Source organism: Parasteatoda tepidariorum, chromosome 6 (genome assembly GCF_982258835.1).
Source record: "Parasteatoda tepidariorum strain Cologne lab strain chromosome 6, Ptep-v5.0, whole genome shotgun sequence".
NCBI classification, from domain to species: Eukaryota; Metazoa; Arthropoda; class Arachnida; order Araneae; family Theridiidae; genus Parasteatoda; species Parasteatoda tepidariorum.
Window position 1 is genome coordinate 60,524,349 of NC_141760.1, and position 288,358 is coordinate 60,812,706.

General features: G+C 28.6%; 4 protein-coding genes and 1 long non-coding RNA gene across 12 annotated transcripts; 4 read left to right on the forward strand and 1 right to left on the reverse strand.

The window, feature by feature from the left end:
- Positions 1 to 39,130: 39,130 nt before the first annotated feature.
- LOC107452296 (uncharacterized) lies at positions 39,131 to 203,005 on the reverse strand. Its single transcript, XM_016068664.4, has 4 exons — positions 202,842 to 203,005; positions 47,510 to 47,810; positions 45,009 to 45,295; positions 39,131 to 40,855 (listed from the first exon to the last, which is right to left on the reverse strand). The coding sequence occupies exons 2-4, from the start codon at positions 47,787 to 47,789 to the stop codon at positions 40,826 to 40,828; spliced, it is 597 nt and encodes a 198-aa protein (XP_015924150.1). The 5' UTR covers positions 47,790 to 47,810; positions 202,842 to 203,005; the 3' UTR covers positions 39,131 to 40,825.
- LOC147808071 (uncharacterized) lies at positions 126,334 to 126,663 on the forward strand. Its single transcript, XM_087166854.1, has one exon. The coding sequence runs from the start codon at positions 126,334 to 126,336 to the stop codon at positions 126,661 to 126,663; it is 330 nt and encodes a 109-aa protein (XP_087022980.1).
- LOC147808072 (uncharacterized) lies at positions 172,092 to 177,763 on the forward strand. Of its 2 annotated transcripts, XR_015434706.1 has the most exons (4): positions 172,092 to 172,443; positions 174,268 to 174,328; positions 175,244 to 175,308; positions 177,630 to 177,763. It is a non-coding gene; the product is annotated as an uncharacterized LOC147808072 (long non-coding RNA). The 2 variants fall into 2 exon arrangements; XR_015434707.1 differs by lacking the exon at positions 177,630 to 177,763 and having other exon boundaries at positions 172,313 to 172,443; positions 174,268 to 174,329; positions 175,244 to 175,309.
- A 42,955-nt stretch (positions 203,006 to 245,960) lies between the features above and the next one.
- LOC107452297 (major facilitator superfamily domain-containing protein 6-like) lies at positions 245,961 to 254,885 on the forward strand. Its single transcript, XM_021147480.4, has 3 exons — positions 245,961 to 246,157; positions 250,023 to 251,492; positions 254,224 to 254,885. Exons 1-3 carry the CDS (start codon positions 245,986 to 245,988, stop codon positions 254,556 to 254,558), a joined length of 1,977 nt encoding a protein of 658 aa, XP_021003139.4. The 5' UTR covers positions 245,961 to 245,985; the 3' UTR covers positions 254,559 to 254,885.
- A 10,417-nt stretch (positions 254,886 to 265,302) lies between these two features.
- LOC107452305 (uncharacterized) lies at positions 265,303 to 276,241 on the forward strand. Of its 7 annotated transcripts, none has more exons than XM_016068691.4 (3): positions 265,357 to 265,495; positions 269,966 to 270,026; positions 272,998 to 276,241. In XM_016068691.4, exon 3 carries the CDS (start codon positions 273,016 to 273,018, stop codon positions 273,754 to 273,756), a length of 741 nt encoding a protein of 246 aa, XP_015924177.2. In that variant the 5' UTR covers positions 265,357 to 265,495; positions 269,966 to 270,026; positions 272,998 to 273,015; the 3' UTR covers positions 273,757 to 276,241. The 7 variants fall into 7 exon arrangements, with proteins under 7 accessions (XP_015924174.2, XP_015924177.2, XP_015924175.2 ...); XM_016068692.5 differs by lacking the exon at positions 265,357 to 265,495 and adding an exon at positions 266,013 to 266,133; XM_016068693.5 differs by lacking the exon at positions 265,357 to 265,495 and adding an exon at positions 266,089 to 266,123.
- Positions 276,242 to 288,358: the final 12,117 nt, after the last annotated feature.

Here is a 288,358-nt window from a genome sequence, read left to right on the forward strand (position 1 = left end):
TTTTATGGTAAAGAATTTTTTTTAAATTTGCTGATTTAGCCCTAATAATGTGACACTGTAAAATATGTCATGACAATGGTAAATATTTATTCCATTTGAAGGTCTTTTTCATCTATTAACTTATATGGCGATTATATTTTAAATAAATCGGGATTTGCTAATTTTAGTTAATGGAATTAATGGAATATGATCTGAAAAGCTATGTATGTGTATGATTAAAAACTCTATCAATGGATAATTTCAGTGAGTTAGTCTGTTGAAACAGTTTTTAAAATTTTTGTACTCTATTTGTCACATTTTTAAATATGGTAGAAATATTTAGAATGCAACTTTAGTTTTTTATGTTATTTTGTTACTTCGGGGGTTAATCTTGCAGAGGGTAAAAAATTTATTGAAACCGGTTCTGCAATTAGTAATTCTGCATTAGATTCTGTAACTGACTCAAAGACAGTTATTTTATTGAGAATTAACAAAATAACCTTTATGAGCAGCTGGCGCTTCAGGTGATGGACCACCCGTCTCCCAATAAGGTGGCCGAGGCTCGAATCCCAGAGATGACCAGTTTATACGAATTCTGCTTCCGGTTTGTACCAACCGTAGTGCTGAATTAAAATATCCTCAGTGGTAGACGGATCATGGGTTAGAGTGCCCTTGCCTTTGGGCTAACCGTGTGAGATTTTCATGCCTTACCTCTCCATAACTCCAATGCGGGTTAGTTCCATCAAAGAGTTCTCCACGAAGACTAATTTGATACAATGTTTGATTCAGGAATTCCCTTGTCTTCTGAATCAGGCTCAAAATTACAAGGTTACCACGGTGAGAATTGATACTCTTAAACCGAAAAATTGAGGAAGTTATAAAATAAATTCATTGAAGAAAAAGTTACTGATGTAATCGTTTTGAAAATTATTTTCTACTGCATTCGAAAAGCATACCATTTGCTGAAAATCTTGGATTATATAGAAACTGCTTAAGTGGAAAGTTAACAGATGATAGCGTCAAAATTTCAGTAGAGATAATAACGCCACCAAGCACATCTATGAAGATAGGAAATAAGAGTGCGATGCAGTCTGCATATAGCATATTAACAAGTCCACCATAGAGCATTTAAAGGAAATTTGAAGACTAGCGATTATCGTTGCTCTCATTTCGACTCAAAGGGAAAAAATGATTGCATTCTAGTTTTATTCTTGTCAGACAAAGTAGAGCACAGATTATACAAGTCGTGACTGTTTTAATATCCTTAAACATTACATCAATAGCAGTAAAGAATTTATGAGAGGTCATGATGTTTTGCTTACCCCGGCATATCTGATATTGATGCATGCCCTTCCCACAAACATTAAGATTAGTTTGCTGACATGTGCTTGTCATTAGTAGCAAATTTTGTACGACAAATGCCACATTACTATCCCCTTTAATCCCTGAAAATTGCATTATTGCTCATTGTTCTATTCTGGACTCATCCATCTTAGGACTACTTTTTAGTCTGCGACCTGGTTAATCATTTCACGCAATATGCTCTGAATTTCTCTTACCTTGATTTATATTCTTGAAAAAACCCTAGTATATTTTTGACCCTATTATGCGTGTTTATACCCTATTATGCGTGTACCCTATTATGCGTGTACCCTATTATGCGTGACCCTATTATGCGTGACCCTATTATGCGTGACCCTATTATGAGTCATTTGGAAAACAACTAAAAAATACGTAACAATAAAAAGTGGCATTTTAAGCAACACGATTTGAAAAGCAAACATTTATTATTACACTTTCAATTTGCTCGTTCTCCATCATTATTATGTAACTTTTTGAGTGTTCAAATTTTAATCAAATGTTTTACAGACGTAATAAGTGCAAGAATACAGGATTTATTTTCAATGCAGAAAAATAAATAGTATCCTCCAATGTAACTAAACTTGAAGGTCAATGTATTAGATTACATTCACGTTTATGAAGCATTTACTTTTTTAGAAGTAAAATCCTTTAGCAAATAAAAAACCTTTATTTTTACGGAAGTTTCAAGTTCTATTTTTTAAAATATATTTATATTCTCTGAATGATTGTGTTTCAGTTTAACAATAGCATTCCTTGGAAACAAGAAAGAAAGATTAAATGCCTTTATTTTAAGTTATTATATAAAATTTCGCTTCTGTATTAAGAACCATTGAATGATATAATTCTTTTGTTTATGTTGAACAAGATAATTACATAATAAAGTTATGCAACGACCTGTTGCTAAGATGAGAGCTAAAAAATCAGAATAAGTAGTGAAAAATTTAAGAAATAATAAGCCTAAAGTCTTCATTTGTTTAATGCTTTTAGGGAAATGGCTTTAAAAACGTATGTAGTTTATTCTTTTAAAGTCATTCTTATTCTGTTTCAGTGGTGAGAGTTTTAAAACATTACAGCCAATACTCTCTTGTGCGCCATTTTTCTACATAAAAGTAACACCTTTGTCTATAATATATTCCCGAGCAGCAAAAAGACGAGAAGAATGGACAAAAATTGCGTATAGGTAATGGGAAATACAAAATTTCAAGGGACAATTATGAGGATAAACCTCGAGACCAATTTGCAACAAATAGTGAATGAAATATCACTGCAGTGCTCTACGAAAATTGTCTCAGCAAGTTACAAACCAAATTATTATAGCCATTTTCAAAAAAATTTCTACGAAACCGTACAGTGGAAATACACGTATTAGCAGTAACTTTTTGAGAAGGGATACATAAGCCTTTGGAACATCATGCGAGGTTCTCTAGAAAAACAGCTTAGTTGACGTGGCAAGAAAAGTTATCATTGGATAACTTAGAAATGCATATCGAAGAATGATTATTGGACCAATTCGTGACAAACAGCAAAAAAAAAAAACACCTCTGTGGCCCTCTATAAAAACCGCTTCAGCAAGTTGTTGCATAGTAAATTGCTGCTCCATTTCATAGAATTCTTAAAAGCAACCGTTCACCGGAAATACATGCATTAGCTGTAAGTTTTCGAAAAGGTATGCGTAAGCCATTGGAACATCATGCGAGGTTCTCTAGAGAAGCAGCTTAGTTTATGTAGCAAGAAAAGTTATCATTGGATAACTTAGAAATGCATATCAAAGAATGATTTTCAAGAAGGTATACGTAAACCTTTGGAACAGCATGTGAGATTCTCAAGAAACAGTATTTTGTATTTTTTAATTTGTATTTTTTCCGAATTTTTCTGCGAATTTTGTAATAAAAATTAAACTAAATGCATTTAAAATATTAAAAAATATATATAAAAAAACCCAATTTTTTATATTTAAAGAGGTTTTAAATTTTTTTTCCTTCTTACGCTAAGTGTGTCAAAATATTTAGAGAAATAATATATTAAAATTTCAGAGATATTTAAGTGATAATGATTTATCGAAAAATGTGCGTGCTTTTTTTTCCTGAAAATTGTAGAATCTTTTTGGTTAGAGGAAGATGTGATTCTACGTTTGTTTATTGGGGAAAAATTCTAGAAAACTCTATCTACTCTAGAACTGTATCTACTCGAGGTAGAGATAAATATGACCAGAAGCTCTCATAAAAAATTCATTGTTACAAAGTAGTCTAAAACTTTTAGACTCTAAGTGTTAGACTACTTTCTTATTCTACGTTCAGATATTTTCTTAAAAATATTTTTCTGGAGTTTTGGCTGATTTCGAGGGGATACTAAGTAATTTATTTTTTTGCATAATTCTATTTAAGACATAGAGAAACATTATATTTCTTATTTTATCTCAGCAATAATCTCGGTTTATTTTCAAATTTTCACTTGGTAATTGGAGAAGAAAATTTCTTTGCATATTTTTACGCAAATTCTATCGATTTTATTTTAAAATCAGGAGAAAGTAGATTTTAATTTACATCAGATAACTAAGTGGAGAAAAAAATGCAATAAAATTAACGTAATGTATGGTAATGACATTTATGGTATAAAAAACATAATTTTGGTTTAATAAAACCAACTTATTCGATATTTCAGCTACTCATTTGATAATTTTTCCGTTTATATGGTAACGATTTACCGAAAACTATGATTTTCAAAGTAATAGTTCTTAATATCACACATTTAATAAAAAATGCGAAATCGTAATATTAGTTGAACCGAATAAATGATTTTTATGTTATGCTCTAAGGCAGGGGTCCCCAACCTTTTTATACGTAAGAGCAAATACCAGAATATCGGTATAATGGCGGTCACCATTTATTTTTTCAAGATAAATTTATAGTTGGTAGACATAGGTAATAATACACACTACATATAGTGCAAAAAAAATTAAATTTTAAAAATTAATTTAACATATGAATATAATTTGTATTAATATTCTTGTGTAAAATAAATGATTACTAAATTGCTTGCAAAACATACGAAGTATAAAATTTTTCTATAACATATATAAAATACAAACAATGCGATCTTTGGCATTGTATTTCACTGGCCAGCGCTTCATAATTGGGAGAATATGATAAAATTCCTACTTGCAAGCAATCGTCAAGATGTTCATCTGTAAATCGGGATCTATATTTTAAATTCATTGAGGATTTCCATCACCAATTGTCAGAAAGGGTAAAAACCAAAGTGTGGAGAGATCTTCGACAGAACACCATTCCAGACTGAACGCGCCGCGAAGCGGTGGCTCAGTTTCGACTATATACCGGACATGACTGCCTAGCCGCGCACCTGTATCGTTTAGGGCTGGCACCTGATCCCTATTGTTCTCTGTGCAAGAGCCAAGCTGTTTTGGATGGCAGCCACATCTTGTGCTGCAGGGCCCTCCGCGGATCGTCGTCTACCGAGCGATATTGAGAAGCAAGAGCGATCCTGAGGAAATGACTTTATTCTTTCTTGTTTTGTTCCTGTGTTTTTGCTTTTTAACATGTCAATTCACCTCTGCCATTTGAAATAAACAAAAAATTTAAATTCATTGTCGAAAACAATGATTCACACGAGCATGTGGAACCACGGAACTACTTTATTTTATATGTTGCTCTTTTTAAAAATGGAAAGTTACTTCTGTCAACTATATTCCAGAATTTCTCATCTGATACAATAGGAGGATAATGTCATTCTGAAGATCCAAAGTTTCCGTCTCCACTTCTTCTCGCCTAACTTGAAGACATTCTGAAATGTATGTTGCTATTTCGGTTACGTTTATTTGATGGTAAAAGGATTTACAAAAAAGGTGACCATAGGCTCGATGATATTAAATTGTTGAAAGCGCTTTTCAAATTGATCTTGAAGCAATTGGAGGTTGATGGCAAATGTTAATAAGACAATTTCACTGTCACCTATTATTTTTTTCATGTCTGGAAATGGCACAAGAATGCACATTTTCAAATGTGATATCCGGAAAACTAACTTAGTTTTGAACGAGTTTAAAGCCCTTATCATTCTTGCTATAGGTTTGTCTTTTCCCTGCAGCTCCAAGTTTAAATTATTTAGTTTTTCAATTATGTCTGTTACGAAAGACAAATCTCCTCGCCAAAGAGGATCTCTTAGTTCTAAAAATATTTGATTTTTGGCTGCAAGATAATTTTTTATTTCTTCGATTAAGTGTATAAATCTATCAAGTATTTTGCCTTTACTGAGTCAGCATACTTCAGTATGTAAAATGGGGTCAGCATGAAAGGAGCTGCTAGAATTAAGTTAACTATTTCGGTAATAATTTTCATTACGTGTAACAATTGAAGTAATTTACAGCATTAATTTTTGCATATCATTTAATGGGAAAATGGAAAACTGAAATATTTTATCGTTGGGTACAAGCAGCGGGCGCGCTTAGATCGATCGACGGGCGCCATGGTGCCCACGGGCATAGGGTTGGGGACCCCTGCTCTAAGGTATCATGCGGAAATTACTAAATTTTACAATTCCAAATTTTATTACATATTACAAAATCATATTTCATTATTAATTTTATCAAAATCATTGCCAAAGCACTACCAAGGTTTTTATGTCCCCAAAGAGTCTGAAAAACGCTAAATTTGACTATATTCTGGTAGTTTTTTTCCACAGTGTAAATATTTAGTTTTGTTCTATTACAAAATGTATGGAGAGCTTGATGTTTAAAAAATTATTTTTTTATGAATAACAGTACTCAATACTCTTTAACTATATGTTTCTGCACCTATTTAAAAATACTTAATATACTAAGATTTGCGGTATCTTTTGTAAGACCTGAAATATTTACCACAACTATAATATTCAAAACACTGAAATATGTTTTTATTCGAAATTATTTCAATATAAACAGATTAAAAAAGCTTCGTGCTGAGGTAAAAATCTATTTTTACTTTTCCTTGAAGCAAAAATGACAGAAAAAAGAATGTTCTTAGACAGTTCATAAAATAAGGTAATAGCAACAATACTTGCAGTATTTAATACTTTTTCTTCTAATGATTAACCATTTTCTTCCTCCGGGGAAGAAGATAGAAAAAAAGAATGCATGATATCGTTTATGAAAAGTAAAATTATTTATCTTTTCATTTGAGTTTCGTGGATAATCATTTAAAAGAAATATTCATTTTAAAAGGGAAACTAGTGTTTTTCTTTGTTTATTTTTCAAAAGTATTTTGTATTTGGAACGTTTTTTTAGTTTGAGTCAATTATCCTTTTTTATACTATTCCTTATTTTTTTACGTTACATGTTGTTTTGTAGGGCTTAGTTTAGTAATCTACAAAATTGAAACCATATTTTTTTGTGGAAAGTATAAGAATAAAAACTTAAAAATGATCTGCATAAAGACAGTCAATAGTTTTGAAATTAATATTTTAAAATTTTCTCAAATGTTTGTAAACAAAACCCTGTGCAGCATAAAAATCCCACTATAGCCTTTATTATATTTTTGTTAGAAATTAACATGGAGCTCAAACTTTGATGTGTAATACTTTTTGACTTCCTTTTTGACCAGTATCCTTAAAATATATATTAAAGGTACTGATTAATGTAATGTACTTTTAAAAATACTTTCAGTTTTTAAAGAATGCATGTAGTATTTTTTAAGTATTTTAAAAAGATTTGCATGGCTTAATCTTTTAGAGAGCGACAAAATGCTTACGAATAATTCAATTTTGATTATTCGTGCACTGTTTCGTTTTAAAATTATGGTAAAATAACAGCCATAAGACAGTCCTTCCGATTAACAGCAAAGTTTACGGTAGATAGCATTTTTTACCTTTGCGGTTTTGAAACTGCTTACCACTAATAGGGCTGTAAAAATCATAAATTCAAAATTATATCGATTTTAAAACATTTACAACTAGCATGGTTTCAAAACCATTTAAAAGAAACTTAACCGGACATAGCAGCTAGGCTTTTCGTTAAGTAATGAGCATTGGAGAGTGCAGGATACTGGAAACTCTTCATGTGTTGAAAGGGCGGGAATACTTTGTTGTCAACGCTGGGACGCGAACCCCAGTTCTTTCGGTCATGAGACTGACAGTTTATCCCTCTTGACTATAATGGAAAGGTTTTAAGTGACTTCATTAGGTGGACCTAGTTGATGTGATGGAATTCTGGTAATTTAACCGTATTAGGTGAAAGCAGTTAATAAACGATTCTTCTCACAATTTGATTGCCATCATATTTATGGCTATTTGACTGTTTTGTTTGAGTATGGTAGAATAACAATTTCATAAATTGTTACTTAACAATTTCTTCCGAGAAATTTCTAATAGTCTGGTAGGATAAGTCCTAGAGGCTATTATTTGCGCTGAGTAAGATGTAGATTTTTTCCCCACGTGGTGCAAATTTGAGCATCCTTATGACGGCTATCGTAGAATGGGAAAATGTAGTACTGAAGATTTGTTTTAATTACTTTTAAAAAAAAGTAGTAAAATATTTTGGCGTCTGCTTTTATAATTTAAATTTATTTTTTATTATATATAAGTATTGAACCATTATCATAAAAACGCAGTAGATAAAATTGTGACTAGTACAAAACTAGTACAAAAACTACAAAATGCGGCTTATACTTGTCCGGCATGATTTTATAACTTCTGGAAATTTTATACTTTATCATGTTTCGAAGTAACTTCCATTTGCCGTAACGTATCTTTATACTCAGCTGTAAAAAATTACTTTTAATTCACTTTTTTGAATGCTCTTAAATTCTGACGTTTTAAATGTCTTTGGCATCCCTACACCTTGTTTCCTTAAGGAATTATTCAATTATGAGAAAACTAAAAAGTCAGCAATTCAATTTCCCTAAGAGTCAAGTGAATGAGTTACCCTTATAACCTAAAAATTTTCTAAATGGACAAAGCATAAAGATGAAATCTTAGCAAACGTAGGATTCGTTGGTTGCATACTGAACGCGGAAACTCTTACAGTCGCGTATTGGTAGCCACCATTTGTATTTAAGTTGCAGATAATAATAAGGTGTAAAATAAGAGTGCTTAACGCGTGGTCCACCGATGAAATTTTTGGGATCACCGATGTGTAATAAATTGAATGGACATTTCCGGAGCGACAAAGATAAGAAATCGAAAAACGTAACTAAACTAACAGCATTCCTTCTTTTTCGCAAAAAATAAATAGTCTGAAGATAGTAAAGTATACACCTTTGTACGCTTTTCAAGGAACCGATGTAAATCAACGTCTAAATTGAAGGATGTATATTTAAAAACCATGCAAATTAAAAAGTATTCAATAAAAATAATGTATAATACTGATTTGTATAATGTAATGGGAATCTTAAGTTGGTAGTTTATACACTATCTTTCCAAAATATCCGGACACCCGGTTGTTACACAGTTAAAATTTTCATTCTGAAATTACGGTTAAATAACTGGCAGCTGTCTGTCCATCCGATTAACCGTAAAGTTTACGGTAAAGAACATTCATTCCTTTATGATTTTGAATCCATTTACAAAAAATATGGTTATTAAACCATGAATACAAAACTATACGGTTTTTCAACCATTTACAATTAGCATTTTTCAAAAACGTAAAATTTTTTTATTTTTATTTAACTGGACGTAGGAGCTTGACTTTTCGTAAGGTAATGGGCATTGGAGAGTGCCGGACACTGGAAATTCTTCATATGTTGAAGCGAATGGAGGAAATATTGTGGTGTCAACACTGGGATTCGAACTCCAGTTCTGCCTGTCATGAGATTGACAGATAAGCCCGCTCGGCTATGATATATCAGCAGTTGCAAAGAACTAAGTAGTTTCACTAGGTGGTTCTAGTTGGTACGATGAAGTTTTGGTCGTTTAACTGTATTAGGTGAAAGCAGTTGATAAACAGTTTTTTTTTAAAAGTTTGATTACCATTTTACTTATGGTTATTTGACAGTTTTGATTTAATATGGTAAAATAACTTGTTATTTAACCATTTTTTCTGAGAAATTTCTAACAGTGTATAATGGTGGAAACATAATGGTGTGGGGCTGTTTCTCGTGGTTTAACCTGGGTCCGTTAGTTCCCGAGGTTTGAAGCATGAACTCTGAGATATATGTGGACATTCTGGACAATGTTGCACCCCCAACTCCATGACAATATTTCGGCGAAGGATCAAATATCTTCCACAAGGATATCTGCTCCATTCACACATCGAAACTTGCACAGACGTGGTTTAACGAAATGGGTATTCGAAACTGGACTGACCTTCTCAGACCCCAGATCTAAATCCCATAGAACCCCTTTTCAGCGAATTAGATTACAGATTACGTCAACAGTCAAATCGGCCATTCGCACTGCAAGCACTCACTTTAGCTGCGATGGAAGCCTGGAAGTCAATTCCTATGGCCACCTATCAAAAACTGGTGAGAAGTCTTCTCAGACGTGTGAAATAAAGAGAAAGTAAAAAAATAAACATCAAGTAAAAAAAACAAACTATTTCTACATTGTGCTGGTACTACATTGAAACGGTGTATAAATGAAAAAGATATATGAATGAGAAACGAAACGCATAAACGGTAATTCGCTGTATTTGTGTTAGTAACTTGATAATAAAAAGGGGAAAATCTTTTTAATGATGGAGAATTTTAAAATATATCTATTGTGAGTATTTAACGTACTCACCATGTTATTTCGAATATCAGCTTGTCAGATTTGTTAATACAGCGAAATGTGCACAAATGTGAAAACTTCGTATTTTATTAAGTATAAATAGTTATAACAAATGCCATAAATATAACAAGCTCTGAGATAAAACATTCACTGTAGTTGAGAAATTAGTTGCATTTAGAGATGCAACTACTAAGTTTGGATTGATATTCTTATTTGACCCATATCTTGACCCAGTTCAAGTTAAATACGAGTAATGCAGTTACCATACGAAACAATATTGATTTCTTCTATGAGTCGAGACAGTAAACAGGATTATAAATTTAAGTAAAATCTGACTCTAAAACCTGAAGAAATACCAACAGGATGGATTTCTTGCATCATTCCATCAAGAAAATTTGTTGGGCAGTTTCCGAGAAATCGAATTTCAAAGAAGTTGATTCTTTAAAATGTGATTTTTTTTACAAATTACTGTACCAATTTCGCTCAAATTTTGTATTTTGCAATGTAAAATTACACACTTTAAAATTAGCTTAAAAATAGTACACCTTTCAATTGAAAATTTTTCGACTATTATTAAACAAGATAATAAAAAGTAATAAATATCTATTAAAATTGATTTTTTTCTGGAATCATATTTGGATAAACAAATTTTATAATTGTTCGCAAATTTTTTTCAGTTCGCTTAAAAAAATCTTGAGATATGGCTAAATACGCAAAAAGTAAAACTAATATTAAGGGGTCCAAACTTTGGATCGCTCTCCTGATGAAACTACGGAAACCATATTTCCCAGATTGCTGCAATCTCCTATATTTTTGGGGCCAGCAATCCAAATCCGTTACAAAAAAGGCATGTTTATTCAGATAAAGAACATTTCTGTATCTGATTTCATAACTTAAAATATCGTCTGCACTAATTAATTACCATATTGGAAGTCACCCCCTCGAACCATTAAGATTGAGTCCTACAAAATGAAGGCCTGATCATTAGATCAAAAGTTATTCAGAGTGATCAGTTTTTTTTGGCACTCTGTACAACGATGACAGTATACAACAAAAAAAATTTGATTGATAAAGCTTTTTTTGCTTATAGTTCTTTCATTATTTTCACATTGTGACTGGTTCTCGATAAACTAAGGTGTTTAAAAACAATTATTTATTTATTGTTATTTGGATGCAATTAAAATATTTGTAGAGGTAACAAATAGTACATGAAACGAATATTCGAATATTCCAGAATATTAGAATTAATATTCCAGATGTGGAAAAATAAATTTAAATGCCAACATATCTTATGTTCTTCTCATTTTTAATATACAAAATATCTAAATCATTCCTATGCTAAATTTAACTTTGAAAATGCCTGTTAGATATTGTAATATGTTTCTTATGGAAGCGGTTTTGCAATCGGATACAATAGAATCCGATTGCAGAAAGGATAATGTTTAAAGTTTTTCTTCTTCATAAGAAGTATTTCCTTTTTTAACAGGAAATAAATTTTATTTCATATTAGAATCGTTCAATTCTTTATAACTGGATATGCATTTTTGCTTCCCACAACATTTCTGTTATGTACGATGTATTGTAATAGATATATCTCATATTTTTTTCATGTTAGAAATGACCAAGTTTAATAATAATTGATTTTAATAATAATTGGAAGAAAGTTTAAGAAATATTTTTCAACTCCTAGAAATTAAACATTAGTCTGAGGTAACTTCCCACACTTAGTCAAAACACTCTGCTACGTTTGTATTTTTTCCAACTTGATACTTTGTCACTAAAAGAAACGATTTTTAATGTTCGAAAAACTTAATATACGGCTTTAGTTTTTGCCGTAAAAACATATGTTTTTATGTTTGAATGAAAATTAACATTTAATAAAAAATAACATTTAATAAAAATTAACATTTAATAAAAATTAACATTTAATAAAAATTAACATGTAATAAAAATTAACATGTTAATAAAAATTAAAAATTATAAATTCTTTTGCACCATTTACTAAAGGGTCATAAAACAGATACTTATGTTAATAATCATTAAGAAAAGGAAAAATAAATGAGCTCATTTTGTATTGTTTATTCTGGTTACATGATGTTTCGTAATAACTGCCCTTATTATATAGTTTTTGATTCGTAGTCAAACCTCACATTGGGGTCATAAATAAATATTTAAAAGAGGAAGAAACAAAAATGCTGTAAAAATCAAGCGAACAATTACTGTCAAAGGGAGAATTGAAAACATTAAAACCTGTTTGAGTACTGGAGGTAACAATGAGGAATTGAAAGGTCATTATTGGAAATATCAAGACTATCATGATGATTATCATAAATTTCATCGTAATACTGGTTTTGATGTTATACTATTGCCTTTTTCAGCAGTGATTCGTTAACTTTCGCTAGTAATTTTGCTCTTTTTTATTATTACCACGTTTATATAAACTTGCCTTCGTGTATGTCTGTCCGGGTGGAATTTTGTAATCGATTTTAAACTAACTTCCCGACTAGCTACAAACTTAAAATTTGCCACATAGTTCAGAACTGGATGACAATGCATGAAAATGAAGAGAAAAAAGACATACAAAGTAAAACAAAATTAAAATTTAAAAAAAAAATTATTTTCGAGATTGTCTTTTGTTGTCGATTCCATTTTTTAAAATTAGTATTACATGTCAGGTGAAAAGATTTTTATTGTCGGAGTATTTTTATTGGCTGAAAAATCACGTGGTAAGATCCAGTTTTTCCTCATTCATTTCCAGATTGTTTTGGTTGTCATCAGCATAAAATTAATGAAAGTCGTAAAGGTATTGTTTTTCTGTAAAGATTTTTGTATCCCTAATTTAAAGTGAAAGTTCTATTGTTTTAGTAGTGGTCTTGTAGTAGTCTTGACTACTCTTGACTAAGAAAAATAATCTAAATAAAAATATATATTTTTAAAAACCACGTTTTTTGTAGTGAAGAATAATATTTAAAAAGTAATAATATTTAAAAAATATATAATAAAAATTAAAAAAATTATAATTTAAAATAAAAAAATTCAAAATAAAAAATAATATTTTCAAAAACCACGTTTTTGTAGTGGAGAAAAATAATTAAAAAAAATTTGAAAAACGAAAAACGTGGGGCACATGAAATGCATAACAGTACATATACACATTTTCTTACTCATACACATGCACAGCCACACATACATCCACATACATATGCATATACACACATATTCCACATCCACATTCAGATACAATTACAATGACAGATATACATACACATATACTCAAGAGCACACACACACACTAATATAACATTACTGTTATGTATTTCATGCGCCCCACGTTTTTCGTTTTTCAAATTTTTTTTCAATTATTATTCTCCACTACAAAAACGTGGTTTTTGAAAATATTATTTTTTATTTTGAATTTTTTCTGTAAGTATTAAACAACAACCCACAATGTGTATAATTTTTTTGATTTTTTTTTCTTCATGAGAATCTAAAACTATATATTTGAAACTTTATTAAGAAACGCCTTTTTTAATATAGAGAAATATAAATTTTAAATATTACTCATGGATAAATAATGTTTAAAGTTATCTCTAAGATGTTGCATACATAAAATAATTACGACATCTTTAATATTTTAATGGATGAGATATTTATTTTATGCGTTACCCAATTATAATATCATAATAAATTGCTAATCCTCATGTGATGAATTCAAGTTATTGCAAAAATAGATTAAAAATCGAATTTTTCAGTTATGATTTATTCGAGTCACTATAAAAGTTTACTTACTTTTCGCCTATACTTAAAATTAAGCAGCTTTTCTGCAAGAAGATTGTAAAATAACACATTTAAAGCATATTAATGAGATTAAATAAAAATTAATCGCTAATTTTGAGAAATAAATGAACTTTTAACTTTGCAAATAAACTACGGCAACTTTGAAATCTATATACTGGTAATTACTTAGACGTGATCATTAAATATATTTTAAATTTTAACTTTAATGTCTCTCAAATATTTAGATAATTAAGTCAGAAGTTTATTTAATTTAAAATGAAAATCGTGCTAATTTTTATTGAAATACTTGCACCCTAAGGTAATGCACGTTTTAAAACTTTTTTATTACTGTAGTATTATTTAAAACTATATATTAGTAAAATTAAATGCATTGGAACGCTTTAGTTCTTATTAAGGGATTATTATGTTTTTTATTTGATTGTTAATTTCGCACTGGAATTATACTACTGATGATTACACTATGAGAATGACTAATTGAATTCAAAAGTGAATAAGTAATCATTTAAAAAACTTTGTTGATTTATAAATACAATAGCCGTGGTGGATCAGGGGAAAGAGCGCCTGGCTCACAATGAGGTTCCCCGAATGTTCCTTAGCGTTCATGGCTCCCAGGTTCAAATTTCAGCGACGGTGGTCTTTTCCAATACTCCACCAGCTCGCATTGAGACACAGAGCTGACGTAAAATATCCTCAATGGCAGACGAATAATGGGTTAGAAATATACACAAGCTAACCGAGAAGTTTTAACGGTTTTCCTCCCCACGTAACTCAAATGGGGGTTAATCCCATCCAAAAATTCCTCTATTATGGCTAGTTTGATACAGTAGTTTTCTTATTTTCCGTTTTGGGTTCAAAAGTACAAGGATATGGAGTTGAACATTAAGAGTCGTGAGCTGAAAAATGAGTTGGCTGTCCAACGATAGTAAAATATAAAAATACATAAATACAAATTTGAGCATTAAAAGTATATTTTAAATAAACACATCACAAGTGAATAATTTTCCTGTTCTAATGCAATAAATAATCTAATACCTAATATACTTAATTTTATTTCATTTTATAACCGTCGTTGAACAGCCGACCCATTTTTTTGGGTTTACGACTACTAATGTTCAACTCCGTAGTCTTGTAATTTTGAAATCAATCCAGAAGACAAGGGAACTTCTAGATAAAGTATTGGGAGAAATTTTTCCTTCGTGGAGGACTTTCTGATGGAGCTAACCCATATTTGTATTGCATGCTAGGAAAACCACGAAAACTTCCCACTAGCCCCTACCCTAATATAATTATGCATATAATATTTATTATTTGAATATTAAATATCATATAAGATATTTAAGTAATTTAATATGTCACCTGGTTCTTCTGTGCTTCATCTGCAAGGATTCTGTCCCCGTTGCATTTAAGATATACCGATATTGCTGATGGGTTAGCAAAGAAGGAGCTTGCATGAATCTGGTTTGTGCGTAACCTTTGAAGTATCTTGAGCTGTACTCGAGAAGTAAGGCTTCTATTAACACCTCTCGGATTCAACTACCGCCACATCCGTGATATCCTAGTGGGAGTGACAGAGTTTCAATTAGTTTTAAAGGTGACGAGGGAGACCAAACAATTCCAACTTGACTGTTCATTGAACATTTAAAATTCCTTCGAGTTTCCCACTAAGGCATTTTCTGGCTGCACCAAGTAAAGTAGAGTAGAAGCAACATCTGAATAACCGTTAACTTGGTGCCCGAGAATCTTCTGAAGAATTTTGTAGGTATTTAAGGTAAGCGAACTCATCTGATCATTAATAAGCCATTTTTTTACATTTATGGAATTCTACTGTTCTTAACCTCTGACGTTAAATTAAATATAAGTATTCAAGGCTTATATTTAAATGTTTATTTCTTGTATCATAATGTTGTATGACAAATAAAATCTTTTAATATCTTAAAGTTTTTACAAAACTATTGTATAATTGTTAGAAATATATTTATTTAAAACTACATTAGTTTGAGTATTTCTTATTTCAGTGAAAGAAAAGAGAAATATTGTATCTTGGTTGTAACATTTACTTTAACACTTACATCTGAATTTAAAGAATTAGACAAAATATACTTTCTGGCTTTCTTCGTTTACCGAAGCCACACCAGGCGCATATAATCCAGATAACTATTTGTAACCTTACATTAACTTAAGTGGTAATCTCTCATTAGAGTTATGCATAAACACTTATCCATAAACTATTTCCCTCAGCAACATTAATTTTCCCACAGCTTATTTATAGTGGATATTTAGATATTTAATGGCAGAATATAAAACTAGTTGTTATTATTTTTATTTGTCTGCTTCCATTGCTTATTTATTAATTTGTCTTTTTTTACGAGTAAATTGCAGTTTTACAGGTTGTAAATATTTTTAAAAAAATTTCTAACTTCCGAAACGAGATTGTTTAGTAACAATCACTTTTAGTAACAACAAAAAAATTTTTTTTTAGTAACAATCAAAACAGTTTTTGGCTTAACTATTTTAAACACTGAGTGTCAACTTAATCAAGAATGTCTGCCTCTTTAACACCTCGTTTGACCACTCTTATTTTTTAATACAGCTTTGATTTCTCTTGCCTCGCTTTCTTAGTGATGATTATCGATAATTTGCAACTCGTCCGCATTCATAGCGCTTTCTAATAGTGTGAAATTAAATGTTTGTGGTAGTAGGTAACGAATTTGACTCTTTTTACTTTGTCCCAAAAGTGATCAATAATATTAAATTCTGTGGATAATGGGGACCAATGCAGCGTAGTTAAGTCGCGTTTATATTCCTTAAGCCAATTCTTTACAGCCTCAGCACTGTAATAGGATGAATTTTCTTGTTGAACGTGACCGTTGCCATTGGTATAAATCATCATCATCACAGGATGTAAATTCTACAACAATGCTTATCTTTGTTTTCAAAACCCAACTCTATTCACGCGACAAAAAACATACAGGACTAAAGAGTTATAGTGGTAACGTTAAGTCGCTATAGTTTTTTTTTTGAATTACGCTTTTAGGTGGCTATTAAAGTGGTCTTAATAAAGGAGTCAGAAAAATAAAGTGGCTCACACCAATAAGTTCCACAACAAGTTAAGTTTCAAGAGCCCAACATCGTCTATATCATGAAAGCATATCGCATAGGATGACTTGGCCACTTGCAAAGATTAGAAGACCCCCAATCTTGCAAGAAACTGACTTTTGGAAAACCCTCTGGCCCTAAGGAAAGAGGTCGCCTAAGCATCAGAAGGTAGCATCAATGTAGAAAAAAAATCTTGTCTTGTTCGATGTCAGAAACTGGACATCAATGGCCTTGGATAGACAGCGAGGGCGAAAGTTGACTAGGATGGCCATAGCCTGTTCTAGACTATAGTGCCAAAGAAGAAGAATAAAGCTGATATTAAAATAAGTGCATTAATATTTACTTATTTATTTCATGTTGCACTGTTAAGTGGTTAGGAGTATTCTTTAAAACTTCACAATTTATTAATTATTAGCTTTGTATCGGAGAGAGATATATATATATATCTATGAAATATATCACTTATATCTATAAAAAATAAGCTTTAAAATGATTAGTTATGGAAAATTTCGAAACAAATTACAAGTAACTCTTACTTTTTTCAATGAATGTTTTTTGATCTGTATATAAATATATTTTCTTTAAAATTTTGAAATAAAACAGATGAATGTAATAAAATATTTTTATGCATCTTTAAATGTGAATATAAAACGTTATTAAATTATTAGTTTTACAATTTAAAAAAAACCTGATAAGATAGATTATGCCTTCTTCAATTTAAACTTTAGAGCATAAAGCTAATATGAATTAATTATTGTTTCATAAGTGGTTAATCGATGTTATCAGTGCTTGAAGTTAAACTTTTGTTTGTTTACATTTATGTAAGGATAGCTATATTAGTAGGTAATTATAAAGAAGAAAGGAGACTTCATGACTGGACACGTTGTCACGACAACTTGTAATGAAAGCTGAGTTATATAATAAGAGTGCCCATTGGTCGGTATTTTCATTCTGAGTAGGTGTATTAGAGCGACTAATTTTTATCGATAGTCGATTGCACCGTTTCCTTAGAGGATGATTATTGGTCCGAAACACGAAAGAAAAATAATCACAGGATGTAACGGAATTCCTGGACTTTACTGTTAATTTTATTCAATATTGTTTATGCTAGTATTTATGTTTCTTGTATTTCACAAAATATACGGATTTATTTTTCAAATTTTTATGCAGTGTTAAGAATAGGGGGCATAGTATTCGGTATTTAAGGTGTATCTCAACTAATTTAAAAATTAAATTTTTCTAAAAAATTAATGGATGTACAGTCCGCAAAAAAAAAAAACGAATCACCCTGAATAACTTTCGTTCTAATGATCGGATTTTCACGAACTAAGTGTCAATCTTAATGGTTCCAGGGGGTGACCTCAAATATGCTAATTAATTAGTGCTAACTATTAATTAAGTTACGAAATCAGACACAAAAACGTACTTTCTCTGAATAAACATGCATTTTTTTTTACATATTTGGATTTCTTATCTTCAAAATATAGGGGGTAGCCGCAATCTGGGAAATGTGGTCCCCATAGTTTGGTCAGGAGAGCGATTCAAAGTTCGTACCCCTTAATGTTAATTTCGGTTTTTGCGTTTTCAGTCATGTTTTCAAAACTAATGAAGCAATTCAAAAAAAAATTTCACCCACTCATAAAACTCATTTACCCAAAGCTAATTTCATGCAAAAAAATAATTTTTAATAATTATTTATTATTTTTTATTATTTAATTGAAGTGAGGATGAAAAAATATTGAATTACAAGGTATGAATTTTTTTATACCATATTAATCTACATATTTTTCAATTGAAAAATCTAAAGTTTCAACTGTTTTTATTTATTAGAAGCTGAGAAAAATTAAAATTAATTATTTTTAAAAAATAATTTGGCGACAATAAAGAAATAACTGATTGGGGCGATTAATATTAAAATGTGATAAACTTGGGAGGAACTTGACTTCGCGCGTAGCGTAAAATTTCATTCATATTTTCTTCGCTAATAATCGTTTGCTAATCTTTTTATTTTTATTTCTTTCACAGTATAAAATACGATGTTTCTTTTTTAGTCATTTAATAATTTATTTCCAATTTAGTAAAGAATTTTGAATAAAAAACACTTTATTCAACAAATGTCTAGTTTTAAAAAAGCGTGCTTCTGATAGAATACACCAGATTGTGCTTATTTAATGTGATTATTTTTTATTTTTCTTATTTTGTTTTTCAATAACTGATACAATTTCAATAATATACATACGTATGCATAGATTTGGAATAATATATTTATCAATTTCTTGAATATATAGTTTGTAAATATTAATAAAAATACGTAGTCAACATTTTTAAACATCTCTCACAACATCGCAAATTTCTCAACATCTTATAGGGTAAACTAAACAATGAAGGAACACTCAAGCTTACATTGCCTTTAAAAAAAATTCATAAAAATTTCAAAATTTGTAATTTTAGCTAAATAATGGTGTCAACATATTTGTTATTAAATGCTAATTATGTAAAAAAATGTTAGATAACTTACATAATATTGTTTTAAGCTTTTGGTGGTTTAAATAATAAGTAGTAAGATGACCAAGTGAAGGAACAGTTCTTACCAGTGAATAAACACTAAATTTTCCATTGAATGAACACTTAATTTTGAGAATGTTTGATGCTCGTTCGGAATCCATAGGCCACACAAATGTCTAAAAACAAGATTTTTCTTGGAATTACGACATATAACCATAGTTAAAGTGGAAAATATTACTTTTTTTTCAGTCATGGAATGGAAAGTAAAATATGTTTGAATACATAATTTAAAAAAATGTTTTTCATTTTTTTCTTATATCTAGTAGTTACTTATAAAACCAATTGTTTTTGCAACTAACAATGCCTCAAGAGGACTTATCTCAAAATCAGTTTTCAAGATACTTTCATTATTAATGTTAGTTGTCTCAAATTCAGAGCCAAAATTTGATTATACAATTGTTCTTTTTGAAATAAACTCTTCAATATTGAAAAAAGCACAAGCTATTGGATATTTGGGAGATTAAACTTTTCTGTCAATGTTCCTTTAAAAATTTGCAACATAACTTGTGAGATTTCCTTCTCAAGCTTCTGAAGAAATAGCGCATCGTTACTCTCAAAGCATGTGTTTTGTTGATAAGTTGTCTTGCTCATTAACTCTTGGTGTCTGTTAAGCATGCATTTGTTACAGTCAACGTTTTCTACATCGAATGGAAAAATATCTCATTTCATAAAAGCATTTTAACTTCATCAGTTGATGCCTCAAATCTTATTTAAAAATGGATGTAAAATTTTCTAGACACATTGTTTTACAATTCTTTTGTTTTCAAGATCTAACGAGAGATTTCCATGAATTAGGTCGAAAACTAAACCAGAAAATTTGTTTTGAGGAACAAAACTTGCTCAGTATCAAATTGATATGAGATTTATACCTATCCAGAAGAAGCAAAATATGGAATTTGATTGCATTTTTAATTAGCCATGGGTAGAAACATTTGCAATACATTTGTAAAATGTTGCTGCGGTCATCGTTTCATTTCATGAATAGCTTTTTCCAAAGAAATATGTAGCAGGGACTGATTCTGTAATATCTCAACGAATTCTTCTGTAAGGAAAAACTACCAATGGAGGTACTTTTTCTTTCCTAGGAACTTTAGAATATAAATCCTTATAATTTTTAAGGCCGAAGATTTTTCCCGTTTAAGGGCAGTATTCAACTCTTGTTTCATTCGTATTGTAAATGCAATCACTTTATAAAAGGAAGCCAGGGCTACTTCCCTCCTAAAGATTCTTCTGAAGTTCTTAAAACCAGTATTTCGAATATTATTCTCCAAGGGAAGTTTTGCCTTTTGAAATTATCTTCGCATTGCACTGAGTTATCGGTGGATGTCGCCTTAAAAAAAACTTCATCCATTTTTCACCTAGATAATTGTCTTTAAATGGATTTTTCCTACCAGTTCCCGTTAGGACATTAAAGACGACAATAAGATAATAATTTAGCTAATTATTGGCACAAAATCCTGCCAGAAAGTTTTCCATTCAAGCTTTTATTATTATATTTAGTTGTTATATTTAGTTAATAAACATAGTTTATTAAGGTGTCTAAGGTATGATGTAATAACTAATCACTGCATTTATAAAGATAAATAATAAATTAATTATTATTATAATTCTTTAAATAAATTTAGCAATTAAATTTGCATATTTAAATGAAATTGTTATAGGAACTATTCATACAACATTTAACTGAATTTTCCTCTATGTCGCTGAACTACTAATTATCCATGTAAAATCATATTTCACACATACTATTCATTCACTGGGAAATCTATTCTCAGTGAAGGAACATGCCTGTTCCTTCACTGGTTAGAAGTTTTTTATTTTTTATTTTTAACATAATTTTGATTTATAATATGACAAAAGGTACAAGAAAATCAAAATTTCCTTTTATTTTCATTAACTTGAAAAAATCCCAGTAAAGGAATACTTGTTTATTCATTGGTTTTTCATCGTTCGGTAATCCAGTTAATAAACACCCCCTAATCTCAGTACTTGCTTATGTTATGATGCTTAAAATAAATAAAACGTAACTTCAATGACCATATTTTGAATTCTTTTTTTCGCAATGAGAAAAAAAGCATTATTATATGCAATTAATTGTAGTTTAAACGGATAACAACAAACACTGACCTTATAATTTTGTCAAGGAAACAAGGCGTTGAACAGATACTAACAAATTCAAAACTTTTTCCAGAGAAGACTCAAAGACCAGGTAACTAAATGCATTGTTAGATGACTTCCTATTGTTAGAAAGTAAGCTACTGTTACCAATCAATCTAAATTCAAACGTTTAAAATCTTATTTCTAAGAAATATCTATGAAATGCTCCTTCATTTGTTGGTTTACCCTATATCATCCTAATCTTAAAAGAAATTTCCGGAAGTGTATCGCAGAACTATTTTACCAGCTATTTAATTAAATGTTAGCATTTTAAAAATCTTATTCTTTACCATTTTACGTTTATTATTTCTTCATTAATATACTAATAAATGTTTTTACAACTTTAATTTAGATTTTCTTTAATTTAGGTTTCCTTTTTAAATTATAGTCAAGTTTTTTTTTAAAGAATTATTGTCTGCTAGCTAAGAATAATACCTTGTTAAGAAATTAGAAACTTTCAGCTGTTTAAAATTATTTAAGGCAAAACAGCTGATTATTTACTTAGCATACTTTTTTTTTGAAAAAAGAATATAAATTATTGATTGTCTTTTTTTTTGTTTCTTGTGACTTCAACTTAGATTATCTAAAATAGTGTTGATGTTTTATAAGTCACTACAAAGAGGATAAAGATACCGAACAGCTGTGGAATGCGTAGCCAATTTTTTTAGTGTCTTAAAATATCTCAGTATATTAAATGTCGTCCTACTATCTTGGTTATGAAATTAAATTTTTAATTATCTGACCACGTGTGATTCACTAATTATTTCATTACATCTTTTACTCTTTATGATACCAAGTAGATTTTTTTTCTGATAATATACTAAACTATTTTGTTTAATTTTTTATTTTAGCATGATTTCCAAGATATTATTGTAGTATAATTTATTATCAGGAAAATGCCTTATTTTGTTAAGCAGGAAATACTAAAAATTGAAATTTGTAAGGATTCCGAAGCTGTGCCAATTTAAGAGTCATCTGATTTTTGAAAAAAGTGCTATTAAAAATACACAATTTCCGAACTTATTTTAATAAAAAATTTAAAAAAAACAAAAAAAAACGTGGCAAGTAGGCTAACATGCTTTTTACAGAAACTGTGAAAACTAATTTTTCCTATATTTCGTCAAAAGAGGATAAGAATGATATTGCTCCAAGGGACCTACTCAATAATTTTGCTATTTCCAGAATGAAATCTGTTTGATCGAAACATATTATTCCTTGAAAATTAAAACGAGGGAAAAATTAACTTTTATTATTTATCTAAGCTTATTCCATTCATTTAATGATAGCGGTATTAAGGTTAAGGATATGCGTTGGAAGCTCCGTTTATTATTATACTATAAATGCATTAAATCATGTAGCTTGAATAATTTATTTTAAGTAAATTATTTAATAATTTTAAGCAAATAAGGGCGTAAAATTAAACTCGATCGAAATACTCCGAAAGTATACCCTGAAATATATGTAGAATAAACTTTGGAATCGATATATAAAAAATACCTTTTCAAACAACTTCGAGTAGGACGGAAACGCTAACTTTTTTAAAAAAGTTGTCCTTGTAACTATTTAATTTCGATTCCTGGTACTAGGGGACATTCCATTTTCACATTCGACTTTTGAAATTTCAATTGTAAACGAAATTTTTTTATGACCTTAAATTAAAATGTTAAGACTTGTAGCAAAAAAAAAAAATTTTTTTTTTACTGCATTGATTTTTTTACAAAGTAGTGAATTATTATTTTTTCAATCTAAGAACCAGTGCCTATAACATATGTGAAACTTATTTTAATATCGAGTGAAATAATTTAATATGTTGTGTCACTAAATGGATAATCCCAAGAAACTGAATCGAAAATATAAAAACTTCATTGATTTAAGAAAATAATAGATGATAATAAAAATTTTGAGCGTCCAATAATAAAAGTCACAAGTTATCCAAGCCTGACAAGTCTTGAGAATGGGCGATTATATTTGAAATCTCGAAACATTTCGACTTTTACTTCCCTCTTCATATGTTTTGAAGCCATTTGAGATTTTATCGTCAATTATACTGCTTTACATTTGGATCTTGATCATTATTTTGATAAGGATTTTACATTCGTTAAAGTAAACATATGCATTTTAATATTTTATCAGGATTCATGTGGTCTTTAAAAACGTAAGAACATCAATATTGTAAAAGTTATATTTAGCTTAAAAATTAACATTTTGACTCCAGATATTTTGAGTTAATGAAATTAAATATTTTATCTTTTAAGTTTTTGTGCCCCCATTTCAGTATCTTAAGGATCTTACGAGCTCTGTTTAAAAAGAGAGCATCAGATATATATAAGAAAACAAAAATAACCATAGTACCAGTATTTGGTGGTAAATGTAGCTCATCGTAAATGAAGAATATGCTGTGCGACATTTTATGGTGAATTTGCGAACGTATAAGTTTCAGAATATGAGGATGCTATTTGTTAATCACCTTTATCCAAAGAAAACGATGTAACCTAAATATCTAGTAGAATGAAGCGATTTTTTAAACAAGGAATTCTACAATATGCAACATATTATTTCAATATCTTATTCTTAAACATAACATATTTCAATCTTTTTAAAATGCCACTAAACATTCAGCAATTCCTTGAGTTATAGAAAAAAGAAATATCGTAAATTATAGAAAACCTTGTGAATGTGCGTTAGAATTATTATACAATCTACATTTTATTTTTCAAGCACTTTTTTTTTTCTTCAAACTTTCTTGCCTAGAAGACTCGATTAAAGCTGTAAAAATTATTATCCCTAAAATTTTGTATATTGCTATAATAAGTTATGTTCATTTGATTTTAGTATAAAATCCTCGAATAAATATAGTAAAAACAGTGTAATCTAAATAATATCAGATGAAAAGTTCATGTATTTAAATTCTAAAAACTATCACAAATAATTTATAAATCGATTCAAATTTACTTTTCAAAGGAGATTAAAATAATTTTTTTTTGCTTTTTGGACAGAAATCCCCTAAAAAAATTGTTTATTGCCAAGAAACTTCGAGATATTTTCTATTAACAATAAATTAAACCTCTCCGAGCAATCACTGAACATTATTTCAATTTTTTTACTATCAAAGCTTGGTTGCGTAGCAACCTAGTAAAACTAAGCACTCCTCTTTTGAATTAGTCAATGGGTTATCTTAAAATATTTATTTGCGCAGGCGACTTTTTTTGGCGGTTCTCTGGACTATCGCCAAATATATAAACCTTTATTGCGGCCCAATTTACCACCCAATTTTTTTAAAATTTTGTCTACCCCCCCTAATTCAAGTGTCTAGATTCCAAATATGTAAAAAAAAATATATGTTTATTCAGAGAAAGTACGTTTTTGTGTCTGATTTCGTAACTTAATTAATAGTTAGCACTAATTAATTAACATATTTGAGGTCACCCCCAGAAACCATTAAGATTGACACTTAGTTCGTGAAAATCCGATCATTAGAACGAAAGTTATTCAGGGTGATTCGTTTTTTTTTTTGCGGACTGTACTTCAAACAGTTGAGCGCATTCGTATATTTTTAGAAGTATTATTGCTACGGGAATGATAATGAAAAAAATACCCTTAAAGAAATCTTCAGAAAATTCATTAACAAATGAGTCACAATGAGCTAGTGTTAGGATAGTTAAAAAAGTAATGCAAAATTATTTTGTTAGTTATGTTTTCATTTTGTTTGTAGTACTAGCTTGACAATTAGAGAGAGCAAATTTTAATATTATAGATAAATTAAAAATCTTATACCTGACACGCTTTCAAAGAATTTATATTTTAAGACTAATTTTATTTTCAAAATAGTTTAGGTTTTAAAAATATTGCTCAAATAATCTCAGAAAAAATTTTCAAAAATATTTAGATTTAAAAAAAATGTTTTCAAAATAATTTGTTTATATTTTTAAATGAAACCTCGTTAAATGATTAAAACTTAAAATTTTTTAATTATTAAACCTGATATAGGGAATAAGACTGGAGGAATTTATCGGTAATTTCAATCATTCATTAGCCGATGCAATTAGACATTTGCCGCACTTTCTTATTCCTCTGTAAATGTGATAAGAAATACTGCAAATAAAAATGTGATATTGCATGTAGGGAATGAAAAATATAAAGATTAATTTGAGTGATTAAGCCGCCCAATTTTTTGTATAAGTTATTACAAAAGAAACAACCACGAGCCTATACAATACAGGATAATAATAATATTTTATGATTAATTAATTTTGTCAATTTTTTATGAGGAATTTAGGATTTTATAATGAGTAACTAACAATGTCTAACTTTTGATTTTAACTTTTTTATTTTTGCTTTTAAATAAACTTAATATAGATAGTGAATAAAATTAATGTAAATCATATGGTTTACATTTTGAGTTTTCAAACAACTTATACCAAAAATTGAGTTGCTGAATCACATAAATTAATCTCTACATTTTACTTTCTCCATGAGGAATATCATATTTTTTTTACAGTATTTCCTACTGGCTTATCTCATTCACAGAGGAATAAGAAAGTGTGGCAAACATCTGATTGCTTCGGTTAATTAACGACTGAAATTGCCGATAAATTCCTCCAGCCTTATTCTTTTTATCTGGTTTAATAATTAAAGACTTTTAAATTCTAATTATTAAACCAGGTTTCATTTAAAAATTGAAATTTGTTATCAATTTTCCAAAAAAAAAATATTTTAAAAACATTTTTTAAAATCAAAATATTGTAAAAAGTTTTTCTGAGATTTGAATACTTTTTTTTAAACACAAATTATTTTGAAAATAAAATTAGCTTAAAAATATACATTTCTTTTTGAAAACGTGTCTGCTATAGGATGTTTTAAATTCTTCTATGATATTAAAATTCTTCTATATATGTATGTAGAAAAACATACTTCAAAACATTGCTTATAGTTAAAAACTGCAGCTTTACTTCGAGATTAAAGTACTTGACCTATCGATTTGTTTTTTATTTTTCTTGGAAAAAGAGCTTTGAGAAAAAAATCCCTAAATGATTTTCAGCTGAGTAAAATATCTTATCAAGTAGGCAAAGTTAATCAAAATTTTAAAAATAATTAATAACATTTCAAATACTTAAGTCCAATCAATTTTTTTCAGACATTCTTCCATTTTTAGCTCGATAATTATTTTATTCAAGCATAGTTTCTACACAAAATAATATTGCTGTAGTAATTAACGATTACTTTGTTCATATTTATTTGTAGTGTCTTAAGTACGGAAATGTTTGTTTCTTAAAGTATGAATAGTGACAACTAATCAATTTTAGATAATTTAAACTATCTATGTAAAAATTAGAAAAAACACCATTTTATTTATATCAGAAACAATAACTTCATTCCATTATACTTAACCAAAATAGGCTAAAAATAAGTAATGGGTAGCCAGAGAATCAATAAATATATCTTTGAAAAAACTCCGATGGAGTGTTTTTTTGTGAGAACAGAGGAGTAATGGGAGATGGAGCTTTTATTAAGATTGCAAGATTATTTTGCTTAATAAGCGATGGCTTTTATTTTTGGATAGTGCTTAGAATAAAGATACCTTCTATATGCGTGGTTTATTAGTATGGTATCAAATATTACTAATAGCAATGCTCTTTGATTGCTTAAATTTTGTTTACTTAAATGATGTTAAAAATTTATTAAAAACATATCTGATAATGATTTGCTGATACAGCAAATAATTTCGTATCCTAATTTTATGTTAATATGGGTGCGCAACAATGAAGACTCTACTATAAACTCTATACAAAATAAAATGAAAATTATAAAAGCTGATTTTTAATAAAATTAAAAGTTTTATTTTGTTAGTTTGCATTAGTTCTTTTTAGAAGTAACAGTTTTATTTTTTCAGTCTTAAAAGAAAAAATAAGTGGCTTATTATTTTTGAAAGACGGAGGATTTTGGGTAGAAGTTTATTGTGTAACTGATGCGCCCTGTGAAACTTTTTCTTGTTGACAATATTGAACTATTTCTTCCTTTTTAGTCTGCTTGTAAAAAATAATTTAAAATTTTTTATTCTTTTTAGTTGCTTGTCTGTTTGTTTATGTCAGAAAGTAATTTAAGTATCTATTGATGATAAAATGGCGATAAATTTATTCGCCCCATTTTGGAACCAACCGAAATATCTGACACAGAGCAGCAGTTAACTTTTAAATACTCTAGTGAGTCGGAAAGTTGTCAAAATTTTGATTAATGATAAATTTAATTTGGCGAAAAAAATAGCAATATAATTTTGCTGGTATCAGTCAATATATGATTGAAATTTATATTGTCATTCAGCACGAGCTGCAATTGAAATAAAAACCAGTTGAATACTATCTCAACATTAACTAGTTAAGAAAGAGGTTGAAATTTGAATTAAAGATAAAGTTCTCTTGTCGTATGATGAAAAAAGAGAATGAAGGAAAATTTTATTTATGAAATTGAGCATTGTAATTTTGTGTTTTATTAATATGTTATTCATAATAAACTCGACGATTGCTTGGAATTAAAAAAATAATCAACTCTACTTAACAAATATTTCAGCTTAAAAGTACTTTAATACTTTTAAGATTAATACGCTTAAGTGTTTAATGATTTTTTTAAAATTTCCATATAAATGTTAAGATTTATGTTTTCAAAATCTAATCTCTCTCTCTCTCTCTTTTCTTATTTTATAAATTAATTCTTGCGTTACTTTTGACATCAAGTTAAGCACAAGTTTGAAAATTAAAGATTTCGACAGAAATTCATAACTTTTCTATAATAATAGATACATAGTCATTATTTAAAACAAAAAAGTGTCAAAATTTCGAAATTAAGCAAAATTGCATTATTAAAATTATAATTACGTTTGAACGAATTCAGATTAAAAAAAACTCACGTTAAGTTCTTAAAGGCTACTTTAGCACGTTAAATTTCATCTCTGCAGTGGGCTGTAGATCGGTACACCTGGTATTTTTTGCTACAAGTTTAGCAGCTTATAATTCTGAAACCAATAATCAAAGCTTACATTTTTATATTGCATCATACTACTTGTACAGTTTTGTACACACCTTCATAATTTCAATTTCCTAAATCTTATAGTTTCTGCTTCACAAAACAAAATACAATGGAAAGCAGAAAAAATAAGAAATAATTCACAACAGTACTTGAAATTGCAATAACTTTCGAGCAAATTTGAAATTCACGAAAATCTCGATTTAAGTTCAAAAACCGAAATATTCCTTTCATCATGACCAATTTCCACTTTTTAGGTGATTTATTTCAATTGGCAGAGGTCGAAACATTTTTTGCTGCGAGTAAGACAGTTAATAATTTTCAGACTAATTATCGAATGTTAATTATTTTATTCCATCGTACTTGGTAACACGCAATCCTAGTTTTCTCTTCCAGATTTTAAAGTTTATAAAAGTTTAATTCCTATAATTAAAACTTACTTTCAATCAAATTGCCAAGAAACCAGCATTAACTAAAGTGTATCAAATCAATTACCAAACGGAACAACAACAATAAAAAAAACTTATAAGAATATTTCAAAATTTTATTGATTAACTAAGCTTACAAATTTTTTTTTATAAATGGCAAAGTCCACTGGAAATTACGTCAGTGTTAATTAGAGACTTCAGAATGATCTATTGCACTTTAGTCTAGTCCACGGTACAGCTCTGAAACTACTCCAACGGGGAAAAAGCATACGCCTTTTCGATTTAATAAAGCCTAGCAATATGAATGTTTCTTTTCTTCTTAAAACTGATATTTTGCTTTTTAGCAAAAGGAAATTAGGGTACCTATCAATATTAGTTTTGTTTTCAAATGCAAAAACAATGGGCTTTATTTGCCAATAAAATTATTGAGCAGCTGGAAAATTAAAAAAAAACTTGCAAACATAAAACGTACCCTCCACAGTACCTTTTGTTACTATTGTATTCATTATTTTGTTATTGTATTAACTGTTATTTTGTTCAACTAAAAATACTGAATGCAGAGTTTCGCAACTACGTGGCGTCAATTTTTACTGTGGTCCGAGGCACATTTGATTCAAGGTATGTTCTTCTTTCTATATGTATATAAGTTTTTTCACTTCATTCTTTATTGTTTGCTTGATAAAACATTTTTCGGTAACAAATCATTGTCACATGATCAGGAATGTCTTTTTGAAGATGTATATGATTTTTATATTTGTATTCTTTGATATAGTTATTAAATGAAATCGATATTGTTTTTGTAATAAGTACCTTATTCTGCATGCTTCTGATGGATAAAATCCCTTGAATCGTATTGAAGTTTATTATTTCTCACAAAAATATCATAGAAGTTTGATGCCATTAACAAACTATATCGTATTTACAAACTATACTACTATTGCTGGCACTGTATATTTATTTATTTCCGTTTTTGTTAAACAGAATAATTAATTAAGATATGCCAATTTCTAATGCTTTAACTGTAATCAATCAAGTAAAACTTCTTCTGAGGAGGTCATTAAATAATTTTTTGCTTAATTAAATGACAGAGGAACATTTTTTTCTGTCTCCTTAAATAAACTCTCTCAAAATAAGATTAATGGGAAAATTTTCTTCTCTCTTGGAAAAGTTATTAAAATTCCCATTTTTATTCATTTTATGAAAACTTCTAGGAATAGATGATTCTTTTTGCCTTTTATTTAATAAATACTTTTATTCTGATGTCATAGTTCATTGTTTTACATTTTATTTTTTGAGTTCTTAATTAAGGCATTCTCAAAGTCAAAAATTGAACAAAACTTTCTGATATTATTTGTTTCGGCGGCACATTAGTTTAAGACTATTTGCAATAATCAAATAATTTCAAATTCATAAGAAAATGCATTATTTTCCTGGCAGCCCTTGGTTGAATAGGTCCCACAAACGATTGATTTAATCCTCAAAATACAGGGTGTTTACAAAGTCCTGGACCCATTTTGATGTTTAATAACTCCTAAAATAATAAAGATAGAATAAAATTAATAACATAAATGATTAGATAGACTGAAAAAGTTTCATGACCCTTGTCAATGAACTAGCGCGTGTGCCCCCTTCGTCGCACGTAGAATATCAAGTCGATAGTCAATTTCACGCCAGGTAGCGACAAGCATGTCGGCATCCACAGAGGCTATTGCGGTTGTAATTCTAGCTTTTAGGTCGTCAATGTTCGACACGATCTTCCTGTAAACATTGTCCCTTATAAATCCCCAAAGAAAAAAGTCCAGCGGCGTTATATCAGGTGATCTGAGTGGCCCAGGAATTCGACCTCCTCGACCAATCCATCTTCCTGGAAAATGGTCACTCAAAGAACTACGAGCGATGATACCCACATATACCTTCGTATTCGATGATACCTTAGTATTTCCACAACTAGAAGAGCTTCAGCCACATGTCTTTTTGCAACAAGATGGTGCACCACCTCATTGGGGTATCATCGTTCGTAGTTCTTTGAATGACCATTTTCCAGGAAGATGGATTGGGTGAGGAGGTCCAATTCCTCGGCCACCCAGATCACCTGATATAACGCCGTTGGACTTTTTTCTTTGGGGATTTATAAAGGACAATGTTTACAGGAGGATCGTGTCGAACATTGACGACCTAAAAGCCAGAATTACAACCGCAATAGACTCTGTGGATGCCGACATGCTTGCCGCTACCTGGCGTGAAATTGACTATCGACTTGATATTCTCCGTGAGACGAAGGGGGCACGCGTGGAAGTTCATTGACAAGGGTCATGAAACTTTTTGAGTCTATCTAACCATTTATGTTATCAACTTTAATCTATCTTTATTATTTTAGGAGTTATTAAACATCAAAATGGATCCGGGACTTTATAAACTCCCTGTATATAAACTTCCATTGTTTTTTTCTATTATCGTTGAAATCTTTTTTTTTTAAAATTTCCGGAACGTCTTAAAATTACATTTATGTAAAAGGTATAATGATAGTAACTATCTGCTTTATTTATATATATATATATATATATATATATATATATATATATATATATATATATATATATATATATATATATATATATATATATATATATATATATATATATATATATAAACAATCATTTTACGGAACAGAAAAATTTACTAAAATATAAAAACGTAAAATTTTGTATAATCCATTTAAATGTGATTAAACATGATGCTTATTGTACCACGTTTAATCGCAGTTAATGTGTAACATTTTATCACATTATAGTCACATTTTAAATGTTATATTGTGTCATGAGAGAGGTTCGATTTTTTTTTTTGTTGAAAATACTTGGTCAAATAAAGGGCGAAATATCAACAGGTGATGTTGAGGCTCATTGCCGAAAATTCTGTGACGCGCATATTGCTCTGTATTAAGATTAAAAACGGTCACTTATAAATTTAAAATAAATAGCAGAGTTTTTTCCCCCTCATGTTTATCGGAAAATCGGTCACAGTTACGTTCCACTGCATGGCGTTTCCATGTGGTATTATGGTATGGTACATAGCGTCTCATTATGGTATGGTACAGCATAGCGTCTTATTACGGTATTTTGGCAATATGATATTACAGCAATTATAAATAGTAACAATATTGAAAAATATTTTTGAGTATCCTGGGTTCTAACGTTAACTGGTAATATTGAGCAAATGTTCAAGAATTGTGTGAAATTTAAAGACATTATCTGGAGGTTACACCTTTTCCCCAAAGTAGGCGTGACAAGGCTAAATTCATACAAAAGTGCAAAAACTATGAAAATAAAAGGACGTTGGATGTTCCAATAATCCAGTTAAGAAAAAAATCAAGTCAAAAGTGTATATAAATCATATAATTATGTAAGTAAGAGCCAAATCAAACTGCCAAGGAAACTTTCTTTATTGTATAATTAGACAACAATAAAAACCTGCTGAAATTTGGACAAATATGTTTTATATTTCGCTACTGAAATCTCTTTAATATTTCATAAACAATTTTAGGTATTTCTTTAAAAACCATTCAGCCATTTTTTTAACGTTTGCGCAATCTAGTATTACCGCCATACGTTTACAAATCATAGCAATCATAAGTTTAACTGATATTTCATTGATGATCCATCGTAAGAGATTAAGTGTGATACTCAATTGTAAATCAACTTTCATAGGAATTTTCCGCAGTTTGCGATTGTTTAAGAACTTTTACATATAAAATAGAATTCGTTGAAAAAAAAAGCTGTAAAATTTAGGTTTGGAGCAGATTTCTAAGCTGAAATCTTGTAGCGTGAACAGTGTTACCTGCCATGTTAAAGAGGGAGCATGGTCTTGCAATTTGTTTACTCACAGAAAGTTTAAATGGTCCTAATTAGCTAACTTCGAATATTTGCATAGATCTTTATCAACATTTCAGAAAATAAATAAATTTTTCGTGACTTTCATCTTCAAGAAATCCTCGTGGATTTTAAATAAATAGATAATCCATTATGATCAACATATGAATCCACATTGACTTTTAATAAATATAAATTTTTATTGAAACATTATTGTTAGAAAATGTTTAAAATTTTCCTCTGTATCCAATTACCTTGTTCTGAAAATAACTGCAGAAGATTAAATCGCTGTACCTTTGCAACCAGTCACATGACTAAGTTCTTGTTCCATATCGACTCTAAAATGAATATTTATCTGACCTCAATACTTAACAGATTCCCGAGATCGGTTGTAAATAAATATAAATTATTGTTAAAATCCTATTCATAATATTTAAAAAATTTCTCTTAAACCAATTTTCTTGTTCCGAAACTAACTGTGGAAGATTAAATCACACTGAAACTATGCAACTCATTTCAGGATTAAGTTCTTGTTCCATATCGATTCTAAAATAGATATTTGCCTGACCGAGCACGGTACTTTGGATTCATTTTGACAGTGAATAAGAGTAAGTACCCGCCCTAATGAGACCCTTCTATCGAGATGGGTCAGTGGCCAGCTAATGACCTCCTGATCAATTTTCTCTGCCTAAATGGTATTATTCTTGACCGAAAAATTCACGTTTAGCTTTTTATATGATCTCTATTAATATTGTTGTTTGGTAACAACCTGTTAAGTTATGTATTAGTCAATTGCTTTGATCAAATTAGCGAAATACGAAAGCAATGGATTTCTTAAAACTTCAATTGCAATTTAAGTTTAAACTGGATTAAAATAGGATTCCAATCTGGATTTGTTAAGGTTTTAACACTCAAGAGTTTTGAGTGTAATATTGTTTACTATAGATATTGAAAAATACAGATTTATAGTTTTAATTAAGATACATAAGATTTATAGTTTAAATTTAATAGAGACCAGAGCAGAAATAAAGGCTCTGGAGAGTGAGATTAAGCTTTGGAAAAGGTTCTTATAGTCTTTTAGACAAAAGACACACACCGTTCACTAGCATGAGATGAGTGGTTGTGATTAATCTCCCGCGATAATTTAGCCACATGACATTTTTCAATTCATTTTAAATCAATATTATTGCATTGTCTGTCATGAAACATTAAAATTATAACGTGTATTAATTGTGGACATTGTTTGACATTTTTTGAGACAATATATTGTTGAATAAAGATATCATTTACTGTGAGCAAAAATGTGTGAAAGTAGCTCCAAAATAAATAATGGTTGAACTTGAAAACCTCGTGCATTCAAAGTTCAAACAGCATATACTCATTTTTGAGAGAAACGATTAGTCTCAATAGTGAGATGAAGGGATAAATATGCGAGAGAGATGTTCGTAGGCTACTGGCAGAATTTGAACCAAAGATGTCCGGAATAGAAGTAGGATGCTCTTAAACAGGATGCATCATAGACTAACACTACAGTCAAGGGAGAATAAAAGAAATCATAATGGCTGTCGCAAGATACATCACGACATGCATCCAATTCTCTTAAAAGCTTCTTAAAAGCGTGCCAAATTCCACCACATTTACCAAATGTTATCCCATATTATAAAACCATATTTTACTACCATTTTTATAAAAATAATTATCAAAGCGCATTGGTAAGCATTACTGAACTTTTTGATGTTCTCATAGCACCAGTAGTATAATTTTTACCATTTCTTCGTAAGTTGGGCCATATTTTTTTTCTCAGAGCACACTATAATGAATTAATTTAGTTAATCTACTGATTAGCTAAGTGATGTATAAACTAATGGATTTCTAGCTATAGTGGTAGCACTAATAGAAATAAAATTTATAGGTATAAAAATGGTAAAGTTTTTAAACATTATTAACAAGAGGATTTATTAACAATAATAGCAGTAAAAGGATAGCGAATTCTTCAGTCATTTGGCTGGATAATGGAATTATTGTAAATATTATTTTAATAAAAAAGAAGGATCAAACAGTGACAGTGAGTTAGTACAGCGGTAAACTGTATGCTTTATGAATGTTTAAAAATAAAGGTTCATAACACAACATAAATATTCAGCCTCTATTTGTTAGTAATTTGTTTTAACCGGAGCTTAACTTGTTTTGCACAGTAAGTAGTTAAATGCAAGTTCATGGAACGATAACGATAATGAGGAGTTGAAGCTGATTTTGCATACATTTTCCTCGCTTGATGTAAAGATTGGGCAGTTCAAGTTTTCTATGACTTCTCTATGTGTATACTAAATAAAAATTATAAAAATTAACTAAACACTTAATACTATTTTTATTTTATGCCTAGAAAAAAATATCTAAAAAAGAATAAATTTTAAGCGTAAGTAATAAATTTTAAAGTTTTTAAAATTTTTTTAAAGGACAAAGGGTTGCAGTTTATACATTTCGAATTAATTTTTTTATAACTGCTGTGTTTTGTTCGAAATATATGTTCTAAAATTACAGTCATTGACCTGTTCAGGTTTTTCCTCCAATCTCCTTTTTTTTTTTACATATTCTTGGTCAAAGGAGGATGAAATAATAGAGTAGAAAATAAAATATTGCCTTTAACGATTGGTGTGAAGTTTTCTATATATACCAAAGTATGTACCAGAAAGCAAGAATTGTAGAATCAATTGATAAAAAAATCCTAGCTAATTTTTAAACAAACATGTCACAAATCAAATACACTTCTTATTATGCAGGATAACTTTAAATGTCTTAATGCCTGTTGAATCAAAGTTGAATCTTTAAATGTCTGTTGAATCAAAGCTATTTTTTTGAAACTGATTATGAATTTGAAATGAATAGCACAATGAAAAAGTTATTGAAAATATATATAACACTGAAATTACTTTTTTATTTTGTTTCTTTATAAGTTTTCTTTTTGTTTTTTTAAGTGGAATAAAGGTAGACATGCTTCGAGCATATAAAGCACGACGCTCCTCATCAGAATAACACGTGGATGAGGATGCTTGTCGTTCTATAAGAGAAACATCATGATTTAAATTCTCTAAACACGTTGATTGTAATTTTCACAACTTATATTATAGAGTAAATGTATGTTTTTTTATTGTATGATTTGAATATGTTTCCTGTGTTGGTTTCAATAATTTGATGCACGAGTGCTTCATTAACAGATTTAGAGTTACTCAGCGTAAATAAGTGTGTTTGATTCATGATGTGTAGGTTTAAAAAAAGACAGTTTTCACTATTATTTCAACTTTTAAGGATTCAATTAAAATCAGTATTATGATCGTATTTGATAACACAGTTTAGTTCTTTTAAGTTTGTTGCCAGGAATTAAATTTCACTGCGCGAAGAGTCCTGGTTTTAAAAATGAAAACGGTTTTCTTTGAAATGGTGTATATAAACACAATTTAATGTACAAGCAAAGCATGCAAGTTCGTATATATGTAAATGTAGTATACGTACAATTTGCTCATAGATATATTTTAAACTCATACAATATGTGTACTTATGCATGTACATGTATATACGTACGTATGCATATAAGATATAAGTTTGAATGTACAGATGTTATTACAATGTACAGATGTATGTACAAGCTTTATTTGTTCTTACATTATACGTACATAATTTTGCATATAATATACATGTAAACATGCATGCTACTTTGTATGCACGTATGTAGAGACAATGTATGCATGTACGTATACATGAATACACGCAAGTACATTCATAGTATATACGTGCACTGCGCCTCAGGAACTTTGTTTATACATGCGATACATGTACATATTTATGCATATAAAACTCATGTATAGACATATATGGTTTGAATGTGTATTATATGCTCATATGTATGTACACACATATCTATGTACATCGTCAAAACATGTGTATGTAGTGTATGAGTATATGTATGTATGTACAAAAATGTTTGCACGTACTTACTTTATACGTATGTATATACATTGTATGCATGTACGTAAATAAATATAATGCATATTTGTGTGCATGTACAAGAAATATATGTATTTACAATATATGTATATACATACATTACGTGTGTGTAAGTCAAACTCTTTGACCATCAAGGCTATGTCTTTAAACTGATCGACATGCAAAACATTGTCTGCTCTTTATCGTCTTATATAAGGAATTTATCCATAAAACTAAGACAAGTATGTTCAAGCAGATATTAAACTTTTATGTTATTTTAACTTACTCCAGCGTAAAATTATTTTGTAAATTCCTATACTTAGCTGTGTTAAAAAGAAGTTTCTAATAGTTTAGCTCTGTAAGTTCATTTTAAAATTTGTTCTAATATCTGTAAGACTCAATCGTTTTTGAAAGCATACGATAATCTTAGTCTAAATTCCTAAATATAATTTCAACTTAAAAAAATAAAACGCTTTTTTGCCATGTAAACATTTCTCTGAACTATGTACTATGTTACATAAAAGTAAATTTAAAGCCTCGAATATTTCAGAAAAAATAGGGGAAAAGGATATTTTATTCAAATATTTTTAAAATGATATAAACCAATTAAAACTGACAACTGATTTTAAATATCGTTCGATTTAGTCATTTAAAGTGCTTGAGTCGTTATTAATGAGCGTTATAATTAAAGTTTTTAAATTTAGATATCTTTCAAAAATTGTATATATTTTTTATATTAAATATACAATATATGTATATATTGTACATATATACATATATTGAACAAACCTGTATGCACATATGTACAAAGCATGTATGTCTAATATATGTATGAACACAATTGAAATTAATGCCTGTTGAATTTATGTAGGTACATGCGTACAATGCATGTATGTTGAATGTATGTATGTACGTATGTACAATATAGGTATACCCAGTGTATATATAACTGTACACACATATAGTATGTATACGTGAATACATACATTAAAAATGGTAATCTTGATTACAAGTAATTGATTACATAGAACTGCGTGTAATCGATGCCCAACTCTTTCTCTGTGTACGTACGTACTTTTATTTTCAGTTACACACATATACATTTTACGTGTATACGTACATTATGTACAAACTTACAGAAGCTGTACGCATATACGTACGTTTGCTTACACACTTGCGTAAATTGTATGTACATGTGCATGCATGCATACTATCATACATTGTGTGTACTATTTATGTATGCATGTATACATGTGCATAATAAGTATAATTTAAACACAGTATGTTCACTTGTACATGCAATGTACTTAAGTACGGATATACTATGTAAAAAGAAAGGATGTAAGCATTTAACATATTTTACTTAATCATACAAGCATTAATATGCAGTGCTCGTTCACATATGTATAGGTATGCACAATCATTTAGTTAAAAGTGCATGCATGTACGACATATTTATGTCTTCGTTCATTCGTTCAGTAGCTATTTTTACATTTATTCGTATTCGAGATTAATTGTAATCATTAGATTATGATTGCTGGTAAAAGTGACTGTTTATATTAGTACATATTGATTTCATTGATTGCTTAAATTAAATGATTTGGTCATTTGTAACCATATACCAGCTATTGCCTCTTACTGTGATTACAGGTAACCATAATCGCTTTTTATCTTAAATTGTAATTTGTAACTAGTAAAAGTGATTACAAGTAATTTATAACTATATATTTATATTTGCAGCTGTTACAATCGTAGTCAATTATAATTTTCTGTTCTTATTTCCGTTGAGCAGAGAAATTATTCACTTATCCTTGACTAATTAATAAAAAATAATGATTGAAAATAGTGAATAATTTATTCTTTATTCAAAATACTTCTGACTAATGAATAAATCTTTATTCATTATTCAGGAAGATTTTGAATAATTATTCATCATTCTGAATGACGGATGCCCATTTCTGCTTATAGGTATCCCATTATTGTCGCCTTATTATGATTAAAATGATAAGTATGATAATACTTTCACCTGCAACCACTTATTACTAGTAATTATTTTTTTAACAAGGTTTCTGAAAATGTATATAAAGGACAATAATTACTGTACGGTCATATAATTTAAAATGAGCCTATTGTATTAAATATTTTTAAATAATGAGTGTTTTTTGAATTATAAAATGATGCCACAAATAGGAGAACGAAGGGGTTTTTATTGAACAATAAAATATAATACAGTAATCAATATTCGGATCATTCTCAAAGTTTTCCAAAAAATATCAGAATTAGACGTAAAGTGATAGGTTAATTTATTTCCCAGAACACAGATAGAGAGAAAGAGAGAAGGAAGAGTTTTATACACCACACTACACAGAAGCACGTTTTCTACGTCTCGTGAAGTTAATTAATTTTCTTTCAAACGAAGAAGAATATGAGTAATTTGCTTAAGACGGACATATGCTCTTCAAACTGATTAATTTTTAAGGAAGAAAGCCCCCAAAGTTTTCACTTTCGATTTCAAAAGAAAAAAATAAACAAGCGTAGTAGAGAAGCGACGAAAAATTATAATTTAGACTCCATAATTAATGAAATCTCTAAATATGTAATTAATATATTTTTTAGAAAAGTTATGCAATTCTAGTAAATAAAAATGACAAAAATATTTCATAATGTTTAGACGTTTACTAGATTTGTAGTTTTAAATTGTTATTAATATAGTTATTAATGAGTGGTTTAACTAAATTTTAGAGTTTTATGCTTTAAAATTTAATTTTAATTTTAAATTTAAGTTCGAAAAAGATTGTTTTTACTTAAAAAAGTTTGCTTAATTTTATTATAAATTTTTTGAAAATCATCAGCATTGCAAAACACGAATTAAATTATTATTATTTCTGCGTTATGAAAATTATTAACAACTTGAAAATTTTAATGATTTTTTTTCTCTCCAAATTACTCAGTATTGAAATGTCTTTCTTTGTCATTAAAAATAATAGTTTATTTGCTAGTATTAAAAAGAAAAAAAACTTAAACTGAATCTGGTTATTCGCTTGTCCATTTCTTTTTAAATTTAGGCGTTTTAATTTTATTTAAAAGCAAACGAGAATAATTAATATTGATCAAAGGATATTATAAAAATCTAATTCGTTGAAAATCCAAATCAAACGATAAATAAAGGAAAATATAAAACAAGTGATGATTAAGGAGCATTGAAATAATAATGATTCCAGTTTTCGTATTAATTTACCTTTGAAAAATTTTAATTTCGTTTGATGTAATTATTTAAATAAGACTTCATTCCCAAATTATGCTTAAACTTTACCTTCACTATATAATAAACAAGCAAATGTGTTTAACGAATAGTTTTATCTTTTTAGATATCATATAGGAGAAACAATAAGTAGCTGAAATTACTACATAAATTTTTTTTTTGTTTAAATTAAATGCAATTTCTCTTCTGATTTAACCCTCCCTCCAACACCAATGTCTAACGATGATTGTAATATATGTGCTTTCAATATCACATCGTGAGTTCGAGTGTACTTAAAAAATTGACATTTAACACTTACAAATATCAACATTCATTATAGTTTTCTATTTTTTTTCATCACTTCGCACAGACGAAGAGAGAACAATAATATAAAATATAAATTTGTCATCCGAAATTCGGCTTGAATTTTAAAGATAATAGTTAAAATTCACAAGGAGAAAATTTAGAAAAAAAGGTGCTTTTTGTGTAGTGCTTAGAAGAGTGCATTGAAAATTTTTTGGAGCTACAAGTACACATTTAATTCTGCATTGTCGGACATTTGTAACTTTTTCTGTGTTTTTGGATGAAAGAGTCTTATTTTACAGTCTTCACACTTCCTTCTTTTCACTCGATAAGATTATTCAAATATCGAAATCTTCTGAGTTAGAAACCTGCAAAAGAGAAAACATAAATTATATCGGTATATTTTTGAGTAAAAAATGCGAAGTTTAACACTTTTGCATTTAATACTATTGAAGGAAAACAAAAATTTAATGTATCCAAAAAGTTCTTTTTGGTTACCTGTAACTCGAGAAGAAAAAGAAGAAGAAGAATAGAGCTGAAATCCCATGGTTGTGCATGGCTTGCTAACGTTACAGCTATTAGGCTTGTCTTATTATCAGGCTATAAATCAATTTTTGGGTTAGATTTAACTCCTTAACTTGTGCCCTCGAGTTAATTCAAGCGCGCTAAACAGGCCAAACTGTGCACACTCGAGATAATTCGAGTGGCGTTGTATTTTATATTGCTATAATTTTTCACACTCGAATATAATCTAGAATTCAAAATATTTTTTTTCTGTGTTCTAATGTGCTCTGAAGTGTGTTTTTTTACTTTAAAAAAAAGAATTTTTTTGGCCGGTTTTTTTAAAAAAATCTGTGAGTTAAGGGGTTAAATAGGTGCTTGCAAATGCAAGGGTGTCGAATTTTAATCTACTGAATTTTATCATAAGCAAATGCCTCGATTTAGTAGCCGTCCAGGTTCGACATTCATGCGTGTCATCATATGCAAGTACCCAAGTGTTGATTTCCTCCGTTTTAGAATTTTTTTTAAAAAACTAAAATGGCAACTCTGCTTCTCTGTTAAATTCTTCCACGCACATATGATTTCCTTAGGATGTCCATATTCCGCTGGAAAGTTTTTGATATTTTTGAATTTTATTTTTCATTACTATTTGAAGTAATTTCTTTTCTTTTAAGAATAAAAAAACTCACTTTTTTGCTGAATTTGCTTTTCAGATTATCAGAGATGTTATAAAACAGTTAATTCACTAAAAATTAAATAAATAATTTTTAAGCGTTTTTGAATGCCAATTTATTAAGCTTTTTAAAAATTATTTTTAAATAATTATGTTTACATGTTTTTAGCATCTTTGCGTTCTTAGTATGATGTATAATTGAAATTTTATTAGGAAATGGTTAATTCAATGTAAATTCTTGAATGTTTACATTGCAGAATAAAACTTTGAATATCTATATGTTATAAGCACATATTCATAAATTTGTATTTTTTTATTGAACTAAATACAGATGTTTTTATGCTTTTAAACCAGTTTTCTTTAAAAATGGTTCGTGATATATCAATAGTCTGTTTGTTTTTCTTAACTTAAACATAAATTTGTAATAAGTTCTATTCTTCAAATACACATTAAGACAACTTCTATTCTATATTACACATGAATGATGATGAAAACGGAACACACTATTACTCAAAAATGCAACGCAATTTTTTCCGTTGTCTCCTTTAGATTAAATACAAATACAAAAATAACAAAGTTTAAATTTGTTCATGAATTGAGCGTTCATCCGGTTATAATCGTTTTCATTCTTCCATTGTAATGGAATATGAATTTCTGAGTATAACTTGTTAGGAGAAATGGGAACTCATTTTAATGTTCTTAAGTTTAGTTCAATCATTTTTTTCATATGCAAAGTCTTAAAGTTGAGTGGAAATAATGTCGTGATTGAAACTATCCTATCATAAATTAAAGCCCCTCTAATTATACCAATATAATTAAAGATAGTCAGATTTATGTCAATATGAATTAGCATTATAACTTTATATTTTAGGAATGAGCAGTTATAGAGTGTGATTTAATATATAGAGTGATATAGAACAACGGTTACTAACATATGGAGGGAATCTCGGGAGCATTGTAAGGATAAAGAATTGCTTAGCAACCGATGTCTGGAAATGTTATCCAATTCGCCTAAGGGTACCTCCCCACTGTAAAGTGGCGGACATTTTACACGGCTTTTCAATTTATCTAATTTATCTCAATTTTATGTTAGTCTTACAATTTCTAGAAATTATTGTAAAAAACTACATTAAAATTATCTTATAATTAGTTTATTTATGTAATTTGATGATTTGGCGACTAACCTGCTCTCCAAGTTGGCAGCGAAGTTATTGAATTATGATAAAACAGCTGATTCTGCATTTTTGACAGTACCAGAAAACGCAAATTCAACATAAAATTACGTGAATTTAATAATTCAGATAAATAAAAGGGCCATTTCATTTGAGTACGAATAGTTTCATTTTATTTTACTTCACAAACGGTGTTTTGTGACTACAAATTTTCAACTCTGTAGCCATGCAGTTTTGAGCCCAACTCAGAAGGGATAAAAACTTCAATATCAAATATGTGGACAAATTAGTCTTCAAGGAGGACTTTATGAGGGAACTAACCCGTATTTGCATTACATTGGTATCCAGCGACTGATTCTCGTTCATGTTTAAGTGGTTCACGTTCTGCAAGTATTTATTGTTCTTGTTATTATATTGTTCTTGTATTGTTCAATGGTTCAGTTTTTGTTTCATATGCTCCAATCTCATGCATCTTCGTTGCATGGGGGCCAATGATGTTAAGTCAAGTGCTTTTGCAATAAAAAAAAAATTAAGGATATTTTTATGTCAGCACTGTCCTTGGTGGGATCTAGGAGTCGAACCGATATCAATCAGTCACCGCTGGGATTTGATTCTGGGTCACCCTATTGGGAGGCAAGTACTCTATTTCCTGAGTTATCATGGCTCTGTCCGAATAGTTTTTCCGTACCAAGGAAGGGGCCCTAATTGGCGTGCTGTGATATTTCCGGACACGCGCAGCCATGCAATTTTTTTTAACTGCCCCGAATCACTCTGTACAGCTTAATATTATTTTATCTAATGGCCTATTTATCTAAATATTTTGCATTCAATATATGTGGTAAATTTGAAATTTTACAATTACAAGTTTAAAGACTTAGACGTTGTCGCTGTTTACTTTGCATGAAATATATGGTTGTTGTCTTAACTTTAATGACTGGGTCCTAAAGTGATCCAAGATTAATGGGATATCACTCTCCGTGGTAAACCGCAGCAGTCTTTATTAATGTTTTATGAAATAGATCATTTAATGACACTCCCGAGAAAAGAGCCATATAAAAAGCAATTAAGTAGATGTTTGGATAAGGTTTAGAGCCACTCCTCAAGTAATGATGTTTCGAATTTCCGAAAATCAAGCCAATTGCTCTGCGCTTTATCTTTGAGAAAGAAAACAAGAACTAAACATCCGCATATGGAATAAAATACTCAGCAAGCATACTAATCTAGAATTTAATGATACTGAAACCTTATTAAATAGTTTAAGGGATTTACTGATTAATTATGAACTAGTAAATTGCATTCTTAAAACTTTTAACTTTTATTAGAAATTCAGGGTATGTTTAAAAAATGCAAAATACTTTAATAAATTGGAACTGTTAGTGCAATATGTTAAAAATATTGTTTCGGGAGAATGTTCTAGACAAAAACTTATAATTACACAAAAAAATTTCACTATATTTGTTATTTGTGTTTATTATAAAGATTATATCATTTTTTTAAATATAAAAGTGGTTAACAAATACTCATTTAAATTAGTAAAAGTGATACATAATGTCCATTATTAATAAAATGTATTTTAAAAAATGTATTTAAAATAGTATACGAGGTGTTTCAAATTCTCGGTCCTGAAAAGGAATTTTTATAATGATATTATAATTTAAATTTAAACTTTTGATATAATCTTCGTTTGAAAAATAAAGTAAAGCATTCTTAAAACTCTTTTGGGTTCACAAACATTTTCTTTAACTTAGAAAAAAATAATATCACTATGAATAACAAATCACCGTTGAAAAAAATAAAAACAATAAATTATTTTTGATTTCTCAAGGAAACGAAGATGAGTTTCATGTTGATTATTAAAAACACTTTCAAATTTCAACCGAATTGTTTTGTATTTTCATCTCATTTTCCTTAAAAATGATTTGTTATATTATGATAGTATGTTTGCTTTTTTTTCAAACTTAAATATTAATTTTTAAATGCCTATGTTCTTGCAATTTTTACTTCTAAAAGGGGAATTACGGAGCAACTTGCGTAATTTTTCTTCCAGTTATACTTTTTCTTCTTAGGTATTAAAAAAATTGTTCAAAAATGAAAGGTAGCAAAAAATAAAATGAAATAATTTTTTTAAATATACAAAAAAAAAAAAATATTAAATAATCAGAAAAAGAAACTTACATGTATTCTTCTAAGGTAGTCTTGATTTGTCCTCGTGACTTCAGCAGTTTCATCTCCTGTGTTTTCTTGAAAAGAGCTTGAAACTGATCTTTTTCCTAAATTTTTCAAGATGACAGCATTTTCTCTGATTTGATCTTGATTTTCTTTCATTCTCCTGCGGGCCATTTCCAACATGAGACGCTGACGCAAAACATCCAGTGGATTGACGATTGACAATGAATGGCTTTCACGCTTGCTTTTGGATATGTCTTCTTCATTGTCGTCTAGTCCATGAGATTCAGAAGATTCTGAAATTCGTCAATCATTATCATTTAGACTTACGAGATGTTTTAAATTTGACTGACAATTTTTAAGAATTTATAACGAAAAAATGGTTTAACTGACAAACAAAAGCAATTCGTTCTGCATATTTATGTGATACAACATAAATTTTTCTTCTCTGACTGTGATGCCATAATTGGCATTACATATTTTCGAACTTTTAAAATATCTTTAATTACTTAAACTTATTTTATTAATCGAATTGCATTTAAATTAAACCAAAGAGTTAATCTTTTAAAGTGAACATAAGATATTTTATTCTTTTCTTATCGATCAATGTAGCGGCTAACTTTTTATTTCAATACTAATGTAGACTCATTAATTCACTGCCGCACCTAATTGAGAACAAAAATCTATTTATAACACTTTATTATTAATTTCTTACCTCAAATATGTTTCAGTTACTGGGTTATTATAATTCCCACAGTTTTGTTGGTGACTCGTGATCGCCAAAGTATTTTCAAACCCAATATTAATTATGTTGGGTTGGCTTTGTTTTGGCTATGTTATATTTTGATAATTCGCCAATTTTGGATCCCCTATCCATGCTTCTCCTGTGCCCGTTGGGAACAAATAGACTTACTTTTTAATTTAGCTTTTGATTAGGCAGGTCATGGGGGATTTGTCTCCCATGACCAGTCCTTATTAACATTATTATGCAAAATTTATACAACTTAAAAATCCAATGGATAAAAATATAATTTTGCGTCTCGAGCTCTGCAAATACTACTAAATAAAAGTTTTATTAATTATGATCCAGTTTTCATTTTCAACTGTCATTCTCATTATCCTATTTTCTTCACAATCTTCAATTGGTCAATATATATTACAACTTTCAACCTCACCTGATTTTCTATCTCAACACTGACATCTAGTGTTTAGTTTATTTTCTGAATAGATGGCATTGTAAGTAATACCTTTGCAAATCGAAGAAAATCTCTAAATTTTCTATATTCTTCAATAAGTAAAGCTCATATTACGATATTTTTAAATGTTCATCTTCAGCCGCAATCACGAGTTGTAATAAGTGAACGAAATTTTCATGCATTAAGACGTAAAGAAAAAAGAAGAAAACGTCAAAATGGAATCAAGTGCTATTAATCGAAAATTTTTCGATTTTCAACTAAAACAAGAATTCTAAGATGAGAAAAATGATGCCTAGTCACATGAATTTGCTACAAAAACTGTTTTTTATTAACCTCAGTTGCTATATTTTTATAATTTTTTTTGAAACTGTGAATATAATTTAGGTCATTTATACGAATTATACAAGCAAATGAATACGAAGTCAAAAAAAAATCATCGTATAAATACATTTAGATTATAAAAAGGATAATTTAGGTGTAAGCATTTTCTTATAAATTTCTAATGGTAAAGGATTGTTTGTTAAGATCACACAATTTAAAATTAAAACACTGAAAAGTAATTAAAAAATTTATGATTATGATTCATCATTAATGTTGTATCAAATTTTGAAATAACAAAACAGTAACAAGACTTTTATAACCTTAAAGGAAACACATTTTTTGCATGCTGTGTTTTGGAGATATTAGAGCCCAAAAATATATTTTCAAAATAATGTTTTTCAAATATAAAATACATTTTTGTAATATAAAATCTTTATCAAAAATGAACATCATGAATAAACGTATTTAACAAAAATAAAAAATACAAACAAATAAAAAAATACAAATATGTAAACTGCTCACATTTAAATTTATCAATTTATGCAAATATCAAAACAATTTAAAAGTAAACTATTAACTAACTCAAAAATACTTAAATTTATTAATTAACAATCGAAAATACATTAAAATATTAATATGACCAATGCTAATGTTAAGCAAGTCTGGACTGTAGCATCATTAGTGATGAAGTATGATTTTTTAACCAATTAGATGTAATCTAGATGGTAAAGGGTAAATATTCCTTCTCACGATACTATTGTTTCTTTTAGCTAACGCGATCAGCGTCGATTGTGTCAGTAATTGTCTTTTTGTAACTACTAAATTAACCACAACCGCTTTCTCTTAATTTAAGCCACGGGGGACAGATAAAAATTGCTTTGATGAAAAAAGAAATATACGGAGAAGTAAAAGATTATTTAGGTTTATGACCTTACATTTAAGTTGGCCAGAAATTAGATGGGATATGTTGAAGGTAAAGCAAATAACATTCACCTGAGGCTTTGTTTCCGAACAATTGTCGAGATATAGTGGCTGATTCTCGTTCGGGCCATGAACTGAGATCCAAGTAATTAGAAGGTAAATCCCTTTGAGAATCTGTTCCATATGAATATGTGTTTCTTTCATCGTCTAAACCTGTCCAGGAGTCTTGGTGGTTAGATGGATATTGTCCAGCGTTCAAGGAATCAAATTCTGCGTAACTATTGAAAGCTGTGCACGTGCAAAAGAATAACGATGCCAATATGACTGCAAATAAATTGAAGCTGTACCACATTTTGGAAACTGTAATAAGTGCCTGCAAGGAGAGAAAAAAATACATTTTTAATTTGATACGCAAACCTAAGTAGTATACAAATGAAATGTAATTCTTTATAGTTATGAATTACACGAGGAACAACCTTTTATTTTGCTTTCTGTTGCAGGAGTTTTTTTAACAGTACTTAAATGATTTCATATCACTGATTTAAAACCTGCAATTGGTATCTCTCACCAAGTTTCCCTTAAATGACATTTTTGGTCTATTTTTAATCGACAAGTAAAAGTTTAAGAAAAACAGATTACTCAAAATTTTTTCTAAGACATTTTGATCTTTGAGCCTCTTTCCTTGGTAAGGTATGCAGGTCTCTCTTTCAGTGTTTTAACTCATTTGTCAAATAATTTTTTTCTCCTACCATCATATTTGATTTCGAAGCGTCACATATAACAGGGGGCTGTGTAAAGAGAGGCTAGAGAGGTTGGGGCATGTCATTAGAATAAAAATTGGATGGGAGCCCATACCCGAAAATGTTGCTATACTCTGTTAAGGACGCTTCCCTTACTATGAAATATTTACCCCGACCTGCCCCAATTTAGGGCATACGGGTAAATGGTTATTAAAATCAAGAAAAACAGAAAAGTACATTAAATACAAAAACTGCAAAAATACGAAAACATTACAGAGTCTGATGGCAACGGCAGTAAAACAATTAAAATGCTCCGAGAGTCCCGCCTTATAGTGCCTATGCCGATGGGACCTCCCTTATAGTGAGTCAAAGACACAAATGAGAAATTTTACAATACATCGCAGGAAAGTGCAGTATGACATACAATGCATAATGTGCAGTACATAGGATTAAAACGAGTAATAATACAGAGTAGGTTGGGTCGCTAAACCAAAGCGATCATTAACATTGTAACAGGTTAATAAATGACACAAAGTATAAACTGCTGATGTATTCAAGAACAGTAAAACATAAAGTGAACCATTAAAAACGTGTACCTGAAGTGAACATAAGAAAACATTAAAAGGCTACAGGTAAACGGAGGTTCCAAGTTAATACAGGTCGAAGAACCAATACAGTCGATGACAAATTGACAACAGGTAAGACAGAGCAAGGCGTAAGGAGCCAAGAAAATCTCAAATGTAAAACAAAAGGAGGTAAAGATGTTAAGTGGTAAAACAAACAATTATCAAATACAATTAAAAGGCGACGCTAAAATTTGCAAAGCAAGGAAAGGCAATGTAAATGAGCCAATTAAAAGCACAATGTAGTGAATAAATAGATTAAAACAGATTTAAAAAGCGAATAAGATAGATAAAACAACAAAACATTGTTAAAATAACGGGAAGTGTACAGGCGGGCAGCCCAACAACCGGGAATGAGTTTAGTTCGTGTAGAGCGGATCCAAAATGTCGCCAGGGGCGAGTGCGTCCTCCAGGGTGCGTTTAATGATGTCTTTTAAAAATTTGCCTCTGTTTATTAGTCCTGCACCAAGATCTTATGTCGTCTCTTCTGTCAAAACTATTTCCCCTACTGGTTGCAAATTTTTGACAGTCAAGCATCAGATGTTTAATAGTCTGATAGTGACCGCAATATTTACTCGTGGAGGATTTTTGAAACATCCACGCTTCCCTTACTATGAATTGTTTCCTCGTAAGCTTCTCAGATAATAATAGGAAGTGCACTTAGCCGCGTACAACGACATTTACGGACATGGGCTACTATGCAATTTTAATCCTGATGATGTCCCCTAACTTCTCTAGAAGTTTGTCGCTACATTTACACGACCCCCTGTTATATATTCCGTTTTTAAACTTGTACATTCTAATAAAAATTGATTAAAAATGTCCTTTAAGAAATATTTATAGCTTTAAGAGAAAAACTAATTCAGATTTGAAATCTCACACCCAAATTAAGCAAGGTCAAGTACTTTTGTAGGAGAAACAAAAAATCTGTTTCGCAACATTCAAAAAGCAAATAAAGTGAATAATTACCAAAATAGGGCATATAAAGATGCAAGTTTGCTTTTTCTATTTTAGGAAATGCAAAAATGATAATCATATTTTTTATTTTATTTGTCTAGCACTTAAATTAAATCTTTGAATAAAAATATGATATATATGAGTAGTATTGTGTTCATAATTGGTCACCCTTCTTATAAATAAATGTCTTGAATGAAATTTTTAAATAAGTCCTTCATTGGAATTCAATATGAAACACTAAAATACATTCAAGATCGTTAAACATGTAAAAACTTTAATTTTAAAATTAAAGGTTATCAAAATATTACATTATCAACAAAAGGCTATGACTTTATTAAAAGTTTCACTAATTATGAATTTACAATATAATCCATATCACTAATCCTAACGTGAAATAATTAAACAAAAGTGCATAAAGGTAAAACCCAATTATTCAAAATTGAGGAAACAAAATTATTTTATCTGGATTATTCTCAAGCATATTTTTTTCTTCTAAAAATGAATCGCATTTACAAATACAAAATACTTAGTTCTTTTTTTTTGCAAAGTATTAATCTCAAATAATAATTACTTAATATTCTTATCATGTTTTTCCATGAAAGTGCACAGATAAAGACAAATAAAATCATATATTAATTTTGAAAATATATTTACATAGAGTTTCATGCCTAAAACTCAAGTTTATATACATTTAAATGGATTTCATTACGGGCTGAAAATGATAAAATAAAAAAGCAGAATGATAACATCCAGATTATTCTAGTTCAATATTTTGCTCAACAATGTTGAAGATAAACAATAAAACTTACTGAAAATTATTCATAATCTTTGAGATGAAAGCAAAAGTAAAATATTAATGATAAATTTATGTCTGCATATTAATAACTCGAAATAGTATTTTTAAAATACTTAATTAAGTGTATAATTTGTTTATTTTCAGATATATAATAATTCATGCATAGCGAAAGTTAAAAAAAAACATTTCACTAAAACAAAAGGAAATTTTTTATTAGCTGGTATCAAAGGCTTAAAAACTGCTTTCTATTGCAACAAAATCAGTCTTGCTTATAGCTTTTTACGAAAAACATCACGTGCCAATGATAGAACTGTCAAAAAAACGGATACATCGACAAAACAATTTTAATTCTTAGAAACAAGAAGGGAATTTTTTGACATTGCTTTAGGAGTGGGAAATGCTTAAATTTTTTGAGCAATTTAATTGAATTTTATAAGTTATGATATAGTGTAATTTAAAGTCAAATTATTGTTCTATAATTTTATTGTTATATTATTGTTTCATTATTATTTTATAACTTGATATTTGAACATATTTAATTAAAATTTATCATTAAATTAAAACTTAGTTATAAAAATATTTTCTTAAAAAAAAGAAGCGAATTTAAAATAAAAAAAAATAGGTCAGCTTGTATATGGGTTTTTAAAAACTCTAAAAAATAAACCAAGAATTCATAACTTTAAATGTTTTTCTATCAATTGTGAGAATAATGAATAATATCTTCACAACATTATTAGCTGTGAAAAAAATATTTTAGATAAGGAATTTTTTACTAAAATGCAGAGAAAAGGAAAACTACAAGTTAATCACTGCTACAGTTATAGTTGACTACATTTTTTTTATTATCGTATTCAATCAACGTTTAATTATTGGTAAGGATAAAATAAAATAGTAACTAATTTGAAAATAAAGCCATTTAGTTTTTTTTTCTTAAAGTGAAACTTTATATTTACATTATTAACCATTTTTCAATTTCAACTTTGAGAAAGCTTGCACAAACATGTATAGTGCCTTAAAAAAACTGAAGAAAAGGTCAATACCTTTTCATCTAATGATTGGACTATCAGGTATTAGATCTCGATCTGTATGGTTCGAGGGTTTAATTTTAAATATGTTAATTAATTAGATTAGATTATATTTTAAGTTAAGAAATCTGATACAAAAACGTACTTACTCTGTATAAACATACCTGTTTTCGACACCTATTCTCTTTCTTTATAAATTACGTTTACATGTCGTAAAAATTTTTATCAAAAGTTTTGAGAGTATCATAATGCAATTTATGATTTTTTTGTTTGGAATTAATGAATTAGAATATAAATAACTTTTCTTAGAAATATCTGAACTTGAACCAGTTTCATTATCAAAATAAGCAATCTGAGATAAGTTTAATGCTAAAATAAATGCCGTAAGTTATAAGTTAAATTTCCAAAAATATCTCTTTAATTACCTTAAATAATATTACCCTTTAAAAAATCAGGGTTGTTCAAAATCTAAGTCGATGCAGTTTTAAATGTATTCAATATTTTCTGAGCTCATTAAATTTATACTCAACTAATATCTTCAATGTGTTCAGTAACATTTAAAGTTCTTTGTTAATTAATTTTCAAACATACATGATGTTTATTGTTAGCTGGAGATTTACATTAATAATTAGGATAAAAGTGATTTATACTTTGTCCTAACGAATCGTGCCCAAACATGTTTAATGAGAATTGTTTACATCGAACAACTGTTTTCTAACAAAGCCTGAGATAGAATAATAATTTGTGGCCTCACCAACATTGAGCAAAAATGAAGATGAATTGAAAGTTGGCTTTATTGACTACACCCCTGAAGCACTTTATGTGATCTTCGCAATCATCAAACCTGGAATCTTGCACTTTCTGTTTCCATGGTTACCCTGATTAATATCTCTGTTGATTTTTTCTTTTTTCTCCAGAATCCTTGGACAATGGCAATGGAGAATATAGAAATATTGAGAGATCGAAATATGGTGGCGTTTAAAAGAGGCTGCACGTGGAATACTGCTTGAATTTCAATGCTGCTTCGAATTTCAAACTTTTGTTCGGCGTTAATGAGGCTTGTTTGACTATGTATGACTCACTCTCAAGGAATGTTAAACTCAATGCATCCTTTATTATGATTTCTTGATGAATGAAATACTAATTCAGTAATCCAAGCCTTACTTTTAAAGCGCTGACTTCTTGGAATTTAAATTTGGCTGCTTGTCCCCAATTAGAACCCGAGCAATAGCCCATTTATTTGATTTGCTAAGCTTAAGTTCATACATTCCTTATTAGAACTTTTACGGAAGGTTAAAAAAATATTCCTTAAACGATATTGGAATTTTGAAACATTTTAGTTATTGAAACTTCTAAAATATTTAGAGAAGTTTTAGTTGGCGACTTATTTGTTTTCTAAAAATTAGATAAGTTTTATTTTGTAAGAGTGGGATTTTTGAGATAATCCGATGGCTGGTTGAGTCAAGGTTTATAAAGCTTAAATGATAATTGCTTTTTAGATAACACTGTAAAATATACTAGATCAAATCACAGTGAAAAGTACCGTAAAAAGTATTTTTACCGAACATGTTACGGAACAAAAAATATGATATACTGCAATTTTCACAGAAATAAATACCGTTAAATCACTGAATCACTTTAATTAAATAAATATCACAGAAAATTGCGGTATAATATTTTACGGTTAAAATGGATCCTAAGGTAAAATGGATTTTACAGATTTCTAGATCTTTTACACTCTAAGCACTCGTATTTTATACCGTAATTTGATCCGGAATTTTTTTCAGTGTGTGATGTCAAAGTTACTGTAAATTGAGATATACAATTAAATAAATAAAAAAAAAGAAAGCTACAGAAAGAATTAGAGATAGATTGAATTCATTGCAGTCTACAAGTACTGAGCGTTTAAGGACACCAAGCATATTTCGACAGTAAAAATACAAAGAAAATCTCGTGCCATCGAAGTCACATACTATATCTTAACTAATTTGTGCAACTCCACAATTGTTTGTATGTATAATAACATTATAAATAAAAATACAAAAGCACCATAAAATAGTTATTAGCAGTATATATTTTGTGCACTTAGAATTAGGTTACACCTGAATAGTTCTTTTGCAAAAATGTACACTTTGTGGTGAAGGCTTTAAATTAAAGATTATTGAAGGATTTTAATTAAAGATTATTTGAAAGTAAGTTTATTTGATTTTTAAAAAAGAACTAAATTTTAAGAGAAAAAGAAATTTGAATTGCGTTTAAAGATGGTGGTTTACGATTTTATAACAAAATTTAAATTTCTTTCATAAAGACAAATCTTTTATAATTTAGGTTTACTCTGTTGATATACACACTCGACCAAATTTTATTTTAATGCATTTAGTGGTTTTTGGAAAAAGTATAGTGAAATATTTAAAATCTGCGATTTTAGAAAGCAGCAAAAGAAAATCAAATTTTGAATTGAAATAAAACCACAATTCATTTCTTTTATTGTTTTCCAGTCCTATTTTTAAGCACTCTATTACTAATAATATGTCTTTTAAAAAAACTATTTTTAAACTTTGTGGAAAAAAAGTATAATTAAACTAACTGCACATGTACTGAAAAAAAAAACATTTTGTCTAAGGTTTTTTTAAAATTTTAGTGATAGTAAAAATAATTAATTTTTCTGAGTTAGAAGCAATTAATGATACGTAAAAGTTAAATCTAATAAAAATGTTTTCTCTAAAGTTTGGGTTAAAAATATAAAAGGAATAAATAAATGTAGACTTTTAAATTTTGTTTGACTCAGAGAAAATGTAATTAAGATACATTATAAAATTTTCTTTTCTGATTTCTTTTGTGAACGCGATTTAGAAAAATGCACAATCTTCCAAGATTATATTCATAAGTCGAAAATTAAGTTTCTGCAGATTTGAGGAAGTAACAAAAAAGATCTTCACACTGTTTATCCTTTATCACTCGTTGATTATGGTAATTTACGTATTCTTTTCAAGATATTGCAAAGGTTCGCATACCGTGAAATTCATGTTTATTCAGAACAAAATTTATTTTCAGAACTAATATTTCTTGTACTCTCAATAAAAGAATTTAATTTAATGAGGATTTGATCCGTTGTAAGGGAAAATTATGCTTGAAAAATAAATAAAAATTATTTAATTAATATGGGGCTAAATTAAATGTTATTAGTGATGTAAATTAAAAGGAACAAAGAATTTAAATTACCTTATGTTTTCTGTTTCATAATCAGAAGTCTTGTCTGTTGTAATTTTTATAATTTCTAATTGACTCTAAGAGAAGATTATGCATTATAATAAAGACGTTGTTAAATAGATGCAAAATTGTTTTCGATGTGGAAAATGCACTATATTTTAAAATTAAGAAGAATTTTTTAAAATTATTTTTTTAATTTTTCAACAGATAGCCTCAAATAACAATGTATACAATGTTTTGCCCCGTATGACATTAAATTTTGAATTTTTAAGAGTGTAAATATAGAAAACAAGCTGTAAAAAGGTTAATGTCAATAATTGTAATTATTTGAACACTTTTTTTCATCTCAAAAGGAAAGAATATAAAAATAAAAAATAAGTCACATCGACAAAACATTATTTTCAAACATTTACTGACATAGTTGTAAGCTAAAATATACGAAACTGCAGATGTTCTGACTTAAATGCCAGCATTTGTAATATTAAACCATAAAATTATTATAAAAGTTTAAAAAAATAGACATAATTTAGACATGGTATAGAAAATATTAGTTTCACAACTATTTCACTAAAGGGTTGCAACCAAAGTGTTTGAAGTGCTCCAAACAAATTGAGAGAAATAACAGTGAGAGTTCGCAGATCATTGCGTAACTCCAACGTTAACGCTACATAAGCATCGCGAATATGAAGCGTTAACGTTAAATTAGCGTTAGCAAATGTAGCATTAGCAAATTAAATGTAGAGTTAGCGAAACTTTCGCGCATGCGCGAAAATTCTCATATAAATAGCGATGTCGAAAGGAATAGAAAATAAGGTTAGAGTTATGGTTGACAAACTCTATGCAAGATCTCTTTATTAATTCCAGAAACTTCTGGTGATGAAAGAGAGATGGAAAGGCAGCGAAGGATCGAGTTTTGTTGTGCCGATAGGAGGAAAAATTCAAAGCAAAATTCATATGTAGTGTACGTGTGCGAGCTGGAAGGTTAATTAAATTTAAATGTTTTACTGATTTATTATTGACTACGTTTTTGCTATAATAAGGTCTAAATGACTCAGGTCTCACACTGAGTAAAAAAGTAGGAACAAAACTACCAGGTAATGGTAAAATTTACTATGTTTCTGGCTCTAGGGGAGCACAAAATAGTTAAGTAATTTTTATCGAAGAACTTTGGTAATGATTTTGGTAAAATGAACAATAAAATATGGTTTCATAATATGTGACAAAATTTGATAAATGTGCTAAAATTTGACAATTTTATCAATATATCTCAAGAGACATTTACCATAATAAAGCATTTAGTTGATGAAACTACTTTTCAGTTTTGTATTTTTCACTGAATATATAGTGGTAAGAGCTATAATTTTGAAAACCAGAATTTACAGTAATTTTTTAGCATATAAATAGAAAAATTACCAAATGAATAATTTAAATATCGTGTATTTTGTTTTTAATTTCCAGAAATGTGCTTTTCTTAACCAAAAATGCCATTCCATTCAGTACGATAATTTTACCAGAATTTTTTCTCCATATATGTTCTAATCATGACGATAGCTATTCTTTATAAATATTGCTCTTGACCAAAAATATTTCAGGTGATTGATGCGTCACTGCTTAGAATCCTTTTGCCTCCGGAAAAACCGTGTGAGATTTTCGAGGCTTTCCCCTCCATGTAACGTAAATATGAGTTATCAACAAGTCCTTTACGATGACGAATTTGCCTAAATATTTGATGTCAGAGTTACTTTCTCTTTTGAGCTCGGCTCCAAATTACCAAGTGACGGGTCTAGACATTGATAGCAGCGAACTTAAAATGGGTCAATTGTTCAATGGCTGTTATAACAAAATAAAGATATAAAATACTTCCAAGTACAATGAGTTCAAAAAGTACGTGAGAATTTATTTAAAGATTAGTTATATAAAGTACTCAAGACTGTAATTGTTATCAAATAAGAAGGAAGAAGAAGAAAAACCTTAAGAAAGTTGGCAAGTTATTGAACATAATTATGACTAATTTTATTTGAAACTCAGATAATAAGGACTAGTTTTTATAACATTCAATTTATATTAAAAAGAAAATGAAAAAATAAAATTTAGAAAATGCATATTATTCAGACTTTAAATATTTCTACTTTCGAATGTGCTTGTTCCATTTTTATTCGAAAATGGCAGCAAAATATTAAATATTACAATAGTCTCCTAAAGTTTTAAACATTGTATTATGAAATTTTTTCAAATATCAATGTCTTGTATTTCTATATAAATGAAATTTTCTCTAAAAAAATGGACATTTATAAACTTTCTTACAAGTTTTGTATTTTTTTGTATCTTTTTTACGAACATAACAAATATATAGCAACATTTCAAAAATAAAAGTAAAATACTTTTTAGTTATTAAAACTACAAAACCATAGAGAAATTGATTTTTCCTGATTTTTTTATAAATGAAGCTCTCTGTTTCAGAAGGAAAACATCTCGGTAATTGCACTTGATCATCCGAATGGACACTTTTAAGAATATTTATTCATACTGTTATATAATTCTGAAAATGCGCTTCCAAAATGTAAGCATAAGACAAATTAAATAGGAATTATGTTGACATATTTTCGATAAAAGACACTAATATAATGACATTACTTTGTTTCAAAAAACATTATTAGCAAGTTGTGTCACGTCAGATTACAAATAATTCCCATTAAGCTCATTTTCTTATTTATTATCAACTTTTTTTTAAAGAAACATATGTTTCACGGAAGCTTATTTTTCGAAAAAGTATTTTATTGAATAATTAGAGAAGCATAAGAAGTGATTTTATAAACATAGTTTAAGTATTTTTTACACATTTTTCTCATAATTATGGTTACGCCATGATAATAATAAAAGTGCGAGTTGTTGTTTAAAATAAATGAAATTGGAAAATTTCAATGTTGGTTTAAGAATATTTTTTAACACCTCTTATTTATAGTTTTACAAATAATGAAAATAATTTAGGTTATTAAATTATAAATATGTTAGCGTTTAAATTCGAAAGCTTTTAATAAGCATATTACCATCTGCAGATAGATAACCTGGTTAGATAATTTGCAGGTTAACTAGGTGGATTTTTTAAAGTACGGAATCAAGTTCCTTAAGCATTTTACTTAGACAATGTGCACATTAACGGCTTATTTACCACTTAAATTCATACGGCCGAAGAATTGTTTGATTGCATGAACTTGATTCCTCAGATATCTAAAAATAAATAAATCATGCACATTAGTTTAATTTCCAGGCGAAAAACCTCTTTTCATTTTAATGATTGCCTATTTGGTAATGTAAAGATTAATAAGTGCCTTAGTAGATAATATGGCGCTTATCTAGGTAATATGAGAGGTGAAGCAGTTTTTTGGCATTGTAACGAATCATCCTAGATTATCTGCCAATTACCTAGATAATATGTATAGTTACTGATTTCTGCACTTAAGTGGTAACACTTACAGTAGGGAGCTTTGCTCCCCGATCGCTGCTGATTACCAACCATCACGATTACTGCGCAATCCTTTTTGTTTCCTTAATGTGATAAAAAGATTGTTGCATTTGTTACACCAAAATTTCAACAAAAAAAATTAAATCTGGTACTTGCAACTTGAGAAGAAGTGTAGTGGCTATGTCTACCCAAGTGATTTAAAACAGATTTGATTGTATTCCTTTAAGTGACGTCATGCGTGTGTATCGAACCTGATTTTCTTCTGAATTGGCAAATACCACTTTTTACCAATGATGACCTCACTATGCAGGTATCCAATTGAAAGGTCCCAAAATGTTTCACTGCAATGAAGCAGATTAGGTTTTACTGATTTAGTTCTCGTTTCTATTGGGATAAAACTTAAACTTAATCTTTTTGCTCGGTTATCATAATAATTTGTGATTTTGTATTTCTTTATATAATATAAAAAGAGAGTGAAATGATAACACATAGCCAATCACAGAGCACTTGCGGTTAGTAAAGCACAAAACAGCCAATTAAAATTAAGAACGCATGTGTGTGAAAAGGATTTTTCTTTTATTTTGAGTATGTCTAATAATGATGTCAGAGTTTTCCATTGTAGTCCGTGCATCTCTATTGGCTTAAAAATCACGAGGTAGGGTCCAGTTTTTCCTCATTCATTTCTAATTGTTTTGGTTGTCATCAGCATAAAAGTAACAAAAGTCGTAAAGGTATTGTTTTTCCTTAAATATTTTTGTATCCCTAATTTAAAGTTATTTTCCAGTACTGCTATTATTAGCGAAAATTTTAAATTGTGGTTGTAAACTCATAAAATTTGTTTGAACAATATAATATTATCTATAAGAATAAAAACGTTATTTTAAAAAATGATTACTTCGAAAAATCACTTCTGGTCACCAAGAGATCTAAATGTTTATAATACTAATTGATAGTAATATTTGGGTGTGGGAAGTAGAGACACTAGCACAAGCAAACAGAATTCCTTTTAGTACATATCTATATACATATTTCTCTTACACGGCGACAAAGAAAAGCCTCATTACAACTCCCCGAATGGCATTGCTAGAAAATCGACCAATGATTGCCGCTAAAAGTGTCACATGCCAAATCTAGCTGAGATGGCTCAACATATAGCGCTTTTAAAAACGGAAACTGAAATAACCAGAGAGAGCATAAGCTAGGCAGAAGTGAGTAGTCTTTGTCGTTAGATCTCTATTTTAGTATTTAGTCGAAAGCGCTTTTTTTCACGAATTTATATATTACGAATTTATTTGAGGATTTTTGATTCATATCACGAATTTATTTGTTTTACTAGAATTTATTTGTTTATGCAGGTTTTTATATTGCAATTCACTTACTTCAATTTTTAATAGACTTAATTATAGCCAAAATTTTAACCCTTTTAAAGAGATATCAGTTTTAGAAATTTTATCTTAAGATTTTATACTGTAGCACATTTCTAATAGGTTTAACGAATTACATGCCATTTATTTGAATTCAAATTAATTTTAATAACTTAGTATTTACTAAAAAGATGTAATTTTAGTTGTTATAGGGATTTGAATGATTGTTTTGAATTCTTAGAATTTTGTGCATTTGCAATGTACCTAAGTTAGTAGCGAGCGAAGCGAGCTTGGTTTGCGAAGCGAACCATATAAGATTGCGTAGCAATTTTCGGGGGTTGGCGAGCGTCAGCGAGCAGGGGGCGCAGCCCCCTAGTATATATTAAGTGAATAATTTTAACTTTAGTAGAAAAACTGTTTTCTGCCAAGAAAAAACAATTATTGCGAAGCAATCATCGGGGTTGGGGAGCGGTAGCCAACAGGGGGCTTCCAGTATTATTTTAATGGCGTACGTTGACTGGTCAGTATTTTACTTAAAGTTTAGTATAAAAGTAAATATAACTTATTTATTATTCATCAAATTTAAAACGATTAATAATTAATAAAGTGTTTTAAAAATGTTATCTTAAATTATTGCGATAAACATCTTTAAATTTTTTCTTATTACTTACTTTTCTAATAAAGACATTTCAAGATGAAGAAACGTAATAATAATAAGTTATGAGCGTAAAATGATGATAAATGAATATTGCAATTAGATAAAGTTAAATAGGGGATTAATAAATGTTTTGCAAGAAAAATACACATTTATAACTTTTATTAATTATATGCGAATAAATCTTTGTCAAATAAGGAACCATATCATGTGATTTTTCCATATGATGTGTAAATTAGTAGTTCACTGGAAAAAAAGTATGATCAAAACTACTCGAATATGTCAAAATTTATCAAATTTCTTGCTTCATTAGAACACCAAAAAACTCGGTAATTTTTTATTGAAATGCTTTGTTAATGAATTTTGGTAAAATTAACAATCAAATATGGTTTTATAATACGTGATAAAATTTGGTAAATTTGGTTAAATTTAGTAATTTTATCATGATACCTCAGAGAATGGCATAGAAACCATTTATTAGATTAAATTTACTTTTCAGTTCTGTAATTTTAATAAATGTGTGGTAATAAGAACTAAATTTTTAAAAAGTTTTCGGTAAATCATTGTCGCATGACCGGAAAAATTACCAAAGGAATGATTTAAATACCGTATATTTTACCGCATTTACCATATGTTTATGGTAAAAAGTACTTTTCACCGTAATTTATTTAGGAGTTTTTTCACAGTGTAATTATATGAACATTTAATAGAATTAATAACAAATCTATTATAGCTAAACTATTATATTATATTAGTAAATGAATGGTTGGCATAAAACAGCAAGTTTTTTGAAAATACATTTGTTTAAGCAAGAAAACATCGCGCATATGGCGTTTCTACTTTTAAATGAAATATTTAAACACGACATTGCGAAGACAGTTTAAAATGGGTAGCATCAGTTCAATTTATATGCTAAACATGGAAACGTAAGCATAAACACATTTTGTTTATTTCTAACGTTTCGATAAGCACGAAATAAAAAAGCATGCTTGTTTTATAAGAAAAATATTAAATTGTGAGTAAGAGAAATTTGCATATTTAGATATTTTAGCTCTGATTGAAAAAAAATTATTTGGAAGAAACTAGAACAAATAAATCTCAGACACGGCGATATTCCAAAATAATTTATAAAATAGTATAGAAAGTATACCAAAATAGTTTATTTAGTTATTAAAATATTAAATATTTTCACAGTCTTGAGAAACTTTGAAAGTCTTGAAATACTTTGTGTGCAAATTAAAATTGATTGGCAAAGAATACATTTTAACTTTATTTGGTTTACTAAAGAATTTAAAGTTTCCTTTTAATTAGCCTGAAATAGCACTATATAAAAATTTCACCAAAGTAACATATTGTAGTTCAGGTAATTTTTGAATTTATATTATACATTGGGATTTTTATATTAAAAGTTCATAAGCGTTGAATTTCAAAGAATAATAGACCCTTTCATCATTATAATAAACTTTTTCTTCCTTTTAACCGATTTTTGAAACCTATAACTTAATAAATTATTTTCGTAATAATGTTTAGACAATTGAAAACTAAATTAAGTTTGGTATGATGAAGGTACGGCAATATTTTCCACAATTAGCGGAATAGCTAATTGTAGAATTATGTCTAAGAGAACAGAAAGCAAAAACTAGCCATAATTTGGCTATTTTCTGAGGTTAAAACGTTTTTCAAGTTATTTTCACATTGTTTATAATTAATAAGCAATAATTTCCTCTTCTTAAATTTGTAAAAAAAATTAAGATGTTGTAATTATGTTGTATATTTTCGAAAACTTAGAGCATCTTTTCTTTCAAGAAACTTGACTAAATGATTGATCAAAATTTTTTTTGACTGAGGCGTTATTTATATTTTTGAGTGCATCAGTCCAAATCTCTGGTACTGATTAAAACTTTTCAGATTTTCGTCACGCTAGTCATGTAATCATGCAATCACGCTAATCACGCTAAATCATGTAATCAATGCCCTGTTAGAATTTTTCCTTCTAAAATTACAGTAAAATAACTGGTTACAGTTTTCTCATCCAATTAACCGTAAAATTTACGGTTAGAAACTTTTCCTTAACTTTAAGGATTTGAACCCTTTTACAACAGTTTTGGTTGAAAAAAACCTAAAATACAAATCTATACTGTTTTGTACAACTAGTATGGTTTCAAAACCATAAAAAGGAAATTTTACTGGACATAGAAGTTAAACTTTATGTCAGGCTTTTTGTTTGGTAAAATACATAGTTATATTGTTGTGGTCAGTGTCGGGACCAGCGGGGGGTCATGACCCCCCCAAATTGAAAAAAAAATACAAATAATAATTTTTTTAATAAATTACTAAGGAAATAGAATATTTTAAAAATTATTTAAGGGGCATATACACATAGGTAGATCGGAAAAATCGATATTTTTTCATCTAATTATGTTCTTCACTGTTTCAAGAATAAAAAAAAAACTGTCAAAAGATTAAAGCGAAATTCGTCATAGTTTCATTGTAAACATTAATAATGTTGAAGCGCGCTTCAACCGGTTTAACCAAAGATTTCATGTATTATTCTATTGTTCATTATGAGGAAAATAAATAAGAAGACTAGCATTAGAAACCCCATTTTTTCTCAAAAAAAAGTATGAATTTTTTTTTACATTTTTTTAAAAATTTCTTTTTTTTTTTTTTATAAAAAAAATTAATTGTGGAGTGGGGGATCTGAGTCCATGACCCCCCTCTCAGGAAAAATTTCTGGATCCACCCTGGTTGAGGTTGAGTTGTGTTTTGTCAAGTTAATCGTGGAATGTAGCTTAATTTGTTTAACTAGTGCTGCTATCTATTGTGAGAGATAGAGAATTCAAGACTTTGTATTAAGCCACTCTATCGTTAAGCCATCTATGCGTTAACGCGACTTTTGTATCAAAATAATCCACGGTCACCAATTAACGAGAGCAGGACACTAAAAGATCCCCATGTGTGGATAGGATACAAGGGATATTGTGGTGTTGCTGCTGGTATTTGAACCCTCCCTCAGCTGGTCATGAGATTGGCCTCTCTCTTCTGAAAGAAACTAAGAGTCTTCAAAAAGTGACCACCACACACTTATTTCTATAAATTATTAGATATAGCTGTTGTGCTAAGCATCTATTGATAGAAAATAAAAATATGAATTTGCTCTATTCTTTTTGGCTGTGGGCCTAGTTGGCATGGATGAAATTCTGGTTGTTTAACTATATCAGGTAAAAAAACAGTATGAATATCGTAAAATAACAATTCTAGAAATTCTAACAGTGTGTGACATTTAAATAATTCATACTGAATACGAAATATTAAATATTAAAATGACTAAAAAATTTTATGGTTTGTTTAAATTCAACTGGTTTATTTATACTAAATGCAATAATTTAGAATAACTATTATATTCAGGTTTCGTATTATGCGTCAATATTATTCCATTACTTTGAAAATTGTGATTAAAACAGGAAAACATAATATTAACTCTTAACAATCAAGAGACGCAGAGAGATTAAAATGTTCTGATTCACGGTACACAGAATCTTATAATTATTTAACGCACTTTATTGTTTGCAAGAGTTCAACCAATACTTTTATTCCAAATATAATAGTTGAGAGTAAAAAAATTTCTCTTAAGTATACATTATTTCATGAAATTATCCTATTAAATATTTAGATTTAACTTAATACAAATTAAATAGTAATTGAAAAAGAACTGTTGTTATATAAATAAAGAAAGAAAACAAATGATAAGGTACAAAAATAGTTAAAAAAATATTGTAAATACTTTAATTAACATATTTTGATTTCTCTTGGGCTTTTTTCATGCATAATTTGAGATAATCTTTTAAAGATCGTAAGAAGAAACATTAAATTTGGAGGTAATAGCACACACTTTTATATATAAAAAATAACAAACTTAAAATTAAATTACAAAAATTTTATCTAATCATTTGCAGAGTTTTTTTAAATTTTATTATAAGGTAAAAAAGATTAAAAAATAATATTTTTGTTTGAACACCTAAATTTATTTTCGTTCAAAATAAACTTTAATGCATTTAAAGGCTTAAAATTCTAATAAAAGTAGGCGACTAAACACGAGCAAATTCTCATTTGTTTCGTACTTGATTTATTCATCAAAAAGAAGCTACAAATGTTTTGATCCAAAATGATAGTTTTCTTGATATAACATTTTTTTGTCAAATCACATCTTTATTTTCTTGCATGAAAATAATTGTTAGAGTTGAATAAAATGGAAGGAACGATGTATTCAAATGTAAGTCTTGAACAATAATTTAATTTAGAAACGTTTGTCCCATCTGACAGTTTTAAAATTTGCATTCGACAAAAACTTAGAGTAAGATAAATATAAATTTCATTATAGTCATCTGTTTTAAAAATAGAAAAGCGTTCTTTAAATTATTTTCAAGGAAGAATATAATTAAGTAATAGACGAAAAATAATTTACTGTTTGAAAAGAAGAAGAATCCCAAATTTCAACAAAAATGCAATTGGAAAATTGCAGTCCCATGTAAACGAATTTTAAATAAGTTCAACAATGACGAATAACTAGTTACAAATCTATGAGACAAAAAAATTATTACATTTCAATGAAAATTCTGCAACCTTTTAACAATAAAAAATAAATAGCATAAAAGTGACTTAAAGGTTTCTGATTTTTTCATCTATAGACTGATTGACAAAAATCATTTAAATTAACGGGGGCAGTTATATCTTCGTATGTACATGAAACTGAAATATTTTTCTGTTTGTCTTCCTTGTAAAATCATCTAAACCATTCATCACTGAGAAGTTTAGCCGATTGATAGTTTAAAGTAAGAGAAAGGTCACTGTCTATAAGGGTGTGTAGTTTTTCAAATTTTTTTCTTCTTCTAAAAAAATTTAATATCTGGCAAAGGTGCCAATCTATATGGACATTACAGATGTAAACTTTTTTTAAAAAAAACAAGTAATATTTTTTGCGAGAAATATTGTCTTGAAATTTCGAATTTTGTGAAAGTTTTCATACTTGCTATTTTGGTTTTCAAAACAGTCATATTATTTCTGGGTCAGTCACATATTTTCAACTGTAAGTCTTTGCCTATTTTCCAACAATGGTATCCAAGCGATTCAGGCCTCATCACGTGTAGATGGTTACATCTAGGATTCCTCAACTATACCTATTGAACAACCCTAATACACGCAGAACTAAATTAATTAATAATTATTTTATATGCTTTGTCAAAAAGTAGTAAGCAGGACTGAGGGCTATTTTACTTACAGGGATTCAATTCTTATTCTCACATTACAGTCAATGAAATAAAGTTAATCTTTGTTTAAGCCCTTCTTTCATTTGGTTCTTAAATCTGGTGGTACAATGCTAACTACTTAGTGTTTTCCAATGAAATATTTTTTTGGTAAATTTTAACTTTTATTTCAACTGTAAAATGATAATAAACGTCTTCACGTCAAGAGTTTAAAATTTTATTCGCAGCATCTTGGCAGACAACAAGGCAAGAAACAGTCATCCTTGTGAGAAGAATATCTTCTTGATGTGCGGAGTACGTATTCATCTCAATGTACCAAGATGTAATGTTTATTTCCTTGCTAAATGTTTAGATATGATGATACCGTCAATATTGAACAACATCTCTTAACGAATGTTAATAGAAATATATCGAATTCTTACAGATTGAAATGTTCAAAACTATCTGCTTTTGAAAAACTCCCAAGAGTGTCATTTTAACCAATTAAATGTGACTTATTCAGTGGTGGTAATTTAAAAAATCCCAATAACAAGCAAATTGAATTTTTACAGAGATCCAAGGATGCTAAATTCAGAAAATGCCTACAGCTCTTGCTTTCATGAACTCTGGTAGATGAAACAAAGCTTGCTTGTTGACCAGTGAAAACTTTATTTTAAAATTGAACATAGCAACTAAGAATCCAAAAACATATTCTTAGAGACAATGACATTTTAGTTCATTTCTGTTTATATAATAATATAAGATAGGCTCAAGGCCCCATCCATGGTAGCTATTGGCTCTGTTAATGTATTTGAGATTCTTTAAGGATCTAAATATTTACCAATGGGTTATCGGGCATACCCGATTCTTGTGTTCGTTCTCCCACAAAGTATTTTTGTCAAAAAAAATGATTTCGAACTTTCTGTTCACTAAGATGCGTTTAATGAGACACTTAGTGTTTGACAAGATGGTGATGAGACTTGGCTTCATTCTATTCAATATAATTTCATTCCACTGAATTTTGAAGCGAAGAATGATGCAGAAATGATCCGATAACCATTCCTATTATATCTGATGATATAATAAACACTCTTGTGTTTGTTACTGTACCACCAGTTCTAAGAATCGAAAATGAAAGAATAAATTGAACAATGTCTCAAAGACAAATTTTAATTTACCAACTGTATTGTGAAAAAACATAATCAAATGGCTGTAAGTCTATAAATCTGTGAGACTAAAAATCAGAAAAAAAGTTTTTGTGCATATCACTTTTAAAATACCCCGAGAGAAATTTTGGCGGCAATGTAAATTTATTACAGGGATATCCCCTACGCTTCTCGTTCTTTCTTTATTTAAAAAACCCAGTATATATCTTCTTTTGATTTACATATTCTTCTTTTATTTATGTCTTCTTCTTTAGTCTTTTGTCTGCGTATAGCGGATATTGGTTGAAATTTTAATTACTATAAATTATCCTTGGCGAAAATACTTAAATAATTGCTGCGTGTAATTCTCAGAAAATTATTGAAACTCGCATTGATATTAGTAGTTGGGTTCCAGAAGAGATTTGAGTTCTCTAATATGTCAGAAAGTTGTCGAAGATTTCATCCTCCTACACACTTAATCGAGTTAATCAAAACGCAAATGCAATAATTTCTTTCACTTTCGATATCAAGATTCGATATTCATATAATATCGATATCAAGATTGGAGGACAAGGTTTTTAAAAATATTCTGACTATAATTGAATTGGTAAAATGGAGACAGATTTTTTGCCATTTTTTTATGAGAAAAAATATCATTTTTTTAATATTACAATCGTTTATGGCAGCTCTCCATTATTTATCCCAGCTGTTTCTTTCTTAATCAAAATTAATGCCACAATTGGCCGATAAATTTTCCTTATTGTTTTTCTTTAAAAAAAAAAATCGAAGTACATACATGACTTGCACTAATAAATGACCTACATTTTTCTCCTTGTTCCTAATATTTTAATAAACACTGAAATACGCGCACGAACTTCGCAAAAAAGCAAACTCTTGTATTTCCTAATACACACGCTCCAACATAAATCATCTCATATATTACGGATCTTTCATTCATTTGATCAAAATGCAATTCATCTAAAGAGCAGGTATTAACAAATGCTCCTAAATAAAGCATAACCTCAATACAGAGTAAGTGGTATTGATTTCCGCTACCTGCTTGTCATCAGGAGATTCCTAATTGCTGCTACTTAAAGTTAAAGATTGGTATTTATAAACAAAAGAAAAGAATATCATTTAATGACACACGCAGCGATGTTACATTTTGATACGTTTATGGATTGTTTGTTCTAAAAATGTATCTTTGCATGATTTCCTATTTCCATTAAGAAAGTATGCTTGTACGTAATTTAAAAATTACACTTGTTCGTAAATGGAATCAATCCTTTGAAAGTGGAATGCCGTTTGATGAGGTGTGTTTTAAAAGTTTTCCTTATTTGTATTATTAAAATAAAATCTTAAAATTAGCATCGTAGATTTCTGGAAAAAGATAGATAAAAATGAATTTAAACAGAATAGAATAGTCGCCGAATAATACACTTTTAACTCTATCATAAAGCTTTAACAACGAAAACATTTTATTATTCAGAAATTAAATTTGCCTTTTTATTTAAGATAAAGTAATTTCAATCAAGAGTTGTATACCCTCAAGTGATTAATTCTAAAAAAAAAAAAACTTTTCATTGCTTTAAATTTATTAAATTGTAGGTATAATCAAACAATTTTTTTAAAAAAGTTTATAATATCATAATTTAATCACAAAACATCAACGGAACGGCAAGGAAATCCATCTTAATTATCGTCGAAACATAATCAAAAATCTCTCTTCCAATAAATTTTGTTCAATGAACTTGGGAATACTAAGAATAATCGACTAAAGCATTGTTCTTTAATTCCGTTTGAAATGAAGTTTAAAGCTTTCGATAATACATATGGGAGAGTTTCTTTTGGATGGATGATTTTTCTTTTAAATTCCTGGATTCATTTTTATTTTGTAATAATTTATATTTTTTAAAAAATATTTATATTTAGAAAAGTTAATTGAATAAATTTAATTTTATTTTGGACATGTCGATATTTTTTTCAAATTCAAAAATTGCTCGTAAAGGGTCTCAATTCCTTGAAAGTGGAATGTGTCTTAAGGAATTAACCAGAGGAAGAACGTGTCTTAAGGAGGCGTGCTTAAAAAGGTTTTTTTACTCGTTTTATAAAAATAAATTTTGAAAATTAGCATTTTAGATTTCTGAAAAAGACAGAATTGTGCAAAACAACATATGAAATTATAACTGAATTTCGATTTTTGCGTTCTTCCAAGTTTCTATGATAAAAAAAATAGTTAATGAAAAAGTGAAAAAAAAGATTAAATTTTTAAAAATAAAAATTGAAAAAAATGAAACCATAAGCTAATAAGTTACAAAATATGCACGTAATTATATTTATATAATTTGTGCAAACTGGGTACTTTTTAAAATAATTATGCTTCATTAGAAAAGCAAAACCGAGACAGCCAGTTGTAAGTCATAGAGGTCCACAATTAAGATTCCTCAGCATTACTCACTAGCAGCCTTTATTTGCTGACAAACTGTTATCCATCGATCTGATAATATGACTGGATTTTGTATTTAATGGTAAAAGAATTTTGATCAGATAATTAACTTATAACATGATTTATGATAATAGAAAAAAATCAACATTCAATTGAGGTTTTTCAATAAATCCCTAAAATACTTCATAGTGAATACTTTAGAAACTTTTGAAACCAATGAAAAAATAATATATATTAATAAATTGGTAAAGTAAATCTCATTGGTAAAGTAAATTGATATGAAATTGGTAAAATAAATCGCGATATATTGTTTAATATCGATATTTTTTGCATCGTGATATCAGTTATAGGGATCAAATATTTGTGTTGGCGACAATTTGAAAAAGCAGTGGCCCATACGTAGTTCTTATAAGCCAATAAGAACCAAGTCTTGTCATAGAAACGCATGTAAATTAATAATGTGCTTGCACTTATCACATTTGCTATGTGCTTTTTGTTATATTATCTTAAAACTTAATAATAAAAGCATAATTTATACTCACTTTAAAGATCATTAAATTTCAGTTTATTTTGGCTTGCTTGACTGTTTGTATAAAGAATTTTAAAAACTTTCTGTCTGGGGAAAAAAATCTGATAAAATTACCGTATTATATGTTAGTGATATTATTGGTAAAATAGAATCCCCATAATTCTAGTATCAAAAAAACAAAATATAACGTATTCAAACTATTTATTTGATAATTTTCCAGCTCATGTGGTTACAGTTTACCGGAAATTCTGGTTTTCAAAATTATAGCTCTTATTACCACCCAATTAAAGAAAGATACAAACGAAATGCAAATTTGATCGAATAAATGGCTTTTATGCCATGCTCTAAGACTAAGACATCATGATAAAATTACCAAACATTACCACATTTATAAAATTTTATCACATACTATAAAACCATAATATGCTGTTAAATTTGGTAAATTCATTATCTAAGCTCATCGTTAAAAAGCAACGTGTTTTTGGTGTTCTTAGGAAACAGAAAAATGGTAAATTTTACCATATAAGGTAGTTTTGAATCTACTTCTTTTCTCAGTGTAATATGGAAAATATGGTAAAGCTCTTTTGGTTTTGAAAAGAAAATAGTTTAAAAAATTCTTATGAGTTAATAGTTTAAAAAATTAAACTATTAACATTAATTTAGGTATTAAAATTAACTATTACCTTAATAGTTTAAAAAATTCTTAGAGAAGTGTTAATTCATGCATTTTATTTTAGCAATGATCAAATTACATAGTGAACATGCCGTAAAATCGTTCAAAAAACATTGTAAACCTTTGAAAATGCCGAGATTGCGTTTTTTAAATACGTGTAATGCTATCATATTTTTTCTTGATTTAAAAACATACTTGCATCATTTTACTTAATGTATGCATAATCACACGCACTTCATTGCTTTTTGATTTAAGAAAAAAAAAGCAAGTTTTGAACTTTCGTTTGAGTAATAATCCTTTCTGATCAATTGTTTGAAATTGGTTACGTTAATCTATTGCAAAACTATGACTTTATTTCATATATTTACTTCACTACGTGATCTTCTGAAGGATAATTGGTTTCCGAAATGTTTATATTTAACTTAAGGATGTTTGTATTAAGAAACTGATTAAATATTTTGTTTTACTCCTTTGATCGCCAAATTCACTAAATTTTCAAAAAGTATATATTATAAAATAAACGTGCTTGTGAATAAAATTTGAATTTAAACGGTATAAGTTAAAAGATAAAAATGATATGTTTATCTTGTTTCCAGTTCAAACATTCTAATCAAACTAATTTACTTTTGTTGCGAGAGGAACAAGGGTTATCAGATTGATTTATGTGTAATCACACACAAAGACATTTTTCTTCTTATCATTGTTTTAAGAGTTAATACTGTTCAATAAAAGCTAGAGTATCGATTTAAGATCTTGGTAGTTTCAAAACGAAATGTAAAGATATTAAATCAGCGAAAAGAATTTTTTAATTCAGGGAAAACTGAAAAAGGTAGTGAAAAACTATAAATAAGAAACTTTAGGTAATCTGGAATCATTATTACTTTACAAAAATTACCAGTATAAATTAATCTAATAATTTATTAGATTAAAATAACTGTGAAAATGTTCATAAAACAATAACAGAAAATGAATAAATACAATTGGACGACAAGATATGGATTTTACATAAACAGGAGACAATAGAAAAATTAACAATAAAATAAATTCAGGAAATGTCCTCGAGTTTGATCAAGTGAAAAATTCAAAAACCGTATAAAGAGTGGTATAATGTACATGAAAGAATATGACAGATTTGAGATGTGATATGACATCAACAAATTTATAATCTCAGGTAAATAGAAAAAAAAATCGAATGCCATAATTTACTCTTGATCTATTGATCGGATTTTTATATAACGGACTGAAGTGTTAGAGAGCGTAACAGTAAATATGATAATGAATTAGTCCAGACAACATTTAGTTGCAAAATAAAACTCTAAAATTTGTACGCTATACATTTATGACGCACATTTAATAATACATTAATTGAGTTTGAAAAAATATGTATATTTTATATATTGTTAAAAAAAAAGTTAAATTTACGGGAAAAAAACAGTCAGCTTGTGTGCCAGTTATAAAACCATTTTTTGACAGACAAATGATGATATTTAAAAACGGAAGCCTGTTTTTAAGCAGATAAATATTGTTATTTTAACAAAAGAACTTTTTTATTTTAACAAAAAAAAACTCTATTAAGGACTTACGTCAGCATTAGGGGAGGTCTGAGCCGAGAGCATTGCCAGTCAACGCCGGGATTCGAACCCGAGGTTATCTCATTGAGAAGCGAGCCATGACAGCTCTAATGTTTGGTTTTTTTTATCGTTGAACAGTCGACCCAATTTTTGGGTTTACGACTAGTAATGTCCAACTCTGTAGCCTTGTAATTTTGAACCCAATCCAGAAGAAAATGGATCACTCCTGGATCAAGTATTGGGATGAATTTACCTTCAAGGAGGATTTTATAATGGAACTAACCCGCATTTGAGTTACATGGAGAGGAAGACCACGAGAACCTCCCACGGTTAGCCTGATGGCAAGGGGATTCTAACTCATGATCCGTCTACCACTGAGGTTACTTTGCGTCAGCACTGTGGTTGGTGCAAACCGGATGCGGAATTCGTATCGACCAGCCATCACCGGGATCGAACCCCGGTTCACCTCACTGGAGGACGAACGCTCTATCCCCTGAGCCATCGCTGCTCAATGTTTGGCTTTAAATAAAAATCTTAAACTGTCTTTAATTTAAAAGCTTTAGTTATTAAAATCACAGTAAAGCGTAAAAGTGTTTGAAACTATATCGGCCCACCTTTATAAAAAGTGTCTAGCATTTAAACTTATGGAAAAATTACATCTAAATACAGATAATAATCAGACAGAGCTTCAATTCGACAATGAAGTCGAATCACAATTTTATTTATATGATTTACAAAACCGTAAAGTAATTTCTCAAAAGTAAGAGCCAGCATAGGATATAATCTTTAAATTATTTGAAAAAAGATGAATTTATCTTACGTTAAGCAAAACCGCATAATGAAAACTAAAATTTGAATTGATACTTTTAATCCATTCATAGTCAGGGGGCAGAACAGAGAAAAACTGTTTTGTTAAAACAGCTTTAAACAGCCAAATATAGGGAGAAAGTCTGTAAAAAATGGAAATTTTCCGTAGCGCGAGGGTAACGATTAAAACAGAAAAAAATATGTTTTTCATTTTAATTTAATAAGCGAACGTTTGTTTTTAAAGATTTGGTATTCGTTCCTTTAAAGATGAGAAAGAGCCGCAATCCAGAAAATATGATCTCAATTATTTTGCGCACCGTATCCAGATGAGAGACTAAGAGTTTATGGGCATAAAATTTTATGTATTTTTCATTTGCTAGGTTTTTTCAATGGACAAAATTCTCTTAATTTCTCAAACGCAAAAAATAAAATCAGGAAATTGAAAACTTATGACTATTGCCTACAGATCACAAATTTTTGATTTTTTACTTAAGTACTTAGTAAAAAAAAAAAAAAAAGATTTGATGTTAAAACTTTCCACTTTTGCGCTTTTGAGGATTTATTTATATTGGAAATAAAATGTTTTAGTTGGAAATACTCTAGAGAAATAAAATTGTACTTCATCGTAAAAATTTTTTGCTTTCAATTTTTTTCTTAGCTTCAAGGGAATTAAGAGTGGAACCATTTTTTAAAAAATATATTCAAATAATTTTTAAAATGCATTTTTTAAAAGAATTTAAACTATTTTTGTATAAGATTTTCAGGCTTTGTTTCTTTTAGAAAAAGTCTAAAATGTATCAACCTCGTTTTGCAAACATCTCTTTTTTTCAAATCTGAGTAAAAAAGGATACGTAACTAAATTTTATCGCCAGCAGTTTGCACGGAAAAACCAACAGTATGTTTTATTTTATTTTATATATTATAACCATCGTTGAACCGCCGACTCAATTTTTGGGTTTACGACTAATAATGTTCAACATCGTAGCCTTGTAATTTTGAACCCAATCCAGAAGACAAGGGACTCTAACACATGATTCGTGTACCACTGAGGATATATCACGTCAGCACTGTGGTCGGTGCGAATCAGATGCGGAATTCGTATCGACCAGCCATCCATGGGACTCGAACCCGGTTCCCTTCATTGGAAGGCTCAACAGTATGTTTCAGAATCAGTCATTTTGTCAAACAGTTTGTTTGTGAAAATTGTAATATATCAATTATGAAAAATTTCTATAACCAAAATATTTACAGATAGACTTAAAAAATAATCGAGTAACTTAAATAAATTTATTTTGGAAGCTTTAAGCATTTTAAACGTATTTCGGTAGATTAGTTGATGTGATATGGAGAGTTTTCGTCTATTATGAATTGTTTAATTATTCGTAAATGCAAATATAGCATTCTGGATTACCATTTACAGTTGGTATGTTTTAATAGTTCAGCTGGTATGAGTAAATTATGCCGTATGTATTCTAAGTGTCATATCCTTTAATGCTTAAATATAGGAAAGTTCTGCCGTTCTATTTTTTATATGTAATGTGTTAAAATTAGTTTTCACATTTTTAACAACTAACAATCTATTACATTACTACATAAATGCTTTTAAATCATAATGTCTATCTTGTATTGTCACAATAATATCACGTACGATAATAATTGTTAACTATAATACGTGTAATATTATTGCATGCGACATATATTTTTGTTAATAATGATTGGAATTTTATAGTACTTTTTAAATAATATAATAGATAATAATCTTCATAATGTCACATTTATTATTCATCCTTGTCAAAAAAAATCGCGATATTGTCGCTGTCACTTACTATTGTACATTCGATATTTGTTGTAAGATATCAAATGTACAATGTATCTCCAGATCATGAGATCGTGAGATCTAAAATATTATTATCATATTGTTTTAAAATATCAGTATTCAGCGATATATCACCCATCTCTACTCGCCATGCTGTTTTCATTCTGAAAAAAAGGAAGGAAAAGACTTGTAATAATTTTCTGTTAAAAACCTCAATTAAGCAATAAAAGAAAACTTCAGAGACTTCTTTATGAGCCTAAAATTTGGCATCCGATTCCGACATAATTGTTCATTTAATTAAAAATCACTTACAAGATTTAGCTATTTTTAAATCAATCAATATGGAACAGTATTAGATTTTCTGCATTTTACGCTTTGCATCATTAAAATGTTACTCGAATCGACGATAAGCACACAAAACCGAAAATAATTTTTTCCACTGAATACACAGTATGAAGAGACAAACCTGACTACAAGCATGTTCTTTTTTCCATCAAAACGAACGAGAAAAAGCACTTCCGAAACAGTTTGTTCTGATTAGGGGAGTACGGAGCATATTTGATTTGTTTCTTGAGTTTCAGATTAATAACTCGTAAACGGAGACTAACTGTAAAGACTAACCGAGTTTTTCATTTTTCCTTATTTATATATATATATATATATATATATGCCTGTTATATATATATATATATATATATATATATATATATATATATATATATATATATATATATATATATATATATATATATACACTGCTCAAAAAAATTAGGGGAACACATAGCTCCCCTAATTTTTTTGAGCAGTGTATATATATATATATATATATATATATATATATATATATATATATATATATATATATATATATGCCTGTTTAGGCAGTGGGGGTGCGACTGCTCCTGTTTTTAAGTGGCGCCATCTATGGCTAGGAATTCAACTTCCACCACGCCATTCACACAACCACAACCCGTTTATAAGGCGGTTCACATTCACACACAAAGGAGAAAGGACATAAAACACATAGAGAGAGTAAGAAGCATCCATGCCTTGCCCGGGATTCGAACCCAGGACCTTTCAGATGCAGGGACAGTACCCTGCCTACTGTACAGGCCGGTCGGCATATATATATATATATATATATATATATATATATATATATATATATATATATATATATATATATATATATATATATATATATATATATATATATATATATATATATATATATATATATATATATATATATATATATATATATATATATATATATATATATATATATATATATATATATATATATATATATATATATATATATATATATATATATATATATATATATATATATATATATATATATATATATATATATATGTATAAGTATGTTAATAAAATTAGCTAAAATGTAAGCAATTTTAAGAAAGCAAACAGGTATAACTATCAATAAATATAACAAATTTTAGATGAAATGATACATAAAAATAAAATCTTTTAAAATTTTTAAATTGTAAACGAAATATCATCAATCATCTAATGGCATATAAAAGTAAAATTCTTTCAATAAAACCGAATGTAAGCTAAGTTTATTAAAAGAAAAATATATACATTTTTTCCTAAAATTGTTCAGGTAGCCATGTAGGAACGTATATTTTTTAAATTCGTGCTTGAGAAGGCATAAATACCTTTATAAACAACATGAATATCAAATTTATATTTCTGCTTTAGTTCAAAAGTTTTAAGCCTGTTAGAAAGGATTTTCTGAAATATACATTTTCTTTTCATTTTAAAAAAGTAGCAGGCATAAGAGAAAATATATGTTTTCTATCTATTTACACAAAGTACTTTTGATATTGCGAAACAGTTTTAGCAGCACCGAAAAATGGGAAATATAATAATTATGTATTACTATATATTATAAATATTAAATAGGGAAATATATATAATGCTTAAATATATATCTTTTATGCTAATTTAAATTAATAAAAAATGATATCTACTTAATTTCTGGCTGAAACAAATTCTGGTATGAAGAAAATATTCTTAAAATAAGAGTTCATATGCTACAAAAACAATACTGCTCAATGCTACATTTCGTTGCAAAATTACACAAAATTTTATCTAATTTTATTCTTTGCTTATTCTAAATTAATGAAAATTTAAAAAGAATCATTTTTGACTTAGTTTTAATATTACATTAACTAAGAAACGAAGAATGAGATTTCGAAAATTTATTTGTTGGCTGGTCGTTGAAGATATTATTCCGGAGAAAGAAGTTTTAATGTACTATATTTCAAAGAAAAAAAGTGTAATTTTAAATGGGTACAACATAATTATTACAAAACCAGAACTGCATGAAATCAGTATTTATTATGACTTCTTAAGACACAATTTACATAGTTACAAAATTACGTGTTTTGGAAAGAATGAGTTCACCCTCATCTGGTAGTAAAGATGGGCAATGAAAGAGAAAGGAAGGGAGGAAGAGAGAGAGAGAGAGAGAGAGAAAGAGAGAGAGAGAGAGAGAGAGAGAGAGAGAAAGAGAGAGAGAGAGAGAAAGTGAGAGAGAGAGAGAGAAAGATAAAAAGAGTGATTAATAAAACGTGAGAAGAAGAGAAAAGATAATTATAAATACAATCATTTATAGAACTTTTTGCCTTAAGCAAGTTCAGAGTTACAATATACGTAAAAGGAAATCTTCGCGTTTGAAACACTAAAAGAATTTTTGTAATAGAAGTCACTTTCATTCTGATGAAGGAAACCTCATTTTTAACGAAACGAGTAATTGAATAATTTCAATAAATACTCATGGGTTTAATACCAGGTTTGTATTCCATAATATTCAATATTTTGTACATTTTCCTTTTCAATTACCTGAGGAAGGAAAGCTCATTATTTCCGATAAAAGCAATTGAAAAATATGCCAAGAAATTTAAAACATACTCATGGGTTTTAGTACAAGTATTCTATAATATTTACTACATAAGTGTTCATAATTTAATAACGGTACTGGTCTCGAAAGTATTTTTAGTGAAAGCTGATTAAGAGCACATTTTAATTCCCTTTTCCATATTATTCAAACTCATTTATTCACCCTTGCATATGTGTTTTCCCTTTGTCAAACTAATGAATTAAACTAGGAATTCAGTTACAGATTATCAGGGGTTCTTCTGTAAGCCTACCGTTATCTGCATAACCTCTTCTTCTGGAATTACGTTCCTTATAATATCCTTCTCACTTTAAGGGACATGATAAACGTACTCTTAAATATGGTTTGGTTGATATATAATGAATATTCGAATTTCTCATGTCAGTTGTTTATTGCAAAAAAAAGTACCTTATAGTAAAGGAAAATTTAAAATATTGAGCTTCTTGCTAATTTATGAGTTGTAAAACAAACGAAAGTATTCAGCTAGTTTTGTTCCAGAATTTTAACATTATTAATGGAGTTGTTTTATTTTTATCATTAACGAGAGGAGTCAATGTGCTTGGTGTTTAATAAAAATATTTCTGTTTTAAAAATACAGAACTATATCTCTTTTAAACTGAAGGACACTTACATTACAACACTCTTTTCACTCTGATTTATATTCATGATTTACGTGTATACATCATGTACATGTATTTATGTTCATTTAACGTATGCGTGTAATTGCGTTTAATGAATAAATTTATACGTACATGTTAATATACTCTTAATGTATGCTCATACATTGTGCAAGCAAGTCAAATTCTATAGCTATGGAGGGAATTTCACTGAACGAGAGATGCAAAACATCAGTTGTTCTTTATTATCCTTTATGTACGCAAATATAAATAAAAACATACCTAAAACTAAGGTAAATATGAATATTTTGTCACTTTAACATACTCTGCATAACATTAAGTTTTTTTTTTAAATTTATTTTAAAACATATGAAACTCAATCTCTTATTGTTATGGAAAGCAAACGATAATATTTTAAATTCTTAAATATAATTTCCACATTTAAAATTAAAGATTTTTTTTGTCATCTTAAAAATTTCTATGATCTATGCATTCTGATATTAAAAAAATAGTAGCTTCAAACTTTTTATGAAAATATTTCAAAATTAATTTTTTATCAAATAATTTTGAAATGATATAGAACAATTAAAGCTGACAATTGAATTTAAATATCGTTTGATTTTGTCATTTAACTTGCTTGACTCGTTATCTTCAATAGTCTTCATACTTGAATTACACATATTTTAGTTATTGTATTGTACATATATTTAGACGTATATATATGGCAGATATGTACAATATGTCGATGTATATTCATTGTATGCGTACGTACGTACAATACATGTACATACATTCATACATTGTACAGGCATATATAGTACATATTGAAATACGTGTTCTGTACATGTGTTCATACATTCATTGGATATAAATACATTATGCATATTACATGCATTTATCAAACATGTTTGCACATGTACGAATTTGAAAGAAAGATTTATGCCCAGTATCAATATGCACATATGTACTATACATGTTTGCATATCTGTACACTGTACGTATGTACATCTGAACAATATATGCATGTTGAATGTATTTATGTACGTATATACAAAATATGCATGACGAATGTATCTGTATAATATATAAAATATATATACGTCCTTTGGGCGTACAATTGCACACAAATATATTACGCATGTGTGGATACACACATTGAACATGCATGTATCATGTATACGTTCATGCATATAATGTACAGTGCGCAGAAAAAACCTTCACCCTGAATAACTTTTGGTCTAATGTTCGATTTTCATGGCTTAGGACTCAATATTAATGGCTCAAGGAGATGAATTTAAGTATGCTAATTAATAAGTGTAGATATTTTAAGTTACGAAGTCAGACAAAAAAATGTACTTTCTCTGAATAAACATAAACTTTTTTAGACGGATTCGGATTTCTGAACCCCAAAATATAGAGGTTAGCCTCAATCTGGGAAATACGGTCCCTATAGTTTAGTCAGGTGAGCGCTCCAAAGTTTGGACCTCTTAATGTTAGTTTTACTTTTTGCATGTTTCGCTATAACTCACGAACTTTTCAAGCTAATTGAAATTTTTTTACACACAATCATAAAATCGTTTAGCCAAAGATAATTCCATGTAAAAAAATAACTTTCAGTTAATATTTTTTTAAAATTATTTCATTTAACAATGGTCGAAAAAATGTTGAATTGAGTTAAAAATGGTTTGCATCATTTTAAAGAAAGCACATTGCGAAATACAAAATGTGAGAAAAATAAGTCGAATATTTTTTGAAATTCAATTTCTCAGGATCATTCTAATTCTTCAATTAATGCAAATTTATTAAAAATAATGATGCAAAACAATAACGATGCCCGATAAGTAGCTCTGTTCTTTTTCGTTTGGATAGCTTTTGCTCTCGGCTTAATACCGGATACTACCTGATTCGGCGCCTCCTCCTTCTTGATGTATTTTTATGCTGGTCCCGCGAAAGTTGCAGTGCAGCGGAAGAAAAAAATAATCACATCCAAGGTTGAACAAAGGTTTTAGGAGCCTCGGGACAAAATTTATTGCGGGCCTCATTCTCAGAGGACAAGAAGCCTTTTTTCATATTTTTGCATTATTTTTGAATAAGCTTTGTAGAAGATGGTTTTGTGTTGTGAAGAAAGTGATTTAAAGGGTGTAGAATAATTAAAGTCCAATTAAACCAATTTAAGATTTTCTATTAAACTGCCACGGAAATATATAATAAAAGGACAGAGAGAATAGCTCCCGCTATCCATGAGTTTGAGGGCATGTTTGACTCTCATTGGTTTAAGACAAAGATGTTAGGGGAACAGAGATACTCCATTGGCTGACTAAGTCGTAGATTTTTTCTGACGAAAAATATTAGAGCGGATATAATTCCAACTCTACATCTTTATCCAAAGCTACACCTTTACATTTATATAGATTCTTTTGTCAAAACACTAATAAACACACATATAATTTGTAAAACTAATAAATAATTTTTGTAAAGCATTTAGGACGGGCCCTCAAGCTTTCTGTGTTCCGGCACAGTAGTCTATCTCTTGCCCTTAAGCACGGCCTTGATTACATTACATGCATAATTTTTGGAAATTGTCAGATAAAATAGAAATACAGAAATTCTATTTCTCTGCATTTTACACTGAATTTCTAAATTTCCAATAGAGGCAACATGTGTACCCGATTTTAACCCATTAGTGGAGTAAAACCACGTGGTTGGACTTATTCCAGAAAAAAAAAATTATGTAAAAAAAATTACATAGATGATTTTTTAAGAATAATATTTGCATATAACTAAAGAAAGAATATCTTGGAAAAATCAGACAGTTTCTATGTCGAACAGTTTAGCTCCAACGGGTTTTCAAATCTTAGCTACCCGGTATTACTTACTATCCTACTTCCCCTATATATATATAGCTTACTATCCTACTTCCCCTACTTTGTAACACATTTTTGACACATTTTACGTAAAGATGAGCTTGAAAACAATATGTTGCGGTATAAAACGTGCAGATCAGATTAACAATCTTTTGGCACTTTAAATACCAGCGCTTCGATTCATTAAATACTTGAACTATTCAAAACTTTTGCGGGGCAATCATGAGTGACATTGATTAAAAAGTTTCCTGATTATATTAAATTTTATGATTGTATCTAAGTATCTATTGAATACTTTATGAGATCTCATCTTGATTGAATTAAGTGTGTTATTTAACTAATATCATATAAGCTTTGTCATTTATTACAATAGATTTTCGATGTGATATTTTCTCATTGATATTTGCTGCTGAAAATAAATTTTATAAAAACTTGGCATGTATTTAGAAAATACCTCATTTTTATAATTTCAATTTTTAATTTAAAAATATATACATAACAGTTTAGATTTAGTTATTTAATTCGTTTAAAGTTTATATCTGTGTATTTTGATGGAATAAGAAAATACTGAAAAGAAAATAACAGATCTTTAAAATTTGTTTCATTCATATACATTTTTTTATTTAACTAAAGGAAAATTGAATGATTTATTGCATGTTTAACTATTATTTTAATTAATATATTTTAAAACAAATAATTAAAAAAATTCCACGTTTGGTTGTTTAATAATGACTAAAAGAGAAATTCGTAAAATATTCATCTAGTATTGGAAGATTTTAATCACAAAATATTTTAAGGGGTACATTTGATTTATTTTATAAGCCTTAGTATTAAATTCAAATTCAGATATTGTAACTTGATAGTATAATTATTTGAATTTGATCATCTGTAATTTGATTATATTTGAATTATATGTAATTTGACAGGCGCAGTTTTAAAAAGTTAAAACTGCGCCTATCAAATTTTATAACGGGTTTTCCATAGTTTCAGAAAATATTTTTCCTGCAGTAACAAAGAGAGTGTATTAATATTTTAAGAATTAGAATTAGAAGAACATTTTTACACAGCTACTTATAAATAATTTCTACAGTAAATTGAAGGTCACATAGAGAAATGGTCATGCTCCGAAGTCCTTATCAAATTTCTATAAGAATTTTGTTCGTTCTCTAAAATTTCGGCTTCAGTTTCTTGCCATGAATAAATGTATTTCACACAAAACTCAAATGTCGAAGGGGGCAATAAGTACAAAACATATTAAGATAGATATAAAACATTATAATGATATACTTACTGATTATTAAAACTGCACCAATACTAAGCAGTTTTAATACCGATACTGCGGAAATGCGTGTTTTACGGCCTCTTGAAAGGGACATGTACTAGATAAATGTACTTGACAGTGGTAAATTTTGACTATCATGAGTTAACCGCGAGCAAAATCATCAAGTTGTGCTAAATACAGTCAATCGCTATTCTGATGGGATGAACTACGAGAAACGTGTTTTTCTTAATATAATAATGTAAAGCCACAGAAAAGGACAAAAATAACAATAAATTTAAAAAAATTGAAATTACTTTAGCTTGATTAATTAGCTTAGTGGAAAACCAGGTATGTGACATTTTCAGAGAGGCTAAAAGCAGGTTAAGAAGAAAAAAAATTTCCGAGCTAATAAACTAACCAATTTATTAGAAGGTGGCACAAAGAATTTTTAGTCTTGTTTCTTTTTGCCAGTGTCTAATTTGAAAATGACAATCCTTCAAACATTCTAAAAACTAATGTGGGTTAGTTATGTTATTAAAGTGAAAGCAAGAACAATTCCGTTAAACCTGCCCATATTGATGCAACCCCTTTATGTTATTTTCAAGGATTCATAAATACCCCTAAAATTTCACTTACCAGGTTCTTCCATAAAGCTCCGTCAATCGTGTAATGGTGTTAAATCTGTGCGTAATTTCGTATTGTGTTTTCAATATTGATTAATTAAATTTTTATTCACCCCGTGCGAAGAACGAGTATTCACCTCGTTTAATTAAAAAAAAATTTCTATTCAGTATCCTTGTCATTCCTGCAAATATCAAGTTTTTATATAGATTGTTGAATAGACAAGATCTATAACTTCTTATAATATAAACATAAAGATCTGAGAAACGTAACATGTTGGCTGGAATGATTTTACTTTATGAAAAAGGTTGTTGTTCACATCCCATCCCCAACACGTTTCAAATTCTAAAGTTAAAATAAAGGATAAACATGGGAAGGATTTGTAGTAAAATCTTGAATTCCCTGCTATCCAAATTACGGATTCTTAATAATTCTTGGAGACGAGTCTTATAGAGTGTCTAATTACCACTAATCTCTAAGATTAGGAGCCATGAGGATGCTTGTCGTTAGGATATGTGTGCCCTTTTTTCAGTTGTACAGTTTTTTTTCCGGTTCCGAAAATTCGTAATTTTAAATTCTTTTGCTTGGATGAGAGCATTCGCATACGAGTTTTTTTATTGCCTTTTTAGGGAAGAAAAGATGTTTGCTAACTGCTTTACCTTTATATTTTTCTATCTTCAACCTATTGTTTGATATGATACATCAATCTATCACTGCCATCACCTATCCTGGTTGTAAATTATAAAAAATATTACTCTTACTTGAAAATAGTGTTGTTCTGCAGAAATTGAATCAAAATCTTTTTCAGCAGAAGTAATTGTCATCGAAAGAAATGTTAACAGATTTTAACGTGCTGATTCATAGATCAAGAGTAGAAATCCTTTTTTCAAACATAAGCATTATTTTTTTTTAAAATTTTTTTTTCTAAGAAAAACAGTTTTAAAGAAAATGTATATAATTTTCGAAATTTTTATGGTTTATATACAGTTTAATAGATTACACACTATTTTCCGTATCATAAGATGATGCTTCTATATTTAAAGCGTAATTCATATTTTTAAGATCTTATAAACTTCATGTAAAACCATATCATTTTTGAAAACTGTTTCGTTATAAACAATTTCCAACCACACTAATAACAGTAGCACTGCATTTTATTTTTACTAAATATTTTTATTCCCGAAAAATATAACTCTAATATTGCCTAGTAAAGTAAATATGATAGCTTCTTTACATTTCCATATAATACAATGCACATATACATCAATACTCAAAAACTGTTACTGGTTAAAAAGTTTATAGAACAAAATGAATTCTACAATCTTAACATTATATCAAGAAGAATGCGAATATTTCCTCATTTTTGTTCATGTTTATTTCACCTTCCTTACAAACATTACTTGAAAGCTGACAAGAAACACAACTTCAAAAGTGACATCCAATATTTACAACATTTTAGTATTTTGCGGAATTAGGCATGAGTTTATTCTATCCATAGACATATTTTCCTGTTATATATTTATTTTTTGTTCTTGTTTTTAGACTTCACATAGGATCCTCAACTGACATTTTCTCTTCCGCTGGTTTTTACTAACTCTCAAATCTAGGCTAAGAAAACCTTTTCAGGGATCACATATTAAGTTATTATTTATGGAATATATTTTCTTCTTGCAGCGGGGGGTTGCTTCAAGGCTTCTTGTCACATTTACATAATCAGTTGCAAAATTCCTTGCAGTCCTATATAGAGAGTGGACACGTGATATTGGACTGACTGTTTAATCTTGAAGCATAAGATTCCGTAAAGATTTTTTTTCCTATATAATTTTTAATTAAGAAGAAGTTAATCTTACTTCCATGAATTTTATCCTACAATTCGAGGTGTTGTTTAAGTTTTTATGGGGTTAATAATAGTTGAGTTCGTAAGAAACATCCACATGTAAATCGTTGACCTATTTTTTTTATTAGGGAAAGATTATTTGAAATTAGGCTTGCATTTTTAGTTGCTTCTGAATTTATTCATATCATTCGAAATGTGGATAAATTTAGTTTTTAGTATTTTAGTACACTGAAAAAAAGTATGAGAAAAGCCAGCCATATGGTAAAATTTACCTTGTTTATGACTGTATGAGAACACAGAAAAGCTTGAAATTTTTACCAAAGTACTTTGGTAATGGTTTTGGTCAAATTAACAATGAAATATAGTTTTATAATGTGTGATGAATTTCGGGAAATGTGGTAGAAGGTGGTAATTTTATCAATATACCTTAGATTATGGTATCAAAACCAGAAATGTTAAGAACGTGCAGTATGGTAATTTTACCAGTTTTTTCTTCGTATAGTTTTATTTTGTATAATGTGACAAAAATTAAAAGAAAGATTATTAAAAATATTAAAAGGGAAAATATTTATTAACTAATATGGAAAATGAGTTTTTGATTGCTTAAGGAATGTTTTAGAAACTAGGCATCAGTTCTAACCATTAAATGTCTTAAAAATGAGTTGATGAAATTTTTCATTTCCCCGAAACTTAGTTTTTTTAAGCTTTTAGAAATGTTTCATTGATGTAAAAGTGTACACAATAAGCATATCTAACTAAAATGACCACTATAACTGTATATACTTTTTTGGCGTGAAACATTTAACAAGTTTTAACAGTTATTAAAATAAAGAATTAAGAAAAACAAGATTGTGGTTTAAGGTACAAATTACCGTTCGTTGTTGTGTTGTTTCTAATGACACTTGGATAAGCTAAGTTTGCGAGCCATTGGCCTTTCACTAGTTTAGTCACGAAAGTGTGTCTTTCGTATGACAAGAGAGCATTGCAAGGGGGAAAGTACGACTTGGCTCAGAACCTAATGGATAAAGGAAGTATCACTCGGTAGTGAGGCCACTCCCTCAGTTTAGACTTAGATCAGACGGGGAAGGAAACTTTCTCCGGATCATTGTACCCATGTTATTGCTTAGTGACCAACCACAGGACTTTCGACTCCACAGATTCAACAAGCTCGTATATTGCATGTACTCGTTGGGTCTTAGAGGTCATTATATCGCTGTGATTAGTCATATTTACAGTTTAAAATAACTAAATGATTTAACTTTCATACTCACAGTTTGAAGAACTAAAGGCTTAAACTAAAGTTCATAAAGGCAAAGTGACTCTAGAGGCGTACGATGACATTTCGGGACATGGGTTGCTATCCTATGAATCCTTTAGATGTTTTCTACTTTCTTCACTTTTAAGAAACACATCGTAAAATAATAGAATTATAAGTGAATGAAATCGAACTAGAAATTGAACTCGGGGAAAATACTTGATTGTTACGAGAACTGTAATACCCCTCATATATTACGAATGATTCAAAAATGAGATAAAAAATATTGAAAAAGCTCCCAGAATCCTTTGAGACGTAAAGCGAAAGAGTAAGTAGTTTCATCACGTGTTTGACTAAAAATCACGTGATTCTCTAACAAAACGAAGGTCTTTTTCCCAATGCCCACCTGGAGAATGACCTTTCGTCATACAAGCATCTAAAGGGCAGACTTGTTGGTCACTTTTTCAGGGGCACCATAATAGGTGGGCCAACGTTGCTCCCACAGTAAGGACAGATAATACAGAGAAGAAAGGAACATCCATGCCTTGCCCTGGAATCAAGCCCAGAACCTTCCTGATGCAAGGCCAGTTCCCTGACCCCCTACACAGGCGGGTTAGCAACAAATCGAAGGTCAAAAATATCAAATTTGCTTAAAGATTACGGAGTCATCAAAATCCGAAAGAGTTACAAAATCCTTAGTCATCAAAATCCGGACTCATCATTTCCGAAAGTAGGAGGAAATTTACTGTAATATAAAATGCATATTATTGTTAAAATTCTACGGTCTATTTTTCCCAATTTAATCTAGTTGCCATTTGACAACCTGCTCAGAGAAGAATCTTCTATTAATTATTGATAGAAGAGTAAAGAAACAGAATGTAAAATTACTACTTCATGTGAGAACATATATTATCCTTGGTATCCAAAAGATTTCTTAGCTGCTCATGGATATGGAATGGAATCCGTTGCTTACGTTATTAGGACAGAATAGTAACGCTAAGATGAGCAAGGCATCTAAGCAATTAATTCGGGGCAGAAAGTCGGATGATAATAATGAATGTTTATTTTGAAGAAATAAATACGCATATGGAGAGTTATGTTTTTTGAAAGTAAAGTGTGTAGAATCTAGGTGTTTTAAAATGTAATAAGTGTAATTAATATATTAATATAATAATGTTCTTTACAGACCAGTTCTTAATTACTTGAATATGGATATATTAAGATTAAAGCTGGAAATCATTTTTATAGATGTAGATTAGATTAGATATATCTCCCTTCCCAAAGGTGAGTTTTACAATATTTATATTAGGTTACAATATTACAATATTAGGTATTTATTTTTAGGTGAGTTACTACTAAAGTAGTCAAAAGTTGGCCAAACTTAAACATTGCCTTTTCAAGCTAGTATGTAATTGTTCTCCATGAATTTGTTACGATGAACGAAATGAAACCAAAACCAAAGTTGGAAGGGTAGATAGAAGTTATTAGATGTTACATTAAAAAAGCTGAATTTTAAACATTAATTTCCTTTTACTAATTTGACATTACTATTTCAAAAATGAGGACATGTTCATCATGCATTTTCATGCCGAATCAAATATGACGAAATTTAAGTCAATTAGAGTAATATTTTAGAAGATAAAAGATATTTTACGTATTAATAGGTATAGGTCAGAAGCGCAATTTTTGTCTGATTATATAGACAAGTTAATGAACTAGGGGAGAGTGGGGTCAATTGTAACAGGGTACGATTCTAACAGAGCAAAAATTTCGAGTGTCGGGTTCTAGATTTGCTTCCTAGGTGGCGCACAAGGTGTATTTAATAAATCTACATGTACACCCCTGCTGTCAACCATTTTTATGTACTTTTGAAAGAGTTACATCAAAAAAGGTATTTTCACGCTACGTAGGTACTTTTTTTGGTATTAGAATATTATATTGTATCAAAGTAATTTTGTTTAAACAAATAAAAATTATTAACCGAATATGTAAGTGGACACCTTAATTAACATTTCAATAAAAAAATAGTTTTGTCAATGACCTAGCATTGTTTTTAACAAATGAACTGAAATGGAGTCTTGGGGACGATTGTAACAATAAGTGAAGGGACAATTGTAACAGCTGAAAATAAATAATCTTATGTTTACAAACCATTACTTAACTCTTTAAGAACCACCGATAGTTTCCTATATCATTTATATTATGTTGCATGTGCATTATTTCATTTGTCACCTTTCACAGCATAAATTAAAATTTTTAACCCCTTAAAGTTAAAAGTTTAACCCTTTAGATCTCTACTCATTTTTATTTTTACTCCTAAAATATCACTACTATTTTGATCAATAAAAAAATATATCACAACTATGATAATATGTATAATTAACTATGTTTTAGTTGAGTTTATGAACTGTTACAATTGACCCCGTAAGTGGGAACAAGTGCACGACTGTTAAAAATTGTTAATAAATAATATAATAACATTTAAAATAAGGTATTTATTCTTTTTCTAGTATAGGAAGTCTACTTTACTCGTCTGTCAATTAATACTAATAATATATTGGATATTTTGTTAGTTAAAAACTTGATAAATGTTAGTAAAAAATGTTACAATTGACCCCACTCTCCCCTAGACAAGTAAAACATTGCGTCTTATGAAATATTTACGCTAAATTTGCTAAGATCAAAACTAAACCAATAAACTCTTTATGCGTTCGAAATTATGTCAAAAATTGTTATTTTTTCTCATAAAATTAATTCATTTCATATTTAGCGTGGTATAATTCACTTCAGCGTAAAAATATATAGAGCGTAATGCATTGCTCGTTTAGAAATTAGAATCAGACAAGGAAATTGGTCTAAGTTAAACTTTTTTTAAAAAAAGAACCCTAATAACTTCTAAGCTATAATTCTTTTCTACTGAGTTTGATTTCATTTAAATCAGAATAAAAAGTTGTCAGGGAACAATACTTTATTCGACTAGTTAAAAGTTTTTAAATCTCCCTATTTTCAATCTTTATTTTTTTTCTAAACCCTCCACCTCAGCAAATTCAAGATGGCGGCCAAAGTTCATACCTGGTGGTCTCAGCAAAATTCAGATATTCATATTGGATCTAAACCCTCCACCTCAGCAAATTCAAGATGGCGGCCAAAATTCATCCTGGTGGTCTCAGCAAAATTCAGATATTCATATTGGATCTAAACCAAAACTTTTAAATTTGAATCATTATTTGCATTACTCAGTCTTTTATGTTTATAGCGTTAGCTCTTGCGTATTATTTATTTTCGATTTAAATGAAAAGTGAAAAACATAACACTATCTTATCTTAACTAGTGGAATATAGAGCAGTTTTGCGATGATGTCCTTCAAACATTTTATCTTTGTTGGAATTAAATCTTTCTGATTCATGTTAGTTCTCCACGAAAAGATAATCAAAAAGAGAAATCTTTATAAAAAATATTGAATTATAGCGCTTTGCTAGCAAACCAGCTTTCACATTTTAGCAAAAGAATAGAATAGTGTATAAATGTGATTACCCATTATATGCTGTAGGATAAGCTTTATTTAGCGGAACAATATTTAACAGCTTTTTTTCATCTTGTTACCTAATATTTTCTAAGTCGGGGTACTTAGAACCATTAAGATTAATCAACCTTTAAAAAACGTAAGTAAACCTTTTTTTATTTGTATCTAAAGAATAACAATCATACTTTATTTGGAAAGAATAAATAAAAATGCTTCTATTAAATTTAGAAAGTTATTAAAAGAAATGAAACAACATAGACTATTTGTGCTGCATTAAGTAAATAAATTAATTTAGTAGAGTATTATAAGGTGGTTTGATAACATGAAGCAAAATTTAGGTAAGTAATTTTCTCTCTAATAAATAGATGGCAGAACAATACTTACCCCTGGAAATGGTATTGCCAAATTGAACAGTTTCACGAGACCTTACAGAAACGTATTTAAAATAAAATTTGTCGCGAAATTGCAAGACTTTAATTTTGAAAGCGAAGAGGTTATATTTAAATAAAAGATATAATGCCCTTAAATGCAGATTCAAGTGCTCTGAAAGGTGGGATTAGATACAGCTTGTTATTCATTGAATAGGAGAGATATGAATTATGTAAATGGGGCAGTCTTCAGAACATATGCGACAGTTAAATAAAGGGTGCTGTCCTCAGTGCGTTACATAAAAAGAATTCGCGTACTCAAAATGACTGTATCAACAATTGAGGTAAGCGTACGGAAGTCACAAGAACAGAGTCACAACTGAACTGCTGGTTCACATATCAGTGTGTTACGGTTTTAAGCTAAAATGATACGAAGGACTAATAATTGCTTTATTTAGATGCATTCACCATTTTAATAGAAATAGCAAGAAACGAACATATCACTTTTTCAGAAAGCAAATAAAAAATTTCTGAAATTTCTTGAAATGTTTTTAAAGGTTCAATCTGTAGTTTTATTTTTAAATCAAGTGTTTTACATAGGCAATTGATTGCCTTGTGCAAATGTATGGTAGGAACCACCAGTAAATAGTAAAATTTATCATGCGTCTGGTTCTATGGGCCTGCGATACATTTTACCAAAGTATAAGAATGAATTAGATTACAAAGATCATTACCCATTGTTACCAATGGGTAATGATCTTTGTAAAATTAGCAATAAAATAAGGTTTTATAATATGAGACAAAATTTGAAAACTGTGGTAAAAATTTGTAATTTTGTTATGAAAGCACGGAGAACTCAGAGTATGGTATGGCATAAATACTTTTATATGGTTAAATTTACTTTTCAGTTTTTCATTTTTTACTAAATGTGTGGTAATAAGAACTACAATTTTAAAAACTACAATTTTTGCTAACCGTTATTACATGAACGGAAAAATTACTAAAACCATAATACCATATATGTCGATTTCATTTGCTAGAAATAAGATTTTTTTTACCAGCAATGAAATTATCATGCGTTATTGCAAGTGTACCTGAATTTGTTTATGTGTATTAATGAATAATTTAGTTTTTAGTAATATATAATTTAGAACTGATACAAAAGTACTCTTAATATATCTAAAATTAATTTATGCACTGAATTAGAAATATGCAAGACTAAAAACTTCAGTTTAATATCAGTAAGATGCTACAAATGTTTCGAATATATATATATGTATACACATTCTTATAACACTGTTGTCTTTTAAGGGTCTGGTGCAAATAGTTAACATTTTATAAAGCTGGCATAGAATTTAGAAAAACAGGATACATGTTACTATTCATATTTAAAATCAAAAATCGTAATGATAATATTGGATAAGTATGTTTGTTGCGTAGTAAAAAAATGCAAATATTTTTAATTTTTAACTATGATGAATAACCAAGAAGAAGAGAATAATTGCTGTTTTTTAAAAACAAAGTGCAGGAAATGGTTTCCTTCTCGTAAAACTGGCTATGAGAGTCAACGATTAAGAGCATACAGCCGGTAATCTTTCTCTTTTAATAGAAAAGAAAAGCTTTCCAAACAAGCTCTTTATATTAAAGCTAAGGTGTAGAGAACTTAGTTTTGAAAACTGTCAGCAAATATTTTATGATTACGCAAGAAAATGAGTTTCTATTATTTTGTCTTGATAGGAGTTTAAAATCTCAGCATTGTTGCTTTTAATTCATTATTATTACAACCAATATCATTAAAAAATAATAATATTTAGAAATATGTTTATGAGATACTAATTCAAGACGTACAAAAATAATTATTTTTGAAATATCAAAATCAAATTCGGAAATTGGAAATAAAAAGATTAAATTTAAAAAAAAAAATTCAAGAATGTGGTAAATATTTTTGTATTAGTTTGAAATAAATATCAGGGATATTTTAACAAATGATTTACAAAATGTTCGTATTTTATTTATAAAACGCGGATTTTTTATTATAATGCAAAATAAGAAAGAAAAGCACTGGACTTCCGAGAATCTGCACTAGAGAATTTGATGAAATGAAAATTCTCTTTTTGTTCGATTATTTATTACATTGGAAAAACGTGCAATAATGTTATTCTTACAGGTGTTTAGAAATTTTTTTAAATATAAAAATATTTAAGAATTCAAAATACATTTTTAAGAATTCAAAGTGAATAATTTTTCAAGAAAAAAAAAAGAGACCCTGTTATGATTCATCAAATTTAAACTGCACATTTTGCAACCAATATTTACAACAATTACAAAGTTTTTAGAGTTTTTTTCCTATTCATATTTGAAATCCTTAAATATAGTGATAACTGAAATGTCGTAGTTGCTCATTCTATGAAAATTGAAAATATTTTTGGTTATTAACTAAAATTTTTTAACTCTAAGGAACAACTAAAGAGAAAAAAATAATTGCTCTTCTTTAAAAACAAAAGTAACAAAAATAATTTTCTTCTAGTAAAGCCTGGTCATAAGAGTCAAGGATTACGAACACATTGGAGGTAATCTTACTCTTTTAATAGAAAAGAAAAGCTTTTTGAAGAACCTCTTTATGTTAAAGTAAAAGAACTTAGTTTTGAAGACTGCCAAGAAATGTTTACACAAGAAAATGGGTTCCAATAATTTCTTTTGATAGGAATTTAGAAACTTAGAATTATTGTTTTCAACTCTTTACTATTACAATCAATAGCATACAAAATGAACTTTGGAAATATTTTTGAGATTTCAATTTAAGAGAAACTGAAATAATTATTTTAAAGTCATTAAAAAATAAATTTGGAAATCGGAAATAAAAAGATTAAGTTTAAAAAAAATCTAAAGAAAATGTGGTAAATGTGTTTATGAATATATAAAAAACAGGGATATTTTAGCAAATTATTTACAAAATGTTCGTATTTAGTTTACGAAACTAAATTTTTTTTATTATAATGCAAAATAAAAAAGAAAAGCATTGAACTTCCAAGAATCACCACAAGAAAATTTGATAAAGTCAAAATTCTGTATTTGCATTATTATTTATTAAATTAGAAAAAAATACTATTATGTCATTTCTATAACTGATTAGAACATTTTTAAATATTTTCAAAGTGACAAATTTGACAAACTGAATTATTTTCGGAGGAAAAAGAGACTGTGTTGGGATTCATCAAATAAAAACTTCACATTTTGCAACCAATATTTGCAATAAAAATATACGTTTGAATTATGTGTGTAAATACATGGTTTCACAAAATTTGAAAAAGATGAAACAGGTAGGTTTGTTAAGTTTTGCCATAAAAAAAACTATATTTCATATTGATTCAAAAATAAATTTTCTCAGTTCCAAAAAAAATTCCTTCAGTTTTAAAAGAATTCATTAAAATATCTCAATTTATATTTATATATGAAAATTATTAGATAATATTCCTTTTTCTTTCAAAAGACATTCATGTTTTAAGTTATAAATATATATTAGTTATGTTCAAATTATCAATTAACTAAATTATCTCTATTTTTTAACTATTTAAGATATTCCTTCAAAATTTGTACAATTCGACGTTAAAACATTTACGTAGCAACTATAAAAATGCAAACTTTATAAAAAAAAAGTAAGCTGAAGGTAAGGTGTTCTATTATGTAGATAAGCCATTAAAATGTCCTTTTATTATTTTCATATTCTTATTTACCAATATATTAATTTTATTAAGCAATTATTTTATATTTTTATTTGAAACGCTTTTATGCTTTAGAAATATTTTTAATATACAAAAAAAGAGAATCATAATAGAAGAGTTTAATATTGGAATAAGTGAAATTTTAAAATAAACATGTAGCTTAGGTAAATTGATAAAATTTTTTTTAACACTTTATAAATTGTTTTTGCATTAAAAAATGTCCACAGATTAAATTTTACAACCATAAGGAATATATTACGATTGAAACATTTTTATTGTGCAATCGCAGAAAGAAAAGTCCTGAATAATTATTTGATTTAACGATTGGTTTTTCAAAAATTACAGTGTATATTATTTATTAGTTTGAAGAAAAAAACTCAAACATGCTAATTAATTATTTCACGTGATTAATTACGTTACGGAACAAACACAAAAATAACAATTCTGAACACTTTTTCTTTATAAAGGATATTCTGGATACAGTCGAACTCGTTTATAACGAGCACAAAGGGACCGTAACATGTACTCGTTAAATCCGAGTGCTCGTAATAAACGGGTCTTTAAGGCAGACGTGCAACCAGAAGAGGGGGGGTGAGGGCTTGGGAGGTCAAATGATTGAGTTGACTTAAAATTTAATTAATACTTACTTTAATTACATTAATTAATTTAATTAAATATTTATCTTAATTTAGTAAAACTAACCCCCCCCCCCAAACCAGCAAAAAAAATCCAGTTGCGCTACAGTCTTAAAAGAAAGGAAATATAAACGGAAAGAAAAATAAAGGAAAAGATTCTTACCAAAACATTTATTTTTTTCATTAATCTACATATTTAAAATAGTTTGTCAGCTTACTTTTAACTCGCGCATTTCATATCATTTTGAAAAAAAGATAAGACAGAAAGACTAGAAAGATGAGAAAAAAGATTGCCAGGCAGAAAAATATTGCTCGCTAAAACCGGGTCTTGCTCGTTAAAAGCGACTTCTGTTCCATAGACTTAACATTGATCCAACCAAATATTCTCGTTTCCCTCGTTAAATCCGAGTTCTCGTTAAATCCGAGTTCTCGTTAAATCCGAGCTCGTTATAAACGAGTTCGACTGTATTTAAATTAAGGATGCAATACGTGTGATGCTATTCATAAAGTAAGAAGTAAGTGTATGTAGTTCATATAAAGAAAGAATCAGATAGCTAGTGATTTTTAAACATTAAATTTCTCTTAGTTTGGTTGAATGTTTATAAAAACTACTTAAAATATCTCCATAAATCTTCTTCATAGCAGTGTTTAAAGTAAAACTGTGGAAATTTGGGTACAATATGCAATGTAATTTTATGAAAAATAGCATATCTTAATTTTTTGGGTAAACTGACCATTAAATTAATATTTTAACTTTATTTTTTTCACGTATTTTGACTATTATCTTGTTATTATATTTCAGTTTTAAGCATAAGCTTTAATACAACCAAGAAAGTTCCTTAGGCTCCAAACGGAGGTGAGGAAATTAAATCGTCAACAAAATGTTTAAATAATTGTAGCGAACTTTATGTATACAAATATCATAACTATTAATTATGATATTATTAATAATTAATTTCAAAATTATCGGGAATTAAAAATTATTAATTTCTGTTTATACGGATTCGGGATCCTTGAATAGTTGCCATGTGAAATTTTCTTAGGATGCTCTGAGTGAAGTGCATTCCTAACTAGCATAAGAACAATGTCTTCTTTTTCTAAACAATATAGACATCTTTAGTCTAATTCTCGTAGCTTATGAAATATTACTTAATTTTAAAATATTTTATTCTGTAGAAAATTAAGTGAAAGCGTTAAAAATATTTTTACTTTGCTTTGAAAACAAAACAAACTAGCTATCATTTATCCTTAATGCTCCAAGCATTCCCTTTACTTATTCAAGTACACGTGCAAGTACTTGTCTTGTACAAATACCTGAAATCGCAGGAAGCGTACTGTATCCGCCATTTCCTGTCTATACGCAAACTCTCCTAGAAAAATTACATAGAATTCAAGAACTAATTTGAAATGAAAGGCACACAGTTTAGATAAGTTTAAAAATAAATTTATAAATAAGAGAGCTGGATCTCAGTCCTAAGCACACGCAGTAAAAAATTCTAATTAAAGTTAAGGTAAAAAGTACTAGCTCTGAGTGCAGTATCCGTAAAATCCATTTTTATTATAAAATTTTATACTGTAATTTTACAGTTATACTTTTTAATTACAGTTCATGGATTTGTACTGTAAATATTACTGTAAAAATTACGGTATATCAGATTTTTAGTTCATAAATTTTTAAGATGAAAATAGATTTTACGGTGAAGGGTACTGGTAATCCACTTTAGTCTCAAGATTATTAAATAGTGTGATTTTACTTTCATTTTATACTTTAACGAAATTTATATCATTACAATTTTATCTATTTCTTGATTGACTGCTTAGGTGTATTTTTTTAGTACTATGGTCAAAATTTTGAATGATTCTAATAGAAATACAAATTAAGTATGTAATTCATTTAAGCTATAATTATATTTATTTTAAATGGTTTTAAATAATTTTGTACAATATTTTCAATAGCTATAACAAGATAAGAAAGCTTATTATGTAAAATATTCATAATTCGATAATCAGGTCTGATGAAATAAAATTATTGTTTTAAATGTGGATAAATAACAGTGCCTTCAGTTAATGGTAATGTAAATTCTTCAAAAAGGGATATGTTTAAGGAATTTGTAAATGCACAGAATGCTTGCCTCGAAATAAAAGATTTCGCAAAATTTTCCTTTCATTTCCTAATATTTCCGATTTAAAATCAATTTTATATGACTTGATTATTTGTTAACATACGAAATTTATTGGATTTTGAGGAAAATCCCATCATTCAACGACATTTCTTCAGATTAGAATATTTTTAAGAAAACAGTTGTTGCCATTTTTTATATTGTAATTGTAAACTTCTTTTCACGAGTTCTTTTTATGTACGAAATCACGCAACAATTGCAGCATTTTGAAGACTTCAAGATTTCTGAAAGAATGACGGGAGTCAAGCCATTTATTGTTCGACATTTTCTTTGACATGATGAGAAGGAAAAACTTTGCGGTGGAATCACGCGAGAAACTAAAAACAATTCATTGTCTTGAAAATCTTAGCATCACGAAACTGTTATTTTGTCTCGAAAAAAAACTATGTTACTTAATATTTTAAGAATATGGCAAGAAAATAACAAAACAAAAAAATATCATCCCTCTATGTGTGTTAAGAGAGTTGGAATCCTATAAACCAATTAGAATTAACTTTATTCAGTGATAAGATGTGTCATGATTATGTTTCAAAATTAAAATTCTTATTGATTTGACTGTGTCTTGCGTATTTTTGATAAGACTAGCTATTGATATGTTTTATAATCTGGTGTGAAAATAAGCCTGTAAGTCATTTGTATTTTTTAAACTTGGCATTTACAAAATTAATAGTTGCTTGTTAATTAAGTTGTTATACAGTTTTTTTAATTCGCATCAGTATAAATCGAAATAATATGTTGGAAATAATGAGACATCACATTGTTACACATTTCTTAATGTTTTTTTACAAATATGAATAAAATTATTATAATCTGCTCACAAACCGTGCAAATGTGATTCAGGTATAGATTCATTTCTTAAAAAAAAGTTATTTTTGCTAAAATATTAATTAATTTTAATGTACGTGAGTTATTTACGTTATAGACAACTAAATTGTAAAATTTGACAGAAAAACAGAAGGAAGCAAAAAAAAATTCTATTCGGGAATCGAAGACAGCTATTGTGCATTTTAGTTTATTACAAATACAACATAGCCCTTTTACACGTTCTTTCTACATTTTATACGAAATTTTTGAAAACTGAGTTAGTGTTTTCTTAACGGGACTTATTAATAACTTATTTATTACGTGAAATGACTATGTCTCCAAATCGAGTACTATAGCGAGAGAGCATTGCCTTTGATGGAATATCTCAAAATTATAAGTAACGCAGTGAGACCGAAGTTGAAAGTTTATTAAGGTGGGGACTGGAACACAATTTTGAACCATTTTTAGGAATAGTTTTTTGAATTTTTTAATTCTTGTGCAACAAAAAAGCAGACAAAAAATTTTGCAAGTATTTCTATAGTCATTTTTTTTCAAAAATTAAAAATTTGATATAAAATCATCTCTCAAAAATTTGCATCAGTTTTTATCTTGTAAACGTCCAAGAAAAATTTTAAATAGAAATTTCATGCTCCGCATTTCATGTTTCTAAAATATTTATATTACAAATTATACGCAAATATTTTTATAAGGCCTTTAAGATATCTTTTTAAAGTTGAAGGAAACAAAAAAAAATATTGAATTATCCTGTAGAAAAAATCTTCTTATTTTTAGCATCGATTGAAAATTGAATGTGTAGAATTGTTGCACTTTCTAATTGAGATAAGAACCTAATTTTTCCTGAATTTGAAAGTTAAGTCTTGTATTTTCAGTAATAAAGAATTTATGAGTTTTAAACTTCTTATAGCGCTGATTTCTTAAAATACTAAAGTAAAAATATTATCTTACTTTCAAATACGTAAATAAAACTAAAGCTATACTTGGAACCAGCTGTTTAAATGTACAGCTGAGCCGCGTTCTAAAAAATATTTGCAGCAACCAATAAATGTAAACAAATGGTATTAAGCTTTCAGGTAAGTATTTTTCACATTTTATGAACATGACAGTTTGCAGAAAATTGTGTCGTTTTATAATCACATTCAATAAATTATCTGTTTTGTAAACATGAAGATTTACAATAGTATTATCTTTTAACTAAAACATCATTTTGCCTTCAAAACATCTTATATTTCCTTTAAAATTGACACAGACACTGAACGGATCAAGTAAAATAGTATCATCATTTATATCTAAAAGCCTTTATTGAAATACGAGTTTTCAAGTGTAGTTCAGTCTTCCTAATCCCTTAAAACTGCAAATATTGACAATGGCCTAGGCAGCATTCAATATCGTTACCATGATAGCTTAGTAAATAAATTTGAAATATACTATGAGCTTTTCTCCGAATTCAAGGTATGTTGAATGAATCTAATATCTGAAAAAGCAATTTCTTTTCGCTTCACCAGTTTTCTTTGACACAAAAAAGGTTTTTCCAATGTCCGTATAACCGACCCTGGGAATCCGAGAGAAAATGAGAAAGTAGCCGAGCCTCACCCGTCAGTGTTATTGACAAATACATCATAAAAGGAGGTACCAAAATAAGAGATACTCACACACACATCTTATTATATGGTATCTCGTGTTCTCACAAAACTGAACAAAGCAAAAACGCAATCATTTCTACCTTTACTCACTGTAAATGCAAGACATAACATAATATTTTTTGAACACTAGATTAGAAGTAGCAAAGCCAAAGAATTACTCCCGATTATATTACCACCAATAATAAATTCATTGTTAATAAACATATTAATGTGAATACTTTATCACATAAATTTAAAACTTTCAAGTTCTTATTATCTAATTTAAATGTATTAGGTTTTAAAAATGTTAACAATACTAAGAATCATTCATCTGTAATTAAAGCTTGATCAGAAAAAAGTATGGTCAAAACTACCAGAATATGGTAATATTTACTGCGTTTCTGGCTCCAAGGAAACACTGAAAAGCTTGGTAATTTTGATAGAAACGTTTTGGTAACCATTTCAGTAAAATTAACAATAAAATATGGTTTTATAATATGTGATAAAATTTGGTAATTGTGGTAGTTTTATCATGATATCTTGGAGCATAGAGTACAAACTACTTATTCGGTTAAATTTACTTTTCATGCTTGTATTTTTAATTAAATGTGTGGTATTAAGAACTATAATTTTGAAAACAAGAATTTCTGCGAAACCGATACAATACGAACGAAAAATTACCAAATGAGTGGTTTAAATACCGACATTTTGGTTTTATTAATTAGAATTATTATTTTTTTTTACCAGAAATGTGCCATTACCATACTGTGCGGTTATTTTATCAGAATATATTTCTTTGTGCGCTATTTACAAAATTCTTGCAAAATAAAAAATAAAAAAAAAATAGTGCGTGGAGTCCCTCCGACCGGAAGAAGTTAAACTTCGCAACCTGCGACGTTAATTGTAGAAGAATCAGCAGTCGTAGAAGGATCGCTAGTTCTATTCAACGACTCTTTTTCCTGCTCCGTTCGCTTCCTCGCTCTGTAATCACGGTAATATTTTGCATTTTTCCCTCGTGGACCTCTTGAACCAGTGGAAGTGCTTGTGGTTGCCTCATCCTCTCGCCCTGGAAAATGTATTTGTATTAATAATGTATGTGAATGCGTCATAATGTAATTTCAGAAGAGAAAACCTAACAATCAATTGATATTCACAAGAGACGTACCTTGACATAACCTTAAATCCGTCGCATTGTCCATGGGATTGTTTTCACTCATTTTTGTTTTCACTCATTGTTATCGACTAAATTTGAAAACAAAAAATACTACTTTTTTAAAATTATGTGTGCATCAAAACAAACTAAAAAAAAATAGTGCGTGGAGTCCCTCCTCGCGTAAGAAGTTTAACTTCGCAACCTGCGACGTTAATTGTAGAAGAATCAGCAGTCGTAGAAGGATCGCTAGTTCCATTCAACGACTCTTTTTCCTGCTCCGTTCGCTTCCTCGCTCTGTAATCACGGTAATATTGTGCATTTTTCCCTCGTGGACCTCTTGAACCAGTGGAAGTGCTTGTGGTTGCCTCATCGTCTCGCCCTGGAAAATGTATTTGTATTAATAATGTATGTGAATGCGTCATAATGTAATTTCAGAAGAGAAAACCTAACAATCAATTGATATTCACAAGAGACGTACCTTGACATAACCTTAAATCCGTCGCATTGTCCATGGGATTGTTTTCATTCATTTTTTACAATTGTTATCGACTAAATTTGAAAACAAAAAATACTACTTTTTTGAAATTATGTGTGTATCAAAACAAACTAAAAAAATATTTATAGAAAAACAATACTTTTATTATTTTTATGCTAGTGAGAACCAAAACAATATGGAAATGAATGAGGGAAAACTGGATCCTACCACGTGATTTCCCGGCCAATAAAAATGTAGCGCTAAACGTTTAACGCAACCTTGTTGGAAGTCGCATAAGAAGTATAACTTCAAAATGGAGGTATTAACATCTTATCACCCTTTAAAACAGATTTTTAATTGGTAGTATATAGAGAAATAATTTAAGTTAAACATACACTGTATACCAATACGAAGTTTTGATACGCGATACGCTCGCTGTCGTTAAATATCACACAGCATGCGAGATAACACGAAATAAAAATTCATCTAATTTCGAGAAAGGTGTTATCATAGGGTATCACAAAAATGACAGATTCTCAAGGAGTAAGTAGGGTGTCAAGTAATAAGTAGTACTCTAGTAAGGGGAATAACCCAAAACCGACAGTGGCTTATGTTATTTAGAATTGGAATGGGAGCGTTGATTATTAGAAAATACCTCGAGTCCCTAATCGGCTGACCCAAAAAATGAAAGGGTGCTGCTCCGAGCGATTCGGAAAAACCGCCATCAATTAACTGATGGTCTGCTACAAAAATTTCCAAAGAGAATCTGGAAGTGTTGACTCGTTGAAAACCATCTCCTTCGTTTTCATTGTCGTTATGGTTTCGATAAGCTGACCACAAAGTTGAATCGCACGGCTAATGGAGTGCTAGAAATGTCGTGATAGGACAGTTAGGGAATGAGGAACGTTTGGAATAGGAATGTACGGAAATAGGAACGTTACGCAGTGGAAACGGGCTCTCTTCAGGGAAATAACACAGTAAATTTTTCAAAGATGAAAAAAAAAAATATTGCATTTTTCGATTGTTTATTTTTTTAGAGATAATTATAACAAAATATTGAATTGATTTTCGTAATAATGTAAAGGTTTTAGCATAATGTATCGAACTTGGCTCACGACAAGGACGTGATGTGACGTGCATAATCTTGTGACCCTGTGCGAATGAATCTGCTCACTTCTATTAATTCTATCACTGTTATTTTAATTATTTTATTGAAATAATTTTTCTAAATTTCTAAAAAATATAATTAATAGCATTTTCTTTATAAATTTTTTTAAGCTGTTTTCGGTTTTAATAAAGATTGCAAAGGGTTACTGTCAATTCTGTAACAGTTAAAAATAAAAGTAGGCTAAGCCGCCAAAGAATTTGACAGCTAATCTAAAAGCATAGGAAGCGTCACATGACATTGACTGGAAAAAAGGTTGGACTACCACTTGAGACAACTGGAAATGATGTAGAAGACGCATCTTATGGGCTTGGTGTTGATGAAGAATAGTTAGTTGCAAAATTTTATATACTTATATGGATTATTGGTCAATAAACATTAAACGTAATATACTCGAAATCATATTTTCTCTTGTATTTCTTATTAAAAATCATCAATGCCGTATAGTACTGTAAATGTAAGATTTATTTTTAATTCGTAGGAGTATATTTAAATAAATATATGTATGTTCATATACATCTTAAAAGGGTGGTATTTTCCAGCTGTAATATATTCAGTTTCTATTTTATAAATAAAGGAATTATATTTGCATTATTTTAATATTATAGAAATAAAATATAATTTAGAGAAAGAGAGAATATAGAGAATAGAATTATATATTATTGAATAAACATTGCAATTTTCATGTAATATTCAACAGATTTGTAGCAGAACAAACTGAACAATTTTTTGCTTGTTTGAAAGGTTTTATTTCGCAAGGAATTTGTGATTTATATGTGATATTATTTAAATTTGTAAATTTATTCATACCATACTAGAAATATTTTGAATTTATTTAATTATTTATTGTGCAAAGAAAAAACACAACTAATTCTCAATTTAATTGAATTTGTTAGAATATTTTACAACTATACAACGTATTACGTAAATATTAAAATAAGAAGACACGTTTGTATTTTTTGTATTGAATTTTAGAAATAGTGTATAAATTACTGGTTTTTAAATGGTTTCCACGCATTTGAAGTTAAGCATTTTTGTTTACAATGAAACGCAATAAATTTAATAAAAAATTGTTTTCTTAGAGATAATTATTGCTACAAGATTTGTATATAACTGCATTAAGGCATTGAAAAAAAATAAAATAATATTCTTTATTTGGCTAGTTAGGAATTAAAATTTTATCAAAGAGCATAATTATATTAATTTTGAAATAAGGTATAAAGAGTTGAAAGTAGAAATACATTTTCAGGTGAGTTTCTAAAAATTGTATTTTTTTCTCAATGTTTTGCATTTGTATTAAAAAGGAAACAATAAAATTTTAGCTACTAATTAATAGTATACAACGACTAGCTCTTAGCAATTGAAGTATTTATTTAAAATTTTGAAAGTCTTAGACAAATCACGAGATAAAGTGGTAGCACTTTTAGAGTAACAGAGGCAAGTATTCGAAATTTATTCTAGATAGAACGAAAACAAATTAATTATTTCACTTATAAAAAACCTTTACTAAGGCACTTTTATATTTATTCTTGCCCCAGGTGATCATTTTTTAAGGAAGGAAAAACACTAATAATTTTGAAATTTTATGTAAGTATAAGTATTCTTTAAATGTGTAACAAGGTTTTGCTATAATTTTTTTTATTTATTCTAAATGGTTTTTAGGAGGTATATGGCTTAGATTTTACGTAATATTTTTTCAATTTACCAAACAATTTAAAGAAACATTTACCCGTGAATGATCTCGAATAAAATAAAACTATGATGTGGTCCACAGAATAATTCAATATTGAGAATATTTTGCTCACAAAATAATAATATGAAACAACGATAGAGAAATAAATTTAGCTAATTACTTAATTGCTTAAAGATAAAGAATAACAATCCATGATAAATATCAAATTAATTTTATGAATAATCTAATTGTGTTGGGAATTATTTAATTTTGAACTATTAATGAATTATTATTTTTAAAGAAAGAATTATTATTTTATTTTTAAAAATTCTTCATTGTCCTAATCAGAAGTCATTTTCAGTCATTGGTATATTTGAATCCACTGAACAGTAGTTTTTCATCAATGTTTTTGTAAGATTTTACTTCAAAATACATACAGATTAAGGAAAATCGGTTAAATTGTTTGATAAAAAAAATAGTATAAATGAACACTTACACAGCAATGACCTACACAAAATTTGAGATCAAACTACGATAAAAAGTAACGACACTCAGAGCGCCGGTACTTTTTACTGTAAAATATATTTATACCGTAATATGTTACAGATCAAAAAATTGATATATCGGAATTTTTGCCGTAATGATTATAGTAATACATACCGATAAATCGCTTAATCGCTCTAATTAAATAAATATTATTGTAAAAATTGTGGTAGAAGATTTTACCCTGAAAATGACATTTATGTTAAAATGAATTTTAAGGATGATGAATCTAACGTGATTGTCTTTTATACTGTAATTTGATCCAGAATATTTTACATTATGTATTCGGAAGAAAAAAAAATTCCATTAATTTTAGGTTCACCTGTGATTATTTAGATGGGTTAAAAATATTAAAGCTTTAATTAGCTTTAATTAAACTTAAAGCTTTAATTATATTTATTTATACCCCAACTTAGAATAAATGTAACATTCGTTTCTTACTTATTAAAAAATATAGTATATTTCTCAAACCAAGTTTTATCATTGAGCTATCTAAATCATAATAATTAAAGTAAGAATAAAACACGTAGCTGCCTTGTAAAAGACAATTTAAAAAAAAAACTAAAACTAAAATTTTGTATAGATTTAAAGCAAAAAATATATTTAAATAAAGAAAAAATGCATAATTACATAAAATTTAAAATAAAATGTTTAAATATAATTGAATAATTAAAACCATAGTTTTCTAATTCAAATATTTAAATGAATATTTTCTAACTATTAATACCTCATTAATATTTAATGCTTATAGTGTAAGTTAGTTTACCTGTTTTGCTATTGATAACATTATAAAAAAAGGTGTAAGTAGTGTTTTATTCATGATATGGAAATGAAGCAAATAAACAAAGTATATATTGTTAGACGCAAATTATACTCGAATAAAACTATTTTTGAATATTTAAGGAGGATAAACGTAGTGAATTTTTATCCTTTTATGAAGAAGAATTCTTTTAAACTAATCCTTTTGAATCATTACGCACTTACAAGTAGTTTTGAATATATTGCGAAAAATAGAGTATATAAATCTTTGAAGTCAAGTATAAGAAAGCTAACTTCAAATGCTACTCTTGAAAAAATTGTTTATGTATATGTAGAAATGATGAATGTTTCTCCTTCTTATGGAAAGAATTCAGCAAAAAAATTATTTGCTTAAAAAAGGCTAAAGTTTTTCCGAATTTATATAATGAAATATTTTGAATCATATGCAGAAAATTAGTTTTGAAAAAAGTCACTAGTCTTAAACGACTACTGCAAATAACATCTGTCAAAAATAAAACTCCATTATCAACGATTTAATAAATTCAGTGAGAGATCATTAACTACAAATGTTTTAATGCCTGATGAACAAGAACTTAAAAAACTTTGGGTTTGTTTTTTTAATTTTGCATCTTTTAAGCACAAAAATCTTGAAACATAAAATTATTTTTTTTTTGTTGAGATTTATGATTCAGTTTGTGATTTATGACTTGACTCATTTTATGTTATATATTCAGGCATTAGAAAATTTCTCCTTTTTCCGTAAATCTATAATCTTAACTTAACAAAATGAGTAAAATGAGTTTTGTCAAAAATATTAAAATGTTCAAAATACTTTACTTTTGTTTAAATCTATTATCCTTCATTGTTAGAAATTTCTCAGAAAAATGGTTAAATAACAGTTTATTTAATTGTTATTTTACGACATTCAACCAAAAAAGTCAAATAACCATAAATAAGATGGTATTCAAACTGTTAACAGTGGAGAAAAAACCCGCTTATTAACTGCTTTTTTTTTTATCTAATACGGTTAGTCAAGCAAAATTAAATCGCACCAACTAGGTCCACCTATTGAAGCCATTTAGTTACTTGCAGCTTTGTAAATATTGTAGCCAGAAAGGCTAATCTGTCAATCTAATGACCAACAGAACCAGTTTGAATCCCAGCGCTGACCCCACAATATTTCTTCAATTCCTTCAACACATGAAGAGTTTCCAGCTTCCTGCACTCTTACCTAATGAAAAGCCTAGCATCAATGACCAATTGAATGTCCTTATTATCTGTTTTGAGAGAATGCTGGTTGTAAATGGTTAAAAAACCATTAGTTTTGAATTCACGGTTTAATCATAGTAGTTGTAAATGGCTTCTAAATCATAAAGTTAAAATTGTTCTTTACCGTAAACTTTACGGCTAATTGGATGGAAAGACTGCTGTCGGTTATTTTATCATATTTTTAGAATGAAAATTCTTACAGAGTAAATATGCTCAAGAAATGTGTTTAAGACTACTTCGAAGGCGTAGTTTTGAACTGTTCACGATTTAGAACAAAACTAATTTAATTTGAGATAGTTAAGTTTAAGATATATAACTTGACCCATTCGATATTAAAATTTTAGTAGATTTTACTTTTTGTTTTAATCTGCTATTCTAAATATACATAAACATGTCTAAAACAATGCGGAGAAAAAATTCATTTTAAACTATCGCAATTTATGGTAATTAAATTTATGGAGAAAAAACCATAATTCTGGTTGATAAAATAAAAATATACTGTTTTTAAATTATTCTTTAGGTAATTTTTCCCTTCATTAGGTAACGACTTACCAGAATTTCTGGTTTTCAAAATTGTAGTTCTCATCACCAAACATTTAGTACAAAATGGTTCTATACCATACTCTACCCGAATAAATGGTTTTTATATCATGCTCTAAGGTATCATGGTAAAAATTACTCAATCTTACGATATTTGCCAAATTTCATCATAAAATAGAAAACCATATTTTTGTTAATTTTATCAAATTCATAAACAAAGTGATTCGGTTATTATTGCCGAGCTTTTTCATTCCCATAGAGCCAGAAAAACTGTGTAATTTACCATATTCTAGTAATTTTAATCATACTTTTTTTCTCAATATACTTTGAAAATTCACGCATCTCACAGAATAATTTTTGACAGAATCATTCAAGTTCAAAAATCCTCAATAGCAATAATTTGAAAAAAAAAATCGAACAGTAGAAAATGATTTCAGAAACTCATTTGCAAAATTGTCTTCCTAAAAAGATATTTTTTTATTAACTAGAAAATTCTCTAGCATACAGATTCTCTGTTTCAGGGATTCCCTCTCGTCGTTTTTTTTCTTTTATTCATTCGTTAAAGTAAGTTTCATTCTTCTAAGCAGTTGTCAAAGTTTTTCATACAAACATTAAATGACAACTTTTTTAAATGGTGAAAGGCTCCTTTTCCAGACTAACGTTGGTTAAAAAAAAGAAATACCTTAAGAGGGAAGAAGAAAAACATTATCCCAAACATTTGTAGATCTAATTGAAAGAAAACACTCAAATCTACGTGTTTCGCTTTTTTCTCTAATTAAACCTTTACTGAAACATTAGGCTTGTTGTGACAGCCATTTATCTGATCGTTAGTTATGTGACATGATTTAAAATATCCATTTCTTAAAATTTCTAGTTCATATTCTCGTTTTTTCCCTACGAACATAGTATTTCTTTCGCTTGATTCCGCTTTTCATTTAATAAAATGTTTTCAAATATAATCATTAAAGCATATTCATAAAATTAAGTTTCAGTAACATTTTGAGTTTTGATTCATCATCATAGTAACAAAAGTTTCCACTGTCAATATTTATTTTTAAACCCTTGTGAAATTTATATACGTTATATAAATGGCTCGTATAGGAGACTTTTAAAATGAATTTCACAACTTTGCTTTCATATTCACACGAAGACTGATAATGTTTAAAGGAGATGGGTTTATATCTGATTTTGATTTATAAAGATTTTGGCACCTTTTCATTGTCAAAAATTGCACTCTAAATACTTTTTGGAAGAATATATTCAAAATTATATAGCGTCAATAGCAAGAGCGTCAAAAACAACAAAGCGAAAAATATTAACTCCTAAATTTAGCATGCTTCAACAGGTTTATGTGGAACTGACAAATCAGTCATCATACATTGTTAAACCCATGAAACCGGTTTAACACTGTGAGAATGGTGGGAAAAAAGCATAATTTTGGCAATAAAACTAAATTTTACGTTATTTAAACAATTCATTAAGTATTTTCTTTATTCGTGTGATCAATTTACCGGAAATTCTGGTTTTCAAAATTATAATTCTCTTTAATCACACATTAATAAAAATACAAAACTGAGAAGTAAATTTAAAAGAGGTCGGTAGGGCATATACAAAGAATGCTGAACCCGACGTTTTCCAATGTACCTTTTTTAGTACCTAAACAAGATATTACTTCAGATTTTTTGCACAGAATGTTTGCATATGCATTTTTACACTGCGATAACTGTTAATATAAATCTTTGGTAGAAATTTTAAAAAAAAATATGAACTGAGAACTTTTAATTGTTTTAAGAAGTTTTGAGCAAAGGTCTTTTCATAGCTCAAAAAGTGCTCTTGTTAATTATTCCAGTATACAACTGATATAATCTCAAATATCCCCCAAAAGTTTCAAAGCGATATCTCAAGTAGTTTCTTAGAAAAGGTATATCGAAAACGATCAGTTTTAGCATTATTGATATATGCCCTTCCGACTCCCCTTAGCCGAATAAATTGTTTTCATACCATGCTCTAAAGCATCATGATAAAATTACTACATTACCCATATTTGCTAATAAACAGCACGTTAATAAAACAATTTTTTTTTAGTTCATTTTACCAAACCAAAGCGGTTCTGTAAAAATTACCGGGTTCTTAAGTGTTCTCTTGGAGTCAAAAACAGGATAAATTTGACCATATTCTGGAAGTTTTGATCATACTTTTTTTCCATAGCAAGAAGACGCACAAAGCCCTGCAAAGTTTCGTCATATATGGTTGTAAAATTACATTAAGTCATTAAGTGTGTCGGAGAACTCTTGTTATACAATGATATGAGGAAATTAAAACGACTCGATAAACAGTTTTGTTGAATCCAACTGAACTTTGTTTTATATTTTGATAAAAATCTCTGAATTTCGTGGCGAATTAATTTTATATTTGATATCATTCAACAGCAGACCCAATTTTTAGTTCCCGACTACCTATGCTCAACTCTTTAGCCTCGAAAGTTTGAACCAATCCAGAAGACAAAAGTTCAAATCAACAGTAGAGTAGGGAGAAATTTGCCTTCCTGGAGGACTTTTTGATGTAACCAACCCACATTTGCGTTACAGGGAGCGGAAAACCACAAAACCTCCCCCGGTTAGCCTGAGAGCAGGGGATTTTTATTTCATGATCTGTTTACCCTGGATAATATTTTTACACCAGCACAGTAGTCAGTGCGAGACTAGTGCAGAATTCGTTTCGACGAGCCATCGCTGGTTTTCGAACCTGGTCATCTCAGAGGGTGGCGTCGAAAATAACGAAATACAACTCAATGGTTGCTCAATCACAAAAAAAATTTTTTTTCCCCCTGAGAGTGAATTGGATATATCAAGCAAAGTAAGATAATAATTTATATGCCATATTAATATAACTATTTTAGTTGTAAAGTACATTTTGAACAATAACATTGTAAACTGTTTCAACATAAAAATGTTTTAAAAGAGTATAATTCTGCGTTTTTAAGATAACTTTTTTAATAAAATGAAGTGCAGCTGTTTTTAATAAAACTAATTGAAGCATAAATCAGTCACAAGAAGCATCTGGAGAAAATGAGTGGGAGAAAAGTGTATGGTAAAATAGAAAAAAAAAACTTATTAAAATGAAAACATATATAAAATATGCTAAAGTAAAATATTAAAATACAGATAAATGATAGCTTTAAAATCAAAATAAAGTCTGGAAACATTTAGTAACGCAAAGATTTTCTTTTCTTATTAAAAAGTGAAATTGTTACGAAAATTGTAATCGTTAGGATTAGAAAAAAAATGACTTATATTAAAAAAAATAAATGCATTCGAGAAAGCTTTAAGCTGATATCTGACCTTTTATTTTAACAAATAATTTACAAAACTTGATACTGTGTTTACGTTTTAAATTAAAAAAACAATTTCCAGTATTTTTGCTAATTTATAAAAATTACTCACTTTTTGTATAGAGCACTTCGTATTAAACTAAATAAATATGGTAACTATAAAACTCTCAAAAATTAGATTGTGCAAACAACTATTATTGTTTTTTTTTCTTCTTTTTGCCTAATTTCTTTTAAGTTAATATCAAAATATCAAAAGCATTATTGTGATGAATTTTGATACAAATTTCAACATACATTTTGGGAAGTAATTATATTAATGTTTTCGGTTGACAAAAAAGTTATGTAATTTCTGAAGTTTGTTTCTTAAGATGTTATTTCAGAAGCCCCCTTTTTTCTAAAACTATTTTCAATATTTTCAGCAAATTCTGTACACAGAAATAATATAGTGTAAGTTGAAACTGTGGAATTTATTTTTAAAATAAACTATTAGCATACATTAATGATTTTTTTAAAACAAAATATGCTATAAGTTAGTACTGTTTTTCAAATCATTTTAGCAATGTATACAATACTTTTGCGATCTTTTAATTCAGTTTGAATAAAAAATGTCGTGAATTCATTTTTCCTACATTAAATTTTTAAATATTTTTCCGCATACTCTCAATCATAATAAAAATAGCATAGAAGTATTTTCTTCTTAAACAAATCGTTTTCAAACAAAACAGAAGTTTTTATCTTATTTCCAATGAGCTGCACAATCGGTCTTGCCGATGAGCAGACCTAGTGCGTTCTCCAGAGGTGGTATCCACTCTTTCAGGACCACCACAATGGGTGAGATACCGTTGGTCATGTTAATTTGGACGTCTAGTTTCTGCCACACTAGATGGCAGCACCGAGACTCTATTTGGATGCCAAAGTGCACTAGGAATTTAATTTTGACGGTGCACTAGGAAGTGCACTAGGAATTTAATTTTCATAATTTTAAAATTCTCCTTAAAAACTTTCTTTAGGCTGATATCTGTAGTTTACTTATTTTCCTGATCAAATAAACTAGGGAATTTTTTAAAGCTTCAAGGAAATTTGCAGTTCATTTTTAAATTGATATACATAATATTTTAAATTACATAGTATTATGCAATGCACTAAGCGATATATGCTGCACTATAAACTTTATGCTTCATAACTTTATTATTTTATGATATGAAATGTTATGTGATATAGCATAGCATTATTATAAGTAGGATGTAGTATCTATAGTTTCAATTGCATTGACACATATTCCACGATGTCTTTTCGTGATATTTCTTAACTTAATAGCGAACAAAGGAGCACTCAGAAAAAAGCAACTTTACAAAAATTAAATATTAATAACTATTAGAAAAATAAGTTAACATATTTTTACACCGAAAGATATTTATGCTTCAAATCTGCAGTTTCTATATTCATCGCATGTGTTTTCACGAAACACAGATCACATATCATCTTTATCTATCGAAATATCAAAATATCATTTCAAAAGAAAAAAAAATGAATCATGATAATAGACAAAAACGACACCTGAGCCTACGAACAATTCGATATTCAAGCAACTTCAACCATTTAAAAAGCAGTTTTCCTTTATGAAGACACAACTGTCTTCGTATTTATGTTTTTGTTTTTCTTTTCCTGAATATAACATTTTGTCAAAATAAAGACAACGCGAAGAAAAGCAAGAGAAACATTTATGGTTCGCGTGTTTATGATTGGCTTTCCATAAATATTGGCATATTTTATTCATGCGTATTTTGTAGGATTTCACTGGGTACCGAAGAACTTGCATAGTAAAGTAGTAAATTTTCCAAAGAAACTTTTCTACATAACAGATGGGAGGAAAAAAAAGAATTCTTACTTTTTCCAAATTTAGCTTTTCTACGATTTTAAGAACTCTTTGCATGTACAAAAATATTCTAAATTTAAATTTTATAATAAATCTTTTTAGATAAAAGCGTCCTTTCGATATATTGACAATTATGACAAGTTACAAAAGACTTTTATTGATGCTTAAATTGCAGAAATTAATGGAATATTTACGTACTTAAATGATAATTCATTTAAATACTTATTTAATTATGTTCTTTTCAAATTGCGTTTTCGAATAATTGTTAAAATTTGTGTCTCTGTCGTAGTGACGTAAAAAAGTATGCTCAAAACCACCAGAATATGGTAAATTTTACCGTGTTTCTGGCTCGAGGAGAGCACCACGAAACTCGGCAATTTTTTACCGAAGAGTTTGGAAATGATTTTAGTAAAATTAATTATAAATTTTAGCTTAATAATCTTTGACAAAATTTGGTAAATTTGGTAATTTTATCATCACAATTACACGTCACAGAAACCATTTATTCGGAAAAATTTACTTTTCAATATTATATTTCTTACTAAAGGTGTGGTAATAAGAAATATAATTCAGAAAATCAGAATTTCCGATAAACTGTTTTCATATTAATGGAAAATTACCAAATGAATGGTTTATATCTCGCATATTCTGGTTTTATAACGCAGAACCAGCATGATCACCAGGAAAGTATTTATATTTTAATGTTATTATTTTTATTTATATTGGATTTAAGTGTTTTAGCTTTTAATATGGTATTTAGTATGTCATATTATTATGTCATTATTTTAGATGAGTTAACAACCCTGGGAATTTTCTGTTGGCAATTGTCAATTAGAGTGTTTTTAAAGTTTTGCGACAGATGTTTTTTGTCTTCGGATATGTTGGTTTTGTGCTGGTGACTGAAAACCCAGATTTCTTCTCAATGACTTCATTTTAAGGGGTCTAGCGTTGTCTTCCCAGTGGATACTGGTTGATATGAATTCCGCTTCCGGACAGGGCTGACATAAAATGTCCGCAGTTGTTGACGGATCCGCTTGCTTAGAATCCCTTTGCCGCGCAGCTGAGCAAGGGAGATTTTCGTTGTTTTCCTTTTCAAGTAATGCAAATGCAGGTTAGTACTCTCAAAAAGTCTTCCACGAAGGCTAGTTTGTCCTAAGGCTTGATCGAGAAGCTCCTTTGTCCTTTGGGTTGGGTTCAGGAAGCTACGGAGTTAAGCATTTTAGCCTTAAATTTAGAATTAGGTTGGTTGTTCAAAGCAGGTTTTAAAATAAAATAAAAAATAAAATAAATTTAGGAGGTAGTATGCGAGTAGTGGATCAACGAATGACTCTGGAAATGATAGAAAGTAGAAGCTGGTCGAGGGTTTCTTCTTCAATGAGATAACATCATAAAAGTGGTACTGAGTTAGAAGAGGTTCTTAAAGAGCTGAGGGAGATGCTTTGGAGGGAAAAAGCTTAAAAATTAAAATATGTCATTGATGTTGATATTTGGTCGTTGAAATATATATGAAAAGTCAGAAGACAAAGATATTAAAAGACATTATAAATGCAAAACTTAATGTTAGACTCTAAAAATCTACTGTATTCAAAGATTAGTTCCACTTCTTCTTAAAATATACCGAGGAGACAACCTGTTGATGTAATTGATGAGATCATTTTTACTCTTCAATCGTTTTCCCATTTGCGTAACTTTTGGTTTGTTCCCTTCCACTTAACTATTTTTAAAAGATTACTCACATAAGCTATTCTTTTAACTATTTTTACTATATACTGATTACTTATGATAGATCTAAAACGCATTAATTCTTAAAATGTATTTGGATAACCTTAGATAACATGTTTAATTTTCTCCTTGCATTGTTTTCTGTGATTATTTTTTTAATTGAGCCTTATTCAAACCATTTTAATACTGTATCAAACCAGACCTGGGATTAAGATTTTATATTGCTGCAAAAGTCAAATCAATCAAAAAAGACAATCAGACAAAAAATACCCCCCGCAGTCACCATTCCAGTTAAATATATTGATTTTTCAATTCTTCTATTTAGTTATAATATAATAACTATTGTTTTAAGAAGTTTGAAATAACAAAAAAAAAATTAAAAAAAATAGCCAAAGAAAATTACAGAAATGCTCGGTATGCTGCTTTCTGTTTAGGCAAACATTATGCTCTATATTGACATTATACTGAGATACATTATACTGAACCTTTTATACATTATACTGACAAACATTATACTCAAAATTAAGTATAATGTTTGTCAATATGTCAATAAAGTTTGTCAACGTATTTATAAACTCTGTTCCCATATTTCTCTGATCCTACACAAGTTACTAATATAATTATAAAGGACAATTATAATGGGAGTTTATCAAAATTGTAATGGGATTGTCTAAATTCTGTTTAGCATACCCTTCACTTCCTCATTTTTAGTCCTTATGTGTCTAAAAATATTAAAACTTTATATTGAAGCAATTGTCAAGGATTTTTTCTTTGCTTCAATTTTATCCTGAAAACTGACGAGTATTACTTAAAACATTTTTGGAACCTAGGTTAGTTGATCCATTTTTCAGTTTTCATTCTTTATCTTGCTAGAGAATTAACCATATAACCTTATTTTTTTTAAGATGAATCACTTACTTTCTTCAATTCAAGATGTTTTTCAAAATGCGCAGTTGGTAATTTTTAAATAATTATTTTTAATAATAATTTTTAATAAAAACTTTGAAAAGTGGGCCAATGTACTCTGAGTTCCGGTATCTATGTCCACCACATGGGTTACAAAAGTACATTCCAAAGCAATATCGAAATATAAATGCTATTCAATGCAATAGGTGCTCCATATTCTTCTGCACGTAAAATTAAAAATTCTTTTTTAAAGATTAATAAAATATGTATATCTACAAATATAAAATAAATAATTCTTACTACACACAAATATTAAATAATATTATTAATAACGAAAGTTTGATAATTACGCTAATTATTTTTATGCAATGAAACATGACATAACTGTTTGATATAATTTGTAGCAAATTATAGTCATGAAATGACATATCAAACAAAAGATGTGCAAAAGAAAACCTGATTTTTCTTATATGAGATTCATGAAATATATATTTGTGGGCAATTTAGTACAAATTTAGTACAACTTAATGCATTAAACTCACAAATTTAGTACAACTTAAGACATTAAAAATATCTAGACACAATCTCAAAATCTTATGCCAATAAGAATTTTGCTTTTAGTTACAATTTCTTAAAAAAATGGGATGTTTGGTGTTTTTCAAAATTAAAATACAATGAAAAGGTCCTGTGTAGATTTTAAGAGCAGAGGTACAAAATATTCTGTTTAAAATGCTTTTTGTCCAGAACTTAATTCTACATTTCATTATTTCATGTGAAAATTAGTACTTTTTTGTATATAACAAGTCATTTTTGTATAAAAAATTTATAAAATGGACATTTGTAGACAAGATGAATTTAAAGTACTTCTCCGAGCAATTTTTATGAAATATTTTTCAGCTTTTAATTTCAATATACTTCATTTCAAACTTGTGTAACTTAAACTTTTAAAAACTATTTTTGAAAAACTTTTCTACTTTTAAAAATTATAAATAAATTTAAATATTGTTTCATTAAGAGCATATCTGCAAGGGAGATTATTAACTGCATAAATCTAAACTAACTATCATAATAAAGTTTCTCCGAACTGTTTTGAGTGTCCAATCTATCCTGCATTTTAGTGAACCAACATACCCCATGTTCTGGTTTTCCCAAAAGATCACAATGATTTTTCTCCTTATCAGATAAATTTAAATAGCCACATTTAAATATTAAATTAAATCTTGCAAATTAATTGCAGTGTACTGCTCTATTCTTGCATAAACTAATTTTTCAAAGTAAAGTAGTAATAAAGTTAAAAAAATATTACAAGTTGTTAAAATAAAAATGGCACACTTGAAATGAGTCAATTGATTCGTGCGTAGGATATGTATTAGTAGTGGTGCAACATGTTTATCGAAAAAGCAAACAAAAATATTAAACAGCATTAAAATAATTAAGCATGGTCCAACGTGCCCCTAGGTCCCAACTGACACGCCTATTTTTCAAGCAATCACGATTTGTTCACTGCGTGTTATTCCGCTTATAATCAACAAACTAAGACTAATGTGTTACAACTCATGAAAAAGTGAATTTAAAAGAAATTATGTTAATTTTTGGTGCGAAAAAATGGCTCTCCCCGAATAACTTTCGATCTAATGATCGGATGATCACATTCTGGGACTAGTAAATATTTTTTAATATTTTATGTAATAACTGCTAAAAAAATTTAAATCTTAAAGTACAAATCTATTGCACAAAATTTTAAAGAACGTAATTTTACACGGTAAAATACAAAGTTCAAGCAAAATCGGTCGAATAGTTACTGAGAAATTGAATTTTATAAAATTATGAACTTTTTGCATGTACTTTTTAAAGATATTTTGCTTATAATCTTTAAAATCAACTTGGTTCTATCAACTTGGTAAAGTTTTATTCAATTACTCGTAAAAATATATTGCAAACATTTAATAATTAACTGGATAATTTAGATGAGTTGCAATTTTATTTTATATTTCCTTATTTGCCGTAAACTCACAAAAGAAGCAAAACTTTCGAAGAGCAAGCAAATTTCAAATAATTGTATTGAACCCAAACAAGCATTTTAAGCATTTCGAAGCATTTTAAAAAAATTTCTAGTGTTCCCATCATTATTTTTATGTTTCAATAACTTAGAGATTGGTCAATTTCAAACATTGTTTTAGTTTTTTTGCTCTTTTCTTTCTTAATTAATTGAAAGTTCTTATCTTCATGTAGAAAAAATTCATTATAAGTTCAAAATAGAGAGATTAAAAAAAGATAAATTCAATTAATGTCTTAAATCTTTTCCATTTGGGGTTGTCTTTGGGATTCTTTTTACATTAAAACATCTTGAAAATTTAATTAACCAGTAATATATTTATAATGTTTATCATCATATCTAATCTGATGATAAAACTTCTTTTAGAAAATTAATGTTTGATTGAAATTCTTCTTTTAAATAGCTTTATTTGTTTTACTTTATTTTAAATTACTGTAAAGTACTTTTACAGTGTATAATGTTTAGAACTGTACCATATAGTACTAGAATAGAAAGAGATATTAAAAGTACACTTATTATGTTGGGAATTTTTTAACAATTGATTGTTATCTAAATGATTTAGATTTAATTAAATATCACAAATAGGAAAATTTATTAAATAAAAGTTTGTTCTCACCACTCGTTTTTCTTATATTTGTATAAACGAAAAGGTTTAAGATTACTTTCCAGTTCTTAGTGAATTAATACAGAAATACTTAATTTGGAATTAAAAAATATCGATACAAAATTTAATTTTAAATAATGAATTTTTTTTGGGGTATTAAAAGAATATATTTTTTTCTAATCATTTTCAAAACAGTAATTTATTCTTTCCGAACACATTATTCGTAAAGCAACTAAAATTTAAGATGAAACTGGATATTTAAAATCATTTTTATCCAGAATCTTTTTAATTACTTGATAATTTTATTTTGACTTCTCATGTAATGACATGTAAAATTTCATTTAAACAAGTTGTTGATTCTTCCGTTTGAAAGTAATTTTAAAATTGAGATTTTTTGCTTGTTTTCCTTAATTATTTAGAAATCTAAAATTTCTCTACCTACATATTTCATATTCTTATATTCTAGCTGAATAATTTCGTTTATTTTCTCCAACAATCTCTAATTTTATTTGTCTATTCAAAATTTTTCGAAATTTGATTTTAATAAACTGACATGATTTATACACAGAGAAAAGAAAGTAAGGTCAAAACTACCAAAATATGGTAAAATTTACCATGTTCCTGGATCTGTGGAAACAGTAAAAAGTTTGGAAATCTTTATCGAAACGCATTGTTGCGATTTTGGTAAAATTAGCAATAAAACATTATTTTCTAATATGCGATAAAATTTGATAAATAAGGTCAAATTTGGCAATTTATCATAATACCTTAGAGCATGGTATAAAAACCATTTATTCGGTTATATTTATTTTCAGATTTTGTTGCTAAATGTGTGATAATAAGAACTGTAATTTTGAAAACCAAAATTTTCGGTGAAATGTTCCATATGTATGGAAAAATTATCAAATGAATAGCTTAAATATCGTGTATTTTGGTCTATACATCCAGTAATGGTTTACCGAAAATTCTGGTTTTCAAAATTATAGTCCTTATTACCTTACGTTTAGTAAAAAATACAAAACTGAAAAATAAATTTAACCAAATAAATGGTTTTATGCCATGCTCTAAGAAATCATGAATTACCTAATTTTATCATACATTATAAAACCATCTATACTATTGTTAATTTTACCGAAATTATTACCAATCAAAGCCGTTTGGAAAAAATTTCTGAAATTTTGGTGTTCCAGAAACACGGTTAGTTTACCATATTCTACTAGTTATGACCACAATTTTTTTCACAATGCAATATCAAGAGATAAACTTTTCCCTATTGTTATGAAATGATAGGGGAGAGTGGGGTCAATTGTAACAGGGTACGATTGTAACAGAGCAAAAATTTCGAGTGTCGGGTTCTAGATTTGGTTCCTAGGTGGCGCACAAGGTGTATTTAATAAATCTACATGTACACCCCTGCTGGCAACCATTTTTATACACTCTTGAAAGAGTTACATCACAAAAGATATTTTCACGCTCCGTAATACTTTTTTCGGTATTAGAATATTATATTGTAACAAAGTAATTTTGTTTAAACAAATAAAAATTATTAACCGACACCTTAATTAACATTTTAAAAAAAATATCAGTTTTGTTAATTAACTAGCATTGTTTTTAACAAATGAAGCTGAAATGGCGTCTTGGGGACGATTGTAACAATAAGTAAAGGGACGATTGTAACAGTTGAAAATAAATAATCTTATGTTTAGAAACCATTACTTAACTCTTTAAGAACCACCAATAGTTTCCTATATCATTTATGTTATGTTTCATGTGCATTATTTCATTTGTCACCTTTCACAGCATAAAATAAATTTTTAACCCCTTAAAGTTAAAAGTTTAACCCTTTAGGTCTCTGCTCATTATTATTTTTACCCCTAAAATATCATTAATATTTTAATCAATAAAAAAATATATCACAACTATGTAAATATGTATAGTTAGCTATGCTTTAGTTGAATTTATGAACTACTACAATTGAACCCGTAAGTGGGGACAATTGTAACAAGTGCACGACTGTCAAAAATTGCTACTAACTAATATAATAACATTTAAAATAAGGTATTTTTTTTCTAGCAGAGGATAGTCTACTTTACTCGTCTGTCAATTAATACGAATAATATATTGGATTTTTTGTTAGTTAAAATTAGTTAAGTAAAAAATGTTACAATTGACCCCACTCTCCCCTATGATTTGTCACAGAGTAATAACTAAATATTTGAAAAGCTGCAAATGTTTGTTGGAAGTAAAACTAAACCATGAAATAAAAGAGGCGTTTAGAACATTCCGTTTATTAGCAATTTAATCTTAAAAGTAGAGTTGAAACTATTTATTTGTTTATAACGGTATAATAATAGTAAAGTGTAACTTAATTTAGATCAAAAGTAACGAATTTTAATTTTTCTTATTTACTCTGTTAAGATTGGACATTTCGAGCATAAAATATTCGTTTCCCGCTAACTTCAAAAATAAATGAACTGTGACAGTCTTTCAGAAAACTAATATCTAATGCTTATGCAAATTTTGAGTTTTCTAAAGAGTTTATTGCAAGTTTTAGTTTGGTGACTTTCTGCAGTGTATATTAAACCTGACATTATACTTCTATGTTTTCAACACTATGTCGGATATCTTAGATTACCTTGGCTACACAAAATAGTTAAGCTAGCTTGCCAATTAGTGCCAAACTGTAAGTCTAGTTGATTTATTAAAGCTAATAAAGATTCCTTTTTCTATTTAATATAATATCTATGCAAACAGAGTGTAATGCGAATTTGGAGGAACTGTATATTTTGTAAGTAGTTTTGTGAGAGAACATTGGAAAAATGTAAACGTCAAATCGATTTCAAATTTTATACAGAATGAAAAATATTTACGACAACTTATTCTAGAGATTGAATATTTTGTTTAGATAAGGGATTTTTTTTCTTTTCCGATTAGACAAACTTTTATACTTTCTTTAGTGAATATTTGAATTTCAGTTTTATATTTTACACAATTTTACAAAATATTTTAGTTAAACGATTTGTTAAACATTGAAACATTTTCGTTGATGAAAATAAATGATACTTTGAAGTTAAAAAATTTATCAAAATTCTTTGTCTCAGAACAAAATTAATAGCTTTCAAGATGATATGTCAAGACCATTTATGGTCTATTATTTATATTATTTAATTGAAAATAAACTATAATAAAATAACTAAATTAAATAGAAAAAAAATATTGTTTTCTAAAGTGAAATTTTTTTTAAGGATTATAAATCATAAAATACAAAAATGTTAGAGTAAACGAAATTTTATAGTTGTGAAATTTCAAGGTAAATATTTATATTTATAAGATCATTTTCATTTTTCCTGGCAAATAAGAAAAGGCGGAGTTGACCGTAAACAATTTCCGATCAAATTGCTGTATAAACTACCGGTTATTTGGATACATGATCCTGTTTACCGTAAAATACTATATCGCAATTTTTACAGTAATAATTATTGAATTAGAGTGAGTTACTGACTTTACGGTAATTATTACTGAAAAACTTACTGTATATCAGATTTTGTTCAGTAACATGTTTCGGTAAAAAGTACCAGTACCTTTAATAACGATACCTTTTACCTTAATTTTATCAGGAAATTTTTGCAGTGAAAATTGAAATATAATTTACTGTTGTTTTTTTAAAGTAGCCACAATTTTGAATGTACAAAAATACAATTGATGCTTACTCTTAATCTTTGCATTTTTTCTATATAAATAAATGTTTATAAAGTTTCTAAAAATATTTTTATTCCTGAAAAAGTAAAAATAAAGTAAGCGATTAGCAAAATTTAATTGCGCCTCGAAATGCGGGTTGCACTATAACACATGCAAGTAAGTAGTATATATAATTTAATGAAAATTCAAACTTCAAGAAATATACATTATTTTGTAATCTTTTTACAATGCAGTGAGCTAAACACAGAACTTGAGTAAAAAATACAAAAAAAATTAATGAGGTTAAAACATTAGGATTCTAGATGAAATATACGATGTTACGATTACCTTAAGAAAATATTATTTCGTTTTATATTAAATTGGCACAAGTTAAATTCGAAAGTTAGATTTTCTGGTTTTCCTTCAGTTTCCTTTAAAGCGTTAAGATCTTCTGGTTACAGCACAATTTCAGCTTATTCAAAAAGACATACTTTGCCTTCAACTTAATTTAACTTTATAAATTTATCTTCGGAATCTGTATGATATGCAAATTTGTTTTGAAAATAATCCCTTTTCTATATATTCTTTCAGAAGATTCCATTTAGTTCTTGCGACAGACAATCAGATATATTCACCAGTCACATTCGTAATTTTAAGCAAATGAGTTCATTAAAACATGTATCACATCAGAAAGAGTTAGATTGTGCTGAAGTCACAAAATAAAAAAAATTAAAAATTTTCTATTTTTTAATTTTTTAATTTAGGTTTTGGCTGCATATATACAACTACACAAATGACATCTGCAACTGGGACATATAATTTTATTACATAAATGCGAGTGCAAGTTTCATGAAATTGCAAATGCAAATAATTTTACATACAATATTAATATTACTCACTCCAGATTTCATTGTTGAGAATACCTGGTCTAATTTATTTTATTTAACACAAAATTTTAAAAATAATTCAATTTTAACTCCATTTTCGTTTGATTCAATCTTTTCTTCTTTTAATCGTCTTTAAAACGTTAAAATTTTGTATAAATTAACACTAAAAATTGAAGAAAAAAAGTAGTTTAATATATTTGTTTGATTTGTAAAGCAAAAAGTTTTGTTCACATTATTAAATTATTAGTCAAACAGCATAAAAATTGCAGTGAATAGTTATAAAATTTTTCTGAATAATTCTCCTCTAATGTAAACATGTAAACCCGTATATATATAAAAAAATAAAACTTAGAAATTTAATTGATCATGAAATTTCCTAAAATAAATTGTTTAATAAAGTATATTTTGTAATATTTTTATTCCTCATCTAGCAAAAACTTTGAATATTCGCCGAGAATCAATGGCATCGTTCATATACCAGCAAATGAAAAACAATCACGAAATTTTTAAAAAAAAATTCCCTGTATATTTAACAAAAATTGATTTACTCTTTTCTTATTCAAATAACATCAATATATTTTAAATCTAGAATAGCATAAAATTACCCAGTTGAAAAACGCACAGTAAAAATATTATTTTTAGGTATGAAATGCTAGGGTCATATAGTTGCTTGAATTAATACATACTATATTTTCTCCAACTTGTTTGATCCAATTGTAATTTTACTTTATAAATTTCTGCTTCACGAACATTCTATTGATCCATTCGTTTAAATTTGTGATAAATCTTACATATTACTTTTATTTATGTATGGAAAAAAATAATAATTACAAAAAATTAGCAAATAATATTAAGCTTATCGAAATGTAATGCATTTTATTTGCGACAAAAGGAATTTATTCACTTTTTCACGTACTATTTAGTGAAACATCAAGTTCGAAAATTGTTTACGAAAATGTAATCACATTTACGCAAGATAATGCAATGAATAACGGCATTGTTGATGAATTGTGGAAGTTCTTTCTGATAGTTAAATTAAAGAATGCGTTTTACAATTGTTAATAACTGAAATTAAAAAAAAATCTTTCAAAAAAGTAAAAGTTCAATAATAAATATGAAAATATAAAGTCTAATGGCTAAAATATGTATATTCTTTCCATATATGAATATATATTCCATATATATTCTTTCTTATATCTAAAATATAGGTGTCATTTAATTACTCCAAGCATGCAAAAAAAGAACACATTTTAATAATTATAATGGCGTAATTATAATGGAGTAACTTATTTTTTCGAATGATTAAAATACAAGAGATATTTTATTCTTTCTTATGTTTCAAGTATAAAATTCATATTATTTTTCATTATATTATTACAAAATAGTTGGTGACATTTTATTTTTTATTATTACAGTATGCGATAATCATATTGTAATTAAAGTTAGTAATTACAGTATGATTACAGTCCTATCATTTAAATAAAATAAACTATTTATTTTAATGTAAGATAGTTTTCCTTTTTTCTGTTACACTAATAAAAAAATATGGTCAAAATAATTAGAATATGGTAAAATTTGTCCTGATTTTGGCTCTACGACAAAAAATTCAGTAATTTTTATCGAAGATCTTTGGTAATTATTTTTGTAAAATTAACGAAAATTTTTTTTATTTTATTGTGATTAAAATTTAGTAAATAAGCTAAAAGTTTGTAATTTTATTATGATACCTTAGAGTATTACTTAAAAACAAGTTATTCGGTTTACTTTTCAGTTTTGTAGTTTTAGATAAATGTGCAGAAATTAAGAACTATAATTTTGAAAACCAGAATTTCTGGTAAACTGATATAATTTGAGCTAAAAAACTACCAAACTAATAGTTTAAATACCGTATATTTTGATTATATAAACCAGAATTCTTCCTTCTTACCAAAAATTTTATTACTACGCAATACGATAATTTTACTAGAATTTTTTTTTCTCCGTGTATATATGAAAATAATATTAGTCACCTGTGAAGAGCGTAATCGAGGTTCGAATCTTGGTTATGGCTAGACTTGCTTTGATTAAAATGATATTAAAGTATTGTCAAAATTAGATAAATAATTTGTTAGAGCTCCATAGCTTTCGAGAAAACTACTTGGAGATTTCGTGTTTTCCATCTTCAGGTATCACAAGATCTGGATGGTTTTACCAGAAAGGTAAATTAGTTTAAATTATTTTGATACTAGTTCTCGCATCTTCTCTTCAAATTAGAAGTGGTTTTCAGGTTGCAAGATTACGCATTTTAAAATGAAACAGCTTACATTCATTATATTATCATTACTTTCAAAAATTAATGAACAAAAATTAACCAAATAAAGTTTTTAGCTTATTTTATTATTTTCATGCCTTATTGTTATAGTACATTTTTAACTATAATATTAATTTATCTATCGTAAATCGACAAAAAATCCCGCAATTGATATACGATCAATAAAACAAAATTTTTTCTCAGTTAGTTTTTTCTTCCCTAAATAACCTGTACATTTTCAATAACCCCGTAACAAATAATTAAGTTCCTTTACTTTAACGTAATGAACATAAACTTTAGAAGCAGAAAAAATGGTCTTTAATTGCAGAATGAATAAGTTTGTAAATGACCTGTTAACACGCAAATAAAGACTATTTTTGAAAGGTTCCAAAATCTACTATTTTAACGTGTTTATGAAAGGTAAGGTTATGGTTAATAGATTTTTTTGCACTGGAAAAAATGTATTTATGCTGGGAAAAATTTTTAAGTTTTTTAATTAAAAATAAATTAATTACCAAGCAAGCACGTGATCTTCGGTATTTTTTTATTAAGATGATTCTTTTCTAATATCATATTAATAAAATAGATAATCCTAGCTACGATATTCAATGTGAAACATAGGTTTTTTATTATATTCTGAAAACTTATCCGAATTATCTTAATTTCGCGTAAGGAACAAAATGAAGAACACTGTAAGAAATTCCTTTTCAAACTACAGTATTAGTTACCGGTACTTTGGTTGCATCATTCATAAAATCCATTTCACAGTACAATACATTTTTACAGTAAAATCCATTTTTACAATAATTTTACAGGATTTTATAGTATCTATTACTATAAAAATTTCGGTGTATTAGATTTTCCGTTCTGTAAGATGTTCTAGCAAAAAAGAGAGTGCCGGTACTTTTTATCGTAATTTGATTGGTTAATCTATGAACAAAAATCAATATTTTAATATAATGACTTGATTAATATTATATTAAGATAAAATTATCATACTACTTGCTTATTCGTTATTTCCTAATACGCTTAAAATAATTATAAATTCGTAATTTCATGGAAAATGTTAGAAAAAGGGATAAAGTTTATGTTTACAGCTATTGATATATTTAAGAGGAGAGACAGAGAAAAGTTGAATAATTCCTCATATTTCCATTATGATCCAAGAAAACCCTTAACCAAATTGCATCAAAACTGCGATGATCACGGATACTCATTTGTGTAGTCGCATGTAGAATTTGGCACTTAAATTCATGCAAAGAACAGAAAAAACTAAAACATAAGATAGTATTTTACCTTTCTTACGCAGTGGACTGATTGTATAGAAACGGCTCAAAGTAGTTCCAAGAAATTAAGCATCACTGGCTGTGGCAATTGAGGTGGTGGATGGCCACTTTGATCAGTCAGCGTAGGAACCGAGGGTACGAGGTATAAGTCCTCGTTAAACTATTCTGCCGTAATTAGCTCAACTTCTCTCACAGATGGTCAAGCTACAAAAATGGGGATAGCCCTCCACTTGACAGAGGATCGAAATTGTGATGACATGTTTTCGATTGATCCTTTTGGATGTTTCACAGACTAATAATCCATTGTTCAACTCTAGTGCGGCGTAAAGAATTACTACTACTAGATTTTAACTTTTATATTGAAATGTAGGTAACTATAAGTTTTTTTCCCTAATTAGTTTTATAGTTTTTTTTTAAGCATCAGAAGTACAAAACTTAGTAGAAGGCATAATTTGCATACTCTAATGAATAATTTTATATTATTTAAACCTAAAGTAATTCTTTGGATATCAGCATTAAATTATTGCAGTATTTTTGAAACAAAACATGTTTAGCAGTGAAAATTGACCAGGACTCGATGCTTTATGAGATATGTTTGTATTTTATTTCGAAATTTAAAAGGGGTATTACTATTATACAGTAACAGCAAGTCATCAAAGATTACTATTTTACTGCAAAAACCTGGACAATAGAAACTTTTGTTCTGCAATTTCCATAAATATTTTAAAGTATAATCATTAATGAAGTAATACAAAAAGTCTAATTTTGAAAATAGATGCAAAATGTGAGACCCTAAAGATTACTTCATTTACATAGATCTAATCGAGTTAGTACATAATAATTATTGGGGAATTGTATCTCTTTAAAAATTACAATGCAGAATTGTGTAGCTTAAAATGTTTTTCTGTAATTCTATTTGCTTTCTAAAATAACGAAATCAAAATTTAATGCTATAAAACTTATATACCAGTTTTTTAACTCTTCTTTTAGTCATTGATAGCTAATATTTATTATATCCAAAAATTAACCGAACTATTTATTTTTTGATATATTATATTAATTACCTTTTCTTTTTGGAGAAAATGAAATCGAAAATATAGTATAACTATTTGATTAATTCAAGAAATCTTAATTAATTGTTCACTAAATAAAATTAAAAACATAGATAAATTAATGATTGCATTATTTTAAATTACAGTTAGCGAAACGTGTTGAACAATAAATACAATATCTTTCTTGAAGTCTAGTTGAGAAATAATTCTCTTTATATATTTTTCCGTCCATTGCGGGATTACGGGTAATGAAAATGCAGACTACTTAGCAAAAAAAGGGGCCTTAATTATTCAGACTTCAGCTCACATTATGCCCTTCTGTTCCAAACAGCTTATGAAGAGGACCTTTAAGACATGTGCTCATGAAGAATTTATCGACCGTACTTCTACTAAGTCTTGGAGGGATATCATCCTAAATTTGCGAAACGGCCCAAGACGAAGAGCGGTGGCTGAATTCCGCTTGACCACCGGTCATGACTGTCTGCGGAAACATCTGTCTAGATTTGGTATCGTTCCTTCCTCGGTATGCACTCTTTGCAGTTCTGGTGAGGACATGGACTCCATGCGCCTTCTCTCCAGCTCTGCACTTTGCGGGAATTCTATCACTGAACGCTATTGGGAAGCTAGAGACATGTTGTGATTAATAGACTCTGTTGCAACATCTTTTGTTTCTGTTCTTATTTTTAGATGTTTATGTATGCTGTTACTGTCTATAATCTGCCATTGGAAATAAAATTTAAAAAAAAATTTCCTAATAGGTTTTCTTGAGAAAATTCAAAATCTGTCTGTAAAATAAATAATTTTTAAAATTTCACGATTTGAACAATTAAAAGATTTTTTGTATTTGCACTGAGTTAACAAAACACTTTGCATTAATTAAATCGAAAATTATGCAGTGATTAATTAAAAATAATTTTTTTACTCAGTGATGAATTATAAATAATTTTTAAAATTTCATGATGCAAACAATTGAAAGTTTTTTTTTATATGTACATTGAGTTAACAAAACACTTTGCACTAATTTAGTCGAAAATTATGCAGTGATGAATTAAAAATAATTTGTTTAGCCTGAATAGAAGTTTCAAACTTTAATACAATTTAATGTATTGATTAAAATCCAGATAAATTAAAACACATAAAGACTAATATTATGAATAATAATATGTAGACTAATATTATAACTGTTGTACTTAGTTGTGACTGTAAAAGACTAGGTGGTGGTGGCTTGACATATAATTACCAGCTTGCTTGAAATTGGTTGGTGCTCAAAACTAACCCGTGACTAACACTATCATGGTATTAGTCACGGTGATGTAGTGACTGTTGTTGTAGTTATCATGACCCCACAAGAGCACAAAGGAGTGTGTGGGAAAGCATTACTTTCTCTATCATAATTTTTTAAATAATTCAAAAAATTAATTATTTATTAATGTTTTTCTTTTGAAAATTTAATATCGCATTTTAACTTCATAAAGTAAAATTTCTGCAGCTCCAAAAGAATATCTTCATATTAACTCTAGATAAATCAGAAGAACTCTTATGATTGTTTAAAAACTTTTTGAGACTCGATAATTTTTCTTTCTTTTTCCTTTTATGGCTTTTCAACACCAAAGGATTATTTATTCTGAAGCCACTGTTTTATTAAAGCTGAACTTTGGTATAGATTATTTTTTTATATTACAGGTATAGGTATCATAATGAGAACATTTGTCTAAATATTCTTTAAAAAAATTTTATCAATAAAATTTTTAGTTTCTGCTTCGGTGTTTTTTTAAAAACCATTGTGATCAACCCTAATAAGAGTTTCTAAAAAATACGATTCTTCAGTCAATGCCTCTAAAGAAGCTCCAATTAAAATAAATTGTTTACTCATCGATAAAAAAATATTACTGTGAAATATTACTGTGTACTTTAAAAAATATTCTTTAAAAATTATATATTTTTAAGAATATGACTACAGAGCTTCAGATTCATGAAGTGATTCCTTTAAGACTATTTTATTTGCTGATTAAATTAATGGAAGCAATTTATAGGAGATTGTGATTTGAAGAAGGAATATATCAAAAGTAATTAAATAAAGTGTATTACAGTACAAAATTTAGAAATCGTTCTTTGTTTTTTTTTTAATATAAATATATTTAACTATCTTATAAAAGCATTTTTCAAATCTTCATATTTTAGCAAATATGCCAAGATCCCAAAGGATTTTTTAAAAACCTAAATAACTTTATAGATTTTGGAGATTAAAAATGCTTTTGAAGCATTAATTTGATATTGTTTTTCAAAAAGAAATCCTATTCCTCTTTAAGGGACAAAAAATAAACAAAAATTATGTTTAATAAAAAAATTGTAAAAAACACACTCTAATTGAAAATAATATTTTATTTATTAAGTTTAATGAAATATTTTCTTTTGATCATTGTCCCATAAGTGTTTTCGAAGTAATCATTGAGTCCATTCTTATGATATGCGGAAAAAAATAAACAAGACTTCCGCTTAAAAAAACATTTTAAAAAACACATTCAAATTAAAAATAGTTTTATTTTTATTAAGTTTGACGAAATATTTTCGCACTATCATTGTCCCATAAGTGGTTCCGGCGAAATTAGTGAGACTATTATTATTTTATGGGATAAAAAAATAAACAAGACTTATGTTTAAACAAAATTGTGAAAACATAATCGAATTAAAAATAGTACTAAATTTATTAAGTTTGGAGAAATATTTACTATATTATTATCATTGACCCATAAGTGTTTAATGCAAAATCATTGAGCCTATTCTAATTTTATGGAATTAAAAAAATTAACAACATCGTAATAAAATTATTCTAAAAAGTACATTCAACTTAAAAATGCTACGACATTTATTAAGTTTGACGAAATGATTTTTTTCTATCATTGTCTCATTTTCTTCATTCATCATTTCCTTCTATTATTTCTTCCTGAGAAATCATTGTCCACATTGTGATTTTAAGGGAAAAATTAATAAATAAAATCTATTTTTGAAAAGCATATTCAAATTATAAATAGTACTATATTTACTAAGTTTGAGGGCCCCATTTGTATTTCCTAAGAAATCATTGTCTCTTTACTTATTTTATGGTATAAAAAAAAGTAAACAAAAACATCGTAAGAGGCACTTTTAAATTAAATATAGCACAAAATTTGACGAAATATTTATTTCTATCATTATTCCATAAGTATTTCTGAGAAATTATTGGTCTATCCTTATTTTAAAGTAAAAAAAAAATAAACAAAACTTTCGTTTAAAAATATTGTAGAAAACTCATGCAAATTAAAAAAAAAAAAACGCTTTATTCATAAAGTTTGGCAAAATTTTTTCGTTTATCATTGTGTTCCTTTTATTATAAGTGTTTCCTCAGAAATCATTGTGTCTTTTCTTATTTTATGGGATTAAAAAAAACAAGATCCACATTTTAAAAAAATATTGCAAAAAACATGTTTAAATTAAAAAATAGTATTATATTTATTAAGTATGATGAAATATTTTCTTTCCATTATTGTCCCATAAGTGTTTCCTGAGCAATCATTAAGATTGTTGACTATATAAAATTTTCCACTCAAAGTATGAGATTCCTTTTCTTTGACCCGAAAGTGGTCATTGGATCCTAATATGATTTCTTATTTTTAGCCACTGTCTTTGACATAGTACTCGTATATATATATTTCCCTTTGAAGTCCGAATTTAATGTCAAAGTGATTACTTTAAAAAGATACTAGAGGAAATGTAGCGATTCTAAATTGCTTTCTCTGCTTGGATTTCGGTTTCACTTGACAGTAAAAATTGAGCATGATTTGGCTTAAGGGAGTAATCTTGCTTTAACCTCAATACCAGTAGTAAGAGAATTTATCTTTTAGGATATTTCTGTCACTTTAAGGTAATAAAAGCTCTATTAAACGCGATATACTCTAAGAAACTTTTTTTTCGTCTTTCCTCCAAGCCCTGGTCATGTACCTAGGTTACACAAAACCCTTAGCCATATAGCCCAGGACTTGACCACTAGTTCAGTTCCACTCAAGCCAGGGAACGGGTCCAGTCAGTGGTATTAATTTTGAAATTTTGACATGAAACATTTTGTACTTTACATGATATTTAAAAAAAATTAACTGAAAGTGAAGAAGAAAAAAAGACAAAGACATTTAGAAGTAGAGAAAAGACGAAGAGAAAAAAAATTATACATCTGAAATAAGAAACTATTAAAATTTTAATAAATAGTCATTATGTGCTAAAAAATTCATTACTGTTATTAATTTTTTGGTATTAAGTATTGTTTATAATGAAATTTTTCTGCCAAACTTCTAAATTTGTTGGGCTAGGCAGACAAGTATGCCAGGAGACAGTATAGGAACAGCTAGTTAGGTAATGTTCAGGTGAACCTTGTTGGCCCCAGGTGCGAGGATCAATATCTGTTATATGTAGGTAATGAAAGAAGGTTGGAAATGGTCCGTGACCCGTCAGGAACCAGATGACTTGTTTTGGAGGAATTGTTTTGAAAAAAAGTAACGTTATTAATAATTTTGAATAGACGTCTTCCTCTGTCTGAATTATTCCATTGAAATTGCCATTTTTTAAAAAGAGAATCTTTAATACTTCGTTTAAGATAGGAAACTGGAAGTGGATATGTTGTTAAGCTAAATCATCTGCTTTTTCATTACCTACTCTATTGCTGTGTGCTTTAATCCTGGAAATTTGTATTGATGCGTGTTGAACTTCTTGTTGAATATTAAATGAAATTCTATTATTTGTGCCAAAATCAAGTATTGATGATATTGATGATATATACTCTACGAAACTATAGTTTCTTGTTGTTATATCTTATATCCAAAAAAATGATGAAGGTATTTGTAGTGAAGCATTCTCGCAACAGCCTGCTGTGGGCCAGGAAGATCACGAAGCTTAATGCTCCATATTTTCGTGACTTATTACGTGGTTGTGGAAATGTAGTCGGCATTGTGCACAAGTCACATTGAATTCCAAAACAAGCTGGTGCTTATCGATTTGAAACTGGGTGGATAATAGAACCACTGTCAATCTCATAAAATAAAACAGTTCTATTAAACATATTCTACAGGTCTTTAACTTAAATAAGCATCATAAAGCAGTTTTATTAATTTTAGTAAACGATGCATAAACTCTGTTCATTTATTTTTATTCATATGTATTTCGGATAAGATATTTAGAATATTTCTAAGACTTTCAGACAATAAGAAAAAATTATTAAAAAGGACACATGCTGTCATAAAATATAATTTGTTGCATATTTAAAGAAACATATGTCTTTCCAAAATTACTTTGTAGAATACCTTGTATTATTTCTTTTGAAAAATAAGTTCTTAAAGGGTAGGCTATTTATTTTTAGTAAAATATGATGTTCTACTTGATATTGTTGATTCTGACTTATTCAATTTTTGTAAATATTTGTTGTAATCTATTTGTTGTAACATTTTATATTTCTTAATGAATATTAATGATAAATCTATATATAATAGAAATAAAAATCTGCTAGCCTGATCACGTGAGAAATATAAATTTTGAAGAAACGGAATACAGTTTTGTTGTGAATTTAACAAACAAGAGGTGAGTTAAAAACGATTAATCAGCTTTGACAGTTATTTTAAATTTAGCAGAAATTTCAAATGTTCAAATGGCAAGAACTACAAATTTTTTTAAAAATCAAAACATGATCTTTAGAGTATAAAAGAAAAAAGTTTAGTTTTTAGCATCAAAAATAGTGGCGCTAGACGGAGATGAAGCAAGGAGAATTTTACTCATTTTCGTCTTGTCAGCAATTCAGTTTTACGGATATAATTCTGAGAATAAGTACATTCTGATATTTGACTTGAACTTCTCTTCTCGATCTAAAGCGTCTCTAATACGCATTTTTGAAACATTGTTCTTAGTATTTTTATTTGTCGTTATTATGAGAAAAAAGGTGCTACCATCTGAAGTTTTAAAATTCTGTAATCACTAAAGCCGGATAATCGTTTCAAAATAATTCTTGTGAGCCTATCCTTCAATGACTTTATACAAAACCGTACCGTCTTCTGGACCATAAGTTTGTTAATATCTGTAAATTTAATTTTCCTACACGTGGTACATGTAATATATAATATATGAATCGAGGTACATATATGGAATTATGGAACTGTAGATTGGCAACAACTATAAACCAGTTTCAGATCACGCAAGATGCGTAAATATGTATATATATATATATATATATTTACGCATATATATATATATATATATATATATATATATATATATATATATATATATATATATATATATATATATATATATATATATATATATATATATATATATATATATATATATATATATATATATATATATATATATATATATATATATATATATATATACCTATACTTTAACTTCTTCCTTTTTAGAGGTTCCCATTGAGACAGAAATACAATAAATTTTACCATATACTTGTTGTAGTTTTACCATACATTTTTTCAGTGCAGAAATTATAAAATTATGAACAGTGCAGAATTATTAAAATCAAAGAGAAAAATATTTTTGGTCTCCGAAAACCATATTAAAATACCAAAAGAAAAACACACATTTGTTGTTACAACTTATTAATTAGTGGCAGAGATAAATTATGAATTAAATAATGGATTTAGAAAATTCAAAGTGAAATGTGCCTCCTAATTCCTTAAAATAATCTAAACATTGAAAAATGAAATTCTATTTAGGCAAACATTGCAGATACTTCGGTAAAAAATAAAACTATATTTTTAAATCAATACTTCTTTTAACACTCTAAAATAACTGAAATCAGAAAAATAATGATTTGCTTCAAGCAGCTTTATTGTAATATTAAATTAATTGACAGAATGGTTGAGAAATTAAGTGAAGAAATCTCGATTGAATTCGGTAATTCTACAAATATTTGTTCAACTTTACTTAAACTTCTCATATTCAGAAGGTATCTTTGTGGGCGTTATTTGTTCACGTATTCTCAAAAGAGAGTTTGAAGATAGCTGAAGTTGACAAATCGAATCATGATTAGATGTAAAGTTTTTAACAACTGCTATTAAGTGATTTTAGAAATACTTTCTTCAATGTCATGTTTAGTTTGCATTTCTTTAAATAGTGTGTCTATTTCAATATTCAAAGATATTATTGACTTTGATCTAACATTTGATGCTTTATTTGTATAAACCCTTCATTTTCCTTTGAAGCATTCTCAAAAATGTGATTAACATATTCGTAATGAAGTCTGTATTGTTTTATCTAAACAGTTTGCGATGTTGTTTCTTTTTAAACTCAGAACATTTCTGAAATATATTTACATTCTATATTCTACGGCAAAAAAAACTTGCCCTCTTAAGAGATAAAAAGAATTTACTTTCTTCTTTTAACTATTATTACCAGGAAAAGTAGTTATAAATCTCAATTAATTTAAATACATTTAAATTTATAAAACTATGATATAAGGTTAAATAAGTAAAAATTATGGTACAAAGTATTGGCACTCTGGGTGCATCATCCATAAAATCCATTTTGTTGTAAAAATTTATACGGTAGTTTTTACAGTAAAATTTATTTAATTAGAGTGATGAAGTGACTTTTTCGGTGATTAATACTGTAAAAATCACGGTATTATATTTTTTGTTCTGTAACATGTTCCGATAAATATATATTTAAAGGTAAAAAATACTGGCACCCTGAGAACCAGTAGTTTGATCCGTTTTTTTTTCACAGCGTCTTTTTTATTACAAACTTAATTAATTTTGTAAGCATAATTTCCAACAATATTTAAGCTTCTTGATGATAATAATTTACTACAAATGTTTCATTTTCTATAACGCTTGAATAATGCGATTACAATTATTAGTGAATTTGTCTTGCTCTATCCCACGTTATGTCTTTAAAAAAGAAGACTTGAACTTAGTATATTTAGACGACACACATAAATATTTTTGGGGACTTCTGGGGACAAAAGTATCTGGCACTCAGAGTGCCGATACTTTTTACAGTAAAATCCATTTTTACTTGAACATTTTACGGAGCAAAAAAATCTGACAGATATTAGTTTTTATAGAAATATAATACTAAGGGTAATATTATAATAAATAAAATCTGTAATATCACTGAATTGTGAAACTAAATAAATATTTTTGCAAAAATTACGGTATAAAATGGATTAATACGGTTAAAGGGGATTTGACGGTAAAATGAATTTTTCAGACGATGCACCCACAATACCGGTACTTTCTATTGTAATTTATTCCGAAATTTTTCCCAGTGTAGCTTATTTAATTTATTTATGTAAAATTAGTCAATTAAAAAAAATGTATAAGAATAATTAATCTATTATATTTTTTTCCTGATGAACTATGTCTTAAATCAAACATTTTTTCATAATATGACAATTTATATTACGTATATTTTATTTTATTAATTGAGAATAATAGGGATATTGGTGTTCACTGCAAAAAATTCCGAATTAAATTACGGTAAAAATTACGGACACCTAGATGGCTGGTAATTAAGTAATGAATTTCACCGTAAGTTTCATTGACAATAAAAAATCTGATACACCGTAAACTGAAAAATCACTATATTACTGAGAATTATAATATTGCTAAATAATCACTGAATTACTATAACTGAATGAATACTGCGAAATTACGGCATAAAAGTTTCGGTGAAATGGATTTTACGAAAGCTATAATATTTATTTTGGAAGATCCTTCATCCTTGATGGATGAAAAAAAAATTTAAACAATATAGTTTGACATAGTTGCATCATTTTTTAAAATATATAAAACATTTAAAGTAAAATATATTTTTTTAAGTAATTTAATATTTTTATAACAGGAAATTTCCTTTGTCAAATTATTAAATATGAAACAGAATTTTTTTTATCAAAAATATGTTTTATTTTACTGTTGTCTTTATCATAGCCGTTACAATACAACGAATGACATTAAAGAAATTTAGTGTAAAAATATAAATTTTATTTTAGAAATGATGTTTTTAATGCTCTTCTCTCCTTTTCAGATCAAGCTGCAATTACGTAATTGATTTTTTTTTCATGCTTATTTTAAGCGTGCTTTGAATTGTTTCTTGTGATGTGTATCGTTTAAGTGTTCTTATTTCTGATTCTAAGATCAAATTACGAAAAATACTTTTTTTTACGTTATTTTAAATTGAAGGTTTCGACTAAAGTTTCCTTTTTTATATTTTATGAATGGCTGCTCGAAGGGCTGATGAGACAACCTATTTTTATTGTGACATAAGACTCAAGTGTACATTTTGCAATGTCAAAGAAAAAGCAACCTGTTTTTCTGTTATATCATTTAGTAAGGAATTTATATTTTTATTAACTGATATTTTTATTAATTTATATTATTATATAAATTAATATTTTAATTTTAATTATTTATCAACAAGCATTTATTAAAAATACTGTAAAAATATGTTTTCTATAATTCCTCAGCATATTTTTTTTTTAAAAATAGGAATCTAAATGGTTTTTTTCTTCAACGTATTAAGATATACGATAGGTTTCTTAAATTTTTTTATCAGTTTAGCGTGAATTTTTCAAATTCTATAATTATAACTGTCTAAGTCATTTATAGTTATTATTTAACGTATTATAGATAATCCGCATTCTTATAAAGTGATTTTGTTTGAAATATTTTATTTATTCTACAGAAAAAAGTCTCATTTGCAACATATTTTAGCTTGTTTGATAATATTAATTTTATTATACATTTGAAACAGTGAGTTTTAATTAAAAAAAATCAGAACTCTTAATACTTATATAAAAGTAAAAAAAAATCAGAGAGGACTGGCCTGTAAAATTTTTCTAAAAGATTTTATCAGTGTTTTGTTAACGTTTCAAGTAATAAAGTGATAACAGATGAAGATAATTTATTCTATTAAGTTTTTTCTACTTTCTTATGAAGTGAAATCATTACAGTCACATGATTTATTCTTTATTAAAAGTGGTATTTGTTATATATTTTATAGTTTATATAATAACTAGAGGGTAAAGCCCCCTGTTCGCTACCGCTCACCAACCCCAATGATTGCTTCGCAATAATTGTTTTTTCTTGGCAGAAAACAGTTTTTCTACTAAAGTTAAAAATATTCACTTAACATCTATGTACTAAAAGGAATTCTGTTTACCTACGCTCTTGTCCCTCTACTTCCCACGTCCAAATATTACCATCTATTAGTATTATAACATTTTTTAAATAACATTTATATTTTTAATACATTATATTGTTCAAACAAATTTGATGAGTTCTCAACCATAATTTCAAATTTTCGCTATTAATAGCAGTACTGAAAAATAACTTTAAATTAGGGATACAAAAATATTTAAAGGAAAGCAATACTGAGGCGTAACTACCACTACTAAAATTAAACATCAATTCACTGGTATATAAGACATACTAATTTGATTCAATCACCAGAGGTACCTTTTGATAGATGAAGGTTGACATGGTCGATAACTCCGCCCCCACAATACCTTTACGACTTTTGTTAATTTTATGCTGATGACAACCTAAACAATATGGAAATGAATGGGGAAAAACTGGATCCTACCGCGTGATTTTCCGGCCAATAAAAATGCACCGACAGCAATGGAAAACGGTATCAGACCATTATGATTTTATGTTATATAGAGGTATAAAAACCTTATGTATAATAAAAATTAGGTTTATTAAAAACATATCTAAAATGACATTGATACTGTGGCACCTTATTCATCCATAAAAAAGGATACAGAAGATATCATGACCTTTTACATCTCAAAAAGTAATAACAATTTTTGGTTAGGTATAAATTTTTAATCAGAAGAAAAAGAAATATAGATATTTGGACATCACTTTCATCCTTAAAAATGACACTGATGAGCCCCATTTTTATGTTTTCAAACAGAATTAATTTTAACTCGATGAAAGTAGAATAATTTAATACTGTATAATGATTATAAATTACTCTTTAATTCTTATAATATTCAATTTCTTTAAACCATTCTTCGTTTTGTTTTGTTTAAAAACTAATATTTATCAGTAAACATTTTTACTAAAGAAAAATGCAATTGTATCTTTGATTTGCTTTTAAAAAGTAACTTAAACCTATTCATTATTTAAAGGTAACAGGTTTAAAATCACAGCTTATACAATAGCATTTGCCTGCACACATCTAGCTGTTTGATTTTAAAGTTAACAAAATACCCTTTGAATAAAACGTAGTTTTGATTCCCTGCTTTGCTTGTTTTAAATATGATAACTCAATAGCTTACTCGAGATGCTACTTTTAATTAGCTTCAGTTTGACTTTTCTGTTGACCGTTTCATCGATAAGGTTGGCGATAAGAGATGTTTCAATACTTGCTGATTGGTTACGCAATCAAAGAGTTATTTGTCCCTCGCCAACTAGCTTTACTCCCTCGCCATTCCTTTTGTTGGCAATTTATTCTGTTCGGAGTATTTGTTCAAATCAGAAAGAACAAATGTTCTGTTTGTCATTGTAATCGAATAAGGTTATTTTAAGAGGGAAAGGGATATGAATATTCATATAGAATTATTTTGCTTTAATTACATGAGTAAATGTAAATTAATTCGCAGTAATATTTGTCACAGAAAAAATTTCTTTAAAAAATATCTTTTGTTTAATTTGGCTCCTTTTTATTTGTCTAGTTTAAATAGGGACCTGTTTTTCTCTTAAATTTATTTTTTTTAGTAGAAAAATTAATTCTTTTTAATCTGTTTTATAGTTATTTGCTATAGTTTATTTGCTTACATATAAGAACTTTTTAATATTCTTCTCATATTTTAATTATTTTACTTTTAATTTTGAAATATTTAATAGTTTAAGCATAGAAATATTTGATTTCTATTGCTCATAGAAATCGTTGCGAATTTAATTATGAATCAAATGCAAATATAGCCGTTTTACTGCAACAAAATTTAAAATCGAGTAAATTGTGTATTAAGCATCAATTTGAGTTCACGTAAATCAGTTTTACAACGTAAATGAAAATTATTGGCTAAAGTCATCAGCAAATTCATTTTTGTGGCTTTTTTAATATATCATTGTTTAATCTTTACAAATTGATTCTATCAAAAATCTTCTCAATAATTTGTATAAATCTTTTTGATTAATTATTAATGAAAGCTTTTATTGAAGGCTCTAACCTTAGTACTAATAAGTTTTGAGATAAACGTGAATGGTTTTATTCATAGCTTTATTCATGAGTAAGATCACTTGCTTTACTCATGAGTTTTTACTCGTGAGTTTTTAAACATGACTTTTTAAAATAAGTCAAACTGTTTTCCTTAGAAACAGGCAATCTTTTATTCAACAGGGGATAAACGCGTAACTTTAACACCTGAACATATAAATAATAGACTTGGGTGGGTAAAATAGTATTAGAAATGAGATAAATATTACGTTTGGAATGCATTTTTATGCATGATGAAATATTTTATGTGGAAAAGCCTTAAGGAAACATAAAAATTTCTATAATATGTAATATTTTTACACTCATGTGAGTGAATGGCAATTTAGTTATTATTTATTTTTTGAGAAAGTTAAAGATTTATTTTTATGGACCGGAATACGTTAGTAGATGACGAAAAATTATAGGGGTAAAACAGTGTTGAAAAAGAGGCAAAAGATTCTATTTATTGTGCGTTTTTATTCATGTCAACATTTTTGCATGTGAAAAGTAAAGAATGAATAACACCAAAATACATTTCCACACTTGTATGACAATTTTTATTCATTGTGTACTCAGCAGCATTTAGTGCGCAGTGTTTCAACTTTTTGAATAATAATAACAGATGTTACTTTTGCTAGAAAATCCTAAGCCTTCAACGTATAAGATATGTTAGGAAGTTAAGACATATTCATTATGCATTTTGTGTTTCCCTTGTAAATTTAAAATTTTATCCCTGTACATGAGAGATGATAATTATAAAATCAACAACCTGCTACAGTACATTTAGAAATGTTCAAGAAAAGTGTGCAAGTCTCAAGAAAATTCACATAATGATAATCCTTTCCAGTTCTATTAAGATATTATAAAATATGCAAATTCGAATTACGGATTTTAAATTGTCAAACTCAGTATGGCTCTCTCGGAGGATTTATAAGTAAATTTCTTTTCATCCATTCACAAAACAGAAAATTGACTCCCTCACTCATATCATCATAGTTATAAAATAAGAATAAATGGACGAATATTTTATTTAAAATCCATTAAAGTAGCGATGATTTATTTTCAAATGAGAAGTTGAACTTTGCCTGAGGTATCAACTGCATTATTTAAAAAGTTAAGAATAATATTTATAACATTATTTTAAAAAAGAACAATCCTATTTAAAAAATTGTTTCAAGTTTCTGTAATGAGTAAGAAATAACATAGTAAAGCAACCGTTATTTAAACAAATTTTAAACGACATTTACATAAAAAATATATACTTTGTACTTATATAGATAATTTTTGCCATATATTGCATAAAATTAAAAAATTTTTTATTTGCATTTTGATAGTATCTATTTTATCTTATTTATGTATTAATTACTTTTATACGATCAAATAATATTTATAAAATTTATTTTCTTCAAAAATGTTATGTTAACTTTCTGATGAACTACCTGTAAAATTAACTATAAGAATCTTCTCATGCTGTAAAACTTTAGAAGGTGTTACAAGTATTGTGATATTTTCAAAATTCATTCTAAAATTATAATTTATACAAAACAGTATACGTGCGTAAATGTTATAAAAGTGATGCTTATTAATAATTAAAAAATTATAATTTATACAAAACAGTATACGTGCGTAAATGTTATAAAAGTGATGCTTATTAATAATTAAAAAAACGGAATTTATTATACTATTTGCACACTTTATTTTTTTACTATTAGATCTATTTAAGAAACATATATTGTATTCTGGAAATAACAGAAAATTGAATTTTGTTAGATATATTGCAAAAACCTCACATAGAGAAAAACAATTCTGGAAAAATAACCGTACTTTTTATAGTGACATTTCTGTGAAAAAAGCATGATTCTGGTAACTAAAACAAAAATGTATGATATTTAAACTAATCGTTTGGCAACTATTCCGTACATATGGTAACGGTTTACCGGAAGTTCTGGTTTTCAAAATTATAGTCCTTATTACCTTACGTTTAGCAAAAAATGTAAAACTGAAAGTAAATTTAATCGAATAAATGTTTTTTTTGCCATTCTTTAAGGTATTATGATAAAATTACCAAAATCATTATCAAAGCCCTTTGGTAAAATGTATCAAGCTTTTAAGAAAAAGGTTTTGGTAAATGTTCGGTTCGGCTTTCGGTAAAATATTTCAGGATTTTTTAAAAATTTATATTACATATTTAATGTATCATTGCCCTACCCAGGAGCTCTTTGCACACTAATTAATAAATGCCAGCATGAACATGTGTGAAGTTAAGTTATGTTTTGATCATCACAACTTACCTGCGAAATACAGATTTCACCATATTCTGATAGTTTTGATCATGCTTTTCTTCAAAGCGCAATTCAACAATTCACAGACTAAGATTATTGAATAAAATCAGTTAAAGAAATTCCAACATTGATTTGCATGTGTCAAGCCAGTCGCCAAAAGAGCAACTTGTTTCTCAACTGTCTTACCAAAATATTAAAAACAAAAACAATAATTTCGATCACATCACATATATATTAAATCCTATTCTTAGGGAAGATTTAAAAGTATTTGTAAAAATTTAATGTACTTTATTATTTACACATTTACCATTATATGAGTTGAAACTTTCAACCTCATTGTATTAAAATACCTCATTTCACTACGCGAATTACTATTGAATACGTTCTTTTCGACCGTAAACTAACTAGTTCCCGAACGAAAACTCGTGTCTGTAACAGTAATTATACGATACTCGAAGTTTATTCCAGAACTAAGTTATTACCTGGTTTAATGTAACATCAAGTCAGGAATTAACTGTCACGCTGAGAAAAGTTTTGAATTGCAATCATTCACACGCATTTCATTCATGGCACGATCAAGATATCTAGACAACGCTAAGTCCGTATTCTATTCCAGAGGGAAAAAACAAAACAAAAAAACAAAAACAGAACCTCGTCAGATGCGTTGCGCAAACTAGATTAAAATAAAGTCATTAGAAGATTACTGTTGAATAATTCACAACCTAAGGGAATTGTTTCAAATCGATTAAAGAAACTCCTAAACTCTTCACTGAAATTGAGTTACATGCGTCAAGCCAGTCGCGAAGAGAGCAATTTGTTTATCAAAAGCGATCCTAAAACGAATTACGAAAGGTGCGAATTTCCAGACATTCTAATGGTTATTTATCCACGAAAACGAAGTCATCTTTTAAGCGTTGAGAGGGATTTCATGAATGTGTTCAGGAGATAGTTAGAATTTATGAATTGAAAACATTGCGTGACACATGCATGACTTTGAACATGATAGTAATTAACAACGCAACAGTGTGATACGAAGGGACAGGTAATTTATGACAAAATGCATATTTTAGAAATAGTGAGAGATGTTTCATCGTTATTGCACTCCGATAATATAAGCATAGTGATAATTTTATTAGTTTCTGATCCAATGAACAACTTAGAACATATTTTCCGAAAAAGATTTAGGGCATTGTAATTCTTTTTAGCTTTATGTGTTGAAAAAGGGCATTTTAAAATGGGATATTTCAAAGTTATCTTTAAATCTGCTTTTGAACTTTAACCAAAAATGATTAGTGATGCATTTATTTCTAATCTTCAGTGTTTAAAAAGTCTAGAGTCCATTAATCAATATGTATAATGTATTCATGCATCTAATAATTTTATTTAAATTTATTAAATTAGAATTATATAATTTTAGATTCGATCTCTTAATACTTTTTTACTTTTAAATTCTAATATGGTTCAAATTAATTTTTAAAATTTTTTTTAATTTGTAACTTATAATTTAGTAATAACTGTATGGTAAGAATACTTCAGTTAAAAAAAACATTCTGGTTTAAAAACCATAATACACGGTTTTTAAACTATTCATTTGGTAATTTCTCTATTCATATGTAATTGTTTAACAGAGATACAGAATTTCAAAATCCCAGTTCTTATTACCAGACATTTAGTAAAAAGTACGCAACTTAAAATCTTAAAATACATAACATGGTTTTTATGTAGTGCTCTAAGATATCCTGATGAAATAACAAATTTTATTACATTTTATAAAACGATATAGTAGTGTTAAATTTAACGAAATTCTTACCCTTGACAAATAATACCGACTTTTTTGGTGCTCCCATAGAGCTAGAAACGCGGTAAGTTTTTACCATATCATGGTAGTTTTTACCAAAAAATACTTTTTTAGTGCATATTATGTGACGAAAAAATATTCAAAAATATTCGAAATATATATATATATATATATATATATATATATATATATATATATATATATATATATATATATATATATATATATATATATATATATATATATATATATATATATATATATATATATATATATATATATATATATATATATATATATATATATATATATATATATATATATATATATATATATATATATATATATATATATATATATATATATATATATATATATATATATATATATATATATATATATATATATATATATATATATATATATATATATATATATATATATATATATATATATATATATATATATATATATATATATATATATATATATATATATATATATATATATATATATATATATGACGCCCGGTGGCTGAGCGGTAGCGCTTCGCGCTGTCGTGCCACAGGTCCTTGGTTCGATCCTTGGGCCGGGCAAGGCCGACTCAGCCTTTCATCCCTTCAGTGGGTCGATAAAATGAGTACCAAGCATGCTTGGGAACTAACACTGGGGGTTATATATATATATATATATATATCTATATATATCTATATATATCTATATATATCTATATATATCTATATATATATATATATATATATATATATATATATATATATATATATATATATTTTAATCTTTGAACAACGCAATATTTGTTTTTACATGAAATCATTAAAACACTTTGACAAAACCATCAAAGATTTCCCATTAACAAAATATTTCCTGAAGAAAACTGCACAGATCTTGGCCATTAACTCTATCATTTATTCAGAAATGTGGATGCATTAAGAAATGTAAAAATATTTTCTTAGTCATTTATTCAAAAATGTAGAAACATCAAAAAAAATATATAAATATTTTTCATAGGTCATCAATAATAATTAAAATAGTAAATCAAACTTAAATTATTTCTGAATCATATTTAATTGTAGTAACAATCTTGTTGCGTTACTATAATTGAAATTCATGAACATGAAAAAAAGAATATTTGTCTCTGAAAATCCCTACATAGTTTGGTATAAATTTGAGTATTAAATTTATATTAAATTATTTAAGGTACGCATATTAAATACTCTGTTCATTAAATATAAATTTGATTTTTTTTCTGTAATAAAGTTTATAAAAATAAATTTCCACTTTGCATAGTTTGATTTATAGATATAAAATTAAAACAAATAAGGAAGTATGGTATATATTTTCTGACTTGTAGTTTTAGCTGTTTTTTCTCTAGTTTAATAATTTTCATTCAATAGCTTTCAGGCTTTAAACATCTATTTTTATCTACTTCGTTGGGTAAAGATACTAAAAATTGTAATTTATCAAAACATTTAATTTGAAACCAATTTTTATAATGAGAAAATATAAGAAGATGAAATTAAGCAGAATAATATTGAACGTTTTGAACTTTTAAAATTGCGAATTTATGTTACTACTTTAAAATGTTTCCTTTAATCACATTCGAATTTTAAAAAATGTGAAAGAAAAATGATGATTTATCAAAACATTTAATTTTAATTGGATTTCCTAATTTTAATTGGATTAGGAAAGTCATACCTAATCATATTAGTGAATACTAACTTGCATGTTACAAAAATTGCTTTTATAGTTTTTCAGTATTAAAAAAATATAACAGACAAAATACAAATTTTTAACTCTTTTTTATAACAATGTAAAGGCAAAGTGAATTTTGTATCCATAATTGGATGCAATCGACTAATAAGAGATCAACTGGTGATAATAATAAAAATCTGAACTGAAAACCAAATTATTTTTTTAATTTTGTAAAGTATGTAAAAACAGGTTTTTATAATTGCGAAATATAATTATTTTTGAGAACAGAATATCTTTGATAGAAAAAATTTATTGTTTTGATGCTAAAACATGTAATAAATTTGTAATTTCAAATTGCATTCTAATATATATCTATATCTATATCTATATATATCTATATATATATATATATATATATATATATATATATATATATATATATATATATATTAGGAAAAATTTACAGCAGTTTTTGCAGAAAACAACGTGCAGTTCAATAAAATGTGACATTTTTTATAAAATTATATGTGATATAAAACTCCATAAAATGTATAACAATACAATAGTCTAAACCAGGGGTTGCCAAACTTTTTTGATCATCGACCCCTACATAATTTTTCGAAATCTCCATCGACTCCCAAAAAAGTAATTTTCTGTTAATTAAAATAAAACTCTATTAGATACTGTGTTTGTACATTTATTTTATGATTTTGAACATTTATTAAAGTAATAGTACAAAGTGTAACAATAGTTTTATGAAAAATATATTAATGTTGAAACATAAATACCTTAATATTTATGAAATAATAAGTAATTATAAGTAAGTAGAAATAATAAGTAAAGTAACTACGGATTTATTGCTTCTTAATCAATGACATGGATGTGCCTGGTGTTATTTTTTTTTTGCAAGGTTCGTTATATTGGGTTCAAAATTGTCAATTTTAATCTTAACCCTTTCAATACGGCGAAAAATCAGCAGGGGTGAAAGCGAGACGGAAAAGAGGAAAGGCTGGTAGTAAAACCATTTGTGTTATAGCTAGTTTTGGGGAGGAGTTTACTTATTCTTTTTTTAAATTTTTCAACAATATCTACTTTATCTTGGAAAAGAATCAGTTTTATATATATGCCAGAATTATAAAAGAAATCTTGATAGTTACAGATATTTCATTTTTTTCGAAAAAAATTCTGGAATGAAATGTTTTACGTACCAGGTTTTTCTCTTTTCCGTCTTGCTATATAAGGGCTTTCACCCATGGACTGGGATAGCACATGTCCCGTCCGGTGCAAAAGGGTTAAATCCCCCTCGAAACTCCACATTTAATTTATTTCTGTTCTTAGTTAAGATTGAATTTACGTGACTGAAACCGGCTTCAACTATATAGGAACTTGGAAATGCTATCATAGATAGCTAAGCTATTTCGTAAAGTCTTACACATTTTTGCATTATATTTATATTTGTCCAAAATTTGCTTATTGTTAAATTTTTAAAAAGCGTCTTTGCTTCAAATCCGCATAATAATCCAGCAAGCTCATCTTGCAGGTTGATGTCCACGTTTTTAATTTGAGCAGAAAATGGCACAATAATCCAATCAGGGATGTCAATATTTTCCAAATCAACAAAACGCAGTTTAAAATCGTCGCTCAATTTCTGAAGATTACCTGTATATATTTCCAAGCCTTCTTCGTTTATTTCTAATTGTCACATATCTGAAAAATATTGTTAATCCTTCGAAAAATATTGTTAATCGTTCAAGTACCAATCGACCCTTTCGGTTCGGATCGACCCCCATTCGACCCCCTGGCTCAGATCGACCCCCGCTTATGTTAAATAGACCCCTGGGTGTCTATATAGACCACTTAGGCGACCTCTGGTCTAAACAATGTTTGATAGTGGATGTATAATAAAGGACAATTTTGTACAGATAGTTGCCAGACAAATTTGCTTTATACCATTCTATAAAATATCATTTCATTCAAATAACTCTCTTTTTAAATACAAATGTGTTATCTGTATCAGAGGTTTATTAAAATATTAAAAATTTGTGATGTGCTTAAAATGTATAAAATGAACATTTTACACAATTGTTCTGTTTTTATATAATTATAAAAAATGGAATATTGAGCCTTTTAATTGAGTTTTATTATTTTATCTATCACCACACAAATTAAAAGAAAAGATATGATTGAGCTCATCACACTGAGAAAAAATGTATCGTCATCACTATGACAATATAATGCAATTTACCTTGTTTTTGGCTCTATGGGAAGACCAAAAAGCTCAGTAATTTTTACTGAAGCTCGCGAAGAATTATTTTGGTAAAATTAACACTAAAATATGACTATTATATTAATGAAAAGAAAATTTAATTAAAAATAATTTTCAAAAATTCAAAATGACAAGTTGTTAGACCAAATAAGGCCAGGAGCAACAACCTTGATATACGTTTTCTTCAAAATTCTGGGGTATTTTTTTAAAGGTTAATATAAGAGATAAATATGAGATATAATTATAAGATCAAAATTTTTTATAGAGTTAAATGTAAGATTTTTACTAGGGAAGAAATAGTGTTAATTACGATTATCACGATTAAGATAATTTTCAAGCAATTTTGTGTGGAACTAAACATTTTGATGTGTGATTGTTGAATCTAAAAAATAAATGTTCTATATTAACATCTGTCAAGTAAAATTAAAATCGCATATTTTCATTTCAGTAGCTATATCAAAATTCAAGTTGATATATCAAGATTTCAAGTAGCTATATCAAATGCAGGATGTCATTAAGTCTGACTTACAACTTTTTGAGTGTGCCTTAATTAACATTTCTCATGTTTTGTCATGATTAACATTAAAAATTGGAGAGTATACGAGAAGATCCCTAAAACCTTTAACTTTTCATAATAAAAAATAATAATAAAAAATAATAGGCACACTATTTTTGCACCTCCAGAATTGTTTGAAAATGCATAAAATATCAGAAAATAATCGTGAACATCGAAAATTTTGATGTCCTTATAAGTATACACAAAAAATTAAAATTTTTGAACTAAATTGTCTAGGTTTTTAATCACAAACTGTCACTCGGTGAGGTTACAGTTACGATGTCAAGACCGTAATCAGACACAGATCTAAAAAGTAAATGTTAAAATCAATCAAAATTTTGATCACACTTTTGTCATTGCCTAATTTATTTCCTGTGTTGTGTGCATCGCATTGCGTTGCATCTGAGTAAAGTTTTCGATCTATTCTTTAGGTTGTCCAGACCGTAACCCTGTCAAACCGTAACCTCAGGATTAATTAATTGAATTTAACATATCAGAACTTAGTTTTTTCCCTATGTTTTACTAATTGAAGATATTTTTTGACTGAAAATAATTAAAGTAAGCCTCTTTATACATTTCATAACAATTTAACTTAATATTAAAATATTTCAATTCATTTTTGATGAAAAATAAAGGGTAAATATGGATGAAATTATTAAAAGAAAAAATTGCTCAATAAAAGAAAAATAGGTTCAATAAGTTTATATAATTATTAAATAAATGATACTTTTGTCGTTTTTATGATTTTTAATGAAATGCATATAAACCTAGAAAAATTAGTTCAAAAATTTTAATTTTTTGTTTATACTTATAAGGGCATCAAAATTTTCGAAGTTCGCGATTATTTTCTGATATTTTATACATTTTCAAACAATTCTGGAGGTGTATAAATAGTGTGCCTATTATTTTTCATTATTTTCTTTTTTATCAAAAGTTAAAGGTTTTAGAGATCTGCCCATACAGCATTCAGAGCTCCAAAAACCCACAATTTATAATAATTTTAGAACATTTCCTCAGTAAGATCGCGTAGAAAGTGGACCAGTAAAACAAAAATCGCCAACAAATTTAAAAGATTATTATAAACATTACGATTTATTATGATTTAATTGTTTATTTTCCTTACAGAAAATAAAATATTAATGCCATAAAAAAGCTTTTACATCTAGGGTCATGTTTAGAAGGCCAAGTAATTAAACGAAATATAATCATTACAAAATCGAAACAAATTTTCATTAATTGTACCCCTTCAATGGCATCTTTTTTAAAAAGAGATTATAACCAGAATGAAAATTCTTTATCTTCTCATTGTCACTGCATACGGTATTTTTAGACATAAAAAGCCCTCTAGAATCTTATTAAAACTTTTCAAACTTTATCCCCAATAATGATTTAAAAATGAAAACAATCAAAATTTTGCGCCGCTTATAATCTCATGAGAAAGAAACGGCGGAAAGATTTTTTAAAGTTTTTTAATGTTTTCAATTATTTTTTTATTCTTTTGGCACAACCTATTATTTTATTTTCTCCCTTTAATTGTATGTTAAAACTCCAAAAAAGCAGGCTAATTAATCTCTTTTCAAAGGGAAAGAAATTAATAAAAAATATGCCGCATAATTATTTTTAAGATTACTTAAAAGAATAGGAAATATTATTATCGAAACTGATATTTTGCCCTTTAACTTCAACTGTGTTATAATTTAATGAATCATCTTTATTAAAATAAAAACGAATTACATAAAATACAGTAAAAATAAAGATCATATATTTATAAATATATCCATGCGATTATTATCACAGATAAAAAAAAATTTTCAAAGAAAATTACAATCTGTTTTAAATTTATATTAGCGAAATTCTATCAAAATGAAGAATAAAATTAAGACACTTCTTCTGGACATTTAATAATAAAAGTATATTTTATAGCTTAGGGCATAGACAAATTATGTATTCTAGTTTTGATATTTTGACTTTGAATTATTCATGCACCCTTAGTTTTTTATTTTAGATCTGGCAAAAAAAAATTTTCTTTCTTCCTTAGTCTACATGAAAAACATAGTTTTAAATTTTTTATTTTATTTCGCTTCATATATCTTTGTAGTTTATTAACGGAATGTATATGGCAGAAATTAGTGAAAATTTATATTGAAGATAAATTCTATTTGGAGCTAAATTTTGCTTCTGCCATTTCTTGTATAATCATTTATTATATTCGTTTTAATTTTATTTTGTATTTTCATCAGGCACAGAATTTAGGTTGAATATTAAACCAGAAAACCAGTTTGAGTTAATTTCAAATCGCTTTTAGCGATAATATGACGATATAGTATGTTTGCAATGTCCAAGAAATGATTTTAACAATACTGAGCTCCCTCTAAAATTAAGCTTAGTAAAACAGTAATCAGAATTTTAACTGTCGATAAATTCCTCTTGGAGATAACAAAAGCTGTTTCTAGTGGCCAGAAGTGATTAAAACTTGTATTTTGTCATCCAATAAAGAGATGAAATTTGATAATTGCTATATATTAGCAACTATCCTTATGTATATATAATGATTGCAAATTCTTTTCGTAAGGGTACGGAGACAAATGAAATTTGAATCGTGAAATATAGAGCACTAATAGAAAACATAGTTATCTAGCAAGTATCAATTTTTCTTGTTGAATAAGATATGAATATAAATAACTGTGGCTGTAATATGAATACAATATGAATTAGTCGTAAGAACAAAACAATTGATTCTTGCATGGTGAGTTATAGAGCTACAATAAAGAATATAATGCTCTAGAAAATATCAAAATTTCCTGAGTCTATAATGTGAATACAATTTAAATCAGTAACAAGAAAACAACTGAAAGTTGCATCATGAAGTTAAGAATTATCAAGTATGGAATTATAAAGTATATAATGATTTCGCTAATCGAAAAATAATCCAAACTTCGAATTCAAGTTTTCACCTACACAAACACGAAAGCAAGTAATAAAAATTTAAAAAGAAATTGTATTTAATGCATAAATTCTTATGTTAAATGAACGTCGGTAAACAAAAAGAAAAACAATGAAATTTTAATTCATTTCAAATTCGCATATGCAAGCTAAATTCAGAAAGTAAATAAATACACTTTCAAACACAAAGTTAATAAATACCTTATGAATACATATTCAAATCAATACCAACGAAAGTCACAGGGACGAATCATAAAGAGTCATTATAAAATTTTGTATGTTTGGTATTTTGTATTGAAAAGAATCAAACGGAAAACTGTAGTTACGTTAGTATTTTCATGTTATCTTTATAAGCGTTATAAATTATTAAACAACAAGTTTCGTAATATAAGAATGTGATTATCTTCTTATGCTAAATTATTCAAAGATTAAGCTGTTTCTTAGCAAACATTGGAACTATTATTCGCCATAGGAATGACTTTGATGTGACTTCTTTGGAGAAACTGAAGTATTTGATAAAGGTGAACAATGTTGCATATTTCTAAGTACAAAATCAAGAGAACTTAAAGATTATTTTGAATTTTTGACTGTCTAAATTTTATAATTAAGGCAAATAAAAGCTTTATCTTCCATTTGATAGAAATACATAATATTTCATTTTTCAAAGGAAAAAATAATATGAATTCTTAGCTGCAGTCATTTGATATTTTAAATTTGTTGTTTAGTGACTTTGTAAACAAAAAATTATTTTACAAAAGAAAAAAAGAAAGACAAAGAATAACCTGCTATTGAAAAATGTATAAGTGAATAAATAAATAATTATACAAATAAATAAAAAATATAATGTTTCGTAGGCTTTTTTCAATAAATTGTATTTTAGGAAAACCAAATTTTAAAATAATAATTTTATTTATTTTTCTTACTTTTGATTAACTTTAGTTCATAAAATTTTAAAATATAGATACCAAAATAATCTTGTGATGAGAAATATTTTATCTAAAAACATCATATTGATGATACAAAATGTATCGTAAAAACGCTTATAGTATACTAATTGATAATATAAATGTCAGCAAATACTTTCAAAATCCAATTAATAGGATATTGAAAATATTTGTGGACATAATTCTCCGAAAACATAATTTCGAAGACCAGAATTTCAGGTAAATGGTTACCATTTGAGTGGAAAAATAACCTAGTGAATAGCTTAATTACCGTTCATTTCGTTTCTATAAACCATAATCTTGTTTTCTTTACTTGAAATGTCATTACCATACAGTACAGTAATTTGATCAGAATGTTATTTTTGTTCGTGCAATGAATTTAATTTAAAGCTCAGTGATTAGTACGCATTATACGTAGAAGATCCAATGTGAATAAATTTTTTAAATTTTGAAAAATTTATAAAAGCAATTTTATCACGAGCTTTGTAAACTGGATAAAAAAATTTTTTATGAAGATTCCCTAGAAGTTTGTCGCGACAATCAGGCATTCAACTGTTATATATAATGTTTTTAAACTTGTAGATTTCGACAAAAAGTGGACTAAAAATTTATTTAATAAACGTTGCTTGAAGAGAGAATCCGATGTGCAGATTTGAAACGAGCGATATGAAAGTTTCTAAGATCTGTTAAAAAATCTCATGCGACAGAAGACAAGAAACAAAAAACTGTCCTCTAGTATAATTAATCAAGTACATAGTTTAATTTTTTATAAAAAAAAAATATGTCCAATGGGAAGGCAAAACTTCAGAAATGATCAGAGCTATTTTTTCAAAAAAAAAAAAAGAAAGAAAAAGGAAGGTATTTTTTTGCTTTAAAAGAAATTAAAAAATATTATTTCAACAGCAATTTATCTACTAAATACAAAAAAACGAATGAAATATATAGTTGAATTAAAAAATTTCTTGTGGGTAGATAGTAGAGGGAACAGAGACTTAGATTTCTGCAAACCTAATAAAACTTTAATTGGAAATATTCCTATTCTAAAAAATGACAATGAATGATTAACTGCTAGGTTAATAATTTGTAACAAACAAGCGTGTTCTGCAAATAAAAAAGTAAGTTTTCTGGGCATTTGATTAAATTTTTTCTCCGTCTATTCATTTCCCTGGAGTGTCATAGAAGATATTTAGAATGCAAGAAGTGCATTACCTTGCGATTCCTTATTTCTGTCAGGGGATAGAAAAGTGTTTGACATTCTCTGCTTGTCTTTTCATCCAACGGTGATGAATTTGCTGAAACGGCACATAATGTCTAAAAAGTTAATCTCCAAGGGAAGAACCATTTTCTTTCACTGAAATCAGTTAAATAAATCATTTTGAGATGAAACACAGTTACTGATTGGATCTGAGACCTGCTCTACGGTTGTTGAAGTTCATAAAAAAATATTTACAATAGAATGAATGCATTTTTTTTCAATGAAACTATTTACTTTCGGATTAAGGTTATTGAATTTCGAAGTGGGTGTTGTGATGATTTTTATTTTTAAATAAACTTCATTAAAAAATGATATCGGATTATTAAATTATGCTGCCTGAATATTTTTAATTTTAAATTGCTTAATTTAATTGATTCAGTTTATTTGATAAGCACAAAAAAAATCTCTTTCATTTACGAAAGAAATTATATGTCGAGTTTAAAAAAATCAATAATGTTTAACATGTGATGGCTCATAGTAATAGCTCGAAAAATAATTGAAAAATCTCGTAGGTTTAATAAGTCATTTGAAAAGAAAGCTGAAAGGGTCAGTGGAGACGGGTGTCTTAAATAAAACAATGAATAATACAATTTCAAATGATAAATTACTATGCAATTTCTTAAAAAATTCATTTTTATGCCAAATATGTCATATTTTTAAATACACTTTGCTGGGTTAGGCCATCAGAAGAACGATAAAATGCCTACCCTTTTACTATATCATCGTCTGGAACCGTGTTAGCTTAGGGGATAGAGCATTCACCTCCTGATGAAGAGAACTAGGTTTAAATCCCAATGTTGGCTGGTCGATACGAATTCTGCTCCCGGCTCTCACCAACAACAGTGCTGACATAAATTATCCTTAGTGGTAGACAGATCTTGGTTCCGATACTTCTCTTCAGTGATACACCAATCCCCTAGCCAACGGGCTAACGGTGGGAGGGTTTCGAGGTTTTTCTATCTATGTTACTCTAAGGAGAGTTAGTTTCATCGACAAGTCTTTCACGAAAGCTGGTTTATCCCGATGCTTGATTAAGGAGTTATCTTGTCTTCTGGATTGGAACCAAAATTGCAAGGCTACGAAGTTGAACATTGATAGTCGGGTAAACGCAGAATTAGGTAGTTTGTTCAACGCCGGTTATAAAATAATATTAAATAAACTATATCATTGGTTGGCACAAGTTAAAATTCAGTGACTGCTGGATGATACGAATTATGCTTCTAGCTCTTCCCTACAACAGCGTTGACGTAAAATATCCTTAGTGATAGAGAGATTATGGGCTAGAATCTCCTCTAAGACATGCTAACCATGGGAGGCTTTGTGGGTTTCTACACTATGTAACTCAAATACGGATTAGTTTAATCAAAAAGTCTACCACGAAAACTACTTTGTCCCAATGCTTGATCCGGAAGTTCCTTTGCCTTCTGCATTGAGTTCAAAATTGCAAGGCTACAAAGTTGAATATAGATAACCCGGAAAAAAATTTCATGGAATTTGATACCTTTAGTAGGGGAGAGTGGGGTCAATTGTAACAGGGTACGATTGTAACAGAGCAAAAATTTCGAGTGTCGGGTTCTAGATTTGTTTCCTAGGTGGTGCACAAGGTGTATTTAATAAATCTACATGTACACCCCTGCTGGCAACCATTTTTATGTACTTTTGAAAGAGTTACACGACAAAAGATATTTTCACGCTACGTAAGTACTTTTTTTGGTATTAGAATATTATATTAAAACAAAGTAATTTCGTTTAAGCAAATAAAAATTATTAACCGAATATGTAAGTGGACACCTTAATTAACATTTCAAAAGAAAAAAAGATTGGTTTTGTTAATTAACTAGCATTGTTTTTAACAAATGAAGCTGAAATGGCGTCTTGGGGACAATTGTAACAATAAGTAAAGGGACGAATATAACAGCTGAAAATAAAATTCATAATTTCGCTGTGGTTTAAGATAAAGCTGACTGAAAATTTTGTGTTTTTTACATAATATTATAAATAAATTATGTAAAATAATAATAAATAAATAAATGATCATAATAATAATAAATAAATAAATCATCATAATAATAATAAATAAATAAATGATAATAATAAATAAATGAATAAATTATGTCATTTAAAACATAATATTCAGCAGCAAGTTCACCTTCATGATTGTTTACTTTTTAAATAAAGAATAAAAATAACTTATTTTTTAATGTATAAAAACAGTGAAACCTGTTTTTGTGCGGTCCTTTTTTATGTGATTTTATTTTTGTGCCATTGGTTTTGTGCGTTTTATTTTTATGCGGTATATGAATATTAGCGGCGTTAGCACCAGTTTAATGTTTCCTATCAATGTGCGCATACATGTTGTGGACGAACTCTGATTACGTGGTCTCCTTGACAACGATGTATCTGGACTGCTCTGTTTATTTACTTTCATTAGTTCATTTATTATGTTCAACTCCATTTTCTCTTCTGTTTAAAATTTATTCTGCGAACAAGTTAAAGTAAATCAGTAAAAAATCGTCTGCTGTGTTAAAATACTTAGTATTTTAAAATTAAACCGTTATTTTTATTTTGTAAATTCTCGTCTGCGCCTATCTCAAATACTATAGAATCTTCGTATTCGGAGTTTTATACACGATACATGTGAATAAGGATTCATTTTATAGTGAGATTAAAGGTAAATAAATTATTTACTTTTGTTCCTATTTATATGTAGTTTTTATGATTTTTATTTTATTTTTTAATCATAAGTACTCCCTTAAATGGACAGGAAGAATCGGAATTTTTTACAGCAGATAAAATATATGCAGAGTTCCAGATTTTGAAAAAATTGAAAACAAAAGTTGAAAAAAAAAGTTGAAAAAGTGAAAAAATTGAAAATTTTTCACTTTTTTAACCCTTCAGGTCTCATTTTTAAACCTTAAAAATCACCATTTAATCCTTCACATATCGACCTGTTTACACTCTTAAAAATCATTGTTCTAACCCTAAACATCAATATTTAACTCCTCATGTATTACACTTTTAACCCCTTAAGCCTCATTTGTTTGAAACTAAAAAATAACTATTAAACCTCTTATACTTTCATTTGTTCAATCTCTCACACGTGACTAATTTAAAAATGAAAAATCCCTATTTAATTTCTTATGTAGCAATTGTTTAAACCCTTAGGTCTCATTTCTTATGTTTACAAACCATTACTTAACTCTTTAAGAACCACGACGAATAGTTTTCTATATCATTTATATTATCTTGCATGTTGCATTATTTTATTTCTCACCTTTCACAGCATAAATTAAAATTTTTAACCCCTTAAAGTTAAAAGTTAAGTCCTTTAGGTCTCTGCTCATTATTATTTTTACTCCTAAAATATCACTACTATTTTGATCAATAAAGAAATATATCACAGCTATGATAATATGTATAATTAACTATGTTTTAGTTGAATTTATGAACTGTTACAATTGACCCCGTAAGTGGGGACAATTGTAACAAGTGCGCGCAAAAACTAATATAATAACGTTTAAAATAAGGTATTTATTTTTTTTTCTAGTAGAGGACAGTCTACTTTACTCGTCTCTCAATTAATACTAGTAATATATTGGATTTTTTGTCAGTTAAAAATAGTTAAGTAAAAAATGTTACAATTGACCCCACTCTCCCCTACTCTTGTGATAGCTGTAATTATATTCTGAGTTGCAAACATCCTATATTTTACCATGTGAAATTGTTTCCTTTTGTTAACTTTGCACCCCTACTGAAGATGCGACATCAATATCTCTTCTGATTGTTTCTATTTATTTTCTTTGTAATGTTTGTTTGCATTCAGTTTATTTCTAAGTAGCACTGTTTGGATTTCATATTTAATATTCCACCTATTTGTTAAAACTCTAATTTGAAAATTTTGAATATGTTTGCTTACGTAATTGAACTGTTGCGCGCACTTCGAACTTTAGAAGTGTCCCCGGATGCCCACTTACGGGGGCAGGACGGGGTTAAGCTTGTGATAGATAATCCGAAAATGGATCGGTTGTTCAACGATGGTTAAAAGATTAAATAAAATATAACATCTCTTAAGTGCTGGTTCTAAGCATTTGAGCATATAAGTTGGATTTTAAATAGCTACAAACAAGAAGATTAGACACATAAGATACAATGCTAGTTGGTAAGAGCTCGTGGTAGGGTACGAGTGAGGCACAAACTCCACGAGGTCATGATAGTCTTTTCAAGCTAGTGGGGGATCCATAAATTTGTGGGCAGTTTTCGAAATGTTATTTCTAGAAAGTAGATCAACAATTGAATCTATATGGTTATGTTCATATTTTTGTAGGTTACGTAAGCCTCTTAATATATTCTAACTAACAAGGGAAGAAATTTTCATGACGACAACCCTAATTGCTACTTGTTACACAATGCCCGTGATTGGTCCGAAAAAAAGTTTGAACTAAAGATTCGTGGAAGTTTTAATCTCAAGGAAATGTTATTTATCATTGACCGTCGTCTCAAATAATTTATAGAAAAAGAAAATAAAGGAAAATCGTTAATGAATTGTTTCTCTTTTCATGATTTTGCACCCACAAACCATACTATACTGAGCCAAAATATTATCTAACTCTGTGTACCTTGCCTAGAAGAAGTTTACAATTCTCATACTTCAAACAACGCCTAAACACGCAAGGTGGAATTACATATTCATGTCTGTCTTTTCAAACATATTTAGAAATTTAATGTGATACATTCATTATCTTTACTTAATTGCTATTTCAAATAGATTTTATAATTATTAAACCTTAAAGTGCTTTGGTTACAAATACTAGAGTTCAGTTGCTCTTTTTTTGAAAATTAATTTTCTTTTTTCATAATACTCAAGGTTTTTAAAAGTGATTTTTGTTACCCTGAGTCGTGATTTATATAAAGGAGCTGTTTACAATTTTTACATTAAGTTTAATTACCTTTCATAGACATTAACCTTTTATGTTTGCATTTGCATCCACTCTCAATTCTTTTCAAATATGTTTACTGATATAATATTGTTGAAAAGATTGATTTTGTAGGATTTAAACTACTGTATTATTCGGTAAATTATAATGATCTTTCCACTAGTTCCGTCCTTTGTAAATCCCTTTCCTTTAATTCTGTGGCGAGACGGAATAAGTTGTTTCGAAGATTTAGCAACTCCCGCTCCTTACTTTAACATTTCATGAACACTATTTCAATATTAATTGAAGCAAGAACGCAAAATGCCAAAGTATACATTTGAATAGCTATGCATGAGATCGCATGTGATGAAAACTGCGGAGTTACATGTCTATCTTTAAAATGGTACAGAGAAAAAATTTGTTGAGCACTATAGATTTAGTGCAACTAAGTACTTTGTGGAGATGAATGTTAATAATAGAGCACTCATTTCTTTCTTCATGGTTTTATGTACTGTAGTTAATTATAGAATCATAGGAAGAAGGAGAGAAAAAAAAGTAGCCACTACAAGTTTTCTTTTTTCGATATTCAAATTTTTTTTTGATTCTTTTTTGTATCAAAATAAATAATGATCGAGAGAAAATTTCTATTATGAGTCTCTCATTTTAAAATTTAAAATAAGAAATAAAAAATTATTATTGTGTTTATTTTTATTAGTAGTATATCTGTGAATAAATCAAAAGGGATCGAGCAATTTTACAAAACTCAAAAACACCGCAGTCCTGTGAAACATCATGCCTCATTTATGGTACAATAATGATATCGAGACACTCGTAAGAGAATTAAAATCAAAGCTATAGAATAGAATAATTGAATAGTTATGAGACAAAAAATTTTAGGAGATATATGAAAACAAACAAATATATCATAAAAAATAATATTTAAAAAACAAACTTACAAAAAAATTCATTTGTGCTGATAAATCTGTGAAATGTGTCAGTCTCTTCCACAGGAAAGATCACAGATTTTATTGAAAAAAAACCGGCCAAAAAATGAATTTTTTTACATAAAAAAATTTATTCCGCTCCTGGTTCAACTTTTCTTTTGGTGAACAACTTTTCCACGGGAAAAAGATGTTCTACAACCGTCTTCTTGATCCCTTACCAGAGTGACTCTGACTGACTGTATCGGAAAAACCCGCCGCATTTTAAAATTTAAACTTAGCTTTTTTTTAAAAATGAAATTGCTAATTTAGCGAAATTGTTCTACCTAGATTCAAGATTTTATGAACCTAGATGATGCAGCATTGGATAAAAATTTTAAATATTAAAAAATAGACCTCTAATGCTTTTCATTTTTTCAAAACTTTTCTCCATATTGACGTTTTGCGCCATTTTCAGATTAAGCATAGAGGACACTGGATAAAGATTAGCTAAACTTGACCAACAGTTATGAGTAACTAGCAGTTATGAAACTGGCATACTATTCGCAAAAAAGCATCATTTTATGCAACAACGGAGTCTTTGAAAAGCAGCCTTGAAGATATGAGTTTCTCACTATCTCTCCATTGCGCATTGAAATACATTTGATTTGACACCTTGGCCTCTCTGCTACCTTTGATTTGTCACTTTTGCACCCTGTTGTATTTTCACTTTTATTTTTCATTTTCAGTTTCAGTATTGGCTACCGTGGTTTCTCTAGTTTTATTTTTTATCTTCATTTTTCATTTTTTCGTAAGTGATTTCTGCACCAAATCTCTTTTATTCTCTTCATACAAGTTTGGCAAATCGCGAGAATGGGCGTTCATTTTCAAACGCTTGGAGAGTGTAAACTTTTATGGCCATCAACAAATTTTTGAAGCAAAATAGGTTTTATGTAATCAAGTATACCTTCTTGATGTTTCCATTCATTTTACAATTAATTTGTTTCAGTTTTACAGTTCCATTTATTTATGCCAGAATTAATGCAATTCACAAAAGTTTTATATCATGAATACCAAAAAGTAGTGAATATCATTTATGAATTATTTTTAATGTGCATCTTAAAACTTTTTTAATATGCATAACTTCTTTTACAATGACTTTTTTTAATAAAACAAATATCCATTTTAACTCATTAGATGCTTTATTTCAAGTTTTAAAATATAATAAATTTAATTGCTTTGTAAAAATCATAAATCTAAAAAACTAATTATCTATACACTTTATTAAATTGGGATAATATCATTTTATTCAAATCATTTACATGGAATAGTATAATAATTATTTTTAACATAAAAAACAAGGAACTTAAAAATTTTAAATGGTAATCGTAGAATTAATTTAAAAAGCTTTTTTTTTAATTCTGAAGTTTCATAATTTATAAAAGAAATAGTTAAAGATTTTATAATTCAACATCTCCACAAAAATTATGAAAGATGATAAATAATACAAGTGTTAAAAAAATCAGATATTATAATGCCTTTCACGTATTCATTTAAAAGAGAAATAAAAGATTTAAAAACATCATTTGCAGTTTAATTTACATACCCATTTTCATCTGAAACAAATTTGTACGTTCTTAGAACATTAACAATATGAACTTGAAATAATACGCTTTTAATTATCTTAAATGAAAAATAACGACTAAAAGGAACGATATATTTTATCTCTCATTCAACGAGGCATTCAATTGAAAGCTTTCGTTCATTTTTAATTGTTAATTTTAATAAGGTTTATTTAATAAGTAGTTTTAAATTACTTCCATACATTTTGCGAATAAAATGTGTATCGAATTAGAAATTTAATTGCCATTAATAATTATCATATTATCACTTCAATTAAAAGCTTATTTATTTAAAGAGTATCGAATCATTTATTGATAATTCATTTTAATAACAAAATTTAGTTGATTATGCTTTTTGGAGTAGTTTGATGCAAAAATATATACGTATTAACTTGATATTTCTATTCCTGTTTCAACTAGTGGTTACAAAAGTTATTAAATTTTATGGCCTTCGTAAAAAGATACAGATTTAATGTTCAAAATATAAATTGCGGACTGAAAAAAATTTGGAAGATCACCTTACTTTAACATTCAACTTTACTTTAACATTTAACTTTAAGACATTTCTGGTAAAAAAAAACTACATAATTCTGGTTAATAAAGCCCAAAATTTATCTTATGCAAACTTTACATATTGTAATTTTTCCGTTCAAAAGTCAACGGTTTATCAGAAATTTTGGTTCTTGAAATAGTTCTTATTACCACACATTTAGTAGAAAATTCATAAAAGAAAAATAAAATAAATGGTTCTCAAGCCATGCTGTAAGGAATTGTGATAAAATTACTTAATTATATCATAATTACCAAGTTTGATCAAATCTTGTAAAACCATATTTTATTGTTGATTTTACCAAAGTCATTATCAAAGTGCGTCTGTAAAAATTATCTAGCCTTTTTGGTGCTCCCATAGAGCCAGAAATACGGTAAATTTGCCATATTCTGATAGTTTTGACAATAATTTTTTTTTCAGAGTGATCCTCACAAAATTTAATTTTGTTACGAAACATATTTCAAACACGTGCTTCAAAAAATGATTGTTCATCAAAAATTTTAATATATAACGATAAAAGTTGTGGCTGCAGTGAATGTAAAAATTTAATGAAAAACCATTTAACAGAAGTCTATTAAGCAAAATAAAACTGAGATAAAAACGACATTAACTCAAAAAATTGGAATTTAAAATCATTCATTCAAGCGTTACAATCATTCATCCACGCGTAATTCGGCTTCAATGCAAAAGGAAGTAAGTTGTAAATGAAGTGTTGAGGTATTTCAATATCAGTATTAAAAAGAGAGGAAAAGCATAAAAATATTGGAAATATATTAGTGTGATTTAGTATAGTGGTTGCAATTGGGGATGTAGTAATTGGGGCATGATAAAGATTGCAATGGCTGGAAATGAAAAGTTATCGTACACATTTAGGGCACTTTCCTATTATGGGCTAGCTATTCTTACGAATTCGAAACGGTATTTTTCTTTATCTAAATTATTGTAATTGTGTTATAATTTTACCTATTAGTGTCGAAATAAATAGGTTCACAAATGGCTGTCCCAATATAATAAACAAAGTTAGGAATCAGAAAATGAGGCCGTTCTAAATAGTCGTCAAAGAAATAAACTACGGTAAAATAGCTTAATGTGGACGATTCTCGCCACTAATTATTTTGAATCCTTAATCTAACATAAAACTAAGATGAATTAGACAAATAAAAATACAATTATAAATGAAAGCAAACTGTCAGTTCATAACAGAGAAGCGCACTTAATGGCTGAAGATGATATTTCCAGCCATGCGTTACTATGCACGTCCTTTTCAAGTTTATAAACGTTATCACTCTCTTTAAATAGATATTTAAGAGCTTGCCGCAATACCTTATGTCTCTTTAAGAAGATTTTTTTACTCAACACGAAACATGTTGAATCACCAGGGTGAATCAAATTTCCATGAAGCATCTGATAGCATTTGTATTTTGTACAAATTTTCGTCTAAAAATATGTGACCCAAAAAATTTATACGATTTTCTAAATTAAAAAAGTACCTATTTCTATAAATTATATCTTAAATTGGAAGTGAAATAAATTGTTGTGAATGTAATAAACATATCCATGCATGTTTAATAAGGATTAAAGATGAAAATGAAATGTATCAATTAAAATGAAAAGTTGTAGTTTGTTGTCATCTCCAAACTGTATCAAATCTTTATTTTCTTCATCATCATTCACTTTAGGAATTGCTATTTTTGTTTTCAAAAGGAAATAACTATAATATTGCTTCATTTGATGGAGGGAATTTTTGAAGGACAGACGTTAGTTTTAAAAACGATCTAAATGAGCATTACTAAAATTTTAGTGTAGTGTTTGTGAGGGGACCGTTAAAACAATATACGAGAAAACTAAGGATACGAGAACGATGAATCCACATTGCACTGTAATACGTTATTATGCATTAGGTCCACAATCTATGAGTAAATAATGCATTCATACCCGTTAGAAATTTTTTCATTTAATCGAATATTTTTAAAACGGAAGTCATGTATTTCAACTAAAATATGTAACAAACTTATCGATAATAAACAAATTTTAATGAATTTTATAAAAAAAATCTAACTAACATTATTAGTCTTAAACTTTGTTTTTCACAGATTTGCATTATATGTTATTTTGTTATTTTACAAAATTGTGAAAAGATATATATATAATATAAGATAATATATATATATATATATATATATATATATATATATATATATATATATATATATATATATATATATATATATATATATATATATATATATATATATATATATATATATATATATATATATATATATATATATATATATATATATATATATAGTTTATTAGTTGTTTAGACTGTATTTGTTTAGATTGGCATTCATCTTAATTTATTAAATATTGAATAACGTAATAAATATAAATAACACTTCGCTTCAGGAATGTCCCCATTTAAAGGGATTGTTTTTGCTGGCTTGTGCTAAAATAAATTTTTCACGAGAAAAAACATTCTAAGAAAATCATGACAAATGTTTGAAAGTTCCTTCTTTAAAATTTAGATTTCTTCTTCTATCGCGTAGAATAAAGAAAGAGAAAAAGAGAATGATGCGTAGAAAATAATTTTTTCTTTTTTAGTTTTATTCAGTGTGTAATCAAGTTTTTTCAACTTTCATTCATTTTAAGTGTGTAATAGCAATACAATAGATGAGTTGATTTGAAATAATAATTTGAAGTTAATATTTAGAAATAAATGGAATTAAATATTATCGTCACAATTTGATAACAATTTGAAACAGAAATTCAGTATACAATTTTATAGATAAGTTAATACACATCTTAAGCAAGTTTTCAGAAAAAAATAATTCTTAATCATTAGTTTTTAATTATCTCTCTTTTATTTTTGATTGAAAAAGTGCATAATTAACACATCTACGTTTTAAATTGGACGCTATCAAATTACAGAACATTAAAAGAATAACCAAAGATATTTAAATCAATTCGAACAAACTTTAAACATAAATATATTTTTACGGTCTTTTGGTAAACGGGATATAAAATGCACATTCATAGTATGGCCTGTTATATACTTCTCCAGAATTTCTTCAACTGATGTTAATTTTAGGTTAGGGTTTAATCATTGTATACACCAAACAATAATTTATAACAAATATTCCAGACAGCAGATATTTTTATAGATTTTTAAACATTAAAAAATAAAAAAAAATATTACAGAATAAAATATTATTAATTAATTCTTCCACCACTCGAAAATAAATTTAAATTACTTGTTCAATTGAGTAGAGATACGTTAAAAGTTTTTGAAAATCAAGTTCATTTTAAATTCTTTGTGAAATAATAATATTTTAAATCATGAAACAATTTCTTCTCACGATACTTTTCAGTCTAACTCTCTAACAAATAAATACAAAGACATTTTATGAGAAAAAACAGAAGGCAATTCTTAATTCATACACTCTTTATCATTTGAATTATTATCATTGTTAGTTTCTAATTTTTCTCGAAATCTCAAAATGGTTTCTTCTGAGAGGTAATTTATAAACATAAATAATTATTCAGAAATTTGCGGTAATTCTACAAGTAATCAGTGAATCTTTTAAGAACATTAATATTTCATTTGTAGAAATCTAAGCCGTATCTACAATTTTTCTCACAAAGTGAAGCTCATTAGTATGACTTTCTTTACTTATTATAAATAATATAAAAAATATTTTAATAAATCTAAGACATAGTGCAAGTGCGGCCAATGTCATTATTTCATAATACGATTCATAATCTGATAAAATATGAATATTATAGTAAAATTATAAACCTGAAGATTTTTAGGATTCAAAAAGAATATATCACTCCACTTTTTATAAATGTGTATTTATTTTTAATTAGGATGTGTCAACATAAAAAGAACGTTACAAAAGGTTTAAAAAAGGAATTTAGAAATTCAAATCAAATATGCATTGCTAGGAAGCGTGGTTGAAGTCAAAGATTAAGTAAACATTTATATTTTGAAATTAGTGCGTTAATGTTTTAATTCGAGATTTAGAAGGAATTATTATAGTATAACTACATATTCTTTTGTTTAAAGACTTCAAAAATGTCAAATTAAATATGTATAAAAGGAAAATATCACAATTGTATACTTGCACATCAAGAAGAAGAAAACGATCTCGGATTCCCACAAATGTTACCTATGATCTCAGCCCCAGCTGATCGCTTATAAGCAAAATGGCACCCCAGTAAGCACACACCTCACGGCAAACGTAAGGCCGTAAGCTGGCATTCTAGGTAGGGTAACGGCAAAAGGCAAGTACAATAGGGTCCTTTATCGTTTGTTTTGAGGCATTTCAGGAAGAGGCGGAATAACTCTTCACCTATACAGGCCCGAAAAATAAAACCGTTGTTTGGCCTCTTACACTTAATTAGTTACTGGACCTTTATTGTATACCGTTATTTGGCCTCTTACACTTAATTAGTTACAGGACCTTTATTGTATACCGTTAATTAAGTGTAATGTTACAATAGATTAATAATGAATAGATGCAGAGTTGGTAAAAAATGTGCTTTTAACTCAAAAATTTGAAAAAAATCAGGAGAGAATGGAAAAAATCCATAAAACGTTAACCGTATTTTTGAGAGGAAAAAAACAACTTTTATTATTCTTTGAAAACTGCTAATTTTTTACATAGAATATTAAAAACTTGAATTATATTATTTTACTATAATCTAAATATACTTTATGTGGTATTACCTATTATATTTTTTAAAAAAATAATTTTATTAAAAAATAATCATTTTAAATTTTATTAAAATTTTTAAATAAATATATATAATTATTTATTTTTTCTTTTTGAAATCATTTTCTGAAGTATAATTTTTAACTCGAAATATAATATATTCTTTCTTTCTAGAAAAATTTAATACATATTCCCTTAAAAATAAGAATAAATATTAATACTTTTAACTAGAACAATTCCTTTGTTCATTGAGAAAAAGTTTTTATTTTTTCGATTGTTTATTATAAAATTTTGTTAAATTTATTGTATTAAACATGTACTTAAGAAAGACTTATTGAATTGAATACTTATTGAAGACTTTTTCTTATTGAAGACTTATTATTATTTTTTTATTGAATAAGCGATACATTTATTTTTAACGTTAAAGGATTCAATAAAAAATCCATCATTTTTGTAATTCATGGTAAAAAAAAAAAATCTAGTATAATTTATTTGATAGCAGTAAAAGGCTAAAGGTCCGTCATTGTCTATTTTTTGTCATTTTAGGAAGAAGCGATATGAAAACTTTTCCCATTGTTTATGTTTTGGTCGCTTGAAAATTATTACTGTAAGCCCCAAATGAAATTAACATAAATTTTTTCCAGACTATGACTCCTTTTTTAAACCTTCTCTAAAACAAAAATGAATAGGTAAGTTTAAAATTCATGTAAATAAAAAAATCTATTTATAGAAAATAAATGAATAAAAAAATATTGTAAATTGCTTAAATCCTCCTAGAAATTATAAATATCTTGAATTTAGAGCAAGGATTTTTAATGAGATGGGCTTTTTTATTACATTAATTTACTAACTTTTATTACAATTTAAGTGTTTTGTAATAATGAATGTATACCATTTATAATAGTAAACGTTTTATTTATATAAATTGTTTTTTATTTTATTTTAATTTTAATATTCATTTCAAATTTAATATCTTAGTTTAATCACTTACTTCTTAAAAACTGGATTCAAAATAGTTTAAATGGTCTTAAGAATTTTGAATTTTAAAAAAATCGTGTTTAAATTTTCTGACTGTTTATAGCAAATGTCTAGTCTAATAAAGTAAATAACTTTTTTTCCCCTAAACTTTTAAGCAATACTTGAAAATAATAATTGTTTAGGAAATTTTATTCTTAAATATACGTTTTTAAGTAATAAAAATACATTTGGATATTTTTATTAATTAAACTTCAAAATTTTAAGCAAATAATTTTTTTTAAAAACTTATAATACAGAATATAAATAAAGATTAAAATTATACTTTCAAAACGTTAATTATAATTATTTTTTATTTGCATTACAAAAATATTTTTTCATGCAGCATTAATTTATTTTTAAAATAGTTTATATACATTAAGGAAAAAAAACTGTTTTGAATGCAATACATAGATGGCGCTGTTTTTTATTTTTTACTTTAGACGTGTTTTCGAGTCCTGCGGATAGATGGCAGAAAATATAAAGTGTAGGGTCTTGTAGGGTTGCCTTTCTTTTAACTTTGATAGAATTTCGCCAATTTACACAGAATGACAGAACACTTAATGGCTTTTGTCCAGGCATAACCAATTGAGGACACTGCGGCGACAATATCCCCCCCCTCTCCCTTCTGCTTACTATAGTCAAGCAAATTTATCATTCATGTGTGGCAAGGGTCTGCACTATTTATTCTAGCATAAAATGTGACATAAATAAAAAAATGTTCTACTGCATATTGCCTTAACCAATTAAATAGCGGAGTAGTTATTTAAAACCATAATTGCGTTATTGAGTTTTATTTTGAAACTAAATTCTTTAAATAGCAAATTAGACAAAATTAAACATTAAATTTCTCTGTTTCAATCTTTCTTTACACTACATTCGTCACATACTTCAATTCAAGTGTTAATAAAAATAGCATTGTATTTAAAGCTGGAAAAAATACAAAAGTTACAGCAGGATTGAAAAAAAGTCACCGATTTTTTCTTCTACGAAGTCGATATAAGATTTAAATAAAAATGCATTGTGTGAAAAATTACTCATTTTCCAGTAATGTTCCCTAGTTGTAGAAAAATGAAAGAAACATAACAATACAAAATAATAAACATATATTTAATCATTTTCAAAATGTCATTTGCAAAATGTTTCCTATACATGAATTAAAAACATTGTTTTTTTCTCACAAGGGGTTTTGGGTTAACAAATTTTAAAATTGTGCTATGTTTTAAATCTTAGGAACTAATAACAGAAATATGGCTGAAATATTAAAATAACGGTAAGAGAACCGAAATTTTATCTGTTTGTCCCATTAAACTGTAGGTATAGTTTTAAATTTACGGTAAATTTGCAAATCAATATTTCAGAAAAGGCATAACTATTTAGACGAAATTGAATGATTATGTAATTAGAACTAAGTGGAGCTCTTTTAACCATAAACTGGTGAAAAATGAAATAGTATTTCATGCTGCCGAATCGACTTGGCAATTTTCATAGTACAAAACGAATCCAATGAATCATTTTCATACCTCCTTTTTAAAGAGTGCAGTTCTTTTTGAACTAATTTATTGAAATCCGGTTAAAGTTTGACGTTAATTTAAAAAAAATTCAAAAACAGGTCATAATTCGTAAACATGCAAATATTTAAATATATTAAATGTTTTTCAGATAGTGACGATAATTTATACCTTGACTGCAGCAGATAAATTTTTATCAATTGATCAGCTTCTACAGTCCTTTTTTAGAGACAATTTTAAATATTAATCATACGCTTACTGATAATAGTTGTTCGACACAATTTATTTTTATGTATCCTTGTTTTCTACATGGAGGCACCGTCACCTGTTCGCTACGCTCGATAATCCCTGTAGTTGAATCTCATTCATCAAGTTTGAAATAATTGAAGATCAAGTACAAATTGTTTTCTTCCACTTTTTTAAGTAAAAATTACGATTGGATTGCCAGCAGTTGCATTTTAAGGATTCCTAAGTTTTGACAAATGAAGAAGAAGGAAAAACGGTCTCGCCGAGAGTTATTACGCATTGAAGATGTTCTATGGAAAAAGCAGTTTATGCCCGCGCGCAAATTCGTTTTTTTATTCTCTCAGATCTAGAGGCATTTGGCACAAACTGTTCTTAACAATGTTCTTAAAAGTTTTTTTTTTCCTGAAAAGTCGATTAAAAATTATTTGCTTAATGTAAAATTATTATACTTTTATTTAAGTTCATTATATTAACTTGTTAATTTTGACAAAATAAAAAGGATAGCTGGATTTGAATGATAAATAACTGCGCTTAAAAAAATTACATTTTAGAAAGGCAGAGTGTGCGACACAATGAAAAGAATTTATAAATTAGAAGTAATTTTTTCTTGTTAACCGATCATATAAGAAACAATTCTTATTTCTCTTTATTCTACACATATTTTCAAATGTCGGTATAAAATGTCGAAGTTTTATATTTGGCAACACCTAGCCTTTTTCTATATAATATTTTTTTCTTTATTTTCATTATTTTTAATATTAAGTCAAGAGGGATATTATGAAAATCGCGTAAATTAAAACTTTTTCCACAACAATCAATAAATAATTATTAGTTAAAGAAAAAATGAAAAAAAAACTTTTAAATTGTAATAACTTTCAAACAAATAAGAGTTTTTAAAAGGAAATAAAGACTCTATGTTACGGTTAAAAAGAAATTTGGCTCTTTCAGCATACCAAATTTAACTTCCGCAGCTGAATTCTTGCGGTCACAGAGCGGCCCGCATGTTACTTTTCTAACAAGTATAAGAGTAAAAATAATCTTGACTTAATTTTAGAATTATTTTTTAATTCCATTGTAATCTCCGTTCAATTTCCTACATATTAACGTAATTTGAAGTTTCTAAATCAAACAGTGTTTGATAAAATGTAACGGTAAGTTGAAAACCCCAAAACAGTGGCGGTATCAGTGACCTTTTCAGTTTTCTGACAGAGAAGGAAATTTATTCAGTTTTCTGACAGAGAAGGAAATTTATTAATATCTGCTCGTTTCACGTTAATTTAACAATCAGTTTATTTTTCCAACTTCACATAAAAGGAATTTTCAGGAATGGTCAGTGTTAATGCTATTATTCTAGGTTCTTATGCGTTCGCACTTTTCGATTAGACCAATTTAATCGATTAGATTAACTTCAACACTATTATCTTAAGTAAAGAATTCTAAGAGTCATGAAAAAAATCATGATAGCATCTCGAAAATCAAAAAGCATCTCGAAATGATATAATTAAAAATAAAGAAGATAATTTTTGAAATTCTTGGAATTCATTGTTTTACAGACTGACCTTTTTCTTTTTACTTTCACCAGAGGGGAAGGAACGCTAGCCAACTAATGAGTTTTGAGGATTTGAATCTTAAGAATTGCTGGTTGATACGAATTTCGTACCCGGCTGACATAAAATATTCCAAGTGATAGACGCATCGTGGATTATTAGAGTCCCATCTTCGTCTTGCTAATCACGGGAGGTTTTCGTGGTTTATCTCACCATGAAAAAGTTCTCCACGAAGGCAATTCGTTCCCGATACTTTTGTACAGGAGTTCTCTTATTTCTTGGTTTAGATTCAAAATTACAAGGATATAAAGTTGAACACTGGTAACCATGAGATCAAATTCGGGTTGGCTGTTCAACAACAGTTATAAAATAAAATTACAAAGGATTACAGAAAAATGAACAGAGAGTGCGATGAAAATGAAAATGACTATTCTATAATTAGTTTGGAAATTGTTATCTGCAAAATCTGGTGTAAAAAAATACTGTACTGGCTGCTTTGTAGAACACAGAAATGCAAATACTAATTAGAAATTTTGCGCTCTGTAAAGGCTAATTTTGATCTTGAAATTAAATATGTTCGAAAATTAATTGCAATTTTATTATTGCCTTTTACGCACCTTTTTTCTTCTTCTTTTTCTTTTCACGTGATTGTTCTTATGATGAGTTGTAGAGAAAATTTCGATTTCGATTGTTAACTTAAAAATCACTAATTGTTAATAAAAAAATACTGCGATTGGTTGATATGTTTGCTAGAAAAGAAAATTTAATCAAAACTACCAAAATATTGTAAAACTTACTTTATTTCCGGCTATAGGGAAAAACCAAAAAGCTCAGTATTTTTTAACGAAGTGGTTTAGTAATGTTTTCGGTAAAGTAATAAAAAATTTAGATTTTATAATATGAGTTGAAATGCGAAAAACGTGGTAAAATTTTATAATTTTACCATGATAGTTTAGAGCACTGTATAAAAACCATTTGTTCAGAAAAATTTACTATTCAGTTTTATATTTTTTACTAAATGTGAGGTTAAAAGAGCTATAATTTTGAAAGCTAGAGTATCCGGTTAACTGCTATCATTTTAACAAAAAAATTACCAAATAAATGGTTTAAATACTTGGTTTTATTAACAGAGCTATGGTTTTGTTTTGAAAAAATGTTATTATCATAGAATGCGGTAATTTAAGAAAAACTTTTTCTTCGCGTAGTTGGCTGAAAGGTAACTTGGTTAAAATTTAATTTGCTGAAAAGGCGGATTTATGTGTAAACTTAACAAGAATTTTGTTTTGAAATTCCAATATGTTTGAAAGCAATTGAAAATTTAAATACTCATTCGTTATATCTTTCTTTAAGTTTTTTTGCTTTAAATATTGACCATTGACTATTTATCCATTGTCATAAAAAATTTATTTTATAAACATGCGCTCAAGTTGTTGTCAATAAAAAGTAGCGAAAGACAGCCAGAGAGAGAGAGATTTGTTTGTTGCCTAATATCACTCTTAATAATTATATTGAAATTTTAAAAACAATAAACTTAATAAATAACGCTAAAACCGTTCCCTGTTTAAACTTCAATAAGTCTTGTTAACGAGTAATATTACTTCTCATTTTTTTTTCTTCCAGTTGAGTTACACAATCTAAATTCCTTAAGTTTTTTTTTTCTTTCAAGTACAGATAATTATTTTTCAAATTTATTAAATCCTCTATTTCATTATGCTTAGCAAAATGTTCTTACATAAAGCTGCAATACTTGTATATTTTGAAAATAAAATGTTATGTGTTTTGCGAAAAGTGAAAAATATTGCAGCTTAAGGAAGTATATATAAAGAAAAAAAATCAATGATGAATGAACGATAAGCAATTACGGGAGTGAGCGGAGTAAGAAAAGGGTAAAGCCTGCTATTTTTTATTTTTGTATAAATGGAATGATTTTTAAACAAAATATAGACAGGTAATTTTTAACTATGCATTTAATGAAATATTTAAAGTTTCAAATGATAAAATAAAAAATAACGTTTTTCATGTGTTATAGCTATGCAAATAATAGCAAAATAAAAACTGATGTTACTTCAAAAAATTTCGATGCATGTTTTGAAATATAAACTGCGTGTATATAAGTGTGTTTCAAAGTATAAATTTAAAATATAAACTAAATAAAACTGTTTGAAAACTAATAATGGATTTCTAAAATCAATGTTGTTGCTTAAACGTAAATAAAATAAAGTTTTAAAGTTAAAGTTACGATTTTTATGTTAAAGAATTTAAAAATCCTGAATTTTAATGCCATAGAAAGTATAAATATGCATAGCTAAATAGAATTTCATCGTATGAATATCATCTGTAAGAAAGTTAAAAGAACATCATTATCCTTATAAAGATAGTTAAAAGAAGTAAGTATTTAGTAGAAAAATAAAGTAACCTCAAATTTTTGCTTTAAGTATCCAAGGTAATGAATTTGTTGCAGTTGGTTATTTAGGATTTTAAATCTTTCTGATCATTAGCTTTCAACTAAAAATATAATTATTTTTTAGTAATGTAATTGAATGATATAAAAAAAACCAGTCGTCATGCATTCATTCATAAACAAAAACAAAAAAATTCTTAACTCGGGGAGTGATTTATAAAGACTTTTAGACGAAAATATATGTATATTTTTTTAAAAATTTATAATTTTGTAGTGCTAATATTATATTTTACACAGCCAGTTTGCTAATGTAAATAAATTTGCCCAATTAAAGTTATTTAATTATTTATAAAAAATATTTCATAAAAGTAGAACGTGTTTTTACGTACTAAAATTGTTAAAAAGCTGATGAAACCTAAAAAATGGTTTATTTACTTAAACGTCCTTAATTATGGAATCTTTACTGTTCATTATAAAGAAACGATATTCTAATTTACTACTCCGCAAATCAAAATATATATGTAAGCATTATTTCCCAGTTTATATGTATTAAAAATTTTTCTTACGAAAAGTACTCAAATGAATTTTGACTTCAATAATTTTTTAATTTAGTAAGCTTGCTTATCGCTATTAGTTAATAAAATATTTTAGTGCAGATTAATTTTTTATTATGAGGACCAGAAATTGTCTTTAAGAATTCAAAATAGATATTCATTACGGTTTGAAATCACCAGATAAGTATGTTTGAAGTCCTTGAACTAAAAAGAATGTGGGGCAGCACATTTTGTCCCCTACCCCCAATTCTAAGAAACATCCCTTTCAAGTACGGAAAAGCTGCTCAGTAGGTGGTCGTTGATTACTTGTATCTATAGAACAAGCTAAAAGATTCATTTGGCGAAAAGGGTGTAAAAAGAAGGAGATAAACGTAGCCCCTAGTTTTCTTCTTTCTTCGAAAAATAGAAATGGTGCTCTCAGCAAGTAAGTAACAAGTTTTTTCTCTTTAGTTCATGTAATTTAAAAAATTTTTTAACTTATTTATTAAATAGCTTTTTAAAATTAGTTTAATTCGCTTTGATTTTATTTGCTAAGTTTTTAGAAATTATGTTTTATAACTATAATACTTCAGTTGGCTATTTTATCTTATGCTTTCCTGTTGTTTAGTTTAAGCTGCTAGTTTAGTTCTAAAATGAATTAGACGATTTTTTTAATAAATAAAAGTTCAATTAACTCTATCTAATAAAAGAAAAATTTATGATTTCTTATGCATTAATTAAAAATGCTTCTTTCATTTTTCGGAAGCATTGATTAATTTAATAATTTACTTCATTTCGGTAGCCATATTTTTTCTCTGAAGGATTGTTAAAAAACATTATTTGAATTATCTAAACCGCGGGTGTCACTTATTGTTTCAAATAATAATTTTGATTAGATATAAGAAGAAATATTTTTTGAACCACCATAAAATAAATAAATAAATAGTAAGAGTTTAAATTTTCTCATCTCTAATTAGTTACTTTATATTTAAATTATACTTTAATTTTGATATTTTTCTGCTTTGACTTTTTTAAATTAAAAAAAATAATAATAACGCTGGTAAATATGTAAAAATTGTTCCACTAAACACTTCCACTTTTAAAGTTTTTTTGAGTATTTTCAGAATATATTTTTAAACAATTTAAATATTTGTATTGATACTCAATATAATATATTCTTTGTTCTAAATAAATAAATAAATAACAAAATGACATATTAAATAAAAGGACAGTATTTCTAATTTTTATTTTGTTGTTTTTATACTTCTTTTGCATTTAATGAATTGCTGTAGAGGTATAAGAACATTTCAAATCTTTATATTAAGTTTAATTTTACGATTAAATTTGTTTTAAAATGAATTAATTCGTTATAAAATTATTATGTTGTAAAACTGAATTTGTTATAAAGCAAATTTAATTTAAAATTACGTTCAATTTTTTTGAATAGAAATTAGAATATTATTTCATGGTTATTATTTTTAAAATTTATTCATAAGTATAATAATATTTTCTGTATAATAATTTTTTCATGAAATAAAGCTTTTTGTATTAAATATTGTTGGTCCTCAATGCTATAAAGACGATTACTAATTCTTTTTTTCCAGTTATTGTGCAAAATCTATAATTTATCTCATGTAATTTATCTTCTTCTTAATTTACTATTTTGAGTTTTTAAATGGTTGTTAATTCTAAAATATACCTGTTCAGCCTTCACCTTTGACAATTTTGTGTTTAAGAAAGTGTATACATTTTCTACAAAAAAGAATTTTTATTAATTGTTTAATTAAAATTTATGATGATAACTGTGTAGGGGAAATATATATTCTAAAAGTTGTTGGAAACTATTCCTCAAAAATTCAGGAAATTTTATTTTTAAAATTGAGAGGGAGCCCTAACTAACAAAAGCTTTATTTAGAATTTGTCTATTTATTTTAATTCTAATTTATCTATTTATTTTAATTCTAATTGGCTAAAAGACTAGTTCTTTTTCTAAATTAGAATCAAAAAAATTTTAAGAGAAAATTTGGTAAGGTAAAATTTGGTAAACATTCAACTTATCGTCAGTTACCAAAAATATAAATATTCGCCGTAATTTTAATATATGATCCTTCTCTTTCCTTTAAATCAAAATTAATTTCATTTAAATCAAAAAATTGTTTTTAACAAAAATTATAAAATATAATTAGTTAGAAACAGTTTTGATTTTGTTGATTTTTAACTGTTTTTATGACGATCATACTCTAATTTATTCCTTTTCTTTTATGGAAAGACAGGGCGAAAGATCCAAGAAATGCTAATCCAGCGATCAACAGCCATCAACAGCAAAATAAGGTAAGAACATAGTGAAACATTAAATATTAATATTTTTTTCAATTAAATCACATATTTTTGATTTGCAAAAGAATTTTGATTTTTTTAATTAATAATTATTGTGCTTATCAAAATTAAGTTCACTTTATGTATTTCTCTAACACAGTCTTTATTAATAACAAGTGTTTTTATTACTCATATAAGCTTTTATATTTATATTTTTGCAATATTCTTATTTAATAATTTCTTAATAAGGTTTCGTAATAAATGAAAAATGCACTTTATGAATGTATAAATTAGGTGAAAAGATGTGCTGACAATTTTATATCATTACGATATTTTAGTATTTGTTTTCTCTGTTTTCATGCCTGTTATAACATTTTTTTATCATTCTATTTTTTTAATTAGTTAGAAAACAAAATTTTAAAAGAAATTATTTTTACTGTTAAAATAACTACGTAAAGTTATGAATGAATAACGAAATATTTTTCGTTATTTTATTTGAAATGATAATATTATATAACATTTCATTTTTCCATAAGTTTCACCAGCATATAATATTCGTATTAAAGCAATTATTTTAGCAAATATTTTTTACTTAAAAAAATACATGAAAAAAATTAAAAACTTTGTCCACATTAAATTTGGGCTGAAAGGCTAAAAGTATTCCCCTACAAGCTCGTGCTAAGTTTTATTGAATTTACCAATTCACATTTAGTTCCTCTAACACACCACATGCTTAGAGTATAAACAAGATAAATGATAAACAATGAACTTATTGTCATATTCCATAACTGAAATAAAAATATTTACATTAATCTTCATACATGATTTTAGAAACAGTTTTTTTTTTAATGTTTCGATTTTGTTGTTTTTGTTTTAACTAATTTTACAACTATCATATTCTAATTATAGTTTTTTTTTTTCTTTCATAGGGAGTCAGGATGGAAGATCAACAATGAAGATAAAACTCAAAATTTAAAAATCAACAAAAAGGATGGTAAGAAATAAATTTATATTTTACCTTAGGTTACCATATGGTTGAAAAGAAACCAGTTTTTTTTGTTTAAACTGGGGGTTTTGTGTTTTTTTAAAACAATTTGTGGGACATTATTTTAAGCCAATTGAAATTAACCGAGCCAATTCAAGGTCTTTCATAGCATTTAACTATTCCTTTAACTATTAATTAATATTTTCAATAAACAACTAAAAATATCTACTCTTTTCTTTAAATATATTAACAAAATATCTAATAAAAAAGGAAAGAACTAAATATTTAAGTATGCAGCTTTATTTAGCAAGCAAAATAAACATTCAGCATTTAAATTTGATTTTAGTGATACCATAAAGAATGATTCTCTACCTTGCTTGCCCGTAATATAGAAATGCTATATTTCAATATTGTTTAATTAATGTTATTATTCAGATGTGTATAATTTATGATATTAGTATGTAATTAAATTTCATGGAACATAATTATTTTTTAATCCATTAACATAATATAAATTTTTATATATTTAAGGCAATATATCATATATATTTTATATGAATGATAATTAAAAAGTGTTTTCTTATATGGTGCATTATAATTATTTGATAAAAAAAAAACAAAATTGATAAGGAAAGATATAATAAAAGCAAGTTTTTATACTAATAGTTTAATAATAAAGTATAAATTTTCTCTCCATTTATTTTAGCATAATAGTTTATTTAATAAGTTAAATAATATCCGAGTTCATAGTCCTGAAATTTCTGAATTCCTGATAAAGAAAAAAAAAACAACTTTATTCTCATGTTTTTTTAGCTTTTTGCTCTGATTTCTGACAATGTCTGTGTTCAGAACATCACATATTCTACAAATACTAATGCAGTTCCTAAAACTATCAGTTTGAATAATCAAAAGATTTGTATTTCTGATGTAATATATATATATATACATATACATATATATATATATATATATGCCAAGACACATATATTTACTTTGCCTTCCTTTCAAAATAATTGAAACTCCACTTAAAAGTAATTTATTAAGGATGTCACGAATTTAATTGCAGATTTTAAATAAATATTGGTATGAAATAATATTAAATAATTGATACTGGTTACAGAAGTACTATTAACATTTCCTAATTATCAATCTCAAACTGTTACGAATCGCTCATTAATAGAATTAAAAAAATTATTCAAGCTTTGTTTTTGGAATTAAAAAATTTATATCTAGAGCAAATTATACTTTTTTGTTAATTTTTTTTTTACAGTTAACTGATAAATGTATAATGTACCAGCAATTTGGTTATTAATATAATGTCGCATTAAATAAAATTAAATATAACATGAATATTGTTAATAAATTGTTGGGTTTAAGAAAATCATTTAAAAAAAATTTTTTTTTTCTACGTTTACCATTCAAAACATTGAATGAATTGTTTTCATAACACTTAACATTACTTTAAAATATTATTATAGCTACAATAGTTAACATTTCTAACTAAGATGGTTAAAATTATTTAATTATTACAAAACTAATTGAATAAATAGAATTATAATTATGTTTTTCATTCTCAATTTGCTAATGAATGTTAAAGTTTGTGATACTATTTTTCAATTAGATATCTAAAGCAGATTAAATTAGTTTAGATCAGATTGCATTGCTGAAAAAACTTTTTTAAATTACTTTGGGTAGAATAAGTCTTGATATCTATGAGCTACATATATATGAACTGCATTTAAATAATTAAAAAATGAAATGTGAATAATTTTAATATGTTTGGCAGTTGATCTATTTTAAAAAATAATAATTTGCTTGCATATCCCTTTCATCATTTCTTAGTAAATAACCTTATTAATGGAAAAAAAAAAGACTTGAATTAAACATACTATAAATAATGTTTTTATTAGTTACATAGTATAAAAAGTATTTATAATTATAATAGTTAAATGATAAGTTTATTTAAGTAATTGATTTTTTTCAAATCTATTTCTTTAAATCAATACTTTTCTTAAGTATAATCATTAAAGGGATGTATGACTATAATAATTTACATACATATCTCTTTTATTATTTCTTAGTGAAATACTATCATTATCTCTGAAATCAGATCTTAGTTGTTTTTTTTAAATGCAACCTAAAGAATGCATATTTATTAACTAAATTCAATATCATATTTTTATAATTAAATTAATAATTTTTTGTAAAAATAATCAGCTTGTCTTAATCCATGGCTTTTAAAAAATCAGTTGATTTAAATCAATGATATTTTTTTTTTCTGTGAACATTTAATATATCTATAGTAAAATAAATTGCTTTATTTTTTGCAGGAAAAAGGCTCATTGAAATAAAGCTTCTGGAATGGGATCAAGAAAATATATTTGTCCATATGTAAATAGTGTATACAGATGTATTGATTTGTTACAAGGAAATAAAACTCCTTCATGGTTTATTTTAAGCTTTATTGTTGTTAAAATTCCTGCTTTTATATATTTAAAATTACTAAAATGGTGTATTATTTACTAGTACAAAATATTTTTTTTTGAAAAAACTATTTATGATATATACTGTTTATCTAATATTTAATAAAATTAATGACTTGATGAATATACACAAAATTATAGGATAAATAAACTTTTGTGTGTAAGTTTCTATCAATAAAAGCTAGATGTAGGTTTTAAATATATAAGCATTATTTTAAAAACTTAAATAACTTATTTATTGAGTTGCATTGTGTTTTATTTTAGAATAAAAATTTGTACTTAATTTCCTCTATCTCAAAATGCTTAAAAAATTTAAATACTCAATTCAAAAAGATTTTTTTTTTATATGCTTCTACTTTAAATGATAGCGCTTATAATTGTTTAAAATGAAATAAAAAAAGTCTATTTTATTGTACGAAGATTCATTGGACATTTGGTTATAAATTAAATAATTGTTTTACACCATTTTGTTTTTTATATTGTCCTAAAACAGTATGAATGTAATGACAGTTGTTATTATATTACAATATAAAAAGCTAAGAATCAATAAATTACTATCACTGATATCAGCCGAGTAGAACAAACACTCGTGACAATTTATGTTCCCTAAATAAGAATTGTAACAAAATGCAGCAAGAAGGCTTTGAAATTAAAAGCTAAGTTCTAATAATAAAAAATAAAAAAAATGCCGAGACACCTAAAATAAAGGTGTGATACCGGCAAGGACGCCATTAAAACTTTCTATTGAACCGAGTTTGAGGTGAGTTAAGGGTGGTGCATTGGTAAATAAGGCAAAGAAGTTCGCCTAAACACCTGAAATAAAGGTGCGATATGGGCGAAAACGGCATAGACGTTTTCTAATCAGCCTACAGTTAAGGTGCCTTAACGGCAAGCGAGGCAACGACGTATGCCAGTGAACGTATTCAGCTTTTGATAAAAAGGCAAAAAAGACATCATAAAGGTTCAATAAAAGCCTTTACGGCAATTTTCTCTTTATTCTGTGAAAAAAAATTTTTTCCCCGGTATTTAACAGGCAAAAATGGCAAAGCAATCCAGAGGCAACAAAATAGTCCCGGTCCTTCAACGATTGCCAGAAGTTTGCCTGAAATGCCATGCACTGGCCCTCATTCTGGCCCAGATTTCACTTTATTAACGGAACCGATACGGCAATGAAAAGCCCGCCGTAATGGCACTTTAGGTGAGCCGGCATTGTCCCTTCACTAGCCCAAAAGTTGTGTGCTTGTTGGGACGTTAAAGCTGAGCCAAGTTTCTCACATAAGTTAGTTCGTTAATTAACGTGATGTTAATTAAATGGAGTGATGTTCATTAAATGTTAATTAATTAACGTGATGTTAATTAAATGGATTTATTTATTTTATTATGATTGTAATATGATTTTGTTTTGCGTATTTAGGAAACTTCGATGCATAATTAGTTTGTTTATATTCTACACTGCTTCGTGCTCGTCTTAGTGTTAAGTAAGAAATATATAGTGAAAGAAATTATATCTTTGCGAAAGAAGATTCGTGAAAAAATATCGAATGTTTCACTTAAGAGAATTGATATTTATCGGGCTTAGCTTACTTGAAATAGAATGGAGAGAACAGTTGCTAAAGTAAACAAATGCCTCGTTTCTACAACCAATCAGGATTGAGCTACCTTAACTACGTCACTTGTAGGTATTCCACTCTAAAATAATTAGATAGCCTAATATATATATTCATATCTTAACATTAGTTATTTATGAGACATTTTGTCCCTGTACAATAAAAATTTAATACTATAATTAAATGTAACGAGTATTACATATGCATCATTACATATATGTCTTATCACGGGATTTATAATCGTAGAAATTTATCAGGTATGGTGATTAAGTTTTCCCACCTGTAGAGGAGTTTCTTTGGTTGTCATCAGCATGAAATTAATAAAAATTATAAAATAATAAATTTTCGGAATTTTTTTCATTTATTTATTCAAAAATATTACTCTTATTGACTTTTGATTTTTATTGCTATAATCAAAATGTAAGGCTTAGAACATAAGGCAAAACTTATTAATTGTTAAGCAATTATTATACTGCTATATTTATGTAAAACTGTGTTGAAATAAAACATGTACTTAAATTAATAAATACAAAACTGTGAAATATTACTATTGTGAAATATTACTAAGAAATTGCTTTTCATATTATTACTGAATAATCATTTTGGAAAAAAAATATTTAATGACTGTAGCAGCAATTTTTCTTTTGAGCTTTTTAAATACAAATTTATATAGCAAAATAGTACGAGAAGTTGCAGGGGTTGCCGAATAACTTAGGTTATAGCAATAAAACTTCATTTTACGTGTTATTTTAATTAAGTGATTAAATCGAGTGACTGAAATTAAAGTGATTACTAAAACAAAATAATTTATGTTCACAAATAGATCATGAAATAATCATAAGAGAATTGTTTGAACGTGGAAAACACGTGCGTGAGCAAACAGAAATCTCTTAGTACATGATTTCGTAAATGATTAGTAAATGATTAGTAAATAATTTCAACATTCTAAGAAAAAAAATCTGCTTTGATGGAAAAAACAACAGTTTATTGTGAAGTTATGAGAATTACTAAGCTACTTAAAAAGTAATTACAATGTCTTTGATCGAAAGGTTTTAAGGGCTCAAGAAAAAGCTTAAGGCATGTTTGTTGAGGTTGAACTATAGTTTAACTTCACTCTAGCGACAAAGATTTTCGATTTTTTTCCATTTAATTTGTTTAGTCATTTCCACTTGCAAAAGTTTTTTATAAATATTTATTAACTTCCTAATTTAAAAGGGATATAATTGCAAAATTGATAAGTTAAATTTTCATTCCTAATTTAAAATAAAATTTATTCATTATGCACAGTTATTTCAATTGGAAAAAAATTCTGATAATTACTTATTAATTTTCTGATATAAAATAGCAATACTTTTATTTTGTTCATTTTTTCGATTCGCAAAAAATGTTCTTATAATTATTTACAAATTTTCTAATATAAAATATTAGTAATTTTTTTTTTTAAATTTTCAAATTTAAGTAAAAACGTTTATTATCATTATTTATAAATTTTCTAATGCGAAATATTATTAATTTATTTTGGTTGGCTTAATCAATTTGCAAAGAGTGTCTTAATTATGCATTAATTTTTTAATTTAAAATATAATTTTTTATTTATTTCAGTTGCTTAAATTTTAAAAATGTTTCTTGTAATTATTTATTAATTTTCTAATTTAAAAAAAATCATAAAATTTTTTTTTCGATATACAATGTGATCTTACTCCCGGGGACAGTCCGTAAAAATGCGCCAAATTGGCAAATTTCAAAATGGTTTCAAGAGCAACATGCAAGTTCAAGTGATTTCAAAACTAAACATACACAAAAGTGATATGCAGCTTTGGCACTCAAGAATAAGGAAAGGTTGATTCATATTTCAATATGACTGGTTCTCAATTACAGCTGATAACTGGTGATACAAACGAAGTAAAAGCAGCACACTCTCACTTCGACCACAGATGGTGAGGATCGAACTCACTACCTCTAATCGCGCGTGAGACTTAATTGGTTTATAAATCAGCCTATCAAATCACAAACTGGCATGTCATTCGACAATCCTTTATTAACCATATGTCATGCTAACAATCGTCCGTCATGTTAAACAACAACAATAATACTTTTGAAATATATCAATGAAAACGAACACTTATGCAAATCACCATTAACTGCTTAGGTTTCACAATTTGGTCATCTAATAAACAATTGAAAAAGCAATTGAAAAAAAATATGAAAAATGCATTTAAAGTTAATCAGGTTAATATATGCTGAAAATGCACTTAGAACCATTTCAAAGAAAAATATGTTTCTACAAATTATTTTATGTTTTTAAGAGTATTTTTAAAATTTTAAAAAAAGTTATGAAAAATTCAGAAATTTAAGCTGATTTAAAAATTGTAGCACTGTTGTCAATATTTCGCCTTTATTACTTCTACTTCGATTACATGATAATTTTATGCTCATTAAAAGTTTATCTTACAATAAGTAATAATCATACAAAATATTAATATTAAACAAGATTAGCTGAGTAGTAATTATGAATAATTTTTTGCGTTAATTTGCTCAGTAATAAATTGTAAATATATTTTGCGTTCACTAGCTCAGTAATAAATTGTAAATAAATTTTTTTAACAAGCTCAGTAATAAATTGCAAATAATTTTTACGTTATCTTGCACAGCCTTAAATTGTAAATAATGTTTTAAGGGAAATGAGATTTATTTTATTTTTAGAATACAGAAATATGCAATTATTTGATGATTTACAGAAAACACTTTTTGTTTGGTGAAGTATCCTTTTTAAGACACGCGCGCGAACTAAATTCACTTCAGAGCAACTTATATTTTTTACACTCGAATTTCATACGTATCTGGGGTTATCGCTTTGGTAGATCCTAAAATTGGAAACCCGGGCATTTCGAGAAAAAGATGCATCTATGTTTATTGTAATAAAATGAATTATATAGAAGTAAGGGATGCGTAAAATTATTTTTCTATGGAGAAAATCTCCTTTGCTACTTTCAAAAAGTCATTTCAGAAGGTTATTTCGTCTCACGCAGAATATCATGAACTTAAAATTGCACTATTTCTAAAACACATATCGGTACTTTTGAAATGCCTCTTTCTTTCAGAAAAAGAGATATGAAATAAAAGAATGCTAATGTAACGAAATGTATGACATATTTGAAATAAGAGAATTGGGGAGTTTCAATATATTCTTAAAAAGCACATGCACTATTATAGGAAGAACATTAGATAGCTATTTATTTTACAAAATATGTGAACTATAGGTGGTATTTTCGAAAAATTAATGCATAAGCTTAAATCCGATTTCGAAAAATAATCTTCAAAAGACATTTTTTATTTGTAAGTTTAAACTTAAAGGTGAAATATGTAAATAACGTATGGTTTTTTATGCTTATGCAAAGAACGGTGTGATAGATTACAGACGTAGCGATAAAAATTGAAAATTCAGGATGATTTTAAATTTTTTCTTCGCGCTTGAAGTTGATTCACGTACTAAAAAATTAAAAGTAATTTCATCGCTGGTATTTGATTCAGGATCTTGAATATTATACATTTATTATTTTCAAAATGTGCATCGCTGATAATAGTTTGAATTTGGGATATTGAATACAATAATATCGTGACAACTTTGAAATTCTGAAAATGTATATATATCTTAAGCTATATCTTAAAGCTATATCTTTTATCTATATGTGCATTGTTAAAATATTTTTAGCTATATCTTTTATCTATATATATTATTGATGTACCTTTAACTATATCTTATCTTTATTTTATGTATACATAGCCAAAAGATAAGTACTTTAAAATAAATAAATATTAAATGCCTGTATACTTTACAAAATTTTGTAAGCAGATTTATAGCTATATAGTTTTATATGCTTGAAACTGTTTCAAATAATCATGCTCTATATAAACCTCTCACCATAAAATGTCTTATTGGCAAGAGACATGATATTATTAAATAATTTAAAATATATAAGTTACTCGTTTATTTTTCATAACGTTTACGTAAATTGTTGTCTTAACTATATTTTGATCATAGATTCATGATAAATTTTTTTTAAATTTCCATTGTTGCTACAGACAGATATTAAATTTAAATTGATGTTACGAAAATTTATTGAACTTTAAAATATTAGTTCCATTCAGTTCTTACCATTTGTATTCATATTTAAAATGATTTTAAAAAATCCGTGTTCACCTTTACATATTTTAAATAATAAAAAAAAAATTTTCACCTAATTTTTTGCACATTCATGTTCTGAAATTAGCCATAGGTGCTTAATTGATTTATATTTTAATAAAATATGATGTTACATTTTCTTCAATTTTTCGTGTGTTTTCTTAGTCACGGTTTTTATCTAATTCTGTGCCGCAAAAAAATACAAACAAGTTATACACTTTTTTGCATTAAAATAAGTTCGAAAAAAATCTTTCATTATGAAGTCATGTTTTCTATACAGTTTTAAAAACTGATTTATTTGGCGAAACTTCGCAAATATTTTGATTATTTCCTTGCTATTTATTTAATAATAAATAGACAACATAAAAGTTACTGCTTAATTTTGAAGTATGTTTTCGAAGGAACACTCTACAGTATTTGCAAACTTATTTTTTCCAGCTGTATTAAAAATCATCATAAGTAGTTCAGATGCTTTTAAAATGTTTTATGAAATAAATAACAATGAAGCAAAGATATAAGAAGAGGCACTACAAAAAGAGGAGAATTTTTTTATATTTTTAAATAGATTTATATTCCTACAAATGAATCATTTCTAAACCAATTTTTTTTAAACTAATGAATTTTTTATTTCGTTCTAGAATTTAAATTAATGAAACAAACGTTCATATTGAGCTTCAACCTCAAATAAGGATTTAATTTTTCTTTTAAAAAAATAAGCTGCATAAGATGACAAAAAACATTATTAAAATAGTACTTTTTCTTACATAAAAAATATCAAATTAATTCCTTTAATTCATCAATATTTTTTGCTAAAGTTCCAGTGGAGAGAATTAAGAGCATTTGGAAACATTCTTTTTCATAATCAAAAAATTATAATTGTATTAATAACTTTATTTTAAATTAAAAATAAACAAAAATAAGAATTTATTAAAAATTTTGAATTTTTAAAATCAAATTAAATACCTACACTAAAATATTCTGAATGAGAATTAAGGAGCATAACACATTCTTAGTAACACGCAGATACCGTATTATACTTATTGCACAAATATTAGTTTTAAATTAATACTTTTTTAAAAATTCTGAATTAAAAATATTTTAATTAAATATAATTGAATATCTAACACAAAATGAGAATGTAAAAGTTGCAAAAGAAGATACTCTAAGCATTTAAAAAAAGATCTGACTTTTTTTTAAATATTATCACTAGGATTTGTTGAATGCGAGCTTAATGAGGCTTATTTGGTTTATGCGTTAATTATATTTTTTCTAAAAAATTCTGAAACTGCGAAGATAAATTTGATGTAAAACTCAACTGGACATTGACTAAATATTATTTTATAATAAAAATATATGATATATATTTTTAAGGATGGTAGTTTTAGCTAAATGTATGAATGCTCTGGAATTGAAAATTGTTTGCTCTTGAGATCGGTACATGCAGTATTATAATCTAGATTTTAAACTTTAACTATTATAAATAATTTTAAATGAATAAATTTATATTTTTGATTAGAAAAAATAGTTTTGTTTCATAATTTAAAAACAACAAGCATTTTTAAAATAATATAAATTTTAAAATATTAGAATATGCTGTTAAAAGTTTTGATGAACGGCATCTATAAGTTTTAAGAACTAAAGGTTTATTCTTGCTTTTTGTTTTATTCATTTCTTTTAAAATGTGCAATCGAAAAATATGAAAGTTTTTTTTTTTAACGTTTTCATCATAAATTTATGAAATATAATTTTTGGTTACATTTATAGAATGACTAAATATGTAGATCAAACATTTTTAAAATGAATATTTAAATTTTAATTAGAATATTTAATTGATTAGAATATTAAATTAGAACATTTAGTTTTAAAAAAAATTTCTTAGATTAGCAGTAATCAATTCAAATTGTTAGGAATAAATTTGATTGTAAAAAATATTGTTTCTGGTTTGCTGATTCTATTTATTATTAGTAAGAAATGGATTCGAGATAAATTTTTTTATCATTTCTAAATATTGCCATTTCCAGGATCTCAGTTCAGTTTAAGGATCCCCTCTAGTTATTACTTCAAATCCCAGTTTCAAGAATTCACATATAATTATATCTAAATTTATACACTCTCTACAGCATGAAAGTAATTTTTTTTATTATAATATTAATTTTATAATAAAGACAGACATCATATAAATAAAACTGTGATTCGATTATAAAATTGAAACTCTACTTGATTATTATTTTTCTTTAGACATGATTTCTTGGTAAGTGAAGTTGCATACATTTTTATACGAGTGAGCTACTATAGTTTCAAAAGATTCTACACTGAAATATGATTTCAATATGTAAGATTTTTAAGATTAAAAATAAAATAATAAAATTTTTGAGAATAATACTCTAGACTTGCGGAGTCCCGTCCCAAGGGACAGAGCGCTTGATTCTCAGGATTTAAATCCCAGCAATGAATAGTTGAATGAAGCTCTGCTTCCGGCGGTCTTACCGACCACAGTGCTTAAATACTTAGCAACTTTTACGCAGAAAATTTTTTAAGCCAATTTTTCATGCTAAAAAACCGTTGTGACTACAGATTTTACAAGAAATGCTGATACTACGGATTTACTTCGCAAGTTTTATAATAAGTAAGTTAAGTAAGTTTCTTTACAGTGCGTATATTAACACCTATTAGCTCCACTTGTTACCTTGTTAATACCTGTTAGTACCACCTATTATCACACACGTTGACCCATATTTTTAGAGGGAAATGTCAATTGTATCGAATAGTTTTAAGCGAATAAATAATTAGAATCTATTTTTGCTGCTTTTCCTATTTCCATCTTTGTATTCATTAACTTGAAACTAAACGTTATGAAGGCTGTTATTATTAATCTCCTTAATCTCTTAACCTAATTAATTTCTTTCATTTCAGATCCATGTAAAATGAACTTATATCGAATATAAAAAAATAGGTAAAGTTAACAAAGTGTATGGTAATGGCATTTTTGGTAAAGAAAAACTATAATTCTGGGAACGAAGTTAAAACATGTGGTTTTTAAACCATTCATTTATTAATTTTTCTGTTCTTATGGTTCTGTAATAAATGCATGAAATACTATCAATTCTCTTACTTAAGGTACAAAATTACAGAAGAAAAGAGTTAAAATATTTAATCAAAAAACAAAAGTGTGAACAATGTTATAAGAAAAACAAACTTAAGACAATTTAATTGGAATTTAGTAGGTGATTAAAGAAGAACTACTTAGAGGAGTATAAATAGAACTGGCAATGAATCATCTATATGCAATAATATATACATATAATCTTGATCGCAAATGGTAGAAGTGTTATGTTGCTAAAGGTACTAGTGCCTCTTAAGCTTCTAAATGTGATAAATCAATTTGGGGCAAATTGGATAATAAAATTGGATTTGTTTAGAAAACGAAGAACCATTTAAATTAAATTTCACTTTAAAGTTATTGACGTTGAAAAAATAACGTTGAAGGCTTTCGAGAACGCAAACAAATATGATATTTCAAGAAGGAACTATATATCTTTTAAAATGGCAACATAAGTACATTTGTTTAATTTTTTATTTTTGTGGCACAGGTAAGGATTTGAAAGATGCGTTGTCATCTCAACGACACGATTCAGAAAATAGGATTCTCCTAGTTATGATGTTCTTAGCTACAATAATACATAATCTTTTTCCTTTAGTTTCCAATACGTACAAATTGTAAGTTAATATAGTTACATTTTCAATGAAATTTCAAAGGGTTTAGGACTATAATTACTTAATCGACAGCAAATGAATCTGTTAAATTTACAGAAAAAAACTGACAGCTGATGTGCCTGTATAAAACCAATATAACAGTTTTTTACATAAAAAAATAATGATATTCAAAAGCAAACGTCTGTTTTTAAAGCAGACAAGTGCTGTTATTTTAAGAATCAAACTCTGCTATTTTAGCAAATAAAATTCTGCTATTTTAACAAAAAAAAAACACTAAAAACACTGTAAAATAAGTGTCAGCCTTGAGGTCAGTGAACACCGAGAGTCAATCCCATCTCCAGTCAACGTCAGGATTCGAACCCATGATTTCTTCATTAGAAAGTGAAAGCTCAGTATCTTTAGCCATGACAAGCTCTAGTGGTTAGTGATGGAAAAAAAAACTTAAACTGTCTGTATCTTAAGAGTCTCACTTATCAAAATCCTATTTTAGTGTAAAAACATTTAAAACTACAGTGATGAACCCTTAGAAAAATGTCTGGTAATTTATTTTACCGAAAAATTACATCTGATGACAAAAAAATAATAATAATTATAACTATCAATTCGACATTGAAGCCGAATTGAAATTTTATTTAAGCAATGCCAAAACCATAAAATAAATTTTAAAAGTTGGAGCAAGTAAAGAAAATAATCGTAAAATGATAAAATTATCTTACGTTAAGCAAATATGCATGCAAAAACTAGAATTTTGACAGTTTTAATCTGCTTATGATTAGGGTGAAAACTCTATTTAGGGAAAAACTGCTTTAAACCGTCAAGTAAACGGAGAAATTTCATAAGGGAAAGAATTTTTGCTGCGCACGAGTAATGATTAAGATCAGAAAAAACTTGAATTTATATTTAAACAGGCTTTTTCTGCAAAAACTTGCTTTTTTCCTGTAGAATTTGCAGTTATTTTTTATAATGATAATAATTAAAACATAGTAAAATAATAAATAAATGGTTTTCTTTTAAAAAACACTAAAATATATATATCAATATAAGTTAAGTTTTAAGAATATAATTAAATTTGTATATCGATTGAAATTGAAATTTAATTACTTTAAATTAAATAAAAAATATTTAGGGCTTTTAATAAATATTTAATTAAATATTGTAAATTTTATAAATAAGAATTTTTAATAATTATTTGACTAATTAAAATTCTATGCATAGTTATAGGAAATGCACAATACGACAGAAATTCAAATAAAATATAGTTTGCCCTGTTCCGCTTTTTCTCTCTTTCCAAAAATATACAAAAATAAAATTTCAGTCTTAAAATTTCGAAATAATTTTACATGGAAAGATAAATTAAGTCAATAAATTACCGAAATAAAATGTAAATCCCTTTAGCAATAATCATCGTTGAATATTATTGACTTTTTTTATTAAATTAGTACAAACAGTCAAAATAATGTTCGAAATTTAAATATGTTTAAAAGGATTAATTTTTTGAGATAAAGTACATTTTTCTGTCTGATATTGCAATTAATTTTAAAATTTAATTGATATATTTTTAGTAGATTTCCTGAATCATTGAAATATAAATTAATTTTCTAATTATTGGACATTTTTAAAAGTTTGTTAGGTTTAGGAAAACATTAAGCTTAAATAATTTGGATGTTATTGTGCTCTCGTTTTTGGATTAGTATATTTTAATTATGTTTCAAAAATTAGATTAAAAATAGGATTAATTTATTTCATGTTATTATTATTACAAGAATATTTTTTTTAATATTCAAAATATATTTTTGTAAATCCATGCTTAAAGTAAAATTAAACTCTTAAGATTTACCTGATTTATTTTTCTACTCAAATAATCGTACATTAAATTCTGAAAATATAATGCCTTAAACTTTTTACAAAAGACACCCATTTAGGAATTTACTGCAGCAAAGAAAATGCAAGCGACTAATGGAAAATATGTTGAAAGATTTCAGATAGAGTCTTGTTGCTTAAATTCGAACCTATTATCACTTATTTTACCTCACTTTTTCTTTTGTATTTTAAGTATTATATTAAAATTTAACATCTCATGTTTACTTTTTGAAATTTTCAATAAGAAACTAATTTAATTTTTAACAATAATATAAATAGATTTTTTATTGGATGCATTAAAAATAGCTGAAAACTTGGAAATGCAAGTAAAAATAAACAAGATATTTCAATGTATGGTTTTCAGTAATCTTCTCAGTAAATCAGGATCTCGTTAAAAATTTATAGACATATGCCCTGATGACTGGAAAATCTATGAAACTAAGATTTTGATATAAAACTATACTTTTTTTCCCTTCCATTCTTTTCTCTGACGGCAGTTAACTGCTTTCTTCCTATATTTTAGGCATTTCAGTAAAGTTTACATGAAAACGCTTAGGAATTCTTAAATTCTTTTTGGGTCTCAAACTATAAGATGAAGCTTCTTTTTCGTCTGAATTTCGCGATTCATTCAATACATCATTTTCATTCATTCTTGGATCGAGTTTAATTTTATAATCAGTAACATCATCTTAATGTTTAAAATAATCAGTTGAAATTACCTCCTGTGGATGAATCACTGAGTACGAGCATTCGTTAAGTGTAACTTTTCTAGAAACTTTTACAGTTTTTAATATTGGATCAAAGACTCGATAATTTGTTGAATTTCTTTCATATCCAAAAAAAAAATTGCTTTGAGCCCTTTTGGCGAAAGTTTCTGGCGCAATTGGTTTGGTACATGAGTTATACCTCGGAACCGAAAATTTTCAAATGCTTTAGTGACATTTGTTTACCAGTCCATATTTCGTAAGGAGTAGATTCAGGAGTGTGGCTAGTCGGCGCACGATTCATGATATACACAACTGTGCTAACTGATTCAGCCCGCAAAAACAATGATAATTTTTTACTGTGTAACATTGATCTAGCGCTTTCCATTATTGTTCTCGTGTTTCTTTCAGCTCATACATTTTGCTCGGGAGTGTAAGGAGCTGTGGTCTCAAGTTCAATGCCCTTTTCTTGAATGAAATCTTCAAGATCATGATTTTTGTATTTCTTTCCATTTTCTGTTCTTAACGCTTTTATTTTTGTAGACTGTTAATTTTCACAAAGAGAAACAAAGTTCTTGAAATTATCGAAAGCATCACTCTTATGTTTTAAAAATGCAACAGAATCATATCCACTGAAATCGTCCTTAAAAGATTCCAAAATTATTTGCACCACCTACTGATGTTGTAGACATTGGACCGCACAAATCACTGTGCATTAGCTCACCGGGTTAGCTGAGCCTTATATTCTCTATGACTAAATGAGAGTCCATGCTGTTCCATACTGACAACCTTCACAATGAAATTTATCAGAATCTAAAAATTTATTTTGTTAATAATTCTCTTTTCATTAGTTCTTTTAGAGATTTTAGATTGATGTGATCTATTCTCTTATGCCATAATTTGATGTGTCAATGCATATTGCATTTGTTTGATTGGGCATTACTGTTTTAAACAGCATCTGATATAAGTTGTTTTCAGAACGTTCTGCTGTTCCAACTAATTTGCCTTCCCCATTTTTATTTTATTTTAAAACCGTCGTTGAACAGCCGACCCAGATTTATGTGTTTATGAATACTAATATTCAATTCCGTAGGCTTGTAATTTTGAACCCGATCCAGAAGAAAAGGGAACTCCTGAATCCAGTATTGGGAGAAGTTTGCCTTTTTTGGAGGACTTTTTGATGGAGCTAACCAGCATTTGCGTTACATGGAGAAGAAGATCACGAGAACCTCCCTCTGTTGCACTCTAACACATCCGTCTACCACTGAGGATATTTCAAGTCAGCAGTGTGGTTGGTGCAAGTCGGATGCGGAATTCGTATCGACTGGTATTCAAACCCGGTTTGCCTCATTGGAAGGCGAACGCTCTATCCCCTGAGCCATCGCGGCTTTCTCCTTCCCTATTGTAAATATCAGCTTTATATTTTTTTTTATAAACTTTATTTCCCTGCTTGCAATCGCACCTTCAGATAGAAGATTTTTCTATAATCCTAGAGCATAAAACACATTATGTATCTTTCCTACTTACTACTCTTTTTGAATTAGCTTTTGGATTTTTATATTTCCTCGTCTTTTAAGTGATAGTTCTACATTGTTGCCAAGACGAATAACTTCATTTCCTCTTAGTTCTCCGAAACTTTCAAAATACTTCTTACTGAAGGTCACATGAGAAGACGCACCGATGTCCAGAATTCACTGTTCTTCATTTCTTAGAACCGTTTCTCTTTCACAAACTTCACTGTTAAATGCACTTTTGTTTTTTTCTGGAACATCATTAAATGTTTCACAAAGCTTGGAATGATATTCTCGGGCAAAATGGCTTTTCTTCCGACATGAGTAGAAAGTTATTTTAAATTTTTTCATACTTCTGGTTTGACTTTTTACCCTGTTTTCATTGCTTTGATGATTCGAAAATCGTTTTTTTTTTTTTTAAATTTTGGACGATTGGAAACAAAAAAGATAGTTTCTTCATCTGTCAATCTTTCAGTCAAATTTGATAAGTACCGTTTGTTATCAGCGACAGATAACCATTCTTGTCTAAAATTCCTAGATTTTGTTGGTAGTGTCCCCAAAATTTTGGCAATTACTGCTGCATTACTAGTGCTTTCGTTAGAATCATTGATCTGGTGCTCAAGGTTTTAAACTTTAGCTATGTACTAAGTTACAGTTTCATTACATTCCATTTTCATTTGGTAAAATTTATCGAGCAACAGCACTTTACTGAAATCAGATTTTACTTTGAAAATGAAATCCAGCTTTTCAAGCATTTCTTTTGACGATGAACAACTTTCAATTGGCGTAGATTGTGAAAGTTCCGCAGCTGCTGAAATGGCAAACATCGCAACTGCATCGCCCTTTTCCTACTTTTCTATTTTCATTTCACCAGTTTCTGGCTTAATTTTTCTTTGCTATTGCACACTGAAAAACACATTTTCTTTTCAGCGCACAATTGACCTGGAATCTACACTGAGAAAAATTCAGGCCGCTAAATTTAAGGATAGAAGAAGCAACCATGCTTGCACTAGCTCTAATGACGTTAGGTTTAGCGTAAGTTACATTCGCTTTCTATTATATTATCCTTAAGAGAAAATCGCAGAACAAATCTACTCACGTTACAAAACGTACGTGTACCCTGGCCCCATACATTCGATGACACATTGTATTATTTTTCCAAATAAATATTAGGTTTATTTTTTACTTACAAAAACAAGCACAAAGCCATATAGAACCTAAAACAACCTAAACATGGAAAAAAGTTGTCAGATGCTTAAAACTAAAATAATCACGAATACAATTAAGCAAATAATAAATTTAGGTTAAAAAAAGGACGTAGACAAGTGAGAATTATATTCCAACTGACGCATTTCGGAATTGTGCTTCCAATTGCAGAAACCATATATTTGGATCTGGTATCAAAAACGGTGGATGTTTAATGCTAACCCTAGTAATTCTCGGCTTAAAAATACTGCTTTTATCGTTTTCATCGTAGTCTGCCATTTTTCTTTGCTTAGTTTTATAGTCACCATTGAAGGGTAAGGATGAAATTACGTACCTTCACTCTTATCTGTTTATATAGGTAAAAATTGGCGCACTGAAAAACACCGAAAAATAGTATTATATATTTTTATTTTCATACCTTACATCTGAGAAGGAAAATTATAGAATTTGCCATTAGAGAGTTTCAATAATAAATAATAATAAAATTAGTTATAGGTAACGCTATAGTCCGGCAAATATAGGCTCCCGCTACGCACTTAATACTTCTTAGTGGTAACAATTAATGATATGTAATTTTTCAGATGACTAAATTTTACTTTTCTGCACTATCTTCCAGTTGAATGTTAATCACGTCCATCATTATGGACATAAATAATTTTAAATTATTACACATAAAACATTATAAAAAATTCCATCGTGGGTAAATTAGTTTTTTCGAATTTATAAAGTATAAAACCTATTTTTTTATGATTATAAAACGGCAAAAAATTGTTATAAACAGTTAGTGTTATGCAGTTGTTAATAATGTTTCTCTTAACACTAAAGTATTATGATTGCATTTCATTAATACTTTTGCAATCCAACTTAATTTGTGCTATACATTTTAATATTTTGCATAAGTTTTAAACTTTTATGAGACAATTTGATTGTTGATAAAAAAAAAAAATGAGCAACAAAAAATTGGGTTTAAGTAAATGTTAATGGTCAGAGATCCATTACAAAAAATACTGAAATTATATTGAGGTTATTGGCTTGTTTTTACGAATAATAAGTTTTCCGTAAATCTTGTTGAAGTGATTCTCTAAGGTTGCCATAGAGTGTAGAGAATCTGTCGAAATTAGTTAGCACCCTTTGTAAACCTATTAAAATGGAAATTGATTACCAACAGGATTTCATTAAACATGCTATGCTCAAAGACGAACATTGTAGTTGACATTAGAACGATTTGTCTTTATACTCACTTATAATTTACTTAATTATTTTAAGTAATAAATATAGCATAGAAACTCAAAACTCGAAATTGCTTTTTGTATTTATCAGTAATTAAAATTGCACAATAATTGATATTTGTAAATATCGTAAATGTTGCTTTATTTTTAATTCTTTAATCCGAATTTGTAAATCATAGTAATTTTATTCTTGAAGAAAATTTTTTATTTTAACAACTGTTGCAATTACCAATAGTATTAAATTATTATGCATTTATTCAAAGTTCATACATTAATATCTCTATTATATAAAATATTAGCTGAATACTGGTTCTCTGTACTGGGTCAAAAAAAGAAGTTTATCAATAAATCAGTTTTAATTACCATCTCAAATTCATGAACAAAACTGAAAGACACATAATTAAACTAAAATAATTCCAATTGATTTCAAAATTTTTACTGTCAGTTCCTCTTTCTGGTGGCTTTATGCTATAAGTTTAAGACAAATATGGTTTTTATAACCTCATCCATTCAAAATTAAGATTATTTATATTCAGAATCAGCTAATGTAGATTTTCGAAATCTCCCCATTATCTAACATAGGAAACCTAAGATAAATAATTCATATGAACGTGCATTAAAACTAATTCTTGATAGATTAGACCTGCAAGCTAGCAAATTACGTAAAAATGAGTTTTTTTTTATGATTCAACGTTGAATTGATAAGCCAATTTTAAACAAACGTTAGTTAAAAGTCTAATAAGTTACACTAGAGATCTCGATAGATCGATTAATTCTCACTCATGAATTGAAATAAACCGCAACAATACAAATTGATTTTTTTTCAGTTTGTTATATAAGAAAATATTTTATCTATGGGTTTAAATAACGACATAAATTCAAGCTACTTTGCTACCATGAATGAATTAAAATGTTTCATATTTAATAAATATCCGTCATATTTTAATTTACTTCTCAAATAAATTATACTTTAATTTTAAACGTCAGTCATATACTATTGAGATTTTATTAATTAGTTACCGTCTTCAAAATTGTGTCACTTCCAAGAATTTGAAATTCAATTACTGTTCAAATTCTTGAGAGTAGCTAAGATTAATATATCAGAAAAGTGAAGAATTGGAATTTATATTAATACATATATTTGATAGTTCTTAAGGAATAACGTTTACACATTGTTATAAAACTTTTAGATTAGTTTTTTTTCTTCAAATATTGTTTTTTTCTCCGAAAACTTCATTAACAAGTTATACTTTCTTGTGAAAGTCAAATAAATTCATTTTACTGGTATATTTAATTCACTTATCAAACACAATAACAGTAAATATATTTACGTTAAAATGAAGATAAAATATGCACCAGTTATTTAATGAGAATTGAAAAAAAAATTCAGTAAATGGTTCTTTAAATGAGGTTTTGAATCACGGGTACTCGTGTTAGTCTTGAAATAAAACTAAAGTTAAAATTAGGCCTTTTTAGAAAGTACATGATGATTTCCTGTGGATTTATACACTCACAAATCTGAATATATCAGAGTAGTTGAAAGCAAATGATTTGAGTATGCATACTAAAGGACACAATTCAGAAAAGAAGTATTGTTCCGAATAATATAAATTGAAGACAGAAAATAAGCAAAACATCCAAACCTGGTGAAATTTTAGTGCCTAGAGCTTTTTTCCTCGACGAAATTTGACGAAACTTTTTTGGAATGTTCTTCTCCATACATCATATTCAGAAGAACAAACGCACTTAATTTTTTCGGCATATTTTAAACTTCTTCACTTTCGTATCCCGTAACGAGTTATTCACTTTCCTTAAAAACTAAGTCTTATATTATTTTCCCTTAACAAGTTTACTACACTTTTCGCACCAACTTGTCTCGAATCAGTCAAATCAAAAACAGTTCCAAAAATATCGTCTGCTTTTTTAATGAATCTCGTTGTGCTGCTTTTTATTATTGCTTATGTAAACCATATTTTTTATGACTCTCACAGCTCAATAGATATAAATCACTTATTATTTTCAACATACATAGAACGTCATTAGAATATATTTAAAAATATTTTTAATAACAACTTCTTAGAAACTGCTTTTACCTAATGTACAACTATTTATTTCATAAATTGTTACCAGAATTGAATCAATATATTGTACTGTTCATTCAATATAAACCATTATATTAGATTTCTGCAAAGTTCTTAATTTAAAATTAGTAAGTTTAAACCAAAACTATATGTTTTATACAACTTATATATGTTTTATATATAAACAAACAATGATTGATGTTTTATAAACTTTAAAATATGAGGCTCAAAATGAATAATTCTTTGAATTTTTAACTCTTTTTTAAGGTCTTCAGTTTCAAATATTTGAAATATCATATTTTGATTTTTGATTTTTCTATACTTTTACAACAACGAGTAATATTTGCTTAAAATCATTTAACTTTTATACATTTTAAAATTATCTATTAAAATAAGTTCCCACTCTTATATATTACATAATTCAAGAAAACTTATCACGAAGTAAAATTTTATTTTTATCTCAAACTCAAAAACTATTCACATTATTTTAAAAATGCAATAGCATTATAGATAAACCATGTTTTACTCATGCTTAGCATAAAATTTTTATTTCTATTTACTATTTCTATTTTACTCAGTCACTTGGTTTTTCTTTTATTTAACGTCGCATAGAACTTTACATTTATTATTTTTATTGTTTTCACTTTTAAAAACTCTTTTGTCATTTTGCATCCAATGCATTAAATTTCAAAACTCTCTTTGAAACTTTCGATTTAATATGAAGCAGTCAAATGTACCTTTCAAGCATACCACACCAAATCGGAACTGTTCGCTTACACATAGCCAATTTTAAAAAATATGTTTTGCTATCTTATTTTTTGCAGTATTTTCATAATACTATAGCCAATTTTAAAATATATGTTTTTCTATATTATTCTTTGCTGTATATTTATAATACTATATTCAGAATAGTATTTCTGCACGTATATCCATAATTTTTCACTTTTTAATTTTTTTAAATTAAATTAGCCAAACAATATTTAATTGTTTTATTATTTAATTAATATACACTGTTATAATTTTATTCTAAAATTTCTGTAAAATAACGACACCAGTCCGACCATTCAATTAACCGTAAAGTTAACGGTAAATAAAATTTTTTACCTTTACAGTTTTGAAACCGTTTACAACAAGTATGGTTGAAAAATCATAAATACAAAACAAAGCAGTTTTTTTTAACCATTTGCACCAAGCATGGTTTCAAATCCGTAAAAAAGAAATTTAACTGGATATTGGTGATATATGTGTTAGATAATGGCCATTGGAGTTGGTTATGGTTGCGTAGTGTTTTAGGAAGCGAACAGTGGAATGTGGTTTAATTAGTTTATCTGGTTGTATGACTAATCGTAAGCGATGGTAATTACTAGACTTTTTGTGTTATTCATTTTTACGGTGCAACCATCTATGCGTGAATGAGAGTCCAGGATCACAAATTGGAGAATGTAGGACACTGTAAATTCTTCATATGTTGAAGGGAATGGAGGAATTATTGTGGTATTAACACTGGAAATCGATCCTCCATTCTGTCCGTCATGAGATTGACTAATTAGCCTTCTCTGCTATAATAGGTACGCGGCTGCAAGGATCGAAGTGACTTCATTAGGTGGGATTAGTTGATGCGATGAAATCCTGGTTGTTAAATTGTATACGCGAAAATAGTTAACAAAAGTTTTTTTTCACAGCTAATAATTAGAATGCTATCTTATTTATGATTATCTAACTCTTTTGATATATATATGGTAAAATAATAATTAAATTAAAAGTTATTTAACCATTTTTTCCAAGAAATTTCTAACAGTGCATAATAGATTATGAAATTATTAAAATCTTTATTATTAAAAAAATACATCATTAAATTAATATGTAATTTAAATAACCATAATAATGATGTAACGTAAATGAAATTAAGTAAAATATTATTTAACCATTTTTTCCAAGATATTTCTAACAGTACATAATTAGATTATAACAATATTAAAATTTCTATTATTGAAAAATTACATCATTTACTTACGGTATGTTAATAATAAATTGATCAACTAGGGAAATTTTGTATTTATACTAAATATTATCGTTAAACTTATGATCTATGTATTCATATCTAGATGATACTTTTTACTTATTCGATGATTTGAAAAAAAAAGCTTAATTATTAACTGTTTCAAATAAATAGCGTCTTAGAATAAGATGGATTTCAAAATAGATTTTTTTAAAATTAATAACGAAACATTTAAGATGATTTAAAGCCTAATATAAGGTTTCTGATTTGTAAAACAAAATTTTAATAATAAATCAATATCAAAATATTTAAATTACTTATAATGTTGTATAATTGATTATATAAAAAATTATAAGAATTAAATGCACCACAGGCCGAAAAAAAATAAACCACCCTGAATAACTTTTGATCTAATGATCGGATCTTCATATTCTGGGGCTCAATCTCAATGGTTCGAGAGGGTGACCTCAAATATGCTTATAAATAAATGCAGACGATATATTAAATTAAGAAATCAGACACAAAAGCACCCTTTCTCTGAATAAATATATCTTTTTTTTCGACGAATTTGGATTTCTGACCCCCAAAATATAAAAACAAAAAACAGACAGCCCTGAATAATTTTTGTTCTACTGATCGGATCTTCACAATCTTGGACTCAATCTTAATGTTTCGAGAAGGTGACTTTAAATGAGCTAATTAATAAATGCAGACGATACATTAAGTTGCAAAACTAGACACAAAAATGCACTTTCTCTGAATAGACATACTCTTTTTATCGACGAATTTGAATTCCTGACCCCCAAAATATCGGAGGCAGAAGGCATGAAGTTCTAGAATATAAAGATCCGATCTCTGGATCAAAAGTTATTCAGGGTAGTTCTTTTTTGAAGAAGAAGCGTAGACGCGTATGTTGCGTAACATTAAAAGTGGTTGGAAGTTATTAAAAATTTAGCTGCTAAATTGTACAAAAAGAGGGTTAATAAGGAATTTAAACCCTTTTCAAACCCATTTTTAATGTTATATACACCTCACAATATACACTTTAAACTAGAAAAAGGTCCATTCAAATGTTTTAGTAGCGACTATTTCCACTTGTTAAGAACGCTGTTCTTAGGCACTGGTAAATTATCGAAGTTATAATCTGTATAATTGAGGTCTGGATATCTGGCTTATCAATCCATCCAGTTATTATCTTCACCTTTCAGAAAATCGTCAACAAAATGAAGTCTATGTGTCTGCTCATCGTATTCTATTAAAATGAATGTAAGGCTAGCTTCAATCTTAAAAAGAAAAACAAAAACTCCAAGATCTTATTCTCATATTTACAACAATCTAAGTGCCTCTTCTTAAGACATAGAGGGACGTGCGGTCATTCAACATGATATCGTCAAACTGCAGTTTCCACAAAGTTCTATTTTCTGAATATTGAATAGGGTAGGTATTCGGTTATTAACTCTTCCAATAAAACATTATGAACCAAGGGTGCACTTCCTGCTACTACCATTTAATGCCCGAAGGACAAGTTTTCCTTGAGAACGTTATCCGTGACGCTGTTACTTACACCGAGCACGCCAAGAGGAAGACCGTCACTGCCATGGACGTAGTGTACGCTCTGAAACGTCAAGGACGTACTTTGTACTGTTTTGGAAATTAAATTTCTTTTTTGGCCACCCGCCCTGTTCAAACATCTCATCCCCTTTAGAAAAAACAAATATTCATAGCATTTTTTTGGCCACCCACCCTGTTCCAACGTCTGTTTCCCGTGTTATAATTTTCTTTCTAAAAAAAAAGAAAAAAAGAAAGAAAAAAAAGGGCTTTTTTAAAAGTCAACAAATGCTTATAACATTTACAATTATTAAATTACGCACCAATTTCACGCGTCTAGCCTTGAAGGCTTTGGCAGGACATGTCTCCAATGTCCTGCAACACGTCCAAAGTTTTGCGGCTAATCTGACCATGGGGATAAGTTATCGGCTTGCTTAGGCATGCAATTGGTCGCAATTTCATCACAATGCTCTACAACGCATGGCACGAGATCTCCGATTCATCGAAGATAAGTAGAAGATCTTCTTCAATGTGCATTCTCCGGATGGATTGATCAGCAAGATCTCTAGACCTGATATGTATTGATTATGTCAGGGATGCCCTGGGAAAGGCAGTAAAAACTGGCGATTTCCTTGTTGCCCAATACTTCAGATCCTAAAAAGAGTGTTTTCTAAACTACGAATGAGGTCAGTCGCCACAAAAAATATTTCATTTTCAGAATGAATTCATACTTTGCAGCCTGTACAACTAAAACGGCACCTCTTATTATACAAGTTTTCTATTCGATTATGTAACCACTGCTTCATGATTTTCGACTATTAGAAGTGTTACACAAGATTATGAGTTTGATTTAAATAGTTCTTATTATTTTTGTAATATAATCTACGCTCAAGCAAATTTTTCTTAAAGTCTGTTAAACAGTTGTAGAGGTGTTTGAAATCTGAAAATTTTCTTAATTTGAAGGTCAGTGTTGTTTATTCTTAGTGCAATTCTTTAGAAAATAAGAGCAAGTTCAAATCTGCAGGTATAAAAGTGCTGGTGGTTTTAAAACGCCAAACAAGATATAAGAAAAAAAGGAAGAATATCAAGACGAGAATTAGTTGTGGAAAATCCCCAACATTCTCAAAGTTTCACCCTTCGTTATGTTTTCCAAAAATGAACGAAAGAACAGTGACTTTAAAAAATCACGAATATACTTTTTTCTGGTTCTCTTATTTTATTGCAAATTTACCAATGTGTAATTAGATAGTTTAATTAATAAATCATTGCTTAACAGGAATGTGAAGAAGTATATTTAATATGACTCAGTTTACTTTCCAGTATCATGGATCAATAACTTTAAAAGCTATACATAAAAAAACGAAGTGAGTGGAAAAATACATAATCATACATAAAAAATACATACTTTATAGTATGAAATATTTTAGGCGAAAAATTAACTTGAATTATTACTATAATTTATTTTACTACTATACTTTACTATAAGAAAATTACTATAATTTATTTCATTTTCGCTTTTTTTTATCTTTAAACTGCGACTAAACTTAATTATCTTTAAATAAGAATAAGCATTTTTGATATATAAACTACGATGAAAAATACAGATAAAATTAAGTTTTGAATAAACCGTTTCAATTATAACTTAAAAATATTCTTCTTTTTAAATCATACTTTAAATTAAATAAAAAATAAGATAGAATAAATATTTGCAAGCATTAATTAATTGTTATTCAGTGCTATTTATTGCTCATTTTTAATTAATAATAATAATAATATATAAAATTGATTTAATGTAATCTATACACAGTTTATATAGCATAAGAAGTACTAAAACAGGAGTGGGATAAAAGTATAATTGAAGTAGACTAATAATATCCTTGGTAACATTAATCAAGTGTGACTTATATATTTTTTCATGCTCATATTATCACATTTCAAATTACTATATTAGAAAATTAATGTGTTTTCAACTTTCATAAAAAGGCATCTTAAAATTATAATTAAAAGATAAAGAGATAGTTGAGAAAGTATTTTAAAAGAACTTTTCTTTCACTAAAAGTTAAATAGTAGAAAATATTAATAAATATAACTTCATGTTTCTAATAACACTTCTCTGCACTGACATTTCCTCATTTTTGTTTAATGATTGAAACAATTATATAAACAAAACTAAAAATCATGTATACTCGTATTATATGGAATCAATGGTATCTTGAATAAATAGTCTTTCATAGTTTTGTTAATATTTTTAGAAAAATTCCAACTCATCGTGACATTTGTTGAAAAAAATCTAAAGCATAGATTTTAATTTTACATTTAAAATTCTCTTTTAAACCACAATTGAACTTATAAGATTCAACTTTATATACCAACAACTTTTGACTAATATATCAGTGATTTAATTTTTTAAATAAAAGAATTTAAAAACAGTATCTCTGAAAAAGTTTTTAAAATTATTTTTTCCCCAATTGAATCATTTTAATGGCCTTAACAGTTTCTAAGTATTTGAAACAATTAACGAAAGAACTTTCCAAAATCATTTACTTTAAAAATTTATGTAACTTATTATCACTATATTATAAATCAGTTCAGCTGGTAAATATACATATGTTATATTGTAAATCATTACTTTAAAAAATACGAACAAAATGCATTTATTTCTTATTGAAGCGTTTTGTTTTTCTTTATTTAAAACAAAGCTTCTATTGATTTTTTTATTTATAAAATCATTAACAAAATTTTAAAATATTTACTAGATAAAAATTCATTATAACCACATGCACGCACACACACACACAAAATGGCAAAACGAAATACACTTTTTAAAAAATATGTACTAACTAGTTTTGGTTAAAAAAGATGAAAGTTTTGAGCTACTATATATTATAAAGTTTTTTTCCATTTATGAAATACTACTGACATAGAGTTTTTTTAGAGTCATTTATAAAATTAAAAACGTTTTTGAGAAAAACAATTCATTATAAAAACTGGAAAACTGACAAAACAAAATACACATTTTAAAAAATTATGTACTCACTAGTTTCGGATAAAAGAAGAAAAATTTGATCTATATATTGCAACATTTTTTTCCTATATATTGAAAAAGAATTTCTTTTAATTTAAGGAATCATTAGAAAAATTAAAAACATTTTTAAGGAAAAAAAATTCTTTATAAATGCAAAAATCTCACAAAACGAAATACACATTTAAAAAAAATGTGTACTCACTGGTTTTGGATAAATGGCGAAAGTTTTGAACTATATGGTACAATTGTGTTCTTTTAATATAAAATAAGACTTACTTTTAATTTATGGAGCGATTCACAAAATTAAAACATTTGTAAGAAACAAAACTCATTCTAAACACAAAAAAAAACAGATAAAACAAAGCACACATTTAAAAAAAACATGTACTCACTGGTTTTGGAATAGAAGAGGAAAGTTTTGAGCTTCTTTTAGAGGATGAAATGAGAAGTGAGCGCGGAAAACGAAATGTTTCCAAGAGAACGTCCGGCAAAGGAAAAGGCGGGTCTAGAATTAAGTCCTGCTCTTTGTAGTGAGGCAACAGGCTGTCTGGACTAGCATTCCGGACTCTTGAGGACTTCGCTCAAAACGTATCTCGAACGGGATTGGTCGGGAAATAAATCACGTGGGTGGCTTGAGTGCGTGCGCATTGTCAGGTAACTAAGCAGCTTTCCATTCATTAAAATATGATACCTTGGATATGTGTTTATTACTAATTAAGTTATATGTGGACTGATTGTAGGTGGTAAAATAATAAAACATAGCCTCATATCACAAATTACAAGATCTAAATATATCATCGAAATCACATTGGGCAATCTCTGTCCCGATTTGGGATACTATACAAAAATGTATATGATTATGATCAGCATTGCTATTTGAGATTGGTAAATGTTTCAATAAATAGGGACTATTTTGAGCTTTTCGCCAATCTTGATATTTTTTTAAGCCTAAAAGCAAATTTATACAGAACTGTTTCCTGAGAAACACTAGAGCATATCACAAGAAATCTTTTTTTTCCTCATAGAATTTCAAAATTTTAAGTTGGCAAATAACAAAGGTTACATATTTATAATTTTTTTTAATCAAATTTTTAAAAAAATTAATCTCTCGGAAGGGGAAAAATTTCATTATTTTTGATTAAAAATGTAACATTTAAACAATTTTTAGTGAACATTAAATCTAAAACAAATTTTAGTTTTCAAGTTAAGAAATATTGTATTCAGAATGCAACATAATGGTTGAAAAAACATATGTATATAAAATTTAACAATAAAATCTCTTATAACAGATTACTGAAATTTTCATTTACAAATACTTTCATTTTCAAGTTTTACCTTAATTTTTAGGCTAGGTTGTCATGAAGATTCTTTGTAATATTAAAAACTACATGTAAATTCCGAGAAACCTAAATGTTATCTAATTTCTTAAAAAATGTAAGCTTTTATGATACAATTTCTTAAGACGCTTGATTATATGTGGGCTGTGTTCATATCTCCAACATTCACTTACCCGAAAAATCACATGGCCGACAGGTCACATTTCCAAATTCATCACTTTGCCGACAACTCACATGGCCGACACGATCACTTTGCTGACAGCTCATTTCCCTGATATAAACGATTTCGCTGACACGATCACTTCACTGAGAATATTTTACGTCAGGGCGTTGGTCACTGTGAGCAGGGTAAGGAATTTCTATTGACCTTTGAAGACCGCTACAAAACACCAAACCATTATTGATGTCAGTTATGCTTAGTTAAATTTGGTATTTAATACTTCTGGTATAGCCGTCATAAGTACTGTGGAAATGAGAATCTATTTTCTCGAAGTGCATAACATGGGTACTGCTGTAATAGATTTCTTATCACCCTCCAAAATGGCTAAGTGCCCAAATATCACCATCCTACACATTCACGGTAGCTGATGTACAACCTTTATTTTTTTATTTGCTGTATGTTCCGGTGGGACTTCATGCTATTAGATTTACCATAATCTGAAGTAGAAGTCCAACTCACTAAAAGAAAGATTAACTAAGCAATTCCATTTCATTAGTTCTTGTGGAGTTTCAATTATTTAAGTATATAGAAACGCAATTTCAAATCGTATATGCCACTATAATAATTGTGCGGTTTCACATTCCTTATAAAATACCAATTTGGTGCCATCATTAACATACGTTGAGTAATTATTAGCGTTGATTTTATTTGTGATAATCAAATAAATTAAACTTCTGATATATTTATTTCTATAAGAATGTGTAATAAAACAAATTTATAATTGATTAGAGTTATATGGTAGAAAATCACTCATATTATAAAATATTTATCAAATCCCATGAAAAATTCTTTCTTCGGGATGTAGCGCACGAACCGGAGATTGGAGGAAGTTATAAAGTAAATAGTTGTATCTGATATGCTTTTGTTCGTATGTGTACAAAATTTAGCGAGGATCGGTACAGTGTTGCGAATTTGTATAAGGAACATATAGACATACATAAAAACAGTCTGATTTATTTAATAGATATAATTTATAACACTATGCAGCAAAGATAAAGAAATAACAGTAACTAGTTCTAAAACAACTACATAAGTGGTTTTTTAAAAAGCTTAATGGAAAGTAAATAAAATAATGAAAAAAATAATTAATGTTCACCAAGTTTGCTTTTGGCAGTCAACAAAATCAAATAAAAAAAAAAACGGTGAAGGAGAAAACAAATAAAATAAAATTAGGAGAATAGTAACACACTACACCGACAAAAATATTTAATCCGAATAAATCCTCATGATGTTGATTGTTCTAGATGGTTTTGCCTGAGTCTCTTAGTTCCTGTGGTTGAAACTTCTGAAATGTATGCGGACAATTCTGGAATAAACTGTTATCCCAACTCTATGAAAATATTTCGAAGTAAATCTATTTCTTTTTCAGCATGACAGCTACTCCATTCACACATCGAGAATCGTGCAACCAAGGTTTGAAGTATGGTTTTTTAAATACAAGACTGAACTTCTTAGAGCTAGTATCGAAATCCCTTTGAAGCTGATTACGTAGTCGGAACACTCGTCCATGGATCACTCATTTCAGTTGTGGTAGCCACTGGAATGTAAATTCCTGTGAAACAAAAACTGTGTCTCACAAAGACGTGTGCAGTCTGTCACTGACGCAAAATGTGAGTCCATCATCATAAAATCCTTAGGGCTCTCCGTAAAATCCTTAGGGCCCTCAGGACTCTCCGAGTACTTTGAATACTTTCGGCAAGATAAGTATCTAATTACAGTGACAACTTCTTTTACCGATTGGAAGTTCTGAATTCCGAAATATTAATTTTCGTGATAAAATAAATATACACTAATTAATCTCAAATGATACACAATGTATCTTCATTTTTGAGAACTACTTAACGATTTTTTAATGCCTAAAATTTGTCAATTTTTAACCAAATAGACAAAGTCGGAAGTTGTTAGTAATATAAATGTTTAAGGATATTTTGTATTCCGATCTGATTCTACAAAGACAGTAAAAAAGCTCACTTTTACTAATACCATGGGAAACAGAAAACGAGGAAGACCACCAATTTGGCGGGTTCACTCGGTGGAGAAGGACTTTCATATCGTAAATAAGGCCTTTAAAAGCCTTGCTGCAGGTAGGACAGAAGGCAAATACTACTTGGGACGTCATTGTCTTGCAACAGACTATAGTGCCCTTAAGGAGGAAGAGTAAAGGTATTCTGAAAAAAATAGTTGTAATGATTCAAAATAGTTTGTATTTCATCAGATTTAAAATAATGTAAGAAGATACTTAAGTTAATACAGTAAAATGATACTTCCTTTTTAAACAAGCAACAGCAGTGTCTTCAGAATTAAAATTTTTATTCGTCAAATGCCGTATTACAAACTATGGGTTCTTAAATTTCTGACTTAAACTTTAAATTATCAATAACCACAATTATTTTTATCAATGTCAAGCTTAATATTCGTGTTATTGTCATCGTGCTAATACAATCATTCAGATTTTTACTATTTGATGCTGATTAGAAATAAGCAAAATTCATAGGTTAATCTTTTTTATTTTGAAGTTAAAAACATAAGTAGGGAAAAATGAGCTTTTCACTTGCTTTAAGGGTGGATGATCTCTTTTAGTGTAGTGCTATGGGATAAGCACTTCCCCCCATTTCGTATCGATGACCTCTCGTCTATAGAATGAGCGCTACACCCACTACACACTCAGTTAATATGGATGACGAAGTATAGTTTGGACTAAGCAAATGCTTCTTAAAAAATTTTGGTATTTATTTTTTCACAACTATGGATATATTTGAAAAATTAGACACTCACGTTTTGGTTTGAGACATGCTTCAAAGGCATTCCTCATTGCAAATAATAGTAAAAAATGCACAAAGTGTCCTCCATTATTTTAATCATATACTATATGCCCTTAACGTCGCCTGGTTTCAATTAAACAAATGTTTAGTTTTTATTTCTTCACATCTATGGGTATTTTTTTAAAATTTTGACGCTTACTTTGTAATTTGAAAAAAGTTTCAAATGAATTTCTAATTGGAATAAGTTTAAAAAAAATTGGCAAATATTCCTTTATTTTTGTATGCATGCCGGTAACGTAGCATTGTTTAGCCTAAAAATTGCTTCTTAGAAATTTTGAGATATTTTCTGACATATACGGGCATTTTTAAAGGAATTGAAGCTCGTTTTTTTGGCTTAATCAAGATCTTCACTGCAAAAAATTATAAAAATTCGCAAATTTTCCTCCTTTTCATCAATTATCCATATTCTCTTAAGCGCATTGGTAGGAGTAAACAAATCCTTCTGAAAACTTTTTATTACTTATTCCTTAACACATATAGGTATTTTTGAAAATTTTGGTGCTCACTTTGTAATCTGAAACAAGTTTAAAATGATTTCCTCATTGCAAAAAATTATAATAAAAAAATCGCAATTTATCCTTTATTTTGTTAACTATATTAACGCATTTAAATATATAACGTAGCATGGTTTGGGCTAAATATATGCTTTTTAAATACTTTGGGTATGTATGTGTCTATGTGTGTCTTCAAAACATTTGACTCTTCCTTTGTAATCTGGAGAAGGTTTCAAATGAATTTCGCGTTTCCAAAAATTACAAGAAATTCGCAAAGTGTACTCTAATATGATTTTAACATGGTAATGTTTAGAGTATACAAATCCTTCCTAAAAATTTTTATCACTTATTTATTGACTTATGACCGGTATTTTTGAAGGAATTGACGCTTGCTTTGTAATTTAAGCAATGGTTCAAATTATTTTCTCATTGCAAAAAATCTTAAAAAATGCGCGACATTTCTTCCTTTAATTTTATACGTAAGCGCATAACGTAATATTGTTTGGGCTAAAAATTGCTTCGTAAATATTTTGAGTATTTATTTCCTCGTACATATGGTTATTTATGAAAAAAATTGAAGCTCACTTTATAATCTGAAACAAGTTTGAAGTTATTTCCTCATCGCAAAATTTTTTTTAAAAAACTCGCAAATCAGCCTTCATTGCTTTAATTAAACATATACGCTCTCTTAACGTAAATAAACAAATCCTCCTTAAAAATTTGAGTACTTAAAATTTATAAACAATTCACAAAGGGCCCTTCATTATGCTAACTATATATATGCTCTTAACGTAGTATGGATTGAACAAATTAAAAGCTTCTTAAAAATGTTGAGCATTTATTTTTTCTCATCTATGGGGATTTTTAAAAAAATTGCAAATTATTCTTCATTACAATAATTATGCATATATGCTCTTAACGGGCGAATCTACAATAACTCTCTACAAGACTATTTATTTATACTGTAAAAAATATTTCTTCGATAAAAAAGTATATATTAAAAAGCTTGGTATAAATACATAATTTTAGATGTAGCTACAGATAAATGAATATAATTTTCCTATCAGCATAGATATTCAAGTTAGACATATGATACTGAATAGGAGCTTTTAGTCCTCAGTTGGTTTCAATTATTAGGTTTACATCCCTTAACATAATACCTATCACTTGATAGGAAACGTGGTTAATACCTACTTGAAAGTAAACCTCCCATGATTCACAGAAAAAAAAACCAATGCGTACCTCTAAGTCATGAGGACTTGTGGTATGGAGTTGATTATTCACAATTGACTATCTGTCAAGGGTCTGAATAAATGTTCCATTTATATGAGCACCTCAAAGATTATACTTCCGTTCTATATTTTTTTTACCCCAGCTGTGTTAAATACAGTCTTCAAATTGATAAGAAAATAGAAGAAATTTTCAGTGGGGAAGAAGCATTGACTGCATTTAAGGCCTCATTTCAACTTGAGGGGTTTCAACATGATCCAGATGAAAAGATCAGAAGATGCCGCTGTCCGAACTATTTCCCAAGAACAGTATCTTTTTCTCTCCTTTCTTTGAGAAGATAAAGCAAGGGGTCAGCAGAAGGATCGATTTTTTGGTAGTGAAATAGCTTAACAATATTTTCAGTTATTGATAGGACAAAAAATTTATGAGCTTTAAAAATGGTGAAAAGTTGATTTTTTTTCTAGCAGAAATAGTTTTAGTTTTTCAGTTAGCTTAGCAGAAATAGTTTTTTTTTCAAATTTAGAAAAAGTAGTGTCCGGTGTGAAGGGATAGAAAATAACGGTTCAGGATTAAAATGACTGTCCGCTTCCGATTACGGGTTTGTCCACTTTGCGGAGAATGTAGTACATAATGGTTTATTCACAGTATATATATATATATATATATATATAGTCCTCCAATATGTTCTATGTTAGCTATAAATATGTTCTTAACGTAGTATTGTTCAAAGTAAACAAATCCGTCTTACAAATTTTTAATAGTTATTTATTGACATAAACCGTTATTTTTGAAGAAATTGGTGCTTACTTTGTAATTTAAAAAAAGGTTTCAAATAATTTTTTAATTGCAAAACATTTTGAAAAATTCACAAAATAAACTCATTTATGTTAACTGTATATATATATTCCTTACGTGGCATGGATTGGACTAAACAAATGCTTCTTAAAGGTTTTGAGTCTTTATTTCTTCACAACTATGGGCATTTTTGAAAAATGTAATACTTACTTTTTATTTAAAATAAGTTTCAAATAAATTTCTTACTGCAAAAGAAAAATTGTTAAGTGTTTTCTATTATTTTATCAATAAATATGCTCATATTGTGAATACACAAATCCTTCTTAATTTTGAGTACTTATTTCTTGAATCATATTGGTATTTTAGAAAAAATGAATTTTTTAAGAAGCATTTGTTTAATTTAAATCATTCGACGTTAAGATCATATATATGGTTAACATAATGGTGGAACCTTTGAAACTTTTTTATAATTATTGGCAATGAGGAATCCATTTGAAACTTGTTTCAGATTAAAAAGTTTGCGTCAAATTTTTTAAATATATATCCATAGCTGTAAATAAATACCTAAAATTTTTAAGAAGCATTTGCTTAGTCCAATCGATGCTATGTAAAAAGCTATGCTCCGTCATCCCTACTAAGAGCTTATCGGTGTGGTTTAAACTCTTGCCCATACTGAGGAAGGTGCAGCGCTCATCCTATAGCTGAAAGATCATGGATCCGAAGTGTAAGGAAAGGCTCATCCCGTCGCACTATAGTAAGAGAGATCATCGACTCTAGAAGTGAAGTTACCCGCTCATTTTTCTAACATATTATAACTAACATATTATATTCAATTACATAACGAATGTTTTTCTACTGAAAAGGCGCCTTTTAATTGAAGAAAATTGCACCGATCAAAACAGACAGCAAAATAAACTATTTCACTGTCGTATCATTCAAAAGATCTTTTTTCCTTCATTTTTCGACATCATTTGCCACTGCAGAACGAAAATGACTACCGACTCAAATAAACCATAATTTTTTTTTAAAGAAAAAGAGAAAAATATGAACACAAACCATGGAAAATTGCAAGAAACAGTACAATTAACTAAATGATTTATAAAAATTAACTACTAAATCTGTAAAAATTTTGTTTAGAAAAATTCAATCTACGTTTGTAAATAATATTCTGTTTTTTTTATTTATGTTACAAGAGGAAAATGAATAAGAAAGCGGCCTTAAAAACATTAATTTATTCCTGTAGTTATATGTTATTAATTAATGAAATATTATTAATATTACAATATTATAATGCATTACTTTCAAAGTATAACATCAAAATTACTTGAATGCGATATCATTACACTGAAAAGGTAAAATTACAGTACTGTATGGTAATGTCATTTCTGGTTAAAATTCTGGTTAAAGTCATAATTCTGATTAATAAAGCCAAAATATACGGTATTTAAATCATTCATTTGTTAATTTTTCATGTGGTTTTCAAAATTATAGTTCTCATTACCACACATTTTGCAAAAAATACAAAACTGAAACGAAAATATAACCGAATAAATGGTTTTTGTGCCATGCCTTAAGGTGTCGTAATAGAATTAACCCTCAGTGACTAAATTTTATCACATATTACAAAACCATACTTTATTGTTAATTTTAATAAAATCATTACCGAAAAAACCCGAAAAAAATTGCTCTATCCATAGAGCCAGAAATACGGTAAATTTTACCATGCTTTGGTAGTTTTGATCATATTTGTTTTACAAAAAGGCCATTAACCTTTTGGAGTCACATATCTCTCTCAGTCATCAAACATTTTTACTGTTCCTGTAGTACTCTAGATCTCCGTCACTGTAGCAAAGAAATACTAATATTATAGTATTGAACAATATTATTCACATAAGTCAATATACTTTGAAACTATATAAAATTTAAAAAGAAAGCATTTTACAACGTGTTTTTAGGTGTAATGGAATAAACATTTTGAAAAAAGAATTCTTGAACTGTGTTCGACCAAAAAACTTTCATCTTAAAGTGCATGACAGCTATGTATATACTAATATGACCACTAATGTTTAAAATCCAAAATTCAAAGCATTGCATGTAATTGAGGATTTAAAATAAACTGACTGTTGCACTAATTACTGTACATATAATATAGGCGTAATAAGGATTTGGATTGTAAATGATAAATGTATAAAGGATAATCCGAACTGTTTCAATATGAGATTTAGATCAGTAGATGGAGATTAACTAGATTATGTGTTGAGCATATACTATTAAACGAATTCATTTAGCAAAAAAAGTCTATATAAATTTTTTCAAATAATAATTAAGATGTGGAGAACTATTATAGTAACCTAAAGTAAATTTAAAAAAAAAAGATCAAACTTGTTAGACAAACAAACTGAAAAATCTTGTGCAAAAGACATTGATAGACACCGTCAGGTTGTTTGGTAATGAATTCATTAATGGTTATTCGTCACAATTTCATAAACAAATAAAAAATTAAATACTCATAATGCTATGAGATTTCACTCGACTATTAAATGCCGTCATAAATTTTGCTATAAGTACGACACACGGGGACCTGCATGATCTTGACTGTAACATTCTGAAATATTCAATAAAAGTTGTGATTGTGCCCTATTACGACCACTGGTTACCCATTGGTCAAATGCTTTTTCTTTCTGGATTGACTCCGTTAAACATTTCAAATCATGGGTTGCAAAAACTTTTCAATTGATGTCTGTCGTCGGATTGGTTTTCCTATGTGCGTGTTTCAAGACGTCGCAAAATATATTTCCTTCTTCAGCATTCATATTTATATTGAAATCATCGTCAAGCCAGTAATTATACTTTAATAATATAAAGAATCTAAAAATACTTTAAATTATTATTATGTAAATACATTAAAAATGCCTGCTAGTGAAAATAAAAAGAAAAACACAGCAGCCATATCAGCGCATGCAGTGACGACGCATGCGCACTCTTTACAATTACCCTTGAACACAGTTGAAAAGTGTGTGGACGCCATCAAATCCAAGCCAATGGGTGTAAAAAAACCTTATGCAAAAGAGATTGATAGACACCACCCGGTTGTTTGGTCATTATAGGTAACAATTTCATATACGGAAAAACCTTGCGCAAAGGAGACATTGCCAGGTTGTTTGGTCATTATAGGTAACAATTTCATATACGGAAAAACCTTGCGCAAAGGAGACATTGCCAGGTTGTTTGATCATTATAGGTAACAATTTCATATACGGAAAAACCTTGCGCAAAGGAGACATTGCCAGGTTGTTTGGTCATTATAGGTAACAATTTCATATACGGAAAAACCTTGCGCAAAGGAGATTGCGCCAGGTTGTTTGGTAATGAATTACTCGTCACAATTTCGTAAACAAAAGGCATGGTGCAAAACACATTGACAAGTTGCTTGGCACTGAATACATTATAGGACTGTTAAATAATATCTTCTTTGGCTAATATAAAAATAAAACGCTGATCGAATTCGAAAAATAAGAATGATTTTTAAATTATCACGGTTATAAAAATCTCCTTCACACGTTAGTGCTGCTATTTAATTAAATAACTGTATTCTTTTCATTAATTAACAACAAAAAAAATATCTTACAAAGCAGAGGTAACATGGTTTTAGCACATCCCATGTAATCACTGCTGTTTTAGAAATATGTATTAATTTGATATCAATAAAGCCCTTTTTAGATAAAGCCCAGATAATTTGCATAACTATTATTTTCCCTGTATTCAATGAATTTTTAAGAGCAAATTCATACGTATAAATTCTTACAGTATAACAGGGTGTTCATTGTGCGCTGCCCTTAAAATAAGCTTTGAAATCATAGAAACTTTGCCCTAAAATGTAGTCAAAACATTATTCAATGCAAGAAATCACTGTTGAAATATAAGAAATATTATAAATATTCTGGAATATTCTTATATTTAGAAATATTAAATTAATTCTGTGAAACCGAAGCTTTCTGCATTTAATACGTTATTTTCAAATATTTAACTCTACGTAAAATAATTCTGCACAACTAATGCAAAATTCGTTTTTTTGTTATATTTAAATCAAGCTAATATAAATCGTTGACTTTAAAATTATTGAATCATTCATGTTAAATAAGAGAAAATTTTGTAAGTAGTATAAATTTTTCTAAGATTCTTCCTAAAACAGTTAAACCTCTGTTATATATGTATTTATAGTACCTATACAAGAGCCTCCCAGTCTACTATATATATTTATGGTACTTATATAAGAGCTATTATTTTGTAAATAGAGTTATGAGCTTGATTTAAATTACTCATTATTATGCTAAAAAAGTTATTTTAATACTTTTTAAAATTTTGTTTTACATTACAATATAAATCAAATGCAATTGAATCTCAAATTATGTTTAAATGTTAGAAGAATTTCATACATTTTATATATATTTAATTTAATAAATTAAAATATCACGCTTTATCGAACAATTTTAATTTTTTTTCAATACGAAAATAGTACATTAGAATTTTAAAAAAGTAAAAGATACAAGAAATTAGGACCTCTAGGTTTTATTGAATACAGATATATTGCGTGTTCGTTTTTCCTGTTTATTAATAGTAATACAATCCTTAAAAACAAAGACGTTTCTTGTTTAGACAAATGCAGAGTTAACAATATTTTTCTTTTTATTTGAACGTGTCGGTCATTGCTTGGAGTCAATTAGTCTGATGTCAAAGATATTTAAGGATGTCGAAGTTTCTTTAAAGTTTGTTTCAACTGAAACTGTAATCAATGATCTAGAAAGGTCACAAATATCATTTTATTTTTCTTAATAAAGAAAATGATTAAAACATACTGATGGTGCAAATTTTGAAATTAGCACTTTCTGACCCTAAAGATAAATTGATATTAAACTAGATACTTTTGACAAATCCCTCTATAAAAAATGAATTAAATAACGAAATTGTTAAATAATCAAGGATATTTATTATTATGAGTTCAAACCAAAAGTATTTGTTTGACAATAATTGGTTCTTAAACAATTTTACGTGAAATAGCAGAAATATTTAATCATAAATTACCATCAAAGTCTTAAAAATTAAAAAATTTCAATTAAAAAAAATTCTTAGTGAATTAAGTTTTTTTTTCTTTGAAAGTTTGTTACCGTTACGAAATAATTTATGTAAAAACTTAAATTATTTCATTATTAAAAATTAATTCTCAATTACGTCTGAATTTATTCGAGCAAATTGGTTTTGTTATGTAATTGAATTAAATTCTAGAAGTATATACTATTAAAAATAAAAAGTCTGTGCTCATAAATTTTGTTTGGTTATGACAAAACCGTTTTCCTAAGACAGTCCCCATGGAATATTCAGTTAAATTTTGGAAATTAGTTCTTTCCCTTCTTTAAGGTTACGAATTTCGTCGAAAGCAAGCATTGGGCTTAATGCTACATATCAAAGGCTTATGCTTACTCAATGATATTGCTCAGCACTTATAAATAGTAAATACGAAGCAAAATGTATAAAAAAAAGTGTGAGAGAGTGAGACCTCATTTATAATAAGTAATATTATATTGTTCGAAAAAATTTTCGTTTTATTTATTTATTTATTTTTTATAAAAAAGATTTTCTTATAGTAAATATATATTTTAGTGAATCATATATTGTCTATTCTGGCCTTGTTGCCATTTTCTTGGCAGTAACATGATTTAACGAGTATGAAATTTTCATTGTTTGCTGACAAAAAAGTGAGTTTTGAGCCCTTTATTTTTTTTATTTTATTTTATGACCGCCGTTGAACAGCCGACCCAATTTTTGGGTTTACGACTACTAATGTTCAACGCCTAGCCTTGTAATTTTGAACCAATCCAGAAGACAAGGAAACTCCAGGATCGGTACCCCCAGAGGTATTGATTTGTTATGGAAACATGGAGGACTTTGAGACTCGACAGATTTGACGTGCATTTGACGACCGGCGGGGACCGAACCCACGAACTCTTGGACATGGGCCCGGCACCCCACTGATCAGGCTATCCCGGCCTAGTAGCGACAATTTAATTTTACATTGATTAACTAGCAGCGTTACATTACAGACTCAAAGGATGGACATCGACAAAAACAGTACAATATAAAATAGCTAGTCACGCCACAGGTATTTTTTTTATTATAATATTATTATTTTTTCTTTTTCTAATTTTTTTATTTTTTATTTTTTTTTATTTTTTATTTTTTATATTTAACATAAATGGCCATCACGGGTAGCTGAAAAGCTCCGCACTCACAGCCTGTCCCCAGGGACTGGGAGCAGGGTCAGTGGTGAGGCGTGTGTGGTAATCAATCACGTTGGCTGCTATTGTGAGCCAGTCCGTGGTTGATTGTGGGGTATGTATGTTTTGTTTATGCTGTGTTGTGTGTTTTACCTATTTTTATTATGAGTAGTAGTTCAGGTAGTGTTTTGGCGGATAGTGAATTATAAAACTTACCAAGAAGTTAAAGGTTTCACAATCAAAAAATTTTATCAGAGACACGACGGTTGTTCTAGACTACCCATTTTGCATCCTCAATGATGATGCTCTTCAAAAGTAAACTTGAAGTCTGAGAAGCAAATCACAGACGTCACGATGACACAAATTTCTGCTCGTAAGAACATAGGAAACCACCGATATGTCCAGTTTCAAGATTAAGCGTTAGGCGTTTCAAGTGATCATGAAGGATCAAATTCGATAAATTTAATATCTCATCGATCACACAAGATGCTATTCGCCGATTTGCATCAATTAAGGGGAATCGGCAGGACATAAACCAATAATGTTAAAACTGGCATTTTTCGATGTACCTTTTCACAGCATCTAAACAAGATATTGCTTCAGGTTTTTTCATAAAATATTTACATATATATGTTTACATTGTGATAACTGTTAATGCATATATTTCTCAGATTTTTTTTTTTTTTTTGAAAAATTATGAACTGAGAACTTTTATTTTTTGTAAAAAGTTTCCTAACTCAAATCTTTCGTAACTCAAAAAAGTATTCCTGTTAACACTAAAACATTATTGCAGCATACAACTGAAATGATTTCAAACGTCCTCAAATAATTTCAAAGCGATATCATAGGTAGTTTCTTAGGAACGGCGGTACATCGAAAACGGACAGCTTTAGCATTATTGATATGTGAACTACCAACTTCCCCAACCAACCGAACCGAATACCTTTTTTGTGTTTTTATTAGTTTAATCTAACATGGTGTGTCTTCGTGCATCTTAATCCAAATTTGGATGGATCAAAAATTTTGCATACCGAGTTTGGTACTGTCAAAATGCTAATGCATCTTTTCCAAACACGTCAGATAATTTTTTTCTCGTTTGAAGAGCATTTTTAAATTTTCGATAAGAAAAAAGTAAAATGTGCCTAAAATTCTGATTTTCACTTTTCGTATTTCGTAAGGACGCCAACTAAAATCCATTGCTTAAAATCGGTCGAACTTTTTTGCGAAACTTTCTGTATCATCTGTCAAAACATTATAATGATTATGCGGCTTAATTATGAAGTCGTCTTGGAATAATATAATTAAATCATTTGTTAAGAAAAAAACTAAATTACTTTCTGAACAACCCAGTAGAAACTAAGAAAGATAAGCCCACAAACACATGTAGTAAACATTTTTAATATCGGATAAAAAAAATTCTGAAGAACTCCTGGCGTGCACGGAGATGACGACTTGTAGGTAAGGAAACGATTTCCCAAAATATTTAAAAATTTACGTTTCCCAAAAGGAAAAAAAAAGAAACAAAAATCAAAACATTTATACAGAAGTAATTTTGAAAAAGAAAATAAATTAAAGCTTAATTTTTAAAACTAAAAAAATACATGTTTTTTCTATTTCTCGATACTATTTCAAGGATTAAAAAACCAAGTTAAATCAAAAATAAATTTAAAATATGATTCTAGATTCTACACGGAGAAAAAATTCTTGTAAAATTACCGTTCAGTATGATGGTAATAACATTCTGCTAAAAAAAAACAACAACATAATTCTGGTAATAAAAGCCGAAATGTACTATTTTCAGGTTTTTAAACCATTGATGTGGTAATTTCTTCGTTTATAGTAACAGTTCACTGAAAATTTTGATTTTCAAATTTATAGTTCTCATTACCAGACATATAGCAAAAAATACGTAACTCAAAAGTAAATTTAACCGATCAAATGGTTTTTATGCCATGCTCTAAGATATCCCGATAAAATATCAAATTTCATCACAGATTACAAAATCATATTTTAGTGTAATTCTACCAAAATCATTACCGAAGAGGTTCCGTAAGAAATTGCTGATCTTTTTGGTGTTTGCATAGAACCGGAAACACGGTAAATTATGACCTTACTTTTTCTCAGTGTACAATATATCCAAAGATAGATTAGAGAATCAAGTATTATTAAAAAAATGGAGTAAATAATTAGAGATTCTACAAAATACCCAGAGTTAAATTGATTAAATGATAAATTTAAGTAAATTCATTTTTAATTCAGAATTCTATATTCTACAAATATCCAAAATTAGATTAGAGGCGGTATTTTAATTTAAAAAAAATCACATTTCTAAACTCTGCAAAGTGTCCACAATAGGTTAATAGAGAATAAAAGCAAAGCCTATATATTGAAAATTCCAAGATTCTTTGCAAGGAAGAAAATTTCAGAATTAAACCACTTTTATTCTTATGAATAACACTCCAACAAGCTTCATTAACTGTAAACTTAAATATTTATCTAATTTTCTTAATTCAAGTATTTTTTTATATAAAAGATTCTTGCTAATAAAGTAAAAAATTCTCAATTAAGATAAATTAAATTGGCTAGACAAGTTTTAAAATAGTTCGCAAAATTTCTTTTTGGTACATTTCTACCGTAAGAGCTAAAAGCAAAATGCATCAATAAAGTAGCTTGTTTCTGAAATCAATTTAGTTTTCTTCGTTAAATCAATATCGATTCATAATGTCAATATGAGAAAAACGGAAAAACAATGCTGTCATTTTAATTGGGTCTCTAGAAAATAGGTCTTTTTTTTAACAAACATTTTTGGATCGTGTATTGTTAAGTTTGACAATTGCGTCCTTTAGAGAATAAATATTTAAACTATATTATTAAATGTGAATCTCATTGTCAACTTTTCACTCATTACCTTGAATAAAGAATGAAATACCGATTTCTTAAATGAACAAGGTACGAAATAAAAGTAAAATCTTTAATAAGTATGACATTTTAAAACTAAATGACAATCATAAAATTTTTTTCATGTACTGATTCCTATTGATTTTTTTCCCAATGCCCACCTGTGTCATTTTTTGTCAATTCAGGCATTTGCAGGGCAAATTGTTGGCCTCTCTTTCAGAGGCACCATATTAGGTGGGCCAACGTTGTTCCCACAATAAGGACAGATAGTACAGTGAAGAAAAGAGCATCCATGCCTTGCCCGGGATTCGAACCCAGAACCTCTCTGATGCAAGGGCAGTTCCCTAACCCCTACACAGGCCGGTCGGCCCTATTGATTTGTTAATTCCATATAAATATGTATTTTTTAGCTTTTGACATTTTAGATGACTTAGGTATGTAATTGTTCAAACCTCCACTTGCCCTTGTATTGTACACCCTTTAAATTATTTTGAACTTTCATAATTGCAATATTAGCAAACATTCATTAAAGTTGCAATAAAAAATGAAATCGAACCATAATAACGGGAAAAAAAATTAAATCTTAAAGAAAGATAACTTGAATCTTTTTTAATCAACTGTTAGAAGAATTATCATGTATTCGAACATAATAAATTCTTCTAAAAATATCTTATAACCATCGTTGAACAACCGACCCAATTCTTAGTTTGCGACAATCAATGTTTAACTCCGTAGCCTAGTAATTTAGAATCCAATCCAGAACATAAGAAGGCTCCTGGATCAAGCATTGGGAGAAATTAACCTTCGTGGATGACTTTTTGATGATACTAATCCGCAATTGCGTTGCAGGGAGAGGTAAACCACGAAAACATCACACGGTTAGCTCGACGGCAAGGGGATTCTAACCCATGATCCGTTTATTACTGAAGATAATTTACGCCAGCACTGTAGTCGGTGCAAGCCGGGTGCAGAATTAGTATCATCCAACCATCGAAGGATTCGAACCTAAGTCACCTCATTGGGAGGTGAAAGCCCTATCCCCTGAGCCACCACTGCTCCACCTGATCATAATATCCAAATTAAAACTTTACAATAATGCATTTTTATGTCGTTAAGAACCTTAAATATGATGGCTTGATGTTAGAGCATAAAAATGAGCCAATATTTTTTACAGCGTTCTTAGGTTTCAGCATAGAGCTTTAAAAACCACTTTTACGTGGGTTTTAAACATTTATATCAGTTAGGAAAACACTTTATTTTTGAACAGTATTCTTACTTTATAAACTGCACTTTACTTTAATACTAAAACGAGTTTAGTTTAAATATAAATATCATTTACATTGATATTTTTAACATTACCCAAGAGTAACAAGTTAATTTTAAATATACTATTAAAAGGATTTGGACATGCATACCATCATTTTTAGCTATTCTTGAAAAAAAGTGCAGCTATCATGACAAGTAATAACAGAAACGATCAGTAAATTGTTGCTTTTGTGTTAAGATAAAGTATCTATCTTTATTTACAAGGCTGAAGTTCCTTTGGGACCGCACCATAGGTTCACACACCTCGAAACCAAACAGATGATTTTTCATAATCATCTCATCCATTGTCACTTAACAAAATAGTTATCGTGTCATTGCAACAAAGTCTTCCTAGTTTTTCTCTCTCATATTTAGTGTTTATATATTTTCAGAATATAGGTCAAGTGATCTCGTAGTATTATAAGCGCAATTTCTGTGATGTGTTAAGAAATGGATGTAACGGACAATGACATGATGTTATCATTGTCCGAGTTTTCTAAATCCTATTTTGTGACAAATACATTAAGAATGCTTAAATGATGATCCTAATGATATTCTATCTGTCTTTCATAACCTACATTACCTCACAAGTGCAATATTCCTAAAGAAGTACTGAAGATTAATAGAAGCAACTATAGCTCGCGGGTAACAGTTATCTGTTGATTACATTACCTATGACTTTCATTGCTCTTCCAAATAGTATATGTTCTATTGAACTTTTCCATTTTTTTATTTGTTAAAATAATTACTTCTTCAACACAAAGAATACAGTTGTATTTTTCCACATTAAATACTCTCACTCGATGATAGCAATGAAATTCAAAATTATATTTTTTTCAGTTTTTTTAAGAAAGGGCAGTCACGCAGTATATTCCGCTCTTCTTTAAAACATATTTGAAAATGAAGACGTAGATGTGACCTATGTTGTTCATGGTAATTACTTCAGATTACTAGAGGTTCCACCCTCTGCTCGATATAGCACGCCAACCCCTGGAGTTGATTATTCAGTTTTTTAAGATCGGTTTGCTATCCATACTAGTTTCACTCGCGGTTTACTTTTCGTCTTCCTTGGATGTGATCTTCCAATCCAGATTTTAAAAACCCACTCTCCTGTTTAGCATTTTCTTATGTAAAAAGAAAATCTTGATTCTTGACCTTTTTTTAGTTCAAGTAACAACTTTTTAAAAAGATAAAAATCTTGTATTATAATTGCTACCAATTGGAACTGTGGTGGCTCAGGGGATAGAGCGTTTGCCTCATAATAAGGTGATCAGCCATTGCTGATCGATGATTCCGCCCCCGGCTCACACAGATCCCAGTGCTGCCGAAAGATATCCTAAGTGATAGATGGATCATGGGTTAGAGCCCCTTGCAGGCAGGTTAACCATGGGAGGTTTTCATGCTTTTCCTTTCCATGTAACACAAATGCAGGTTAGTTCCATCAAAAATTTTGGACTTAAATTTTCTCGTTAAATTTTTTTTATCAGCAATAGAGGTGACACTAGTAAAAAATACCTAAATTATAAAAATTCGATGAAAACTTAAATCAAAGAAAAATTTCTTTCAAATTCTAACTTACCACAAAATGTAACAATTCATGTGTTTATTGAAACAGAAGCAAAGATAATCTATTTTACAATTGCACTTCAATATTTATTATTAGATTAAAAATATATCTCTGTCTAGAAAATTTTTGTAAGTAGCAATACATTTAAATTATAGTTATTGCCAGCCCCTAGTATATAAAAATAGCAAACTTTAAAGTGACAACTCTGAACTTGACATGATACTTGACTTGAAAAAATAAAACGTAACTTCAATAACTATATTTTGAATTCTCTTTTTCACATTGAGAAAAATAAAACTGTTACATGCAATTAATTCCACTTCAAACTTATAAATACAAACACTCACCTTATAATTTTTCAAAGAAACAAGGTGTTGCAGAGATAAAAACAAATTCAAAAAATTTTCCAGAGAAGTCTGTTTGACCAGGTAATCCAAAACATTGCTAGATGACTTCCTATTGTTTAGCAGCAAGCTATTGTTACCAATCGCTCTAAAGAAAAACTTTCAAATTCTTATTTTTAATCAATATATATGAAATGTTCCTTCACTGGGTAGTGTTCCTTCACTGGTTGGTTTACCCTACTTTTCTTTAGTGCGATAGTACTAAAAAAGGGCGAATACATAGTATTTGCCATATTTCTCAAAATATTATGTATAATTTACAATAATAAGTCATATATATTTTCGTTTTTGCAATCTGTGGTCAAGTTTTTACGATGAAATATTTCTCCACCATCTATTAGTATGATAATGTAAAACAATACCGACTGACGAAAGGAGTATTGTTGAAATGAACACAGCTCGTCCAAACATTTTCAAAAATATTTCGTCAACTACAAGTTTCCTTCTTTTTAAAAATTATGCCTCTCGCAGATATGTTAATACTTTCCAAAAATTAAGCAGAAAAGATGACTAAAAAAAATTCACTTCAATCTCAAAACTTAGTTCATTGTTATATATTTCATATATCTCGCTATGTTCTTTTTCTGTGATAAGTGCATTGTATGTGATGCTTTAAAATAAACTTCTAGTTTTGAGTGCCAAGAAGTAAAAATTTTTCAACTTTAAATACTTTTTCTCCCTTTCCACTTATAAAGTACGTTATAAATATTGCTTTAACTTTAATTTAACTTATTATGAACCTGGAGAAAATTTCTTATTAACTTAAGTTTCTCTCCTGTAACATTATATTTCTTTTTTTTTTCCTTTCTCTAAATGTTTCCCTTCCCTACGGAATTCCATAAGCTCTAAACTTTAGCTTATCTTGCATTTAGCATAAATATGTAAATTCAAAGTTTAAAATTTAATTAGTTTTAAATTTCATAAATTAATTTTTTTAGATTTAATAGCAATCGAAAAATCTAGCTTTGGAAACACAACTTTTATCAAAGTACATTATTTTCTCTTTGCTATAACTTATTTATTGAAGAACAAAAATCAAAGAAGAAATTCGTTTTTCAAAGCTACGTAGGTGGATCAAATATAAATGAGATTTTATTTAATAACGGCAAAAGATTTTTATTCTCGTTGTCATGGCAACAATAAAACTTTATCTTAGGTCAAAATAATTGTTTGGCAATGTTTAGTTCTTTGTAAGTTCTTTTCATATTGAAATTTTGCGCAGTTTATAGTTCGGCAATGATACCTTGTCAAAGGCTTAAGTATACAAATGGAACTATTTATTTAAAAAAAGGCTGCAATGAAGTCTTGTCTCATGCTCGTCGGCAAAGAACGAGTCTTACGACAAAGAACATTAACCAAGTTCATGTTCTAGTATTCATGATGACCGATGAATTTATATTCGAGAAATTAGTGCTATAACAGAATGAATGACTAATGGAAGTATGCAGAACATGTATTTCATGATGATTTGAATTATCGAAAAATTTCACCGGCGTGAGTGCCGTGAGTTTTGAACAAAAATCAAAAAGATGCAAGAAAAGTCATTTGAAAAGATTATTGAATATCTACGAAGCAGAAGGAGGTCCATTTTAGAATCTAATCATAACTTGTGATGAATCTTGGATACATCACTACATCCCTGAAACAAAGCGTTGCAGTATGCAATGGAGTGGGGAAAATAAATTTGCTCCATTCAAATTAAAATCTCTTTTATCTGCTGTAAAAGAACTCTCGAATGTTTACTGGGACTAAAGTGCACGCAGATTTTCTTCATGAAAGACATATTATTATTGTGAGATTCCAGAGAAAGTCAAAGCAGACTATCAAAGAGACGAGGCTTGCCGACCAGGTCTGGGATCACTCACCTGACCAAATAATTTTGGACGTCAGAAATCCAAATCCGTCAAAAAAAGGGTATGTTTAATTAGCGAAATTACATTTTTGTGTCAGATTCTGTAACTTAAAATATCGTCTGTGCCGATTAATTGGCATATTTGAGATCATCCTTCGAACCATTAAGTTTGAATCATGAAGATTCGATCATTAGATCAAAAATTATCCAGAATTATCCGGAGTTTTTTTAGCACTGTACAACATAGTTTTTCATATAAATAAAACGTTAAAAAAACTTTGGCAAAAACTAATTTTATGAATCAGAAATATAAACGTTGAAAAAATACGAAAAACATTATTTTGCTCCGGAAAATCGATGCCCTTTTCTCTAGAAATTAATCCGTTGACACAATTTTCGACGAGACCTAGGTAAAATCAGAAATGTATTCCTGTGTATTGAGGCAAATAGAACTTTTTTGAAACTATTACAATTTAAAGTATGGTATATTGATTTATAAAAATGAATTTAATCTCTATTTCATAAGTGTTTGACCAATTTTAAATAAGTTTACATATCAAAGATGGACAAACTTTGAGCTATAAAAAAGGGATTGCAATGTAATGACTTACTTTTATATTGGTTGGTAAATTGATTTCAAATAACGTATCCATTTTTTTCAGTTATAAAAGGATTTTTCACAAACTGACTTTGAATATATAGAGAAAAGGGATATTTTACATATTGTAGAGTGGGGAAAGAACTAAACTTTAATTATACAGACAAGAAATATATATCTGATACATTTTCTTTCGTTGAATTGAATGAAACAAAGTGAAGTCAATGAAACAAATTGCTTTATTACAAAAGTTTTCATGCATCAAAAGTATAAATTTCTTCTTTTGCCTATTTATGCGCTTGACACTGCTTCATATACAAGGGAGACATCATTTTTTATACATCTTGTTTAATAATACCAATAAAATAATAAATAAATAAATAAATGAAACTAATAATTCCGAAGCTGTAAAAGTTTTTATTCGCAAACCAGATACATATCAAAAATAATAATTTTCATTTCTTTTTAACTGTTAGTTCTATAGACTTAATTTTGAATTTATTTTACTACTTAGACATACATAAGCAACAATACCTCACGTGTTTATATTCACTTCAACATAATAAAAAGCAATAGGAACAACCATTCATTTCTCTCTCTTTCTCTTTATATATATATATATATATATATATATATATATATATATATATATATATATATATATATATATATATATATATATATATATATATATATATATATATATATATATATATATATATATATATATATATATATATATATATATATATATATATATATATATATATATATATATATATATATATACAGGTGATTATCAAAATAATGGAAACACTAGTGAATAAAAGGGACATTTAAGAATTCGCTTCATAAGCATTAAAATATAATCTTAGCTACCAGTTTTTCTTAATATAAAAAGTACATATATGAGGTGGTATGAGAAAGCTTTAGCAGAGTTGTCTACGTTTTGATTTTTTGTCAGAAGCGCAAAATGTCAGACCTCACAGATTTTCAGAGAGGCCAAATTGTAGGAGCACGACTAGTTGGAGCAACAGTGACCGAAACACCCCAGCTTTTAGGCGTTTCTAGAGGTACGGTGTCTAAAGTCATGACAGCATACACACAGCGCGGAAAGACAAGCTCAGCAAAGCAAAATAGTGGACGGAAGGAGAAGCTGAGTGAAAGAGACCGACGGGAATTGAAGCGGATTGTAATGTCTAAAAAGAAAACAACTGCAGTCAAAGTGACCGCAGAGCTCAATCAGCATCTGGATTCTCCAGTGTCAACAATTACAGTTAGGAGATACCTTCATAAAGAGAGCATTTACGGCAGAACAGCAATTCCCGAGCCTTCAAAATCTAGGGAGTTTCCATTATTTTGATAACCACCTGTATATATATATATATATATATATATATATATATATATATATATATATATATATATATATATATATATATATATATATATATATATATATATATATATATATATATATATATATATATATATATATATATATATATATATATATATATATATATATATATATATATATATATATATATATATATATATATATATATATATATATATATATATATATATATATATATATATATATATATATATATATATATATATATATATATATATATATATATCAGTGGTTTTTCGGCCACAGCTCCCCAACAAAGTATAAGATAGCCATGAAATTGCAGTATAATATGCACGTAATTCAGTAGAAAGATTATTTGTATGCAAATTTTAGAAATAAAGCATCGTAGGTGATGTAAGTGTACGTAAACCTTGTGGGTCGGCGCGCGCAGGTCAAAGCTGCGATAAAAGGATGAAGAGCACCGTAGGTTAAAGACATTCTCTGCAAGTGCAAGTGATTTGTTTTGTGAAACATGTCTTCAACATGTTTCACAAAACAAATGTGAAACATGTCTTTAATCCATGTTCCCATAACAAATCAATACCTCTGGGGGTACTGATCCAAGAGTTTCCTTGTCTTCTGGATTGGTTCAAAATTACAAGGCTACGGAGTTGAACATTAGTAGTCGTAAACCCATGAAATTAGGTCGGCTGTTCAACGACGGTTATAAAATAAAATAAAACATGTCTTCAAGAAATCATTTAGACGACTTTACTCGAGGAAGAATGATTGGGTAGCTTGAGGTGGGGCGTAGTGTGACCAGTGTCGCCGAAGAGTTCGGGATCAACAAAAGTGTTGTTTCTCATGCTTGGAATGCCATTAAAACTACTGGTACAGCTGTTCAGAAGGAAAATAACACCAAGAGATGACCGTTACATTGTCCTCCAGGCGAAAAGAAACCGTTTTCAGTCAGCGAGCGCCATATCTCAGCAACTGTGCACAGCCACAGGACGACAAGTATCAAGATTAACAGTGACCAGACGCCTCCACAAAGGTGGTTTATTTGCTAGACGTCCTGAACGCTGCATACCTTTAAAAGTTAGCCATCGGCGGCACCGTTTAGAGTGGTGCAGAGAACACGAAACCTGGACACCTCATCAATGGAGTCGCGTCCTCTTCACAGATGAGAATCGTTTTAGTGCTACAAGCGATTCTTAATGTCAGTTGATCTGGAGAGAGGTTGGAGCTCGATTTCATCTCAATAACATCGCGGAAAGAGATTGTTGCGGTGGTCCTGGAGTTGTCGTCTGGGGTGACATTATGGTGAATGGGCGGACTGAGCTTCAGATCTTCGACCGAGGTTCTGTAACTGGAGACCGCTACTGCAATGAGGTAATCCTACCCCATCTGCGTCTGTTCCGAGGGGCCATTGGACCAGACTTCATTTTTATGGATGACAATGCCCGGCCACACCGTACTGCTAATGTTCAAGAGCTACTGGAAAGTGAAGATATCACACGAATGGATTGGCCAGCTTACTCTCCAGATCTAAATCCCATAGAGCATGTGTGGGATGCATTAGGGAGACGTCTTGCGACACGACAGTATCCTCCTGGTAACACCCATCAGCTGAAAGATGCGTTAAGGGATGAATGGAGACGTTTACCCCAAGAACTCCTGGATAATCTGGTGCTTAGCATGGAGAGACGATGCCAAGCAACAATTACAGTAAGGGGAGGGCATACCCCATACTAGGGAACATCTGCCAGTTGTACTTACGCTTCTTCAGGCAATCATGTGTAACGCCACTAAATGTCAAATAAAACCTTTTTTTGTTCCATACCCTACTTTAAGCTTTATATTCCTTTCTGCGCCATTATTCTTTTACCGTTTAAGTACAAAATAATGTACATCATATTCAAATTTCATGTCAATCGGATGATTTCTTGTAGAGTTATGACAAAAAACGCACTTGTTGCTAAAGTTTTGCACACCAGTGTATATATATATATATTATATATATATAGTACTTAATAATACAAATTTTTAAGTACATACAGTACAAAAAATTGTTTTTATATATTTGCATCACAGAGTAGCCCATATACTTCAAGTTTTAGCTGGTAGTGACGACTTCTGACACTCAAGGTTTGTGGTCGTTATTAGAATTAGCGCTGTCATACGCTAATCTGCAAGCAGAGCTGCTATCGATATCCTATTGAGATCGTACCAATAAAACGGCAAAAAACCAAGATATTGAAGTGAAATGATACTCATTCTTTGCATAAAAATTTAAAACTTGTAGATTATAAATAGTTAAAAATTTTAAATTTTACTGTTTAGTTTTTAAATATTTAGCTACTGGTATTTGCTTTTTTGGTTGTAATTTTATATCTCAGCCGTTTGTAAAATGTTTCACCAAATTAGCTAATAACGTGGGTTGATTACAAACACCAAATTAGCAAATCTGAAAGGCCCCGAAGATAATTTTAACTAAGTTAAATGACGGTTAAAAAATACTGTAGTAAACAAAGTACTCGCCTTCATTCTCTTCTGTTAAACTTAGTTTCATTTTTTTAATTCATACCTTCATAGTTTAAACATTAAAATTTTAGATAGAACCGTAAATGTATGTAATTTAAGTTGTGATTTGAAAGTAAATAGTTAAAGGAAGATTCCTTTTTTATTCTCTCCAAGCTCAGTATTTTATTTTTGACTTTATCTTTTTTTTTTCCTTTCTAATTTTGTTCCTGTGTTATATCCCACATCTCAATACACACATGAGAGCATGAGCCTCCAACTTTCTGAGCATGTAAACATTACATAGCACCAATTCACAATTAATTAATTTTATTCTGATAACCAAATAAGTTTTATTCTGTGACTGGAACAACACTAAGATATAAAGAAATAGACAATTTGTCAGCGAAACAGGGTCACATGACAGCGCATCCTAACATGAAAAAATAAAGCAGAAAATTGAAAAAAACCTTCTGCACATTAAATTTCACAAATAATAATATTGAATTCGCAAGTTAAAAATATCTAGTTTTTTTTAAAAAATTAATAATAATAATAAATCAAACAAAAAACAAGAACTTTCAGAAACGAAAAGAAAGAGAATTTTCTCTTAATGCTTAAAGAATTAATGAATTTACTCTTAGCCTATACTAAAAGAAATTTCTTAAAAAAGAAAAAAGCGGAATGTTAAGCATCGAAATTCTACGTTAGATACGATAAATAAATCCTAGAATAAATTTATGTTGCATCAAAAAAATATTTCTGCTCCTAATAGTTATTTATTTTTAATTTTAAGTTTGGAATAAAACGACATAAAAGTTAATTTTCGTACCAATGGTAGTCTCAACTTTTCTGAGTTGAAAATTCTAGAATCAGAGTAAACTTTCTGAAACAGTGGCGACTGCAACAAATGCAGTAACTTTTTTACAATTATTATAGAGAAATAATAAGAAGCACGTTTTTTGAATTGCTCAATTTTTTTTTTTGAACAGATGAAATATTCAATAAATAAATCTATTCAATTTTAAAGACAACACAAATTTAATTCGTAGACGCAATTCATTCATTTTAGCAAGCAATACATTGCGTATAATATTATATTAGTTGCATAAAATAAGATATTAAATCTTTAATATTAAATTGTAGAATTATGTGTAATTATTTTTTGTCAAGGTAAATGAATTATGTGACAAGCTTCATGCAGAAAAATTCGATTAAAAAAAGAACGATTTTTAAACCTTACTTTGAAGGGAAGTTGATATTAATTCAAATATGAAAAATACGTAAACTTTTCTCTGTTTCTTGTAGCTGACTACAGCATTTTTTTCCCTTGGAAATATTAATAAAAAATGTATTTTTCAACTTCTGTCATTTTTTATTCGCAAGGTACAACAGGAATTACTACACATATGCAACACAAATATACGATGTGTTATTTACATGCAGATTTTTTTATGGTTCATTTCATATGTTTCATGTTTTTCATTTGGTTTTCTCGTGTATTTTTTTTTTATTTCGGCAGCAAAGTTATTTCACATATTGCTGAAACTTAAACAAGTAATACAGCTTAGTTATCGAATTTCTTTTATGCTTTGTTGTCAAAGTCAGTCATTTTAATTCTCAATTAGTTTACTTAATTAATATTGCTCTGGAGATTTTCAGAACCTCAAACTGAACTAAAAATTATTGATATTATATTTTTCTTGACTTGAAAAAAAACTAAAAGTAGTCTTTTTCTTTAAAAGGGCACTACATTTCTGAAATTATTTAAAACGAATAATTTTATTCCAATCTACAAGGTCATTTATGTAGACAAGAAAAATCTGGGAAAGTTCGTTTTATCCTTTCTTTATCTTATTTTTTCTCTTTATATTTCAATCTTGAAATTGTTTTTGCTTGATAACTAACAACTTACGATAAAAATACAGTGAAAACAGTCCCTAACTGCTTATTATTTAAATATTTTCGAGAAAAAGAAACAAAGAAAATGTTTGATTAAAAGCGAACAATTAAATCATCGGCATTGTTTCCTTTTTACAAAGAGATATATCAATATTCTAATGAACCCATCATTGTTCATAGTGCATTATTAGCGTAGCTGTATTGTTGCAAGGAAATTTTTCTTTGAAATCTGAATTTTAAAAAAAAAGAGTTACTATATATATGGAGACGGAGAGAATTATATATATATATATATATATATATATATATATATATATATATATATATATATATATATATATATATATATAACTACTAACTCAGTGGCGCGACAGCCCATTAAGAGGGCCAAGGCCGACTGTGCCCATCTCAGTTTTCTTGACCTTGGGCTCTGGGGTGCAGGAGCATATGTTCCGGTCAGGTGGTCAGCCGAACACGGAACCCCCAGTGTTAGTTCCCAAGCATGCTTGGTACTCATTTTATCGACCCACTGAAGGGATGAAAGGCTGAGTCGGCCTTGCCCGGCCCAAGGATCGAACCAAGGACCTGTGGCACGGCAGCGCGAAGCGCTACCACTCAGCCACCGGGCGTATATATATATATATATATATATATATATATATATATATATATATATATACGGAGAGAGAGAGAGAAGAGAGAAAGTGAGAAAATCTTTAAAATAGGTTTCAAAGAGTTGAAATGAGCAAGAAACATTTTAATCACAAATTTATTAATATCTACCATATAGAGCTTCCTATGCAAAAAATTTAAGAAAAACTGACATTGCAAACCTTAATTTCACGTTGCATTGTAACACTTTGAAAACTGTTATTTGATTTTCTTCTGTGCCTAAACTAAATTTTGATACATTAGGAAAAAGTAGAAATTTTCTAATCAAATGCGAATAAAGAAAGCAATTTTTTTCTCAAAAGATAAAATTTTAATGTAAGGCTTTTGAGACTCAAAAGCGTTTTTGTGTTTCTCAAACATAAGCCTTTTACCTTAAGAGATTATACTTTTCCTTATGAAATTATAATATTTTTTGGACATTTTAAAAGATATTTTTTGTACAATTTGCTTCAATGTTTTTATCAAATACGTTTTTACTTTTAAAAATGTTTATTTTTTAAATCATTGATGAGATCAAAAAGACATATAATGAGTTACGATCTTAACAACTAACTATTTAAATGACATTCATGACATTATACCTTATATTTAAGTAGTTTTTCGTTGCCAATAAAAACTATAACTACTTTTTAAAGTACGAGGGTTGCTATTTATATTTCTGGCCTAAGCAACAGTAAGTGTTGCTAGGCGACCTCAGACGATTTTAATCGAAAGTTTGATATTTTTAAACATAAATTCAGCAGACAATTTACCATTATGGCTTCATTTGTGTTGTTGACAGTAAATTGAAAAGTTCTTCGCTTTCAAAAAATGGAATTGAATCGTGAACATTTTCGTGCCATTATTTTTCATAACTTTCGACGTGGATTGTCAAGACAAGAGTGCTTCGATGAACTTAATTCCTTATTCAGGGATAAAGCGTCATCCTACAGCACTGTAAAAAATTGGTATAACGAATTTAATCGTGGTCGATGTTCGATCCAGGACGAATCCCGTGCAGGTCGTCCAAAATCCGTTGTTGTGCCAGAAAAGATCGATGCTGTGCGTGAAGTGATAAAGCAAGATCGTCATGTGACATACCGTGAGATAGAGGCGTCTTTGGACATTAGTATGACTAGCATCATTAAAATATTGCATGAACATTTGAGCGTAAAAAATAATCTGACAAATCTCTGATAATCTGACAATCCCGCATAATCTGGCAAACGCTCAAAAAAAGGCTCGTGTCGATTGGTGCAAGGAAATGTTGGAAAAATACGTTCAAGGTATATCAAAGGCTGTGTATAACATCTACACAGGTGACGAATCATGGATCTATGCATATGAGCCGGAAACAAAACAGCAATCAACTGTATGGGTCTTCCAAGACGAGGCAAAACCAGCAAAAGTTGTTCGAGGAAGAAGCACATCGAAACAAATGATTGCCTGTTTCTTCGGCATTAACGGTCATGTGGCAACAGTGGCGTTAGAGCAACGCAGGACGGTCAATTCTGAATGGTACACGACCATTTGTTTGCCAGAAGTCATCGGGAAAATTCGAAAAAAGCAGAAGAACAGGCGAATCATTCTTCATCACGACAATGCGAGCTCTCACACATCGACTCAAACAAAGGCATTTCTGACGGAGTGAAAGATCGAACTGATGGGTCATCCACCGTACAGCCCTGATTTGGCACCCAATGACTTCTTCTTATTCCCACACATCAAAAATAAATTACGTGGACAACGATTTTCGGCCACCGAAGAAGCGGTTGATGCATTCATAACGCATGTTTTGGAGTTACCTCAATCGTACTGGAAGAAGTGCTTTGAAAATTGGTTCAAACGCATGCAAAAGTGTATTGATCATCATGGAGAATATTTTGAAAAACAATAAAACCAATTTCGATCCTACATATTTGTTTTTTCATTATTAGGCCAGAAATATAAATAGCAACCCTCGTACTACTTTAAACATAGTAATTATCATTCTTTTTTTTTAAAGAAAAGCTTTTTTCATAACCAAATGTTTTTATTAATTGCCTTTTCATGATAAACGCCGAATAATTAATATTAAATCGTATTAATTAAAAGGTTAAGAAACGTAATTTTTCTAATAGTCCTCTTTATTTTCCTTAAATAAGCGAATTTACAAATCCTGAAGTCCAAGGCTCATTAATCTAAATGTACATTTACTAAAATGATCAGTTCTGTAAAGAGCACTTTACAACTCTTCGTCGACATTTTTTTTTTCGTATTAAAAAAAGCAATAAAAAGTGCTTAACATTACGTGACAAATATTTCGGTACTTTTCTGCAGTGCATAATAAGATAAGATAAGAAATATATAATTAATTAATATAATTAATTTATAAATAATTAATAATTCAAGACTGTGGAATCCACGTAAAGATATTTAGTTTAGAATTGTTAACACAGTGTTACGTCTCGGGAGCAACCACTCTCCGTTCCACTGTAAAATGGTAGTTGATGGAAGCTGGTCATTCTTAGAGGTTACTTCCATAGACTTCAAAATCTCTTTTGAAGGTGCATGATTTGAAAACAAATTCACCAATTATGAATGATAAAGCTGTTTTAAGTAAATAAAAAATTATGATTTTTGTTTAAGTTTGCCTTTAGTTTTATATCATAAAAATTAGTGAGCTTTAAAAGATGAGAAAAAGTATGTTTGTCTTTTTCAAAAAACCTTTTTTTCCAATTTAACTTTCATCTCTAGAAGTCGGGCCGGGATAGCCTGGTCGGTAGGGTGCTGGGCCCCTGTCCGAGAGTTCGTGGGTTCGAACCCACCCGGCCGAAGACTCCCGTGTAGTAAAGTGACTGATGCACGTTAAATCTGTCGATTCACAAAAGTCCTACATGTTGCCATAACAAATCAATACCTCTGGGAGTACTGGATTGGAGATCGATCGTTCTCTGATTCAGGTCAAAATTACGATACGTGGTTGAATGAATGGATGTATGAATGGGTCCACCCTATAAACAGGTGTGACGTATGGTTTGGCAGAAGTCGAATTCTTGGCCATAGATGGCGCCACTGGAAAACAAGAACAATCGCACCCCCACTGCCTAAACAGGCATACGTCAACAACAACAACTCTAGAAGTAAATCATTAATAGTATCCTCTTTAGTGCACTATGACAGCAAAATGAGGCTGTATCGCCAAACCAAGTTCTCTGAATAAGAGCCTCACACAAATTTTTTGAATGAATTTTAATCTACTTATTTGTTTTGTTAAATTTTTCGTTAATTTTTTGCCTGAAGATGTTTTAACGGTCTCTCCTGGAGATTTTCCTCAACACAAAGTGTATAGAAAAAATTCCATGCCTCTCAAAAGTGACCATAAATAGGTCGCTACAGGGAGGTGGCCTTTCCTGTAGGTTTCACTGCATTAAAATGAGTTTACAATATAAGGGTCCACTTCAACCAGAAATGAGGTTCTACTATCACCATGTAACCTATGATGATTTATGTGAATGCAATTTCATAATTTTCAAAGTAATTAATTCTCAGTGAGGAATTTTTGTTTAATTTTATGCTCCGAAATGTGTTAAACTAAACTTAAGTACTAAATGATAAATACTTTAAAGCAAGAAATTGTAAAGTTTTTGATTTTTCTAAAAACATGTTCCGTAACATGATCCGTTAAAAATGAATTTTACAATAAAATGTAACCTGCTTGTCGATACTTTTTATAGTTATTTGACCGGAATGTTTTTCAACGTGCATGAAAAACAAAGTTTTTTCATCAAAAAAGAGCTCTCTTGAAAATTTCGCATATCATTATATTTAAAAAAGACTTCGAGCAAACAGTTTTTATATCCAACATAGAACATTTATTTTTGCTAGAAAATTTATTTCGTATCTCAAGAAACTATAATTTAGTTTTAAAGTATTTCGTATTATTTTTATTCTATGTTAATTTTTGTAAATTCATGTTTTTCTACTTTTTCCTTTTAGTTACAATGAATTCTCTGTATGAAATCAAAAGATACTACATGAGTCAAACGGTCCTTTTTCGACTATGGAAAAAACTACAAAACTTATTCCTTTCTCAAATTGGGAATATTTTTTATGGAGGTAAAAATTTTTACATCAGATTAATCCTTAGTATTACATTCTTACTTTTGGTTCTTGTTTTACATTCCTATTTCCTTAATTTGCACTTGATTATGAAACACAGAAAAACGCATCTTATTGATTACACTGTAAGAAATTCCGGATCAAATTACAGTATAAAATACCGATATTTTGAGTTCGACATCCGTGAAATCAATTTTACTGTAAAAGCTATTTTTACCGTTTTTTCTTACTTGTTACTACAATTATACGATGCTATTAACAGTGCAGTTCATGAAAAACAAAATTTCATCATCAAAAAGGTAATCGGGAAAATTTTGTATTTCATTATATTTCCAAAAGCACTTCAATACAGTTTTACAGTTTTTCAAAAGCATTTCAATACAGTTTTATTACCCATAATAAAATATTTTTGAAAGTAAATTAACTCTGTATTAAATTTCTAAATATGTCAGTGTTATAGTACTTAGTACTATTTTTTTAATCTGCATTTATTTTTTATTAATTCATTTTTCTTCTCCCTTTCCCCTTTGAGTTTGAATTACTAAGAGTTCTCAGCATTAAATGAGAACGTATGACGACACTATATGCGTCGAATGGTTATTTTCCGACAATGGGGGAAACAATAACGCTTCCCTTTCTGAAATTGCCACAGTTAATACAAATGGCTTGCAAAATTCCAAGGACAACTGCTTATTAAGAATGAAATGTTCAAGATATGTACGTAACAGAACAAAGGCGTAAAGACTTTTCAATCGGCATGCACGATCTCTAAATAAATTAGCACCTCCAATAATTCTGTTGGTCATCTGCGTTATGTGGACATTTCCTGTTCTCCAATCAATTTTCCCCTCATTTCAATAGTCTAAGATCTCTATAATTGACATTTTGTCGAGCTTCATTAAAGAGCTTCCTGATGAATTTAAACACCCAAACTAAATCAGTGTCCTCAAGATCTCGATGTATGCAAATTTTTAAATTGTTTTTTTCAGAAGTAACATTAAATTAATCTTTAAAATTAGAATTTAGTGCTTAAAGTTATAGACAACTAGATTAAAATACTTTTGTTTTAGTAAATTTTATGGGCAGAAACTATTTATTTTCCAAAAATTAAGAGTATAATGGAGATGACTATTTGGAAATTAGTTATTCCATTTCATATTCAAAGTGTATATTTAAATTAATATTTTTATAATATTAGTTTTATCTCCATATTGCCGGGTGCTCCATATTGCTCCTACGTGCCGGGTGAAAGGAAAATAAATACTCAATAATTCAGTACTGAACAACTCTACGAAATCATCCACAAAACTAAACGACACAATTAATAAAGCTATAATAATTCCATATTTTATTATCTGTTTCACTTATGGTGGCTTTACGTCATTAGATTAAGCAAAACATATGTTTAGTAGCTCATCACATTAAGACATGAAATATGGATTGAAAATATCTCTGAAGTAAAATCATATTTCTCCTGAGTCATATTTCGAGGATAATTCGTAAAAGATTTTTACCGTGAACACATGCGTTATATACAGCAAAAAAGTAAGGAAACCTTCTACGGTTAGCCTTGTACAGAATGGATGATGAAAAACTCCAAATAAAATTTCATTGAATAAATTATATTAAAGAAAATAAAAATTTCATAAATACCAGCATATTAGACGATACTATCTCAACGAACTATTTGCCGGCAGGCAATTCTTTTGTTAACGACCTATGCTCAAACTTTTTTCTTTCAAATGCTCCGTTTTCGTAATGGAGAAACGGTCGTAGTATTTACGTTCTCGAAATTGAAAAGCCTTCCCGGTACGGAGTATCAACAGCACTTTATTCACTGCTTTTTTTTTTTGGAAGCAGCCCATGCATTATCAAAATATCAAAAGTTCAAAAATATCGTCTGCATTTATATTTTGCAATTAAGCTCTTTGTGCCGTTGTTTTGTTATTGCTTAGATTAGTTTTTGTTTTTAATTATTCTCTTAGCCTGAAGACAAAGAAGCTATTCTAATAAGCGTCAGAACATGGATCTCCCACCTACTAGATCTGATAATTTGATTGTTCAATATCTGTTAAATGATAATTTTATTTTATTTTATAACCGTCGTTGAAAAGCCGTCTCAATTTTTAGTTTACGACTGCCAATGTTCAACTCCTTAGCCTTGAAATTGTGAACCCAATACAGAAGACAAGGGAAATCCTGGCTCAAGTATTGGCAGAAATTTGCCTTCGTGGAGGACTTTTTTATTGAACTTACCCGCATTTGCGTGACATGGAGAGGATTAACCTCTTATGGTTAGCTTGAAGGCAAAGGGACTCTAACCCATGATCCGTTCACCATTGAGGATATTTTACGTCAACACTGTGGTAGGTGCGAGAACAGGTCCGGAATCGCTGGGATTCGAACCTGGTTCACCTCACTAGGTAAGAGCTCTATCTCCTGAGCTACCACTGCTCTGTTTAATGATAATCAATTGTTTGATTAATTAGATTGTATAGTTAGGCAATTATATCGTAATTTGTGTTCTGAAAGAGCTATACTGTTCTAATTGGTTTCACCTTACAATATTTGTTATAATTCAAAGCACTTTCACCTAGCGAACTATATGTGTTTTGGAATAGCAATTTCTTGCCCAAATTGCTAATTTTATTAACTTTTTTAATATTATACTACACACATTTTTAAATTTTAATCAACTTCTTACTTTTTTATTTTGCATTTATAATACCATTTTTTAAATTTACTTCAAAACCAATCTACTCATCTTCAATATAAGACTATAATTCTAAACAGCAATATTCAACTCAATCATGTGAGATTTGCGACAGAACAAATCGTGTCGTTTTCCCTCACTATTAAATACAAACTTAAACTTATATGACATAAACTGAAATTTTAGCCATAAAATATAGATTAAAAAAATGCTTTGAAATGAATTCAGGGTTTCAATTAAAGTTATAAAGTTTAAATATCAACTTCAAAATTCTGGTTTTCTCTATTCGTATTGAAAAGAGAGTAGCTTCCAGCATATCATTATTAAACAAAAGAAATCTTTCGTTTCCATCGATTTCTTTCAGTCACTTTCGTTGATTTAAGATTAAAGTTTTCTTGCACTTTTACTTTACACATTATAAATATTTCGTAAACATATTTTTGTGTAGAAATGCGTCTTAAATTCAATTTAAGAATAGTTATATTTTACAGAAACAATGGGAAACTTCTTCATTCTCTAGTAATATTTAAAAACTGTAAGACTTTTATTCTCTGAAGTATAAAGTTATTTAATTGTTTTTGTTTACAAATTCTCAAAAATGTATGCACATTGAATAAATATGTCTTTTTTCATTAAATTTTTATTCTCGATCCTTGGAACCTGGTCCCAATAATGTAAATAGTATTTTTTTGAAGGGGAAATGTAAGAAATAAAGCGGGATTACCATTTTAAATATTAAACATAAACTTGTAACATATTTCTCATATATTTTCATTTACAAATGATTCGATACATAATAATTTTAAATAGTTTTTATATCTTTATAATTGTTTTATAGTATGTAAGTATGAAACGAACTATCAACAAAATTTATTTTCTTTTTCTTTAAGGAAAAAAAGGAAGAAAAAAAAAACTCCGTAAAATCATCACTTTGCTCAACGTTTTCATACCAAGCTTCAATCTGAAAACTGGTCCACCATGTTAAATGTAAGCCTCAATTCAAGTAAATATTTTTATTGCTTACGTGTATGAACAGAGATTTTCTTTTCAAAATCATCTTCATTCATGACGTCACTTGAATGACGTGAAATGTGCCCAAAAATATAAAAGACATACCACTTAGTTTTGAAATTTAAGCTAGCTTGGTTCAAAGGAGGATAATACATGTCAGTTACAGATTACGAACGGCGACACGTGTTCACAAGAGGCATTCACATCTCGAACGGGATGGAACTTCTTTACTTTTTGCGCTTGAATGTTAATACTTACCTCATAAGTAAGGAAAAAGGTTCAACTGGTTCTGTTACGTAAAAAGCTCTGTTTTCGGTATCTTTAAGAAATGAAAAATCTTTTCATATGCTTCAGAACCGGTTTTTGTTTTTATTCAGAGCAATGAATGATGAGGCTCATTGTGAGGAAAATATTTACGTTTTTACTTTAAGCCCGAATGGCAGTTAACTTAGTTATGTCACAAAATTAAAATTAGACTGGTTTTCCATTGAGAAGAAGACAAAAAAAAAGAAAGAAAGAAAAAAAGACGAAGGAGTTCCAGATGGGCAACTGGGACACAGACTTGGTTTTGGATGATGACATTGTCATTCCATCTTGGCAGATATGTGTAATCTTTCAACCTATTTCGTCATTCATTATAAAGATTATTGAAATTCGGAGGATTCATATTTTAAAAGATTATACTTAAAAAATTATGTCTAATTTAAATTTGAAATTAAATCCACTAATTGTACTTAATAAATATTGTTTCTTAAACCAAGATTGAAAAGAAATGAATAGTATTCATCTCTTTCAACTGAAAATATCTATAATTTTAATGTAAATTGGCGGCAAATAAAATCATTTGTTCTAAAATTTAAGTGTTTTGTTATTTATTTTGAACAATATTGAAATATGGATACTGTTACTGACACAGCTAAACATGATACCTAATTTTATTAAATGAAGGTAAATAAACTAAAGTAATAGTTACCAATACATTCTGAGAAATAGTGGTGCATAGTTGCCACCATTTTTGGTGTTGAGTTAAACTAAATACATTTTTAAACATAAAAGAATTAAGAAAATAACAAGCATTCAAAGTCAACAGTTATGCAAAAATAGGGTGCTCCTAACTTCGTAGGAGTGATAAAAGTGCTTAAATTTTTGTTCTAATAAATCACTCAATTCATACCAAAAATTAATGATGCTTTCAAGTGTTATAAGGATACTAGACTCAGACTGATCAAACAATAGTGTTGTTTTCAACTATCTTTTATGAAAGTAGTGAGATGCTGTAATTTATTCACATGCATATATTGGTTGGAGTTGAAGAATAGATTGCACATGATTGAGAAAAACAGCAATAAAGCACAGCCACTGTAGTCGAGAGATTCGATACAGTTACCTTCATGTTTCAGAATATTTAACGGAACAGCAATACCGCACGGCAAGGAAGGCTCTCTTGGGATTAATTACAGGTTAAACTTTAAACATTATTTTGCTGCACGACGCTAAAATGTAGCGATTGTTGGCAAATGACAAATGGTTGTCACCATGAAATTTCGCAATATGCAGAAAAGTAACATGAATAAAATCTGTGATCTGTGCTGTGATTTTTAATTAAAGGAATACAGCTTGCTTTGTTTTCTGTTAATGGAATAAGTTTTTACCACCATTTTTATGTAGATAATTTTATTTTATAACCGATGTTGAACAGCCGACCTAATTCTGAGTTTACGACTATCGATGTTCAACTTCGTAGTCTTGTAATTGTGATCCCTACCCAGAACTTCTTGTTCAAATGAATCCACATTTGCGCTGCATAAGGAAGAAATGCACGAGAACCTCTCACGGTTTGCCCTACGGCAAAGGATTCTAATCCATGATTCGTCCACCGCTGCGGAGTGCGAGCCAGGGGTAGAATTTCTAATGACCAGCTAACGCTGGGACCCGAACCTGCGACACCTCATTTGGGAGACTATTCCCTTAGGAAAATTTGCCATAGAGAAGCCTATGGTAATCTATGGCAACCTATGGCTACCATAGAAATTTGTATGGCAAGATACCATACGCCTATGGTTACCATAGAGATTTGTATGGCACAACACCATAAGCCTATGGCTACCATAGAGATTTGTATGGCACAACCCCATAAGCCTATGGCTACCATAGAAATTTATATGGCAAGATACCATACGCATATGGTTACCATAGAGATTTGTATGGCAAAATCCCAAAAGCCTATGGCTACCATAAATATTTGTATGGCAGTATACTATAGGCCAATGGTAACCTTAAAGATTTGTATGGCAGTATACCATAGAGAAAAGTTGATCTAGATCTCCACCAACGAAACAACAACTTCTATGGAGTCCTCAAAAACATCTTCTAAAAGAAATAAATATCCATTATTTCACCCCGAAGTTAATTAAATTCAGCATGTAATCCCGCAACGCATTCCTGGTGAGTCTTTTCCGGCTTCTGGGTGGCCAATTTTCCTATTTTTGAGTGTTTGAAATCCGATGTTCTATTCTTTTAGGCTTAGAGTATCAGACCGCCATGTTAACGTGTCATCTACTTCAAGTGGAATCTTTCGCTAACTTTGGCGACTTATTTTAATATTTTTTTGATCTCATTCTTGGTCAAAAACAATTTATTGCAAACGCCTATGCGATTATCTATCTGAATTTATTAAGTTTTTTAATTTCCGGCTGTCTGGTACTTTTATCAGCGTTTACATTCTCATTAGTTTTTTATTTTAATTCCACTTAGGTTCTTGCAATGCTTTTTTACATTATCTTACATATGTTAGGGCTTTATATTTATTTTTTGTGTTTAATTTTTGCTTGCCATTAAATTGTTTTTTATCATGTCTCTGTGTTTTACTATTTTACAACTAATATTTCTTAAGTATCCACATATATTTGTACAATGTTCTGTTACATGTTTATACATAGCTTAGGGTCATCACTTAACTAGATTTGCTGGATTACTGATTGACAATTGTTTTGCTTCAATATCATCAACTGAACAGTCCCTGGCCATATCATCTGCTGCTATAACCAAAAATGCTTCTAACAATTTAATCTTTCCTTAAGTTTACAACTTTTTCGTCATAGTGATTTCCTATACCCAATTAATTTTTATTTACTATCCCTGACCAAGTGTAAATTTGTCAATAACAATTATTAATTTCACCAATTTTAATCATGTCTTAAACATGTTTTGTATTTACCAATGTTTCTATATTGTGTTCTCTTTTCTAAATGTGCTTAACACAACTCAACATAAATTTTCTGAGTTTTTTTTATCCCTCACTAGTAGGGGATCAACTAATTTAGCCTGTTTTCTATTCTTAGCTTTTCATAGTCTAATACCATCTTTTTTATGGATAAAATTTTGTTCACATGCCACCACTGGTTGCACCGTTGCATATTCAGCTTTTGTCCCGTTTGATCTATTTTAAACTAATTTCGCTTCGACCACCGGCCCCACTCTTTATCTTTTGAGTTTTAATAGTATTTTATTGTTTTAGTAGTCTGTTTAATTTTTAGTTTAGTATCACATATCAAAATTTAAAGAATTTTCATACTCGCTCCGACCATCGGACCGTTATTTTGCTTCGCGTTCTGTTAGGTTCCTCTAATATCTGAGGCTTATCTAACTAATTATGATACCAATCAATCAAATTAACGTTTTTTATACTCGCTCCGACCTCCGGACCCACTTTCTATTTTCTTGTTTTTACAGCTTTAACAAATATTAGTTGCCTGTACTCAATATATATTTTGTTCCTAATCAACATAACCTATATTTTCCCCACTTGCTCCGTCCACAGGACCCATTTTCTAGCGGTTAGTACTAACTGTTTGAAATTTATTTGAATAAGAACTGCATACAAAAAGGATTCTGCAAGTAAAACAGGAGAAGTTTATCAAAGAAATTTAAAAAAAAGCTTTCTGGATATATATTTATTCTACAATTATTAAGTTTTGCATTTTTAATATCCATTGCGAAAGATTCTTGTAAGTAATTATTTTTTGACGTATGGTAAAATATCAACGAGAAATGTTGCCCTAGCTGTATGGCAAAGGTATACCATAACCTATGGAAAAATATTTCTTCATAAACTGTAGCACATCTTAGTTTTATGGCAAAAATTTGCCATATAAAAAAATGCCATAGGATATTCCTATGGGGTTTTGCCTATGGCAAAATTTTGCCATTCAAAAAAATGCCATAGAATATTCCTATGGGGTTTTGCCTATGGCAAAAATTTGCCATACATGTATGGCAAAATTCTGCCATACGTATATGGCAAAGTTTTTGCCATAGGCAAAACCCCATAGGAATATCCTATGGCATTTTTCTATGGCAAACCTATGGCAAATTTTCCTAAGGGTTCCTCTATACAATGAGGCATCGCGGCTCTATACAGTTAATTTGTTATTTTTGAGGAATGGACGTTTTATTTATTTTATTATTTTATTTTATTTATTATACAGCATGTCACGATGCTGGATTTAGGAGAAAAGTTTCGCTTGGTGCCCGTCTAAAGACTTTAAACAATGTTAGCATTATAAGTTTAAATTGGTTAACTTTCTGCAAATTATGGAGGGAATGTCAATAGCATTAAAACGGCGGAAACCCAAAATATAGCGCATGTTCATATAGAAATTCATATTCCCAAAATATAGTGCATATTTACTACACATTTTTAACGTTGAGAAACTGTATGATGATAATGACGATGCTTTTCTTCGAAATTTGTTTTGAAAAGAGATGGTTACAAATGAAAACATTATCAGTCAATTATTACTCGATAATTTTTCCTTTTTTTTCGAACTCATCATACATTTTAAATCTTAATTATTATTTAATAAAATAAATTTAAATGAAAAGATCTTTTTCTTCATGCAATAACTTTAAAAGGGAATCATAATAATATTGTAAGCAATTTTACATTTACATTTAGTCAGAAATAAAATAAAGTTCTTTTTAGAATTATTAATATTTTTGATAACTGTATTAATCACATTAAAAAAGAAAGCAGTAAAAAGAAAAATTTTACAAACTGTTTATCTTAAAGTTACTAGTAAAATGTTTTTCAAGTCATTTTAGAATATCATTTATTCAGAAATAAATTAAAAGCTCTTTTTAGAATTATTAGTATGTTTGATAACTATAGTAATCACATCAAAATAGATATCAGTAAATGCAAATATTTAACAAAACTGTTCATCTTTAAGTTACCTCTAATGAAATTTAAAAGAATTCACTAATTAATTGAATGTATGACATTTCGCTAATATTATATGTGCTTTAAATGAAACTAAAATATGCAATGCTTTGAAAAAAAAAAACTAAAAATTTCCTTTTCGCATGAAATTTGTGTGATTTTTTTTCAGACTAGCGTTCTTAAAATCGTTCCAGAGATATTAAAGTCAACACATGTAAAGTCAACACATACGTCAGTGATTGGTTGAGAACAAAAATTTACTAAAAACAACGAAACAAATTTTCTTTACACTTATACTTCAACAAGGTATGTTTGTTCTGATGGAATCTTATAATTTTAAACATTTGTTCTTTATCCTTCGTTCTTTTTTGTTTCTTCTTTTTACAATTGCTCTGAACTTTCCAAATAACAAAACCAGAATGCTTGTTCTAAAATTTTATTCTCGTGTTTCTACGAAAATAAGGTTTAGATAAAATTTCTAGCGGTGTCCAATGTGCTGAATAATGTTTTTTAAGCCTATTTCTAATCTTCAAAATGAAAATAATGATTTGGCACAAATTTTGCATTAGTTTTCTGCTTAAATTGAAGATAAGAAATGCATAAACAAAAAAACAATCAATGAAAGATTTAATTTAGGCAACACAAAGATTATGTAACAGGGGAATATTATTGTAAAGGAAAACAAAACACTGCAATTTGGCTATTTTTTGTCTCTGTTTCCCTCAAATAAGCAATATTATTTTTAAAAAGTTGAATTCAATGTTTAGTATCTTAAAAGTTGAGTAAAAATTTTTTAATTAATAGAAAGCTGTTCTGATAAGGAAAAAAGGTAAATGCTTTATTTTATTTCATTTCGAGCTTGTTGTAAAACTTGTAAAATTTCTTTCATGTCTAGCATGTTTTCAAGAGAAAGAAAAGATCTGTGTCAACCTTGGCACATTAACTGCGATATAAAATGCATACGAGAGTAGAACCATTTTTTTTTCTGAGAAAAATTTTATTCCTCTCAAAAGTAAAATAAAAATAAAATAATTTTATTACCAATTTTCTTTCTCTTTTCTGTTTATGTCTGCCTATGAATTACTCTTGTGACGGTAAGACAATATTATATCTAAATTTAAACTTCTTCATACTTTTTACTTTAATACTACATTGTAAAAATTTTAGTGCATAGTTGAGACAATTTTTGGTGTAGAACAAATTAAAACTCTTCACAGTGGCTATAACCACATTTTTTATTAACTTTTTCACTGTTATATTTTTAATCATTTTTTGCTTGTTTGGTTGTTAGTAGTGTATATTTTCATGTGCATTAGAATCAATTTATGGCTTCATTTAAGAAACATTTCGCTTGAAAAATGAGCATATTTTTAGCAGTATATTCGAACTAATTCGTTCAAACAATTGCTATTTTGTCCAATTTATGTAACTTTTCACACAATGTAGTTCTGTGCTTGAAAAAGTATTTAGTGTACCTCAGCATTAAAAAAAGGCGGCAATTATACACTAATTTTTTTTTATAGTGTATTTATTTAAATTAGGTTAGATTTTTATTTATTTTACCTATGTCTCATTGCTCTGATTTTTATTTACGTCTTTATTGGTTTTTCTAAATTTCAAATGTTATAATATAGTTTGTAATTTTATGTTACTGAAATTATGATTATTACATTTTATTGTAGATTTTCGAAACAATATAACCTTTTTAAAATGCTGACTTGAAAATTTATTAACTTCAAATTTAAAAACGCTATTTCGCGTAAATTAGGGATGAATTAATAAAGAGAAGAGAGTTTTAAATATTTCGAGTTAATAAAGAAAATAAAAATCTGGGCAAGGTAGATATTTCATGAAATAAAGATAGATTTTTTTAAAATTCTAGGAAAAGCGCTTTGTAAAAACACTTTTAAAACGTTCTCTTCCGTAAAAATCATTTTAAATCTTATCCGTGTCAGGTGACCATAAGAAATCGCCAAATTATTATTGACGCCAGAAATGTATAAGTTTCATAGAAGTAACAATTAAAACAATATTTTATCATTTTTAATGAATGAAATAAATTTTTCCCGAGGAACCAATGTACTTAGAAGTTAAGGCTCCACAATTTCGTGGCCAGTTGCGTGATGATGGCTCTATGATGTATTTTTTTTTTTAATCTATGAATAAAAATTCGGTTGCTTCAAATGTTTATCTATGTTATTTTAGGGAGCATCAATGGTAAAAAGGAAAGTAAAAGTTTACATCACGTAGTAAATATCTGATAATGACAATTAAAAAAATTTTTTTTTCTTTAAGAATGGAGCAGGAAAACGCAAAAGAACTCTCAAAATCTGTACCTTCCTGCGAAGAAGAAAAAGACAGAATACAAAAAGGTTTTTGTCATATTGATAGAGAAATGATTCGATTTAAAGTACATTTCTTTCTGTTTTATGGAGGTAAGGCACATACTTCTTAAATTTATAAATACAGGAAGTACTGTACAATATAAAAACTGTGGTGTAATACCTATCTGAATTTGATGTTTCAAATCATTTGATGTTGAAAATTAGTGTGTTATTTCATTTTAATACCAAACCGAGCGTTTATACACTCTTTAACGAGTGTAATTAAATCTAAACTCTAGTAAATGAGAAAGCTTTCACCAAAACCAGATGCAATCAGATATATTCGCTTACGAAAACACCAGCATTGGCGCGTTTTGGATTTCTCCAGTGGTTTGTTTTTGTTTACATCCAGTAAAAGTTGGCGAGAGTTAGTTTTCTTCCTCCTTGCCATACAGTATCTATGGAAATAAAAGTTCGCCGTTGAAACATGTATATGCGTTTTTAGTTGTGTAATAAAGATAAGCAAACAGGGCAATTCAAAATTAATATAACGATTGCAAACGGCTATAACTATTTTATGAAAAAGAATTTATCAATAAAATTTATATAGAATATAGAAATAACTTCAAAATTTTGCATACATGATTTTCTATGTGACTTCCATATCCAATAATTAATGTCAAAAGTCATTCACTTCCGACGAGTCTTGAGAATAGGCGCTTATATTTGAGAGCTCGAAACATGTCTACTTTTAGTTCCCTCTTCATATTTTTTGAAACCAGTAAAGGTTTCATCATCAATTATACTGTTTGGTCTTGACTACATTCAGGTTTGATCATTATTTTGATAGGGATTTTCTGCTCGTAAAAGTAAACATATGCATTTTAATATTGCAACAGGATTCATGTGGTCATTAAAAAAGTAAGAGAACCGTAGCATCAATATTGTAACTCTGAAGTTATCTGTAACTTTAAAATTAAAATTTTGTTACCAGATATTTTGAGGTAATGAAATTGAATATTTTATCTTTTAAGTTTTTGTGCCACCATTTCAGTATCTTCATTATCAACATGAGGAGCATTTTTTTCCAGTACATTTTTTCTTTAGACAAAATGTGATAACCGCTGAAGAATATAATTTCTAGAAATTGCTTAAATTCATCAGTTTTTGAATGAAATTCTTGATTATTTTTTGTCTAGCATGCTTGTTTCGTCTACAGTTTTTACAATCATATTTTTAGCAATCATTTCGAAAATTTCCACAGGTGATTTTCCTAAAGTAATGTCTACTATTTTTTGATGATGTTCACTATAAAATAATTCAGGAACTGACGAAAATTTGGGTGTCCAATTAATCCATTTTGGTGATTAAATATTTATTTATTCGGTAGTTATTTCCTTTATAACTTCAATAGTTCCTGCAGTTTCTTCTTGTGGTTTTTCATCAAATATAACATGTCCATGTTCAACGCTAGTGCAGGCATCATCAATATCTTCATCATCAGTGACTACGTCTAGATCAGGTGTCAATATTACCATTTCAGGGTCACTATCATCAAATGCATCGCTCAATGACATTAAATGGTCATGAGCCTCTTCAATTGTTAAACATCTTCGACTCATTTTCGACACTTTCTCCCCAAAATGGATACGCATTGAATGCAAAGCTCACCTATAAGTTCATACATTTCCCTCCAAAAGATAGCGACACCACGTGACTAAACCTCGTAACCAATGGAAGTAATTCTAAAATCAAACTCTGGCTTTTTGTTCAGATAAACTCGGATGTAATTGAGTTTCGCTGGTGGGAACCTATAGTAGGGGATTTTACCATTGTCCTCTTTATAGGACAGCATCTAAATCACTTGTAAAACCAGTTTAAATATACATTTTTCTATTCAGTTTTTACTCAAATGTAATTGTCGATCGAAATGGGTGGCAGGTGGCATAGAGCAGAACTCTCTACCTATGGCAACACTTCGCCTGCTTTCCCCATTAGAGTGTGGAGAATCATACAGGAAGGAAGTACGTTAGTTTCTCTCATATAGATTTTCATATAGATTTTCATATAGATTAAAATCTTTTAAGTCGGAAAACTATATGGAACTGAAAACTACATTAAACATAGTTCTAAAGAAAAGCATCACGGAAATTTAAAAAAAATATTTTTATTGAATAAAAAAGGAAAAATATTAAAAAAAGGGAAAATATCGTAGTACATTCCTATGCAACTGAAAAGAGGAGGGGAGGAAAGGGAGAAGGGCCAAAGGCATGAAACCGGTCTTTACCCAGATGGCGTATTCGAGCGTTGCGGTTGCAACGCTAGAATTATAATTATTAAAAATGAAATTTTAATTCGTGTCAAATAAAATAGTAAAAAATAACTAATTTCGAAAATATATATAAAAAAAGCTTAAAATTAATTATAAAATGAGTCTAATTAATGTTTATCTTTCAAAAATTTTATTTTAAAAGCAAAAAATAATCAAGCAATAAGACATTAGTTGTAAAAATTCAACAAATTGTAGCTGTCCTCTATATAAGACGATGGTAAAATACGGGTTTTAAAATATCGTCTGTAATGATTTAATTTGCATACTTGAAGTCATATCTTTGAACCTTTAAGATTGAGTTTTAGAACGTGATTTATTAGTATTTATAGAGCAGATGATACTGGAATTATTTTTAATAAAAGAAAATTTAAATTTAAAATTCATTACTTATTCCTTTAAGTGCCAAAGCCATGCTCCACCTCACTAAAAAGTACTGGCATGTTGTATCAACACGTTCCGGCCCCACTATACCCTTTTAAAAATGGTATTCAGCAATAACTATTAAGTGAAACATTGTTTAGATAAATTAGATAAAAAGTACACACGTTAGGAGTTGTATATTCCAAGAGATTAGTAATGTTTTTTTTATTGCCGCAGCACCGGAAAAAAGCACTGTTAATTTCTTTCATGTCTGCAAATTTGAAACTCAAGTCACATTACCTGTGGGGTGAACAGTTCCGAAAATTAAAAAATTCTTTTTAAAGTTTTGCCAAAAATATTCAAATCTGTGTCAAGGTTTGTTTAAGATAAATTAAATTTTGTTGCTGGAGTTATTTATCGTTTACTTTATATCAACAAAGTACATTAATACGTTGTTGATCCCCACTACGAAGTCAATAATAATAAAACTGCTTCAATTTTCTTTTCACATTCTCCCCCCCCTCCCCCCCAAAAAAAGAACTGTCTCTTCTGATATGCGTTAGTAACAGCATTTTTAATTATAATCTACGAAATATTATTTTATGTACCTGCAAGGAAATAATAAAATAAAATAGACGGATAATAAACTATTTTTTTTTCAAACGAATAACAAAGTGAGGTCCATTGCGGGCCTTACGTACAATCAAAGCTTTTAGTTTAGAAATATTTTTATGAATATGTAATGGTATTTCAAGGAATAATAAAAAAATACTATTGCAAACACATGCCAGAAAAGTTTACTGTAAAAAAAATGGAAATATTAGTAGAAAATGTAAGAGGGGTCTAATCATCTTACTTCGCCTTGCCAAAGTTATTCGCTTCTTTGTTTTCCCCGCCCCAAAATTGATTGGTCAAATTTGGAAACTCTTCTTTTTCTTCAACACTGATTCTTTGTCTTTAACGTACAAAGTTTTTTGATTTTTTTCTGACAAGAGTTTTAAAAATATGTGCTGGGAGCCGTTCATAGCTAGGATCAGGAGCATAATTTTGGGTTATTTATATGCAAACCATAAAGTTATCCACTATTTAGTTTGAATTCAAGAGCAAAAAAACTTGACATCCTTATGATGTGCTAAGTGTTATATTCTTGGTGATGTGCTAAGTTGTTCTAAATTTTAACATTTACTAACATGCATTTATTCACAGCTAATAAATTAACATTAAAATGTTTTGCATATTCACAAATATGCTCAACTTCTGAACTAGGTAACTCTTTTTTTGCAGCTATGGGAGCTATACTACCTTATGAGCCTCTCATCGCAAAGGATTTAATCGGAATTTCTGCAACATCTTATGCAACAGTTTATTCTTCTCAGTTGTTCATTACAGTTTTTTCTAAAACAGCCTTATGCTACATAGCAGACTATTTCAAGAGGGTGAAAATAATGATAAGTCTTCTAATCATCGTGCATTGTCTGTGTTTCTTATCGATTCTTGTTATTCCAAAAATTGATGTGTCAGCAAACTTGAAACAAAACTCAACTTTGTTAAACCTTTTTGAAGAAGGTAGAAATGGCACAGAACTTTACATTATTTCATTGTCTTCAGGCAAAGTTTGTAATAGGTCTTCTAATGACTCCAACTTATTGTCGATGACAATAGTCGAACGTAGACATTCAAAAAATGGGGAAAATGTCACACAAATAAGTTCAGAAATAATCTGCATTGCAAAGTCAAACTTTACTGATAAAACATTGTGTTTTGAGTTAGGGAATAACACAAAAGAGGGCGAATTGTTGAAGACTCATTTACCTTTATGTTGCTCAACGTATTCAATGCAATTAGAACAATACAAAACACAAATGAAAACGATAACGAACTTTTATTATTTACATTCTTTGAATCCAGAAATTTCTAATGATAGTGTCACTGCTTCAAAACCTTGTACTGCTACTTTTTCTGATGAATCAAAAAGCACTGAAAAATATCTAAATATGAACAGCTACAAAACGTACCAGTTTTGGCTATATGCATGCATTATGATTATAGCGGGAACTTGCTCCAGTTCAGCATTTACATTGTCTGACACAATCTGTTGCGAGAGTGTGCAAAAGTTCAACAGAGATTTTGGTCGACAAAGAATGTATTCTGTTATAAGTTGGGGTATTTTTGCTCCGTTAGGAGGACTTTTATGTGACCTCACAAATGGATTTTTCTCAACGTGGATCCTTATGGCAGTTACGCAAATCTTGGTTATATGGAATTTATACAAAATGGATCTCGTTGTACCTCAATTTTCTCAAAACTTAACAAAAGATGTAGGTACAGTTCTTAAATCTAGTACTTTTCTTGCTTTCAATGCCGGATCTTTCGTAAGTGGCATATGGGGTGGTGTAGTATGGTATTATCTGGTTTGGTTCATATCCACATTGGGAGCTAGTACATTTCTCTGTGGTTTGGTCCCTTACGTGCAGTGCTTTGTCGGCGAAATACCTTTGATGTTCTTCTCAGGATGGATTATTGAAAAAGTGGGACACTTCAATATACTATCCTTGTCGCTTCTGGCATACGCTGTCAGATCTTTATGGTATAGCTATCTTAAAAACCCGTGGTTGGTGCTACCAATGGAAATTACTAATGGCATAACATATGGACTATTTTATTCTGTCGCAGCTTCCTTTGGAAAACTTAGTTCCGAACCTGGGACAGAAACCACAACTCTGTCTATTATTTTTTCAACTCATGAAGGATTAGGTAAGTTAAAATAAACTGGAAACAGACATGATGAAAACATGATTTTACGAACAGGGTAGATACTATTCTCTTTCAAAATAAATTATTTAAACTAATTAATCAGGCGATTACCTGAACTATAGATTTCAAAAATAATGTTACTGGGAAAATTTCCAAGTGTGAATAAAATTTAAAGTTTTTTTCCGTTACATTTGAAAGCTTTTATTTTTAGTTTTTACTTAAAGCTTGCATGGAATGCAAAATGTCAGTAGTGCAAGGAATATAATGTTAGAAACTTTGATACTTAGGCCCGTATTCAGAAACCATTCTTATCGTGAATGCTTGCAAAAGGATTACCAGATGTAAGTTATAGATCTCGTTAATTCAAGTAATAAGTGTATCGATGAAAGCTTGGCAACACGTGCATGTAAAATTTTTAAGTAGTAATAAGTAGTTGCTACTATTGAAGCTTCGATCCTGGTATAGTTCAGAATGGAAAAAGAAGAGAATCAAACCTGTGTTCTTGTGATAGTCTGTAAAGACGTCTGCCTTAATTTTATCGGAAAAAATATGCACTTTTTGAAATTGCTTTTTTAATTCATTTTAGAAAAAAATTTACTTTGAAAATTCGTAGAGAACCACTTAAAAACCCTTTAGCTTCAAAATGAATAACAATTTGTGAAATCAGATAATTAAAATATTAAAAAAAAATTTTTTTTGATATCAAGGTTTCCTTTTACACATGTTCCAATTCTTTTTATTAGGGAGATTTTCTTCTCGAAATCTTTTAAACGAGCGTGAGCAACTTTGAAGTTCATACAAAAGAACATACATACGTGTTTTCAAAATTTTAGTACCCTTTTGTTTATGATTTAGGTAAAGCTTTTACTAACTATCTAATAAGCAATTAAAATAATGATTTTAAATAATTAGGTGTGTAAGCATATCTGGACAGTAAAAATTAAGGAAGATTTTCCAATAAAAGTATGAAAGCAGTATAACATGTAATTGTTTGTTGTGCAAACTTTGTTAAAGACTTAAAACTACGGCATGAGGGAACTGTTTATATTTTTTTTAACATAAATGATTCATATTCCTAAATTTTGTGATAAAATTTATTTGAAATTAAATCATTTATACTTTAAAATAAATGAAATGTATGAATTTAAATTGAAAAATATTTTTTAACTTGGTGATATATAAGCTAAGGACAAAATCTTGCAAAATGGTTTCAAATTTCCATATTTTTTTACAAAAACACATCATACTTTTGGTTCACTCTGTGGATTTATGATCGGGTGTACCGTATTGACCTCCCTTTGTATATATTTTAGAATTTTATTAAAAAAACTGAAATAAATACAATTTAATGTTACAGGTCGCATAATAATATTTAAGTGAGAAAAAATCTAATCAGAGTTTGACAATTATCAGACCATGCTGTCAATTAGAGCAAAGCATGGATTAAAATTCTCGAAAGCCAGTTTGATAGTCTAGTGGAACTGGAATGCGTTTCAACTTCATTTTCAAACAGACAAGTTTATAAAGATTTTAATACTTTTAATATTAATTCTTCAGAGTCTGGTACCTACACGTCTTTACGTTTTTCTCACTTAAATATTAATTTGTGGCCTGTTAAATTTGACTTCAATGTGTATATAGATTACAAAAAATATACAGGGTGCTGCATGAAAATCATCCTAAATAGATTTTTATCAAATTGATCTTCCTCAAAAATGAAGAAAAAAAGTTATCAATTTTTATATTTAAGAGAAGAAAAACAATTATATTTTCGAAATTTAATGAATGAACATTAAAGGAGGCTGATATATGATATTAAGAAAGGAAACAGAAGAAGAAGAATGATTCAAGTTTATAAATTATTTGTCCCGAAGTTCATACTGAGTTTTTTTTAGTTTTAAAAGTCTGTGGGGATTCTATCACTGCTATAATTCTGGTAGTGGTAGTTACGCCACAATACTCCCCCACCAGAATTTTATCAGAGATAGAATTCGACGAACGGTTTCCACTTAGTTGCTGTTCTTGTGAAAGACCAGGAGAACTGGAATTAAGATCACCTGGTTTTTTTGAGTGCTGAATGTGAGAGGTGTATTAACTTCACAGACGTGGTCGCTCCTGTGTTGCCTTTAGCAGTCGTGTGTATGCTGGCCGACGTTGTGTGTATGTTCGAGACGAGACTGAGCAGCAACAGAGTGAGGAGGTGGATGATGCCGCTATCACAAGTAGCAAGTCAACTGTTCAACGTGGATCAATCATTGAAGTAGGCGTTACTGTTAAGATTTTTGCGAAGTGGGCGTTACTGCGTGTACAAATCATGTCCAGAGGTAACCAATGTGGGGATTGTAGTTACAGACCATGTCAACCTTCATATATCAAAAGGTACCTCGTGATTGAATCAAGTTAGTATGTCTTACATACCAGTGAATTGATGTTTAATATTCGTAGTGGTAGATACGCCACAGGTCAAATAAATTCAAGAACTTAGCGGACTTGATGCTAATATAATTAAAGTTATGTTGTTTTTTATTCACAATTTGTTTAATTCTAAGTGTAGTTGTCTAGGTACTTTTAGGGTTAGTTAGTTTTCTAGGTACTTCACTTATATAAAAATATCTAGTTAAAGTGTTTCTAAGTTTTCCACCTATTCATACAAAATTTATAGATATTTAAATTCCCTGTTTAAAAAATAGTATTAAATATTAAGCTGTTGCAAAAATTAATTCTTTTTCAGGAGCTGGTCTTGGATGTATTTTAGGTGGCATTGGTTTTGACTATCTCGGGGGTCAGGTTACATTTTTCTACCTTAGTCTACTTGCTTTTGGTTCCACATTTCTCAGTGTTTGCGGCACGTTATTTGTTAGTAAACTTAACGTAGTCAACACGGATATTTCTTCATCCTCAAAAAAGTCATATAATACAATGATAACAAACTTCTGTCTATTCAAACCTTCACGTGACATGCTTTCAATCGAGCCACAAGCCTTGCAGAAAACTAATCCTGTGGGATCAAGTGGTGACGTTCATCCTGATAAAAATATCATCCTTGTGAAATTTGAAAAAAAATAATGACTAATTATTTTTGTAGTTTTTAACAAAACTTTTACATTGACTAATGTGTTTTCAATATTGTTATTAGTGGCATGATAAAATGGCAATATATTAAAATAATTTTCTATAAACATCAAAAAATAAATCATTTGTGTGCATGGTACTGTTCTTAGCAACTGTAATTATGACTGTTAGCACAATGCTATCAAAGTTATTTTAAGTAATTTGTCTCACGTTTTATTGCATTTGCCTTATATTTATTAAATTTATTAGAACCAAAAGCGGATTATCACTTTTAACTGTTGAAATAAATTATATATAGGTTTGACATCAAAGAAAACAGAGTAGGGGAGAGTGGGATCAATTGTAATATTTCTTACTTAACTATTTTTAACTAACAAAAAATCCAATATATTATTAGTATTAATTGACAGACGAGTAAAGTAGACTATCCTCTACTAGAAAAAAAAAATACCTTATTTTAAATGTTATTATATTAGTTATTAACAATTTTTGACAGTCGTGCACTTGTTACAATCGTCCCCACTTACGGGGTCAATTGTAACAGTTCATAAATTCAACTAAAACATAGTTAATTATACATATTATCATAGTTGTGATATATTTTTTTATTGATCAAAATAGTAGTGATATTTTAGGAGTAAAAATAATAAAGAGCAGAGACTTTTAACTTTAAGGGGTTAAAAATTTTAATTCATGCTGTGAAAGGTGACAAATAAAATAATGCACATGCAACATAATATGAATGATATAGGTAAAGAGTTAAGTAATGGTTTGTAAACATAAGATTATTTATTTTCAGCTGTTACAATCGTCCCTTTACTTATTGTTACAATGGTCCCCAAGACGCCATTTCAGCTTCATTTGTTAAAAACAATGCTAATTAATTAACAAAACTAATTTTTTTTATTGAAATGTTAATTAAGGTGTCCACTTACATATTCGGTTAATAATTTTTATTTGTTTAAACAAAATTACTTTGTTTCTATATAATATTCTAATACCAAAAAAAGTATTTACGTAGCGGGAAAATATCTTTTATGATGTAACTCTTTCAAAAATACATAAAAGTGGTTGCCAGCAGGGGTGTACATGTAGAATTATTAAATACACCTTGTGCGCCACCTAGGAACCAAATCTAGAACCCGACACTCGAAATTTTTGCTCCGTTACAATCCTACCCTGTTACAATTGATCCCACTCTCCCCTACGACTTCTAGGGCAAAGATGTAAAATATCTTTCGTTTCCCACTCAGGATGTCTCGGGTATCAGGATCAAAAAATTCTTTCATTTATCTAAGAGATTAATTTACCAAAAAGATCTCTAATTTTTGAAGAATTTAAAATGCTTACTTAGACTTAAAGTCTTAAGGATTCTTGTTACATTATTTTATTTACCATTTCTTTAAACCCTAATAAAAAGAGATTATCTGGCAGATTAAAAGAAGTTTCCGGAACCATACGCTCTTAAAGTAATATTTGTAAGATGTGTGCACAGATAAGAAATACCAACCATAAGATTAAAGAAACAGTTGCTAGTTTAATGAATTCATTTTGATAATTACGAGGAAGTAGGTACTGCGGAAGTATGGCGGATATATAATATGATGGTCATGCACTGTGTGATGATTCTGAAGATTCAGAAATATCAAAAGATTATAGTACAGAGAGAGATATTAAAAGAAAAAAATGATGAAATTGAAGAATTTCTGAAGCATGCAAAATCTAATGAGGGAGCAATTATATTGAAATTGTTTGAAGTAACTGTTTTCTGATCTAAATACATGTTAAACAGCTTTTAAAATGTCAGTTCAGTTATTAGTTTGATTTAAAAATATTAGATTTTTGGTATCACGATAATGCGATATCACTAAATTCTTACAGTATCTCATCGAGTTCGTACTGTCGAGGTTTGCTGGTGTAATTAACTTACTTGTTGGTTTAAAATTTCTTATCAAGTAAAACGAAACTATTTCAATTTAGACTAATTTTTTGAATCAGTAAACTGCCTAATAAATGCATCTTTGTTTGCGTTATCTGAAAGTAATGCAAGAAAGGCAGCACATAATCTCGGTTTTTTTCTTTTTTTCTTTCTTCCCTCGAATGAAAAAAACAAGACTGAACACTACATCACCATAAAAAAAGAATCCCAGTCAGAAGGATATTTTACATTGGTTTCAAAAATATTGAAAGAGAAAATCTCGTTAATCCCACCAAAATAGAGTTATTTCCGCCTTTTTGGCATAAAATTAGGTCTAGTAATGCTTTTAGGACAAAGATATCATAAAAGCTACACATGTCTTCGGAATAAATTATTTATAACTTGTAAAGAAGTCTTGTCTTCTCAAAGCTGCAGGGATTAAGAAAGGGGTGACCCAATCTGGAAAGGGTAGATACAGTTGATAGCAATTTTAGAATTTTAAGGGGGAAGAATTGGAGGACCATTATTAAAGCGATGTTTACCTGGAAATCTCTTCATGGGAAAACCTTGTCCCACCCCCGAACTTTCACGCTACAGATCACGAGGAAACAATTAATCTTTTCCAAAGGAAAGTGAGTTCTTTAAATACTTATGTGATCTGTTTCTGATTTAATTTAAGGCAGAACTGAAAAAAATGATATTTCAACGGAAACAAACGAAAGAAAAGTCTAGAAATTTTTCAAATTAGATATTAATAGTTTTCTTGAAATATAGCGTAGAAGAGGTGAGGAACAATTCCTTAGGTTGTAGTACAAGCTTAAAAGTTCATTTTCTCGACTGACCGAAGATTTCCCCTATGAATGGAGGTGTTCAAATCAAGATATACAGAAATGTCGGCTGACAAGGAGTGCTACCAGGAGATAATCCCGACAAAGACTACGAGAAGAAAAATGGAATAAATTTTATTTTTAAAATCAGCACTAAATATATCATAAAAATCAATTTTCAAAATTAAAAGAATGAAAGAAATTTTTTTTGCAAGTCTGTGTAAACAATAGCCAGAGAAAATAATTAGCTAGGGGTGCTCAACCTTTTTCAGTGAATGGCCACTTGCATTGTAGGTTTATTAACGAATCTCCGTACTCGTATATTGACATGTTGACAGCAAATATGATAATATTTATATAAACATTAGTATTCTAGGTGCTAATTTTTTTTAATAATTAATCTTATTTTAACAATCTTTATTTAATTTAAACGATAATCTGAATTTTTTATCTTTAAGTAATATATTTTCAGAGAACTAAATGGTTGTAATTAAAAAGATTTGCAAAAATGAAATAAATTATAATATTTTTTTTAAAAACAATCTTCTCTATTTTATCATATCAAAAATAGATTTATCAGAAAAAATAAGTAAATTAGTAAATAAATGAAAACATTGAGGAAAATAAATATTTTTTTTATCATATCAAGCGACACAAAAGTTTCTTTCAAAATAATTGTAGCAAATAAAAAAATTTTTTTAATGTTCTCAGAATTAAAATGTATATTATATAATATTATAACTTATATTACTCATTAAAATATATAAATACATACTTTAATGAGTAACATAAACTGGAATGAAATATTTCAACAGAGGAAAATTTGTAAGGTTTAAACTAAAACCAAAAATTAAAACTAAACTGTGTTATAGTACAAAATAGCATTATATATTTATTTGGTAATATGCTTCGAAAATTATTTCTATTTATTGATTTAATAGAGATTTCAGGAATATTAAATTGTAAACTTTTTCTTTTTTTCACCTAAAAATATCATTTAGACAACAAAATATTGAAACTAAATTACAAGTAGTGAGAGGTTTAAAAATTCGCATTTCTCTCCACATTTTGAATTTCTCACATTTCAATAACAATGTATTAAAATTAAGGATGTAAGGAGTATTCGGTCCTTTTTTCAGAAATTCAGTTGGCCGAATGTTTGACAAAGTAGTTTTTTTGGAATTTGTATTGATTTAATAAAGAATAGTTTGCGTGTCTTTTATGAAAGAATATAAAGTACCAGGACCGGAGGTTATTGATGGAATCAGCAAATCGAGGTTGTTGTAAGCAGTCTGACTGATGCATTGCCTTGTTTTTGTTCGTTTGATTTTGGCAACTTATTATTATTAATTTGTAGAAAATATATCAATAGAAGTGTTCTTTTTTTCCGTCTAAGTTTGTCTTATGTTATAATCTTTATTAAAATATTTCTTTTTCTCAAAATGATTTGTTTATTTACAATTGCAATTTAATTTCAACACGTTATCAGCACGACGCTCTGTGTAAATAAATATCAAAAATTCGGATCTAAGAAGATAGGCAGCACAATAATAATCGCCGCTATGGAAGAATACAAATTGAAGAAGTTGAACGGCGAAAATTATCATGCATGGGCAATACGTGCCAGTGCACTGATGGTGCAGAAGAAATGCTGGGAGGCAGTTGAGCCTGGCTATGGACTTGCTGAAATGTCCGAAAATGAGAGAAAGAAAAATGATGAATCTTTAACTCTAATATTCTTGATTGTAGAAGATACGTTTTTGGATGATATTGGCGACTGCGCCAAAGCGAGGGACGCATGGATTGTATTGAAGGATATGCATACCAAATTTGGCTTACTGCATGTTTTACAATTAATGAAGGACTTTTTTAACATTACCTTGAAGCCTGGTGAAACAATTCAATCATATTTGACCAGATTGATTGAAATACACCGAAAATTGTCGAGTGGTGGTTACGCTTTCACCGACAGAGAAGTTGCCCTCATCATGTTAATAGGTCTGCCAAAATCATACGAAAGCTTAATCCTGAACTTAGAAAAGGACGAAGATAACTTGACAACAACCATTGTGAAGTCTAGACTATTAGTTGAAGAAAAAAGAATATATAGAAATGTGCCAAATGTTGAAGAGCAGGAAGAACGGGCACTTCACACAAGAAACTATAATCAAAGAAGACCAATGCAGACAAACACTGTGAAGAAATGGACAACAAAAAGAAACAGCGAAACAGCTGCAAATTCGAAGAAAACTGTCAGGTGTTTTAGCTGCGGAGAATGGGGTCACATCTCCAAAAATTGTGAAGAAGTACAACAAAGAAATCAAAGCAGTGCCAAGACTGCTATAGCTTTAAAAACGAACTGGGCCTTCTTAACAAATAAATTTAAAGCTGAAGACTCAACAATCTGGATTCTAGAGAGTGGTGCTACAGAGCACATGACGTCAAACAGAAAGAAATTCGAATCGCTAACTGATTACACCTCAGTAGTAGAAGTGGCGAATTCTGAAAAAGTTCAAGTTACCGGAACAGGAAACATCACTATTTCATTTCAAGAAGATTCTACCAAAAGCAACATTAATCTTGCAAATGTATTGTATGTACCAGACTTGGGCGGAAATTTGCTGTCGATTGGCTGGATTGAAGAAAAAGGTTTTAAGATTGAATTTGCCCATGGTGAAGCAAAAATACTGGCAGAAACTGGGGAAATTGTTTTGAGAGCTAGAAGACAGGGAAGACTATATATTATAGAAGAAGATTGTCCTGCAGCGTACATTTCAACGATCCAGTCGAATGGACTCTGGCATCGTACGCTAGGACACCCTTCCCCAGGCACTTTGAGAAACATAATAACCACCAAAAGTAAACAGGAATCCAATCTTGAAACAAACAAGCCATGCTCTGTGTGCATTCAAGGAAAGATGAAGCGCAAGAAGTTTCCAAAAATCTTAAATACACGAGCTAAAGAAACATTAGAAATTGTGCACTCTGATGTAGTCGGAAAGATTTCACCGCCTTCACTGGGAGGCTCAAATTACTTTGTTGTGTTCACCGATGATTTTTCTCGTTACTCTACAGTGTATACAATCAAAACTAAAGATGAAGTCATAGTGAAGTTTGATGAATACAAGAGAATGGCTGAAAATTTTCACAGCAAAAAGATAAAAATTTTGAGAAGTGATAATGGAGGTGAGTTTAAGTCACAAAACTTTGACAACTATCTTATTAAACATGGAATTCAAAAGCAGCTAACTGTGCCGGAATCCCCTCAACAAAATGGAATTTCAGAAAGGATGAACCAGACTTTGATCAACATAACCAGATGCCTTCTCATAGAATCAGGAGCAAAGCCAGAATTCTGGGCTGAAGCTGTGTGCACAGCATCTTATCTCCGAAATAGACGCCCATCTACTGCAATTGGTAGAAGTACGCCAGAAAAGTTATGGTCAGGTAAAGAAACGAACTTGGATCACTTGAAAGCTTTTGCATGTCGGGCCTGGAGCCATACACGCTCATTTCAAAGGCGGAACAAATTTGACCCAAAGGCTATAGAATGTATCCATATTGGGTACCCAAGTGGTATCAAAGGATATAAACTCTGGGATCCAGAAAGAAAAAAGTTTTTTATCAGCAGAGATGTGCTCTTTGAAGAAGATGTGTTCCCTTTCAAATTGACCAAAGAAGGACCCTATGAAGATAAGATTTCCTTATTTATTGAAAATGAAGACACAGACAATATGAACTCAAGTGATGAAAAATCTAATAAACATCCAAATTCTGAACTACATGAAACATCGCCAGAAGAAATAGATCAGAATCCAGACACAAACGCCATCAGCCAAGATGAATCCCAAAATAATGTTTGTGGAGATCAGACTTACCAACAAGTTGAAATGACAGAGGAGTCCAACCAACTAGAACATGATCAAGAAGAGCCAAATAATCAAGTCTGTCGAAGTGATTCTGTCAGAAGAAGCAGCAGAGCTATTAAAACCCCTGCACACTTGCAAGATTATGTACTTTACAAGGCAAAAGAAGCATGTTCTGCAAATGCAAAGCAATTCCATAGGGACCCTGTAACATTGAAAGAGGCTCTAACATCACAAGAAGCAAATTTGTGGCAAAAGGCCGTAGATGAAGAAATTAAAAACTTACTTTGTGCACAAACATGGGAGCTTGTTAGCAAACCACCAAATGTCAAGCTTATCAGTTCTAGATGGATATTTCGGAAAAAGAAAGCTGAGACAGGAGATTGTGATAAATTTAAAGCTAGACTGGTAGCTAAAGGTTACATGCAAATTCCTGGAATTGACTTTCACGAAACATTCTCTCCCGTTATCAAATTAAAATCTATCAGGATCTTATTGGCACTAGCTGTGGAATGTGAAATGGATATTCATCAAATGGATATAACTGCTGCTTACCTGAATGGTACTTTAAAAGAAGACATTTACATGAAACAGCCTGAAGGAGCTATAGTGCCAGGCAAAGAACATCTTGTCTGCCACCTTAAAAGAAGCCTATATGGATTGAAACAATCTGGAAGAGAGTGGAATACGTGTTTTGACACCTTTTTGAGAGATTATGGATTAACACGTTCTAAAAGTGATCCATGCATTTACTATCATCCAAATAAAACACTTTACCTTGGCATATATGTTGATGATATGCTTATTGTCGGAAATTCAGAAGTCATAGACATGTTTAAACTTAAGGTTAAACAAAAGTTTAGAGCAAGAGATCTTGGAGAAGTAGGTGAAATTTTATCGATGAAAGTGAAAAGGTACGCTGATGGATCCCTAACCTTAGACCAAACATCCTATGTAGAAGAAGTATTGAAGACCTTTGATGCAATCTTACTCAGAGGAGCATCAACTCCCTTAGACCCAAGTGTTAAATACTATAAGTTAACCAATGCTGAGTGGAAGGAAACTAAAGAAACATCGAACAAAATTCCATACAGGCAGGCGATAGGCAGTTTACTGTATCTTGCCTGTGGTAATCGCCCTGACATTGCTTATAGTTCAACTTATATGAGTCAGTTTAACGAAAGACCTTCTGAAAATCATTGGCGAAGTGTCAAACACTTATTCAGGTATCTTAAACAAACAAAACATCTTTGTTTGACATATAGAAAAACACGAAAGAAGCTAGAAGTATTTTCCGATGCAGACTGGGCAGCAGATTGCATTGACAGAAAATCATTCAGTGGTTATGTGGTCATTCTTGGGGGTGCTGCGGTGTCTTGGTCCAGTAAAAAACAACATTGCACTGCATTGTCTTCCGCAGAAGCTGAATACCTGGCGATGGCCCATGCCACCAAAGAAGTATTGTGGATAAAGACTTTACTGTTTGAGCTCGGTAAAGAAATGTTTGTACCACCTCCAGTACTAATAAATGCTGATAACCAGGCAGCTATGTTCATAGCTAAAAATCAAACTACGTCTGATCGGAGTAAGCACATAGATCTTAGGTATCATTTCATACGGGACAATGTAGATCAAAGAATTGTCGACTTTCAATATATTAATTCACGAGATAATGTAGCTGACCTCTTAACAAAAAACATTTCGAAGAAAGTACTCAATAATTTGAGGACTCAGTTAGGTTTTATAGAATAACTGTAATATATTATGTATATGTGTAGTGATCATTCCCGTGCCCTGGTAAGGGGGAGTGAAAGAATATAAAGTACCAGGACCGGAGGTTATTGATGGAATCAGCAAATCGAGGTTGTTGTAAGCAGTCTGACTGATGCATTGCCTTGTTTTTGTTCGTTTGATTTTGGCAACTTATTATTATTAATTTGTAGAAAATATATCAATAGAAGTGTTCTTTTTTTTCGTCTAAGTTTGTCTTATGTTATAATCTTTATTAAAATATTTCTTTTTCTCAAAATGATCTGTTTATTTACAATTGCAATTTAATTTCAACATTTTATAGACTCCTAAACCAACAGACCAAAAGCTATGAAACTTTGCAGACAGATAGTTCAAAGCACGAGGAAGGTCGCTGTCGACTTTAAAACATTCTACGACAAACCGTTTCAGCGGTATGAGCGAAAATCAAAATGGAATTTTCTGATTAGTTAAAAGTTAGCCATTGTTTTAAATTTTACTATAACTGATTCAGTTTTCAAATATCTTGAAGATAACAACAATATTATTTTTTATCTTATAGCTCTATTTATTTAGAAAAGTAAATTAATGTAAATTACATATACTTTAATATTTAATTATAACTCGCATAAGTTTCTTTATGTCAGTGAGCACAAGCAAGTAAAATCAACGAGAATAAATTTCGTGTTGTTGAACAAGGCTAGACCAAGTCCAGAAGACCGTTCACCGACAGAAAATCATATACCATCGCTGGATCCTCCAAGATAAAATTCTTGTCTAGCCCCATATGGGGCAGCAAATGATCAGGTGTAGCCTGGAGCACATTTTCGTAATTATTGGTAGTATCACGGATTTAAGTGAAAATTGTTTAATAAAAATCAAAGCAAAAGCAAATTTCATTCGAATTGCACGTTTTCAATAATTATTTATATTTAGTATGCAATTTTAGGTTAGCACAATTAAATATAGTTTTTGAAGATTTCATTGCTGACAGTTGCCATTTGAAAACTATTAGATTATTTTATTATTACAAAGTTTTCGAAATCTTTTATTTTATTTCTTTCACTTAAAAAATAGATTTTTGCTTCAAATTTTATCATTTTTATATTTCATATTTAATTTATTTATTAAATTATTATTAATATTGAGGTTGATTTATAACAACCTGAAGTGTAAAACGGCAAACCATAGGTTGATAAATAAATACCTCTACAAGCATAAAATTTGATACTTGAGGGTGAAAAATAATTACATGAGGTCGAGCATTAGTTATTAGTCACCTCACGCTAGTAAAAAATTACCTTTCCAACTGACAAAAATGCGTCTGAGGTAGATTTATTATAACCTGAAGTGTTAAATGAAGCACCCTAGGTTGCTGAATAAATGCTTCCTCAATTGTTAAAAATATACTTCAGGTTGAGAAGTAATAACCTAGGGTTGAAAATGAAATACATTAAAGTATTAAATATCTACCTCTCCACAGATTTAAAATTAAACCCCTCAGGTTGATAAATATATACCTCTGGAGGAATATATTTAAGGTATATTTGAGTTTAATTTTGAGGTATTCATTTGCACCCTTTTGAACCTAACGACGTATTTAAATATTTAAATAACAACCTCCTTTATACCTCGATTTTTTTTCGTAAGGAGCAACTTTAATTGCAATAGTGTATATATATATATATATATATATACACTATTGCAATTAAAGTTGCTATATATATATATATAGTATATATGTATATATATAGTATATATATATATATATATATATATATATATATATATATATATATATATATATATATATATATATATATATATATATATATATATATATATATATATATATATATATATATATATATATATATATATATATATATATATATATATATATATATATATATATATATATATATATATATATATATATATATATATATATATATATTGCGAGAGATACATAAGAAGTAAATTGTAATTTTTTTTTAAGAAAAGATATAAAATTTTAAAAGTGATAATAAATTTTGCCGAAAGATGTTTTAAGGTTCTAATAAACATTTTTAAATGTTTTTATTAGATCACATACGCAATTACATTTTAGTAGTGAAAATGTTATATAATTTAAAGATATTTTTTGAATTTTAATTTCTTAAGAGCAACAATTTTCTTATTTTAATCGTTTTAAAATAAACGATCAAAGCTGAAGTCAATTAATTCGTTCATATTAATAATCGAAAAAAACATTATAAAAAAAAATATTAATTAATTAAGGTCATTAAAACTTTATTGCACTAAGATTGCATAAGAGAAGTTGGAAATGCTGATTAGATTATCACTTTTTTTACAACGCTTTTCTTTACCAATGAATGAGATTTTTCTCATTTCCTTCCTTATCAAACATATGGATAAATTTTTCCAACGGAAAAATAGGGAAATTCCTTCCTTGACGCGTGTCAACGTTGTGCAATCAGACTAACATTAAGAGCTAAAGCTTGCATGTATTGAATCAGAATTTACAAAACGACGAGATTGCAACGAAGAACTAAACTATGTAATTTACTGGTATGTATCTTGTGTGCTTATTAAGTTGCTCTGTTTTATTTTTTTAATTTCGAATTATATAAATTTAAGCCTGTGTTGTCGGTTGGGATGTTTACAGATAAGCAGTGAGCAAACATCTATCATTTTAACTCAAGCTTCTCACAATATGTAAATTATTTATATCTGAATATAATGTTCATGCCATAGCTATAAATAAGCTTATGTTAGTTTGTGTTCGATAAGCATGTGCTTGTAAATAATGTTGGAATTAGTAGAAATAAATATTTTTTCGCTGCATAATACATAAATATATAACGTAACAGAAAATTTAAAAAAAAATGTTTTTTTTTTCTTCTTTACTTTCGATGAAATCGAGTTTAGTAAAAGTTATATTTTAGAATGTTAACATTCGGCCGAACAATTTAGCCAAGGCTGAATTTAATCGTAGCTGTTGGTTACTGCGCAGTTTTTCCATATCCGTGATAACAATACAGTCATGTGATGCGTGGATAACAAAAATTTCGAAATCAAAGAGTCATAATATAAATTAATTATTTGCGTGTGTTATAAAACATAAACTCTGAGTAAAATAAAATAAGTGTTTTATCAGAATGTGAAAACTTTTGTGGATTCAGTCCTTATAAAAGAGGTTATATTTGGTAAGTGTGTCAAAGCATCGATGATAATTATGACGGCATATTTTACTTCTTATTTCAGACGAGCATTATTCAGATTTCTTTTCTTTTTTTTTAAATATATATCAGAAATCAAATTCTAGGCTTTTCTTATATTATTTATAAATTTAAAATTAAGCCATTTTCAATCGAGTAATTTAATTAGAAATTTATATTATTGCACTCGGAAATATAACTTATTTATTCATATTAAACTTTTAGTTAAAAATACAATAATTATTATCCGTTTAAGCGCTAGATTAAATTTTAAAATCTTAATATATCATTTAGAATTAAATCTATTAAACTATCTTTTGTATATAACATCTAATTACATTGTCAAATCAAGATTGGCATGTTTAAGAAAACTAAAACACATGTTTGTTTGTTTAGAAAAACTTCATTTATTTAACAAAGTGTATTTTCTTCCATTGTATATATATATATATATATATATATATATATATATATATATATATATATATATATATATATATATATATATATATATATATATATATATATATATATATATATATATATATATATATATATATATATATATATATATATATATATATATATATATATATATATATATATATATATATATATATATATATATATATATATATATATATATATATATATATATATATATATATATATATATATATATATATATATATTATAGAGTCTCAGAGCTGCTGTTTTTTTAATCTGCGATATAAGTTAATTTTTATGTGCTATTATTAATAATGTAAAATTGATTTTTAAGAATACTTTTATATTTTCATATAATTTTATTCATTTTGGTGAGTAGCATAGTTATCTCAGTTATTTTTATTTTTTTCATGGATAATTTCTTATTTCATGAAATTTTATTTTATATTTATAAGACAAAGTAATTCCTTTTAAAAAAATTATAATTCATTTTTAAAACATTTAATTCATTATATATACATATATATATATATATATATATATATATATATATATATATATGATAATATATATATATAATATATATATATGATGATATATATATATATATATATATATATATATATATATATATATATATATATATATATATATATATATATATATATATATATATATATATATATATATATATATATATATATATATATATATATATATATATATATATATATATATATATATATATATATATATATATATATATATATATATATATATATATATATATATATATATATAATAAATGGTATGGTTATAGTAAAAATAGTGTTAATTAACCTGAATTATAAAATTTTGATTACGTTTGAAATATTATTATTTTAAATCCGCCTTTTTTTAAGATTGATGGTTACAATTTTATTATGTTTTCTAAACCAAATTTTATTTTAAATTATGTCTTATTAAAAAATGCTTTATTAAAAATCATTTACTAAGCTGAAAAGTTCATAGATGTCAATCTTTATCAATTGAGAACTCATAAAATTAAATAAGTCAGTGGGCAACACATGCGTTAAACTATTGAAATACACAAAACTATTTGTGGAGATGTGTTAAATATAACTTTAAAAGAGTGGTTTAATTTTAGAAAAGTTCAATATGTTCCATATTCAGTTAAGTAAATCTAAGTTATGTAAAACTTTGACTGCTAGTCAAATACAAATTTAATGTATAAAACCAGTAAAATTTACTCACGAGGATTACAAGTTTGAGTTAGGGAGTGTGGAATTTTTCATGTCAATTAATATGACACGCATGGAAAACTAAACTAAACCATGGAAAATGTCAAAACTCTAAGGAAAGGGATGAGATTGGAAGGATAGTGCAGTTTACAAGCATAAACTAAGTATAAAAGGTGTTCCAAATGAACCACCATTTAGGTTAATTTTTTTAGATCCTAGGTGAAAAAATGTACTCACAATTAAGGGGTAAATATTAAAATATTTAAGTGATGACGAAAGAAGATAGTTATCGAAATCAGCAGAGTAATAGGAAGGTTGAAAATGCATCAAAACCTGATAGTACTTAAAGATAATCCTAATAATCATTATTCAACTCCTTTCTGTATCCTTTTAAACAGATTTTTATGCTTTCAGTGAATGCAATAAAATAAGTTTCAATCCTTTCCTTTCTGCTTCCCTCGCTAGTGATCTGTTAAAATCTGATAGATGTTTTTTGCCACGTTTAAGTACTAATTTTTAATCCGCACCTTTTTAGACAATTTTTGACCAAAATTTTAAAAAATAACTATTAAAAACGTTCTTTATAGAACGCTTGTTATAATTGAAATTAACCATATTAAAAATATATATTGCAGTATAATATAATTACTATTTCCCTTTCAGTTGAGTGCATTGTTTAAAAAATTAGTTAAATATTAATTACAATTAGCAGTTTTATTAATTTAATAAATGTTTTAAATAGATATAAATTTTTAAACTGAAGGAAATCTTTAAACGGAGAGTATATTGCTAATATTTTTTGTCTCTTGCACTCTTGCAATTCACTAAACATTAATATTCTAACATAGAAAGTAAAATTAATTGCTCTTTAATTCCACTTTAAATAATCAATAATAGTAAGTTAAATAGGTTTAGAGGGAAGATGTTTTTTATGAAATCAAAAGTTAGCTTGTTAAACTTTAAAATAGGAATTGTGGTAAATTTATGTGCAGAAATTTTTAGTTTATATAAGTAAGATTTTTCTAAATTCAATATATAAATTTTCTGAAATAAATAAATGTTTTTAAATTTATTCTTGAAAGAAGATACAGAATTGTTTCTTATAAAACTTTTTTATAGAATATATTTTTATGGAAATCGAGTTTAAAGTTGATACTTTTATACTTTAATTACAGAATACAATAATAATGCCATAAATGTAAATGTTTAATGTCATAAATGTTACAATTTTAATGCAGGCAATAAAATTCTAAAATATTTACACAGTTACAATAACGATATATCTTTGTTGCTTTATAGGGATTATGGACAATTTTATCCATTCTATGATTGATATCATTGAAAATTAATGCACACAAAAAATTTTGAAAATCCAGGTTATAGAATGGATATTAATACAACTCTGGGAGAAGAATTCTGCATAATAAATATAAAAATTATATTCCGTCTATTGAAAAAAAAATTGTTTTATTCCTTCAATGTTGAAATAAATTAAACCTTGAGTTAAGGTGAGAAATTAAAATACATTTTATGGGCGGAAATAGTTTATTCAATTTGCTGATAGTCAGACAATGATTCCATACATTTGAGGTAACGCCACTGATAAAAAACTTAGCTTTTCTCAGTCAGCTCTATTAAACGTGATGACATCCTTAATCTCTTTGTGGTTATAAAGTTCACCTTTATTGACTGTTTGCCCTGATTGCAGATATCTATTGGCAAATCAGTAACTACGTTTTAAAAATAATCTTTCTTTATTGTTTTTTAAAGGAAATTATCTTATCATATTTTCCCTATAGCATTCATTTGCATTCGTTACATGATTTTAAAAAAAACCACAAGCATTTTAAGTGGGCATGTTGTGATCTCGTTCTTGTACTTTGTAGTCAGTGCTAACATTACTTTTACATCACTTTGAGATACCGTTCTTATCTACAAATTTAAAAGAAGTTAAAATTTCAGGGGATGGCACTAAATTGAAAAAAGCTGCTATAACTTGCTTTAATCGATTATCATCGAACATTACTTACATTTAAAAAAAATCTGAATAGTGAGTTGCAATCGTAATTTTTTCAACATCATCCCATCAAAAGTTTTTATACTTAATTAATAATAATACACTTAACTTTTAGGTCAATCTTCTTGTCGTGTTGTAGAAATTTGAAGCCCACAAATGGAGTTGGTATTAATACGGTAGTAATATGCACTCTTTAATATTGTTCATTTTTATGCAGTTTAAGCCAGGGTTGTCTTGTTTAAACCTATGTGGTTTAAACTTAAGTTTCAACCGGATGGTTTATAATTTTTTTTTATTTTATCACTTTGACTTCACATTTGCTGAAGGACTTTATTTTATATATTTATACCTGAATTGCAGTTTTTTAGGTGAAAAATCTCTGTTTATTTGTTTATATTGAAAAATAATTTTCCCTTAATTTTTATTCTTTAACATGAAGTATTGCTGACTTACACAGGTTATTATATCAAACATTTCAATGTTGTTATTATTGATTACATATCCATACATGTTCTGTGCATTTATGTCCCTAGTCATAATTTTTGGCATTCAATGTGATTTTTAATGATTATTAAAATTGAAAATGTTATTAATTTTATTGAAAAAATTATCAAACGCATTTCTTTCCTTTATTTTGTATAAAGAAAAGTATTTCAAATTCTAAAAATATCATTTAATTTATATTCAAAACCCTGCCAGCATAATTTATATTCAAAACCCTGAAACCATTCCTAAAAAAGTTTATAACAAAATTAATAAGCTTTCTGAAAATAATAATCATTTAAAATGGAATATTAAAAATAGTATTCACGTTTTAAATACACTAAAAACTTTAAATAATGTTCATCCAATTCACTGTTTTGATTTCGAAATTTTATATACTTCCCTTCCAACAAGTAAAATTCATGATGACCTTGTTCAAATTTATAGCATGTTTAATCTCAGTTATATTATTAATGAAGGTAACTGGAATTTTGTAGTACATATTTACCTCAGCAACAATTTTATACTTTTTAATGACCACCTTTTTCAGCAAATTAATGATATTCCCATGGGTAATAATTTTAGTACTAACATCTGCAATATTTTTCTTTTTCAACAAGAATATAGGTTTGTAAAATCATACGTTAATCTTCCAATTAGTTCCTTCTTTCTCAGATTCATTGATGATCTATTAGTTATTAATTTTAATGATTTCGATATTTTAGCAAAGCATATTTATTGAAATGAATTAATTCTTAATAAAACAAATAATTTTTCAGCAAATTTTAAGTTGTTAAGCTCTCAATATTAATGAAAATAAAAAAAAATAATAATTTTAACTTCTTGACAAAAGAATGATTTTAACTTTCCAATTAAAAAATACATTGATTTTAACTCTAACTTAGCCAATAAGGTTTTTTCTAATATTACTACCAATCAAATTCATAGATTTTGCGGAAATAAATCTAACTCAAGTAAGTGTAAAACAATACAGAAATCTAATAAATCGCTAGTGAAGTAAGTAAGACTAAATGAATCAAAACATGTTTTATGGCTGAGGGAAAACTAGAAATTAAAAGGAGTTCTTTTTTTTTTTTTTTTTTTTTAATCATCCAAGTTTCTTTTAGCAATGAAACTGCTTTGATGCTTTCATTTCCGCGTCTTCTCACTAAATATAACACATCGGCTGATAAGTTTCCGGTCTGACATACAGATGGCGTCCTAAATGCAGAATTAATATTTTGCTTAGCAAGTCCTAACCCTCAAATAAAAGGTGTCAAAATTTTATAACGATCTGTAGATAGATTTTAAAGTTACAGTGATTTTAATCTTTGGCCTCGAAATAGGCGTTTGTTTCGGCAATCACTTCCTCATTCATGCTAAATCTCTTACCCGCGAGCATTTTTTTTCAAGTCTGAAAACAAGTAGAAGTCACTAGGAGCCAAATCTGGTGAATAGGGTGGGTGCGGATGAATAGGGAGTGACTGACACAACGTCAAACAGCTCTTGGAATCGTCAATTCGTTGTCGATTTTGGTCAACTGTTAAGCACACGCGGTAACCACTTCGAAAACAGCTTTCTCATAAACAAATGTTCGTGCAAAATAAAGCCTACACGCTATTGTGATATATTTGGAATATCAGCTATGTCAGGCAACTTCACTTTGCGGTTTTCTATAACAATTTTGTGGATTTTTATTTTGTTTTCTGGATTAACCACATCTTTGAGGCGTCCAGAGCGTGGCGCATCTTCAACAGTTGTAAGACGACATTAAAATCAGCAAACCAGTCAATAATGGTCGATTTTCCTGGTGAAGAACCCGGATAACACTTATGCGAGTCAAGCTTTAGTTTCTACCGTGTTTTTTTTTCTCATTAAATAACAATGTTTAATAAGAACACGAAATTCTTTTTATCCATTGTTTCAATAATATAAATTGGTGTTCGATTAAAATCACTATAACTTTAAAATCAATCTATAGATCGTTATAAAGTTTTGACACCTTTTATTTGAAGGTTAGGACTTGCTAAGCAAAATACTAATTCTGCTTTAGGACGCCATCTGTATGTCAGACCGGAAACTTATCAGCCGATGTGTTATTTTCATACCGTTTTTGTTTATTACTCAATGGAGAATTTGTTTTCAATCTCTAATATATAGCTTTTTTATTTCATTTTGACAAAGATTTTAAAAATGTATATTAAGAGTGTGGATTTCAAAACACTCTGTGTATCAAAATAATTCCCAAAGAATCAACTGGTCAATAAGTAGACATATTTTTTTTAATGGAATAATTTTTACAAAAAATAATAATGTCAGTCCCCTTTGTTTGTTCTTTCAAAAAGGAACAAGATTACTTTTTTATTATTTACTGTATCCAATGCCATTTTATATAAGTAAAATCGGCACTATTTTTGAAACTTTTAATCACTATCTTGATAAAGTGAGCTAAATAGGCACTGTTTTCGAAATTTTTAATCACTATCTTTATAAAATGAGATAAATCCTACTATTTCTGAAGAATTTCAAAAAAAAGCTGGTAAAAATTTTATTAATACCTTTTTTTTAACCAAATAAAGATTGCTTCCATGTAATAAATAATTAACGTTTTATCCGCACTCTATATCACTTTAAAATTTTAATTGTGTTTTATTTTTCTTACAGATCTATATCTTCTCTAATATGGAAACCCAAACAGATTTATTGAAAAGTTTGGAAATTGTACAAAAAGACGTTTACTACAAGAAGGTCTTCAGAGATTTATATAATCGTATAAACCTCTTAAAATGCACCAACGGTTATGTTACAAAAGGTTTGCCTGATCTAGACGAAAACTTCATAAACCAACAAAGCATTTTCGACTTTGTACATTTCTTAAAAATTGAACAATGGAATCAAATATATGAATATTTACAATCTAAAAAATGCCAGCCTGAAAATGTCTCACATTTATTAGTTCCATTGAAACAGCTGATTGAAGAATATAGTAATATTACTAAGTTTCCTTCAGACGATGCTAAGGCAGAGTTAGTTCTTGACACAATCTTCGAAATAGGCAAAAAGTGCAAAGACTTCACATTGGAAGAGAAAAGAGAAATTGCAGAATCGATGGTCCACTGCCTTCAACCGATCAAGACCTACATTGAAACCATTTCCAGCTTGTACCGAACGAGGTTAGACTGCTACATACTTCAAAGAAGGTCAGCCTTACAGTTCCTAGTAGAAGACTATGCTCAATTTCCCGTGGGAGACACAATTTTATTGATAGAGTTAGAGAAAGCCAACGTGAAAGAGAGTATTGAAATACTTGATGATATAATCGAAGACTATAGAGATATATCAGATTCAAGTGATTGTGAGAGTGATTATGAAAGTGCTGGTGCATCTCGAATGCCTCATTCTCATTCGTGGTGGTCTAAATAGCTATTAATTGCTTTAAAAATGAACATTAACAACTCACCATTCATTATTACATTGGAACGTGTTTTTCAAAATGTCACTATATCCAATTCCGCAAAGATTATAATTAGAACATTATTTTCAAATCTATCAAGTAATGGTAATGATGAAAAATATCTAACAAAGAATTGCAAATGTTTCAAAACAGATATTTATTATATAACAAAATTTGCTGTAGAGATAATTTCTAGAAACGTATCATTATTAATGGCTCGACTTACATTTTATGACTTTGTAAACCTGATGAAATTTATAAATGAATTCATAAGATGTGAAAAGATTAATTTTCCTGAACTCACTATTAATAATCTGTTCTCCGAGGATACCTGTGAAAAAATTTATGAAGAATTTATGAAGATAGCAAAAGATATTGAAAGTATAAATCAAAATAATCAAATTTATCCTGACTTCCAAAGCATATTTTTTTCCATTTATCATTTTTTTGCGCATAAAAAAACTCCTTTTGCACGTTCTCCGAATTATGAAATGTCTGTTAATGACTATTATGACTTAATTAGGCAACTTTTGTTTGACATTAAAGGCACTCAAGAATTCCTAGATTTTGAGAATTCTCCGAACAACTTTAAAGTTTTTAAATTTGAAAGATATCTAGATAAATTTCAAAGGCGAGTTAGGATTGTCCTTAAGCAGCGAAACAACGGAATCGAATTATCATCTTGCTATATCGTTTCTACAAAATATTCGGGCGATAAAGATGGGGATACATACATTCATGATACTCTAGTCCAGTCAACAAATCCTATAAAGTAGTAGAGCTAAATTTATTTTCTCAGTTTGGTCATTTGAAATGAAAATGTAGTTTTTATAATTTGTTTTAACTAAGCAGAATTGCAGAACTTTTAGGAACATTTAAATGTTAAGAGAAAGCTAATTGAAACAGCAATTAGTTCAACATATATTTCTCCAACCAGGTTCTCATTCTCCCTCAATGTTGTAGAGAAATCTTTAATTCTAACTGTGACAAGAATTTGTGGGGGAAAATTTCTTATTCCTTTTATTTTATCTCTGTTTTAAAATAATCATTGCGAAAAGAAATATAATTGACTTCTAAGTCAAACGAAGAGGAATATTTTGGTTAAAGAGTATATTGTATATAAATGTATATACATGTTTCTATATATATCAGATTGAAGGATATTTAAAATTGGATTGTTTTAGCATGCTGGCAGCATTCCTAGCAATCGAATTATAAATATCTGTCGACTGCAAAAGTATTTCTCCAAAAATGGTCATTTGAATAAACTAACAGGATGATGCTAATCTCAAAATTGAGATTCGTTAACCAATTCCTTTTTGATTTAATTGCATATAGAAATTTTTTTGCTCTTTTTTTGTTTTGTTTCCAATCTGAAATATAAATTTTATGGAAAGCCTTCTACTTTATTCAAAAAGAACTTCAGCTATAGAACTATCTTTTTCACTAATCCTGGTCTCATATAAAATTTAAAATTTCACCACAACTAAAGACGTAGCTTCATTCGATAATAAAAAGTACACTTAAGATATTTGATGCTTGGTAAATCAGAAGCAACTGAAGACTTATGTATTTCAATTTTTTATGATATATTTATGTATGTAAGAATAGAATATTATGTCAACTTTTATTGTTTTATAATACTGGAAGCAATGCATTTTTTTTCTATTTTATCCTCTCTTTCTAAAAAATGAATAAAATAAATAATATTGGCAATTGCATAATTCAACTGATAACTCTGACAAGAAAAAAGACAGTGACTGCTTTTTTTAGACATTAAAGCTCAAAAAATGGTGGTTTTCCAATTCTTGCACTTCTATCTTCCATACGCTCATTATAATTTAATTTATGATTTAATGAGTAAAGATTTTACACAAAAAAAATTTTAATCAAAATTTTAACTTCACTTAAAAGCATTTTTAGCGTGATGGAAGAAAATTAAAAGATATTAAAAACTATAAAACGTGATATGAACTAGCATTCGCACTTTTTTCAATTCGTTCAAAGATTAGCGAACAAATATCAATTTTGTTCGCTAATCTTTGTTCAAGAATAGGCAAAATTTGGCTGCATAGAAATTTCACTTTTCTAAATGAATTAAACTATTTTAATTATTCACCCTTCTAGTCTGGAACGCAATTGGTTCGAACTGAAAGAAAACAATATTAAATGAATTTTCTTTAATAAATCCTTTAAAAGTGAAAATTTTTGACAATTTTAGCAATTCTTAACATGTTGGTGCCATAATTTTATGATAATGAATACAATTGTTATAATCTCTGAATATGTATGTTTGATATGTGCCAGGCTGAACTAGATCAGTAACTTAATCATATGTTTTTCGTAAATGTGTTCAATCATCTTTACTTAAATGTTTTCTGTTTCATATTTTTTGTGTACTGTGATCTGTTTTGTATGTTTTTGCAGTAAATAAATATTTCATTATTATGAAAACGTGTATTTCTCTAACTTGAAATAAATACTTTTGATTACAGATATTGAAATTAATGTCTGAGTACTTTTCGATCGAATGCTTCATTTTAACACGCTCGATCATTCTAACCATTTAAATATTTTTAGTTATTTTAAATCTTTAAATTGCATTTTTACCATTGGAATAGTATAAGCTATTATATTACTTTGCGTAGGTTTTTTTTATTCAATTGAAGGACGATGCTTATAGCTTATAGCTCAAATTTAATACGAGATTCCCCTGTAAAAGTAGTTGTTTGTTTCTTTTAAACAGTAAAAAATGAATTACGCTTAAAAGTACCAGTTCTCAAGGTGTCAGTCATTTATACCGTAACTTATTAAACTAATTTATAAAATGGTTTTAAAATGTGCATTTTAAAAAATAAATGAAACTCATTGAGAAGTGAATAAAAATTTTCCCCGTTTACTAATTCTAAATTGGTAACTAAATATTTTTATTATAAAATGTTGCATAAAAGTTCAGCTTTTAGTGTAATGAACGAACAACACTTGTAATTTTAAGCATTTACTTTGCATAGTAATTAAAATGTGAAAGAGTATAATATTAAAGGGGATGATAAATAAATATTTTTGGTGAATACTTAATATGAAATAAGAAGGGAAAAAATAAGAAAATAAATTAACAAAGTTATAATGCATAATGCAAGTCAAAATAAATGCACAAAAAAGTGAGACAATAATCTTTTCTGATATATAGAGATATGTGAAATAATATTTAACAAACGTCTCAAAACATTAAATAAAGAAACTGAAGCGGTAAGATTTTATCCCAGGAAACTGAAGAGGGTAAGATATTCCTTGATTCAAATGATAAATAACAGTCGACATGCTTCAAGCTCTCAAAAATTGGTGCCAAAATAAAGGTGAGAAGCAAAACTGGAAAAACCAGAGGAACCGAAAGGCAGAAAAAAGTTGAAAAATAGAACAAAAAAACCTACAGTTGCCGAAAGGGGAAAAAATGAGGTAAAATGCATTTCCACGCGCTATGGAGAGGTAGTGAAGAACAAATGTTATTAAGGAAATAAGCATTCTCATGAATAAAACAACATTCCGGGACATAAAAATTAGCTGATGTGACTGTGGTGGGAATGATTTTTGCCTATTATTCCGATAGTTCTTCATTACCTCTCCATAGAGTATGGAAATGCGCTTACCCCACTTGGTAAAGGGAAGTTTTTTGCTCTGTGTTTGTTCTTCGTTTTAATATGTCGGCTCCTGAGGTTCTTGTTTTGCTTCACATCTTTCTTTTTCGTTGGCAGCTTTACGTTTTCTATTTCAAATCATTTTTATTTATTCTCGTTCACGTCTGGCAAGTCTTGAAAATGGGTGCCTAGTTTTGAGCGCTTAAAACATATTATTATTATTTTCTTTTTGCATATTTTTAAAATGAATAAAGGTTTTAATTAAGTAAACATATCAATAGTGAATAAACCAATACCACTGTTTGTATATTGCAGTTTTGGCATAATTTTTAGCATGAAAAAGTAAAAATTACAAATTATAACACACCTTTGACCCTTATAAATACATGCCTTTATTTTTTACAATAATTACAGGTAATTCTAAACACCAATACACTGTTAAACTATACATTTTAATTACTCTAAAATTAATTTTTTATATTCTTCAAAACACGTATGTATTTATCTCTAAAATAAACTATTACTTCTAAACTGCAATATGTATCATATAAGCTAAATAATGTAAGTTTTGTGACAAAAAAAAACTTGTCATTTCCCTTTCTAATAAACAAGACTTATTTGACATCCAATAAAAGTTTAGTCCCCAAAACATTGATAAAAATGACCTGAAGTCAAATCAGGATCTCAATTTAAGATATAAAGTTTAAATATTAACTTCAAATTTCAGTTTCTGTTTTTATTGAAAAGAGTAAAGAAAAACGTCTATATATTGAGAAGCGAGCATTTTCTTTTTATTTCGATCAAAATAAGTATTTGATGAAGTAGCTTTTAGTATATCATTATTAAAAAAAAAACTATCTGTTTTTATCAATATATTTTACTCACTTTTGTGTGTTTTAGCTAAAAGTTTCCTCCACTTTTTCTTTCCTATAGTAAAAATTATGTAAAAATGTTTTTCTTCATAAATAACTATAAAATGTAATATTTAGTTGTCCTTATTTTGCTGAAACAACTTGAAACTTCCTTTAAACTGAAATAATATTTAAAAGTTAAGGGTTTTATTATAAAAATATGTTAAGTATTTAATTGTTTTAAAATCAGAAGTTTCGAAATATGAGTAGTAATCAAATACGTGCAAATGATTCAGATATTCAGAAGTATTTTTACAGAAACGATTTGCATTCTAAATTGACCAACATTCAGCTTTAAAATACAGAAATATATCGTCATTTCATTGGATAGAATAAAACATTTTTAATGAATGTCAGTCGTAACCTTTTACAAAAGAAATAACGCAAAATTCTACAAAAACTAATTCACCATTTTATTATTCTTTTTCCATCCATTGTTCAAAAACCAAAACAAAAAAAATGATCATATCTATAATATCAAGCTTTTAGCTCGCAACATCAGAAAATGCGTGTTATTACATCACGTGACCCTGACACCTTCCCCCCAGAGTCATATTAGATCCAAAGATCGAATATGGCAAATAATTTAAGGGTCACACTTTACACATAAACAAACTATGTTTCACATTCACCCAAATATTCACTGAATCTTAGGTTTAACTTAACACTAGGTATTTACTTTAATCACCTAATAATAATAATAGGAAAAAATGTTCAGAGTCTTATTTTAGTTTATATTTACAGTTACTAAGTTTCGATCCTTTGATGTGACTTGCCTCAATATCATGGCGTTGAATGGCTAACGCCCATCTCTGCAACCTCGGGCTTTGGGGTGTCGCACTCGTCAGAAATACTAGGGGATTATGATCAGTTAATAAAATAATCTTAGCACCACAGAGTAAGGTTTCAAATCTCTGCAAAGCCCAAATAATAGCATAAGCTTCCCTTTCAATTGTAGACCATTTCTGTTGAGTTGAATTCAGCTTCTGGCTACCGAAAGCTATGGGACGAATATTTCCTTCTTCATCTAACTGACCTAAACAACATCCGACCGCATTTTGAGATGCATCCGTATGCAAGTAGTATGGTTTCTCTATGTCTGGGACTTGTAACTCTGCGATCTTACATAGCGACGTCTTCAATTCCTTGAATGCCTTCTCAGCTTCTTCGCTCCAAGGAATCTCATTAGGAACTTTCTTTTTAGTAAGCTCTGTTAGTGGAAGAGCAATCTTTGCGAAGTTTGGAATATACTGCCTGTAAAAGTTGCATAATCCCAAAGCACTTCTCAGTTGTTTTTTGGTTTTGGGTGCCTCTAATTTCTGTATTACTCTTATTCGTTCTTTGTCAGGAGCATGTTTACCTGAACCAATAATATGTCCTAAATATTTAACCTTTTGTCTAGCAAATTCGCACTTTCTCAAGTTCACGGAGAAATTAAAATATTCCAATCTCTTAAAAACTTCTTCAAGATGAATCAAATGTTCCTCCCACGTATCAGAAAATACTGCTAAATCATCGATATAAGCACAAGTGAAATCAGACATGGACTGAACCACTTTAGACATAGCTCTTTGGTAGGTTGCAGCAGCATTTCTTAATCCAAAGGGTAATACATTCCATTGGTACTGGCCTCGGTGAGTTCGGAATGCTGTGAGGTGTTTGCTGCCGTTCTCCATCGGTATAGCCCAATATCCCTTCAACATATCTAGCACAGTAATGAATTTCTTCTTTCCTACTAAGAAATTCAACTCCATCATATTTTGCATTGGATATGCATCCGGAACGGTAAGAGCATTCAAACTTCTGAAATCAATGCATAACCTGATTGTTCCGTCTTTCTTATGAACACATACTACCGGGTGTGCTATCTCACTTACCACCGGTTCAATCAGTCCTAACGCTAGCAATTCATTGATCTGTGCATCCACTTTCCCCTTTAAGTTTTCTGGTATCTTATACGTTTTTGGTTTCATCGTATCCTCCTCAGCTTTCAGCTTTATCGCATGTTTCCCAACTTTAGCTATCCTTATCTTCCCCGAAAACAACGTTTTGCGTCTATGTAAAAGATCTTTCAATTGATTTTGTTGCATTTTGGGTAAGTAATCCAAATTTAATCCTTTCAATGCTTCATAGCTTTCCACATCTGTAGGAAGAGTTGGTGTTTCGTATATTTCACCAAATTCATCATCAATATCATAGACAACTCCAACTGTTTGAATTCTCGCTTTGTATTCTCTCATTTTGTTAACATGCAATGATCTTAAATTTCCTTCAGGCATTTGCAAATAATACGAATTCGGTTTCACTCTTCTAATTACCTTTACTGGACCTATCCATCTGGCATATAATGAATTGGATGAATCATGCATTAGCACAAGTACTTGATCTCCTGGCGCAAATTCCCGGTATTTTTTCCTTCTATTGTAATATTTGGCATAATTACTTTGTTGCACATCACTTGTTAACCTTGCCTTTTCGGTTGCTATTTCTAATTTTCCTTTTAACTCTTTTAAATATTCCTCCGCTGATCCTTTCATATTCAAAGGTAAAAACATATCTCCGGCCCAAATTGACTTCAATATAGATAACGGGCCTTTCGGTTCTCTCCCGTACATTAGCAGAAAAGGTGGTACTCCTGTAGTTGCATTTGGAACTTCTCGATAAGCCCATAGTACAAATGGTATATGTCGATGCCAATTTCTTCCTACTTCTCTAATAATGTGATGTAGCATATTTTTGAAAGTTTGGTTCCATCTTTCAATCAATCCGTTCCCTTCCGGATGGTATGGCGTTGAAAATCGCGGACAAGCTCCTAAAGCTTCAAAAACTCTTGCGTTAAACTTGCCGTAAAATTTGTCGCATTATCCACCACGATTACTTCTGGAATTCCTGTCCTACAGAATATTTCGAGCAGTGCTTCACATGTATTCCTTGCCGTTAACGATTTGAGCGGGACTGCTTCAGGCCATCTTGAATGTTGGTCCATCAAACAAAGGATATATTTATGTCCTTGTGCTGATACTGGATCTAGAGGACCAATTAGATCTACGTTCACCACTTGGAATGGAAGTTCAGGACGTGACACAGGTGTTATCGGAATTTTGTCTACTGAACGAACAACTCTTCTACCTTGGCACCCATGACATGAGCTACAATAAGCTTTAATTTCCTTGACCATCCCTGGCCAATAAAAGGAAAATTTAATTCTTTGAATTGTTTTACGAGCTCCTAGATGTGCTCCGAATACTGACTCGTGGGCAATTTCTAGTATTTTACCTTTTCTAATTTCGGGAATTACTAATTGTTGTATTCTATTCCCGTCCAACAGCTCTTCATGGCATAGTATATTATTTTGTATCACATACCCTCCTTTATTTTGCTTCCCCAATTTCCATGCTTCTTGGAGAGTATCGCAACTTTGTTGTTGTATCTTGAATCGTTCGGTTTCATTTCCATTCTTTTTATCACCGCATTCACCTACTGTTGGCTCCTGCTGCTCTTCTCCGTCACTTGCACTCATATATAACTGCTCCTTTCGGGAATCTGATCTTAGCTTCATAGCAGCAGTAAAACTGGGATTGTATACTCTTTTTTGTTCTAATAATGCCTCATAAGTTCAGCATCCAACAAAATGTCAGCATTTAACCCATTGACGGCTGCTATCATCGTTTTAATTATAGGCGTAATATATCCTTCCGTTACCAAAGCGATTTCCACTTCTTTTAATTCAGCTTTTAGACTTTCGCCAAACGCAGGTTGTAGTATTATATGTCCTTTGTAATCCACTTCCTTACCCACTATATCGTTTTTAAATACACTTATTTGTGCACCAGAATCTACTACAGCTTCGTATTCATTTCCATTATATGAAATTCTAACTTTCTTAAGGGCAGCTATTTTTGGTTGAACGCCTTTACATTTTTTGTTTCCTATCATGACTTCACCGTTAAATCTTGCAGTGACTACTTTGCTTTCGATATTTCCATTTCTGAGTACCTTAACTTCGGATACTTGCCCTTCCGATACTTGAACCTCGGCCACTTTGCCTTCAATGTTTCTTCTCCTCTCTTTATTATCTCGACAAAATCGTGCCAAGTGTCCTACTCGTCCACAATTAAAACATGTGACTGGATTTTGGGAAGAACTCCGCTTATCAATTCTGCCATGGTTGTTATGCTCATGTTTATATCCTTCACCAAATGTATGATATCTTCTACTAACCATGTTTGGTTTTTCCCGGTATAAGTTCCTACATGGTTGAGAAGCAATGAATTTAGTAGTTTGGTTATATTTCCTTGCATTCTCGTACTCATCTAACTTCTCAGCAAGTGTGTCAACTGAGCAAATTCTACTCCACTCATCAATAAAATGATTTTGTATGTCTCCAGGTACTCGTTCTTTTATCTGTTCGACAATGACAAGTTGTTTCAGGCTGTCGAAATCATTAATTTTTAGTCCCGAAACCCATTCGTTAAAATAGTTCGCCAATTCAAATCCAAAATCTCGCCAAGTGCTCTCAGCCGCTTTACAATGTCTCTTAAACTTTATTTTAAATGCTTCTGGGCTCAATTTAAACCTTTTCAATAACATACATTTTACATGTTTATAATCATTTGCTTTTTCTTCAGGCTCCCTTGCAATTAAATTCGCCATTTCTAGAGGCAATAATCCAACAAGATGCGTTACCCAATCTTCTTCTTTTATATGGACTCTTCGTGCTTGTCTTTCAAACAATATTAGATAAAAACTTATATCACCTTCTTTTGGATCAAAAGTACGCATTAATTTTTGCAATCCACCAGGTACATGTTCTCTTGTTTCTTCATTTCGAGAGCTGCTCGTCTCTCCTATAGTACCAGTATGTACCAATGAAGCTTCTATCTTCAACCTCTCCAATTCATATTCCTTTTCTTGCCGCTTTAATTCATCTTCCCTTTCCTGTTCTCGCCGCTTTAATTCACCTTCCCTTTCCTGTTCTCGCCTCTTTAATTCATCTTCCCTTTCCTGTTCTCGCCGCTTTAATTCGTCTTCCCTTTCCTGTTGCTTAATTTCATATTCTTGTCGCCTAATTTCATCTTCTTTTTGTTGGCGTTTTATTTCTTCTCTTCCACTAACTATTCTTTTTAATAATTCCTTCACAAACTCCTCTTCGTACTCCGTACTTGCCAATATAATCTTCTTTAATTCGGTAACTCTCATGTCTTCCGTTGCCGTTTCTCCTAACTCTTCCGCCAAACACTTCAAATCTACTTTTAAAGCTCTTCCTAAAAATGCCATTTTTCACCTACTACTTTCTAAACTGCACCTTCTTACAAAAAAAAATGCCACTTCCTAAACCAATTTCAAGACAATCTAAATAACTCACTATCTTCCATCAACCAACTTGAAATTCATAGAACAAACAACTACCAATCTTTTATTTCGAAATCCATTGGGGTTTCCCCGCACATTTGTCAGTCGTAACCTTTTACAAAAGAAATAACGCAAAATTCTACAAAAACTAATTCACCATTTTATTATTCTTTTTCCATCCATTGTTCAAAAAAAACCAAAACAAAAAAAATGATCATATCTATAATATCAAGCTTTTAGCTCGCAACATCAGAAAATGCGTGTTATTACATCACGTGACCCTGACAATGAATAAACAATAAAATTGAGATTAAATATATATGTATTAATGTTGTTTATTTTCATTAAAAAATCTATACTCTTTTTATTATATGATTAGTACAAAAACAAACATTACAAAATAAAGAACTTTCCTCCTATAATTGATTTGATATCGTGATTTTGTTTTGGATTGTAGATCCAAAAAAAGTCAAACTCGTGTAAATTTGTTATAAAATTTTTATTGATACATTTCGTTTTAGTACAAATTCGCACACTAGACAACACTAAAACCAAAACACTCTTTTTATTCATTATCGAAATAAATAACGATATTAAATTAAACTCAATGTATACAATCAAAATACTTTCAGCATGAAGATAAAAAATGAATTTTATTTGAGACTTGAAATTTTGCAATTCATTTTTTAAATTGATGCAAGTTTGTCACCCCATTTTGCATCATTTTAAAAAATTTTGCGAAAAATGATCTCAGTACTTTACACACACTCTCAAATTATAATGCACAACCTCTCAAATAATGTAAGAAAATAAAACCTTTTCATAATTCTTCAAAATCGATTTATAGATTGCGAAGACAAAAGGAAATTAAATAATTGAAACTTACTTATATGTCTGGGGAGGGTTTTTCTTATTTTATTTTATAATAGGAGTTGAACAGTAGATCCAATTCTAAATTTATGATAAATGTTCAACTCTGTAGCTTTGTAATTTTAAACTCAACCCAGAAGACAAATGAACTCCAGGATCAAGCATCGGAGCAAATTAGCGGAGGACTTTTTGATGGAGCTAGTCGGCACATGCAGAGGAAAACCACGAAAACCTCCCCCGGTTAGCCCGGTGACAAGGAGATTTTATCCCATGATCCATATGCCAACTCTCATATTTTACGTTAGCACTGTGGTTGTTTCGTGCCTGGAGCGAAATTCGTATCAACCAGCCCCAGGTGGGATTCGAACCTGGGTGACCTCATTGGGAGGCGAGCTATATGCCTTGACCCCTGAGTTGTGAAACCCTTGTACAGACAATTGGCTGTGGCTGAAGTGCACTGTATAACAAAAAAATCGTTGCACCAAGAAGGAGTTGTCCGATTGAAACGAAAATAGGTGGATAGGAAGGCAATGTACAGAATATGATTAAAATTTCAGAACAATTGAATAATTTATTGCAGAGTTACAGTAACAAGTTCAATAAGGTGTTGACCCGCCTCTAGCCTGGATGCAAGCTGCCACACGGCGTAGCATAGACCGATAAAGCTCTTGAATGGTCTCTTGCGGTATTTCCTGCCAAATTCGATTCAATTGTCGAACGAGGTCATCAACATTCCGTGCCAGATGCAAACACCTTCCCATCATATCCCAGACATGCTCGATGGGAGAGAGATTTGGTGATCTGGCAAGCCAAGGAAGAGTTTGACAAGCTTGCAGACAGTTCATAGCAACACGTGCCGTATGTGGTCTGGCATTGTCCTGCTGAAAAACGAGCCCAGGGCGCTGCAAAAGGAACGGTAGCAAAACAGGTCTTAGGATGTCATCGACGTACCGCTGTGCAGTAAGTGTACCTCTAATGACGACCAAAGGGGTCCGGCTGTCAAAGGAAATGGCACCCCAGACCATAATGCCTTGTTGAGGGTCGGTGTGGCGTGCAATAGTGAAGGCAGGATCCGCCCTCTGCCCTGTGCGTCTCCAAACACGCCTTCGATGATCGTCAGGACCCAGTTGGAGGCAGGATTCGTCGCTAAAGACTATACGTCCCCAGTCGGCATCATTCCAACCTGATCGAGCCATGCACCACTGTAATCTGGTACCAAGAAGCAATCGGAGGATTGCTTCTTGGTGCTTCGATTTTTTTTTTATAGAGTGTATTTTATACTTCGATAATAACAAGTATCAGAATAGGAACCATGGTGGCTCAGAGGATAGAGCGTTCGCTTTCCAATGCGGTGAGCCGGATTCGAATCCCAACGATGGCTGGTCGATACGAATTCCGCACCCGCACCGACCACAGTCTGATGTAAACTATCTTCAATGGCAGATAGATCATGGGTTAGAGTCCCCTTGCCGTCATGCTAACCATGGGAGGTTTCGTGGTTTTCCTCTCTTTGTAACGCAAATGCGGGTTAGTTTCATCAAAGTCCTCCACGAAGGTGAATATCTCTCAATACTTGAACCAGGAGTTTCCTTGTCTACTGGATTGGGTTCAAAATTACAAGGCAACGGAGTTGAACATTAGTAATCGTAAACACAAAAAATTGGGTTGGCTGTTCAACGACGGTAATAAAATAATATAAAAAAGCATCAGGATAGCTTTTAATTTAAGTTTCAATTCAAACAATGTTCTTCAATTTTTCTAAACTAAAAAATATGCTAATTTTAAATGACCATTAAAGCCCCTGTCTTTGCGTTTACTTTTTTTAAAATATAAGTAGATTTTGCATTGGATATTTTACCCTAAATACTTAAAATACCTACAACCTACTAGTAACTACAAGAGATTTATATAGAATATTTTAAAGCCAACATCAGATTTATCATCTACGAAAATTCTTTTAAATGTGAATCTACTACGTACACAGCAGTGCATAAACCCACTACATCTACTATATTGATAAGATACTTTTTAGATAAATGTCTTAAATTGTCATTCTCAGTTATTTCTACAGTTGCTTACATGCAATGAATGTTGAGTTTTCATAAACAAAAAGGTCTTTTAGGACACTAAGGAATTTCTAGTTTTATTTCCCGGCTGTACTAGTAAATATTTCCACGTCAACAGTAGTTATATTTAATATTTATACCGATTTTGTATTTATACCGATTATTTTATAGCCTTATTTGAATATTCTCAACTATGAATTTCCCATTTTAAAGAACATTCGGTTATTTAAAAGAGTAATCTGAATGTAATTATATGTAACAATAGTAATTTGAATATAATAACACAAAACTGCTTATTGACAAAAAACTTTTTGACTTCTATAGCAGATATTAATATTACAATAAGTTTTAAGCTATTAATTGAAGTCATTTTATTTAGAATAAAATAAGTTTATAATACACGTGTATTGAAGCTTGCAATAAGCATTAAAAAACAATCTTAAATGCATGAGTATTGCTTACAAGAATTGAGCCTTGATACGCTCATTTTAAATACATAAAAAAATAAAAATTCTGAACTATTATCGGATTACAGTGAATGTACAGTTTAATAGCGCTAAAAACAGATTCGTCTATTCCAAACCAAACTTAAGGTAAAAAAATACGATAATATACTACACACAAATAAATTTATATTATATTTAAATATTAAAAAAAGGCTAGAATTTACTATTTCCGGCTAGAAAACAACAATTATAAAGAAACTAAAAAAGGGAGCAAAAAAACACAAGATTTCTCGGGGTTATGAATTTTAAAAAGATAAACCCCTGGCGGGAATTTTTATTTCTTCTTAGTTTTAATTACAAAATAAAATATTTTGAAATTGTGACAGTAAATACATTTTTGCATTTGTACAATTGGATAAGAACATTTGTCTTTTGTCAAAATCCAAATAAATCATTTTTTATTAACTAAAATGCGAAATGCTAAAGTGATAAGCTATTTTTTCAAATTCAGTTTTTGATATTCTTATAATATTCGTAAAACCAAAACGATTATATGTCAAAATGATTTTAATAATAGACAATGGTATCTAAAAGCTTTATTCGATACCATTGCAACTGTATTTAGCTTTATAAATCATGTCTGTGATGTATGACTTTTAATGATGGAAATACTTTGGGAATTATGTATGTAACAGGAATTGGCAAAAGTAATAAATAAAGAGGAGCATCTAATCCTCTTAAAGAAGATGAATTTAGTTTATTCGTGGTTCACTTACGCAAGAATGAAATAATTTTTGGAAGAAAGGTCAAACAAGGAACCCAACTGATACGAAACCGAACTTTGAAGAACACGATTGAAAATATAATAGGACACCATACCAGGAGAGAAACTTTTCGTCACCAATTCTTTCTTACCTCCATTTCTAACTTAAAATTTAAAAGATGGAAAAAGTAAGTTCAGACAAACCAATAGTAAGTCATGAAGTTTCAATGACCGAAAACAATTCAAAATATCAAATTATTGAAAAAGAACATCTCCTTAGCGTAATCCTTATCTTCTCATAATTTATTTTCATTTCGATATTTTAAATTTTTTTCTCGGTATTTGAAACTTCACGGCTTTGTTTCGGGTTTGTCTGAACTCAGTTTTTTAATACTTTGAATTTTAAATTAGCTATGGAGATGAAAAAGAATAGCGACGAAGAGTTCATTCCGTTTTCTGCTCCGTTTTTCTACACATCTTGATAATAGGCGTATTTTCATCTGGAGGGAACGTAGCACTAGAAACAAT

Excerpts from the sequence above, each read along its gene's own strand:
- LOC107452305 (XM_016068688.3), top strand. The coding sequence starts at position 273,016 with ATGGAAACCCAAACAGATTTATTGAAAAGTTTGGAAATTGTACAAAAA.
- LOC147808071 (XM_087166854.1), top strand. The coding sequence starts at position 126,334 with ATGCCCTTCTGTTCCAAACAGCTTATGAAGAGGACCTTTAAGACATGT.
- LOC107452297 (XM_021147480.4), top strand. The coding sequence starts at position 245,986 with ATGACAATTAAAAAAATTTTTTTTTCTTTAAGAATGGAGCAGGAAAAC. Across the intron at positions 246,158-250,022 it reads TTTCTTTCTGTTTTATGGAG|CTATGGGAGCTATACTACCT; the intron begins GTAAGGCACATA and ends CTTTTTTTGCAG. Across the intron at positions 251,493-254,223 it reads TTCAACTCATGAAGGATTAG|GAGCTGGTCTTGGATGTATT; the intron begins GTAAGTTAAAAT and ends ATTCTTTTTCAG.
- LOC107452296 (XM_016068664.4), bottom strand. The coding sequence starts at position 47,789 with ATGTGGTACAGCTTCAATTTATTTGCAGTCATATTGGCATCGTTATTC. Across the intron at positions 45,296-47,509 it reads GTTCGGAAACAAAGCCTCAG|AATCTTCTGAATCTCATGGA; the intron begins GTGAATGTTATT and ends GACGAATTTCAG. Across the intron at positions 40,856-45,008 it reads ACTACCTTAGAAGAATACAT|GTTTCTAACTCAGAAGATTT; the intron begins GTAAGTTTCTTT and ends TCTCTTTTGCAG.